The 282,505-nt window shown below is 43.7% G+C and overlaps 1 protein-coding gene across 4 annotated transcripts; it reads left to right on the top strand.

Annotated features, from left to right (window-relative positions):
* The first annotated feature begins 103,499 nt into the window (after window positions 1-103,499).
* On the top strand, window positions 103,500-273,728 carry LOC148025096 (Metallopeptidase M24 family protein). Of its 4 annotated transcripts, XR_015693403.1 has the most exons (16): window positions 103,833-103,951; window positions 104,579-104,734; window positions 156,926-157,051; window positions 157,419-157,538; window positions 157,670-157,945; window positions 160,618-160,790; window positions 161,115-161,366; window positions 163,510-163,664; window positions 169,231-169,421; window positions 169,718-169,826; window positions 169,948-170,102; window positions 203,533-203,625; window positions 209,118-209,198; window positions 272,874-272,954; window positions 273,108-273,224; window positions 273,362-273,728. XR_015693403.1 is itself a non-coding variant. In XM_087694805.1 (14 exons), exons 1-13 carry the CDS (start codon window positions 103,556-103,558, stop codon window positions 272,937-272,939), a joined length of 2,193 nt encoding a protein of 730 aa, XP_087550931.1. In that variant the 5' UTR covers window positions 103,500-103,555; the 3' UTR covers window positions 272,940-272,954; window positions 273,362-273,728. The 4 variants fall into 4 exon arrangements, 1 of the variants encoding a protein (XP_087550931.1); XR_015693401.1 differs by lacking the exon at window positions 104,579-104,734 and having other exon boundaries at window positions 103,500-103,951; XR_015693402.1 differs by lacking the exon at window positions 104,579-104,734 and having other exon boundaries at window positions 103,500-103,951; window positions 273,305-273,728.
* Window positions 273,729-282,505: the final 8,777 nt, after the last annotated feature.

Genomic DNA, 282,505 nt, shown 5'->3' with positions numbered 1-282,505 from the left:
GGACTTGACACCGCAATCCACCAATAGTAGCAAGTCCACTGAACTAGCTGTTACTACTGCAAATCAAGGATCACAGCAGTCACAGCTCTTGGCCGTGACAAGGCCCCTTGCGGAACGTGTCCTTAGTGGTTTACCTATGAAGGAGGTGTCGCGACCTACCTCCTTAACAACTCCAGCACTTCCAAAGCGCCTAAAACCTGGGCTGGAGGAGTTAAGCACAAGGGAACAGGCGGAAGGGCTAGACTCCCCCAAAAGGGAGACAGTTGTACCCATGCAACCTGGCAAGGCTACTCCGCAGGCCACGACTAGGTCCCATGAGGACCCTCTAGAGAAGGGAAATGCTGAGGCCCGACCAAGCACATCAATGGGGCCGATATAGCCCAGGGTCCTAAGACGTTAGATGCACCTGCGCTGACCAAGAAAAAGAGGAGGAAACAACGAAAACAACAGTTGCAGGTGGTTGCGGACCCCAAGGACATTGGGACGAAGAGTGTTGGAGAGCTGATGAATAAAGCATCGAGTCCATCCACCAATGAGCCCACTGATGCCTCTCCTAATAGCGGTGAAACCTCAGACACATTCGTGTGCTCCGACAAATCAAAGCAGTTGTTACCATTAATGGCTGCTTGCAACACTCTCTCCACTGACAATAGAACTTGCATTGACAAATCAAGAGTGGATACAACGCTGTCACGACGGGGTGACGAATTCGCACTAGTCACACCCAAGGAGAACCATGACGCAATAACGAAGCCTCAAGAGAAACATGGAAATCCCAAGAGCATGAGCAATCCTAGAGTTAACCAATCTTGCTCATATAGGCCTGAACCACCAGCTATGCTAGAGCCTAGGCAAACTCCTAGACCTTGCATGAGATAGCAACCGAGCAAGCCCTCGTCGAACATAGAACTGTCACAAAATGCTTAACTGAGTTGGATGCTAAGCTCAAGGTGTTCGCTCGTGTCTAAGTCCTGGCAGACATGCGTGTATTCCCTAAAGAGCAGCTTGGAGATTACTTGCCCTTCCCTTTATCCTGGGAAGAGCAAGAACATCTTGACAAGCACTATAACAAGCTCTTACATGAACGCATGCGACTCATCTCTGACGAGGAGGCTGACGAACTGCGCTTAACCGTGACATTTAATGAAATGCTCTGCCAACCGAATCTCGTAAACATTGAGCAACTAAAGCTATTGTCAGCAAGCCGGAGTTGTTTTGAACAGCGTTGGTGTGAAAACCGCGTTGCAATGGCCGAACTAGGAGCTCAGATCATGACAGTATCTGAGGAGCGATTGGCCAAATGGCGGTCTCAAAGAGACCCAACCTATGTGGCACCAACTTCCCTTCGAGTGCTAACTGCCATTCGGGGTATGGACTTGTCTGAACCTAGCTAAGAAAACTCTCTGTTTGATAAGATTCTCACTGAAGAGGAGTTACATATTGCCAGTAGACTCGGACAAGGGTCCATGCTGCTCGATCTGGCAAAATATCTATCGGTACTAAGTAAGCTGCCACGAGTGCTGGATGCGTGTGCCACGCTCCAGTATAACCCCGAGTTCTACAATTGGTTCTTATCCTTGTGAAGTGACATGGATTCATAAATATGTATATAAATAAACACTGATTTTTGTGTCACTGTGTATAAACAATATCAACACACACAAGCAATGATAGTCAAGCGCAGGGAGAAGAGTCGGGTCTGACAGGCTAAGCTTCTCAAGTCCTCCTCTCATCATGCATTTAAAAGCCATGTGACCATCCCCACCTCCAAGTGAAGGGCATCCAACCCACATTACCACCATAGGAAGCCTTGACCAACAACTCTGATGGTGTAGACAGGGTGCAGCCCCTTTCTATACACCTTTTTCCCTTTCCGATCTATCCTTCCAAGGTTGAGCCTTGCCTAAATTCATGACCACCAGCAACGTAACTCGGCATGAGCCAAGATCTGCTAATGGCAGGAGGCTAAATATACATCACGGGGGCCATCCCTCTACAACAAGCATTGCAGGCCCCACCCCTCCCCTTCTCGTCCTATGCGCTTGATAACCTGCACTATAATCCCTTACATATGAATGGTCTTATCATGTAACAAATCCTAATCCTTGATTCGCATCTTATAGCCCCCCCGCGAGGAAAACATGGAGAACCAAGGGCAGCTAGCTTGCAAGGACGCTCTCCGCATAGCCGACGGGAACATGTAGCACTCGCCCCTTCGCCGGTGCACTACGTGCCCACTCTTAAAAGGTACGCCAAGAAACGTAGCCCCAAGCGACACCGCCCTGGACAAAGGCCGAAGAATCCGCGGGCCAGGGGAGCGGACGCTCAAGGAGGTGCACACAATGTGGCAACACCAGTGGCACAAACCCCCAACGTACACTCGGGCACCAGATGCTCAAGGGCAGCTCGGGACAGGGAAGAATTCAATGAACTATTTAAAGGCATTTTGGAAGCAGTGGTGGCTCAAGACTACACCATTCATGTCCCGGCCAACATGTTCCCTGCCCAACCCCACGGGAGCCCCGCACCAACAGAGCCCCAGTCACCCGACCACCCAGACTCGCCCCGCCTTGTACAAATGGGGTAGCCCCGTGTTGAATAAAGGCTTATCAAATGCTACCTGGCCAAGACTTTTTGCCTTTAAATGGTTCAGTGTTGACATGTTCCCGAATTGTACGAACTTTTCTGTGTTTAATATATTTCACGTCTTTAGCAAAAGAAAAAGCTAATCAAGCATAGGTGATGAATATCTAAGTCAACACCATAGAATTCAGATAAGTGATGTCTCCTTGCATTGCACTAGTTTATTATAGCTACGGCAATGCATGTACTCTCATGAAGTGACAAGTGGATACAGGATGATACAGGCCTTTGTGCGAAAGTGTTCAATGGTGGCCGATCACCGCAAGACCATCGACCCCACAAAGAGCCGCGACAAAGCCATGCTGCAGAAAGCAAAATCACCCTTGCCAACCGCCCACATCGCAATTCATGGGCTACGCTCTCTTTCTGGGTCAAGCTCTATAGTTGGCTCATGGCAGTTGTTACCTCAATTGTACCAACATTGCGTGTGTTGCAAGGAGGTTTGCAATATCTCAAGTACATCTTCCCATCTCAACAACTGCTTCTCTAACAATGAGGCTAGGGCACAATCCTCACTATAATATCCATTTCTTTAGCCTTCGAAGCTTGACATTTTCCAACCCACTGAAAGGCTGATAGCCTCAACATATTGCAATGGTTGTACTCAGGCAAGTCAAAAAAATAAAAAAGAGAAGAGAAAGAAAGAAAGAAAGCAAGAAAAAAGCACAAGAAAAAGAAACAAAAAAGAAAACAAAAAAAGAGAAAAGAAAAACAAAGAAAAAGAAATGAACGAAAAGATGCATCCACAATCACAGCATAGCACCTAGGGGTCCTCAAATTAGGTACGTCCAATGACCTTGATCGATTGGCTCCGTCCCTAGTCCCCTAGCCCTTTAGCATCACCCACAATTGTTCAGGGCACATCAAGGGCAGGACACACCTAGGGAGCTTGTCTCACCAATGGTTAGACCTGTCACCCTGACCCACTTGCACAATTCCCTCTTGCACTCCGCCTTAACACCATTGCAATCAATTGTGGTAAGCATCGTATGATTGGCCATGAAATGTACACCGTCCTCATCAAGCAAGTCCAATAGCTTCCAGCTATCGAAAGTGCGGTGTCCCTGTATTCAATTATGCTACGTCGTGCAGTCACAATGCAAAGGATGTCTCATATACCTTCACGTGTACTTCTTCTCAACATGGACAACTTTGCTTCATTAACACATTGTTACGAGAAACTAGCCCGCTGTCTTCTCACTATGTAATATCTAAGTATGCACGAGCACTCACATAGTTTGGGTCCTCAAGTGCAGGACAATACTCTCCGCTTGCTTAGAGTTCGACTTGTCTCCCAAACTAATCAGAATATATCTTGTGCATAATAAAAAGACTAGCACTACCCCTTAGGGAGAGACCACATGAGAGGTTTTCAATTGTAGGTATTGAAGACTCCAACAAAGGTGTCGTTCGCTCTTCATCAACACTCAACTCTGAATTCCTATCCTTATCACCTTGTAAGCCTGCCAAGAATCAGCATGTACAGAATCCCCAATAAACAGCCACTTGTACTCCATCAGTGCAACCCCCCCAAAGAACAGCCCTACCACCAACTCCCATTGCCCTACCACCTACCACTCAACCCACCAATGTGCCCCCAATGACCTTCCTCCCCACCACTACCAACACTCTGCCATGGCAACCACAGACGTCCTTGCTACCCACGTCTTCGGTGCATGCTAAATGCTTGCTACCTACGACGGTGAGTGCCATGGGACTGACACTCGTCTAGGAGGGGGTAATGTTAACCCTCAAACGAACGAAGGTGAAAACTCCGGAAAAGCTAAAGCAGAAGACAAAGACAAAGGCCAAGGCAAAGAGAAACGTAAGACAAAGACGCACAAGAAGAAGAGTCCTAAATAAGGGAGAAAGGCGCACAAGGAAAAGCGCAAGTCAAAACTTTTGTAAAAGAGTGCAAGCGCATCATGGTTTAATTTAAGGAGCTCCGGGCTCTCACTCGTGCAATTTGTAAATGTAGACGGGCGGTGGAAAGGAAGCTAGGAAGATAGAAGGACAATGGGAAAAAGGGGCCTAGGCTACGGTCGGCCATGTAAAAAAAGGGAAAAGGGGACGACCGCCTAAAAGGGATTTAGGGTTTTGTATATAAAGTTGAAAAGTGAATGAAAAGCTCATTCTTGTGTGTGGCCAAAAGTAGCTCTCCTCTTCTTCTTCTTCTTCTTCTTCTTCTTGCTTGCTTGAGCTTGTGCTTGAGAGAGGGAGTGTGAGAGTGTGAGGGAGTGAGTGTGTGAGGGTGAGGGACCGGGGAGGAGAAGCTCTCCATCTTCTCCTCTCTTCTTCTCTTCTCTTCTCTTCTCTTGTCTCGCTTGCGGCAATGGAGCTTGGAGCGTGGAGCTTGGGGATGGAGATTGCTTGAAGCTTGCACTTGGATCGTGGAGCTACCGGAGTGCGCGAGAGAGGAGGTAACTCAATTGGCATGGACGTAAGCTCACTACACCCGTAGACATGGATGGCACATCGGCTATGTGAGAGGTAGCCATTAGTGCTTGACTTGGAACGCTTGAACAATAAGCGGTCCATGGGACTTGGCGGCTGAGCGAAAGCTCCCACAGCTATGCAGTCTGAGATAGACTCCCTGCATAAGAATGATACTTGGGATTTGGTTTCCTTGCCTACAAACAAGAAGGCTTTGCCATGCAAGTGGGTGTACAAGCTAAAAAGTACCCTTGGACACCCCAAGCCGGCATACAAGGCTAGATTGGTGCAAAGGGTTTTAAGTAGGAGCATGGTGTGGACTTTGATGAGGTCTTTTCTCCTGTGGTTAAGACGACCACCTTGCGCTTAGTCTTGGATTTGGTTGCTCAGCTTGACTTGGATTTATACCAGATGGATGTCAAGATGGCTTTCTTACATGGGGACTTGCATGATGAGATTTATATGGAGTAGCCTAAGGGCTTTGCAGAACCTGGCAGGGAGCACCTAGTGTGCAAATTGAAGAAAAGTCTTTATGGCTTGAAACAGGCACCTAGGGAGTGGTATCATAAGTTTGATGCCTTTATGCAGTCACAAGGCTACAGCTGGAGTTCTATGGATCCGTATCTTTACATGAAGAAAGCCCGTGATGGTTCTTTATTGATTTTGGTACTCTATGTGGATGATATGCTGATAGCAGGAAAAGCTCATGATGAGCTAGATGCTCTTAAGGCTCAGCTCAAGAAGAGCTTTGAGATGAAAGATTTGGGACAGGCCGCTCATATACTTGGTATGCGCATTATACGCGACAGGCATCAAGGACTCCTCTACTTGTCACGGAGGAAGCACATTCATAAAGTCCTTGAGCGCTTCCGCATGCAGGACATAAAGCCTATTGGCTGTCCATTGCCTTCTTATGTGAAGGTATCACAGGCTGATTGTTCGCAAACAGATGAGTAGAGGGCCGAGATGGCCAAGATTCCCTATGCATTCACAGTGGGTAGTCTTATGTATGCCATGATAGCCACTCGTCCAGATATTGCCTTCGCAGTTGGTGTTGTGGCACGCTATATGGCTACACTTGGCAAAAAGCATTGGGATGCCATGAAGGGTATCATGAGGTACCTGAAGGGCACTGCAGATGTGTGCATATGCTATGGTAGCCAGGATACAGGAGTCGTGGGGTACACTAACTCTGATTATGCAGGACATGCAGATAGTAGGAAGTCCACTTCCGGCTATGTATTCACCTATGTTGAAGGTATTGTTTCTTGGATGTCCAGGGTGCAGAAATGCACGGCCCTTTCTACTATAGAGGCTGAGTATGTTGCAGCCACTGAGGGTTGCAAGGAGGCCATTTGGTTGGGTCGTTTGGTTGCAGACCTTGGTATTGATGCTATCCCTACATTGCATTCGGATTCTATGAGTGCTATTCAGTTAGCCAAGAATCCAGTCTTCCATGCGAAGACGAAACACATTGAGGTGAGGTATCACTTCATACGTGGGGTCATTGAGGACAAGTCTGTTGATCTTGTCAAGATCTCAAACGACTGACCAGAATCCTGTAGATCTGCTCACGAAAAGCCTCTCTATAGAGCGCTTTGCCTTCCTCAGGAGATTGATGGGCGTGGGATGAGATGACGTCTTTCCTCATCCTATTGTATATGTGTACATGTTGTACTGTCTTTTTTCTTTTTCTTTTCACTCCTCACTAGGGCAGATTCGCCTTTAAGTGGGAGATTGTTGGGGGTAAAGGCGCCTCTGCCTAGCCGCCCCTGTATTATTACACTGACAGTCACCGCCACTGCACACTGCAGGTGGCGGGCGCTTATCACCGTCACTTTATTCTTTATTCTTTTAGTGACAGTTTGAATAAAGGAAGGCCCGGTCACACATTGTGATTGTTGGAGTTCCCATTTCTAGTCTCCCCCTTTCTTGCTCTTGCTCTTCCGCCATAGCTCTTGAGTTCAACCTTCGATCCGTCACTCCCTTTCCGGATATAGAAAGCATGGCAGTGGCAGTGGCCGTGGACGGGATTCTCAAAAATCTCAATCCAAGTCTCGTGGGAAATCACGTAGCAAATCCCGTAGCAGGAATGCAGGTGTTACTTGTCACCATTGTGGAAAAAAGGGCCATATTAGGCCACAATGCCATGAAATGCGCAATGAAAGGCGCAAAGATAAGGGGAAAGACAAAGTGCAAGATAAGTCTTCTAATTGCAGCATAGTGCCTGCAAAGTCCAGTGTTAAAATTTAAGAGATCAATGTTATGCAGTATGAGGATGTTGATGATGATTATATCCTTGCAGCTTCTTCTAGTGCTTCGCAGATGACAGAGATACACTCTATGTATGCACAATGTTGGCTCTTGGACTCAGGTGCATCCTTTCATGTGACACCTTGCCAAGAGTGGTTTCATTCATACCGTACTGTTTCGGGTTTTGTGCACTTGGATGATGACAGGTCTCTTAATATTGTGGGCATTGGTGATGTTAGGCTACAGTTTCCTTCTGGCAGCAGTTTTGTTATGCAGGATGTATGTCATGTACTTGCTTTGACATGCAGTTTCATGTTAGCTGGATAGCTTGATGACGCAGGTTATCATGTCTCTTTTGGAGACTCTGCATGGAAGATCACTCGTGGTGGCAGACTTGTGATTGCGAGAGGTGCCAAGGCTCGTAGCCTCTATCCCTTCATTGTATCTGCTTCTTCCCTTGATCATGTTTTGTCTGTGGGTTCTATCCCACATGTATCTCTTTGGCATGCCCGTTTGGGCCATATGTCTTTGAAGGGAATGAAAATGCTTTCTGGTTTGCAATGCTTATCGCCCCTTGATTATGCATGTTTTGATTCATGTGAGCATTGTCTTTATGGCAGGTAGACTAGGTCTACGCATAAGAAGTCTGGTAGGCCACCCATAAGTCAGCCCTTGGCATTGGTACATTTGGATATGTGTGGGCCCATGCCTTGTCAGTCTATGGGTGGTGTAAAGTATTTTGTTACTTTCATAGATGATTTTTCACGGAAAGTTTGGGCTTATCCCATTAAGCTGAAATCCGATGTCTTGGCTATGTTTCAGAGATGGCTTGCATTGGTTGAGAACCAGTCTGGGTATAGGCTAAAATGCCTAAGGATAGATAATGGGGGTGAGTATGTCTCACATACTTTTGAGCAGTTATGTGATGAGAGGGGTATTAAGCGTTAGTTGATCGCCCCCTACACCCCCCCAAGAATGGTTTGGCTAAGCGGATGAATAGAACCATCCAGGAGTGTGTACGCAGTATGCTTAGCCATGTAGGCCTACCACAGAGCTTTTGGGCCGAGGTAGTCAGTACAGCTGTGCATATCATAAACAGATCACATTCTAATGGTTTAGATTTCCAGGTTGCAGAGGAGGTATGGACTGGAAAACCTCCCTCTTATGCGCATCTCCGTCTCTTTGGATGTGAGGCATTTTGCAATGTGCCCAGGGACAAGAGAAGTAAGTTGGATCCTAAGAGTGTCAAATGCATTTTCCTTGGTTATGGGGATGCAGGCAAGATGGGTTGCCATCTCTGGGATCCGCATGCACGGAAAGTCATCCGCAGTCATGATGTAGTCTTCCATGAAGACAACATGCATAGGTAGCTTGAGAGAATTATTGAGATCCGCAGGGTCATATTTTAGGAGGAACCGAGAGCTCCTGCACAGCCAGTTGGATAGCCTACAGCAGCAGATGCTCATGGTCAGGGTGTTGGACAGGCAGCAGAACCTGTCGTGAGATGGTCTACTAGAGATAGATGTCCACTTGATAGATTTCAGCATACACCCCATCCCAGAATGGTATTATAGAGTGCATGAACATGACGATTCAAGAAAGAGTCTGTAGTATGTTTAGTCATGCAAGCTTGCCATAGTATTTTTCGACTAAAGCAATTACTACTACCATGCATCTCATTAATAGATCCCCATGCATTACTCTTGGTTTTTGGGTTGCATAGGAGGTATGGTTTGGAAAACCTCCATCATATGCCCATTTGAGGGTCTTTAAATATGAGGCTTTCTATGGTATTCCCAAAGACAAGTGCAATAAGTTGGACAAATGCATCTTTCTTAGATATGATGATGAGATGGTCTATCACCTTTGGGATCTGTAAGCTCAGAATATTATTCATAGCCATGATGTGATTTTCCATGAGAAAATATATGCATAAACATTTTTAGCAAGTACTTGAGGTATACAAGGTGGTCTTTCAAGAGAAGCCTCATGCTGCTAGACAACCACCTTAGTGAGATAGCCTACTGCAGTTGATGATGTAGTGGCCTAGGCTAATGTGCAAGATCATGCTATTAAATAGAGGGGGCATGCCATACAAGCCCCAGATCCAGCTTTGAGGTGCTTTGCTAGAGCTTTACATCCTCCTGGTCGCTATGAGCCCTCTATGGATTATGTAATGGTGACAAACTTTGCTAAGCCACTTATCTACGATGAGGAGGCTATGGTTAGAGGTCATTCTTATTCTTGGGAGAGGGCTATGAAGTTTGAGTTTAATTCACTATAGAAGAATCATACATGGGACTTTGTTTCCTTACTTGATGGGAAACATGCATTGCTATGTAAGTGCGTGTACAAGTTGAAAAGTACCCCTAGTTACCCTAAGCCAGCATATAAGGCTAGGTTAGTTGCAAAGAATCATGATGTTGATGTCTATAAAGTCTTTTCTCTAATAGTCAAGATTACAACCCTACGCTTGGTCTTGGCCTTTATTGCTCAGTTGGATTTAGAGCTTCATTAGGTGGATGTTAAGACATCTTTCTTACATGGGAATTTGCATAATGAGATTTTATGTAGCGGCCTAAGGTTTTGCAGATAAAGACTGGGAACATCTAGTGTGCAAATTGAAGAAGAGTCTTTATGGCCTCAAGTAGGCACCTAAGAAGCGGTACCATAAATTTGATATTGTCATGCATTCACAGGGGTATTCTCCGATGATATGGATCCATATTTATGCACGAAGAAGGCTCATGGTGGTAGTCTTATTATTTTGGGGCTTTATGTTGATGATATGCTTATAGCTAGGAGTTCTCATGTTGATTTGGATACTTTAAAGACTTAGCTCAAGAAGAGCTTTGAGATGAAGGACATGGGATAGGCCTCACACATACTCGAAATTCACATTACATGCAATCACTCTAAAAGACTTCTCTACTTGTCTAAGAAGGAGTACATTCAGAGAGTACTTGAGAGATTCCATATGTAGGATGGCAATCCTATTGGCTATCCATGAGAAGGTTAGTCATGCCAATTTTCTGTAGTTAGATAATGAGAGGGTTGAGATGGCCAAGGTTCTGTATGCATCCACAATGGATAATTTAATGTATGCTATGATAGCCACTTGTCTTGACATAGCATTTATAGTGGGAGTTGTGGCATGTTATATAACTACACTTGGCATGTGACATTGGGATGCCATGAAGGGTATCATAAGCTACTCGAAAGGCATTACAGATTTGTGCATTTGCTATGGTGACCACATTACTACAGTCATGGGTTACACGAATATTGACTATGTACGACATGCAGATAATAGAAAGTCCACATCTGGATATGTCTTTACTTTTACTGAAGGTGCTATTTCTTGGATATCGAGGGTGTAGAAATGCATGGGCTTATCTGCTATCGAGATAGAGTATATTGCATCCATTGAGGCTTTCAAGGAGGCCCTATGTTTAGGCGGTTTGGTGGTGGTAGACCTTGGTATTACCATTACTCCTACACTGCATTTGAATTCTATAAGCATCATTTAGTTGGTCTTCCATGTGAAGACTATGTACATTGAGGTGCACTGTCACTTAATTAGAGTTGTGGCAGAGGACAAGTCTATTGAGCTTATCAAGATCTCAATTGATGAGAATCCTATAAATCTACTCACTAAAAGTCTCTGAGCAGAATGTTTTGCCTTTCTCATGAGGTTGATGGGTGTAGGATGAGATTAGATCTTTCCTCATCCTGTTGTACTTTATGCATATTTGTACTTTTCTCTTTTTTCTTTCACTTCTTACTCGAGGCATATTCATCTTAAAGTAGGAGGTTGTTGGGGTAAAGGCACATGTTCCTTAGTTGCCCTATATTCACTACACACATTGTACCCACACACTTGTACATTGTAGATCTTGCTCTCTTACTCCATCCACCATAGCTCTTGCCTTGCTCTTACTTTTGCTTGTGTGCTTCCACTCGGGTTCTACCTTTCAAATCAAAATAGATTTTTAATTCATTTCTTGTCATTCCCAATTTGGTCCTTGTGTTAGGTACATTTTGATCTCTATATTTTGTTTGCATTTCCAAAATTGATTAATCTTAGTTTATCTATGTCGATCTCAGACGTGCAGGTTTGACCTTCTATAACACATCAAGAATTTTTACTTCAAGTTGTAGGTGAGAAATTCATCCATTTGTATTTATTACAAATCAATGTGAATGATTACACTAACAAAGGGACTGAATGGGATTGCACTTTGTTGCAGTTGCTATCTACTATTCTAATTTGTGTGTTATTGAGTAGTTTGTTAGGGGGATGATTTTATGGCATTAGCATTTGCATGCAGCTTCATATTTGATTTATTTCATTTACTGTGTTGTTTTGTTTGCAACTTTTTGGATTGATGAAAATATTAGCTCTACAAAGGGTTATGAATCATAAATCTAGGTATGATTCGTGCTTTCTCTACATCTTTTATTTTTTTAGTCCACTTGTTGATGTTTTGTGATTTGGGTGCCTCTATTGTGTTTTAGCCACAGTTTAATTGTGGCCCAACCTAGGGTTTTATAGTCTTCTTTCTTGTTATATAAATTTTGCAGAATAGCTACTCTTAAAATATGTCTTTAATGGTTTGGGATTAACTCATTGAATTAGGACATATTTAAAAAATTCCACCATCATTTTATGGTGTTTTGGTCACAATTTTATCATTTGAGGCTTATATGTTTCAATAAGTTATAGTCTACAAATGAAGATGGTGTGAGCTACTTTATAATTGAACAAGTTTTAGGTTTGCTAAATGTAGAGCCGCTCAACTGCCAAGATCCACGGACCGCTTATTGTTCAAGCATTCCAAGCAGAGCACTAACGGCTACCTCTCACATAGCCGATGTGCCATCCATCTCTACGAGTGTAGTGAGCTTACCTCCATGCCCGATCGAGTTGCCTCCTCTCCTGAGCACTCCGATAGCCCCATGATCCAAGTGCAAGCTTTAAGCGAGCTCCATCCTCAAGTTCCATGCTCCAAGCTCCATTGCCACGAGTAAGACAAGAGAAGAGAAGAAGAAGAGAAAAGAACATGGAAAGCTTCTCCACCATGGTCCCTCACCCTCACACACTCACTTCCTCACACTCTCACACTCCCTCTCTCAAGCACAAGCTCAAGCAAGCAAGAAGAAGAGGAGGAGAGCTACTTTTAGCCACACACAAGAATGAGCTTCTCATTCACTTTTCAACTTTTATACAAAACCCTAAATCCCTTTTGGGCAATCATCCCCTTATCCGCTTTTTTACATGGCCGGCCGTGGCCTTGGCCCTTTTTCCCATTGTCCTCCTATATTCCTAGCTTCCTTTTCACTGCCAATCTACCTTTACAATTTGCACGGGTGAGAGCTCAACGCTCTTACAATAAATCGTTGTGCGCCTTGTGCTCTTTTACAAAAGTATTAACTTGCACTTTTTCTTATGTGCCTTTCTCCTTGATTTGGGACTATTTTGCACTTCTTGTGTTTCCAGATTCTACTTTGGTGCGCCTTCGTCTTCCATTTCACTTTTGCCTTAGCCTTGTCTTTTGCTTTAGATTTTCCAGATTTTTCACCTTGTTTGTCTGAGGGTTAACATTATCCCCCTCCTAGATGATCACATGGCACTCACCGTCGTAGGTAGCAGGCTTTGGCATGCACAGAAGACGTGAGTGTAAGGGACTATTGTGGTTTTCCTTGGAGGAGTTTTGGTGGTGATGCGGATGAAGGTTGTTGGGGGCACGTTGTTGGCATGGTTGGCTCATGGTAGGGTTGTTGGAGTTGGTGATAGGGCTGTTCTTTGTTGGGAATAGCACTGATGGATGGCATAGGTGTTGGTTTTTGGGGATTCTGCACATGACGATTCTTTGGTGGGCTTACATGATGATAAAAGACAAGAGTTTAGAGTTGAGTGTTGATGAAGAGTTGATGGTACTTTCGTGGGAGTCTTCAAAACCTGCAATTGAAAACCTCTCATGTGGTCTCTCCCTAGGGGTTAGTGCTAGTCTTCTTATCGTGCACAAGACGTAGTTTGATTAGTTTGGGAGATAGGTCAAACTCTAAGCAAGCTGAGAGTATTGTCCTATACTTGAGGACCCAAACTGTGTGTAGATTGTGATGCAGATATTATGTGAGTGCACGTGCATACTTAGATAGTATATAGTTAGAAGACTACTGGTCAGGTTTCTCGTAGCAGTGTGAGGATGAAGCGAGGGTTCAATGGGATGGAAAAAATTGTCAATGTTGAGGAGAAGTACAATCGAAGGCTTCTTGAGACATTATTTGTGCTTTTGTCGGCATGATGTAGGATAATTGAGCTTGTTGATGCCGAGATTAGATTGTAGAGGCCGAGATTAGATTTGATCAAGTAGTGGGGGCCTTCAAAGTCGGTGGTGGTCGATCACCATTGTTGAGTATATTTGAAAAAAGAAAAAGGAAGTGCACTACTTGGGGGTGCATCTACCTCACTGTGTTGTGTTACCTGGTGTCAGTGCTAGTAAAACCGGGAGTTGGGTTGAAACTCAAGGAGGCCTGTGTGGTGTTATCCCACACTGGAGGACCCAATTTGTGTATAGGGGGGTGTTGTGGGTGTCAGTTAGGGAGACATGTTGAACTATAGGCGAGCACAAACTCCCTAGGTGTGTCCTACCCTTGATTGTGCCCTAAGTGTGAAGTGGGGGGACATGAAGAGCTAGGGGGTTAGGCACGGAGCTAGCCGACCACCAAGGCCATTGGTCATGCCTAACCTAAGGACCCCTAGGTGTAGTATTTGTGGCATGTTGATATACATGGAAAAGCCCATTGTTTCTTTCCCTTTTCTTTGTGAGAGTTTTTATTTGTTTGCTCTTTCTTTTTTTCTTTTTTCTTTTTGTTTGTTGCTTGGAATTGTTGAAATGGTTTTAACGAAGGTTGATCTTGTTAAAGATGGATTATTGACCCAAGTTATGCTTGGTTGTTTGAAAGGTTGTAAAAGTGTTTTGATACATCCAAGTTAAATTCTGGTTGTGCATGCAATGGGATTGCGATGCCTTGAAGCAAGAGGTTGTGTATTCAACTATTTGTTAATGTGGTTTTGGATGTTAACCCAAGTGGGGTGTGGTTGATGATTTCATGGCCGGGTCTATGATGATTGATTACCATGGGAACAAAGGGATGTTTTCCCTAGTAAATGTTGTTAAGCTGGTTGCTTCAGCTATGGTTGTTTTTCTTAAAGGATAATTAAGGAAGGATGGCGCTAGCTACCCCCCCGCGAACCAAACCCTAACCAAGGGGGTTATGAATCCGAGATGCATTGGGAGGGGGCACGTGAGACGTCATCTTGATGCTCTATGGTAGTTACGTTCGAGGGGGCCTAAGAGATTTACCAATGAATACATGCCTTGGCATGGAGCCCTTTTCTCTTCTAACTATACTTCTTGCGGCCACGGAGGGGCTTGGTTCCTGCACTTGTTCTTTCTTTAGTTGATTTGATTCAAAGTCATGCCCTTCTTCGTGGACCAGCTCCATTGGCCCCTGTTGAGGCGTCTGCATTTACTGTTTTGGCTCCCCCAACCGCTAGCAAGGAGAGTTCCTGTGAGGTTCATCTAGCCGAGATTAGGGGAGCATATTGCTCCTCTACTCCTAAGCCAGTGTCAAGCTTATGTGTCATGGCATGGAGTCCATGTTGCAGCGATGTGCCAACTTGTAGGCTAAATCTTTGATTCCATCTTCATTAGAGCAATCTCCTCCTTCCTTTTTGCCTCACTCGTTCTTCCTCCTCTTTTGGCATTTGCTTATGCTCTTCTTCTAATCTCTTCGATTCCTCCTCCACCCTTTGCAGCTCTCTATTTTCTTTGGAGGTGGATCATGTTCTTCTTATGGGGTTTTTGAGAGTGTGATCTTTCCTTTCTACTTGACTTGACAATTTTTTAGCCTTGATGCTCAGGATTGTCGTCTTGCTTTATTGCTGTTGAGATGGTTGGTCATTCTCCTTTTTATTAATAACTCTCTCCATGTTGTCTTGCTATTTCTTGTGGACTTTGTCTACCTCTTGTTCTTGGATCGGTGGCAGCTCACCCCCAACACATACCTCCTTGGGTGTTTCTTAGTCTTGCTATTGGCTAAACTCACCAGGACCTTCTCTACCATCGCAGGGCTCCACTCCACCTCTACTTGACGGGAATTTTTCTCTTCTTCTTACCATCACCATGCCACAGTTTCTTTTGACATTGAAGCTCCTCGAAAATTCTACGCATTGGCTATAATCAATAGCCTGCCCGATCTTCTCTACATACTTCTATAGACTATACAGCTCCAGGAATTGTTTTACAATTGGCTCCTCCATGATGGAGTCTTTTAGGTTTAGGGTAAGCCTGAATGTAAACTAGTTGAAACCCCTTGTTTCCGCCACTAAGTCATACTTTACTTGCTCTTCTGCCGTGAACGGAAGCTTGCCACCTTAGTCTTGCCCTAGATGTAGAGTTTGGCCAAGAAAGAGAGAGTAGCCAATGACTATGCTTCGGGCCATGCTCAAATGCAATGTGTGCTTTTTGTAGGAGTGAATTTCTCTTCTAGTAGCAGGGATTCCGTCATGGCTCTTTGTTCTTATGTCACTTTCTCCATAATGGTTCTTTGAGGGGTTGGTGGTCTTGTGGTGACTTGGACATTGAACGCTGCTTTACAGAGACTTGTGTCGTTCTGCATTCACTTGGCAACTCGTGAGAATACATGCAAGTCATATGCTTCAACCATAATGAACGGGTGTAGCTCAAAGAGACATCACTTATCTGAATCCCATGGTGTTGTCTTTGATGCATATCACATGTGCTTGATTATCATTGCTTGTGTGTGTGCTGGATTTGTTTTTCATGTGTTATCTATACACAGTCACAAAACACAATGTTTATTTATATACATGTTTATAAATCCATGTCACTTCATGAGGATAAAAACCAATTGTAGAACTCAGGATTGTACTGGAGTGTGGCACAGGCATCTAATACTTGTGGTAGCCTACTCAATAACAATAGATATTTTGGTACCTTGTCCAAGTCTACTCGCAACATGTAGCTCCTCCTCAGTGAGAATTTTATCAATTAGAGAGTTTTCTTGGCTAGTTCTAGCTAAGTCCATACCCCGAACAATAGTTAGTAACTCGAAAGGAAGTTGACGCCACATAGGTCGTGTCTCTTTGAGACTGCCATTTGGCCAATCGCTCCTTTGAGATTGTCATAATTTGGGCTCCAAGTTTGGCCATTGTAGCACGATTGTCAAACCAACATTTTTCAAATTGACTTGGATCCTTTGAGATTTGGTTGGCAAAGCACTTCGTTGAATGTCATAGTTAAGCATAGCTCGTGGGCTTCCTTGTCAGAGATGAGTTGCATGCCTTCATGTAGGAGCTTGTCATAGTCATCATTAAGATATTCCTGCTCTTCCCAGGATATAGGATATGGAAAGTATTCCTCAAGCTGCTCCTTAGGGAATGTATCCATGTTTTCAAGGACATAGACACGTGCGAATAATTTGTGTTTAGCATCCAGCTCAGTTAAGCATTCTGTGACACTTCAATGTTCAATGAGGGCTTGCTCGATTGCTATCTCATGTAAGGTTATAGGAGTCTCCCTAGGCTTTAGCATGGTTGGGGGACTCAAGCCTAGATGAGCAGGATTGGTCAACGCTAGGATTGCTTATGTCCTTGGGGTTTTCATGTTTCTCCTAAGGCTTTGCTGCTCTTGTGTCATGGTTCTCCTCGGATGTGACTAGTATACTTTTGTCAACCTATTGTGACAGTGTTATATCCACTCTTGATTGGTCAATGCAAGTGCTGTTGTTGTCGGTGGATTGAGTGCTGCAAGCAATCGTTGATGGTAATGGTTGCTTTGACTTATTAGAACACATGGATGTGTCTAAGGTTTCACCATTGTTAAGAGAGATGGCAATGGGTTCATTCATGGGTGGACTCGATGCTTTATTCCTCAGCTCTTCAGTAGTCTTTGTCTCAATCTTCTTGGAGTCTACAGCCACTTGCAACTGCCATTGTTTTCGTTGTTTCCTCCTCTTTTTCTTGGGAAATTGAGGTGTATCCTTTAAAGACTCGTGACCCAGAACTAGGTGAGCCGTCGATCTGCTTGGTTGGGGCCTCAGCCCTCTGTTCCTCTAATGTGTCCTCATGGGACGTAGTTGTGGCCTGCTGAACAGCCTCGTTAGGTTGTGAGGGTACAACTCCCTCTCTTTTTGGAGAGACTAGCTCTTCAGTTAATTCCCCTATGTTTAGCTCCTCATCTGATTGCATTGGCAGTTGCTCCTAGTCAAGTGTTTGCTCTAGACTCTTATCCTTACCCATTGTTGGAACATGCCTCCATTGCTTTCTATCAGTGTAGGTGTTGTGTTTAGAGTTGTTTTTCTCTTGAATCTCACTATCTTCCTCAACAATAGCTTCATGGTGGGAGCAAACATGTTGTTGCTCATCCCAAGTTAGGGGTTCGACTATGAGCTTCGTGTGCTCTAGTATTGGCCATCACACATGCATACGTCCATGTGGACATGAAGGTGAATACCTACACACATGAAGCCACAGTCCGCGCCCCTAACTTGGACCAACATGTTTGCTCCCACCATGAAGCTATTGTTGAGGAAGTCATAAAGGACATCCCAAAGGCCACAGCTAGAGAATTACACTTGATACCCTCACTCTATACTGCCCAATGTGAGATAAACAAGAAAAAGCTTGAAGCAATCAAGTGAAAAGAGAAAGGACAATGAAATTTTACACAAAAATGGTACTCCGGTGGCAAATTTTGGCTGCCAAATTTTGATTGGAGTACCATTTTTGTGTAAAATTTCATTGTCCTTTCTCTTTTCACTTGATTGCTTCAAGCTTTTTCTTGTTTATCTCACATTGGGCAGTATAGAGTGAGGGTATCAAGTGTAATTCTCTAGCTGTGGCCTTTGGGATGTCCTTTATGACTTCCTCAACAATAGCTTCATGGTGGGAGCAAACATGTTGTTGCTCATCCCAAGTTAGGGGTTCGACTATGAGCTTCGTGTGCTCTAGTATTGGCCTTCCCATGTCCACATGGACGTATGCATGTGTGATGGCCGTCAGCTTATGATCAAGCTTTATCAGGCACTTCATTTCTAGTTCATTGGTCAGATGCGCCATCTCCTTGGCCAAATCTTTGAGAGATTTCTCCTCAAGCTAAGGCTTTAGGTGCTGTGGCAGTGCTGGAGGTGTCAAGGATGGTGGTTGCGACACCTCGTTCACATGTGAATTACTAAGGACACATTTTGCAAGGGGCATCGTCACGGCCAAAGGTTGTGACTGCCGTGATTCCTAATTGGAAGTAGTAGCGGCTAGTTCAGTGGACTGGATACTATTGGTAGACCATGGTGTCAAGTCCTTAGGTAGATCAAAAGTGGTCATTTTTGTTGCCCTTTGCACATTCACTTGTGTAGATTGAGCATCAATTGAGCTAGTCACAGTGGATTGTATAGGCATATCCTTAGGCTGAGAACTAAGGGTGGTGTTGTGTCCCACATATTGGACATTTGGAAGCCCAGATGGAGATAGATATTGGGATTGAGTAGCTGCACTTGACGACTACTATTGTGCTTCCTGTGTCCGTTTAGGAAAAGAGTGTGTAGGAGATTTGGGACTCCTAGGTGGACTTGGCATTGGCTGGAAGATTTGTTTGTGGTTGTTAGACGATTATGCCATTTGCTTTGTTGAGCAATCAGCCTTGTCATGAGTAACATTGTTCATGTGGTGCTCATTATCCTCTTGGGAAGTCAAAGGCTCCTTGGGAACTAGTGGTCTTTGTGCATGCTTGACGGTTACATCTGACATCCACTTGTTAAGCACGCTAGGTTAAGGATCTACCTTTCGTATGGTCATATTTGGTTTTTTTATTTCAATCATGAGGGGCTCAGTCACTCCAATGTTTTTGACTTGAGACTTGGATTTTCCTTTAGATTTCCTCCTTCACTTCTTTGCTTTTGATGCGATCTAGCCTTCAATTGATAGAGGTGCTTTAGCAGGGGGTTTTGGTACCCAAATCCATCGGTTACCTATGTAATACCCTTGAGCATGTAGCAACACTTTGGATATCCATCGCGGCGTTGTGTTGGCTCTCCATGATACCTTCGTCTATGAGGCTTAGGCTTCTTTTGTGGTCTTCTATGATATTTGTAAGTCTAAAGCCTATCCTTGGCATTGTCTCCTAACCTTCTTGTTTCAAGCATGGCCTCACTCACTGGTTCTCTCTGTTCCACATGTGCTTGTGTCAATTGTTCCAAAAAATCCTTGCTCTCATTACTAGGCTTGCCTGGTATGTCAGAACCTTCCTTGTCTTTCCCTCGAGGTTTGATGAGGTCACCATTGCTAAAGGTTGTGATTATCCTCACACTCGGTAGTGTTAAGTATATCCTCTATGCTACATTTTCAGCCTCACACTTCGTTGCCCTTTTGAAGGGTCTTCCTAGGAGGGTTTCCTTTCCACAATTAGCACTATTTGGAGGAACATGGAATAGGATAGGCAAGATTTTAGCCTCAATAGTTATAAGGATTTTGCACTTTTTGATAAGTGCTTGTGGGTATCCTTCATAAGGATTAAGAGTTGCATTAGTTGGTGTGAGCTCTGGTTGGCCTAGTCGAGTCCATACTTCATAGGTCAAGATATTGAAATCTACTCCTTCATCAATGAGAGCATTGACACAATGCTCTCCTTTTGCGGTGAGTTTGACCCTAAGATAAGTAGGCGGTACTATGTCTTCATCTTCTGGGTCTTGGCTTATAAATTTAAGCCTTCTAATGCATTCCTTTGAGTCCCCAATTACACAACCAGATATGGATTCTCCACTAATGCCTTGGGTCATCTATGCAATGCCATTCAAGGTGCATCTATCGTCAAGACTGTTATGTCTAGCCATCCTCGCAGTAGCTTGATGTTGTTGCATTCTGTTTTGACTAGATGAAATCCGGACCCAACCTATACATGCTTTTGTGGTATGGCCTTTTTACCCTTGTTGGCTAGATTGGCCCATTGAGGTTCTAGGGTCTCTGTTTGTTTTTGTTCGAGTATGAGCTTTTGGTTTGTTGTTTTGCAAGTGAGAATCTATGCTTGTGCAGAGCCCTTACTATACTAGGATCTAATTTGGAGGACCTGTCATGATGCGTGTTTTCTCTCCAACCTACTTGGTGGAGGTGTGGTGGGGGAAGCCCCCTCTGGGCAGGGGTTCGGGGGGGCAGTCCCCCGACTCACACGGCCGTTACGCTAAACACCATGCGTGATTTGAAGGACCGGTTTTGAACTACTTGCTCTAGATTTCAGTCTAGTGATAGATCTATGATGTGATTTTTGGCTGTATATGGTCTCTAGGTCACTTTCACGGTCTAGATGTTGAATATTTAAAAAAATCCAAATTCGGCCCAGTAGGTCCGAATTGCAAGGGCCGAATGTCCGATTCAGCCCATCCGAATGGCCGAGGGCCGAATGAGAAAGGGCAGAATGAGAAATAGCCAAATGTAACTGATATGAATGTTAAATTTGGCTAGTTCTAATGTGGTTATCGAAGGGCCAAATGGCCGAATGGTCGAGGGTCAAGTCAAGTGGGTCGAGTGCAAAGTTGGTCTGAATGGTGAATTCGACCGAGTCAAATGTTAGCTTGTTTGATCGAAGGCCGAATTATCAAGTGTTTGAGTAAGATGGGCCAAATGGTTGATTTGGCTGAGCCGAGTACAAAGTGACCGAATGGTTGATTCGGACAGGCTGAGTGGTGGGCGTCCGAGTGGTAGTGGGCCAAATGGCCGAATACAAGAGGGTCGAGGGCCGATCTGGGACTCGGCCCAAAATCGCCGTCACTCGGATAGGATTAACACGGTGCATTTTTGGCCGACGTAACAATAAATCGCTTGAATCACAGAACTTAGGTCACGGCTTGTCGCACGCACCTCCAAATCAAAGCTTTGGGTGGAGGGAAAGAGTTATATATACTTGGAATAGCAAATAAATTCCAAAATGCAAATCAGCAAACAAATCAAACCCTCTTGCCCTTTTATGATAGTAGAAACCCCAATGCTTGTTTTTCTTTCTTTTCTTTGTTTTTTCCTACTAGGCAAACACCTACACTACTCCAACCTAATTTTTCAAATCCAAAAAACTAAAAACTTACTTGCTAAGGAGATCGAATATCTCTTCAAACTCCCTTGCTTCCTACCTATCTAGCTCAAGCACCAATTCGGGGAAAACCCTACTTCAATGCTCGATTCGGAGCGCGCAAGCACTTAAGGCTTGAATCCATTGGTTTGGGCAAGGAAACCAAAATGTAGAGGCGAGCACAAGCTCAACTGCCAAGACCCATGGACCGCTTATTGTTCAAGCGTTCAAAGCCGAGAACTAATGCCTACCTCTCACATAGCCGACGCGCCATCCATCTCTACGAGTGTAGTGAGCTTACCTCTATGCCCGATTGAGTTGCCTCCTCTATCGAGCACTCCAGTAGCTCCACGATCCAAGTTCAAGCTTTAAACAAACTCCATCCTCATGCTCCACGCTGCAAGCTCCATTGCCGCAAGCAAGAGAAGAGAAGAGAAGAGAAGAGAAGAGAAGAGAAGAGAAGAGAAGAGAAGAGAAGAAGAAGAAGAAGAGAGGAGAAGATGGATAGCTTCTCCACCACGGTCCATCACCCTCACACACTCACCCCCTCACACTCTCACACTCCCTCTCTCAAGCATAAGCTCAAGCAAGTAAGAAGAAGAAGAGGAGAGCTGCTTTTGGCCACACACAAGAATGAGCTTCTCATTCACTTTTCAACCTTATATATAAAACTCTAAATCCCTTTTGGGGAGTCGTCTCCTTATCTGCTTTTTTACATGGCTGACCGAGGCCCTTTTTCCCATTGTCCTCCCATCTTTCTAGCTTCCTTTCCATCGCTCATCTACCTTTACAATTTGCATGGGTGAGAGCCTGGTGCTCTTAAAATAAATCATGATGCGCCTTGTGCTCTTTTACAAAAGTATTGACTTGCACTTTTTCTTGTGCGCCTTTCTCCTTGATTTAGGACTATTTTGCATTCTTGTGTTTCCAGATTCTTCTTTGGCAGACCTTCGTCTTCCGTTTTACTTTTGCCTTGGCCTTGTCTTTTGCTTTAGATTTTTCACCTTGTTCATCTAAGGGTTAACACTAAATTTTAATATTTACATGTGAGATTGTTGGTATTTCAATTATCGCTATAATCTTATGTCTAATCTTTTTTTCTTAGAATCTCTAATTTATACTTGATGTGGGGCTTAGAGTTTGATTCCATGTTTTCTAATAATTTCATGTTATTTTAGCTAGAATGCACTCTAAATTGATACTTCATACACAATTAAATTTCATGCTTGGTAATACTTGTATGTTGTTTTGGCTAGAAGGGGGTCTAAATTGATATTTCATGTTAGAGTTCACTTTGTAAGGTTTTAAATGAGCAAACATATGATCATTGCATGTATTTCTTTAGAACTACATTTTGTGTCACATAAGACTGGACGAGGGGTGGTTTACTATGTTTGGAACGAGTTTTAAAGCAAGAGGAAAAATTTAGGGTTGACTATGTTTGTCTTTGTTTCTTTCTAAAAGTATATGGGGGTACAATAGGTAGCATAGCAAGTGCATGTGAATTAAAGAGTTTGCAAATGTAGGTGTACACTTGGTGTATCCTTAGGCTTCTATTATACATAATGGTTGTGTGGTGCTTGGCAAAGAAAAATTGTTTAAGATTCTAGGAAACCTTATAAAGCTTCATTTTCTTTATCATTCTAGATGGGACTATGGAGCTAATTGTGCCTTTCTATCAGTTAGGTTATGTGGATTTGAGTAATAGTGTATGTGAAATAATAGTGTGAAATTATGTGGTTGAGCAATATTTTTCCCTTGTGGAAGGGGGTGTATTGAAGAACCACTCCCATCCCTCTTTTCATTTTCATTTTACAATGCACTCAATGTGCTTTTAATATTATGTAGTCGACAATGTTAACCCCAGCGTGAACAAAATTAAAAGGGCGTAGAGAATAGAGCGGAAAAAGGTGGCCAAATGGAGAAAACGGGAGGAAAAGAGCCAAAAGTGCAAGAAGCGAACTCAAAAGTCCAATTGCAAGTGTAAAAGGGGAAATGTGCATTTTAAATATTTAAAAAAACACCCTAAATCCTTGTAAAATAGCACCATGCTCCCTCCTATGCAACTTGTAAATGTAGATGGGCATGGGTGAAGGAACTATGTAAATAGGAAGGGAATAGGGAAAGAGGACCTAGGCTAAAATGGCTGGTCATGTATAAAAAGGAGTGGGGATCCAAAGAGGAGTAGGGTATGTATAAAAATGCAAAAAGTGAATGAAGAAGCTCATTCTTATGTGTGGATAAAACTAGCTCTCTTCTTCTTGCTCGTGCTTATGCTTATGCTAGAGATAGGGAGTGTGTGAGGGTGATGGACCGTGGTGGAGAAGCTCTCCATCTTCTCCTCTCTTCTCTTCTTCAATTCTTTTCTCTTCTCTTGTCTCGCGCACAGCAATGGAGTTTGGAGCTTGGAGCTTGAGGATCAAGCTTACTTGAGCTTGCACCTTGGATCATGGAGCTATCGGAGAGCTTGAGGGAGGAGGCAACTTGATTGGGCATGAAGGTAAGCTCACTACACTCGTAGGTGTGAGAGCACGTATGGCTATGTGAGAGGTAGCCATTGTACTTGGCTTGAAATGCTTGAAACAATAAGCAGTCCGTGGATCTTGGCGGTTGAGTAAGAAGCTCCCACATTTTGGTTCCATTGCGCGAGGACCACGAATTTAAGCTTTGAGTGCTTGCGCGCTCCGGATCAAGTATTGGAGTAGGGTTTCTATTGAATCGGTACTTGAGATAGGTAGGAAGTGATTTGGAAGACATTCAATCTCTATTGCAAGTAAGTTTTTTTGTATTTAAGGTTTAAGCGATTAGATTGGATTTGCTTAGGTGTTTGCTTGTGCTTTGGATGCATTTAGGTAAGGAATAAAATCAAAAAAATTAGAGAAACAAATACTAGGATTACTACTGTAAACAAGGAAGAATAGAGAGAAAAAGGGGCTTCAATGTATTAAAAGAGGGGAGAGAAAAGAAGGGGAGTGGAAGACTAAATAACAAGGGTTTAAGGGGCAAAGAGAGCAAAGGGGAGCTTATTTCTACATTCAGAGTTGAGAGAGAGAGAGCTGGATAGGTTTGTTGCATGACAGTAGTCAGGCGAGAAGAGCTTCGATTCGTGTGACTAGACGCATTCATGGGGTATCAGTTAGTTGGTTTGATTGCTAACTTCTTAAGCTTGGATCCTGAAGCTTGCCAGAGGTTGGAAGGGAGCATAGCAAGTGTCACACTGGATTTTTATTGAGGTTGCACATGTTTTCACTGCCATGTTCAAAGAATTGGACCATTTGATTGCCTTGAAGGCATCCAATTTTCAAAATGGACGCAATCAAATCATTCGATCGGACAAACCGTGACCAGTCTAGGATTAGACAACCCAAAAAGCGGATAGCTTAATTGTTTGATTTAGACAGACAGGACGTCCCATTCAGAGAATCAGACCAAAAACCTACAAATTGTACGAGAAAACCAAATATCAAATTCTAACAATTTCTGACCCTCCTAGACCCTATAGGGGCCAAGCCATAGCCGTACGACACCCCAGTAGATTCCTAGGTGAGTGAGCAAGGCAATAGAGTCGATTGACCTGGGAGTTGAGATCCAATAGTTCAGGAGTGAGTGGGTCACTAACCATAATCCAATAGAGGTCCGAACGGACAACTTGAACTCACTATCCTTCAAACCATGCTTTAGACATATAGCAGGGACCTAGAGTAGGCCATTGTGGGTGGATGTAGCTAGCACTAATCGAAACTAATTATAGGGAGTGTGATATGCAGTAATTATAATTGAACTTACACACTTCGTCACATAAACACTTGAAGTGCACAGGGAAAGATAGAAAGCTTGATTTGGCACAAGTCCACTCCACCACTCATGTGTTCAATTCATGTAACGTTGCAAACTAATGTGTATAAGAAGAAACACGCTAAGAGGGTCTAAGTAAGGAATGTACCCACTAATAGGAGAAAACCTCGAGAAGCCAAATATGGCTCAAGAACCAGGACTTGAAGTAAGCAATTGGGAATTATCAAGTGATGGAGAAGGGAGAAAGAACCAACATGATTAGGGACGTAGCTTTGCTTGATTTGATAAATCTAATCAACACATTAGTTGCTCAGGAAACTGCCAACATGTTGAAAACCAACACCAACACTGTAGATAACGAGCTCGAATTAGGAGAATTCCTAGTCTACATACAACAAATGGTGAACCAATGCGACCTACAAACCAAAATGGTGTGTCATAGTAGGCTAGCCACGGACATCATAGCCGATCTTGAGGAAGAGAGAAGGTTGGCAACGAAAGCAGCACTGCAAAGCATAGCCGCCTACAACCAAGAGCAGCGAGTTCAAAAGTTGAGACAAAGACATAGAAATGTGCGAGGTCCAATGCATCTTAGCTCTTGCTAATAGAACTAGGGCATGACTAAATGTTGAGAGGGAGAGAGTGTTAGAGGATGATCTCACACTGAGTGAGCTTCTCACAAAGTGACTCTGAGACGATATAGATGTGAAGCAAAGTAGAGTAGCCCTAGCAACTACATTTCTAACAGGACTAGGAATCACGCCAAACTCTAAGAGCTAGACCAAAATGCCTATGCTTTCTAAGCAACTCGACATGTATAAACTTGACAATGACTCGTACAGATTTGTGGAGCAATTCGAGCAAGTATGCGAGGCGAACGGCCTCATGGACCTTCCTCAACAAGCACAAGCTTTCGGACTTTGCTTATAGGAGACAAAGGATAGACATGATTTACTAGCTTGGACGATACCAAATGAAATAATTTTAATAACCTCAAGAGTCTCTTCATCAAGAGGTTATCCAAAGCGGGATACTCCGACAACCACATTGTTAAGTTGATGAATATCAGCCACAGAAGGATAAGGAGGATATCCAATACTACGTCACCCATGTGCGAAGTCTTTTCAAGAGAATCCTAGCGATGGAATGGCCTAACAAATGATGGTGTCCACTGTATTCATAAATGGACTTTGAAGCGAAGATCTCTACAAGGCCTTGGTGAGCAATTTGAACCTACAAAGGGATGTGCTAGCTAAGATCTTTGAAGAAGCCATATGCATGGATGACCTACTTAAGGAAAGAAGCTCTAGAACCACGACCCAAGAGGGCATTGTCTCTAGATTCTTTAACAGAGCTACGACCATTAGCGAGATATCTAGCCAAACCACACAAGACTAGGGAAAGAGCGTCGACCAAAGCCAAGAGTTTTGGTAGATATGAAGTTAGAGTTCTCTAAGCTTCAAGAGATGATGAGAAGGCCCACATGACCTCATGTGCAATGCATGCATTGCAGAGGAAATCACCTCCCCATCGAATGCTTGGATCCTAGGTTAAGACCATGTGCTAATTGCAATAGGTTTGGACATGATGGAATGCATTGTAGATTGCTGAGGCAATTTCCGTATCCATAACCATACAATCAACCATACTACCTAGGGAATAGGTCACCGAACTTTGGAAGGAGAGCTCCATTACCTCTCCTAGCACTCAATGACTCAAAGCCAGTCGTCCCCATGATGAACATCAATCCTATAGGGATACCTAGACCACCTAGATCCATCATGACCCATCCATTGATCGACGCTTTTATATTATGTAGAGAAGCCGAAAGAGGATGAAGGGTATGTAAACCCTTATGTCTCGTACGATGAAGAGGGCAACCCAATCTTGATCGATTTCAAACCAATGTTAGTGATGGCATTAGGCAGGGGAAGAGTTCAAGGTCTAGGAGGACAATACCAAGAACCCATTGTGTGCTAGACTTGTAGTCACCCAATGCATATCTCATCTTGCTGCTCTGAAAGGGAATAAGCCAATCGAGACAAAGCCAACCTGAGATGTCCAAAGTGTGGGATCACACATTTATATGCCAAGTATCCTAGGCAAAAACCTCCCACTAGTTCAATAATTGTACCATTTGTACCTTTGGGACTATTTAGAGTCGACACACTTAATGGTGAGGCCACCCCAATCCCATTGAACATCATGACCCGAGCACAAACAAAGTAGGCCAATATCTTATTATACTCAGACCTGGCAATCTTGATGCAGCTTCAATAGGGAAGAAGAGTCGTAAGAGGAGGAGAAAGAGGGCTTAGACAAAGGTAGCACTCAAGACAAGTAGTGCCACCACACTATCCAAGGGGAAGTAAGTCAGGAATGCAGAATCGAAAACATTTGCTCCTAGGATGGCATAAAAGGGATGTATCAAGATTGGGGAGTATGTTGATCCAAGAAGGTGCTAATTGGAAGTAGTGGATAAGGTTAAGGAGTGGGTGACAGAAGCCTAAGAGCACCTCAAGGATACTGAACCCATCATGGAAGACAAGATCGATGAGCTCTCAAGCATGAGCACACCAGTCTTGCCTATGCAGCTAAGATCGAGAGATGAATCCACACCCCATGTAATATTGTATAGAGAAAGACTAGATGCCATAGGCAAGCAAATTGGTCATCGGGATGATTGGCAAAAGAGTGTAGAGCCTAATGAAAAGGAAGCGGTTGGCAACTTGCTCATGATATTGATATCAGCCCTTGTGACCCTACCTTTGGGAGAGCTGCTTAGGTGGAACCCAATGCTATTGCAAGGGTTGAAGTAGTGGATAGAACGACGAATGAGCTTGGAGCGATTAACTTGCCTGACCATGATGCAGTAACACACATACCAAGCTTAACCTTGAACTCAATGTCTATGTCTTTGCATGTAAATGCCTTTTGGGAAGGCACAAAGATGCACACAGTCTTGCCTATTAACACATTAGGAGGTGCTACAAGGAAGGGAATTGTAGATACATGAGCAGGAGTCAATGTGCTTAGCCATATGGTCTTGCAGGCTTGAGATAACCCACCCATGGAGATATGTAGGTTTAACATCACGCTGGCTAACAGAATGAAGGTTAGACTATTTGGAGTACTAAGAGCTGGCCATTGAAGATAACAGGAGCCCAATTCTTAGTGAAGTTCATAGTCATGAAGGAAGTAGACTATGACATCCTACTAGGCTAACTCTGGATGCAAAACACGAAAGTGATAGAATACTAGGGCAACAATCTAATATTATTATCAAAAGCTATGAGAGTCGAGATGGATAATCACGCCAATCAACCTAGATGCCATCTCCACTATTTTGAAAGGAGACTCGCAAGTTTGTAATTCCTAGAGGCTAGTAACAAAGTATATCCCTTTCCCCGAGGATGAGTGAGATTGGATGCATGTACTAGCCGCCATCAATTTTCCATTCTTAGATAAAGAGGAGGATTATAAGTAGGCTGCAAGGGTAGTTGGTGAGTCCCACAAAGTCACATTATCTTTGTCAAAGAGTAGGACCCCACCATCAATACCACTCTACACGACAACTAGGAGCTCTCACAATTGACCAACACCTGCTGTCTCCTTCCATGTCCCATCCAACAGACTCGAAATTCATGGGATTATTGAATACTTGATGAGAGAGCTAGTTGGTAACCTAGTTGCCAATCTCAAACCTCTCAAGGATCTTAGGGATGAGCCAAAGTGGCAATGGACCAAAGTAGATGACTTGAACCTATTGTGTACAATTGGGTACTAATCTCATGGACAACAAGAAGGTTGAGAGCAGAAGCCTAAGAGATGAGAAGCAATTAGAATATGGCGATTTTGGACGATGAGTACGAAGACTGCTACCCTACTAATGAGAAAAGTGAGGAAGAGGCCAATATGATAGAGTATGATATGGATGGCTGAATGATCAAACATATACGAGTAGACTCCAAACCATGAAAACTCAACATCTTTAGGATTGAAAGAGGAGTCATTAGGACAAAATGCATTGGACCACCTAGATATAATGGACTATGAGCAAGCTGGATTAGTTCAACCAAGTACCACACCACTCTTCAAAATTGAATTAGCCTCAGATCTGTGACCATCAAGGGAAAATCCTTCTTCTAGTAAGGCTTGTGAGCTTAACTTCGAATCGGAAGTGAGCTCTGAGAGCAATCCAGAGATAGCCCGCGCTGACCACCTAAGACCAAACACATCAAAGGGGACCTACCAATCCACCCAAGATGCAGGCGGTTGAGGGAGGAAAAGGGAAAGCAGACAAAGGGGTTAAAAAGGAAGCTACAAGATCTACTGAAGCTCTTCACAAAGATAAAAAAGGGCCATAGAGTGGTGGTCTTGCTGGGAGCTAATATGCAACGACATGCAAGCAAACCAATAGAGGGGCATGCCAAGTTCAAGGAACCCAACTTAGCAAGGGAAGGTGAAAAGGCTTGACCTGTATTTATAGTTGAGGACCTAACTGAAAAAGAGGAGACTAATCTCATCACTTTCCTATGAGAGTACATAGATGTGTTTTCTTGGACGAACTAAAAGGAGTAGATCCAAGGGTTGTGACTCATAACATCCCCATGATTCCTGATGCAATGCCAATCAAGTAGCGGTCTTACCCAATGAATTCAAAGCATGCACATGCCATTAAGGAGAAGGTAGATAAGCTATTGAAGGATAGATTCATCTATGAGATTGAGCACATGGACTAGGTGTCACCGATAGTGATTATCCTGAAAAAGAATGGGAAGATTTGAGTGTGTGTGAATTATAAAAAGGTCAATGCTACAACAAAGAGTGACAACTATCCACTACCCTACATGGAGCTCATGCTCGAAAGAGTAGTGAGGAAGTGTTGAGGGTTGAGATGGCTTGATTTTTTGGCTGATTTTTATTGTTTTTGAGGAATGAATGTTTGATTTTTGATGGATTTTATATGATGATTAGTTGGTTTGGAAGTGTTTGAGAGTGTTTTGGAGGATAAGGTTGATTGGATTTGAGAAGCTCATGATGTTTTTTAGTGGAGATATGATGTTATGACATGTTCTTTTGATGTTCTGTTAGTGTTTGATTGGTTATATTGAGCTTTTGTTTTGCTCTATTTTCTTTCTGTATGAGGGGATGGAATAATGATTGATGGAGTTTTAGAGTGTTTGGAATCTTATTGAATGATTCTTGATGGTTTTGAATTGTTTTAGTTGAGCTAAATGCTTTCTGATGACCTTCTGTATGGTTCTCTAGACTCATTGTTGACCGTCTGCAGAGCCTATGTTTTGTTTTATTTTGTTCTGTATGCCTCTGCAAGTGTTATGTGGGATGAATGTGTAGCTCACGAAAGTTTTCTAATCTTTGGAAGAGATGAACATAAGTTCAAAATAGCTCAAAAAAGTTGAAGAAGTAGATGTTAAAGACTTAATGAGAAGACTAAAGTGACAATGACACAGTTGAGCTACAAAAGGACATTATAGTGGCTCTGGTGACCTTTCATAGTAGAGATACCTCTTGGGAGGGATATCCATGACCAAAGAGGGGTTATGGATGATTATTCTTGATTATTCCATTGTACCATTGAGGGAGAGAATGTATGAGAGAGGTAGAGGGTGAGAGATAGCCAAATTTATACAAAACAATGTATCTATGCCAAATCCATGAATCTGCGTGAAGATTTGAGAAGATTGGTGTTTTTTTTCTTGTTGTGGTCACATAAAGTATGAAAAAAATGCATGTTGATAATACAAGATAGTTTTTCTTGTAGTAGATTTCCGTTTTCTTGGTGTTCCTCTTAGGGCTCTCGGAAGAAAGCCTACAGTTTCCTAGATGGCTTCTCAAGCTATAACTAGGTGCAAGTGCACCTTGACGAGAGATATAAGACAACATTCGCGATCAATGTTTGAAAACAAGAGTGGAGTATGTGTCATATGTGCTATTTCTGTTAGTGATGCATCGAGGGGCCAATCCTCGAGGTGTAGGAGAGCTACAGTGGGACCGTGGCATTCTGCCAAGGGGTACCTCCTTTTGTCTATGCTTATGAGGTATTTTTACACTGATATATGTATAGGGACTCCCTATGAGGAGTGTGGAGAAGGCTTAATAGTTGGACTACAATTCAAAACAAATGCAAAATTCACAATTGAAGTTAGGGCAATGTGTCCCCCTTAGATGCTCCTGGTGTCGTGAGGCCGAGGGGGTGTGTTCTTTGAGTATGGAGAGGCCTAACTAGTGCTTAAAGCCAATGTTAGGCCCATTTCAGGTCCCGACAGCAAGTGTCGAGCCTCATGTAGTAGATGCAAACTCAAACGAGAGAGCAAGGTGAGGAGGCCGCCCTTGAGAGGGTTGTGGAAAGAAAGCACAATAGAGAGAGCAGGTGGAGCTGGCACAAAAAGGAGATGCCAAGCAAGGCCGCAACAAGTTCCTAAGGTCAAAATTCCACAAAGAGAGGAATGCTACCCTATAAAATGGGCCCAAGAATTGGCTATTTGGGAGCAGGGGAAAATCAAAAGCCTACCCTTTGAGTTCTCCTTCCATTATCCTCGTTCCTTAGACATAGTTCTATCTCTAAGGGTGGTGGAGTAGGTGATCAGGCTCACGCAAAGGCTGGGGAATATGTGGACAGAGGAAAGAAGAAGACACCCCACAAGGTGGCAAAGAGAGCACACGGATTATTGGCAAGGCAAGGTTTGGGAGATTCCAAAGACCATCAGTAGATATGAAGCCCGACCCTAATGGTGGCGATGTGTCTGGGATACATACCTTGATGCTTGGATGGCCTTCTAGGGCACCATACCAGACGAGCACAATGACCCTATCTACATGCCATATCCATAGAGATTAAAGGTAGGTTATAACCTGGATATGCACAACATGTACGACTTTCCAAGAATCTACAACATGAATGCAAAAAGCCCAAAGGAGTGCCTAATCTTGACTGAGTGGGATATCTACCCATCCATCATACACTTCCTCGACCAGTTCTCATCTTGCCTGACCCCGCCTTTATTACCACATGTAATTATCTTCGGATACTTAGGATTTTGCTGAAACAAAATCCCATGGCAGAAGAGGCCCGACTCCCACCACTCTTTTTAGATCTAAACACGGGTATTGATAGTTGTGTGATGGCTCGTCTAATAATGAGGGTTGTACTCTTGCCTTTCTTTTGTATGCCCATCCTAGAAGATATGAATGATAGATGCTTCACCAAGTGCAACCACCCCTTTCTATCAATGACACCTCTAAATGTATGCGTTAGAATAGAGGGCTACTTGTAGAGCAGACCCTTCTTTACCAAGTCCCTTATGTCCCCTCATAGTGTAGCCCCTCAAGAGCATAGGGATGACGTCTAGTGTACTCCCTCTGCATGTGTTCAGTGTTTAAAAAAACAACAACAAACAAACAAACAAAAAAGGGAAAAAAGAAAAGAAAAAAAGAGAAAAAGAAAAGAAAGAAAAAGGAAAAGAAGCGAAAGAGATGAAGCACAAGAAGAAGACAAACTGGGATTCTCATGTACTGTCAGAGTGCCGCAGACACTACATCTAAGGACAATTATATCCCGAGCCCCTTTTCCCACTTCACATACTTAGGGCACATCAAGAGCAAGACACACCTAGGGAGCTCCCACTCGCCTATGGTTATCGCCTACGATTATATACATGTCTCTCTAAGTCACACCCATAGCACCTCCCCTTGTATACGAAGTGGATCCATAAGTGTGGAACAACACCACGGGCTTGCCTCTAAGGTTGACCCAACTCCCAGTTTTAGTGGCACAGACACCATGCACTGAACAGTGAGGTAGACACACCCCTAGGTAGTACACTTCCTTTTTCTTTTTAGATACATTCAGCAACATGTGCTCAACTATCGACATTGGAGGCCCCCATTACCCACTCAATCTATCCTTAGCCACATGGAAAACCTTCAACCACCCAAGCCCTCACCAACAAGTGCCATGGGACTAGCACTCGGCTAGGAGGAGGTAATGTTGACGCCAATGCAAAGAAAGCAAAGAAAATTAAAAAGGCTTAGAGAATAGAGTGGAAAAAGGTAGCCCAACGAAAAAAATGGAACGAAAAGAGCCAAAAGTGCAAGAAGCAAACTCAAAAGTCCAAGGCAAGTGCAAAAGTGAAAAGGTACATTTTAAATATAAAAGCAGATCCTAAATCCTTGTTAAAGAGCGCTAGGCTTCCTCCTGTGCAATTTGTAAATGTAGATGGGCATGGGTGAAAAAACCATGTAAATAGGGAGGAAATAGGAAAAGATGACCTAGGCTAAAATGGCCGGTCATGTAATAAAAGGAATGGACACCCAAAGAGGAGTAGGGCATGCATAAAAAGGTAAAAAGTGAATGAAGAAGCTCATTCTTATGCGTGGCCAAAACTAGCTCTCTTCTTCTTCTTCTTCTTCTTCTTGCTTTTGCTTGTGCTTGAGAAAGGGAGTGTGAGGGAGTGAGGAAGTGAGTGTGTGAGCATAAGGGACCATGGTCATAGAGAAGCTCTCCATCTTCTCCTCTCTTCTCTTCTTCTCTTCGTTTCTCTTGTCTTGTCTTGTGTGTAGCAATGGAGCTTGAGGATCGAGCTTGCACCTTGGATCGTGGAGCTATCGGAGAGCTGGAGGGAGGAGGCAACTCAATTGGGCAAGAAGGTAAGCTCACTGCACTCATAGGTGTGAGGGTGAGTATGGCTATGTAGGAGGTAGCCATTGCACTTGGCTTGAAACACTTGAAATGATAAGCGGTCCATAGGTCTTGGCAATTGAGCGAAGAGAGGCTCCCACCAAACAATTACACCATAGGTTTGACTTACTATAAGAAATATGAATGATAAATTTGTTGTATTTAGAATGGCTTTAACTTACAATACTAAGGCTTCACAACTCAAATTTAAATATAAAGATATCTAATACCAACCTCCTCATGCTATGGTTACACTAGTGAATGACTAATTGTTAAAAGAATCACATTCCTTAGCCAATTTGCTAGAAGGGGAGGTGTTTGCCCTGCATTGGTTTCTTTATGTGTTAACAGTGATAGAGGGTTTAGTGAAATAGGAGGTAGTGAATGGGGGGAGTACTCACAATTTGAATAATACGTGTCTTCTTCCCAAGTACATATAGGTGATAGTTCGTCCCTCATAGAAATTTTAGGGAGGGAGGTATAAATGAGATTGATGAAAACATATCTAAACAAGAACAACCTCTTTATGAAACTAATACATCTAGTAGAAAAAGAGGTCCAAGAGAGACCTCAAATATTTCAAAAACTCCACATGTTGAAAAATGCACTAGAGTAGGGTGGGAGGACTACAATACACACATATTGATAAAGTGTTATGGGGATATGTTCATGCACATCAAAAGGAGGGGGTTCAGATCAAAAGACTGGTTAACATTTACGCTAAATTAACAAGTTTAATGATCATAGAATCTAGATCAAGTTTAGAATAAGATTGATACTTTGAAAAAACAATATAAGAAGGAGAAGAAACTGATAGAACAAATAGGGTCAATGCCATCAACTTGGCCGTTCTAAGTCCATGGATGCTATATTGGGCACCATACCAAAAATGATTGGAGCTAGGTGTAGTAGATATTGATATTAGGCAAACATCTCCTTGCAAGGACATAGATGCTCATGTGGTTCTAGAGAGTACCTTACAAACAAAAGGAAAGGATAAGGCAAATGAAGACACTAGATTAAAGGGGAAGAAGGTCAAGGAAAGTGCGAAAACAAAGAAAGGCAATCCAAAGTTGGGTTTTTCATAATCACAAGAGAGGGTTTTCATAAAATGTGTAGTATGATAGGAACCATTGAGGAAGATTGAATAAATTTTTAGAGGGAAATTTTCAAGATAAAGCAAGATGGGAGATGGAAAGATTACAAATTCTTATTGATGTGCAACTCAAGGTGGTGGAGTTGTTGCAAAGACCTCCAACCCCATAGGTGAATGGTATTTTCTTAGTACATTGTTTTGCATAAGTAATGATGAATTTTTTTTTAAATGTTTGTATTTCATTGTCCATAAGGAAACTAGTTTTTGGATAATAAGAGGGAGATAGTGAGGGGAGAGAGCTATAGAAACACTATTTCAAGTGTTTGCAGTTGTTGTTATAGGATAGATGAGGTGGCTTATTTCCTTCTACCTGAACATGTGTATGCAAATGCTTGAGAGCAAAGAAGACGACTATGAAAGGGGGCGCATAACAAGGATGAGTCTATATTATAGATTGTTTTTTATGTATACCATGGCAATCATCTTGGCAATTGATATAGAAGACTCTCTTGAATATGGGGCTTGTTCGTGGTGGGTGTTTCCAACATGAGTAATGTTGTGGCAATGACTTCATTTAGGATTATTGTGTGAGTCTATGTTGGAAAATTGAAATAGACTTCAAACATTTTAAAGAATGGGTTATGATAACTTTTATTTGTTGAAGTAACAAATATAGCCATTTTTGCAATCTATGTAGACAACATGTTTTATTAGAAGTCCAATCCCTAGTGTCTTGGCCCTTACATGTGTCTTGTGGTACTTTGCACATGGTCACTAAGCTAGAGTGATTTGTAGAAATCTTTGCATTAGGATGTAGCATGATTAGTAACTATATTGAGGGCATCATGGATATTCTTTGTTCACAAAGAATGTTGGCAAGGCATGGCCTAACAATTCCTTCACGTAATCATTTATGTAGGATTGTCTTAGAATTTAAAGCATTAACATCATTGCCAAACATGTGTGGTGTGATAGATGGGTCACACATCTAACTTTGTCACCAACTAAATGAACATCAAACCCCTTTGCATTATGTATGTAGACATGGCTTTCCTAGTGTGTTGTTACGAGGTATAAATGACTCTCGGAAGACTTTTGGGAGTGTTGTATGTAGTGCGCCCAAGGGTGTGCATGATTCCACACATTTTAAGGAGTTTGCCGTGTATCAAAATCTATTAGAAAGGAGGTGTTGCAAGAGCCAATAATCCAAGTATAAGGAAAAAACATTCAACCTTATGTTTGTCGTGGACTTTGCATATGAGGCAGAATCATTTGTGCTTAAGGCATTTATAGCGAAATGTGGATTATATTTGGATGAGAAAAACATTTGTGATCATCATAGTCATCATTGAGAATGAGTTTGGATTTTTAATAAGTGGCACATTCTTAAAGAGTTTGCAAGTCATTCATCTTTGGCACCTCACATTGCAGTTGCATGTTGTGTATCACATAACTTTGTATGTCAAGCCATCAAATTGTATGGATTCACATCCAAATGATGGGGAGGTGTTGCAAGGAGGTCATAGGGGGTGGATTAATTCACCACACTCAACTTACAAGTTATACATTGTTGTTATTTGTTTGTGGTGCCATAAAAAGTAAAAGTAGTGACTACAAACAAGGGGTTCACCTCCACAAACAAGTGGTGGGTATAAACATTTTGTCAATGATAGTAGACCTCTTTAAAGTGGTAGAGGACTACTTGGAAGGAGACAAACCACTTGGGAATGGTGGTGCACTACTTGTGTTTGGTAGAGCTCTAGTTGTAAGTGGTGCGGAACCACTTTCAAATGGTGGTGCATCACATGTAAGTGGTAAAGACACTTGCACAATGGGCACAAAACTTAGTACAGCACTCGAAATGATTATATAACTTTTGTAAGTGGTTGAGCACACTGCTTAAAACTTATACATACCACTCTTAAGTGGGAGGGGACCACTTGTAAGGCAAAGCAAGCCACTTGGGAATCATAGATCACCACCTAGAAGTGGTAGTACTCCAATTATAACATGGGGTATCCACCTCATAGAACATATATAATACCACGTGACTTTAAAAGAAAATATATTATATTTAGTAAAATTTACAAGATTATATTTACAAAATGGATTTTTAAATTACAATTTGGAAAAAAATCATAATTTTAGTAAAGTAAAAGGTTCATTTTAAAGCCTTGTAACATATAAAGAAATATTATTTCTTAATATCTTTTGAACACATGTTATATAGATGATTTTTCATAGGTGGACCCCCGAGAATTACAAGTTCTATGGGGACATTTGTCACTCTTAAGTGGTAGGGGACCACTTGTAAGGCAAAGCAAGCCACTTGGGAATGATAAGTCACCACCTAGAAGTGGTAGTACTCCAATTACAAGTTTTGTGAGGACATTTGGGAAATGTAGTGTACCACTTGTAAGTGGTAGAAGACCAGTTGCACGTGGTAATGGATCACACCACTTATATACCTTTTAGGGGAGAATTTATAAGTGGTAGGGGACTACTTTTAGATAGTTTTTAAGGAAATACTTTCTAGTGATATACTACTTGGTAGTAATATTCATTTTGTAAAAATTACCATGTCATCTCCTATTGAAAAAAGAGGGCCCATAGATAAGTATATATATTATACCTTAAAAATATATCATGTCAATACTTTCTAGAATCCCAAAGTCTTAAAGGCTCAAAAGTGAGTCCAAATTTTCCCTAATGAAACCTTTAGCAAGTGGTGTTGTTGAAAGTTTTATGTGGTACTTCTCATCAATGTTAAACCACTTGTAAGGGATACCACATCACTTATGAATGATAGTACCCCACTTTTAAGAAGCAACCTTCAGTTGCAAGTTGTAGAGGGATAACTTATGAGCACTAATACACCACATGTAAGTGGTAACAACCATTTGCATGGTATAGCATACCTTTTTCCATGGGAGGCACATAGCTAGTAAGTGGTGGTACTTCTCAATGGTGTCAAATCACTTCTAAGGGGTAGGATATCACTTATGAATGATAGAACCCCACTTTTAAAAGAAGCAACTTTCAGTTGCAAGTTGTAGAGGGGACAACTTACAAGCACTAATGCACCACATGTAAGTGGTACAACCATTTGTGTAATGTAGCATACATTTTCCCATGGGAGGCACATAGCTTGTAAGTAGTAAGTAGCGCAGCATAGCAAAGTACTTGTAATTGATTATAAGTAAAGAACCTTCGACATAACACTTGTAAGTGGCAATGCATCACTTGTAACTAGTCATGCACCTCTTGTTAGTGATAACACAATAGTGTTAGTGGTGGCAACCACCCATGAGTTCTAGTGGACCACTTGTACCTAGCTCTAATAAAATAAACAATTGGTTCAATGACAAAAAAGAGTTATAGCATACTACTTGTAACTAACTCTAATAAATGATAATTTGGTTCAAAGATAAAAAAGGTGTAATGCATAAGTACAAGGTTGAAGTGCTTTAGAAATATTTAAAAGTACTGAAGCAAGAAAACATTGTAAATTGTTACAAACCAATACACTGAATTGTCAAATGTAAGTAACAAACCATCAACTTCATTTGCCATTGCTAAGTGATATTTAGCTACATATGTGTTTCTTTTGTAGGTTTCCGCAAGCTTGGTAGCTTATGCTATGCTCATATCAGAGCTTCACCCCCCTTTCACCATTCATCAATATGATTGCTTTAAAAACAAATACATACTTAAGCAAACATTATATTTGGAATTTCTTGGAGACTATTATAATAAATCTTTCAAAACTTCCTACCAATAAGGCACACAAGAAAGTGGTGGAAAATACCCAAACCAAGTTATAGTTCCAATAAATAGTGGTATGAACAAAATAAATCACTACTTGAGGCTCCTCTAAAAGGTGGACTAGATGTTTCATATATGAGCTTTTCCAACTCAATTATCTTTCCTTGCATAGACTAGTGAGTATATATGGAAATTTAGTGGGTCAACAACCACAAGCTGATTCTCTACAACTTTCTCTTTCCCTTTATTAGATCTCCTTGCTCTCATAGGAAGTTTTTCCTCAACTCTTTGTAGAATCGACGCTTCTCTTTTTCTCATTTTTTTTTCATACAATTCCCACAAAGCTACGGCCATGTCCTCTTCCTTTTGGAATGCTTTCTTCATTAGTTGTACCTCTTTCAAAAGACTCTTGAATGGTTGCCTAAAATTCCTTATGATATTTTTTCTTCTTACTACCCTTCTTGTTCTTTTTCTTATGTGGCTATTCAAGGTTGAACTCGTCTTCCTTTCTTGATCGCGTATCTTTCGACAAAACCAATCCCCTTCTTAGGCTAATTATGATAGTTTGGTACTCATGTTTTAGTGAGAGTTTGTGCTCAAGACTGGGTAGGGTTGGTTAGGTACTAAGTCTTCAAATGTAGCAATAGCCTATTCTAATAGTCACAAAGTCATCATGATGACCCTAGATAGTGCACTTCCATAATTAATGATGCTCTTTTCAAACTCAATAGAGGTAAGCTTCTGCATAGGAGCCTTCCCAATAGCTAGTGTGCATTGTAGAAGGATTCACAAATCAATTCCACATCCGTAGCTCATTTAAATCTCATTGGACAATCTAACTAGAAAGTACGTCTTCCAAAAGAGTTTTGATGATTCTAATTGCATAAGTTGTAGGCCTGTTATAAGTGAGAAATTGGTGAAACATCTATACAGTTATATACTCTATGGTCTACCTTTTGGATGGATAAGAACAATAATCCATCTTGAGTGTAACACTAGGCTTATGATGCCACCTTTGGTCGGATAGGAGTTTTTAGGGGTCATGTTTCCTCGATCCTTTTAGAGGCCAAAGTCTGATCTACTAGTTTTAAAGTGCTACATTTCCAATTCTCTATTCTTATCTTAGCCAATACCCCATCAAGTTTATTCTAGTCTTAGGATCATTATTTCAAACAAAGTTTTAACATATGGCAAAATAAATTGGTCCATTGGTTGCCTTCACATAGTCATCAAGTTCACACTTAGCCACTAACTCTCTACTTCTGGGATACCAACTAATGATGGCATTGTCCAAGTTGACAAGTAGATGGAACTTCAAGGCCCCACATGCTAGTTTGAAGATCAAACTCATTGTGTTTCTCTTTGGAAAATACAACTTTTTTATTGAAGCTCATTTATACTATTCATGTGGGAAGAACCTTTGAAGGCTTCTTATCTTGGATATGTCCAAGCTGTTAAGGATACTTGAGTGCTATTGAAGTGCTCTTCTTACATTGTAAAATGGCATCCTAGAAGTTTTTCAACAAGAGAACAATGTAGACACATGCAATCACATACATCCACACTCACCCACAATGCATAATGTCGTGCATCTACATTGATTTTGAATGTAGTGTAATATCACATGGAAAACTTTAGTATTTGAGGGAAAAAATGATTTTATTGCTATGTTAACTTTCAAGCAACAAGTGCACTCAATAAGCATGTATTAGGAGATACTTTAAGGTGAACTATTGGTTTTTGGGGGTATACTTGTGATAGAGCAAAGTATAGAGGCGAAGTTGTACTTAGGAACAATGTAGATCAAATAGCAAAGTGCAATAATAATAGTCAAATATATGGGGGAGGGGGATTCGGGTTTTGGAGAATTCTTCTAGTTATTGTAGCTATTTGCAACATGATTCCACAACTCTTATGCAATACATTAAACTAAGTCTAGCACATTGATTAGCATGATGGTAATGCAAATTTCTATTTTCTACTTCGAATTCTCACAAATCGTATGTGAAAGAAACCCATAAATTCAAAAGCACATCATCCCAATTTAATGGGGTGTAAGGATAATGAAAAATGAAAAGGGTTAGCTGAAGTATCAAAATTGGAAGTAAAGGGACATAGAGGATTAACATGCTAAGTTAAATACAAGCTTTTTGTACTTGATATCATGGGTATAGGCTAAGAGTATGTGACAATACAATGTGGGTCGGGTGAAATGTAATTTAAAGACAATGAACGTCTTTGCTAGTGGTTGCATTTGAGATTTGTGCTCATACTCAGATGGTAAAACTATGTTGTTATGAGTGTTAAGACTAGAATCACACTCCAAGAATGGATTTAAATTGTGGTGCTTATAGTTGTATTGTGTTAGAGGCAAGTATTCACACTCACAATATACATTGTGCTTTGTTCAAGATTTTAGTCTTATGGCCCTATGTATTTTATTATACAAGTTGATCTTTTATGCCAAGTAAATATAAATTAAAATGTCTTGTGTGATAATTAATGATTTTAGCTCGAGATGTTCATGTGGAGATTATTGTTTATTTCTTTAGATCATAACAGGAGTTGCATGAGCCACATTAACATTTGTGTAAGATGCTAACTCATATAAGGATGAGGCTCAAAGAATCATCGTAGAAAAACAAGCAAAGTTTGGCAATCAATATTCATCAATTGTCATCAAAGCAAAGGAGTACAACATAGAGGGTGAGCCACTTTCACTTATAATGAAGTTAAAAAGCTATGTCCAAATTGATTTGTGAGAGGCACACATTATTTCTTATATCAAGAAGGGCAAACGTCATTGCACCTTTGAAGATCTATGACCTCCAACACATGGGATTGGCTAGGGTTCTTCTAGTCAAGTTGATTAGATATCAAAGAAGCTTCTTTAACAACAATCAAGTGTCATCTACTTTGTACAACAACACCATGTCCATTATATTTAATGAAGATGTATGGATTGGAATGAAAAGCTAGCCAATGTGGGCATTGGCCAAGGTGATTAGTTAACAAGGCACGAGTACAAAGAGCACTAATTGCACAACCACCAAGAAAGAGACCCATTGCTATTGCTTAAAGAATATGAGTACATCATGGAGATGGCAATAAAGGAGCAAAAGTGGCAATGCAAGGACAATATATGGAGGAATTGTTGGCAAACAACACCACATTAGAGAGCAAGAAATTACTAAGCTATGATGTTTGGTTCATTATGGCACGCAAATAATATAAGTATAAAACAACACATCTACTAACCTGATAGAATCAACACCAACGATGGTAATTTACGTAAATGGAATGGTGTAATTCCCCACGTAATGCAATTAATAGCTCTTTTGATAGATTCACACTCAAATTTTGAGAACTTATAAATATGCGACATCATTTTGAAAATATAGTTGTTTATGTGGTAATCCAATGGTCTACTTGCCCAACTAATGCCAGTAATATCTCATTTGGTAGACTCACACCTTAAAATTTTGAGACCTTGTAAACACACAACATCACTTTGAAACTATGGTTGTTTTTGTAACAATGCAATGATGTAATTAAAAAATATTCAATCAATGAGTGAGTGCTCATTATTATGGGCTTTTCAACTTGTATCTACTATGCTTGTTTCATTATGTTCATCAAGAAATGTGCACATAAGAACCACAAAATCAAGAAATGTACACACAAGAATATTCAAGCTGTGTGTACAATGGAAAAAAAAGATCATGGCTCTACTTCTAGGGTGTCTTGCATATCCAAAGTTGGAATCAAGTCATCAACCTCCATATCAAGGCACTTTGAAGCTATCTCCCACTCCATGTCATCATCATTATGTCATTCTTCTACAAGAGCCTATGTAGTTTGAAGTGTGTTGAAAGCTATCTTTTAGCTCTTATTTCTATCTTTGACAACATATGCATTAATTAGATGTTATAAAACACATACACAAATCGGCTACATGGATTGGATTTAAGAAATTATGTGAGTTATTGTGAATAAAGTCAAAAGAAGACTACTTGCATGCACAACTATCACTAGAAGTTGTAGCTAAGAACACTCTATTGGCAATGTGGTGTAGCCCCAGGGGGTCCACTAGGGTTTACCATATGGTACCACGTGAGTGTAAGGGAGGGGGTTATTTAAGGGAAGGAAGGTACATTTTATAAGGTAAGGTCCCATAAATAGGGGGTAGATAAGGGGTATTTTCATATATTTCTTGCACGCAGGTGACGTCTCCTTATTACTACTAGTGAATCCCCCATGGGTGTAGCTTAGATACCTTTCCACCATACTCCTTTCACAATATGGATCCACTAACTTGTTTATTGGATTGATGTGCTATGGATCTTGAAACATTCCCATCCTTTTGCATATGCCTCGTCTTGGTAAAAAGATTGTTTGCCTTGATCTCCTAGTAACAATTGCAATCATACTTTTTTGAAATTACTCATCATTTCACTACTCACCAATTCATCATATAATTAATTAGTAAATTAAAAGTAAAAAGATTTTTATAATGCAAGTAATCATTATAAAATGTTTTAATGTAATTTTTATTTAATTATAACTCTTACTTAAGTTAAACATTTCTTCATTAAACATATTATCAATAAAGTAATATAGAAATAATATTTAGTCATGTATATATATAAAATTATATTTTAAATATTTTTTTTAATATATTAAGCTTCATTTATGTAAATTTTTATATATTAATCTTAATAAATTGTTTTTTAATATCATCGTAAAGTGTGAGAAAATCTCAAACACACAATGATATTTAAAAAGTACAAATATATTAGAGATAACCTCTCACATAGTTAGATGCCATAGATCAAGCTCTTGTAATTTGGCAAATCACGTCTAATGATACAAGAGGATATAATTTTAATTATTATAAGCTTCTACATTTTAATCAAATTCTTTTTTATGAAAAATGTTTTGATAAAAAAGCTTTTAATGAAAATGTAAGTACTATTTGGTTATTTCCTTAAACAATGATGTATCCTTTAATTACATGTTTGTGATGGGTAATATGAAATCTAGCCATAATTACGTACAAAATTTTTGTTGAATAACGAAAAAATGTAACCTAGGTTTTCATTTTGAGATTACTACATTATATGTCTTATTACTAAACTCATGTAAGGGAATACTTCAAGCTGTGTGTTGACATTTCAATCAAATAATTTTTAAATTATAGGCTTATGCATCCAATCTTACTAGATTATCTACTCTACTATGGAACTTATCATCAAACTCCTCAATAAAACCTTGCTTGCTCTCTGGACATTAAGAAATGCTATCAATCCATCCATCGTCACATATGAAATGGCTTGAAAGATACTTTAGCTATGACAATATCTTGGGATTTTCAATCACCTTTACCATTATATTTTTTATTCACCTATATGCTGCAAGATTTGCATGTTTTACCATGAGTATAACTTTTGCCAAAGATCGACAAAGAAAGAAAGAATAAACATTGTAAAATGGTTCTCTCACTATTTTTGCTCTTTTGATGATTTGATCTTAGTCAATGTTTCAATTATTTTGATATTCCTCCATCAATACTATAATTAATGACATAGGGTGAGTTTTTTGTGTCGATGCAAAAGACTTCATAACTTTGGAATACTTTGAAAAGTGGATAGGATGCCCAAGAAAGAGTGCAAACCCTAATTCATAGTTATGAAAAGCCTCACAAAAGGGATGCAAGCCCTAATTTATCGAGGGGGCGTGACCATAATCCCAACCCTAATTTTGATCTATATAAGGGTAGGAGGTCCCAATTGTAATCATCCATTTGATGCAATCATGTTGTGGAAGCTCTGTTAGTGCAACTATTGAGTGTTCATTCACTTTTTCTTTCTATCATATTGTCTCCATTGTTGTGTGTGTGTGTGTGAGTTATGTTGAGCAAGGAACTTGGGATAGCAAAGCTCTACATTGTTTTCTTCTTTCGATTCATGATAAGATGTTTGAGTTTGAGATTCTCTGTGAGGTTGTGTGTGGAGGTATTCTCTATCTTCTTTCTCTCCTTCTCATCTATATTCTCCTCTTAACGTGGGAGTATTTGGTAGTGGATATAAATGAGCAATGAGATTGGATTGTGTTGCTTGGGTCATGGAATCATCTTCAAGTATTCAAGCTTTCAGATTACAATGCAAAAAAGTAAGTTGAGTACAACTTGAAGCTAGCATTGCATTCTTGCATTGGGGCTTTGCAGAGAAGAATACATGTTTAGTTAGAGTGGAGTGTCTAGAAGACAAAATCAGAGATTATCACCAAAATGAGGAGCAACTTTTGAAATAATAGAAGTTCGTGTGATGTTTCAATTGTTATTCATTGAGCCTATAATTTTGGTTTCCTCCATCAATGCAACAAGTAAGGTTCTCACAAGCTTACCATATGATAGACTAGGAGGCCCGATGATGGAGAGTGGATTGGATTTTGGTCAGTGGATTGAATGTCTGCACTTGCACCTTGCATGCTCTGCAACATGTGTGGCTAGGAAAATAATTTGGTTGTGAAGAGAGAATAAGAAGAAAATAGATATCTCTCAAGAATTGGAGGAGCAAAATAAGTACAAAACCACAATAGATTAGAAAACCCTTGAAGACAAAAAAAAAGCACACAAAAAAGACAAAATAAGATGCATGGAAGGAAATATGAACAATGCATGGCTCCACCTTCATGAATGTGAGAGAGGTGAACACAAGATAGCACCATTAAGTAGTTACTAAGGGGAGGGTAAGCAAAATCAATTGGGATTAGGAAGGTGGAAGTTTAAGTAATTGATGGAGATGAAGAGGGTGAAGGGGTAAAGTTAGAGTGAGGTTTGAGGAAGGAGAGACATTTAGAAAGGAGCTTGAGGGAGAAAAAGGCTAGAAATAGAAAAGAAGGGGAAACATTAAAGAGAAAAATGAAAAAGCAAGGTGTAATAGAAGAGAAGAGGAAGGAAAAAACAAGGTAGTGGGACCAAATTTTGTTTACTTTCCATGCAATCACAAGGGTTGACAATATGGTGGACGACCTTCGATTGATGCAACAATAGCCAATGGCTCAATAACTTGATAAAGCTTTAGAGACACAATCATAGTAGACCAAGGCATGTTTTGATCATGCTTTCATTTGAAAGTTCACTTGTTACCATCTATGGGAGGGTATGTGGTGAGATAATTAGGGGTCTCACCATAGATATCAAGTGTGGATTTCTTATCACGTAGCGGCATGCCACTTTACATTTGTGCTAACAGGTCCCACATACTTCTGTGGGCGATGGAAAGTCCAAGATCTAGTAGCTTTCCAATTGTTCTAGCCCATTTTTAAACTATATAAACCATACTCCCACAATAGTGTTTGTGACGTGCGATAATGTAGTGGGAAGTGAGCTTGCCTCTCATAATTAGCACCCGAGATCAAATCCTAGATTGAGAGTATTTATTTATAACCATTCCATTAGAGAGCCTTGTACCAACAATAAATGTTATTCTTCTTTTTTTTGCTTTTGAAGAAGAAGTATACACTCAAATATATTCTCATACTCAATTTACATACATATAGTTAATGTAAAATTGTAAGTTTATTATCCTGGTTGCATGTTAGAAAGTTATTTATTGATAAGCATTCTTGTTGATAATCTTACCTATATACATGTATGAGTTCTATAGATAGATACTATGTTTTAATCGTTGCTACACATAATCAACCCCTAACTTAAAATCTAGCAAAAGCATTATGCATAGTTTACATTATATAGTTATAAACAAATCTCCCTCTATCACATATACATATCCTTAAACTTTGGTTTAATGAAGTTTACATACATAATGAATATCCTTAAATGTGAAGCTAAAATGTTTGTGCAAGAAAATAAATGTGCTTAATCATAAAGGCAAAATGTTTGTGGAAGAAACAAACTAGATTAGTCTGTGCACTACGATTTTAGCACCAGCCACTTAATTAGAGCAATGGTCAGGATTCAAACCACAAAACTTTGGATGGAAAAGTTATGTGCTACACGTCAGGATAAGACATGCACTTGTTACTAAAATGAAGTGGCATTAGAACTTAATAGATTATCATTAAAAAATGTAGTTAAATTCTCTTATATATTTAAACAACTAGTATGCCCAAGTTTCGAAACAAATAAATAGGATGCCTAAGCTTTAGAAAGGTATTTTGGCTTAAAAGTTACAAATTTAGGAACTTGACTACACTAGAGTTTAAAAATTTGAGCTACCAGCTATGAAAGCATGTGATAAACACTAAGCCATGGGACCTTCATGGCAATTCTATTGTCAATAATAGCATAAAAATCAATAAAATATTGTTCATGCAGTAGCAAAACCCATGTCATGATTTGGATTCCTGACTATCAGTGAAAGTACTCAAATCCACGTGCCTATATGTAAAGTGGCATGACTCTCCCTTCCCACTACAAGACAAGGGAGGGTGCTTGAAATCTATCATGAGCTAATGTGAGATGGTGTGCTTGTGCCCGTGAGATAGTGCACGAGCATTGGAGGTGAGACAATTGGCATGAAGGCAATGGAGTTTATGCAATGTTGCAATGCATGAAGCAACATGGTGATGTCATAAGTGGGCAAGCTACTATGCACTATGAACAAGGCTTTTGCATGCACAAATGTCCATTAGCTAACATCCATTAATACTCAATCATTCAATGATTGGATGGATCTACCATGTCAATTGAGGGCAATTGCATGCATAGTTGTGTCAAGGAGATATCCCAATACATAATGCCTACCTTAGTCAAGCCTTTGACTACGACAAATCACAAAGCACTCTAAGTAATGCATCCACGTGATGCGGTGACCATGATGCATGCAACCCCCTCACATTCATGCACATAAATGGCTTGACCCTTATGCACACAGGTGGCTTGCCTCTATTACATGTAGCATCATGTCATCTTATCATTTCCAAATGGTCATGCACATCATCATGATGAATCATGCATAGTGTGGTCCAATTGGTTGTCAATTGGAGCCATGTGCTGATGTCTAGTCTCGTCGAAATTGGATTTTCATACACTCTCACATTATATACGCACACTCATTCACTCAGTAACACTCTTGTATACTCACAAATTTGATATTGTGCACTCGCATTGGTGCACATGCTTATTCACCATAGTTTACACACGAGCTCACTCACCTATTAGGGTACACCTACTAGTCACCCTCTTATGCACATGCCAATAGTGCACCACACACACTACATTCACTAGCTAATTCACATTTTCACTCCTTCACGTGCTCACTAACTCTCGTGTATGTGTGCGTACACACACATATCCAATTGTGCACACACTTTCACTGTCATGCACCACACTTACCACTTAGCTCTTTTGCACAAAGAATAGGTCACACACTCATGTGTTACACCATCTCACCAACACATTTGTGCTCTCACGCCCCCCCCCCCCCACACACACACACACATAATCTTTGACATGTTCACTTGCACCATTCTATTACTAGTGCACTACCTCTCACTCTCATGCATTAGCCTACTTGTGCACTATTCACTAGTGGACATACATTTAGTTTAGTGCATGCACACACTTGATTTTAGGCCACACCATTCACAACACCGTGACACACTTGTGCACACCTAGTCTAGGCACATCAGTACATGCTTTAAGGGCACATTCACTAACTACACATACACCTTTGGTAATTGAGCTAGGAAGCACTCTAACACTTAGGGACACATGATCTCTCCTTCAAGTCACATATAAATTTAGGCTACACCATGTGCAACACCATGATATACTTGTGAGCACCTAGTCTAGGCACACTAGCACATGTTTCAAGGTCACATTCACTAACTGCACATGCACATTGGGTAATTGAGCTAGAAGCATTGTAGCACTTAGAGGCACAAAATATCCCTTTTAAGTATCAGGTTTCATGTAGCTTCAATTACGTTCATCAATGTATTCACTTGTGATTTCTAGGTGCCTACATTTCTTCCAATTCAGCAAAAGGAACCTCTATGCAAGGTACACAATAACTACTTACTCTGCCCCTTCCGAATCTATTAGACTATTACTTTGCTAATTGCTTCAAGACTAGCACCATTGTGGGAGCTTTCACTCAACCGCCAAGACCCATGGACCGCTTATTGTTTCAAGCGTTCTAAGTGAGCTCTAATGGCTATCTCTCACCTAGCCGATGCGCCGTCGATCCTTCAAGTGTAGTGAGCTTACCTTGATGCTTGATCGAGTACACTCCTCTCTCTTGCACTCCGGTAGCTCCACGATCCTTGATGCTAGCTCAAGCATCCTCAAGCCTCCTCCATCTCCAAGCTCCATCCTCCATAGCCACGCGCGCGAGAGAAGAGAAGAGAAGAGAAGAGGAGGTGGTGAAGAGCTTCACCCACTTGATCCCTCATTCCCACACACTCACTCCCTCACACTCTCACACTTCCTCTCTCAAGAGCACTCACAAGCAAGAAGGAGAGAAGAAGAGAGGAAGAAGAAGACTCCTTTTACCACATACCAAAAGAATGAGCTTCTCATTCATTTTTCAACTTTATATACAAAATCCTAAATCCCTTTTGGGCGGTCATCCCCTTTTTCCCTTTTTTACATGGCCGGCCGTAGCCTAGGCCCTTTTTCCCATTTCCCACCACTCTAATTTTATCCTATTCCCAACTAATGCGTACAATTTTCACAAGAGTGAACTTGGCACTCTTTTACAAGGATTGGGGAGCACTTCCATATTTAATGGTGCGTCTTTTACTCTTTTGTTGTCTCGGGGCGACACTGAGACTTTCTGAGGGCCGTGCCCGAACATTTAAATTTTTTAGGGTCTGGTTACCGATCAAGGCACCTTTTTTTGCTTTTATCCTACACCTTTTTTGCTTTTTCCTTTTTTCCATTTTCTGCTCCTCTGTGCTGTGGGAAACACGGTAACATTACCCCCCTCCTAGCCAAGTGCCAGTACCATGGCACTGTGGTGGGAAGTAGTGGCGAGTTAGGTCTGCTGCTAGGCGGAACTGGCAGGTGGATGACACTACTTCCAAGATGGTTGTGTGAATGAGAGGTGATGGAGTTTAATGACGATGACCAGGAGAGATTTTGGCGTAATTTAGGCTTCATGAAGATGCTCGACAACTTTCACACAGTTGTGGCGTCCATTTTGCGACGGCTGATTGGGGTTTCAATTGGCTGGTGGAAATTATGTAGTCGATCATCCCTTGAGCATCAGAAACGCTTGAAGCAATAAGCAATCCCTTAGGAGGATGGTATTGGAGGGATTTATCCTGCAGAAGCCCCCCCGAACTCTGGCCTTGACAATGATATGGTTTGTCTTCGCATTGAAAATTTGTGTCTTTGATTTGAAGATGTTTGTCTTTGAGTTGAAGGTCTTCAGTGCTGCATTGAAGATCTTCAACCTTGCATTGAAATTCTTCAGGCTTGTGGAATCAATAAGCGATTCATAGATCTTGAGGTGTTGGGCATGCATCTTTGGAAGATGAGGTTCCAAGATCTATACCAATGGCAGATCTATTACTGAGTACTCCTTTTGCTTGATTTGGTTCAATCATGGTAGCCATCAGCAGCAGGCAGATGGTTGGCGGCATGAAGCACGTTGGTCCGTCCACTCCAATGCAGAAAAGCTTCTGAAACAACAGCAATGGTGTCATGTCCGGCATATGGAAAAGATTTTGGTCATTAAAGGATGCCGTGGGTGATCTTCTTCAGCTGAGTAGCCAGTTCTTGAAACTCGAACATAACCTTCAAGAAAAGTTGTGCACTCCCTAAGGGGTGTGTCTGCCTCTCCGTGTAGTGCGTGGTGCCCATGGCAATGGAACTGGGAGATGGGTCTAACCTTGGGCAAGCCCTTGGTAATGTCCACACTTGAGGACGGACCCAGTTCGTGTGTCGTTGGAGGTGCGGTGCAAGTCTTAGGGTGACAGGTTTGAAAGTCCTGCCCTTGATGTGCCCTAAGTGTGAAGTGGGGGAGCAAAAAGGGCTAGGGAGTTAGGAGCGGAGCCGGCCGACTGCAGCCACCGGGCACACCTAACTTGAGGACCCCTAGGTGCAGTGGTAGTGCTCTATGTGGTGTTCAAGTGCTGCTGCGAGCGAGTACTTGTGTGCTTTTTTTTTTTTGAAATGATAGTCGGGCCTAATTGTCTTCATCGGAATGAGGAGGGGAAGGGGGTCAGATAGATTTGCTCAAAAACTAGCGACTTTGCATGTAATCTTTCAGATTCATGCAGACATGAAGAGAGGTGGTGGAGAGGAAAGGGTGATTGCACTTAGTGAATTGGCTGTCATTCATATATTCTAGGAGGGCTAGGCAAAAAGAGGGAAGGAGACTAGCCCTCATCATAAGACGAGCCATGGCGCAGTTGTCTATAGCGTTAGGATCAAAGAATAGGGGAGGTAGGCCGCGCTCTTGTGGAGTCGGGTCCTGCTTAAGGAGTAGCCTAAGTAACCTAAGATAATTACAGGTTGTTACAAAAGCGGGGTCAGGACATGAGGAGAAATCCGCAAGAAAGCGTGTCATAGAATCATCCAGGCTTTCGGCGGCAAAGAGAAGGGCATGCTCGAAGGATACTATATTAGAGTTATAAATAATAGGGAAGTCGTACCACCCATGGAGGGTGGCATCAAAATCCACCCCTACCCTTCGAGGGTATGCCATGTAGGTAGGGTTGTTCTACTCAAATGGCAAGGTCTTACAAAACGCCATCTAGGCGAGCATGCTGATGTCACATACTCGCCTCCTCCATAGGGGTTGGCTTTTGTAGCCGTGTACAGTGTGTGGGACTTCAAAAACTTTGTTTTGCCAGTAATCAGCTGCTTCTGTGCCCCAACAGGTCGGGGTCTTTTCTCCCTCTTCTAGCCATCTTTGCCCCAACCGGCCAGCGATCACGATTACCTCGTCCATCACCTTGAGCGGCAAGACCCTCCGTAGACTGTTGGATAGGAGGAAACTAAAGGTGAATGGATCCTTTCCTTGTTCCTGTATCTCCCACAACACTAATTCTGCGTGGAATCCCGCAGGGAGATCATCTCGGCATAGTGGGAGAGGCGCGGACAGCAACACGACTGGTTTGGCTCTCAGCTGTTTCTTGGCTTCCTCTACTAGCTTTCTGCGTCTTTTCCTAGAGGCGGCTTTTCTTTCCGTAGATGGGTCCTCTTGTGGTGGCTATTGAGACTGCGACGAGGGGGGTTGTGGAACTACATCCTCCCTGAATCGGTTCATGTCGATTTCAAGTTCTGCTTTCTCCCCCTGCCGTTCTCCCTGTGCTGCTTCTTCTTCGAATCCGAGGGTGTCGATTTCCTGGGGGGTTAGGCCGGCCAGCAATAGGTATTTTCGTTGCTCATCCACGCTCAGCCTAACCTCCGCAGGTAAGGGTGGCATCTGCAATCCAGCGTGTAAGGCTCTCTGTGCCATGCCGAGCTTTCTCTGCGTCACCTCCAATGACTCTCCTTGCGCTGCCTGGGTGGTGTCCAGGATGGTGTCGAGGAAGGCCTTTTGTTGAGTGCTGAAGAGGCCACTTGGGCAGCTTCTGCCTTGCTCTCTGCGATGATTTTCTCCTTCTCTGCTAGAGCAAGGCGCTGCGCCAGTGTCTTCACCCTCTTTTCATTGTGCACAGCCTACTCCTCTGCTCTTTTGTTCATCTCTTCCAAGCTCTCTTCTTGCTTTAGGGTTAGCATCATGAGTTTCTGCTCATAGTCTTCCAACTCCCTGACCAACCTCTCTTGCTCTTCTTTTCCAGAGTTTAGTTGATCTGTCATGCGCTCGATCTCCTCTTGTTTCTCCTTTATGCCTTGTTTTCTCTCCTCATCCCTGGCATTCAGCTCAGCCACAAGCGCATCAACTTGAGCAAATTTCGTAGCGAGCTCCTCGTATTGCACTATCAGGAGCTTATGCTCTCTTTGTATTTTCACTAGTTCTTGTGTCTCGTTTTCAAGCTACTGTCTCTGGTGCTCCTCCCTACCATCCTAAGCCTTCATTTCTTGTTTGAGATGTGCGATCTCCCTTTGCTGCATGGCTATCATCCTTGTTTTATCTAGCTGGAAGGCGTCATCATTGTACATGATGCTAGAAGGTAGAAGCCTCAACCTCACCCATCCACACAATGAGTGAGTTTGATGGCGTAATTAGCCGATGGCGTCATCATTGTGTGGATGGGTGAGGTTGAGGCTTCTACCTTCTGCCTTTTGGGCTCTTGCCTGGATTCCGCATCCGTAGCTGGCCTCTTTTGTCGTGTGGCCATGGTTTTTGTACTCTGTCCCTGGCCCATCTCTTTGTTGATGAAGTATTGCATCCACGCCACGAAGTTTGACATGTCGACACTGGTCGAGATGCTAGGGGTGATGGTGGTGGGTTCAGTGGGAGGCACCAAGAGGGTAGGAACTAGATGAATCGGGGCCTTGCCCTTGCCCTCAGGGACTGGAGGTAGCACAAACTGCGGCACCTGTGTGCTAGACCCTGGCCCTTCTTTTCTATGCGGGCTCAGGTTTCCCAGTTCATCTCCTCGGCTTTGTTGCTTGATGGACCGGCATGTGGCCTCTGCTAGGTCCTCTTCCTCCTTCCTTCGTAGCTCTTCCTCTTCCTCATCCGCCTTTCTTTTCCTTTCCTCCTCCACTTTTCTCTGCTCTTCCTTCTTTTTCCCTTTTTCTTCTTTTTCCTTTCTTTTCTTCTCCTCTGCTTCTTGTTTCGATGCCTTCTTTGCTTTCTGTAATTCTTCTTTTTCCTTCTCCTCCTCCTGTCTCTTCGTCCTCTCTCTCTCCTTGACCTCTTTTAGGGACTCTTTCTTTGCCCTTTCCAAGTCTTCTCTCTCCTTCTTTCTGCCTTCGTCATCCTTCTTCTTTCTCTACATTGTCTTCTTCTTGGGTTTCCTGGTTGTCTTTTTGCTTGTCTGTCCCTCCCCTTCTTCTTCTGTCTCAGTTCTATCGATGGACCTATCCTTGTCCTGGTGAGGAGGCGACCTTTCTGGCGTTTCTCCTTCTCCTTCTTCCGCATCCTGTGCTTCCTTCACTACCTCCTGGATGAGTGCAGTCAAGACACCTCCATACCCGATGAAGGAGGCTTTGGAGGAGGCTTTCTTTCTTTCTGTAACTTTAGAGGCCGGAGATTCTCCTCCTGCTCGTACACTTCCTAGGGCCAACGCTTTGGCTGCCTGATCAATCGTTTTTCGCACGTACCCGTTCCAATCTACTTCGTCTAGGGTATGGGCTGCTACATTCTCCAACACCGGTACGCTAATTCGAGGCATCAATGAATTGTAACGCTGGCTAAAGAAGAGCACATGTATCAGCTTGGCCTGCATCTTGGCTTCTGCTTCAGGGATATCCTAAATGCTTATGCTATCATTTGTGAGCACATCTTCCTTCTTCATTTTAAGCATGTCATAAACATCCCTTTTTTGTTTCCTCTCCATCTTTGGTACCAATCCCAAAGCCTTCTCCACCAAGGCTAGATCTAACCGGACCTATACCTGCTTTGCATCTTCTCCTCTGCCCACTGTTACAATACCACATTCTTGATCTAAGTTGTATGTTCTGAGGAACTCCATGCACTTCAGGTTGTCCGGCTCCTGCGAGAACTTTTCAAGATACTTCGTGAGGTTGCATTGTTCAACCACCCTCCTGGCTGCTTCCTCCTTGGCCATCAAGACTTCTATGTTGTGGATGGTTCGGAATTTGAGTTGGCTAAAGGCGCGGTTCTCTAGATGGATGCGGTATTTCTCCCTTTCCTCGTCTGTGAACGGGAGTCGAGGTTTGGCAGAGCTAGAGCTTTTGATAACGAAGATGGGCGGTGGGGGGGGTTTATGAGTTTGTGGTTGGGCCGTTTATATGTTGAATAGATTGGGAGCAGCCATGACGGATGGTCAGCTGCATTCAGGTTGGAGTTGGGGAGGCGGATTGGCTTCAACGGGTGGTGACTCTTGTGACGGAACTTGCAGTTCGGGCCGGTAGGCTTGTGGGACGCTCTTGGGTCTAGATGGGGATGAGGCGGATGGTTGAGGTTCAGGAGAGCATTGCGACTTGCGATTTTGAGGGTTGATGGAATGCAGTTTGATCAAGCTTGAGGGTGGTGTATGAGTGGTGCCTCTGGCCATGGGGGCCTTAGGGATCCACAGCCAGGTATTTCCCTCGTAGTAGCCTTGTGCACGTAAGAGGGCTTTAGGGACCCATCTTTGCTTGATCACATGGCGCTTCCTATGATTGCGTCTTGGCCTCCTAGGATTAGAGTTCTGGGTCTTACGAGAACAGGAACGTCGACTCCTAGGTGGTGGTTGCAGCTGTTTAGGCACCCATTGGAGGTGAGGCTGTTGGGCCTTAGCTTTGGCTGCTATAGGTTGCGGTTTGTGGAAGTCGGGGAGTGGCGGCCGCGCACTACCCCCTCCTTAGTCTTGCCTACGGATGTTTCTACCGGTGGCTTTGCGGACGGTGATGGTGTCGCGCAGCCCTTCCTGAAAGCTGTGACAATGCGCACATTGCCTATTACTAGGTGGATGCGCTGTGACTCATAATCAATATTGCAGTGAGTCTCCTTTTTGAAGGTTCGCCCTAGCAATAATTTGGCAGTTGTGGGTTGGAGTAGTGGTTTGCCAATTTGGATCCAATGACAGTGGGTTAAGACATTAAAGTCGGCTCCCTCGTTGATCAAGGCGTTGAAAATGCATGTTTGCTTGGCAGTGATTGTGATACAGAGGTAAGCGGGTTCTACGGCTTCCTCCTCCTCTTCGTTGATCTCAGTGATTGTAGCTACTCGTACTTTAACCAGCGATTCTGACAATGGTGGCTCATGCAAAGGATGCGTGGGAGGGTACTACTTCTTGACACGACTGCCATTGAAGAAGCCTACTCCCTCACCGTCTAGTGTCTCAAGCTCAACATTGCTGGTTTAGCTGATTGCATGAACCTTGAAGGGTCCGAGACCTCTGAATTTCATTTTTTGCTTATGCCCCTTAACTGAGTAAAGGAGCACTAAGTCACCCTGTCTGAATTCGCGCTGCTTGACATGCTTGTTGAACCAGCTTTTGTGGCGGGCTTTCTTACAGATAAGCGCGTGGGTGGCTAGAAGACGAGTCTCTGATAGGCGTTCAAGCTCAACCAGGCATTGCGTCCATGCCTTCTTCCTTTCCCATCGTTCTTGAAGTGCTATTCGCAGGCTAGGAACGAAGAATTCTAATGGTAGAATTGCCTCAGTTCCATAGGTCAGCTTGAAGGGGGTTTGGCCGACATCCGTTTTATAAGCTGTGCGGTAGGCCCACAAGGCTGCCATCAGCTTGTTGTCCCAGTCTTGCTGCGTGAGGCTGAGACTACTTTAGTCATGACATTGATAAGAATCTTATTAGTTGATTCTACCTGGCCATTCGCCTGAGGGTAATATGGTGAGGATTTGCGATGGATAATGAGAAAGGTAGGCAGGAGATATGCTATCACTTCATTGATGAAGTGTGTGCCTTGGTCACTAACCAGTTCGATGGGGCAGCCAAAGCGCAAGATTACTTGCTCCCATAAGAACTTGGCAGTCGTCCTAGCAACATTTTTTCGTGTGGCTCTTGCCTCTACCTATTTTGTGAGGTAATCTGTGGCCACAACGATGTACTTGGCTTGTGAGTACTGCGCCGCAGGACTGATGGGCCCTATGAAGTCGATTCCCCATTTTTCGAAGGGTTGGCGAGTAATAATTGGGGTCAACTCCATTTGATCTTTACAAATCGGGACTTTTGTTTGTTGGCACTCGTCACAATGCTTGACGAATCGCTTGGCGTCGTAGAAAAGTGTGGGCCACCATAGTTGAGACTGCAGCACCTTGTGTGCTGTCGTGTCTCCACTAAAGTGTCCTCCCGCAATGCCGCTATGCGCCTCCAAGAGCACATCGTGCATCTCATGCTCACACACGCACCTACACAGCAATCCGTCTTGTCCCAACCTATAGAGTTGGTCTGCAATCAGCTGGTAGGGCTGGATCTTCAGTATCAAGCGCCTAAGCCGAGCTTTTTCTATTGGTCGCTCGGGTAGTCCGCCGTGCTCGAGCACTTGGACTATGTCGTCCGCCCAGTATGGCATCAGATCAGCCTTAAATAAGTCTCTCTCGCTGGACAAGTGGAATAGGTGGGCATCGGGTAACTCGTCAACGATGCCTTGTTGAGCGGCTTCTCTTGTGGGGATGCATGACATGTGATCAGCCATGTAATGTTGTTTTCCCTTTCGTACTACCACAGAGAAATCGAACTCTAGAAGCACGAGGAGCCATCGAGCTATGCGCCCTGTAGCACAAGGTTTGTTTACTAAATAGAGCACGGCTTGATGGTCTACGAAAAAGATGAAGGGTGTGGCCAATAGATAATGCCGGAATTTCTTCACAGTGAACACTATGGCTAATCCCTCCCTTTCTGTTGTCAAGTAGTTCATCTCCATCTCAATGAGTTGTCTGCTAGCAAAGCTCATTGGATAATCTAAGTTGTGCTCACCAGGTTAGCACAACACTTCCCCTACGGCAAACTTAGAAGCATCGATGTGCACGTGGAAGGTAATGGTCCAATCTGGGGCTCGTAGAATTGGTGCTGTTGTTAGAGCCTTTTTCAATTCTTCGTACGCTCGTTGGCATGCCTCGGTCCACTCGAAGACAATCAGCAGCTTGTACAATGGTCTGGCAATCAGTGCGTAGTTCAGTACAAATCACCGATAGTATCCTGTATGGCCTAAGAAGCATTGAACTCCCTTGTAATTAATTGGGGGTGGAAGGTCAACAATAACCCTGACCTTCGAGAAGTTAGTGGCAATGCCGTTCTTCGACACCACGTGTCCTAAGATGCATCCGTGCTTTACCCAAAACTAGCACTTCAAGGGGTTTAAGGATAGACGATACAAGCGACACCATTTAAAGACTGCGCGGAGTGTCTAAGTGTTCGATCTAGGTCAAATGGACACACAAGTCGTCGACAAAGACCTCTAACTCCTTGCGAAGCATGTCCTTAAAGATGGTGCACCTGAGACATTGGAAAGTGCCAGGGGCATTGGTCAACCCGAAGGACATGACTATGTATGCAAAGACGCCCCACTCAGTGGCAAAGGCGGTCTTGTGCCTGTCCACAGGATGCACTTGCACCTGGTTGTACCCTGAGAAGCCGTCCAGAAAACTATAGGCTTCCTTGCCTGCCACCCTCTCAAGCATGTGCTTGGTGTACGGCAATGGATAGTTGTCTCTCTTCGTAGCAGCGTTCACCTTCTTGTAATTGACGTACACTCAGGTTTTTCCGTTCTTCTTCATCAGAATGACTATGGGTGATACCCAATCTGTGTGTTCAATTTCGTAAATGAATCCAGCTCTCATCAGCTTGTCAATTTCCTCTTTGACAGCATGAGCATGTTTTGGATTCATAGGGTACGGTCGCTACTTGACCGGCATTGCGTCCGACGTCATGGGTATGTTGTGAGTCACAACACTCGGATCTACCCCCTGTAGCTCCTCTAAGAACCAGGCAAACACGTCTATATACTCTTGCAAGAGAGCGACAAGACTGATTTCTTCTTCACCAGTCAAGTCGTCGGCAATGAACACTAGTCAAGGTGTTTCCCCTTCCTAGGCTAAGTCTACCTCCTTGACTTTGGCTAGTCCCTCGATTGGTTCGCTCGTCTGCCCTTGACGTTTGGCACCTAACAGAACTACTACCCTATCCCCTTTTTTGAATTTTGTGAAGCGTTTAGGGAGGTCCTACGGCTTTCGATGTTCTTTTGTTCGTGTATCCCTGGGTTGCTTTGCCTTTTCCTGCCTTAACCGTCTACGCCTCAGGTGGACGGGTAGGTTCCCCTTGGTACGCCTTGTCGTGGGCGGCCTAGGGATCTCTGGATCACTATCTGAACTAACTTCCGATTCAGAGTCAAACCCTCCATCTTCACTAGAAGAGGTGGTCTCCCCTGGTGGCTGCAGTTTAGATGGTGATTCAGCCCTAAGTATTGATGTCGTTCCTGGCTGGGCTAGGCCTGTTTGCTCAAGGTCTATGGCTCCTATATGTTCCAACCAAGTGCGATCACATTCCATGCGCATGACTCCTCACTCTACTCTAAGGGTCTACCTTTTCTGTGGCTTGGCGTCTGCTCGTATCTGCTCAATTTCTCGTCCTTTAGTGTCATATTCTATGGTATCTACTTCACCCTCGCTCTCATCACTGAAGGATTGGCAGTCTTCGTATTCGTCGCTAGAATCTTTATCATCCGACTGCTCGTCGTCTCCTAGGGTTTGGTATGCCTCATGTCATTGGTCAGGAACTAGGGCCCAGTTATACATGAGGTTTAAATCGTGCACCCTGGTCCATTGCCACTTGGATTCCTCTAAGAGATCCTGGAGTGGTTTGAAATTTGCAACTGGATTGCCAGCTAGCTGGTCCGTTAGGTATTCCAATATCCCCTGGAGTTCCCTTTTATTGGATGGTACGTGGAAGGTGACAGGCTTAGGCTTTCCACGGAGGCTTCCTGCCATCATGCAGACTGGTATAGAGAGTGCTTCGTTAGACTTGCCAATCGTTTTGATGGCTTGCTCATACGCCTCATGATCTGAGAATGGCAGGTCGATTGTAACGAGAACGTGCATCCAATCCCGCTCATCCTCTGGGCATGGGATATACTTGGTCAAGGGCCCATAGGGCTTCTTGACCTGAGTGTTCCCCTTGAGCATAGCAGAGATGGCATCTAGGTTGACTGGTGAGGTCTTCCAAGTGTCCATCTCTACTCTTATGGTGTCCGTTATATTGCCAAGGAAGATCAAGCCGTTACCCCAATCTTCGATGACTCTAGCATTGCGCATCCAGGGTCGACCTAATAGGATATCGTAGTCCACTCCCTTCATGACTATAAAGTCAACAGAGAACTAGACACCTGCGATCTTTACTGGCCAATTCTTCAGTACCCCGAATGGCTTCACTCTCATACCGTTTGCTAACGTGACATTAAACCTAGCAGTTTCGACAGGCGGGTTTCCCCAAGTCTAGAGCACTGAGTGGCTAAGCACACTAACCCCAGCTCTCGTGTCTACGATTCCCTTTCTTATTGTGTCACCTAGGGCTAGGACCGGTAAGACCGCGTGCATCTCAGAGCCTTCCCAAAAGGCATTGATGTGCAAGGATTTAGGCACAGAGTGCAGCATCAAACTTGGTAATTGCGTTTCCGTATCATGGTCTTGAGGGTCTGCTGCCGTGACCTGCTCTTGTGACCCTTCGACCCATTGCTTAAGATCTTGCCATAGGGTAGGATGCTGCTTAAGTAGATCTCCCAAGCTAAGTGTTACAGGGGTGGTCACTAGCGTGGTCAGGAGATCGTTGGATACTCGTCATTCCCCTAACCTAGATTGTCCGAGCCAATGGCCGCGGCTGATCTGCGGCTCTGTCGCGTCAAGGCTTGGTCTTAGCGGCACTGCTTGTGGCACGGTTGCTTCTGCCGACTTAGGTTGAGGCGGTGATATCGGCATGCTTACGCTGGAGAGGTCATCGATCTCGTCCTCTACGATGGGCTCAGCGTCTTTGAGGTGCTCTTGAGCCTCCTTCACCCATTCCTTCACCTTTTCTATGGCCTCTAACTATCGCTTCAGATGCGGGTATTCCCCTACATTAGTGCTTCCCTTTTCGGCCATCTTAGGGGATGAAGTCTCTGCCTCTGCATCTGAAACCTTCTTTCCAGCAGGCAGAGTCGTAGCACTCTCGGTCTTTAGTGTGACCTTAGCTTCCGATCTCTTCTTTTTTCGCTTGCGGCTTTTCTTCCCTATCGAGGTTGCGCCAAGATTGCTAGGTCCTGGCAGAGAGATGCCGGCCTGCTTCGTTTGGGCTCGGGTCATGACCCGCAATGGAATAGGTGTGGCCTCCCCATCGAGGTTTTCGACACCAAACAACCCCAATGGGACAGATGGCAAGTTGGCTGAGCTAGAGGATGGCTTCCGCCTTGGGCAATCTACGAAAAGATGGGTGATTCCGCACTCTGCGCACCTTTGGTTAGCCTTGTCTCTGTTTTGCTGCTCTCTTTCAGGGCAGCGTGATGAGACATGACCGGAGTGACCACAAGTCCAACAAGTGACTGGATCTTGCGGCTCCTAGGCCTCTACCTCGTCCTCGTCCTAACGCCATCACCGGCATGGGTCAATAATCCATGAGGACTGCATTGCCCTCGTCATCGTGTGAGATGTAAGGGTATATGTAGGTCTCTTCATCATTTGGCCCTCGTGTACTGGAGCGTCGCTCGGTGGGTGGGTCACGTAAGGACCAAGCAGTCTAGGAATGCCGGTAGGGTTGATGTCCATTCTAGGGATGGCTGGTTTCATATCGTTAGGCACGGAAAGAGCCAATGGGGCTCCCCTTCCGAAGAATGGCTGCGGCCTGTTTGCTAGATAAGGCTGGCTATAGGGTTGCGAGTATGGAAGTCTTCTTGGTAATCTACAATGCGCGACATCATGGCCAAACCTACCACAGTTAGCACAAGATCTTGACCTAGGGTCTTGACACTCGGTCGGCAATAAGTGGTTTCCGCGAGAGTACACGCATTGGACGTGCGGGCGCATTGGTTGTCTCAACATGTCTTGCAACTTGGCTAATTCCATCTTGACCTCAGCCAAGCCTTGATCTGTCTCGGTGGCCTTCCCCTTATCTTGGGATGATGGGATTGATCGCTCACTAGAGGCTGACGTTCTCTCTGAGCTTTGTGAGTTGGTCTCCTCTACGTTCGAGCCCCTGGAGCTCCGCTCTTTCAGTTGATCATCAACTCTGATGGCGTCCTCAAACACTCTAGCCACCACGTCTCGCTGCAAGCTTGAATTGCCTGCCAAAGCCTTATATAACTCCTCGTCTCAAATTCCACTGATGAATACAGTCAAAACTGCTCTTTCAGTCGGTCGCTCGCCCAGAGGGATTCTCTTGAAGAGACTCCTCACATGGGTCACGTAGTCGCGAATGTCCTCCTCTTTCTGCTTGACGTTCATCAATAGTACTAGCAGGTTATCGAAGCATTCGGGCTCAGCGAATCTCTTGACGAAGAGATCCTTGAGGTCATTGAAGTTGGCTCACCCTACAACATCTAGGCTCGTATACCACATCCTACCCTTGTCGCCCAGGCAAAGCCCGAATTCTTGCGAGCGTTGAGTTTGGTCATTGAGGCCATTGGCTTTGCAGACTTGCTCAAACTGCTCAACAAAGCTGTATGGGTCGTCATGAGGTTGGTACTTATCGAGTTGCTTGGCAACAATCGGTATTTTGGCCTGGCTTTTTGAGCCTTGGTTCGCCCCTAATCCTGCGAGCAGCGACGTCGCTAGTGCGGTGGCACTCTGCTCTACTGTTGTATTATCAACCAACCGTTTCATGAGAAGCTCGCTCAACGTCAAGGCCTCCATGCTTTGCCTTTGGCTCCTAGCCTGCTGCTCTCTATTGTACTCAGCTATGCTTTGCAATGCTCTGTGAGCTAGCCTTCTCTCCTCTTCTAGATCGACGATGATCGCGTCTGCTATCGTGCCGCAGTGCTCGTACTAGGCGTGCGTTTCATAACTGCTCACCAACTGCTGAATAGCATCTGGGAAGACATTCAAATCGAGTTTCTCATTAGACCCACGGTCTGAGCCTTCCTCTGCCATTGTCGAGTTGTCTTGCTCCACTAAGCTGTCGATCAGGTTCAGTAGACTTGTTAAATCCACGTCGTTGGCACCCCTTGCTTAGTCCTACTCTACACTTTGATGGTTTGTCTATGTCTTGGGTCCTCTCCTATTGGTGGGTTCCTTGAGTGGTTTATCTGAGTGAGTTCCTTTGGTTATTGCACACAAACCTCAATTTATGGTCACTCAATGCGTGTGTCGCTTCTCGTGCACTTGTGCCCAATCAGGCTTTCAGCTTTCTTACGTGTACTTCAAGTACGGGAATTCAATGTGAGTGCAGCAAGCAATTCCTCAGCATCTTACACACTCTCGCTTGTTTCGGCTTGATAGGCTTGTAGATCCATTTTCTGGCCGTTTTGTCAGTTTAGGGTTTCCTCGTATGTCGCCTTATTCGTTTTCGGTCAATTAGGTTTTACAGCTCAGCGGTTTGCGTCTAAGTCCTTGGGTCTCGCAACTGCCCACTTCTAGCTGCCCAGCAGCTGCGCACTACAATTTCTCTTATTACGTGTGTCAGAATCAAATTATGAGCGCCCGAAGGGTTTCGACAGTTTGCGCTGCTGCGTATTTTTCGGGTCAGGTCAATTTTTTGAAAAATTTGATAAAAAGTTACACTCGGACCAACTGATCTAAATTGCAGGGTCCCAATAGGTCACTCGGACGGGCCGAGGCACAGGGCTGAGGGCCGAATTTCGAGGATAGACTCGGACGGTTTTGATTCGGACGGGCCGAACGGCGAATTCAGACAAGGTGATTAGGACGGGCCGAGGCACAGGGCCGAGGGCCAAATTTGAGACGTGGCCGAGGGCCGAATTTGAGACTCGGACGGGCCGAGACCGGATGTGCCATGTGGCAAAAAGTTTTGACTCGGACGGCCGAGTTTCGGGGTTGACTCGGACAGTTTGCCTCGAACGGTCTGAGGGCTTGGCCGGCTAGGGTTTGGCCGAGTGGGCCGCTGCCTCGGATGTCCAAAGGCCAACTAGGGTTTTGGCCGAGTGGGCCGAGGGCCGATTCTGGGACTCGGCCCAGAAAAGGCCACTCAGACGGGCCGAATGCAGTGCGTGTAACCCACGCGAACACGATTTCGATTGATTCACCAAATGTAGGCTGGCACCATGGCCATGCACTTCCAAATCCTATCTAGGGAAGTAGAGGGAGAGATTCGTATACCTAAATGGCCCGGTAAGTGCGTTGGTGATGGAATCGAATCGATACAGGCTGGAGCTCTCTCTCTCTCTCTCTCTCTCTCTCTCTCTCTCACTGAAATGGCACAAATGAGCTCTCCCTTGGCCTCTTGGCTCTTATATCCCTTCCCAAGTGTGGCATTGATGCCCCAATCACTCACTTGCCGATCTTAGGTATCATAGCGAGCATTTTACCCATTTTGCACGATTTTTGCCCTGTTTTGCCTTGGTTTGAAACACTAAACCCTACCCTTCCCCGGCTCGATTTCCTAATTCTAACCTACGCTAAATGCAACAAAAATCGAAGGCAAAAAACTGAAAGAGATTCTCCATGCTTTCCAATCATCAAACAATCAAAATATCCCAAAATACTTACTTCTTTTGAAGATCAAAAACACCCAAACTTCCTACCTATCTTAAGCTCCGTTTCGGGGATGAATCCCCTACTTCGATGCTCGATATGAGGCGCGCAAGTGCTCAAGCTTGAATCCATTGGTCCCGGCAACGAAACCAAAATGTGGGAACTTTCACTCAACCGCCAAGACCCACGGACCACTTATTGTTTCAAGCGTTCCAAGCGAGCTCTAATGTCTATCTCTCACCTAGCCGACGCGTCGTCGATCCTTTGAGTGTAATGAGCTTACCTTGATGCTTGATCGAGTACCTGTTGAGATATCGAGCTCCACTCGTGATACGCCAGGGTGACCATTGTGTATTTATGTCACCGACTTATCAGTTGCAGATGCGGTTGGTACACCGTCCATGAATAATAGCTACATGATAGCTATCCTTATCTACTCTAGTTCGTGGCTCAGTTAGTATGCCACCTTAGTTAGTTGAGTTTGGTTTGAGACCCATATATAGGGTTCTTCTATTTCTTTGTATTAGAGTTCTTTTGGCTTCCACAACTAAGAAGAGAAAAACAGTTTTCAGCCTCCACCCTTGTGTGTCTTCCCCCATTGTGCAAGCAAGAAAGCTACAAGTGAGACTCCTTCCTTCTCTCCCACAATCTTGACATGGTATCAGAGCCTTGTTCGTGGTAAGGAGCTCAAGAAAGCAAGCCAAGCTCGCGGTGTTCTGGTAAGAGGAGCAGTGTTGCTTTCATTTTCTGTTTTGGGAGCATATCTCTGCAGGTAGCACAGCCGGAAATTGCAAGAGTGCATTGTCTCAGGTTGAGATGCCCTTTGCGGTGAAGCAAGAGGGCAGTATATGCTGCGGGCGAGGGCTTTAGCTCTCGGCGACCCTGTTTTTTTTATTTGAGGCCATTTCAGGGATTGTTTTGAAGGCGGAAGTTTTCTGCACGCACTCAAGAAAAAGCCCTGTTTTATGCTGTGCGACCACTGTTCTACAAGTCGGTGAAAAGTAACCACAGATATTGCATCGTATGCTCGTGCGCAGAGACATTGGGAGTTACAGAATCATCCTTGGTTCCTATTTATGCAAAATCGTCACTAGGAAGTGATTGTGTGGTCAAATACCACTTTCGCCACTTTTGCAGATTTGCCCTTGTGAGGGTGAAGCTGTTTTTTTGCAGTGACAGAATTTTTTGCAGTATTCTGTAATGGCGTCTGATTCTCTTTCACAGATTGTAACTGAAAAGCTTGACAAGAACAACTTCCAAGCTTGGAAGTTTAGAATGACGAATTTCCTTATGGAAAAAGGATATTGGGAATTTGTTGCAGGAAATGAAGAAGAACCAGTTCTTCCTGATGTTCCCAATCAACAGCAAATGCAGGCATTCAAAGCATGGCATGAGAGAGCCAGGAAAGTTATGTACTGGCTGTCGATCAGTATTTCAGACTCTATGATTGTGCATATTCAGGATGCAAGTACGCCAAAGGAGGCATGGGCTACTTTGTCAAAAATGTACAGCACAAATACTCAAGCCAAGAAAATGCAGCTCAAGCAAGAGTTGCATAATGTACAAAGAGAAAATATGAGCATCAACGACTACCACATGAAGGTGAAGAAGATTGCAGATGCACTTGCTTCCATTGGGTCGCCAGTGGAAGATGATGATTTAGTTTCTGTGACCTTGAATGGTCTAGGAAAGGATTATGCACAGTTTCGGACATCCATTTCAGTTCGTGAAAGATTTCCTGATTTTGAGGAGTTGATTGCTCTTCTAATTTTTGAGGAGCAGAGAAATGGTGGTGCATCTTCTTCAGGAGGAACTTCAAAAGAAGCTATCTTCTACTCAAATGCTGGAAGAGGTAGAGGCAGAGGTAGAGGAGGCCGATTTGGAGGCCGTGGCAAAAATCAGAATATGCAGCAAACTCAAGAAAACCAGTCCTATGGAGGAGGACGTGGTAACTCTAGAGACCGGGGGAGCCAAAGAGGTCGTGGTGGATGGCAAAGAGGCCAAAATGCAAACAGTAATGTTGAATGCTATTACTGTGGTAAAATGGGTCATATGGCTAAAGTCTGCTATAAAAAGCAGAATGACATCATGAATGGAAAACTGCAACAAGGGAACTATGCATCTTCTAGTAGACAGGGTGATGACAGAAATGAGCATTTGTTTATGGTGCAGCACATGAACAATTCTGTGACAAGTGCAAAAGAAAGCAATGATGTATGGTATGTTGACTCAGGTGCATCAAACCACATGACAGGTCATGCAGAATGGATGGAGGATGCAAGGAAAATGAAAAAACCAGGATTTGTGGAGACTGGTGATGACACTGCACATCCTATTGTGCAGATTGAAAAAATTCCTTTGTCTATGCAGGATGGGAAAAAGAAATACCTGTCCGATGTATTTCATGTCCCGAATATCACCAAGAATCTAGTTTCTGTTGGTCAAATGGTTGAACAGGGCTTGCAGGTCAGATTTAATCCTCATGGATGCTTTGTTGAGGATATGAAAAATAAAGGTCGCTTGATAGCAAAAGGAAAGAAGAAGGGCAGAATGTTTACGTTGGATGCAGACATGTCTGAATTGAGTGCAGCAATGTTTGCACATGGGACCGGTGTAGTTGCAGATATTGATATCTGGCATAAACGCATTGGTCATGTTAATGTACATCGACTTAAATCAATGCAGGCCCAAAATATTGTTGCAGGATTGCCTAAATTCAAGGTTGCAGAAATGCATAAGGTATGTGAAGCCTGTCAGTTTGGAAAACAGGCAAGGAAACCATTTCCTAGACATGTTCAAGAGAGTGAGAAGCCATTGGAATTAATCCACTCTGATGTGTGGACTACTAAAGCTGCATCTCTTGGAGGCTGTCATTATTTTGTCACTTTTATTGATGACTATAGCAGAAAATTTTGGGTGTATTTTATGAAAAAGAAAAGTGAAGTTTTTGGGCATTTCAAAACTCTTAAAGATATGGTTGAAAAAGAAACAGGCCTGCAGATAAAATGCCTAAGGTCAGATGGAGGGGGAGAGTACCTCTCAAATGAGTTTACAAGGTTCCTGCAGGAGCATGGCATAAAGCAGCAATATTCATGCAGTCATACCCCACAACAAAATGGAATTGCAGAAAGGAAAAACATGCCTATTGGAGAGGTATCTCGTGCCATGCTCAATGAAAAAGACTTGCCAGATTTTTATTGGGCTGAAGCAGTTGCTACAGCAGTCTACATAATGAACAGGACTCCCACTGCAGCAATACATGGAATGACTCCAGAGGAGAGGTATACTGGTAGGAAACCAGATATTTCTCATTTGAAAATTTTTGGTTGCATTGCCTATGTACATGTGCCAGATGAGCTGAGATCCAAGTTGGATCCAAAAGCTGAGAAGTGCATCTTTATTGGTTACTCTCTGCAGCAAAAAGGGTATAGATGCTATAACCCTTCTACTCGTAAATTTACAGTGAGCAGAGATGTTGTTTTTGATGAGATGAGTAGCTGGTATAAACCAGTAAATGTGATTGATGATATAGATGCACAAAATGGTAATGCTGCACAGAATTCACAGCAGTAGTCACAAAATATTAGTGGACCTAGAGCGTCCTCTAGCAGTGGTTCACATTCTTCACCATGGACAGGCAGATTGAGATCAGGAGAATCTTCTCAAAGCAATGCAGATAGTGGTATGCAGATATCATGAAAAGGAAAAGAGAAGGTTGATCAGCCCATGTTTGATGTGAATGCAGGTCACTCTTATGTGGATGGTGAATCCAGTGGCTCAGAACAGAGCATTGATGATGAGTTGGGTATTCCTTCTATTGTTACACCTGGAGTAAGAAAGACCAGGGATGTTTTGAGAGCACCTGGGAGTGAACCTACTTTGCGCAGGTCTACCAGAGCTAGGTATCCTGTGGATAGGCTGAAATATGATGGATTTACAGCCATTCATTATGCATATATGGTTAAAGTGATACAGGAACCAGAACCCACTTCTTTTGAGGAAGCCATGGGAAAAGAAAAATGGGAGAAAGCCATGGATGAAGAAATGGATGCCTTGGAAGCAAATGCTACATGGGAATTGGTACCTTTGCCTAAAGGTAAAAATGCAATTGGCTGTAAATGGGTTTATAAGGTGAAGCACAATGCAGATGGTTCTGTGAACAGATACAAGGCAAGATTAGTAGTCAAGGGTTATGCACAAACATATGGCATTGACTATGAAGAAACATTCAGTCCGGTTGCAAGGATGGCAACCGTAAGAGCAGTCATTGCTATGGCTGCATCAAAGGGATGGTCTTTACATCAGATGGATGTAAAGAATGCCTTCTTGCATGGTGATTTGCAAGAAGAGGTCTTTATGGAGCAGCCACCAGGTTATGTGCATACTGTTCATCCTGAGTTTGTTTGCAGGTTGAAGAAAGCCTTGTATGGCTTGAAGCAAGCACCTAGAGCATGGTCTGACAAGATAGGACAGTATCTTGTCACTATTGGCTTTCAGATTTCCAAGGCAGATTTTTCACTTTATGTGAGAAAAACAGAGAAATGTATTATGCTACTTGTCATTTATGTTGATGATTTGATTATGACAGGTGACAGTGATGAAGATATCCTTCATGTGAAAATGCTATCGAAGCAGAAGTTTGAGATGAAGGATTTGGGAGAGCTGCGTTATTTCTTGGGCATTGAGGTGATTAGATCACCAAGTGGGATACAGCTCTTGCAGAGGCAGTATGGATTGGACATGCTGTCCAAATATGGGATGATAGGCTGTAAGCCTATTTCACTTCCTTTGGAGCAGAATGTGAAGCTGAGCACAGATGCAGGTGAGCTTCTGGAAGACCCTACTATGTACAGACGCATAGTAGGAAGTTTGATTTATATGACTATTACCAGGCCAGATTTGAGCTATGCTGTTGGATTGGTAAGTCAGTTTATGCAGGCTCCAAGGAAACCGCATTTGGATGCGGCTAGACGCATACTCAGGTATGTGAAGTCCACATTGCAGTATGGACTATTTTATGAGACTGGGGTTCAGATACAATTGCATGGATACACTGATGCTGATTGGGCTGGTAGCATTTCTGATAGACGATCTACCAATGGATGTGTGTTCTCTTTTGGGAGTGCTGCAGTCACTTGGAGCAGCAAGAAACAGCCTACAGTTGCCTTGTCGAGCACAGAGGCTGAGTATAGGGGTGCAGCAATGGCTGCATGTGAGGTAGCTTGGTTGCATAAGCTACTTTATGATATGCATCAGTCTACAGATGGGCCAGTTGTCATTTATTGTGACAACATGAGTAGTATACACTTGGCAAATAACCCAGTCTATCATGCTAGAACAAAGCACATTGAGGTGCATTATCACTATGTGCGGGAGAGGGTTTTACTAGGTCTTATTGATCTAGTTTATGTCAGCACAGAGGATCAGGTAGCTGACATATTTACGAAGGCATTGGGCGCAGAGAAGCTGCGCAAGTTCAGAGACCTGCTTGGTGTGCAGGAATTGGGATTGAGCTCGAGGGGGAGTGTTGAGATATCGAGCTCCACTCGTCATACGCCAGGGTGACCGTTGTGTATTTATGTCACCGACTTGTCAGTTGCAGATGCGGTTGGTACACCGTCCATGAATAATAGCTACATGATAGCTACCCTTATCTACTCTAGTTCGTGTTAGTATGCCACCTTAGTTAGTTGAGTTTGGTTTGAGACCCATATATAGGGTTCTTCTATTTCTTTGTATTAGAGTTCTTTTGGCTTCCACAACTAAGAAGAGAAAAACAGTTTTCAGCCTCCACCCTTGTGTGTCTTCCCCCATTGTGCAAGCAAGAAAGCTACAAGTGAGACTCCTTCCTTCTCTCCCACAATCTTGACAGTACCCTCCTCTCTCTTGCACTCCGGTAGCTCCACGATCCTTGATGCTAGCTCAAGCATCCTCAAGCCTCCTCCATCTCCAAGCTCCATCCTCCATAGCCGCGCGCGCGAGAGAAGAGAAGAGAAGAGAAGAGAAGAGAAGAACAAGAGGAGGTGGTGAAGAGCTTCACCCACTTGATCCCTCACTCCCACACACTCACTTCCTCACACTCTCACACTTCCTCTCTCAAGAGCACTCACAAGCAAGAAGGAGAGAAGAAGAGAGGAAGAAGAAGACTCCTTTTGCCACACACCAAAAGAATGAGCTTCTCATTCACTTTTCAACTTTATATACAAAACCCTAAATCCCTTTTGGGCGGTCATCCCCTTTTTCCCTTTTTTACATGGCCAGCCATAGCCTAGGCCCTTTTTCCCATTTCCCACCGCTCTAATTTTATCCTATTCCCAACTAATGCGTATAATTTGCACAGGAGCGATCCTGGCACTCTTTTACAAGGATTCGGGAGCACTTTCATATTTAATGGTGCGCCTTTTACTCTTTTGTTGTCTCGGGGCAACACTGAGACTTTTTGAGGGTCGTGCCTGAACATTTAAAATTTTCAGGGTCTGGTTATCGATCAAGGTGCCTTTTTTTGCTTTTATCGTGCACCTTTTTTGCTATTTCCTTTTTTCTATTTTTCGCTCCTCTGTGCTGTGGGAAACACGGTAACATTACCCCCCTCCTAGCCAAGTGCCAGTACCATGGCACTGCGGTGGGAAGTAGTGGCGAGTTAGGTCTGCCGCTAGGCAGAACTAGTAGGTGGATGACACTACTTCCAAGATGGTTGTGTGAATGAGAGGTGATGGAGTTTAATGACGATGACCAGGAGAGATTCCGACGTGCTTTAGGCTTCATGAAGATGCTCGGAAACTTTCACACAGTTGTGGCATCCATTTTGCGGCGGCTGATTGGGGTTTCAATTGGCTGGTGGAAATTATGTAGCGAGTCGTCCCTTGAGCATCAGAAACGCTTGAAGCAATCAGCAATCCCTTAGGAGGATGGTATTGGAGGGTTTGTCTTCGCATTGAAAATCTGTGTCTTTGATTTGAAGATCTTTGTCTTTGAGTTGAAGGTCTTCAGTGCTGCGTTGAAGATCTTCAACCTTGCATTGAAATTCTTCAGGCTTGTGGAATCAATAAGCAATCCGTAGATCTTAAGGCGTTGGGCATGCATCTTTGGAAGATGAGGTTCCAAGATCTATGCCAATGGCAGACCTATTACTGAGTACTCCTTTTGCTTGATTTGGTTCAATCATGGTAGCCATCAGCAGGCAGATGGTTGGCGGCATGACGCACGTTGGTCCGTCCACTCCAATGTAGAAAAGCTCTTGAAACAGCAGCAATGGTGTCATGTCCGGCATATGGAAAAGATTTTGGTCATTAAAGGATGCCGTGGGTGATCTTCTTCAGCTGAGTAGCCAGTTCTTGAAACTCAAACATAACCTTCAAGAAAAGTTGTGCACTCCTAAGGGGTGTGTATGCCTCTCCGTGTAGTGCGTGGTGCCCGTGGCAGTGGAACTGGGAGATGGGTCTAACCTTGGACAAGCCATTGGTAATGTCCACACTTGAGGACGGACCCAGTTTATGTGTCGTTGGAGGTGCGGTGCAAGACTTAGGGTGACAGGTTTGAAAGTCTTGCCCTTGATGTGCCCTAAGTGTGAAGTGGGGGAGCAAAAATGGCTAGGGAGTTAGGAGCGGAGCCGGCCGACTACAGCCACCGGGCACACCTAACTTGAGGACCCCTAGGTGCAGTGGTAGTGCTCTATGTGGTGTTCAAGTGGCTGCTGCGAGCGAGTGCTTCTGTGCTTTTTTTTTTTTGAAATGATAGCCAGGCCTAATTGTCTTCATCGGAATGAGGACGGGAAGGGGGTCGGATAGATTTGCTCAAAAACTGGCGCCTTTGCATGTAATCTTTATGATTCATGCGGACATGAAGAGAGGTGGTGGAGAGGAAAGGGTGATTGCACCTAGTGAATTGGCTGTCATTCATATCTTCTAGGAGGGCTAGGCAAAAAGAGGGAAGGAGACTAGCCCTCATTATAAGACGAGCCATGGCGCAGTTGTCTATAGCGTTAGGATCAAAGAATAGGGGAGGTAGGCCACGCTCTTGTGGAGTCGGGTCCTGCTTAAGGAGTAGCCTAAGTAACCTAAGATAATTACAGGTTGTTACAAAAGCGGGGTCAGGACATGAGGAGAAATCCGCAAGAAAGCATGTCATAGAATCATCCAGGCTTTCGGCGGCAAAGAGAAGGGCATGCTCGAAGGATACTATATTAGAGTTATAAATAATAGGGAAGTCGTACCGCCCGTGGAGGGTGGCATCAAAATCCACCCCTACCCTTCGAGGGTATGCCATGTAGGTAGGGTTGTTCTGCTCGAATGGCAAGGTGTTACAAAACACCATCCAGGCGAGCATGCTGATGTCGCATACTCGCCTCCTCCACAGGGGTTGGCTTTTGTAGCCGTGTACAGTGTGTGGGACTTCAAAAACTTTGTTTTGCCAGTAATCAGCCACTTCTGTGCCCCAACAGGTCGGGGTCTTTTCTCCCTCTTCTAGCCATCTTTGCCCCAACCAGCCACCGATCACGATTACCTCGTCCATTACCTTGAGTGGTAAGACCCTCCGCAGACTATTGGATAGGAGGAAACTAAAGGTGAATGGATCCTTTCCTTGTTCCTGTATCTCCCACAACACTAGTTCTGCGTGGAATCCCGCGGGGAGATCATCTGGGCACGATGGGAGAGGCGCGGACGGCAGCACGGCTAGTTTGGCTCTCAGCTGTTTCTTGGCTTCCTCTACTAGCTTTCTGCGTCTTTCCCTAGAGGTGGCTTTTCTTTCTGCAGATGGGTCCTCTTATGGTGGCTCTTGAGACTGCGGCGAGGGGGATTGTGGAACTACATCCTCCCTTAATCGGTTCATGTCGATTTCAAGTTCTACTTCCTCCCCCTGCCATTCTCCCTGTGCTGCTTCTTCTTCGAATCCGAGGGCGTCGATTTCCTGGGGGGTTAGGCTGGCCAGCAATAGGTATTTTCGTTGCTCATCCAGGCTCAGCCTAACCTCCACAGGTAAGGGTGGCATCTGCAATCTAGCATGTAAGACTTTTTGTGCCATGCCGAGCTTTCTCTACGTCACCTCCAATGACTCTCCTTGCACTGCATGGGTGGTGTCCAGGATGGTGTCGAGGAAGGCCTTTTGTTGAGTGCTGAAGGCCACTTGGGCAGCTTCTGCCTTGCTCTCTGCGATGATTTTCTCCTTCTCTGCCAGAGCAAGGCGCTGCGCCAGTGTCTTCACCCTCTTTTCATTGTGCACAGCCCACTCCTCTGCTCTTTTGTTCATCTCTTCCAAGCTCTCTTCTTGCTTTAGGGTGAGCATCATGAGTTTCTGCTCATAGTCTTCCAACTCCCTGACCAACCTCTCTTGCTCTTCTTTTCCAGAGTTTAGTTGATCTGTCAGGCGCTCGATCTCCTCTTGTTGCTCCTTTATGCCTTGTTTTCTCTCCTCATCCTTGGCATTCAGCTCAGCCACAAGCGCATCAACCTGAGCAAATTTTGTAGCGAGCTCCTCGTATTGCACTATCAGGAGCTTGTACTCTGTTTGTATTTTCACTAGTTCCTCTGTCTCGTTTTCAAGCTGCTGTCTCCAGTGCTCCTCCCTATCATCCTTAGCCTTCATTTCTTGTTTGAGATGTGCGATCTCCCTTTGCTGCATGGCTATCATCCTTATTTTATCTAGCTGGAAGGCGGCCACTAGTTCCTTCTCGACTGCCAACTCAGCCACGGCTATCTTGCGTTCCTCCTTAGCTTTCTCCAATTGGGAGAGCAGCTCGGCGATGTACTCGTCGTAATTAGCCGATGGCGTCATCGTTGTGTGGATGGGTGAGTTTGAGGCTTCTACCTTCTGCCTTTTGGACTCTTGCCTGGATTCCGCATCCGTAGCTGGCCTCTTTTGTCGTGTGGCCGTGGTTTTTGTGCTCTGTCCCTAGCCCATCTCTTTGTTGATGAAGTATTGCATCCACGCCACGAAGTTTGACATGTCGGCACTGGTCGGGATGCTAGGGGTGATGGTGGTGGGTTCAGCGGAAGGCACCAAGAGGGTAGGAACTAGATGAATCGAGGCCTTGCCCTTGCCCTCAGGGACTAGAGGTGGCACAAACTGCGGCACCTGTGTGCTAGACCCTGGCCCTTCTTTTCTATGCGGGCTCAGGTTTCCCAGTTCATCTGCTCGGCTCTGTTGCTTGATGGACCGGCATGTGGCCTTCGCCAGGTCCTCTTCCTCCTTCCTTTGTAGCTCTTCCTCTTCCTCATCCGCCTTTCTTTTCCTTTCCTCCTCCACTTTTCTCTGCTCTTCCTTCTTTTTCCCTTTTTCTTCTTTTTCCTTTCTTTTCTTCTCCTCTGCTTCTTGTTTCGATGCCTTCTTTGCTTTCTGTAATTCTTCTTTTTCCTTCTCCTCCTCCTGTCTCTTCGTCCTCTCTCTCTCCTTGGCCTCTTTTAGGGACTCTTTCTTTGCCCTTTCCAAGTCTTCTCTCTCCTTCTTTCTGCCTTCGTCATCCTTCTTCTTTCTCTACATTGTCTTCTTCTTGGGTTTCCTGGTTGTCTTTTTGCTTTTCTGTCCCTCCCCTTCTTCTTCTGTCTCAGTTCTATCGGTGGACCTATCCTTGTCCTGGTGAGGAGGCGACCTTTCTGGCGTTTCTCCTTCTCCTTCTTTCGCATCCTGTGCTTCCTTCACTGCCTCTGGATGAGCGCAGTCAAGACACCTCCATACCCGATGAAGGAGGCTTTGGAGGAGGCTTTCTTTCTTTCTGTAACTTTAGAGGCCGGAGATTCTCCTCCTACTTGTACACTTCCTAGGGCCAACGCTTTGGCTGCCTGATCAATCGTTTTTTGCACGTACCCGTTCCAATCTACTTCGTCTAGGGTATGGGCTGCTACATTCTCCAGCACCGGTATGCTAATTCGATGCATCAATGAATTGTAACGCTGGCTAGAGAAGAGCACATGTATCAACTTGGCCTGCATCTTGGCTTCTGCTTCAGGGATATCCTAAATGCTTATGCTGTCATTTGTGAGCACATCTTCCTTCTTCATTTTAAGCATGTCATAAACATCCCTTTTTTGTTTCCTCTCCATCTTTGGTACCAATCCCAAAGCCTTCTCCACCAAGGCTGGATCTAACCGGACCTGTACCTGCTTTGCATCTTCTCCTCTGCCCACTGTTACAATACCACATTCTTGATCTAGGTTGTACGTTCTGAGGAACTCCACGCACTTCAGGTGGTCCGGCTCCTGCGAGAACTTTTCAAGATACTTCGTGAGGTTGCATTGTTCAACCACCCTCCTGGCTGCTTCCTCCTTGGCCACCACGACTTCTATGTTGTGGATGGTTCGAAATTTGAGTTGGCTAAAGGCGCGGTTCTCTAGATGGATGCAGTATTGCTCCCTTTCCTCGTCTGTGAACGGGAGTCGATGGGCGCGGTCTTGCTGCGACATTTTATGCTCCTACCATAAATCGTAACTTTCATTAGTATTTTCCACATATCAATTCGCTGATTGCTGGAAAAGAAAAACTCTATGCTTTTTGAATGAATTCATTAGGAAGCCATGTAGATTTTCCTTTTTAGACTTGGACTTTTTGCCCTTTACTTCAAAGTTTTCCTGCCCATTTTCCTACCCCATCCGTTTTTTCATACTACATGTTTATGCTTTTCACTAATTTTACTTTGATTTATCCCCTTTGATTCATTTCTCTTCTGATTCCTTTCACCTTACCCCCTCCCCTTCCACCTTGAAAAGAATCCTTCCTAGGATTGAGGGTCAAAAGGTTAAGGGCTTTCCGCATGTTGGGGTAGGAGTTACTTGTGAAGGAGCCAAGTATAGAAATTTGGATTGTATTCTAGTTGAGCTGCGCGGTCCAAATCGAAGGGTCGAATTCCCACGTGCGTGATGTATGTGAGAACATCTGTGAGGAAGTCACCAGAGTCGACCCGATTCGCAATGTGGAGTTCTTCCTTTGTTAAAAGGCGGTTAAGGTAGGGATGCCCCTTGATGTGCTCTTCCATGGGTCGGCCCCGAAGAGTGGTTAACACTCTTTACGAGGTGGGCGCGACGTAAGTGGGATCATACTCTGTTGTTTTGATGGCGTGGCATTGCTCGGCGTTGGTCATTATGCGATATCCTTCAACTTCCCATTGCAACCTAAGAGCCTACCACTGCCTCAAGAAAGATGATCCAGTATCAGCAAGGTGTGATAACTCCGCGATTTCTTGGTCACAGTGATAGCAGAAGTGGTTCTGGATCGTATGACGTGATAAGGCGCTATTTGATGGCTTGCTCCTTGGAGATTTCGCTGTTAATCAACTCAGCAGCAGCGGAGCGAGAAGCTTTTGTGAACGCGAATTCAAAGGTCTCCTAAGAGCAAGGCATATTTTGTACTTATGTTGCAAAGGGTTCTTCTAATAGACCGAGGTCCAAGCGGTCGTAGCTTAGTGCGAGTGACACAAAAGTGTCATCTAGTCATTTAATACAATCCACCACGTCATCCCCGGTGTCCTCAGTGAGGTCAGTGGCCAGCGCTAGGAAGGATTTTCGTTCATAGGAGGGCGTCAGGCCGACAGGTGGTCGAGGTTTGGCAGAGCTAGAGCTTTTGATAACGAAGATGGGCGGTGGGGGAGGTTCGTGAGTTTGTGGTTGGGCCGTTTGGATGTTGAGTGGATTGGGAGCAGCCATGACGGATGGTCAACTGCATTCAGCATGGAGTTGGGGAGGCGGATTGGCTTCAACGGGTGGTGACTCTTGTGACGGAACCTGCAGTTCGGGCCGGTAGGCTTGTGGGACGCTCTTGGGTCTAGATGGGGATGAGGCGGATGGTTGAGGTTCAGGAGAGCATTGCGACTTGCGATTTTGAGGGTTGATGGAACGCAGTTTGATCAAGCTTGAGGGTGGTGTATGAGTGGTGCCTCTGGCCATGGGGGCCTTAGGGATCCATAGCCAGGTATTTCCCTCGTAGTAGCCTTGCGCACGTAAGAGGGCTTTAGGGACCCATCTTTGCTGATCACGTGGCGCTTCCTATGATTGCGTCTTGGCCTCCTAGGATTAGAGTTTTGGGTCTTACGAGAATAGGAACGTCGACTCCTAGGCGGCGGTTGCAGCTGTTTAGGCACCCATTGGAGGTGAGGCTGTTGGGCCTTAGCTTTGGCTGCTATAGGTTGCGGTTTGTGGAAGTCGGGGAGTGGCGGCCACGCACTACCCCCTCCTTAGTCTTGCCTACGGATGTTTCTACCGGTGGCTTTGCGGACGGTGATGGTGTCGCACAGCCCTTCCTGAAAGCTGTGACAATGCGCACGTTGCCTATTGCTAGGTGGATGCGCTGCGACTCATAATCAATATTGCAGTGAGTCTCCTTTTTGAAGGTTCGCCCTAGGAGTGACTCCGTGCTTGCATCTGTAGCACTCGGCAATACATAAAAAAGCATTGGAATAGTCTCAGATTCGATAGAAACGGCGACTCTGCACTTGCCGAGAAGTGCGTATGAGTGGACCCCGTATGGGTTTAATTTGGCAGTTGTGGGTTGGAGTAGTGGTTTGCCAATTTGGATCCAATGACAGTGGGTTAAGACATTAAAGTCGGCTCCCTCGTCGATCAAGGCGTTGAAAATGCATGTTTGCTTGGCAGTGATTGTGATACAGAGGTAAGCGGATTCTACGGCTTTCTCCTTCTCTTCGTTGATCTCAATGATTGTAGCTACTCGTACTTTAACCGGCGGTTGTGTCAATGGTGGCTCATGCAAAGGATGTGTGGGAGGGTACTACTTCTTGACACGACTGCCATTGAAGAAGCCTACTCCCTCACCGTCTAGTGTCTCAAGCTCAACATTGCTGGTTCGGCTGATTGCACGAACCTTTAAGGGTCCGAGACCTCTGAATTTCATTTTTTGCTTATGCCCCTTAACTGAGTAAAGGAGCACTAAGTCACCCTGTTTGAATTCACGCTGCTTGACATGCTTGTCGAACCAGCTTTTGCGTCGGGCTTTCTCACAGATAAGCGCGTGGGTGGCCAGAAGACGAATCTCTGATAGGCGTTCAAGTTCAACCAGGCGTTGCGTCCATGCCTTCTTCATTTCCCATCATTCTTGAAGTGCTATTCGCAGGCTAGGAATAAAGAATTCTAATGGTAGAATTGCCTCAGTTCCATAGGTTAGCTTGAAGGGGGTTTGGCCGACATCCGTTTTATAAGCTGTGCGGTAGGCCCATAAGGCTGCCATCAGCTTGTTGTCCCAGTCTTGCTACGTGAGGCTGAGACTACTTTAGTCAGGACATTGATAAGAATCTTATTAGTTAATTCTACCTGGCCATTCGCCTGAGGGTAATATGGTGAGGATTTGCGATGGATAATGAGAAAGGTGGGCAGGAGATATGCTATCACTTCCTTGATGAAGTGCGTGCCTTGGTCACTAACCAGTTCGATGGGGCAGCCGAAGCGCGAGATTACTTGCTCCCATAAGAACTTGGCAGTCGTCCTAGCAACATTTTTTCGTGTGGCTCTTGCCTCTACCCATTTTGTGAGGTAATCTATGGCCACAACGATGTACTTGGCTTGTGAGTACTGCGTCGTAGGACTGATGGGCCCTATGAAGTCGATTCCCCATTTTTCGAAGGGTTGGCGAGTAATAATTGGGGTCAACTCCATTTGATCTTTACAAATCGGGACTTTTGTTCGTTGGCACTCGTCACAATGCTTGACGAATCGCTTGGCGTCGCAGAAAAGTGTGGGCCACCATAGTTGAGACTGCAGCACCTTCTGTGATGTCGTGTCTCCACTAAAGTGTCCTCCCACAATGCCGCTATGCGCCTCCGAGAGCACATCGTGCATCTCATGCTCACATACGCACCTACGCAGGAATCCGTCTTGCCCCAGCCTATAGAGTTGGCATGCAATCAGCTGGTAGGGCTGGATCTTCCGTATCAAGCGCCTAAGTTGAGCTTTTTCTATTGGTCGCTCGGGTAGTCTGTGCTCGAGCACTTGGACTATGTCGTCCGCCCAGTATGGCATCAGATCAGCCTTAAATAAGTCTCTCTCGCTGGACAGGTGGAATAGGTGGGCATCGGGTAACTCGTCAACGATGCCTTGTCGAGCGGCTTCTCCTGTGGGGATGCATGACATGTGATCAGCCATGTAATGTTGTTTTCCCTTTCGTACTACCATAGAGAAATCGAACTCTAGAAGCAGGAGGAGCCATCGAGCTATGCGCCCTGTAGCACAAGGTTTGTTTACTAAATAGAGCAGGGCTTGATGGTCCACGAAAAAGATGAAGGGTGTGGCCAATAGATAATGCCGAAATTTCTTCACAGTGAACACTATGGCTAATCCCTCCCTTTCTGTTGTCAAGTAGTTCATCTCCGTCTCAATGAGTTGTCTGCTACTAGCAAAGCTCACGGGATAATCTAAGTTGTGCTCACCAGGTTGGCACAACACTGCCCCTACGACAAACTTAGAAGCATCGATGTGCACGTGGAAGGTAATGGTCCAATCTGGGGCTCGTAGAATTAGTGCTGTTGTTAGAGCCTTTTTCAATTCTTCGTACGCTCGTTGGCATGCCTCGGTCCACTCGAAGACAATTAGCAGCTTGTACAATGGTCTGGCAATTAGCGCGTAGTTTAGTACAAATCACCGATAGTATCCTGTATGGCCTAAGAAGCATTGAACTCCCTTGTAATTAATTGGGGGTGGAAGGTCAACAATAACCCTGACCTTCGAGAAGTCAGTGGCAATGCCGTTCTTCGACACCACGTGTCCTAAGATGCATCCGTACTTTACCCAAAATTGGCACTTCAAGGGGTTTAAGGAGAGACGATACAAGCGACACCGTTTAAAGACTGCGCAGAGTTTGTCTAAGTGTTCGATCCAGGTCGAATGGACACACAAGTCGTCGACAAAGACCTCTAACTCTTTGCGAAGCGTGTCCTTAAAGATGGTGCACATGAGACATTGGAAAGTGGCAGGGGCATTGGTCAACCCGAAGGACATGACTATGTATGCAAAGACGCCCCACTCAGTGGCAAAGGCGGTCTTGTGCCTGTCCGCAGGATGCACTTGCACCTGGTTGTACCCTGAGAAGCCGTCCAGAAAAGTGTAGGCTTCCTTGCCTGCCACCCTCTCAAGCATGTGCTTGGTGTATGGCAATGGATAGTTGTCTCTCTTCGTAGCAGCGTTCACCTTCTTGTAATTGACGCACACTCGGATTCTTCCGTTCTTCTTCATCACAATGGCTATGGGTGATACCCAATATGTGTGCTCAATTTCGTAAATGAATCCAGCTCTCATCAGCTTGTCAATTTCCTCTTTGACAGCATGAGCGTGTTTTGGATTCATAGGGTACGGTCGCTACTTGACCGGCATTGCGTCCGACGTCATGGGTATGTTGTGAGTCACAACACTCGGATCTACCCCCTGTAGCTCCTCTAAGAACCAGGCAAACACGTCTATATACTCTCGCAAGGGAGCGACAAGAATTGATTCATGTCGATTTCAAGTTCTGCTTCCTCCCCCTACCGTTCTCCCTGTGCTGCTTCTTCTTCGAATCCGAGGGCGTCGATTTCCTGGGGGGTTAGGCCAGCCAGCAATAGGTATTTTCGTTGCTCATCCAGGCTCAGCCTAACCTCCGCATGTAAGGGTGGCATCTGCAATCCAATGTGTAAGGCTCTCCGTGCCATGCCGAGCTTTCTCTGCGTCACCTCCAATGACTCTCCTTGCGTTGTGTGGGTGGTGCCCAGGATGGTGTCGAGGAAGGCCTTCTGTTGAGTGCCGAAGGCCACTTGGGCAGCTTCTGCCTTGCTCTTTGCGATGATTTTATCCTTCTCTGCCAGAGCAAGGCACCGCGCTAGTGTCTTCACCCTCTTTTCATTGTGCATAGCCCACTCCTCTGCTCTTTTGTTCATCTCTTCCAAGCTCTCTCCTTGCTTTAGGGTTAGCATTATGAGTTTCTGCTCATAGTCTTCCAACTCCCTGACCAGCCTCTCTTGCTTTTCTTTTCCAGAGTTTAGTTGATCTATCAGGCGCTCGATCTCCTCTTACTGCTCCTTTATGCCTTGTTTTCTGTCCTCGTCCCTGGCATTCAGCTCAGCCACAAGCGCATCAACCTGAGCAGATTTCGTAGCGAGCTCCTGGTATTGCACTATCAGGAGCTTGTGCTCTCTTTGCATTTTCACTAGTTCCTGTGTCTCTTTTCAAGCTGTCATATCCAGTGCTCCTCCCTACCATCATTAGCCTTCATTTCTTGTTTGAGATCTGCGATCTCCCTCTGCTGCATGGATATCATCCTTGTTTTATCCAGCTGGAAGGCGGCCACTGATTCTTTCTCGGCACACATCCTAAGATCCAACACAATTGCGAGAAACAGGTTCAAATCCACCTCCAGATCAACTCTTGAGTTCTTCTACTCTTGATCCCCCTCCTTTTCTTAAACTTTTGCTAGAAGGGGATTTTTTTTTCATATTTTAGATTATTAGGCATGATAAGTATGCCCTCTCTCCCTGTTGCTACTGATTTCAATGAGTTGCATTCATTATATGTGTCTATTCCTTTAAATATATTTCTTTAAGGGGTTTTCTTGCTTAATCCTAACCCTAAAATTGACTCGTACTCATCTTTCTTTATATCACTTGTAGACTAGATCTACTTGCTCATGTTCATGTCGCCTTCACAACCATGTTCTCATCTCTTCCCCACCACTTATGAGCTCATCCCTCTCTCACCAATGGTATTTTCATCCCATAGCTACTCATGGTCTCATCACATAATCAAGTGCTTATTATCAGCCTATCCCACTCACGAACTTACCGCCCAAGCACTTGTGTGCCCACTCAATACTTACCACCCAAGCACCCATTTGACCACTTGATATCAAGGGTATGATCATAATTTGAGGCACCACCTTCGCATAGCCTCACATGGCATCACCACAAGTGTACATTCATATCATCACCAAGTGTAGTCATTCATAGTCGCCCTCATCTTTGAAACTCATAGACGCATACTCTTACCCAGTCGTGTCCACCATGAGGGGTGAATTGGCACAACTACTACTTGTGGGCTCATCTCATAATCATGTGTCCACTCAATAAAGGGTGTAGTAACCACTCATGGCACCTCTTGGATTTAATCAGTCGTGTGGCAACCACACCCCACTCTCATAGGTACACTCACATTAGCACACACCACTCTCGTAGGTACCACTTGTGGGCTCATCTCATAATCATGTGTCCACTCAATATAGGGTGTAGTCATCACTCATGGCACATCTTGGATTTAATTAGTCGTGTGGCAACAACCGCACCCCACTCTCATAGGTACACTCACATTAGCACACACCACTCTTGTAGGTACACTAACATTAGCACATATCCATTGGCTATCACCCTCTTCCACTGGTTGGGCTAGACCTTTTCCACCACTTGTAGTCATATCAACCCAATCACCATGTGTCGACCACTCATAGGCTAGCCTTAATTTGTATTCATTGACACGTTGGTAGAATTCTCTCACTTACTTATAGGCCACCTACATCATACACTTATAGCACCACACTTAACCAATCTTGTCCCACCACAAGTTGACATACAGGCACAACATTTAATTGCTCTTGTCCACCACTCATAGGCCACCTACATCATACACTTATAGCACCACGATTAACCACTCTTGTCCACAATGGGTTGACATATAAGCACAACACACACACCTCACTTATAGGTACACACACTCCTCACCCACTCATATATACAACTAACTCTTAGACTAGGCATGCTTATCTCATTTGTAGGCATATGCATAACCCCGTGTATTAGGATCACTACCATCACCACTCCTAGGAATGGTTCCCATAGAATGCTTATGTTTTTTAGACCCCATTGTCACGAGCCAATCACATAACCACTCATAGGCCCACTTTAACATAAAATCCTAGGACCACAAACACACACATACATAGATTTAGGCCCGAATCACCTTAGGAATACTTGAACATCACCCTCATACGAAAATCACTACTCACTCACCCATCCATTTGCCTAATCCCACTTTACCTAGACAAGGATCTTGATAAAGGCTTAGCCCTTGGGCTACACTTTGTTGAGGGTTGAAAAGACTTGACTTTTAATTATTTTCTATTGGTCTTTTGGAGCTAAATGGATGATTTGATGCTTAGGGAGAGTACAATGAAGACCCTAACCTTCATGTAGCAAAGTTTATGGTAGTGTGTGTAGCCAATAACATGAAGATCCCAGAGCATTGGCTAGTAGTATTACCCACCACTTTCAAGGGCACGGCATTTCAGTTGTATGAAAGACAAGCAAAAAGAAGCAATATGGTAGTGTGTGTAGCCAATGACATGAAGATCCTAGAGTATTGGCTAAAAATATTACCCGCCACTTTTAAGGGCACGACATTTTAGTTGTATGAAAGACAAGCAATATGCACTTTTGGCACATGGCATTATTTAAAGTGGCCTCTCCTCACCAAGTTTTGGTGTGTGAAGGTTTTAAAGAGAGGATGTGAGAAGAATTCATGAATCTTAAGTCAGTTCCCTAGAGACTGAGTTGAAGCCTATGTCTTAAGGATGGAGTGCATACTGAAGAGATGGTCCAATCACAGTCTTTGGATGATGGAATTCAAAAGGGAGTCTTCCTCATAGGATTGCAAGTGAAAATCTAAAAGTTCATAGAATTGAGAATGCCAGCAAATATATAGAGACTGTAGTGAAAGGTGCCAAATTGTATGATGAATTGAAGGCAAGATTAGCGATGAATCAAGGACGAGTAATCATGCCTCCCTCAATGCTAGGAGTAGTCTATTGGCCTAGCCTAGTTTCCAAGACTATACCCTACCCCTACTCGCAAGTGCCATGATGGATTAGCCACAATAGTAATGGCGTTAGACAATTTTTCCAACGATAAATCAACAATATAATGGAACCCTACCAACTAGGATCAGCAATAGCAACCAACGATCCAAACATGAGCTCTAAACTAGAATCAAAATCAAAACCCTTCTACATTGACCCACCTAATCTATCCCGTGATCACAAAGACACCTCAAAATCTCACTACAAATGTATTTGGAGAAGAAAGCTTGAAGGACTACTTATCGAATTCATTTGTAAATATCGATAAAGAAATAATGGATGTGATGATAGAGCAACTACAAACTTTGAAAGTGAATACTGCCAGCATCTCTAATTCAACAAGAATGGCCCAAGACACCATAAGGTCTAACACTTGGTGTAGAAAATGGCACAAAGCAAGACATTTAGCTATTGAATATATCCAAAAACCCACCATTCCTAGAGCTTTATGTTCATACTATCTAAGAAAGAATTGCACCGAGGATATTTGCTCCTCGAAGGAGATGTATGAAAGAAGAAAAAAAGATGAGGAAGCAAGATTCAATCTATTGGAATCCAAGATGACAACCTAAGACATCGATCCAAAGCTTAGAGCATTTGGACCTAATTTTGGACCAATGAGATTTCCCTCTCAAAGCTACAGAGGAAAACGATTGTTAACCCCAAGTCAAGATGGCAGAAAAATGGAGGAAAAAGCAAAAGGAAGATGGAAAAAGAGCAAAGACACGCAGGCGGCCTCTAAAGATGAACCGGGGCAAAAATCGCAACCTTAAATGAAAAGGCGCCTCAAAAAGCTCGAAAAACTCTTGTAAAAGAGCGCCAGGATCCCTCCTGTGCCAATTGTAAAATATTAGATGGGCATAGGCTAGAGGCACAAGGCTAGAAGAGGGAAATGGAAAAAGGACCTTGCCACAATGGCCGGCGGTCATGTAAAAAAGAGATGGGTGCCCATGGGATTTTAGGGTTTGTATATATAAAGTTCAAAAAGTGAATAAGAGATCATTCTTTGGTGTGTGGCAACAAAAGTCTTCTTCTTCTTCTTCTCTCCTTCTCATCTTCTTGCTTCTGTGTGCTCTTGAGAGAGGGAGTGTGAGAGTGTGAGGGAGTGAGTGTGTGAGAGTGAGGGATCAAGAGGGTGAATCTCTTCACTATCTCCTCTTCTCTTCTTCTCTTCTCTTCTCTCTTCTTGCGCACACGGCTATGGAGGATGGAGCTTGGAGGTGCAGGAGGCTTGAGGATGCTTGAGCTAGCATCTAGGATTGTGGAGCTACCGGCATGTGTGAGAGAGGAGGCAACTCATATCGGCACTAAGGTAAGCTCACTACACTCGTAGGATTGACGGCGCATCGGCTAGGTGAGAGATAGTCGTTAGAGCTCACTTGGAACGCTTGAAACAATAAGTGGTCCGTGGGTCTTGGCGGTTGAGTGAAAGCTCCCACATTTTGGTTCCCTTACCGAGACCAATGAATTCAATCTTGAGCACTTGCGCGCCTCATATCAAGCATCGAAGCAAGGGATTCATCCCCGAAACGGAGCTTGAGATAGGTAGGAAGTTTGGGTGTTTTTGATCTTCAAAACAAGTAAGTATTTTGGGTTATTTTGTTTGTTTGATGATTAGGAAACATGGAGAAATCATTTCAGTATTTTGCTTTCGATTCTTGTTGCATTTAGAGTAGGATAGGATTAGGAAATTGCACCGGAGAAGGGTAGGGTTTACTATTGCAAAACAGGGCAAAACATGGCAAAAATCGTGCAAAAATGGCAAAAAGTTGCTTGTGATACCTAAGATCAGCAAGTGAGTGATTGGGGGCATCAACACCATACCCAGGACGGGGTATAAGAGCCAAGAGGCCAAGGGAGAACTCATTTGCAACCATTTCAGTGTGAAAGAGAGAGAAAGAAAGAGAGAGAGAGCTATCGCCTAATTCGATTCGATTGCACCAACGACGAGCCCACCACTCTATCCAGGTATATGAATCCCTTCTCTTACCCCCTTAGGTAGGATCTGGAGGTGTGTGCCTGGTACGATTGAGTGAATCACAAGAAACGATCGAAATCAAACTCGCGCTGTTGACATGCGCCGCGCTCGGCCCGTTCGAACGGTCACTTCTGGGCCGAGTCCCAAAACCAGCCCTCGGGCCACTTGCCATTCGGCCCATTCGACCAAAACCCTAATCGGCCCACTTGGCCCAAACCTACTCGGCCCGTCCGAGTCTACCATTCGGACCATGGACAAATTCGGCCCTCTGCCACGTGTCAAACTCAACCCTCGGCCCACTTGCCTTGGCCCAATTGCCTCAGCCCGTCCGAGCAACCTTGTCCGAATTGACCACTCGGCCCACCCGAGCCAACTTGTCCGAGTGACTTCATCTGAGTCCACTCCTCGGCCCATCCGAGTCCACCCTGTCCAAGTCTCAAATTCGGCCCTCGGCCCGTCCGAGTAACCCACTCGGACCTTACAATTCGGACCAGTTGGGCCGAGTGTAGATTTTTACCAAATTTTCAGAAATTTGACCTGATCCGGCTAGAACTCAGCAGTGCAAACTGTCGAAAGCCCTTAGGATGCTCAGAACTTAATTCTAGCACACGGAATAGGCAAAATTATAGGGCTCCGTCGCTTAGTAGCTAGAAGTGGGCAGTTGCGAGACCCAGAGGCTTAGACGCAAACTGCTGAGTTGTAAAGCATGATTGGACCAAAAACGAACGAGGCAACATACTAGAGAAACCCTAAACCCTGCCAAGACGGCTAGAAAATTGACCAAAAAGCCTATTGGGCCCAAAATAACGCAAGGGTGCGTAAGACGCCTAGAAATTGGTTACTGCACTCACCCTGAATTTCCGCACTTGAAGTACACTTAAGGAAACTGAAAGCCTGGTTGAGCACAAGTGCACAGGGAAAGACACATTGAGTGGCCATAAATTAAGGATTGTATTAAATAACTGAAGGAACTCATCCAGATAAACCACTCAAGGAACCCACCAATAGGAGAAAACCCAATACATAGACAAACCATCAACGCACAAAAGTAGGACCAAGCAAGGGGCGCCGACGAAGTGGATTTGACAAGTCTACTGAACCTGATTGATAGCTTGGTGGAGCACGATAACTCGACAATGGTAGAAGAAAGTTCTGACCACAGATCTAATGAAGAATTCGACTTAGGAGCCTTTCCAGATGCTATTCAATAGTTGGTCAGCAGTTACGACGCTCATGCTCGCTATGAGCACCGCGGTAGGACATCAGACGCTATCATCGCAGATCTAGAAGAGGAGAGAAAGCTGGCCCACAAAGCATTGCAAAGCATGGCTGAATACAATAGGGATCAATAGGCTAGGAGCCAAAGGCAAGGCATGGAGTTGCGAGAGGTGCAGCGGGTGCTGAACTTGGCTGGCAGAAATCGAACAGACCGTGAGAGATCACTAGAAGGAGACTTAACATTGAGTGAGCTTCTCATGAAGCAGCTGCTTGACAACACGGCTGCTGCAGAGCAAAGTGCCACGGCTCTAGCGACATCGCTGCTCACAGGATTAGGAGAAAACCAGGGCTCAAAGAGCCAGTCTAAAATCCCTATTATTGCCAAGCAACTCGATAAGTACCAACCCCATGACGATCCATACAGCTTCGTTGAGCAGTTCGAGCAAGTCTGCAAAGCCAACGGTCTCAATGACGTGACTCAACGCTCTCAAGCGTTCGGGCTTTGCTTGGGCGACAAGGGTAGGACGTGGTATATGAGCTTAGATAACGCAAAGCGAGCCAACTTCGATGGCCTCAAGGATCTCTTCATTAAGAGATTTGTCGAGCCTGGATACTCCAATAATCTACTAGTGTGCTTGATGAACGTCAAGCAGAAAGAGAAGGAGGATATTTGCGATTACGTGACCCATGTGTGGAGTCTCTTCAAGAGAATCCCTACTGGAGAGCGAACGATTGAAAGAGCAATATCAACTGTATTCATCAGCGGGATTCAGAACGAGGAACTATACAAGGCTTTGGCAGGCAACTCGAGCTTGCAGTGAGACACGCTAGCCACGGTCTTTGAGGAAGCCATCCAAGTTGACGATCAACTAAAGGAGTGGAGCTCCAGAAGCGCGAACCTAGAAGAGACCATCTCGCGAAGCTCAAAGAGAGCGTCAGCCTCGAGTGAGCGATCAGCCCCATCATCCCAGGATAAGGGAAAAACCACTGAGACGAATCAAGACTTGGCTGACGTTAAAGTGGAACTAGCCAAGTTGCAAGACAATGATGGGAAGGGAAGGAGGCATGGACGCAACACCTAGTTGAGCTCGAACGCCTCTCGGAGACTCGTCTTCTAGCCACCCATGCACTGATCTGTGAGAAAGCCCGACGCAAGAGCTAGTTTGACTAGCACGTCAAGCAGTGTGAGTTCGAACAGGGTGACTTAGTGCTCCTCTACTCAGTTAAGGGACATGAGCAAAAAATGAAATTTAGAGGTCTTGGACCCTTCAAAGTTCGTGCGATCAGCCAAACGGGCAATGTCGAACTTGAGACCCTAAACGGTGAAGGAATAGGCTTCTTCAATGGCAGTCGTGTCAATAAGTACTACCCTCCTAAGCATCCTTTACATGAGCCACCGATGTTAGAACCACCTGTCAAAGCACGAGTAGCCACAATCACTAAAATCGACGACGAGGATGAAGAAGCCGTAGAACCCGCATACCTCCGTATCACGGTCACGGCAAAACAAACATGTGCTTTCGACGCTTTGATTGACGAGGGAGTAAGCTTCAATGTCTTAACCCATGATCATTGGACTCAACTTGGTAAACCGCAACTTCAACCCACCACTGCCAAATTAAGCCTATATGGGGCCCATTCCTACGCACTACTCGGCAAGTGCAAAGCAGCCGTTTCTATCGAGTCTAAGACTGTTCCAATGATTTTTTACGTGTTGCCAAATGCTAAAAACGCAAGCATAGAGTCACTGCTGGGGTGAACCTTTAAAAAGCAGACCCACTGCAATGTTGTCTACGCGTCGCAGTACATCCACCTGGCAATAGGCAACGTTCGCATTGTTACAGCTTTTAGCAAGGGCTACGCAACCTCATCCCGAGCCACAAAGCCACCAATAGAAACATATGTAGGCAAGTCTAAGGAGAGAGGTAGTGCACGACTGCCACTCCCCAAGTTTCATAGACCACAATCCATAGCAGCCAAAGCTAAGGCCCCACAGCCTCGCCTTCACTGGATGCCTAAACAGCTACAACAGGCGCCTAGGAGTCGACGCTCCTACCCTCATAAGACCAGAAACTCTAAATCTAGGAGGCCCAAACGCAGTTACAGGAATAGATGTGTAATCCGTCAAAGATGGGTCCCCAAGGCCCTCTTGTACACACAAGGCTACTATGAGGGCAATCCTTGGCTATGGATATCTAAGGCCCACATGGCCAGAGGCACCACTCGTACGCCAGCCTCAAGCTTGATCATTCCAAAAACTGTAGAACCTCAAAACCACAAGCCGCAGAGCTTCCCTGACCCGCAACCATCAAGTTCATCCACGCGCGAACCCAAGAGAGTCACCCAAGCCTATTGACCCAAGCGACAACCGCTGTCACAAGAGTCATCACCCGCCGGAGTCGATCCGACTTTCCAAATCCATCCTGAAAGCAGTAGGCTGTCACTCGAGGCTGTTGCTAACCCAGCCTTCATCCCAGCGACCCAATCGCAAGCTCAAGAACACTCATCACCGCAACTTTTCGTCGCCAAAGGCTCAAGTCCTACCAAACCCCAACCACTCGCAGGTCTTAGGCCCTCTTACGAGAGAAAATCCTTTCTCTCACTAGCAGCTGGTTTAGCTGAAGAAACAGGGGATGACGTGGTGAATTGCATTAAGTGACTGGACGCCGCTTTTGTGTCGCTAGCTCTGAGCTACGATCGCCTCGACTTAGGCCTATTGGACGAATCCTTCGCAACCGAAGTTCAAACAATGCCTTGTTCTTGGGAAATGTTTGAATTCGCATTTGCACAAGCCGCTACCTCCACTACTAAGTTGCTCAGAGTGAGATCTCCAAAGAGCAAGCAATCAAACAACACCTCATCACGTCGTATGATCAGTGAACCACTTCTGCCATCACTGACCCAAGAAGCGGCAGAGCTGTCAAGACTTGCTGAGATGAAATCCTAGTTCCTAAGGCATTGGTATGCTCTTAGGTTGCAATGGGAAGTTGAATGATGCCGAATAATGACCAACGCTGAGCAACGCCGCGCTATCAAAACAGCAGGGTATGACCCCACATACGTCGTGCCAACCTCATATGGAGTGTTAACCACTCTTCGCGGCCATCCGATAGAAGAACACATCAAAGGGCACCCCTACCTCGACCGCTTGTTGACCGAGGAAGAGTTACACATTGCTAGCCAAGTCAACTCTGGTGACTTCCTGATGACAGATGTTCTCACATACATCACCCAAGTGGGGATTAAGCCCTGTGATCTGGACCACGAAGCCCAATTGGAATACAATCCCAATTTCTATACTTGGCTCCTTCACAAGTAACCCCTACACCTCCATGCCAAAAGCCCTTAACCTTCTGACCCTAAATCCTAGAAAGGATCCTTCTCAAGCTAGAAGGGGAGGGGGTAAGGTGAATCAAATCAGAATCAGTAAATCAAGGGGTAAGGTGAATCAAATTAAAATCAGTAAATCAAAGCAAAGTCAGTCAAACACATAGCCATATATTATAAAAAACAGATGGGGTAGGAAAAGGGCATGGAAACTTTGAAGTAAAGGGCAAAAAGTCAAAGCCTGAAAAGGGGAATCTGCATTAGACCTTAATGAATTCATTCAAAAGCATAGAGTTTTTCTTTTTTAGCAAATTATTATGTCGCAAGCACTAATGAAAATTATGGTTTATGACAGGAACAAAAAATGTCGCAGCAAGACCGAGCCCACCGACTCCCATTCACGGAAGAGGAGAGAACGTGGTACAGCATCACTTTGGAGAGCCGCACCTACAATCAATTGAAATTCCAAACTATTCACAATTTAGAAGAATTAGTGGCCAAGGAAGAGGCGGCCAAGAGAGTCATGGAAAGCTGAAACTTCAAGAAGTACCTGGAAAGTTTCGCACAAGAACCCGACCACACGAGCTATGTGGAATTTCTCAGGTCCTACGACCCCGACAGCGAATGCGGCACCATCACAGTGGGAAGAGGACAGAATGCTAAGCAAGTATTGGTTCGTCTAACCCCAGCCTTGGTGGAGAAGGCACTGGGACTGGAACCAAAGGTGGAAAAGAAGCAGAAGAAGGATGTATATGCCATGCTGGGGATGAGAAAGGAGGACGTGCTGACAAACCACGGCATCAGTATCCAGGACATCCACAATGCAGAGACCAGGTTACAGGCAAAACTCATACATGCGCTCTTTTCCAGCCAGCGCTACAACGCATTGATGCATCAGATCAACATACCGATACTGGAGAATGTGGCGGCCCATACCCTGCACGAAGTCGACTGGAACGGCTACGTGTGCAAGACCATCGACCAAGCAGCTCGAGCGCTAGCCTTAGGAAGCATGCCCGCAGGAGGAGAATTTTCCAGTGTCGAAGGCCACAGAAAGAAAGAGGGCCTCCTCCAAAGCCTCATTCATCGCCTATGGGGGCATCTTAACAGTGCTTATCCAGGAGGCCATGAAGGAAGCGGAGGCAAAAGAGGGGGAGGGGGAAACACCCGACAGATCACCTCCTCATCAACACCAGGAGAGGTCCAGTGATAGGACTAAGACCGAGGAAGAAGGGGAAGAACAGAAAAGCAAAAAGCAGGTCAAGGAGACCAAGAAAAAGGCAGCACAAAAGAAAAAGAAACAGGATGAAGGCCGCAGGAAGGAGAAGGAAGACTTGGAGAAAGCGAAAAGACAATCCCTCAAGGAGGCCGAGGAGAGAGAAAGGAAGAGGAAGCAGGAAGAAGAAGAAACAACAGAGCAAGTCAGGCAGGCTAAAAAGGCGTCAAAGCAAGAGGCTGAAAGGAGAAGAAGAGAAGAGCAGGAGGAAAAAGATAAACTAGAGGAAGAATATAAAAAGGCCGAAAAGGAAAGGAAAAGAAGAGTTGCGGAGGAGGAAGAGGAGTTAAGAAGAAAGGAGGAGGAGGACTTGGCCGAGGCTACATGCCGGTCCATCGAGTAGCAATGCAGGGCGGATGATCCAGAAGCCTGGAACCAGCCGAGGGAAGAAGGGCCTAGCTCCAGCATGCAGGCACCAGAACCCGTGCCCCCTGCAGTTCCGAAAGGAAAAGGCAAAGCACCCCTCCATCCTATCCCCACCCTCATGGCACCCCCCGCTAAACCCACTATGCTCACCCCTAGCATCCCCACCAGCTTGGAAGTATCCAACCTGGTGGCCTGGATGCAATACTTCATCAGTAAAGAAATGGCCCAAGGGAAAAGCACGGAAACCATGACCACGGGACCAAAAAGGCCAGCCGTAGATGCAGAATCGAGGCAGGACCAGAAGTGTCTGCGTATGGAGGCCTCAACCACCCCCACCAACGCAACAATGACGCCACCAGCCAGTTACGATGAGTACATTTCTGAGCTGCTCTCCCAACTGGAGAGAGCGAAGGAGGAAAAAAGAATGGCGGTGGCTGAGTTGGTGATAGAAAAAGAGTCAGTGGCGGCCTTCCAACTGGAGAAAACCCGCATCATCACCATGCAGCAATGCCAAATATTTGAACTCAAGCAAGAATTGAAAGAAAAAGAGGACAGGGAAGAAAGCTACAAACAGTGGCTGGAGGACGAGAATCAAGAACTTGTGTAGATGCAGCGGGAATACAAGCTCCTCCTAATGCAATATAAGGAACTCGAGTCAAAAACCACCACCATTGTGAGCAAATGATGGAGGAACTGAATGCCAAAGAAGAGGAGAGAAGACAAGAGAGGGAGCAACAACGAAAAGAGATCGAGAGTCCATGACCGATCAATTACACATCGGGAAGAAAGAGCAAGACAACATGAGCAAAGAGCTCAGAGCCCAGGAGCAAAAGCTCGTAACCCTAGCACAAAAGCAGGGGGAGAGCATGGAAGGAATGAGCAAAAGGGCCGAGGAATGGGCCACGCAGAACGAGAAACGGGTGAAGGCACTGGCATGGTGCCTCACCTTGGTGGAGAAAGAAAAAATATTGGCAGAAAGCAAAGCAGACGCCGCCCAGATAGCCTTCACTGCCCAGCAAAGGCCTTCGTCAACACACTACTGGACACAACCCAACTGGAGGGAAAGGAGCCGTTGGAGGTGGTGCAGAAGAAACTGAGCATCGCACGCAGAGCCCTGCATGCGAGGCTACAGATGCCACCCCAACCTGCGGAGGTTAGGCTGGGCTTAAAAGAACAACGAAAGTACCTGCTACTGGCCGGCCTAACCCCCCAGGAGGCAGATGCACTCGACTTTGAGGAAGGGGCACAGCTAGACGATCGGCAGGGGGAGGACACTGACATTGAATTCATCATAAGAAGAACCAGCAAAGTAATAATCCCACAACCCCCCTCGCCACACGATCAGGAACAGCAACAACTCGACCCGCCCCTGGACAGACAAGCCATGCTCAAGGAGCGATAGAAAAAATTGGTGGAAGAAGCCAGAAGGCAGCTGCAGGCCAAGCCAGTTGTGCGGCCATCCGCATCCCTCCCACCATGCCCCGATGACCTCCCAACGCAATTCCACGCGGAGCTAGTGGTCTGGAACGGCAAGAAATTGAAAAGGACACCTTCTCTTTCAGCGTCCTTATGCCTAACAGCCTGAGAAGGGTCTTGTCGATCAAAGTAATGGAGGAGGTGATCGCGGCTGGCAGCAGCCGACTAGGCCAAAAATGGCTGGATGACAGGGCAAGGACCCCCACTCTGTGGAGCATGGAGGAAGCAAAATTTTGGCAAGACAAAGTGTACAAAGTGCCACACACTGTAAGGGGCTTCGACTGCCAACCCCTCTAGAGAAGGCGAATATGCAATACCAATGTGCTCGCTTGGATGGCATTTTGCAATACCCTATCCTACGAGAGGAACGACCCCACATTCATGGCGTATCCTCATAGGGTAGGCGTGGATTTTGTCGCCACCCTCCATGGGAGGCATGACTTCCCCGTCATCTACAATTCCAACGCCACCTCCTTCGAGGACGCTCTACTTTTTTATTTAGGAAGCCTAACCGCCTCCATGACGCGCTTCCTCACTGAATTCTCCTCCTGTCCCGATCCCGCTTTCATAACCACGTGTAATTACCTTAGGCTCCTTAAGCTTCTACTTAAGCAAGATCCGGCACCGCAAGAAAATGGCTTGCCTCCCCACTTTTTTGATCCTAATGCTATTGATAGTTGCACTATGGCCCGCTTAATGATGAGAGCTAGCCTACTACCTTCCTTTTGCCTAGCTCTCCTAGAGGATATGAGCGACAGCCAAATCACTAGGTGTAATCACCCCTTCCTATCTACCACCTCTCTCCACGTCTGCATGAACCTGAAAGGGTACATGCAAAGCTACCAATTTTTATGCAAATCCATCCGCCCTCCCTCCCTCCCCCCTCATTCCAATGATGAGTATTAGACTTGGCTATCATACTCCTGATGTAATACTACCCCTAAATGTATCCCAAAAAAAAAAGAGAGAGAAAAGAAAAAGAAAAGAAAAGCACGATCACTGCACCTAGGGGTCCTTAAGTTAGGCGTGTTTGGTGGCTTCGGTCGGCTGGCTCTGCTCCTAACCTCCTAGCCCTTTTTGCTCCCCCACGTCACGCTTAGGGCACATCAAGGGCAGGACACACCCAGGGAGGTAACACTCACCTATGGTTAGACCTGTCACCCTAAGCCACTGGCACCGCACCCCCTTGGCACAAATGGGGTCCTCAAGTGTGGGACATCACCCGGGCTCGCCTGCGGTTAGACCCACCTCCCCATTCAACTAGCACGAGCACAATGCACCAACACGTTGAGGAAAGCACTCCCCTTAGGTAGAGCACCGGACCTTCTTCTTCAGGCACCCCAAAAGCGCCAAACCACCAACTTCGGAGGCCCTCCTCCACCCATGACATCCAGTGAGCTGCTCCGACGAACATCATTCTTGTGCTTCCACAAGCACGTGAGTCAACATGTGGCCCTCATCCTTACACCAACGCCGAAGTGTCATGGGAGTGGCACCCGTCTAGGAGGGGGGTAATGTTAACCCCAAGTCGAGATGGCAGAAAAATGGAGGAAAAAGTAAAAGGAAGATGGAAAAAGAGCAAAGACACACAGGTGGCCTCTAAAGATGAACCGGGGCAAAAATCGCAACCTTAAATGAAAAGGCGCCTCAAAAAGCTCGAAAAACTCTTGTAAAAGAGCGCCAGGCTCCCTCCTGTGCCAATTGTAAAATATTAGATGGGTGTAGGCTAGAGGCACAAGGCTAGAAGAGGGAAATGGAAAAAGGACCTTGCCACAATAGCCGGTCATGTAAAAAAGAGATGGGTGCACATAGGATTTTAGGGTTTGTATATATAAAGTTCAAAAAGTGAATAAGAGATCATTCTTTGGTGTGTGGCAACAAGAGTCTTCTTCTTCTTATCTCCTTCTCATCTTCTTGCTTGTGTGTGCTCTTGAGAGAGAGAGTGTGAGAGTGTGAGGGAGTGAGTGTGTGAGAGTGAGGGATCAAGAGGGTGAAGCTCTTCACCATCTCCTCTTCTCTTATTCTCTTCTCTTCTCTCTTCTTGCGCACACGGCTATGGAGGATGGAGCTTGGAGGTGGAGGAGGCTTGAGGATGCTTGAGCTAGCATCTAGGATCGTGGAGCTACCAGCGTGTGTGAGAGAGGAGGCAACTCATATCGGCACTAAGGTAAGCTCACTACACTCGTAGGATCGACGGCGCGTCGGCTAGGTGAGAGATAGCCATTAGAGCTCGCTTGGAACGCTTGAAACAATAAGTGGTCCATGGGTCTTGGCGGTTGAGCGAAAGCTCTCACATTAATTAGGAGGTGGTCAGAGGTTAGAAGTGGAATGCTAGAGATGCAAGAAAAGGGTCATGTTTCCCCAAACTTTCCAAACCCAATAAGGTCCATGGATTACAAGCCCTTGTGTAGTTAATGCAAAGGTGAATGCCACACTACTAAAGATTGTCCTAGTCTAGGTTATGTGAAGCCTAGCACCATTGATAATCGGCCGAAGGCTCAAGAACTTACATCCAATATAGTGGAATTGGACATTCCTGCGATTACACATGCCAAAAAAAGAGAACCATTAGCTTCAAAATAAAACAATCCACCTACAAGAACTCTAATTTGAGCTCCCCACAGAGCCACAAAATAGTACAATACAGGACAGTGTAGTGCAGAGCACTCCAATGCCACAAAAGAATGTAGAGATAGTCTAGGAGGCAAGACCAGAGGTCCAAGAGATAGAAGAGGTGGATGTAGAAAGTAAGAATGTAGTTTCTCATTGAAGAAAATTAAAAAATTAAAATGGATGTTTCCCCATTCCCTAGTTGGTTGGAGAAGACAGTCGACCCCATAAAAGAGTATGGTTTGGTTAAGGACTTGGATACATTTTGTCCTAATCTAACATTCTGACAACTGGTGATATTGTCTACTAGTTGCTCCAAAAGATTCAAAAGCATTTTGACACAAATACATGGATTGAGGATTGCCAACCCTACTACTACAGCCATGTCTAATAAAGCTCCAAAGCATATGAAAGAACTTCAATGCCTTCATGGATATTGATACCCTAGGAGAGATTGGTGTATGAATAGAAGATTGCTTCATTTTGTAGATGCACTGATAGATGGAAGTTGTACATATAAAATTATAACAGATGTTATGACAAAGAACTTGGGTATGTAGGGCATGCAACCGACTTAGTGGCTCATTCATTTGGCAGATTAGCCTGTAGGAATTCTTCTTTATGTCAAAACTACCCTAGCTAGAAGAGATTACTGCCTAGATGACTTCTATATCTTTATCCTACTCTACAAGCATTGGGGACACTTGCAACATGCTTTGATCGATGTCCGTACTATGAGAACTCCCTCAACCCCAAAATTCACCTTTGGGGTTTCTTTAAGAATTTTGTTGGCCCACATTGTCTTTGCATAAGGATAGCAATAGAACTAATGAAGATTGAAAAGATAGCAACTTTGCCAATACCAACCAAACTCAAGAAGATAAGAGATTTTCTTGCACACGTGGGATACTATAGGAGGTTCAATGCACATTTCACAACAAAGATAGCCCCCTTGCACAAGCTCTTGAGGAAGGATACATAATTCATTTGGGTGAATGATTGTAAAGAAGTAGGTCCTTATTAGGGGACCCATCTTGTAGCCTCTTGATTGGATGAATAAATTCCATGTTCATACTAATGCATAAGTCAAAGGATTAGGCACAATCCTATGCCAAAAAGGTTTCACGAGACTAGATCAAACTATTTAATATGCAAGCCTCAAAGCTACTAATAGGGAATGGAACTATACAATGATTGAATTAGAGTGTCTAGTGATGGTGTTTGTCTTGGAGAAGTTTTGCCATTAACTTGTGTCAATGCATTTCAAGTTTTATGTGGATCATAAGGCTTTGTCCTTCTTGATGAATAAAGCTAATGTGAAAGGCCACACAATGAGGTGACTGCTCATGTTCCAAGAGTTTAATCTTAAAGTGGTCACAAAGCTTAGTTGTTCCCATGTTTTGGCTGATCATCTATTGTAAATCCTTCAAGGTGAAGAAAAGGGAGTAAGATGATCCTAATCTCCTTGATGCTTCCTTGTTTTTGGTGGAAAATGTAAGACCTTGGTATGCAGACATTGCCAACCTCTTGGCTACACAGCAATACTCTCTTGAACTCTAGCTGAGAAAAGAAGAAGCTTCTCTTGGAACCAGCCCCATACACCCTACTAAGACGGAGCACTATATAAGAAAGGCAAGGATGAAGTGATGTGAATTAGTGTCATAGGAGACAAGATTGGAATCGGCCTTGAAAGATTTCCATGATGCGCCATGTGGTGAACACTTCACAAGAGAAGTGATGACCAAAAAAGCTCTACTTATAGGATACCAGTGGCTTACTATGTATAAAGATGTATATGATTACTACAAGTGCTGTGAAGCTTGGCAACGAATGTGAAAGTCCACCAAAACCACTCCTATATTGCTACAACCTATCCTTCCCTTAAAGCCATTTGAGAAATGGGACATCATAGATGCATATGATTATCGCAAGTGCTGTAATCCTTGTAAGTGAATGTGGAAGTCCACCAAAACTAGTGACATACCACTACAACCTATCCTGCCCCTAAAGCCATTTGAGAAATGGGGTATCATCTTTGTCAAACTTACATGTTGATAGGTTTAGGTTAGCACATTAAGGTTGACAACTAGGGATTGCAAAGTTAAGTTTGATAGGTTAGGTTGACAAGTTGAGATCAAAGGGTCAAAGGATGGTGTTGATGAGTTACATCAATAAGTTCAATATGATGAGTTTTAGTTTGACAAGGTCAACAAGTTTAGGTCATATGATGGCATTGACGAGTTAGATTGACATGTTTGGTATGATGAGTTTTAGTTTGGCAAGTTAAAGTCAATAAGTTTGGTCAAAGGTTAGCATGACAAGTTAGATCGATAGGTTTTGTACTAGTTTAGTGAGTTTTAGTTTGACGAGTTGAGTTTGACAAGTTTGAGATTTAAATATTTTAATTTGACAAGTTTAGGATGATGAGTTGAGATCGACAAGTTTTGGTTTGACAAGTTGAGATTGATGAGTTTAAGTTTGATGAGTTGGGGTTGACAAGTTTTGAATTGATAGGTTGGGTCTAATTACTAATAATTTCCCTTTACATAGAGACATAGAATATGCAATGTTCCAAAGTGAACAAGGACAATAAACTAGAAGGGACAAATTGGAGCAACCAATCCATGGCTTAGTAGTTGATTGTCACAATTATGATTTATGAATCATGTGAGTACCCAATTTAGTCATTTTTAAATCAACAATTGTAGTATAGAAATTACATTGAGTCCTTTGATCCTCCTCTCATGGTAGCCCCTCTTCCTTGCTTATGTTCTTTGGGGATCTTCCTCTTGAGGTGGCGATGGTTGCCTTCTTCTTGCCAATGAAGTGGTGTTATAGTAGCTCCTCTCCTTGTGAGGTGGCAATATATAGTATAATGGAGAAGATGGTGGAAAGAAAAAGGGTGGGTGGTAGGGAATAGGTGAAGATATAGTGGGGATGTCAACCAATTAGGTAAAGTTGGAGAAGCATAGGCAGAAATTGTGGTGGTGGTAATGGGAAGATGGTGATGAAGGTTATGGGGATGAATAGGTGACAATATTGGTGATACTTGTGGATGGCAATGTGGATGCCAAGCGGGCAATGACTTGGGTGGCTACCTCGACAACCAGTGGAAGTTTCAACCATTAGCAAGATGACTACTTCTTTTCAATACGGTTGTGAGAAAGTGGTAAGAGTGGAATATGCTGGTGGTAGTGATGGGTTGAGAAGGAGGCATGGAGAAAGGGATGGTGGTGTCAAGAGTCGTAGCTAACATCATGTCATGGGGAAGATGAGTGTGATGGTGGTAGCTATAGAACGAGAGCTCGGCCTTGGCGATGGAGTTGCAACTAATGGGCGAAGCTCGTATAGTTGGCGGCCACGACCTAAGTGGTGTTGATGTGGTTGATGCTAGTGATATTGGGTTGGTGGCATATCTACAACCTAATGGCAACTCACTATCTACTAGGGTGCACTTTCTACGGCCTATTGAAGGTGGCTTCAACAAGAGCAATTGTGTAGGGTGGCAAACTACATGCAAAGATGGGGAAGAAGGCAAGTTGCATCATTGTCTGATGGAAGGGATAAACCTCTTTAAGGCTCTCAACACATGCTTTTTTATATTAAGAAAGCTTGTTTCTTGTGTAGGTGTGTGTGTATTTTTTTAATAAATAAATTTGGTGAAATAACAATGTAGCGGGGAGCCCTTGTTCCTACACAAAGTATCAAAGGGGGTTTATAGGGATCATGGCTCCTATGTCCCAATTCTCACCTAGACACATTGTAAAGAAGAACTTGCAAGAAATACATATTTTCTTCTCCAAAGCTCATGCAATAATGTTCTCAAATTTTGTTTTTTCTATGGTTTAAAATGTTTCACTCTATTGCATTTCATGTCATGATTCAGAGAACTTTCTAAATACAATCTATAAGTTTCTTTATGAAAAATGAAGTGAAAGCATTAAACATCTATCGATAAAAGGAAAATTTAACTAACTAGTCATGCATGTTTTGGAATTGACACACACATGACCGCTCCCAATCTACATCACAATGTGAGTGAATAACTTCATAGCCTAAGTATGTCATATCTGGTATGATGAAACCACAAAATGTTGTGGCCACATGCCAATATTGGGACCATGGACACACCCTTATTAATTCAAGGGTTTCAATGCATAAAAAACGTAGCTTGCATTACATGCACTTTGAAAATTTAAACTTGACTCACTCTTATTTAAGGAAAAAGAATTACAACTTGCAGGGGGATGAGCTTTGCCCTCAATTTTGTATTGACAAATGTTCCCATAAAATAATTGCAACATGTTGGAAATTTTTAATGCTCATCATTTGTAGTTCTTGTGCTTGCTTTATTGAGCGGATTAACATCACCTCAGTCCAAAGTCTTCATAAGGTCCAAGAAGTCTCTAGAAAAATTTGAAGGAAAGGTTTTAAAAATATCTCCAAAGAAACATCATAAGTCACTCAAGTACAACAGTAAAAGTCAATCACTGAGCTACCTTGTACATGACAAAAGCATGTTCCTATGCTATATACAAAAGTGAATATGCTTGAACATGCTATATACAAGTGCAAAATACAACTCTTTTTTTTTTAAAGTTGTACAAAAGAGCTCATGTGTGGTGTTCCCATGCGGTGTACAATTACAATGTGTCAAATCTATAAGTGTCACTTGATTGCTTTATGTTAGATAAAGCAATTGAAGAGATCACAACATGCCAAAGAGACAAATGTATATCGGTAATAAGCCTCATATATTATGGTAGTAAAATTCCAATGAAGGTGACCTCTCAAGCACCCAATATGATTGCACACTAAAGATTGGGAATTGAAGATGAGCATGTTCTAAATAAGCCTCATATATTTATGGTAGGAAAATTCCAATGAAGGTGACCTCTTAAGCACCCAATATGATTGCACACTAGAGATTGGGAATCAAAGATGAACACGTTCTAAATGTACCAAAAAATGTAAATGGTGAAGAACTAGCAACATTTGTGGTTATGCAAAACTTGCCACTTTATGTTTACCAAAAACTCAATATTGTAGATGCATGGTTCCCTAGGCAATATTGCTCCAAACCTAAGATCATAGAGACTAGAGGCAATGGGCTATTGGTGAAGATAAAAACATAGGCATGCAAGTTTATAGAGTTGTACCATAGAGGAAAAGGTAGGAACTAGTGAATTTTATATTATTGAGAGGGCATTAGTAAAAGGGAGACCACATGCAAATATTTGCAAAACAAAAACCTTGCATTTGAAGGGGTTTTTACTTTTGAAAGAGCATAAGTGAAAAGGAGATCATTTGTGCATATCTACAAGGCAAGAACCTTGCATTTGAAGGGGTTCTTATTATGCCAACCTAGCATGATTGTAGATGTCCATGAAACATGATCGTTTTTGATACCCTATAAAGAGTTACCCTTGCCATCAATCATGCCTTATCCTTGATAAACAAGTGATAGATCTCATTGGTCGATGCATGATTCAAAATCAGCTTGTCCTCAATTTTTAGATCCTGGTTGATCCAAGTGAGGCTTTGGGATGACAAGTAAAGAAAGAGCTCAAAATCATGGCCAACAAACCTTGGTGTAGTGAAACCCATATCAATGACCTAAAGGACATCAAAGTTTGCCATGAGGATACAAGTGCATGGTTAATAGAGACCAACCCCCATATCATTGTATCATTCAACTTAGATTCAAGCTTGTTGTTTCCTAGGCCATGAAATGATTCTGCAAGAGGCCAAAGCCTTCAATGAGTTTTCTTGCAACCATTTATCCTCGGGATGCTGACATGCTTTCTCAAGGATCACTTTCTTGGAACAAACTAGATGAGTTAACAACACTCATAATTTGACCTTAATAGGTTAATCAACATTATAAACATGCCATTCTGAGGCTTGAGGACAACCATTATTATGTAAAATGCCCACTTTTGCAAGGAAACCTTGTCTTATAAATGAGCCATGATTATCTCTTGTTTTCTATATTGTGTATAATCAACTATGATCCAGACATTCAAATATTATGCAAAACGTTCCTTCATTTCTTGAACTAGTACTAAGCAACATGCATGATATATGGGAGGTATTTGCGTAGTCGAATAGCCAACACCTTTGCAAAAACCTTATACTTATCTCCCATCATTCAAATGGGCTATAAATGTTTGAAGGAGGAGGGGGAGGGCACATTCGATAACAACTCAAGTGTTCCACTACCAAGAACTGGGCAAAATCCTCTTTATCCAAACTTCCTAAGATATGATTATCAAAGATGATTTCAACAAATCCGTAGATTCTCTTAAGAAATCATTTATGATGTTATCCCAACTAGAGCTATTGCCTATAGAGACGTGTGGGAGGACATGGTCTACCCAACCCTCTTTGATATTATGCGGATTTAGAGTCACATTCATAGCTTGCCAAATCATCGATGAGACTTCACGAGTTTTAGGTTGATGCTATGCCCAACTCTCACTAGTGATTGTGGACGTCTTGAAAGTAAGAGGAGCATGATATGGCATTTAAAAAAACCTCTCAACAGACTAAAACTGCAAGTATTGCTAGACTCTTTAAAGTCAATAAGAGTGTGCTATCTATTGTCACCCTTAGGTATGTTGCATAGGGTAAAAGTGTTGATAAGGAGCTACCTGCAAAGGCAAAGCACACCACACCCCAATTTAGTGATAGTTTTGCACAAAAGATGCAATCTTTAAAAGCCATTTATAGTTATGATAAGCTTAATGTGGGTTGAAAATTTACACCAAGTAAAAGTTTTATGTATTTTTGGACTTTGTAAAAACCTTTAAACAATGTATTCCTTTCATTTACTTGGAATAATGTTATAATGATCTAGATTCTAAGTACATATGTCATTTGATAAACACAATCTTAAACAAGACATACTATTTGACAAATGCAAAAATTTTAAACTTGTTTCGATGAGAAAAAATGCCAAGAAATAGGAAAAATAGACGTCAATTTTAGGCAGTGAATGTCATTTTATTGGCTCTTCATTGTCACTCTTCGTTTATAGCTAGGTCTATTTAATAAAAATAGCAAAATACCCTAAAATTTCTAATTTGATTCGAGCGCCATATGATTTATATTATTTGAGTACTAAAAAAAATCGAAGTAGTTGAAAACATTGAATTAGGAAGAACTTGCAGGGCTCTCTAGGAACATTTTTGGTAGTAGATACAGAAAAGCTTTTAACTTAAAAGTTTAGAAAGGATTTTTTGAGAATTCCAATTCATTTTTGCAATAAACCTCGGGTTTTTGTGAGCACTGCGATATGCAGCGGTCATTACTGGAAGAAAAGGATTAGATCTCGCTGGTCCAAAGTGCAATCCTTTTCATTAATACTTCAATTATTAAGCCCGTAAGACTCGATTTTCCTCATCAAAGCGCTCTTTTAATACGTCTATTGATTCACCATTTCAATAAACTAAACCGATCAATACGGCACAACAGGATTTTTGCTCGGGGGCAACACAGAAATGAAATCTCTCACTCGTGCGCGGTGCGCCATGGCTGCCACCACCCCCCCCGCACTCGTCTGGTCTCCCCCTTCCAGACCATTCAATCTCAGGAATTTCAACCCCGCCATCGTCTCTGCGGAGACATCGAAGCTCCTCACCTGGTCGTGCGCCCTCCCGGCTGCAGAAGAATCGAAGAGGAGGACGAGAAGGAGGGGGAACAGCGTCAGCAGGATATGCTGCTGCCCGGTTTTTGCAAGCTCCTCTTCTAGGCCCTTCCTCGCCGAGCCTTCGTCGGCTCGAAAGGCCTCCAAGAAAGCTAGCCCTCCCCCCGATGAGAAGCTCGTCAAATTGAGAAAGTGCCTCGAGACTGCTGGCATTGAGGCCTATATCATTCCTTCCGAGGATCCTCACCAGGTCTTTTCGTGCTTCTTATGCTAAATTATAGACATGGCACTGCCGAGCCATTGGCAGGTGGATTCACATGTACATATGCACGTGCACACCGCCCACACACGCATGCACACGTGCGCATGCACACACCTCCCCTCCTCCAGAAGCATGGTTACGTGTTCGTACTCTGATGTATTCTATTCCTGTATATAAGTCACTCATAACTTTGTGTGGAATCAATCCATTTTACACAATTAATGGTCTTTTTACTAGCCTTGGTGCATTTCAGCTTTCCTATTCATGCTTATGTCTCATGTTAACACACACATACATATCACTTCCACACACATGCACCCGTGTACACACACTCGTGTATAGATATCACCTGCACACCCATACACACCCATGGACATGCTTAGGAACAATTTTTTGACCAGCACAATAGTGTTAGTCAGATGACATGTTATCATTCTCAGTTTTGATTCGAGTTTTGATCTCTAGTAACAATATTGGCGTGTAACATGTTGTTTGGTCCCTTTGCTAATTTAGGGGAAAATTTCTATCAAACGTAGCGAGCATCTCCATGATGAATTTGCTGTTGCTTCTGAGGCCCTTGACTTGGGTGATTGTTTGTCTCGCTTGTATGCTTAGGTGGCTTCTACTTTGTGGGATATGCGAGAACCAAATTGGGGATAGTTACTTGAGTTGGCGCTTACTCTCTTGGAGGAATATGCCAAGCATAACCATCGAGCTATTCTTAGTTGCACGGAGGAGGAGATTTTGGATATACAAGTGCATATTTAGGAGGTTCTTTGCTCATTTTTTACTTTTCACGAGTGAGGCATTATTCTCTTCACTGACCGGATTCCCATGCTTGCTAGGATTCATCAATAGTTGACATCTATCCTTTAGATTGATTGTGTAGAGGAGACTTTCATTGGTCCGTGTGGATTCTACAAGGTTGTGTTTCTTTGTACTTCAGCATGGGATCTTCTCCTCAATAAGCAGGCCCTTTTCTTTAATAAATAGTTGATGTATATTGTCTCATCGCGTCCAATGGTAGATTTTCAAGTTTTACTCAAACAAGAATGTCCCATTTGGGTGGAAGTGGAGAGTTTCCTAGCTGTTTACTAGGCCCTTCTCAAGGATGCAATGGTTGCCATGAGCCATGTGTTGGTACCCCCAAGTTTAAAGGTAGCCAATAGAAACAAACTGTGTATGTTGTGGGATACCGCCAAAGAGAGACCCAATTGGTTGTGCCTCAATTGTAGCGGCATGTGGCCCTCTTTGGTACTTTCGCTAGTCATTGTTGCTTGTGTGGTCAACTGGGTCATTTCATGGTCGAATGTTCTAACCAAAAGAGCACCTTGGTGGATCAGCCCATGGATAAGGACGAAAACATGGCTCCAACTTTTACCCAACAATGGATTATTCATCCCATTCAGTCTAAAGGCAAGCAACTAGCTTCTTCTTCAACTTTGAAAACACAAGGATGGGACACAATAAGGGAAAAGACTTTTGTGTCCATAGCACTTGCTAATCCTTCTTTGCTTTCACAGGCCCCCCTCCATAGTTATTCGCGTTGCCGGCATAAATTCTCCAATGCGTCTTCCCACCCTTGCCAAGGATCCACTGCCCCCCAAACAACAACCACAACAACAACAATTGAGCTAGTCATTGCTATGCACTTGTGGCCCTCTAGTTCAGCTGGTCTTTGATGTTGTTGATAGAGTTATCACTCCATTGGATCGCAAGTATCCAGGTTCCACCACCCATCCTCCAGACGGGCGTTCTTCCTTGTGGGCCGAACATCAACGACCCAATCCCTTTGTAGTACTGGGAGACTTCTTTGAAGATGGTGTATTGGAGACATTGGCAGCAAAGGCCCAAGTCAATGCAACCAAATCTCGTAAAAAATCTTGATCCTTTGTGAAGTAGATAGTCTAGCTCAAGCATGCCTCTTGCACTTTTGTCCTTTTGTATTTGCTGGATCTGTTACGTTTGGTCTATGCATGATGGCCTAGAGCCACCGTGCATCTTGTAATCTTACACTTTTTTTGTAATCAATACAATAACCTATTATGAGAGAGAGAGAGAGAGAGAGAGAGAGAGAGAGAGAGAGAGAGAGAGAGTGTGTGTGTGTGTGTGTGTGTGTGTGTGTGTGTGTGTGTGTTATTGAGGGTGTTTACTGGGGGTCTTTCCATTGGGGATATTTTGTGTACTTGCAAGATCCTCTATAACCCTTGTATCTTTTGCACTGCATGCCATGAGATCCCAATTCATCTCTTCCTCTTTTGCCCTATTGTGAGATAGATTTAGAGTTCGTTTCCCATGTGTTGACCTTGGTGACTCAATAGTAGGCACCCATCTGTTCTTGGATCATGGGCAAGATGCCTTCTTTGCCACTTTGTAGTTAGATCATCCTTGCCTCTTCCATTTTCCTAGATGGATGGCTCTTTGCACATTTAGTGTACTTGTAATGCCTTCATTTTTGATTCGGCCTTAGGTATCCGTGGTCATGTGGCTTGTCTTCATGGATTATTGTTATTGCAGATCTCTTTCATGATTTAGCAGGATGTGCTCCTCGCTGATGTGGCTGTTCCTTGGTTGTATATTGTTCGCTCCACTCTTGTTGTGCTGTCCACATGATATTTGAGTGATGTGTTTTGGTGGCCTTTTGGTCCCACTTTAGTATCCTCTTCTTTTGTTCCTTAGCATGGTGTTTTCATAGCCCTGGCTTCATGAGTGTTGGCTGCTAGTCTTTAATCATGCTTGGATCGCTAGAAGGTGTGATGTAAATACATTAATTCAAACTTCTTCACACACACACGAGAGAGAGAGAGAGAGAGAGAGAGAGAGAGAGAGAGAGAGAGAGAGAATCCTGAATATTGATGGGAGGTAGAATATGTAATGCACGTGGCATTGCCCACATACACATGCTCATATGCTGGGCAGGTGATGGGATAGGTAGATGATGTGGTAAAGAGCCTTATGACAAAAGGATTGCACAAGAGGTAGGTCGCATGTGTAGCACCAGCAAAACATGGTGAGATAGGTCATGGTGATGGCATGCATGATGGTGGGCAGCAGGTTGTCAAAAATCCTTAGTTGGCTGACCAGATTGACACATTTGAAATAAATGTTTTGATGACATGGTAGAGTAGGACAGCCTTATCATTAAAAGTGATGATATAGGTTAGGCAAAATTGCAAAACAAGAAAAGATCGATCAGCTATGCGATTTCTAAATAGGATAAAAGTGCATCGTAGGGTCTTTAATGAATCATCATTGTGGTGGAGACAATGTGATCATCAAACACAGACTTCTCCTCCTTTTGTTCGTGTCTACTGTGAGTGGTGAAGAGAACTCTAGTTGGTGATTTGGAGTGTATGTGAGGTTAGAGATTCAGAGTGTTTGTGGCAGATTGCGGCTAAGAATGATTGAGGATGGGGGTGTGGTGTAGAAGTGCTATCCAAGTTTGGATAGTAAGGTGGGTTCAAGGAAATGAAAAGAAACGTGTTGGTTCATACTTGGGCTCTTGGAGATGATACTTATATAAGTCTCCATTAACTGCTGTAGTAGAGGTTTGCCTTTTTGGATTCTCTTGTCTTGTGTTGAGTTGTGCAGGTTGGATTGTGAGTCTTACAATTTGTACCTAAGCCAACTCTTTACGATGGGCGAGGATCGATTGGATGAAAAGCTTTCGAAACTTTTGCTTCTTCTCTATAGCAAATTGCAAGGATTTGCTTTTGCCGATTTGTATGAAGATGCTTTGGATACAAACTTGGTGATGCAAGTGGAGCTAGTATGAGTGGCTGTGGAGGCAACACACTTGGAGGAAATAGGAGTGACTGTGGAGGCAACACACTTGGGGGCTGTATCACTTTGCAAGGGACTCACTATTTTTCCGAGCTACACGACTCCTTCTCATTTGATGATGACTCAGGATTGAGGGGAGTTTGCCAACTATGGTGGGCTTGCATCACAACTCCTTGCTAGCTAGCAACAATAGGGCTAGCACCATTTGGGTTTGGGTTTCCCCATTGCCAAGTTCACATGGAGGATCGAGACATGTTGGTTGGGAGAGCTCACCTCTTGCTCATGTTTCTGATACCTCCAATCTTTCTCCATGGGTTGTCTCGGACCACCTTGAGTGTTTTTGTCCCCCTTCTGTGTTGATCCCTACTTGTTTAGCGGGTCTTTGCTATTAGCCGTCATGTCTCTTGCACAAGTCATCTCTTGCTTGTGAGCCTAGATGGGGTTCTATGGAAGTAAGGGAGAACATCATCAATGCTATTGCAACGATACAATTGTTGTGGGAGAGGGATCACAAGGTTATGATAGGATAGTGGATGCCTTTCAAAACCATGCTATTGCAACGATACAATTGTTGTGGGAGAGGGATCACAAGGTTATGATAGGATAGTGGATGCCTTTCAAAACCATGTGGTAGGGAGCTATGCAAGACTTTTGATAGTAAACCCTCTCCATGAGAGTCTTCCAAGACTAGCTTTGGTGGCACAAGCCACATGTAATCGATTTGATAGTGTTTTTGTTAGAAATCAATGGAGTCTTGTGGAACGTTTGTGGGATGCAAAGCGAAGGGATACAATAGGCCCGATAATTGGGCATGCTTCAAATGGAGACAGTAGACGGCGCAAGCTTATGCTTGAAGATTACCTTGATAAGGGCAAGGACTAGTTCTTTATTAATTGGTGTGGATGGAAAGGGACATTAGGAGCTCTAACACTCAGTTTGTCATGTGTCTTGACAAAGGAGGCAAATTTGTCTTTTTTAATCGGTTTTAGGTGTGTTCACACTAGCTGTTGTTATTTTCAAGTGACTAGAAGCTGCGTTTACATTGGTAGATGGGGTGATCAGCCTTTTTAGTTGGTGACCACAATTTCTTGATTATTTTATTACTGATGATCAGGTCAGCCAGCATCTTTGGCATCGGTTTGACTATATCCGCCAGTTTCTAGCATTTTTGGCTATTTATAGGTTGCCTCCAGTAGCTGGTCATTATTATGCTTTTCAGCTTTCAGCACACTTTGACATTTAGGGACTCTTCTCCTTCTTCCAGTGCTGCCTTCCATCATCAGCCTGATCCGTTGGGCTGTGTAGAGGGACTGATAAGTCCACCTTGTATTCAGCTTTCATTCAGAGTGCATTGCAGATTTTCTTCTTCCATTCTCTTCTTTTCTTGCAGTCTGTCTCTTCCCTTCTCTCTCCATGTTTGTGTTCCTCTTCCATTGCATAGTCTCACATGGTATCATCGCCAAAGTGAGGAGTTGAAGGTTCTACATAGAGAAGACCACACTCAGCTTGCTATTTGGAGCAGATTTGTTTTGAAGAATGTAGATTGTCTACCTTGTATGGGCCATCTACGAAGTGTGTGGGGTTTCTCATGTAGGGTGTAGCTGATTTTCCCTCCGTTTGGGCAGCTTGACACCAAAATGTAGGAGTTTTTCGTGTGTTTGCAAGTCTATTTGAAGAGTTATGAATTACTAGTTTGATAGGTTTGATAGGTTTGATTGGTAGTCCCATTAGTCAGATTGTTGTGAAGAGCAACGCAAAGATTGATGCTCAAAGCCATGTTCTCACTTTGATAGATCGAGGAGATCAGAGCACCTGTCTCTTCCCCCTCTCTTCTCTATATGTTTCTCACAAGGTCCATACTACAGGTCCTTGCATAGTCGTTATGGCCCCCTTTTGTTCTAGTGCGTGTGCTTCCTTCTCTCCCCAAAGAAGGTCGACTTGATGGTGTGGATTACTACCTTTGGTCTTGCAAAATGGAGTGCATCCTTCACACCTATGACTTGTGGGAGTTTGTTACTACCCCAATCCCTTGTTCAATGGAGGATCCCTACATAGGTTCTATGATGTACCAAGCAACACTTTGACTTGATTCTCTCTCTTCATGAATTTGAAAGATTCTATTCTTGTGCATGTGCATAGACTTTGGACCTTAGTGGAGGTGTGGATGAAGCTCTCTTTGCCTTGATTCTTTCTCTTCATGAGTTTGAAAGATTCTATTCTTGTGTATGACTAGGTGAAACCTGAATGGGCAGATTTTATGGAGGCCAATATTAGTGAGGAGAAGGTCTTGTCTCTTTTGGCTCTCGTAGGAAAAGCCCAGGTTGGGATGGCTTGCCTAATGAATTATCATCTACATATGTGGATCAGCTGAAGGACCCATTGGCCCGTCTTTGTTAACAAAGTTTGGCTGTCAGGCTACCTCCCTCTCTTTATCTCTCTTTGTTTATCTCTTTCTTCGCATCTTTCTCTCTCCTTCCCCTCTTTATTTCTCTCTCTTCCCCTCTCTTTCTTTGTCTCTCCCTGTATTTCTCTATTTTTATCAATCTATTTTTAATTTCTTATTATCTTTATTTTTATTTATTTTTCCCTTTCCCTCTATTTTTTATCTTTTGTCTCCTCTCTATATTTCTATTTCTCCCCCCTCTCTTTCCCTTCGCATCTTTATTTCTCTCCCCCTCTCTTTGTTTCTCATCTCCCTCTATCTGTTTTTTTCTCTCCCTCCCTCTCTTTATCTCTCTCCTTTTCCCCTCTTTCGTTGCATCTTTATTTCTCTTTCCCTCCTCTCTTTGTTTCTCTCTCCCCTCCCTCTCTTCATCTCTCTCTTCCCCCTCTGTCTTTGCATCTTTATTTCTCTCTCCCCCCTCTTTATTTCCCTCTCTTTATCTCTCTTTTCTATGCTTTCTTTGTTTCTCTCTCTCTCTCTCTCTCTCTCTCTATTTTCATTTGTCTATATTTTATATTTTATTTTTTTTCCCTCTCTTTTCTTGATATTTTTATTTCCTCACCTCAAACATTGAAGCAATGGAGGCCCATCTTTGTTATTGGATCCTTATATAAAATCTTCTCCAAAATCACTTGCGAATAGCCTACAAAAAGTTTTTTTGCAGCTGATTCATCCACGATAGTATGGTTTTATCAAGGGATGCAACATCATGCACAATATTCTCAATGTTTTGCAAAAGCCTCTGACCAACAAGTTGTAATGATCCAATTGGATATTGAGAAGTCATTTGACCATGTCAGCTGGTCATTTTTACGACACTTAAATTTTTCTATGGGGCCTTGAATGGTATGTCTTATTGATACAATAAGCATTGATGCAGTAGTGCGGACTCGAACTTTAGAAAGGAAGCAAATTCCTTGCAAACAAAGGTGCTAGCTACTTCTAGGCTGCTTGATTGGCTTGAGAAGCAATTGCAAAGGGCTATATTTAATAGAATGGCGAGATTGGGCCTCAAGATGATCCAAGATGCTATTATCCTTATTCTTTTCGCGACATTTGTTAGTACTTTCAAATTCCGAGAGATTACTCTGGTCAACCTTGGAGGACTGCCTTTAGAGACACTTGCCCTTGCCTACTCCTTTACCCTTGTCGCCATGGTTGGATTGGGCTTTTGAAGCGTTCAACTAATCAAATTTACCACAAAATGATGGAGGTTAAGAGATGGATTACTGAAAAAGCTAATAAAGTTTGGTTGGTGCATGACAAGTGCGGCTAAGTGGAGGGATCACTTGCTTCACTTATGGAAGCCAAAGCTTCCCTCTGAAGGGAAAGTTTTTATTTGGAGGCTTCTCATTGGTGGTCTCCCGCGACAGGCAAGCAATGTGCTGTGGGCCCGAAAGATATCCCGAGGTAGATGCATCTTATGTACTACTTGTAACGAGACACTGATTTATCTTTTTATTTCTTGTTCAATTGCCAGACAGGTTTGGGACTTCATTTCTAGAGTGTGGACCTCATTGATAAGTCAAAGAATCATGGTGCATTCTTGGGTCCTTGGCAAGATGGCTTCTTTAGGCACGTTGCAGTGTCATCATCCTTGCCTCTTTCACTTCATGTGATGGACTGCTCTTGGGCACATTTGGCGGACTAGAGATATCTTTATATTTGATGCGGCCTCGGGTATCTGTGGCCATGTGGGACGAGTGCGAGGCTTGCTATTACGGTAGATGTCTTTATATTTGATGCGGCCTCGGGCATTTGTGGCCATGTGGGACGAGTGCGAGGCTTGCTATTACGGCAGATGTCTTCTATGATTTCAGTTGGTCTCATTATTGGAGAGGTGGCTGCTCCATGTATGGACACTGTTCGTTCCACCCCTGTAGTACCGTCTTCACGATCCCCTTCCTTCACTCCTATGGATTGCTGCTTGATAGCTTTTTAGAGAGTTTTTGTTCATGTATTGTGTTCTTTTGTTAGGCTTTTGGCTTAATGACAACTATTGCCATTTTGTTTGGTTGGCTTGAAGGTCTCATGTATCTGGAAAAGGCTATGATTGTGTTTGGTTGGCTAGAAGGCATGATGTAAATATTTCTATACATTAATTCAAACTTCTTTCACAAAAAAAAAGACATTGCGAGGAGCTCGTGAGGTTGTCACATGGGTTTTTGCCTTGTGCATTGCGACCACCCTTGATTTGCTGCGACTTGCCTGTGCCTTGTGTGCGTTGGCCTTCTGTCTACCCTGTCGGCTTGGGAGATCTGTGCCCTCCTCATCTTCAAATTGCGCTTCCCTGCGTGTTGTGGGTAGGCCCTGTTTCCCTGCAGAGGTCGCGAGACATTCTGCTGCAGCCTGTTCACGTCAGCCATGTAACATTTTGCCACTGTTCCTTGCCTATGACCAGAGAAGAGATGCTGTTGTCGCCTGTATGTTGGCCCTTGAATATATATATATATATATATATATAGAGAGAGAGAGAGAGAGAGAGAGAGAGAGAGAGAGAGGGGCAAAGAAGGCCAGAGAAGGCAAAGCAGAGCAGAGTAGATCAGATCATCGAGTAGTGTGTAGAGTAGAGCAGAGCGAGGAGAGATGAGATTAAATCAGATCTTTTGGAGCAAATGATAACCTGTGTACTTTGAGAGAGAGAGAGAGAGAGAGAGAGAGAGAGAGAGAGAGAGGCAAAGAAGGCGAGAGAAGGCAAAGGAGAGCAGAATAGATCAGATTATTGAGTAATGTGTAGTGTAGAGCAAAGTAGAGCAGAGCAGAGCGAGGAGAGATCAGATTAAATCAGATCTTTTGGAGCAAACGATAACCTATGTACTTTGTTGCTACTACTGCAGTCCTATCTGAATTTAACACCACTATTATCAATCAGTGGTGGACGCTTTGGGGCCCAATTCGGATGCTGAAGAGGGGGAAGAAATCGTTCCATGTACCGAGATGGCAGTCCCCTGTTTCGAAGATCAACCTGGTCCTAATGCGCAACCGCTAGTCAGCAAACATGCCTCTGATGCTTTGATGGAAGTCCTTGAGGAATCTCTACAAGATGATCACCAACCGTGCTCTTATGCACAAGTCATGTCTACCATTGAGGAATCACAAGATTTAGACTAGGAACACTTGTTGGAGTTTGCTAAAACGTTACTGGGAGATTATGTCCAGCACAATTGTGAGAGCCTCCATGTCTAGGATCAAGATGATGTTTTGGAAGCTGCTGTGGATACAAAGACAGTCCTGCATTCATTTTCGGCATTTTATGAAAGAGGGGTTATCGTTTTCTTTATAGGCTGAATCTTGGTGCTTTCTTGGATTCACCACTGGTTGAATTTTCTTTTGTTGGGTGACTGTGGAAGAGATTTTTGTGGGATCATGAGGCTTTTATGAAGTAATGTCAAAGTCAGCCACGCTCTGTGATAATCTCTTAGCCGAAGTGCCTTTACTTTTTGATCGCTGCCTTGTTCATGCTATGCCTTGGCGACCATTGACCGATTTCTAGCATGTGCCCAGTGTGGATAGAAGTGGAAGCTTGCCTTGCTGTGAACTGGCTTTTGCTAAAGGAAGCTATGGTAGCTATTGGTACGATCTTGGTGCCTTCTAGTTTAAGGGCCACAAATTGTAATCACATGTGTATGTTATGGGATACCTCTCACAAGAGGCCTAATTGGTTGTGGTTAAATTGCCCTAGCATGCCATCATTGCATTTTCGTTTGAAATGGGGCACCCTTGTTGGCCATTGTTTCTCTTGTGGGAAGTTGGGCATTTTATGGTTGAATGCTAGAAAAAACATGTAGCTGTAGAGGCTAGGAGTGTCCCGACCAAAAATGAGGATCTTATGGTTGACAGTCTTCCGGATGATGAGGCCCCTGCCGGGATCAATGTAGACAAGAGGAAAAAGCCTCGGCAATGTTTGGATCACTCGGGGTTGGATGGATGTATGCCCTAAAAAAAGCAAGAAGAGTACTGTTGACTTTTTAGCTACTATGCCTGGCCTTGTCCAAGACTCTCTATGTATCTATGTTCGACGAAAAGCTAAGGCTCTTGAGGCATATCCAAATAATGACACAGTCTCTTCCGCCCCTTGGCCACCTTCTGCAGTGAAAGGTTATGCGAACCGTTTTAAAGATTCGCTAGTGCAAGGCTTCCCTTTGACACATGGGGTAAGGTGATTACGCCATGGGATCGCCATTATCCAAGGTCTATCCCCAAAAAGGGAGAGGATTCCTCTACCTTAAAATTGGCAAGTCAGAGGATGAACTCATTTGTAGTGTTGGTTGATTTTCTTGATTAGGGAACTCTTGAATTGCTAGCATAAAAAGTTAAGTCTAGGCAAAGCCAGTGATCTTCTTTGTGTGAATAAGTATGAAAGTTGCCACTTGGAATGTGTAGTATTTGCTTTGCATAGTGAGCAACATGACATGTGGCGCATTCTACTCGATAATTTGTTGGATGTTTTGTGTGTTGTTGAGCATAAGAGTCATGATGATGCAAGCAAGATTGTGGACTGCCATAGGTTTCACTTATTTTATGTTGGGGGCTTTGCACAAGATTACTCTAGTGTGCTTATGGTCGTTCATGAGATATTTCAGCATTCAGCTAGCCTTGATTAAGAATGATGTGTATGGTCGTTTTTCAATGGTTGAAATCATGTTTGAAGGGGAGGTCCTATGGTTGGTGGGCCTATGTGCCCCTTGGCACTTGGTAGACTAGGTTTGTTGATGGGAGATTTCAATATGTATACTGATGCATCGTAGTCTAACTCTGAGCATTCAGTGATGGATGCTCTTGAGAGTCGTGTTTGGCATGAGCTTGCTTTGAATGTTCTTAAACAAGATCTTTGGTCTTGGCTTTGCCCATTAGATTTGGGATTCATTTTTCACTCGGTGGAACATATCACTATCTGGTCTAGACTGGATGGTATCTTTGTTGTGCATGATGATGCCTTCATGCTAGAGATCTTGGACATGCAAGTCTTGCAAAGCTATGCCTTGTTGGACCATTTTTTTGTGCAATATGAGATGCTTGTATAGTTGATGGTTCCTTTCGCGCAGTTTTTGGGCAAGCTTCCATTGCGCTTCAATTCGTCTTATTTGAAGCATCTTGTTTTCAATGGTTATATGGGGCAATTGCTTGACCGATTTGCGTCAGATTTCCCGTTACGAGGAGCTTACTCCTTTGAGCAATTGATTGGTAAAGAACAAAGGGTCGCCTGACCATATGGTGTCCATCATCCATCCCTTTGCAAAGAGCGTCGACGACAGGCGGCAAAGGGACTATTAGCCTTGGTGCATTCATTGCTTCTTCAGTCCGCAGATGATACATTCTTGTCCTCATTGGCTATGTGATTGGTTGGTCTTATCTAGTAGTTCCATTTGAGATCTTATTAACATGCTAAATTGAAACCTTTGACTGAGACAATTTGCAATATGCCTCTTGCCAGTCTCATAAATTCTTTCGGGGGCGCATCCTTCCCTTGCCCATGAGAATATGGATGTACAAATGGGAATTGACTATGCCAAGCACTCTAACTAGGAGGTGGTATTAGTGCAGTTGGATTTAGAGAAAGATTTTGATTATTTGAACTGGTTCTTTCTCTCAGAACTGATGTATACTATGGGTTTTGGGGCTGCATATGTCTTAGTTGATCTGTACGATCAATGTTGATGCTTCTTCTAGGGTTATGTTAAATGGTAGTGTTATTGACCCCTTCCCCCTTGCACGTTGGGTCTGACAGGGCTGTCCATTGAGTCCTTTGTTTTTTGCCTTGGTAATGCATTCAGTGCTCATCATGTTATCCCATATGGTGACCACTGGGCAGTTGGCAGGTTTGTCTCTTCCTTTTGGACAGCATTTTGCTGCATAGTCACTAGCAGACAACACCATCATGATCTTGGATGCAAAGAAGGACAATCTTTGAAAAGCATTCGATGTTTGGACGGTGTTTGGGAGTGCTTCTGGTCTACATGTTAATGCTACAAAGTCATCCATCACTAGCTGCACTAAATTTGACATCTAGTCCTTGGGATAGTAGGGGGTGGTGATGCCTCGTGGCAATGTTGTTAGATATCCTTTGGGTGTTGATGTTTGGTAAAAATACTTGTTGGAATGGATCTCCCGAAAGATGGAGGCAAAATTTATCTATTGGAAGACACAGGTGTTGCCCTTTCATGTACATGCCAAAGTAGCCCAAGCCATCATGCTATCCACACTTAACTACTTTTTACCACTTTTGCCTTGGAACACCGCTTCTTTGAATGCACTTACCAAACATATTCGTGCTATGTTGTAGAAAAAGGACTCCTTGCATGTAGGTATCTCTTGGATTTCTTGCAGCCATATTTGCACCCTGAAAGGCATGGGTGCTAGGGCAATTTTGGATATGCAAACCCATATGGTGGCTCTTCGTTGGTCACTCTTCAAAGCAATGCATACTAATCGTCATCCTTGGGTCTTTATAGTCCACTTGTTTTTGGAAGACTGAGGTATTGTACATGGCAACATCAACATATAGGCATCATGGTGACACGTTCTTAATTCTGATGCTCACTTTTCCATATCTTTCTCCATTTTGGCGAATCAATTGGTTTCTTCTTGCAGGCTCGTTTTTCAAGAGGCCTGTTGGCATCTTGTAGATTATCATCTAGAGGCAAATTCCTTTCAGTTGGAGTTGTTGGTAGTGTTACGTTTGCTCTCTTGGGATGGGAAAGAGGAGGACATGCCCAAGTTCATTCGTATGCCATGTCTGGGTTTGTTTGTTGCGGCCACTTTGATGAGCCGTGGGGGGTTGATGTCGTTCCGTACAACTAGTAGGCTTTTTTGGATCCCTTGTGGATACCATGACTTGTGGGGCCGGATTGAAAGGTTGATGCAGCCTTTTCCTGCACTTAATTTGGATTGCCTTTGGCAAGACTAGGATCTTGCTGGCTGTCTTTGTCTTCCAAAGGCTTCAGCTAACCAAGTGTATCATCTCTTGATTAAGGACAAGCATTGGTTGGTTACTAAAGCCAATGCGATTTGGGGCAGCGGCCCATGTGGCAAACTTCATAGAATTGCTAAAGCAAGAATGTTTGGTCTGGGTGGAAGTGGAGGGCTGTCCAGCTATGTATTGGCCCCTTTTACTTGATGCCATGTCCAAGATTGGCAAAGTGTATCCTTGCTCATGAAAGGCAGAAAAGGTGCGAAGAACCTCATGGGTCTTCATTTGTGTGTCCAAAATCTCTTTTTCCATGCTATCAGGAATATCTCTATGATTATGCTCAACATACTCCTCCAAAAGAGAGTTAGCAAACTCTAATAGTTGCTCCCAAAGTGGCTCTTGGAAATCTGGCAAGGGAGAGGCCACCTGTGCATATGAGCATGGCAGGCAACCGGAAAATATTCATGCTTGCTGCGTCTGATAGAAGGTTGATCATCATGGGGTGACGAGGCCATCTCATCAATGTAGGGGACCATATATTTTTTTGATGTACCATCTTCAACATCCATGGCCTGGTCTCCGGCTTCAGCTGCTGCGGGAATTAAGTTAGTATGTCCCAATACTTGAGCTGCCAATAGAAATAGAATGTGCATGCTTTGGAATGCCTCTCGCAAGCGTCCCACTTGGCTACGGGTGAATTCCTGTGGTTTGCACACTTTGCATTTTTGTGTCAAATGGGGAGCCTTTGCGGGACATTGCTTCAATTGGGGAAAATTGGGTCACTTTATGGTAGAATGTATTGAAGCCAAAGAAGTGACAACACAAACAAATGAGATTCCTGCTGTTCAACATGATGGTACTACCATGCATCTAGATGCCTTGCCTGTGGAGGGAAATTTGGGCAAAGGCAAACAAGTGCTTTTACCCCTCATCGATTGTGTTCATGTCTGGCAAGAGGTGCAGTTAAAAAAGGAGAAAAAGTCAAATGATGTTCAGAACATTGGATCCTTGGAGGGTACATAGAATGCCCTAGACACCTATGTGTGATATAAGGACAAGCCTTTGTCCCAAGGTGTTGGTGTTGCACCCTCGAGCATTAAGGCAACCTATAATCCTAAGGCTTGACATGCGTCATTATTGTTGGGTATGACTCATGCCTATGCTCACAGAGGAGTGTTGGTGATTTGCGGTAGGACATTGGGGCACTTTTTACTCACCTTATGAGAGGTTTTTTCCCCCTAGTTATATTCTCTTTTATTTTATGTGCTTATGTTACGCAGTTTGGGCACTTATCTTGTTTTACACCTTTCGGGTGTGAATGCACATTAACAACCTTAAGGGTTGTACTTTGTACTTGCAATATACTCTTTGGTAATTGCACTAGGAGACGTGTCTTCACTCACTCACTCACTCTCTTCATTGTCAACTGTGTACTCTTAGCTGAGCTTCGATCTTGCCCATCTCACATTTGGTATCAGAGTATAGCTTTGCTTGGTCGTGATTAGCTTGGAGCTCTTGACCAGCAGCCCAGCTGCCCAGCTGCCCTTGACAGCAACCATCTACAGTCTGCAGCCCACGCCCTGTCCCTAGCTTCTGCTTGCGCCTACATTTTCGCTAACACATGCAGGACTAGACCGCAGTCGCCTATAGCGCCGGTTTTGCCACCGTTGTCGTCACCTGTAGTGGTGACTCATCTGCAGTGCCCAACGCACCGCCACCTGCTCCCTGTGCTTGGTCTGCCCACCAGCGCCACTTGCTCCTACTCCTGCTGTGCCATTAGCGCCAGGTTCACCAACGTGTCCTCCTGCAACTCGCCAGCATCCTCGGCTCATAAAGGAGGTAAAAGAGACATTGAAAAAAAAAACTTTGAATTTTAGAAAGAGGCTTCTTGCTCAGGAAGTCTTGTGTCTCAGACACACTTTTGGCAGTGTTTTTTTGGGCAGCGAGCCAAGAAATTTGGGGTTTTTTGGTATAGTGCAGGCATTGGTACATGTACTACAAGTTAAGTCTGAAATAGACTGAAGTTGTGCATTTTGGACAACAAAATTTTGGGGCTTTTATTGCACTTTTGTGCTACTGAGCACGTTTGTGCATTGGACAGTTTTAACAAAGTGTGACACAGACTTGTCAATTACAACATCGTGCATGCTGTAATTTCTGGAAACTTCTAGATTTCCAAGTTGTTCCAGTTTAGCTCTTGCTCTTGTGCTCTTTGAAACAATGACATTTACTATGGGCAATCAAAGACAGAGTGATGTATTCACCTATGTATCCAAGGAGGATAGATTGGATGGCAACAACTATTCTCCATGGTCTTTTATGATGAAGAATGTGCTGATTGTAAAAAATCTTTGGGATTATGTTAGTGGTGAAGAAGTCCGTCCTCGAGTTGTGGCTCCCACAACACCTCCTATAGGAGGACGTGGTCAAATACCCATTCCAGCTTAGCCACTTCCCCAGAGATTTGGAGCACAAAAGGCTGGGGACACATGGGATGCTCAAGCATTGTCACTGATTGCATTGGCAATTCAGCGGTTTAGAATGCCGCATATATGGTTTGCAGCTTCTTCATGTGAAGCATGGCTTACACTTGATGTTTGCTAGAAAAAATGAGATACCCATCTCTTTCTTGAAGAAAGAGCTTGAGAATGTGAAGATGGATGAAGGTGATTCCATGCAGGATCATCTTAACAAAATTTAGAACTTGCGTGAGTAGTTAATGAATGCAGATGAGTATTATTCAAATGCACAGTTGATCTCTACTACTATGAATTCTTTGCCACCCTCTTATTTGGCCTTTCATACGGCCCTAAATCTTACCATGAGAATTTCTCTACAGTCACTTACTTTTCTTCAATTGGTTAGTTTGCTCCTAGGAGAAGAGCAAACAAGAAAGAATAGTGGGGTGGATGTAATAGCCTTTGAATAGGTTTTTATGGCGAGGCATAAGGGCAAGGGCAGCCATTCTAAAAATGCTCTGCAGAGTTTTGGAAGTTCAGGTACTTCATAGAGTAGCATGAAACAGGGGGGCATGCAAGCCAAGAAGGGCAAGTGCCACTATTGTAAGAAGCCAGGTCATTACATCATGGAATGTAAAAAGTGCATTGCCAAGGAGGAGTCGGACATGTTTGTTTCTGATGCACCTTCTATTGCTATAGTCCACGTCTTTTGTTGTAGATCGTAACTATTGTTTCTAAACTTGCAGTTATGACTCTTCTTGGGTTGATAAAGCATTTAGCTCTATTCAGGATGCTAGCACTGTTGAAAAACCCTTCACCCGCAGTTTGCATTTTTGCGTTTTGCGTTTAGGGTTTGCAGCCCCAAAAAGGGGTGCTATCCTAGACTGACTATGCCTATTTATAGGCGACTCTCTCATTCATTTCTCACGGCTGATTCATTCAGTCCGTCACCTCTTCTCTCCAGCCTCTACACTACCCTCACGCCCCTTCAGGAGGACATTGCGGTTCGTGGTTCGTGGCTGTCTTCATTATCTTCCTTGTGCTACGGCATCCTTGTTCCCTTGTATCACATCCACTCCATGATTCGGAACTTCATCATTTCATTCATCAAAGTTTCTTCTCTCTTCTCTTCTCTTCTCCATGTTTGTTGAGTTCACTCCGTGTTCCTCCCCGCAAACCTTACTATCTCACTGGTACGTCATCTTTTGACAAGCACTTGGTTCTTGATAGTGGTGCTTGTAAGCACATTACATCCTACAAGGATTAATTTTCCTCTTTTATTGCAGCTCCTGTTGGCAAGTCTATGCAGTGTGCCAACAATGCATCTTATCATATTAGTGGTGTTGGAGAGATTGTCTTGACAACCATTGATCGCTCTACTCTTTGTTTATAGGATGCATTTATATGTGCCAAGCATAAATAATAATTTGTTATCCATTTCTTCTTTGGCAAAGTGTGTTATGCAAGTCACATTTGATGATGACAAATGTATAGTTAGGGATAAAGAATTCTTGACTTAGGTTTTGACTGGCACATTATGTCATGGACTCTATGAGTTAGACGCTTATTCGATTGATCAATTGGTCTATTTAGCATCTACTCTTACTCCTGCTATGTCACAGGTAGAGTTATGGCATGCTCGCATGGGGCATGTCAACTATGGCAGTTTGATGCTTATGCAACGTAGTCAGATGCTAGATGGCTTACCTCTCTTGGAGAGATCTCATGAGCATATTTGTGAGGGATGCATTTTGGAGAAAATGCATCGATTCTCGTTTCCTCGTGATGTTGCACAACTGCCAGATTATAGATTGTGCATTCGGATATATGTGGACTATACAAACAAAGTCATTGGGTGGATGTTATTATTTCGTCACCTTCATTGATGACTTTACTCGTTTTTATTGGGTCTATTGGGAATAAAGGTCCTCGTGCCTTTAAATGTGCTCGGGTGTGAACACGCCCTTAGCACTTGTACTTACACATATATATCTATCTAAAAACCTAAAGGTACACACTCGTCATTGTACATAAAAACGTGCACACTCTTTGCTCTGCTCTCTCTCACTCTCTCTGTCTCTCCGTGCCTAAGGAACACTTGCTGTCTCGATCTTACGTGCCGGACCCGTCACTACAAATTGGTATCAAAGCGTTGGTAACGGTGTTCGCGTTTCTCAAGAAGTGCGAATCAGGTCTGCACAAGAGAAGAAGCTTGCTTCTGCATAGCAGTCGACAGTTGAGGTGCAGGTCATGACAAATGACAGGTCCAAGTGTCAGGTCCAAGACTAGCAGTGCGTGACAGACGATAGCTTTGCGATAAGGCTCAGGCGAGCGGATAGTCGATAGGCGTACTACAAGCATGCCACAGTTGACTGCCGCGTAATGGGCGACGGGGGCAGCAGTCGGCGCGTGGTGTCATGGGACGGCGGTTGGGTAGACGACGTGACGCTTGACAGGTCACGGACATGGACGTGGGTCAACGTACCCCCCATCACATCCTTTTTGTTTCAAATTTTGAGTTTGCTTTTACCTCCTCTCCTTTGAGTGTTCGCGCGCGCAAGCACAGTGTGCAAATTTGTGCAGGTTTAGGCCCAAAAATTTGGAGCTTTTCGCGAATTTGGGGATCTCAATGCAGAACTAGAAAATCTGATTGAGAAATTGCAAAGTCGGTGCACATTTGCCTGGGAATTTTGGGCCTTTTCACATTTTAGTGAAATTCTTTCAATTTCACTGAAATTAGTGTACACAGGACTTGGAAAATTTGGGGATTTGTCCAGATTTGGTGCGACAAGATGCAACAGTGATATTTGTCTCAGAAATTGCAGGAATTTGTGACATTTTGTCCTTGACATTTGGGGCTTTTAATGTACATGCACAAATTGGGCTGAAATTTACCCAATTTCTTGACATTGATGCACATTGGACCCTGTGCAATTTGGGGCTTTTGCAGTTTGGGCAAAATCTGTGTAGCATTTGGTCATTTTATGTACATGCAGGTTGAATTCCACGGAATTTGGACGTCAACACTTGGTAAAATTTGGGGGTTTTGCTGAAATTGCTCTATTTTGGCAAAATTGGCCTGTTCTATGCATGTCAGAGAAAATGCAGATGTGTGATTGATGCTTTGAGCACAAAATTTTGGGGCTTTTGACCGTGTGTGTCAAATTTTATGCCCGTGGGTACATGTACAACAGAAATTGCAGCTAAAATTTTGGGATTTCTCATGTAATGTGATGTATATGCCCTTGGAACAGCTGTAATCAGTTGTGGAATGCTGTAGCACATGGTTTGGTGCTTCTGAAAATTTAATTACAGATCTGAAATCTGTGCTTCTACATGGTCATTTATTGCTGGTTGGTACTTTTTTGTACCTTGGTCACTAGGGTCACAGTTTGGGCCTGTATTTACTGATTTTTTGGTCACATTTGGGCTGAAAATCATGGCTGGCAGCAGTGATAGCAGTAATCTCATACACATAAAGAGGCTTGAAGGAGCACATAACTTTGCAGTTTGGCAAAAGCAATGCTACAATATCTTGTTGCAGAAGAAGCAGGCAAAGCCGATTAAGACCAAAGGGGCAAACCCTGCGGACATGGAACACGACGATTGGGAAGAGTTAAATGAGCTTGCATGCTCAACCATTGAGGTATCGATTTCTGATGCCTTGCTGTTTAACATTGAAGGTTTGGATTCTGCATATGCTATATGGACTTGACTGGAAGAACTGTCTGCACAGAAGAGTGCTACAAGCAAATTGTATTGGCTGAAAAAGCTTATGGATTTGCGTACGAAAGAGGGTACAGCAATGTCTACTCATTTGAGTGAGTTTAACTCCATTTTCAGCCAGCTGGTTGCCTTGAAATTCATGATTGATGAGGAATTTAAGGCTACTTTCTTGCTTTGCACTCTTCCAAAGAGTTGGGATACTTTCAGGACTCCTATGAGCAATTCTAATGTGATCCTTTTGTATGCTGATATAGGGAGTGCTCTACTCATGGAAGTAATGAATCGTTTGAACAATGCATCTAGTAAGTTTTCCAGTGCTTTGCATACTAGGGGCAGATCACAATAGAAAGGCAAATCTGATAGCAAGGGACACAATAAATCACGTGGCAAATATGTTGAATGCCACCGTTGTGGTAAGAAGGGTCACTTTAAACGTGATTGCTACAAATGGAAGAAAGAGAAAGGAAAAAGGCAAGAAGATAGATGATAGCAAGGAAGAGAAGAAGGTCAGTCAGCCTAAGAAGAGCAGTGTAAAAATTGAAGAGATGAATGTAGTCACTCATGACAGTGATAGTGGGAGTGATGTACTCTTTGTCTCTTCACACTTTGATGCACATGCTTTATTTGCAAATACAGATGATGACATGTATACCTGGATTCTCGATTCGGGTGCTTCCTTTCATGTCACCCCTCATTGTGACTGGTTCTCTGCCTATACAAGGGGTAGACATGGTGTTGTCTATCTTGGGGACAACTATACATGTGACATTGCAGGTATTGGGAGTGTGCAGTTGCAGTTTAAGCATGGTGCTGTCTTTACACTACAGCATGTACAGCATGTATCTCAGCTCAAGAAGAGCTTGATTAGCACAGGGTAGCTAGATGACCATGGATTTCATACCACCTTTGGTGATGGGAAATGGAAGATCTGTAATGGATCTAGAGTGATTGCCAGAGGGTGTAAAAGTGATACCTTGTATCCTCTCCATGTATCTAGTGTGAGTGATTTTGTTGTTGCTGTGACCGAGCAGCCGAGCGTTTCTTTGTGGCATGGCCGGTTGGGACACATGAGTCAAACTGGAATGAAAGTGTTCTTGTGTTTGGGTTACTGCCTTGTCTTCGTTATGCTGATTTTGAGCATTGTGATCGTTGTGTTTATGGTAAACATGCACAGACGTCTCATAAAAAGTCTCTTTCACTGAAACCTTCTCCTCTAGAGTTAGTACATTCCGATGTATGTCAGATGCCAGGATTATCTTTAGGGGAAAAGAAATATTTTGTCACCTTTGTCGATGATGCTACACGGAAGGTACGGGTTTACCCTATTTGTAGCAAGGATGAAGTGCTTGACAAGTTTAAAAAATTCTTGGCATTGGTTGAAAATCAGACAGATAGGACACTCAAGTGTCTGTACTCTGACAATGGTGGGGAATATGTGTCCAAGGGCTTTTAAGCATTTTGTGACAGCAAAGGGATAAAGAGGGAGCTCATTGCCCCTCATAATCCATCTCAAAATGGCATTGTAGAGCGTATGAATCGGACCATACAGGATAAGGTCTATACGATGCTGTCTCATGCTGCATTACCCCATGATTTTTGGGTAGAGTTTGTTATGACAGACGTACACTTGATTAATCGGTCACCAAACAGGTCTTTTGGGGGGGGGGGGGAGGGGAGTTCCCCAAGAAGCGTGGTCGGGCAAGCCACCTTCATATGCTCATCTAGAAGTGTTTGGCTGCGAGGCTTTTGTGCACATTCGTAAAGAAAAACGTAGGGAAAGTAGTATGCATCAATGATGTTATCTTTCGGGAATATCGCATGCATAAACACCCTGAAAAGATTGAGAAGGTCCGTAGGGTTATATTCCGGGAAGAAATACCTTTTGGATAGAAAAATGTGCCCGTTGTACAGCAGCAAATACCTGCTGTAAATGAACCTGTAAATGCAGAAAATAATGTTGAAAATGATCAGCCAGCTATTGCCCATGGTAATGAGCCTCTACATGTGCAGGTATAGCCAGGACAACAGCTGTTAATGCTGATTTGTAGGCTGAAATCCTAGGATAGCAAGCTGAAAATGCTCAACAGCCAGCAAACAATGATCATTGGGTTAGGAGATCATCTAGGGCTACTAGACAACCTGACAGATTTGTTCGTGGTGCAAACAATGTGGCTGATTATGTCATGTTAACAGACTGTGGTGAACCATCTGACTTCAAGGAAGCAATGGACAGGTAGGACAGCAAGAAATGGTATAAAGCCATGTTGTTAGAAATGGAATCTCTTGAGAAAAATGGCACTTGGGACTTGGTGCAGTTGCCTAAAGGGCAGAAAACACTTTCATGCAAACGAGTTTACAAGATGAAGGTCGCTTCTAGTTCCTCACCAAAGTACAAAGCAAGATTGGTTGTGAAGGGGTACAAGTAGGAACATGGAATTGACTTTGATGAGATCTTCTCTCCTATAGTCAAGATGACTACCTTGAGAACCATTTTGGGCTTGGTTGCAGTTGAAGATATGGAGCTCATACAGATGGATGTAAAGACTATATTTTTACATGGTGATCTGTATGAAGACATATATATGCAACAGCCTGAAGGGTTTGTGGAAAAAGGGAAAGAGAAGATGGTATCCAAACTCAAAAGGAGTTTGCATGGGCTGAAACAAGCACCAAGAGAATGGTATCATAAGTTTGATACATTCATGCAGTCTCAAGGCTTTCATAGAAGTCAAGTGGATCATTGCTTGTACACCAAGAAGGCAGCAGATGGCAGCCTGATTATCTTGGTTTTGTATGTTGATGACATGCTGATTGCTGGCAGGGATACTCATGCCTTGGATTCACTCAAGCACAGTCTTCATGGCAGCTTTGACATGAAGGATCTTGGTGATGCAAATCACATTCTTGGCATGCGAATACTCAGAGATAGATCAAAAGGCTTACTCTATCTATCTCAGCAGGAGTATATCTCCTAAATTTTGCAGTGTTTCAATATGGAGGGGGTGAAACAATTGGGGTTTCATTGCCTCCACATGTAAAACTCAATGCAGAGGACAGCCCTACATTTGATGATGAAAAGGCTAAAATGGCCAAGATACCATATGCTTCAGCTGTTGGTAGTTTGATGTATGCTATGATTGCTACACGTCTTGACATTGCCTTTGCAATGGGAGTAGTTAGCAGATAAATGGCAATCCCTGGCAAGAAGCATTGGGATGCAGTGAAAGGTATTATGAGATACCTCAAAGGCACAAAGGAGTTGTGCATCTGCTTTGGGAAGCAGAAGGCATCTGTTGTTGGCTTTACAGATGCAGACTATGCTAGTCATGCGGATTCCTGGAAGTCCACTTCTGGGTATGTGTTTACTTTCACATGAGGAGCAATCTCTTGGATCTCCAGGCTACAAAAGTGTGTTGCATTGTCTACTACAGAGACAGAGTATGTGCCTGCCAATGAGGCATGCAAGGAGGCTTTATGGCTTTCACGTCTGGTGGGAAAGCTTGGCATCACAGAGTTACATGTTCTCCATTGTGATGGCCAGAGTGCTATCATGCTAGCACGGAATCTTGTCTTTCATGCAAAGACGAAGCACATACAGGTGAAGTATCACTTCATTAGAGATGTACTTGACAGCAAGAGCATTGCGCTTGTCAAAGTGTATATAGATGATAATCCTGCAGACCTTCTCACGAAGGGTCTTCCAGCAGAGCGGTTTGCTCATTGCCGATAGATGATGGGAGTTGGATAGATATATGTATTTCAGCTTTGTACATACCTAGACTTAGCTGATTCTTTTCTCCTCTTAAGGCACATTGCCTTTAGGTGGGAGGTTGTTGGGAATAAAGACCCTCGTGTCTTTGAAATGTGCTCAGGTGTGAACACACCCTTAGCACTTGTACTTTCATATAGATATCTATCTAAAAACTTAAAGAGGTACACTTGTCATTGTACCCACAAATCATGCTCACTCACTACTGTACACTCTCTCTCACTCTCTCTGTCCTGCTAGCAAGCACTGAGTGTCTCGATACTCACGCTTTCCGTCACTACAATGAGGTGTCGCCTGGAGCAGGGAGACTGTCGTCGAAGAGTGAGCTCCCTCTTATTCCTTTGTTGTCACAAAATGCCTGAAAGGCCTTGGACACATATTCCCCACCATTGTCAAAGCGAAGATACTTGAGTGTCCTATCAGTCTGATTTTCATCCAATGCCAAGAATTTTTTAAACTTGTCAAGCACTTCATCCTTGCTACGAATAGGGTAAACCCATACCTTCCGTGTAGCATCATCGACAAAGGTGACAAAATATTTCTTTTCCCCTAAAGATAATCCTGGCATTTTACATACATCGGAATGCACTAACTCTAGAGGAGAAGATTTCAGCGAAAGAGACTTTGTATGAGATGTGTGTGCATGTTTACCATAAACACAATGATCACAATGCTTAAAATCAACGTAACGAAGACAAGGCAAGTAACCCAAACACGAGAGCACTTTAACCAGTTTGATCATGTGTCCCAATCGTCCATGCCACAAAGAAACCCTTGGTTGCTCGGTTACGGCAATAACATGATCACTCACACTAGATACATGGAGAGGATACAAGGTATCACTTTTACACCCTCTGGCAATCACTCTAGATCCCTTACAGATCTTTCATTTTCCATCACCAAAGGTGGTATGAAATCCATGGTCATCCAGCTGCCCTGTGCTAATCAAGCTCTTCTTGAGCCGAGGTACATGCCGTACATGTTGAAGTGTGAAGACAGAACCATGCTTAAATTGCAACTGCACATTGCCAATACTTGCAATGTCACATGCATAGTTGTCCCTAAGATGAACAACACCATGTGTACCCCGTGTATAGGCAGAGAACCACTCATGATGAGGGGTGACATGAAAAGAAACACCTGAATCGAGAATCGAGGTATGCATGTCATCATCTGTATCTACAAGTAAAGCATGTGCACCAAAGTGTGAAGAGACAAAGAGCACGTCATTCCCATTGTCACTGTCATGAGTAACTACATTCACCTCTTCGATCTTGACACTGCTCTTCTTAGGCTGACTGTTCTTCTCTTCCTTGCTATCATCTGTCTTCTTGCCCTTTCCTTTCTCTTTCTTCCATTTATAGCAGTCATGTTTAAAGTGACCCTTCTTGCTACAATGATGGCATTCAACATATTTGCCACGTGATTTACTGCGTCCCTGGCTATCAAATTTGCATTTCTGCTGTGATCTGTCCCTAGTATGCATAGCACTAGAAGACTTTTTGGATGCATTGTTTTGGCTATTAATTTCTTCCATGAGTAGAGCACTCTCTACATCAACATAGAAAAGAATCGCATTAGAATTGCTCATAGCAGTCCTGAATGTATCCCAACTCTCTGGAAGAGTGCAAAGTAAGAAAGTAGCCTTAAATTCTTCATCAATCAAGAACTTCAAGGCAATAAGCTGGTTGAAGATGGAGTTAAACTCACTCAAGTGAGTAGACATTGCTGTACCCTCTTTCATACGCAAATCCATAACTCTTTCTGCATACAGTTCTTCCAATCAAGTCCAAATAGCATATGCAGAATCTAAACCTTCAATGTTAAACAGCCAAGCATCAGAAATCGATAGCTCGATGGTTGAGCGTGCAAGCTAATTTGACTCATCCGAATCTTCCTGTTCCATGTTTGCGGACTTTGCCCCTTTGGTCTTAATTGGCTTTGCTTGCTTCTTTTGCAACAGGATGTTGTAGCATTGTTTTTGCCAGACTGCAAAGTTATGTGCTCCTTCAAGCTTCTTAATGTGCATGAGATTACTGCTGTCACTGCTACCAGCCATGATTTTCAGCCCAAATGTGACCAAAAAATTCAGCAAATGCAGGCCCAAGCTGTCACACAAGTGACCAAGGTACAAACAAGTACCAACCAACAATAAATGACCACGTAGAAGCAGAAATTTCAGATCTGTAAGTAAATTTTCAGAAGCACCAAACCATGTGCTACAGCATTCCACAACTGATTACAGTTGTTCCAAGGACAAATACATCACATTACATTAGAAGTCCCAAATTTTAGCTGCAATTTGTGTTGTACATGTACCCACAGGCATAAAACTTGATACGCATGGTCGAAAGCCCTAAATTTTTTGTACTCAAAGCATTAACTATACATCTAAACTGTCTCTGACATGTATAGAATAGGACAATTTTGCCAAAATAGAGCAAATTCAGTAAAACCTCCAAATTTCACTGACCAATTTGTCCCAATTGCATTAATACATGTTCGCGAAAGTATAAGACGGGCAAAATTAGCAAAATTTCACAAGATTTTGCGAAAGCCCCAAATTTCTCGGGTCCAAATGTGCACCAATGTGAGCCAATGTGACTCAGTTGAATAGAATTTCACCAATATGATAAAAGCCCCAAATTTTATGTGTCCAATGTTCAGAAATTTCACTCAGATGAGCAAAATTTCAATAATTTTGGCTAAATCCCCAATTCAAATGCGCACAATGTTTGCAATTTCTAACGCAAATGCCTCAATTTTGCATGAATAGTACTCAATCTGGAAAAGCCCCAAATTTCTGGGCCTAGATTGCACAGAAAATTGGAAGTCGTGCCTCCACGCGTGAACCCTCGGTAGAGAAGAGGAATTTCAAAAAATTTAAAGGAAAAAAATTTTGGATGATAGGTCCGTTGACCTGTTAGTTGCGCGCCTGTGAGCTCCGCTGGTCGCCCCGTCGACGCTTGACTGCCATGGTCACGTTGGTCCGCACCCTACTGCGTGATGCTGCACGTCTGCTCCCTTGGTTGACTGGTTGTTGCTTTGTCGTCAGGCTGTTGCCTACTCGCCCAGCCCGTTGCACCACTGCCACACGCTTGCTGGTCACCTGCTGACTGCTGCCCTGTCACCCGATTGCTGGTCTTCAGCACAACCTGTGCTAAACGAGCCTTGTGGCTTGAGCAGCTTGTGCTATGGTCTCGGGAAGCTCACGAAATCTGTGCTTTGATACCAGTTTGTAGTGACGGAAAGCGTGAGGATCGAGACACTCAGTGCTTGCTAGCAAGAGAGAGAGAGTGAGAGAGTGTAGAGTAGTGAGTGAGTAGGATTTGTGGGTACAATGACGAGTGTACCTCTTTAGGTTTTTATAGATATATATATGAAAGTACAAGTGCAAAGGGTGTGTTCACACCCGAGCACATTTAAAAGGCACGAGGGCATTTATTCCCAACACTCATCCTACGTTTGCAGATTCAGAAGCTTCTTCGGCAGTCTTCCTGCACTCTAGGGCTTCCTTTATGCTACGGCACCCTTGTATGAGAAACACTTCATCAGCATGATTTATCTTTGAATCTCCTTGAAATTCCTCAATTTCAGCTATTTGAATTCAAGTCCTAGGCCCTCAATTTTGAACACACATCCAACGTAGCCATCAAACCTTAATTTCTGTTGTAAATTAGGGTTTACAGTAGAGATTTTTCAATATCTCTACCTCTGATGACTTAGATGGATGCATTTTGCTGGTATAAATTGAGGATGGCTAGGGGATGAGAAAGAATGCTGTAGAAAGAGAAATCTCAAAGTTTCATAGCGAGAAATGCTGAAAAATTACTGTTGCTCTACTTAAATAGTCATGGAAGTTTTTATCTATAGCTTAGGACCAGTTGAAAGGCTATTGCCCCCTCTTGTATGCTATCACGTGCACACCAAAAGGACCTTGGGTTGCTGTCATCTACACCTAGAGGGGCCCAAAATACTGTTGCTTGCTGGAGGACTGGTTCATGGTGGTTGTAAATCACATCAGCAGCATCTCCTTGCTCTGTAACAGTCTCCTTCTCTCTCATAATGGCTAGAATAGACTTCCACCAATCCCCAAAAACGTTTCTCCCACTTGCATGGGTAAGTTTTGCCAAGTGGCAGCCTTTTAATTCCATTTTCTAGTATACCTAGCTTATTAAATCAATTTTTAGAATATTAATTCTGAAAATTAATTTAATAATTATTCTAGTGTTAAAAAAATTCCACCAGCCAATAATTAAATTGGTTAGGCCAATTTGTCTCCCAAGTGTCCTTGAGTAGTTATTGACCCCTAGACTGGCATCAATTAATTAATGCCTAGTCTCTAATGTCACCATTGACATTAGTAACCGATAAATTGGTCTAGGCCCAAATTTGACACTAGTTATTGTTGAGAAACCACTTTAGTTAGGGTTTCTCACACTGGCAACCCCAAAAAGGGCTGGTGTCCACATTTTGGTCATTTCGTCAGTGGACACCCACTAACACACTTCAAGATTTGCATTTGCTGCCTAGACTATCTTCCTGGAATAAGGACCATGTTTCACTTCCTTGAAAGCTTGATCTTTCTCATCTTCGACGACATCAAAGGACCGTGGTTTGGGTCACTCCCTTAATAGCTGTTCTTCACCTTCCAGTGATTACTTCGATAGCCCATTGCTCAGAGGATTGCATTTCGCTACCTTCACTATGCAGATTCCCCACAAGTGTTTCTTCTTGAGTCAAACAGGACAATGGAGTCATCTTTTGAGCTTTGGTTTCGATGTATCAACTTTTCTTCTCATAGCATGATTCAATGCATCATCACCGTGCCCTTGTGTTTTTGAGTTTTTCTTCTCTCTCAATGTTTGCCGTACACACTTTGTGTTTCTCCCTACAAACCCTATTGTCTCTTTGGTCCCTTAGCCATTTTTGACATGATATCAGAGCCTTCTTCTGTTAGTCATTTCTAACAAGTACCACCTAGTGCCTATCGGGCATAACTTATTACAACTTTTATCTTTGGCATGAAGTTATATCTCAGGGTCTTGGGTTCCACATTGTGAGATAATTTACTTGCATCTCATATATGTAAGTAACATTAGCACATTTGATTAACTTTTAATCAAATGCTAAGCAAAAGAATAAAATTTCTTGTTCTTGTGACAGACCACCCCCTTGAAATCTTTGCAAACGTCCTTGATTGCAGTGCTTTGTGCCGAAGTATGCCTTGTCACTATTGGAAATACATACTGGCATCATAGTCAAAATATGTGTATACCTATTGCTTAACCATGCTCATGCTCTCTACATGTGAACTTCCACTGACTTAAACCAGTTACAATCCACACAATGAATCATAACCACCGTTTGAACCATAAGGGATGTATCCACATGCCAAAACTCAACATTGTTTTGACCACTAAGGCATTGTAATGCATAAATTGAGCATAAATAATACCTCATAGCAATGATGTACCACATGATAGTCATTTAAAGCATACATCGACTGCAAATCATATGTAACTTATGCAATTGTACTTCTCTTGCATCATTTGCAACTATACATTGCATACCATCCATTTATCCCATACATGCCTTGCAAATATACATCACATCCAAATGTATATTCCACGTATTCTATACATGCTAGCAACCTTGCAAATGTATAGTTTCAGAGCCTAGGTGCAAACCATACCATATGCATACCAACTGTAGTGACTAGTATACTGAATAGTGATCCCGATGGTAGAAATACTGTTAGCATATCATACTATGGATGCAAGCCAAGTACATCTGAGATCCACTACATAACCAAGTTGTCCATCACTAGGGGAGTGGAGATGCAACCTCCCCCTTGAGCATAAGGTAATACTTTGGACCTTCTATGCTTTGTTGGACTCGAAAGAGCTTGATCCAAAATCGGCTCTAATTGAAACATATCAAGGTAAAGTGCATCATTGAGGATGATCTGCGAGGTCACCCTCCTCCATCCAATTGCATTCTTTCATAAGTGAAACAAATTTTTATGGCACATTTGTGGCCTAAAATAGATTATGGTTTTTTAAAAGTGAAGGGTGTGAGAGTGCGCAATGGCGTGCAAGGTCAAGTGTTAGCTAAAGAACAGAGATGAGCTGAGAGTTAGAGGAAAAGTGAACGCAGAGATAGGTGTACCGATGTGATGGTACACAAAAAATAAAAATAATGTATTTATATGTTAGGCCTAGTACATTAAAGGTGTGTTCACACCCATAAGTCTATTTACACGGAGACGAAGGGACTTTACATCCAACAATCTCCCACTTAAAGGCCCGAAGTGGTACCTTTAAGCTAACCAACTCCCACTAAACGAATGCAATGCTCATGCTGAGCCTTTGCAAGAGACTTAGTGAGAACATCTGCAGGGTTATCTTGAGTTTTGACCTTAGTCAGTGTGACAAGACCATCATCCAAGACCTGTCGAATAAAGTGATACCGAACATCTATGTGTTTGGTACGTGCATGGAACATGGCATTCTTAGCCAGACATACTGCACTTTGGCTATCACAACCAAGCACCGGTGTACGTGAAGAAAGACCAAAATCCTTGACCAGACAGCTAAGCCAAATAGCTTCCTTAGAAGCTTCTGTGGCTGAAATATATTTAGTCTCTGTAGTACTCAGTGCCACAATTTTCTGCAATCTTGAACACCAAGAGATAGCCCTACCAGCCAAAGTAAAAACATACCCACTGGTAGATTTCCTAGTGTCAAGATCTCTTGCCATGTCTGAATCACAAAATCCCTGCAACTCTAGTGTACCCTTTCCATAGCATATACACTTTTCTTGTGTACCTTTCAAGTATCTGAAGATACATTTCACTGCTTCCCAATGTGGCTTGCCAGGGTTAGACATAAATCTGCTAACAACTCCCACTGCATGAGCAATGTCAGGGCGAGTTGCAACCATGGCATACATCAAAGATCCACAAGCTGATGCATAAGGTATACCCTTAATGGCACTAGCAGCTGCATCATCCTTAGGGCAATCAGCTTTGCTAAGCTTTGTATGTGGCGGTAAAGGCACACCAAGAGGCTTAGCATCAGCCATATTAAACCTGTCAAGTACTTTGTTGATGTATTTGTCTTGTGAGAGAAACAACAAATGCTGCCCTCTGTCTCTTTTAATGCGTATGCCCAAAATGTGTTCAGCTGCCCCCAAATCTTTCATAGAGAAGGCTGAACTTGGCTGCCTTTTAAGAGCATTCAAAGTACTCTTGTGCTGTCTTGCAATCAGCATGTCATCCACATATAAAACCAGCACAATAAGGCTGCCATCATCAGCCTTTTTAGTGTATAAGGAGTGATCTGCATGACTGCGTTTAAATCCATGGCTGAGCATAAAGGTATCAAATTCTTTGTACCATTGTCTAGGGGCTTGTTTCAGCCCATATAAGCTGCGTTTTAGCTTACAAACCAAATACTCTTTTCTTGGTATAGCAAATCCTTCTGGCTGTTTCATGTACAGCTCTTCATCCAAGTCACCATGAAGAAAAGCAATCTTCACATCCATCTGATCCAACTCTAAATCCAAGGATGCAGTGAAAGCAAACAAAACACGGACTGTAGTCATCTTCACCACTGGTGAAAAGACCTCCTGGAAGTCTATGCCTTCCTTTTGTGTATAGCCCTTAACAACCAGCCGTGCCTTATACTTGGGCTTCCCATCAATACATTTCACTTTGTAAACCCATTTATTAGGAATAGCTTTCCTATCCTTGGGTAAAGGTACAAGCTCCCATGTGTTATTTGCATATAGAGACTTCATCTCTTCTTGGATAGCAAGCTTCTACTTTCTCTTGCTTTCACATGACTGTGCCTCTTTAAACGTCAGAGGCTCACCCTCATCAGTCAACAAAATGCAATCCAAAGATGGCTGAAACCTCCGTGGCTGCCTTCTGACACGTGTAGACCGTCTTACCCAATGATCTGTATTATCAGGTAGTGGACCTACATCTTAAGGAATGTGCACACCATCACCAGGTGGCTGATTTTCAGCATTTTCTTGCTGCTGTAATCTGTTTTCAGCATGTTCTTCTTGCTGTCCTATTTCATCCTGTGCATCTATTTGCTGTCCATGATCTTCTGGCTGTAGCACAATAGGTTGCTGCTCATTTTCAGTATCAAAAGGGACAGAATTTTCAGCTAATGGCTGCTGAATGGCTGGCTGTTCATGCTGAAATTTGACATTCTTTTTGTCAAGATCACCATGTGTAGCATTTTTCAGCAACTTTGCCTCATTAAATACTACATCTCGGCTGCGTATTATCTTCCTGCCCTGAGGAAGCCAAACACTTTAACCCATCTCTCCCTCATCTCCATATCCCATGAAGATGCCCTTGATGGATTTCATGTCTAGTTTGGTCCTCTGTTCTACAGGTACATGCACAAAGGCATCACAGCCAAAGACATGCAAATGGTCACATGAAGCAGGTTTGCCAAACCAAACCTCTTCAGGAATGCCATTTTCCAATGCACGATTGGGAGAGTGATTGCATACATGAACTGCAGTTTTAAGAGCCTCTCCCCAAAATTGCTGCGGGAGATTAATTGTGGACATCATGCATCTGACTCTCTCACAAAGTGTGCGGTTAAATCTTTTAGCCACGCCATTTGATGTAGGATTATAAGGGGATGTCAATTCCCTCTTAATGCTATGCATCTCACAAAACTTGTTAAATTCTTTTGAGACATACTCACCCCCATTATTTGTTCTTATGGCTTTCAACTTAAGCCCTTTTTGTGTGGTAATAAAAGCATGAAATTTTTTAAAAGAATCCAACACTTCCTTTTTGCTCTTAAGTGCATACACCCATGACTTCTACTGACATCATCAATGAAAGTAACAAAGTACCGTGCACCCCCATACGAATTAACAGGCATAGTGCACACATCAGAGTGTACTAGGTCAAGAGCATTAGACTTCTTAACGACACTAGAGTAATAAGGAGACTTCACTTGTTTTCCATATAAGCAATCATTACAAAATTTGAGACCAGAGCCTTTTACATCAAATCTCCCTAAAGAGGAGAGAACTTGAAGGCCTTTCTGGCTCATATAACCAAGTCTTTTGTGCCAAAGCTCCATCTGTGAATGGACTTCAACCACAGCCAAGAAGTTGCTAGGTAATGCTTTACAATGCAAGCAATATAAAGTCCCCCTTTTGCTGCCTTTAACAATTAGCATAGAGCCCTTATGGACCTTCCAAGATCCACCACCAAATGTAGTAAAGTACCCTTTAGCATCAAGCTGCCCAACTGATAGTAGACTCTTCTTTATGCCAGGTACAAATCTGACATCTTGCAGCCCATCATGAGCTGAAAGTAAAGCATCAATTATCTCCTTTTTGGTGATGTGCATATCACCTGTTGCTGCCATAATATTTGCATCATTACATGAGGCTACAACAAGTATATCTTCAGTGTTAGGAAGCTCTTCAATGACCACACTGGATGCAACATTTGCCTTTGCAACTTCTTTTGAGGAAGAGCTGTCATCATCTTTCTTTTTCTTATCCTGCTGTTTCTTTCTTTCTTGCTCTTTCTTGAAGTACCAGCAATCGGGCTTTTTATGTTCTTTATGCCCACACTAATAGCATGTGACATCCTGTTGTTTGCCCTTGCTTTTGCTTCTACTTTTCCCTTTATTGGCTGCATTACCCCTCTTTCCAAACCTGCCTCTTACATGGTAAGTTGAGCCACTGCTTTCACCACTAGACTTTCTTCTGATTTCTTCGTTGAGGATTGAACCTCTAACACCATCAAAAGTCAAAGCAAGGTTGTTGCTAAGTGACACAACCAAGGATTCCTAGTTGTCAGGCAAAGTCATCAATAAGAAAATAGCTTTCAATTTATCATCGAAAGCAGTCAAACCAAAGTCTTGCAACTGACTCAAAACCCCTGTGAAAGCACTCAAATGCTCAGATGCTGGCTTAGACTCATCCAAGTCCATGTTCACAAGTTTACGCATAAGATGCACTTGATGAACATGAGTTGTATTTTCATAAGTATCCTTAAGCTTTTTCCATATAGCATAACCTATATCAAGACGCTTGATGTCTGTAAGTACATCATCAGACACTGCCATCTTAATGTATGCCATGGCCTTCTTATTAAGTCTAGCCCAATCCACATCTGTCATAGCTGCAGGCTTAGTCTCCAAGAGAGCATCTTTATAGTCCTTGAGAAATAAAATGCTTTGCATCCTATCCTTCCACAAGTCAAAGCCAGTGCCATCAAACCTCTTGATTTCAAAGAGGGATTTTGTGTCACTGCTGCTAGAAGCATTTGCAGTCATTTTTCAGCAATACACCAGAAATTCAATGCTGCAATTTATGTCAGCAAAAATGAGCTGAATATTCAGCTGATCTCAGCCCAATTTTTCAGCAAATAATAGCAAGATTCAGTCCAAGTACATGTACAGCAGTAGAATTAATGACTTTCAGTAGTATGACTGCAATTTCAGCATACAATAAATGCATACATCACTGCAAGATAACTCCCACTTCAGCAATATCACCATAAATACATCTGCACCAATACCAGACCTGCAAATGATCACTAAGACTGCTGCAACATGAATAATCAGCAATACATCAACTCAATGGGAGCTGCCCAACATGTGTACTGCATACATATGTGCTCGTATCAACTTATGATACCCCAAAACACCAAGAATTCTTTGCAATTTCTCCAAAATTGCACAATTGGGAGATAAAAAATGCTCAAATTACTCTGCTCATGGCAACAAGATTGCTTCAGAAATATTCCCAAAGTGCATTTCATGCATTAACTTTGCCAAAATCCACAGATTTCAGTAAAAAAAAACCCAAAATTTCACTGACCAATCTGCCCCGATTGCATTAATACATGTTCCCGAAAGCATAAAATGGGCAAATTTAGCAAAATTTCACAAAATTTTGCAAAAGTCCTAAATTTCTCGGGTCCAATTGTGCACCAATGTCAGCCAATCTGACTTAGCTGACCAAAATTTCGCCAATACAGCAAAAACCCCAAATTTTATGGTTCTAACGTTGAGAAATTTCACTCGGCTAAGCAAAGTTTCAGTAAATTTGGCAAAATCCCCAATTCAAATGCGCACAATGTCTGCAATTTCTCACGCAGATGCCTCAATCTTACATGAGCAGTACTCAATCTGAAAAAGCCCCAAATTTCTGTGCCTAAATCTGCACAAACTTGCGAACTGTGCTTGAGCACGCGAACCCCGGTCAGTGAGCAAGGAGTCTCCTTGCAAAATTAATAAAAAATTGATGTGAATTGCTGATATCGTGACAAAAACATCAGCCGTTGACCAGTTGCTTGTCCTGCATGCCTGTCGCCTAACAAATCTACCTGCGCTTGTCCTCGTGAGCTATCGCCTGCTTGTCGTCTGCTGTCGCCTGCTAGGGAGCTGTCGTCTGCTATTGCCTGCATGGGAACTGTCGTCTGCAGTCGTCTGACTTGTGCAGGCTGTCGCCTGCCTATGGCCTGTTAACGCAGACCAGAAAACTGAGGACCTGACCTGTGGGAGGTGATAGCTTGCTGAAATGTGTCGCCTCGATGCGTGCGCAGCTGTCTGCTGAAAAACGACCTGCTATTTTCTTTGCATGTGCGAGCTGAAACTGACTCGCCTTGACTTCGGGAAGTGCGCACACACCTTCACTAAAGCTCTGATACTAGTTTGAAGGGTGTGAGAGTGCGCAATGGCGTGCAAGGTCAAGCGTTAGCTAAAGAACAGAGATAAGCTGAGAGTTAGAGGAAGAGTGAACGCAGAGATAGGTGTACCGATGTGATGGCACACAAAAAATAAAAAGAATGTATTTATATGTTAGGGTACATTAAGGGTGTGTTCACACCCGTAAGTCTATTTACACGGAGACGAAGGGACTTTACACCCAACAAAAAGGGTATAAATTTTCAATTTTTGACCATAAACATTGCATTCTATTCCATGTAGACTTTTTATGTCCCAAAACATTTTCTGAAACATTTCAGGTTTGTCCTGAAACGCTAGTTAGTGCCGTTTCGAGATTATGGAACATTTTGGTTCGGGTTTGGCTTGAAACACTAGTTAGTGCTGTTTCAAGATTATGAAATGTTTTGGTTCAAGAAATTCGTTTCGAGAGATGTTGACCGTGTTTTGGTGTTTCATCCCTTTCTAAGTGCCGTTTCAGGCCATTTCATATAACTCTGTTGCATATATGCATTTGCCAATCTTGCCACTTTGTGCCCCAACATCATGCCAACATTGTTACATGGGGTAAGTCATCTGATATTACTGGAGTCTTCATCTAGGAAATATTTAGATTGCATGGGTTGCCAAAGAGCATAGTCGGCGATTGAGACTCTAAGTTCACCTCTAAGTTTTGGACTTGCTTGTTTTAAGCCATCGGATGACAATTACACTTTAGTATCATATATCATCCACAAACTAATTGCCAATGAGAAATTCCTAGTAGATTCAACCATTGGAGGTGGAGATTTTGGTAAACCTTTGTTGTAGACCCTAATTTACACAAGAAATTAAGGTTTGACAGCCACCTTTGGAAGTGTGCCAAAAAAGTTGGAGGCCTAGAGACTTGAATTTCAATCATTGAAATTGGGGCAATTTCAGGAGATTCAAGTGGCCATTTAGCCAGTAGACATTTGGGGCTGAATTTATCACCCAAGGAGCACAATTGAAGGCCAATCCGCGAGCAAACCAAGGGGCAAATTCGTTTAAAGGCTTGTTGGTCATTTAGGACAGCAAGAGGCACTTTGAGAGCAGAGGAGATTGAAGAATCTCAAGGTACTCTATCCATTTGCAATAAAAGACAAAGAAACGCTGCAAGGGCCTTCAGTTATTGGGGCCAACAAGTTGTCTATTGTCCAAGATTTAGCGGCAACATTGGCGTTTTCAGCTTATGTGAAGTTTATGCTTGCTGGAATTGCTGATTAATCAGGTCATTACAGCCCTCTTTGAGAAGGAAGGTTGGTTTCACTTGCAATGTGTGGGTGGGATACCCGTATGTATAGGTCCCCATGAGTGGTTGGATTGAGGGATAAACCCCAGTACCGATGCCCCTCCACCACTTGGATGTGCAAAAGCAGAGGATCTAAAGGGATAGTATGTGCATGTGTTTGAAGATCCTCCTAGTGTGGTGTGTGGTTGGATAGGTGGAAAGGTGAATGGTGAGGTGGATAATGGTGTAAATGTAGATGTGGATGTAGTGGAACAAAAGGATGAGATGGGTAGGATTGGAAATTCATTTTTAGGAAATTGAAAATCAGAGGATGATGGTTGAAATGATGATGCACCAACTTCATTTTGACTTTGAGAAACAAAACTTGAAAAAGGAAAATTTGACTTTTTGTGATACACACCTCTTCTTGTGTTGACATACAAAAATTGGTCCTCTTTAGGACTTATTCCATATTCAACAAATTGAAATCTATTTTACTCATAACCTATTCCAGAATCTTACACGGATGTAGAAGGAAAAGAAGAAGGGTCAAGAGTAGAAATTTGAAACTTGTGTACCTTACACTGATGTTGATGTATTAGGTTGGAAGAATGGAACATACCATAGATTTATGTGAAACATCTAAAGGAAATTGATCATGTTTACCTTCAATGGCTTGTCGGGCTTGATGCATGAGAATTAAATTGTACTTGGCCTATGAGATCTCAGAGGGTGTAGACTCCATGATAGTCAGATGTCTCTCTACTAGTCTTGGAACCTTGTTTAGCAAGATGTGAAGCCCACTCCTACTTGGTTCTCGGCATAGGATGAATTTGAGATTAAAGTGGTGTGGAAGTGTTTGAAGTCATCGTCCCCTTGTGAATCTGTTTTTGATGACAAGCCTTCTGTTCAAGGGCCTAGGTTTCTTCAGAGTACCTAGCTCTGATACCATGTAAACAAATATTCGTCTATAGATAACAAACGTAATCGTACGACAAAGCATAGACTTATAAAGGAAACTGCTAGTGTAAGGGTAACTTGGAGACAATGAACACTGAAGGAGTTAACAAATGAATAAATGTTGAATATATATGGTGATCAATTGAGCAACCACATTATGGAAAGGTGAAATATTGAACCTTGAACTCCCGTGTCTGTAGGACCAGGGCAGAGAGTATGAGCTGGAGGGTGTGTGATGGATCCCAAAATGCAGCTCAATGATGGCCAGATAGACGGGCAGAATTAGCAAAGCACTGATGATTTAATAACTTGGTAGTCGAGGGGAAGGCTGGAGCAGCAAACTCCAGATCAGGGTGACACGTGGTAGTTCATGCGATGGTTGGATCAGCAAAAGATTGATAGTCTAATGATATTAGCAGTTGGAATAATAGATTTGAGGTCGCCATTGAGTAGGATGATGATGTCAGCAGTAACCGCAGGAGTTTCTGGTTGTACAGCAGGCTGGAAACAATTGCAAACAGATATGGAAGGGTTGATAGTAGGCGCCATATGATGGACAACAGTAAACAACAGCTCAAACTGAGATATCCTTTGCGAGTGGGGTGTGGGTAGTAGAGATATGGCACCAACAATATGCAAAAACGAGATTGAGGCCGAGTGCTGGGTAGCGTGTCTATTTGATGGGTCTTCCCAAATAAGGGTTTGGCTTATGGGACACGGCCACTCTCTAGGATCGTGTTTCTTTTTCAACAAGGGGTGATGTGCTATTAGATTGCACAAATGGAAAGTGCTGTAATTGTGAGTGTAATTGAGGCATCAAACCATGCGCCAGCTTAACATTTGCCACAACATTGTGAATTTCTTTTGATTGACCAACTCAAGGGGAAGATACATGAGGATTTAATTGTGCTCTAACCCTTAAACAAGGCCCAAAGGCCTTGAGACTTTAGCACATTTTGCATGAGATTGGACCAAGATGTGAATGTATCGACCTGTTGAAGCGTGTCTCATTACTAAATGCATTCTTGGCCCTAACAACTTGAATGTGGGAGGTAGGAGGAAGATAAGGTTGGGAAAGTTGGAGATGGGCCCTAGACTGCTTGCCATGTGAAAGAGAGATTCCTTGTATAGTTGATCTATGTGCAAGATGGAGGACTAGAATGTGCAATGAGAGTAATTGTGGAGTAAGTGTATTGGGGCTGACTCGGTATTGGTATGTGGTCTTAGGAAACCACTTCTTCAATTTACTCACCTTAGTTAGGGTTTCACATTGATAGCCCCAAAAAGGGCTAGCGTCCTCATTCTTGGCACTTCATTAGTGGGCACCCACACTGTCGTGCGCCACTGTAGACGAAGGGGCCCCATATATATCCCACCTCTCCCCTCATTTACACATCACCATTCCACACATTCATTCCTTTTGACATGGTATCAAAGCATACTTGCTATTTTGACATGACATCAAAAGCGAGAGGGGCTCAAAGAGCGGCGAAGATTCTCCACATCGGACAAGGCAAATACAGGTTGCGGGTTTGGCATCATCTAGTGATTTTTCCCCTATTTCTGTTGCATCATTGGGAGATACCCTTTTCTTCCTCTCCCTTCCACCCTCCCTTCTATAGGTTGACACTTTGGTGCTATGACTTCTCCATAGGCATAAATGTTGATTTGCCTAGGGAGTAAACATTAGGACCTGATACTATCTAAGGTAAATGTGCTACATCTAAAATAATGAATGAGGCTAAATTTGCAGGAGGAAATGTGATGGAACTTACATGAGAGTTGGTGAGAATGTGAAGCACCAAAACATGCTCAAATGGAACATAATGTAAGCTCTTAGGAGCAATAGGTACTGATTCATATCCTCGGCTTCTAAAGCCTCCTTTGTTGAGGTTTCGATATTGGTATCGGTTGAGGTTTGTGTGGTGACTTGCACCCGGTTCGTACATAGAGAGAGAACTGGGCTGATACAAATCAACTTTGTTGAGAAACCCATTTCCTCAGTTCATTCTGTTCACTTCTTTCCCTTCAGTTTTAGGGTTTCACTGTGTGTACAGCGCCAACAAGGGGCTGGGAACCTATTTATAGGCTGCCTTTGTCATTCATTCTGCACTAGTGATTCATTCAATTAGTCACTCCCATACTCTCTCCGTCAGTCCTCTGACACTCTCTCCCTTGATCTTCTCTCTCCTCTCACCATCTCCACCTCTCTTCTTCAGGTGCCCTGCTGCCTTTACCTTCAGGTTTGCGTTTGGATATCTTACATAGCTGGCGGCCTTCCTCCATTGTTGGCGATAGCACCCCCAGCTCCTGGTGTCAGTCTTCTGCACCCGGTGGCAACTGTCCCTATAAGGCATCATCCCTCACCTTGCATTTGGCAGCTTGGAGATGTCTTCTGCATCTGGCATCATCATCCATCATCAGGTATCATCATTAGAGTCAGCTGGTGTTTGTGTTTTGCATTTTGGTAGTGGCTCCACCATTTGGTGTCACACTATCCAGCTGGGGTCATCATCTTTAGGACATGCATCCTTGTGTTTTGACATCTTGGTGGCTCCTCTACAGTTGGTGATCTCCTCCTCCAGTTGGCGACAGCTTGAGAGACCACTGTTGGTTGGGTTTGGGAAGCTTGGCTCATCCTCACCACGTGGCGTCACTCCCAGCAGAGATGGCGTTAGTCATCAGGCCTGCGTTTGTAGACTGAGCGGCTTCTTCGGCAGTCTTCCTGCTCCATGGCATCTTTCAAGCTACAGCTCCCTTGTATCAGATTCACTTCACTTGGCATGATTCATTGCTTCATCATTTGTGTTTCTTGAGTTTCTCTTCTCTTCTTAGTGTTTGCCGTACACACTTTGTGTTCCTCCCACAAACCCTATAGTCTTTGTGGTTTGCTTCCACAATAGTCTTTTCTTGACAAACTTGCCAGTGGGCTTGGTTGTGAGGAAGAGGTTGGGGTTGCCAGTTGTGTTGAAAGTAGTCTGTCCTCCCCTAGCTAACAGGTGGCCATTCTTGCCCCCAGCGAATTGCGGTGACCTAGGTGCACATCTCTCCAATGGCATTTTACATGTGTTAATGGTGATGCTAACATGGGGCATCTGGGCTGAAGAAGATGGAGTACGAAGAGGAGGAGAGATGGGCCATCATGAATGATGGGTGTTATGGATGGATGTTCTCAAAACTTTGTTTTTGTTAATTGCTCAAGGTTTGTATGATGTGATCCCATTGATGAAGAATAAATTATAAGAGAAAGACTTGTTCTCCATGATGGGTGAAAGTTGAGACGTTCGGGATAAGATCATGTACACTTGAAAAATCAAAATTTCTCAGTTATGCTGATGTTAAGAGCACCTATGCCCTGATTCCATGCGAGGATCTGAGCTCCAATATTGTAAGTGTGGATACTCCAGCTAATGAAGAGTGCATGGAGATGTATGAACAAGTTACAAAATGACTAACAAATGAATGATCAGAGAAGTGGGATGAAATGATGCACTGAAGAACCAAAAAGGGAAGATGTTTGAAATATGGGTTGGAGTGGAGGTGGAGGCTTGAAGCAAACTCAAACAGGCCTTTTTCAATCCATGGTGCGGGCTGAAGGAAAGGAGGTTCACTCAGAACTCTCACACTCGATGGTGCAGACTGCGGGGTGCTGAAGGAGTTGATGATGCCACAAATCAGAAGAAGTATGTTGTACTTGAACAGAGCAGCTAATCAGCACTCGTATCTAGAACTTTGTGAAACCAGCATGTAGGGACCCAGCCAGCAGTATAATAGGCTGAGAACAGTAAAAACACAGGCTGTGTTTTGCTGTAGGATGACATCGCAGTAGTATTTGAGGATGACAGCAACAGTAGTGGCTCAAAAGCAGCAAAACATAGGCTGTCCATCAGTTGTGCCAGCAGCAAGGGATTGCATTTACAGCAGGGCAGGTCGAGATGGCAATGTCAATAACGAATCAGCAGCACAGTGGTCACTGGAACATTGGGAGAGCAGCACCTATCTTTTGCACAGCCCTCGATTTTGATGTGCACAGGACATCAGTGCCTATTTCTTGCACATCCCTGGATAATCATGTGTACTGACATGGAAGCAACAGGGATGGTGAAGCAGGCAGAATGATGGCACTGGCAGTAGGGTACAATCTGGCAATGAAAAGTGATGATGATGGGATAATGATTGTGGCACACCTTTGGTTCTCTTTCTTATTGAGCTAATTGTCCTACCAAAACTTATCAAGTTCCGTATTTTAATTTGAGTTTAGTTCCAATTCCTTACTGGGGCTGTATGAGAGCCAAATACATTGGCAAATAACCTGAGGATTAAACTTCACCTGACTTTTCATACCTTAACAAGCACCACACGTTTCTGTGAAGGCACTAGTTACCCCCTGTCAAAGTCTTCTTCCCATATTGCCCCCCTCTAACCAGGTGGACTAGGATTCTGCCACTATGGTTCTAAGCCCTCCTTGTTGAAAGAGACACCATTAGCTCCTTCAACACAAGCCTGTGCATGAACAATTGAATCCTGCAATGCGTACCTGTTAAGCTGAGCTTTGATGAGAGGTCTGAGGGCTCTAGTCCCTTCTCACACACCACTTCCTGTACTCCCCCATCTAACCGGGTGGAATAGGAAGATGCCACTATGATGCTATAAGACGACCTCCTTGGTGAAGGAGAACCCATTGGCTCCTTCACTGTAAGGCCCCTCACAAACTAATGAATCCTCCAATACATGCTAGTTAAGCCAGTCTGTGATGAGATGTCCCCTTTGAACGTATGCCCACTCTTGTACACATGCAACTCCCCTTCAACTTGCATTGACTACTCCATAACAAAGATGAGTGTACCAGGAATGCTATTATGAATTGTCTTTGCTAATGCATGATCATCCTCAAAAGTACACCGATTGCCAATCACATGAGGTTAAGAATACCTGCTCCAAACTATGAGAGATGTGTCCAGATGCTCTCAATTCTTTCAGAGGCAGTCTCCCCTGTAGAAAGTTTCATTTTTTACAAAAGTGGCTTATTCATGTGCTATCTCTGAGTCTATCCATGGAACAGGAAGAATAAACCTATAAATCTTGGCTTCCAGTTGATAAAAAGTTGACGAATATTTAATAATGCTAAGGTAATAATGTCTACAATGATGACCCTTTCTGAGGGATGCAATTGTTAGAGTGCAGCGATGCGGAAGCGTAGGACAAAGATTGAGAGAGAGTGAACACAGAGAGAAGAGAGAGAGAAAAAAGGAGACAATGTAACACAGAAAATCTGCAGTGTAATATGCTGTATAAGAGTAGAGAACTATACACGGGGGCAGAGGAAATATCTGCGTGTGTATCCGCCTTGAAGACCTCGATCTCCGTCAGCCCGAGTGCAGTCAGTTTCAGCAGACCAACTCTGACAGATCTCAAGATTAGAATGATGAGAGAGTGTGCCACCAACTGGCTATATATAGCCAATAAATAAAAAAATACCCAGCACCAGGCCGGTTGCATTAAATGCAGCCGATTGCAGGAGAAAACTGTTCAACTGCAGACTGAAGATTGTCCGATTGCTGACATGTCCTCTGCGCTGATGTGGCACTGCCTGCTGATGTGTCCTTCTGCCGTACTCTGCTGATGTGGCACTGTGGCCGTACCATTGTCCAGGAAATAACTGTCTAACACCCCCTCTCAGATCCTGGACAGGCCAAAAGACTGAGGGATCTGGAATGCTGCCGAAGAAGAGCTTGGGGAAGCGCCTTTGTGAACAAATCTGCAAGATTATCCTCCGTCTTGGAGTACTCCACATCAATGGTCCCATACTTTGACTGAAGCACCGATATCCCAACTTTGGCTGAAGAAACGAGTTAATCTTCTCGTTCCATGCACGCGGAGCTTGCTTGAGGCCATACAAGGCCGCCTTCAACTTGTAAACTTTCCCATCCGAGGATCCAAAGCCAAGAGGCTGCTCTACATAGATCTCCTCCTGCAAGTCACCTTTGAGAAAGGCCGACTCACATCCAATTGATAGACATGCCATCTCCTATGGCTAGCCAAGGCAAGAACAACTCGAATAGTCGCCATATGAGTAGTGGGGTAAAAAGTATCATGGAAGTCAATGCTTGGGCGCTGAGCAAAACCTTTAGCAACAAGGCGAGCCTTGTGCTTGTCCAAAGAACCATCGCTAAGGTACTTGGTCTTGAAAACCCACTTGACGCCAATCACCTTCTTGTGAGAGGGACGAGGCACAAGGGGCCAAGTGCCATTTCTCTCAATAGCCTCCAACTCGGTTTCCATAGCCTTTCGCCAATGATTAGACTGCAAAGCCTCCTTCACTGAGGTGGGCTCTCAATCCTGCAGAACATGGGTCATCAAACAATAGTTAGAGCAAACAATCTACGTAGAATGTGCCTGATTTCTCTGTGACCGTTGCGGTCCATCTTGCGGTTCCCACTCCTCAGAGACCCTCTCGATCCTTGAATCTCGGAGAGTGTCACGGGCCCAACGAGGAGGAGGCCAGACCGCTCCTCGTCGCTCTCCATTTGTTGAAGACTCGGGTACATCCACTGGCGGAAGCTCCACTGGAGTGGCTAGTGGAAGGGAAGACTAAATCATAAGAAGAATCTCCATCAAAAGACTTTGGCTCCAACAGAACTGTCTCGGGAGCCCAACTCTCCCTTGGATCTCCAAGGTGAAAGGGAGCGACGGATCGAAGGTTGGACTCGAGAGCTATGGCGGGAGAGCAAGAGCAAGAAAGGGAGAGACTAGAAATGGGAACTCCAATAGTCACAATGTGTGACCGGGCCTTCCTTTATTCAAACTGTCACTAAAAGAATAAAGAATAAAGTGATGGTGATGGGCGCCCGCCACCTGCAGTGTGCAGTGGCTGAGGAAGGCAAAGCGCTTTGTAGAGAGGCTTTTCGTGAGCAGATCTGTAGGATTCTGGTCAGTCGAGATCTTGACAAGATCAACAGACTTGTCCTCAACGACCCCACGTATGAAGTGATACCTCACCTCAATGTGTTTTGTCTTCGCATGGAAGACCGGATTCTTGGTTAACTGAATAGCACTCATAGAATCCGAATGCAGTGTAGGGATAGCATCAATACCAAGATTAGCAACTAAATGACCCAACCAAATGGCCTCCTTGCAAGCCTCAGTGGCTGCAACATACTCGGCCTCTGTAGTAGAAAGGGCCGTGTATTTTTGCACCCTGGACATCCAAGAAACAACACCTTCAACATAGGTGAATACATAGCCGGAAGAGGACTTCCTACTATCTGCATGCATAATCAAAGTCAGTGTATCCCACTACTCCTGTATCCTGGCTGCCATAGCATATACACATATCTACAGTGTCCTTCAGGTACCTCATGATACCCTTCACGGCATCCCAATGCTTCTTGCCAGGTGTAGCCATATAGCGTGCCACAACACCAATTGCAAAGGCAATATCTGGACGAGTGGCTATCATGGCATACATAAGAGTGCCCACTGCGGATGCATAGGGAATCTTGGCCATCTCGGCCTTCTGCTCTTCTGTCTGCGGACAATCAGCCTGTGATACCTTCACATAAGATGGCAATGGACAGCCAATAGGCTTTACGTCCTGCATGCGGAAGCGCTCAAGAACTTTATGAATGTACTTCCTCTGTGACAAGTAGAGGAGTCCCTGATGCCTGTCGTGTCTAATGCGCATACCAAGTATGTGAGCAGCCTGTCCCAGATCTTTCATCTCAAAGCTCTTCTTGAGCTGAGCCTTAAGAGCATCTAGCTCATCATGAGCTTTCCCTGCTATTAGCATATCATCCACATAGACTACCAAAATCAATAAAGAACCATCACGGGCTTTCTTTGGGTAAAGACACGGATCCATAGGACTCCGGCTGTAGCCTTGTGACTGCATAAAGGCATCAAACTTATGATACCACTCCCTAGGTGCCTGTTTCAAGCCATAAAGACTTTTATTCAATTTGCATACTAGGTGCTCCCTGCCAAGTTCTACAAAGCCCTTAGGCTGCTCCATATAAATCTCATAATACAAGTTCCCATGTAAGAAAGCTGTCTTGACATCCATCTGGTATAAATCCAAGTCAAGCTGAGCAACCAAAGCCAAGACTAAGCGCAGGGTGGTCATCTTAACCACAGGAGAAAAGACCTCATTAAAGTCCATACCATGCTCCTGTTTAAAACCCTTTGCTACCAATCTAGCCTTGTATGCCGGCTTGGGGTGTCCAGGGGTACTTTTTAGCTTGTACACCCACTTGCATGGCAAAGCCTTCTTGCCCGTAGGCAAGGAAACCAAATCCCAAGTGTCATTCTTATGTAGGGAGTCTATCTCAGACTGCATAGCCCTCTCCTAGGAGTGACTGTCACCCTTGCGCATAGCCTCATTATAAGTGAAAGACTCTCCTGCATCTGTAACCAAGACATAATGCATCGAGGGCTGAAATCTATCTGGTGGACGTCTGTCTCTAGTAGACCGTCTCACGGTAGGCTCTGCTGCCTGCCCAGTTGCCTGTCCAACACCCTGACCATGAGCATCTACTGCAGCTGTAGGCTGTCCAACTGGTTGCGGGAGCTCTCGGCTCCTCCTGAAATATGACCTTGCGGATCTCAACAACTCTCTCAGGCTGCCTATGCATCTTGTCTTCATGGAAGACTACATCATGACTGTGGATGACTTTCTGTGCCTGCGGATCCCAGAGACGGCAACCCATCTCGCCTGCACCCCCATAACCAAGGAAAATGCATTTGACACTCTTGGGATCGAGCTTACTTCTCTTGTCCCTGGGCACATGGCAAAATGCCTCACATCCAAAGACACGGAGATGCGCATAAGAGGGGGGTTTTCTAGTCCATACCTCCTCTGCAACCTGGAGATCCAAACCACTAGAAGGTGATCTGTTTATGACATGCACAGTTGTACTAACTGCCTCAGTCCCAAAGCTTTGTGGTAGGCCTACATGGCTAAGCATACTGCGTACACGCTCCTGGATGGTTCTATTCATCCGCTCAGGCAAACCATTATGGGGGGGAGTATAGGGGGCGCTCAACTGATGCTTAATACCCCCCTCATCACATAACTGCTCAAAAGCACGTGAGACATACTTACCCCCATTATCTGTCCTTAGGCATTTTAGCTTATACCCAGACTGGCTCTCAACTAATGCAAGCCATCTCTGAAACACAGCCAAGACATCGGATTTCAGCTTAATGGGATAAGCCCAAACTTTCCGTGAAAAATCATCTATGAACGTAACAAAATACTTTGCTGCCTACCAGACTTCTTATGCGTAGACCTAGTCTGCCAGCCATAAAAACAATGCTCACATGAATCAAAACATGCATAATCAAGGGGCGGTAAGTGTTGCAAACTAGAAAGCATTTTCATTCCCTTCAAAGACATATGGCCCAAACAGGCATGCCAAAGAGATACATATGGGATAGAACCAACAGACAAAACATGATCAAGGGAAGAAGCTAATACAATCAAGGAGTAGAGACTGCCAACCTTGGCACCTCTCTCAATCACAAGTCTGCCACGAGTGATCTTCCATGCAAAGTCTCCAAAAGATACATGATAACCTACGTCATCAAGTTGTCCAGCTGACATGAGACTGCGTGTCAAAACAGATACATGACGTACATCCTGCATAACAAAACTGCTGCCAGAAGGAAACTGCAGCCTAACATCACTAATGTCCACAATATCAAGAGAGCTGTCATTACCCAAGCGCACAGAACCCGAAACAGTACGGTATGAATGAAACCACTCTCGGCAAGGTGTCACATGAAAGGACACACCTGAGTCCAAGAGCCAACACTGTGCATACATAGAGTGTATCTCTGTCATCTGCAAAGCACTAGAAGAAGCTGCTAGGATATAATCATTATCATCAACATTCTCAGGCTGCATAACATTGATCTATTCAATTTTAACACTGGACTTTGCAGGCACTATGCTGCGATCAGAAGACTTATCTTGCACTTTGTCTTTCCCCTTATCTTTGCGCCTTTCATTGCACAATTCATGGCATTGTGGCCTAATATGGTCCTTTTTCCCACAATGGTGACAAGTAACATCTGCATTCCTGCCACGGGATTTGCTACGTGACTTCCCACGAGACTTTGACCGAGATTTTTGAGAATCCCGTCCACGGCCACTGCCACTGCCATGCTTTCCATATCCATCATTCCTGCTTCTAACTATCATAGCATGCGACACACGAGAGGCATCCAAATTCTTATGGTTAACATCTTCTTGCAGAAGAGCACTCTCAACATCAGATTATTTCAAGGTAGCAGTAGAGGCACATAATGCAGTGCGGAATACATCCCATGACTCATCAAGAGTACCAAGCAAGAAAAGAGGAGTGACATCCTCTACAAAAGTGATGTCCTGCGAAGTCAAGTTCTTGAGTATAGCATGGAACTGGCTCAAGTGAGCAGACATAGTCACATTCTCCTTCATGCGTAGATCCATAAGCTGCTTCAGCCAATACATTTGACTCGTTGGACTTTTCTTGTCATAGAGATTCTTGATTTTATCCCACATCTGCCATGCACTCTGTTCTTCCTCAAATACATTATAGTGAACTTGTTCTGTGAGAGGCAATACAATAGTAGACTTGCATAACTCATCAAGCTCAAGCCATTCCTCATCTGGCATAGTTGCAGGCGGATGCCCGCTTAACCTCAAAGGTTTGATCTGCGATTTTTGCACCAACACGTGCCAAATCTGGCTCTTCCAATAAGAGTAATTTGTACCATCAAGCTTAGTGATGTTGAAAATAGCATGATCAGTGGACGAACTCGCCATAATGCAGGCTGGAAGACTGTAGACAGTTCAAAATTGCTTGCTGTTTACTGCAGAAAATGACAAAAAAATCACCAAAATCGAGGGAAAATGGTGAGGAAAGTGGAACAAAGCTGCTGCCCACCAAGTACTAGTGAAAGTACATCATTTCAGAGTGTTTCAGCATGAAAAATCCATGTCAGTCCATACATATATGCTTGCTGTAATAAATTTCAGATTTCAGTAAAAGAGAGCTAACAGTGCCAAAATCGGATCCCAAGGCAATTAGATATTGCCAAGACCAAAGCCGGCGTCATGCGGGCATAGCATAAGCATATGACGGTCGATAAGCATTAATCCAACACCCAAGTATGTCATACAAACATCTGCTAGTGAGTAGGCACATCCTCCAGTCAACGGGGCAAAGTGTTTCTGCTACTACCAAAACTTGACACAAGTAGGTGTCAGTTCACAAAGATACGGATCCGAAACTGAGACTTAGCTCATAAGCATACAGTGAACCAAGACATATGATATATCATCCCAAAAGGTAAGAAGTCCCAAAGTCTCAAGTGTCTGTAACTGCTCAATGGTATGTAACGGCTCAATGCATAAAAGTACCGCTTGCTTAATGTCTGATAAGCATTCAAGAATGCTCCCACTGGCACAAAAGTCGTATGTACGAGCTCAAGAGCTCAAGCTAAGGCAAGACATAGTGCCAATGACATAAGTCCAAGACAATACATCAATAGTACATCCCGAACATGTAGGCGGTAGAGCATCCGTATGTAGCATCCGTAAGCATGTAAGACATCAAATACATCCCAATCCAAACTCTGACAAGCCAAGTAACATCCAAAACTACTCCAGATGATCCAAAATGCATCCAAGGTGGAGCTTCAATGAGCACTCAAGCTCAATGTATGCATAGGGTAATCAACCGTGACATGAGCATCAAGCCGTAGGCAACGGGTATGCATAAACCCAAGAAGCATCACTTTCAAAGCATATAGCAATGTCAATAAGTGCGGGCTGAAATAAGCTCAAGCTTCCAAAAGCATCTAGATTCAATGACAAGCTCAAAGTCGTTCCTCGATGATCAATACATCATAACATAACCCAAGACATACATTCGGAACCAATAGGCATATGTCAAAGCATGAAAGATAGCTTCAGCCCAAGAGTATTCAGCATGCATTTACTGTTATAAATTGTGTATTTCCAGCCCCAAAATCCGGCCAAAATCATAGCATTACATGTAGCTTCAATCCCCCAATCAATCGGGATGCAATAGGCATCAAACCGGTTATGTAGTCATGCCCAAACAAGCATAGGCATACAAATACATGCTGTCTCAGACCTGAAATCTGTTGCAGAAGATTCTGTCATCAGAATTTGGCAAATCCGACATCACCATTGCGTTTGGAGCGTGCCAAAACCCCAACTTAGACTCTTACCTTGCCTGAATCGGGTTTCGAATGCCCGAGATATGACAAAAAGAGTGATTTTTGGGCCAGATTTTGAAACAGGCGCAAAAAAAACGTGAGCTAGCTGGGGGGTCTGCTGTCCCACGTGTCAACAATGGGGCCCAAAGGGGGCACAAATGAGGGCCAAAGAAGGCCTACACCAAGCCTCAGCAAGCCTTGATAGGATGGAAGCAAGATCCAGGTGAAGGAAGCTCCAAGAGGTGTGAGCTATGGCTGCCCACAACTTGTTTACAGCCTGTGAGACTTGAGAACTGAAAAAATGATCAAATACCTTTGATGTAATGCCCTGAAGATGCCCAACAATGCCGGGAAGGTGCTCGGGAAGCGGGGGAGTGACAGGAGCTCGAAGGAGTCGGATATGGCTGTCGGGAAGGAGACCCAATGCAAGTAGGGAGTCCATGGGATGTTGAGAATGCCACGAACCAAGCTCAAGAGTCAGAAAGCAAAGCTCTGATACCATTTGAAAGGAAGTGATGGATCAAAGGTTGGACTCGAGAGCTATGGCGGGAGAGTAAGAGCAAGAAAGGGGAGACTAGAAATGGGAACTCCAACAGTCACAATGTGTGACCGGGCCTTCCTTTATTCAAATTGTCACTAAAAGAATAAAGAATAAAGTGACAGTGATGGGCATCCGCCACCTGCAGTGTGCAGTGGCGGTGACTGTCAGTGTAGTAATACATGGGCGGCTTGGCGGAGGCGCCTTTACCCCCAACACAAGGATGGGATGCTCCTCACCTCCCCTTTGTGGCCGGAACTTCCATGAACCGTACATCTTGGCTCGTGTAGACATTCCACTTGACGGGATCAAACAGACGATAACCTTGGGATTGGGAGCTGTAGCCAACAAAAACATGTCGTCGGGAAGCCGCCTTGAACTTGTCACGCTGCATCTTCGGGATGTGCACATAAGCGTCATACCCAAAGATCCTAAAGTAAGAGACATCTGGCTTAGTCCCAAAGTAAGCCTCAAAAGGTGTCATCCTGTCAACGGCCGAAGTGGGAGATCCATTGAAGATGTGAATTGCGGTAGCTACTGCCTCGGCCCATAGAAACTGAGGTGTTGGTCGGTGCTCCATCATGGTGTGTGCCATCTCGATCACACTGCGGTTCTGCTCCAAAATGCCATTCTCTTGAGGAGTGTCGATGTTAGCAAACTCGTGGTGAATGCCCCTATCTGCACAAAAACGAGCAAATACATGAGACATAAATTCACTGCCCTTGTCTGAATGCAAGGTCTTCAGTCGCTGGCCTGATCGGTTCTCGTCGAGGAGAAGCCAATCCTTAAATTGAGAGAAAGCCTTCGACTTCAATGTCAAGAAATAGGCCCATGTCATCCTGCTGTAGTCATCTACGATCAACATGAAGGACAGGCTCCCCTTCAGGGACTCGGTCCTCATCGGGCCACAAAGATCCGTAGATACAAGCTCCATAGGTGAAGTAGACCATCTCAAAGCTTTGTTGGGAATCACATCTCGATGCAGTTTCCCACGAATGCAGGAGACACATGGCTGATGGCTCACCACTATGTCTAGCAAACCTCGGACAAAGGATCCTTGCGACGCCTTCCAAAGATACTCATAGTTCAGATGGCCAAATTGAGCATGCTAGAGCTCCGGACTGTGTCTCAAAGGTAAGAAGAAGAGAGGTAAGAGCTGTAGAAGACTTCAATTTGTAGATGCCATTCTTCTTATACCCTGCAGAGAGAACCTTTCTTGATCCACAATCAAGGACTTGAACAATATTACTGTCAAACTCCACCAAGAGGCCAAGAGCACAAATCTTATGTACCGAAAGTAAATGATACCCCAAGCCTGGCACATGCAATACCTCGGAAGTGTGGTTACCACCACGTTCACCTGGAATAAGTTGCATCTCACCCCGTGCAGCAATAGACACAGAAGAGTTGTCTCCAATGAGAATCTGCCCATGCGAAGGTCGCAAATGGGCAACACCAACGTGAGGAGGAGTCATGTGCCGTGAGGCAACACTGTCCACAATCCACTCTCGAGCTTGGGGAGCTGTCATCGCAGCATCGAAGTCTTCGATGTAGAATCCTCAATGACTGCTAAGTGTAGAAAAGCAGTTGATGAGGGTGTAGCCACCACTCCAGAATCCTTCGTGTACTTCTTCTTGGTGTCTTTTTTGTCTTTGTCGTTGCAATCCTTCTTCCAATGACCGGTCTTACCACAAATATGGCAAGTCGATTCCTTCTCCTTGTTCTTCTTGGATTTGTTGTCCTCCTTCTTCTTCTTTTGGTCCTTTCCCTTCTTCTGAGAGGCTTGACCAAACAAAGCCTCCGATTTGGAAGCATTTTGTCCCTTCAATTGTTCCTCTTGGTCCAAGACCATAGGAACCAACTCTTCCTACCGAAGAGTCGACTCCTGCCCTGATGCAATAAGAGCGGAATAAAAAGTACTGAATCGTGGCGGTAACTGGGACAACAAAGTGATCGCCATGTCTTTGGAGGAAATAGGCTTCCCCGCATTTTGAACCTGAATCTGAAGCTGCCGAAGCTTGTTGATGTGTTCCCGAAGCGAGAAGACTTATTCACGGACAAGGTCAGAAAATCTGCAGTGTAATATGCTGTGTAAGAGTACAGAACTATACACGGGGGCAGAGGAAATATTTGCGTGTGTATCCGCCTTGAAGACCTCGATCTCCGTCAGCCCGAGTGCAGTCAGTCTCAGCAGACCAACTCTGACAGATCTCAAGATCAGAATGACGAGAGAGTGTGCCACCAACTGGCTATATATAGCCAATAGATAAAAAAATACCCAGCACCAGGTCGGCTGCATTAAATGCAGCTGACTGCAGGAAAAAACTGTCCGGCTGCAGACTGAAGACTGTCCGACTGCTGACGTGTCCTCTGTGCTGATGTGGCACTGCCTGCTGATGTGTCCTGCCGTAGTCTGCTGACGTGGCACTGTGGCCATACCACTGTCCAGGAAATGACAGTCTAACAGCAATTCTAAGTGTCTCAATGTCCAAAACAGGGTTCCGGAACCACAATGGGTGTGACCAAAAGGGGCTTTGACATAATACATCAACAGACACTGGTCTGAGTACTGTTTAAGACATCTTACAGATACAGGGAGCTATCATGAATTTTCATCTACTTAGATGGGTTTGGATAATCTGTTGTATAAAGTAACTTTCTCACACCACATTTGTTTACGATATAGGGGCTGCTTGAAGCTGTCTAGGAACTAGTGGCAAACGTCAAATCTTCAACTATGGACCATGGATGTCCGTAATCAAACTGGAAGAATGGAAGTTACCTCTGTTTTGGAGTTCTTAAAAAAAAAAAAACAAACAAAAAAACCTCACAACATGTAATGCTCAATCACATGATGTGTATTTAATTCATTTCTTTTGGGTTGCTTTCCAAGTTCTTGTTCCTTTGACATATTCAGCAAGGAACCATGTACTAAGCCTCTTGTAATCTTCTAATCACAAAGTTTTTAGATGCACCATGATTTACATGCCATGCAGCAGTGCATTCTTCATGTAGGCATGTGGCAAAAGCACAGTCCAAAATGTCTGACATCCACATAAGTTAACAGTTCTTAATTATTTTTTGTTCTTTACATGTCCATTATAATTAATTCTGTTTTTTGAAGCCTGTAGGAAGAATATTCTGACTATATTTCATCTTGGTTCTTGATAGAGTGAATACAGTGCAGATTGCTTTATGCGCAGAGCATACATTTCCGGCTTTACTGGGTCTGCAGGTACAGCCGTTGTAACAAAAGCTGATGCGGCTCTATGGACAGATGGTCGCTATTTTTTACAAGTGCGTGGTTACCTTATAAGTAGGAAATCACTGATTAACCTTTATAAGAAGAAAATTAATGCTTGTTTTTTTAGCTTTGTTTTTTTTGGATATTGTGTGAAGTTTCTATATTTCACCTTTTTTGAATCCGGATCTTCTGGAAGCAAGCAAAATGGGTTTTTGGTAATGGCACTCTGCTGGTTATACTTGGAAGAACTTGGATCTTGTTTTTGTTCTTGAAAATGTGGGGAAGGGTTGAAACAGGCAAAACATTTTGAGTTAGGGTATAAGATCTTGAAAATATGATGATTTCTTTCCATGAAGAATTATATGTTCCATCACTATTGTTATCTAGGAATTATAGCTAACTTCCTTCTCTCTGCTGCAGGCCGAAAACCAACTTGGCTCTGATTGGCAGCTGATGCGAGCTGGAATACCTGGTGTGCCATGGTATGGTGAATGGTTAAGGGACCAGTTAAATCCAGGATCCAAAATTGGCATTGATCCAGTAAAGCTGCTTCCTTCCATTTTCAAATGTTTCTCTGATTTGTGCAACCACTTCATGTTCTTTGCTTTTACTGAGACATTTAACAGGTCTTCACATGCTGATAGTCACATGTTCCACATGTTCGTGCTTAGTTCCTATTTTCAGTGGAGGCAGCTGCGGAGCTGAGGCAGTGTCTATCCAAAAAGGGTCATGAACTAGTGCTGCTAAAACATTCAAATTTGGTTGATGAGATTTGGAGTGATGCAAGGCCAAGCTTTCCATCTTCATCACTCAGAGTGCATGACATCAAGTTTGCAGGAGTAGATGTGGCTACAAAGTTGCAAAACTTGAGGCAAGACCTCAATTCTGCCGGTGCTAGTGCGATCGTAGTTACAACATTAGATGAAGTGGCTTGGTTATTCAATCTGGTAAAAATAACTGTATATGTTTCAACACGCACAATTATGTTCAATATTGCAGTAACATCCGAATATGAATATATCTGTATATGTTTCAACATGCACAATTATGTTCAATATTGTAGTAACTTCTGAATATGAATATATCTGCTGTTAATAGTGCATGAGCTTGCAGTCCTCACACTCATTTTCTGGCTCAGTGTTGCCTTGTTTTGAGAAATGGAAACTTTATTGCTTACTTTCAACAGAACCTTCCGATGGACTTAAAGTGCTTGCAAACTTCTCTTTGTTGGGCTGATCCAATCTCATTTTTGCCTTGCTTAGGCCGATCATCTGCACAGCCCGTTCTTTGGTTTTTTGACTTTGCACACCCTTATGTCGATGTAGACAATTCATATATGTTCTACATGACGCACATGTGCATGATACACATGCATGTGCGTGCTTGCACACATCTACATATCCACAAATGCTGGCTCACAAGTACCTACACATACTTACCCCCTTTTTCTCATAGACTTTGTACATCATACATTCATACCCTTCGTGTGTGTCCTTGTCTTTGTCTCTCTCTGTCTTTTTGTGTGAAGAAGTTTGAATTAATGTATTGAAGTATTTGCAATTTACAATAGGCCTTCCAGCCAGTCAAGCACAATCAAAGACAGGCAGCAAACACTCACGCAGCCAAAAGGCTATGAAAGTGCAATGCTATAGGAATAGGAAAAGGGGATCATGAAGAGTGCACAACAGGGGTGGAGGGAATGATATCCATGCATGGAGCACATAACCATGAATGCCCAAGGCTGAATCAAAGATAAAAGCATTGCGAGTCCGTTAGACATGACAAAGACCAGTTCATCTCATGAAATGAAAGAGACAAGAATGACGGGGCTGTAATGTCACCATGGATGGCATCTTGCCCAAAACCCAAGAACGGGTGGCCGTCCATTGATGTGTTATTGGGGTCCATACTTAGGAAATGGAGTCCCAAATGTGTCTCACAACTAGGCTGGAGATAAAAAGATGAGCAGGGTTTTCATCACACGTAGTACAGAAATACATCTACCATAGGAGATCTTGCAACCATGCAACACATCCCCTATGGTAAGACTGCCAATAAGAAGTCTCCATGTGAAACTTTGATAGCTTGGACTTCCACAGTGGAAGCAGCTGATCATTTGCCTCCCAAGGGAAGACCTAGGAGCTAGACATGTATGCATCCTAGGTGGAATTTGAAAGTGGCACCTTTGGATTTGGGAGAATTGGCCTCTAATGAGTTGGAGTGGGACTTTAGAGAGTGTCTTTGATTGGCCACGGTAGTTGCCAAAGCCGTACAACTTCTTGACCTACACACCTAAGACTAGTAGACATGTTCTGATGCAAAAGGAGGTGGATTGGGTGCCTTTTCAGAATAAGCACTGGGTAGTGCACATCATAGATTCCTTTTGCTAGAGCTTTCTGGTTATGCCTGTGGGATAGTTGGAGGCCACAAAGGGTCTCCTATTTCATATGACTCCTCGCACATGGGGGCATGGTAGTAGGGAACTGGTTGGCCCAAACACAATAGGATGGGGTTTGCAACTGTTGCAACTTGCCACAGCAACTTTTGGGAACTCCAAAGCATTGCTCTTTGGTCAAGCGAGGCAGCCCAATTGGTGTGGAGAGGAGTGTGTTGTATGCTTCGTTGTGTGGCATTTAGGGTGGGGTATATATCCCGCGGAAGATTCTGTTGGCAGTCAGTCACCTAGGGCCGCCACTTACTGTATGAGGTTGAGATGAATGAGAAAATTTCATCATTGAGGGAAGTTCTTGTGTGTGGTTGGTTTGGATGCATTGCCCATCCATCAGGTACTGGAGTCTGCAACGTTGTGTTCATAGGTGTGGGAGATTATCGGGAGTCTCATAGGGTGGCACATTTTTGGTGGTGACTTTTCATATACGTGACCTTGGCAAAGCTTTGGACATCCATCATCTACACTCTGCAGCCATTATGATCAGGTGCAGAGTGATTCATGGGCCTGTCAGAAGCTCTGACAGCACCTTTTGCTAACCTGGAGCAGCCATTACGATGCAGGCTGGCAGCCCTAGGTCGCAGTATACTCCTCCTTGGCTTCTTTCTCCTATCCTCCCACCACCTTGAGAGGCTTGTATATATGATTGTTTTGTGATTTTGAGTCAGCTCGAGCTAGACTATTGAGCACATGTACTTCACTGTAAGATTCTTCCAAGTAATATAATTAGCCACATTTTTACTGCAAAAAGAAGAAAATATATGTTCTACATGTTAATCATCTTCTTTGACATTCTTTGTTTTTTCATATTTGGTCCTGTAGAATATAGACCCCCACCAATAGCAAGGAAACTAGGAAGGATACTTCATGTAAGTGTTGTATTCCATGAATCTGCTTTGTCTTGTTTCACACTGGGAATCAGTGAATATTATTGTTTCTTGTTACATACACGGTCTTAGCATTTAATTTTCCCTCCCACCATGATCGCTGTTAAGTCTGGAGCATTCAAAGAATACCTGTAACAATTAGGAAGTTGTCTTTCTTTTGGTTGAGTAGTGATGTATTTTGTGAATTTCTGTGTTGCACTATCATCTATGTTTCTGCTGCTTTGTACTGAACACATTTGCTAACTCACATAGTTCCTAAAGTATGTTCTTTTTTTTCCTCCAGCGTGGGAATGATATACCCCATAGCCCTGTTGCCTATGCCTATGCAATAGTGGATCTTGAAGCTGCATTACTTTTTGTGGACTTATCTAAAGTGTCAGACGAAGTTGCTGTGCACCTGAAGGATGCTAATGTTCAAGTGTTACCTTATGAAGAACTGCTTCCATATCTTGAGAGGTTTGGCTGTTCATGACCTTTTCAAAGCTCCATTATACTGGTGAAGAATCATTCAACTTCAAAATTGTGACTGAAACAATGCTTTCATATTGTCTCTTGCTCTAGCAAGGCTATGCATCAACGGACTTGAATGAGATAAGACTACTGATCACAAAATACTACTGGTTTTAAGCTTGATGTGCCATTAACTCCAGATGGGTTTGAATAATTTAGATGAGGTTTGATTTATTTTTTCTGGACAGTGTATTTTGATTTCACTAGGCAATCACCTACGATCTGTTAGATATAGTTGCATTTAACTGTGGAAAAATGTTACCTCTGCAGATTAGCATCACATCGTTGCAAACTATGGCTGGATCCTTCTCGTGTCAGCATTGCAATCGGCAACACTTTTGATGCTGCATGTTTGATGTACTTTACAGATGTTGATCAACAGGGTGGACCTGATAAAAGAGCTGATTGGTCTGATAATGAGATAACTGGTCCTGTCTCTTTGCATAGGCCTTCACCCATCATGTTAGCAAAGGCAAAGAAAAATGTTGCAGAGCTTGATGGGATGAAAGCCGCACATCTGAGGTACTTCACCTGTTGTGCACAGCTATTTCTATCTGGATTCTCTTGTTACTTGATTCTTTTGAAAATTACATGGCTTTCTGGACTCACTCTAAACTTCTGATTCCTTTAATGCTTTTGACAAGTGATATACAAAGCTGAGTGTTATATACAGGTTGATGCTCACACTTGCTAGTCTTTATTTTCTGAATTCACACCTTTGCTTATCGTCATTTTTTTAATGTTTTGAGGAATCAGCTTCTGGTTTCGTATATTGGATACAGTAGTTAGAGAACTCTAGTCATCTAGAACATTCCTATTTTTCACCATGTTCTTTAATGATGTGTCAGACCATTGAATAACTGAAGTAACTTGAAATAAACTTCGAATCTGAAGAACAAACCCTAAAGACGACTCAAGGATTGAAGTATGAGAGGACAAACCTGAAAAGATGGAGGGTTACGAATTGGCCTTTTTCTGATAAAATGCTGGAGTTTGTGTATGTCTGTGACTCTCCCATGGTTGTATGAAGAAACTAAAGGCATACCTGCAGTCAGGATATCAAAAAAGTGGGCAGTTAGAACATGAGCTTTAGTTTCCATGAGACTATCACAGAAGTAGGGAAGCCCTGAAATGCCTGTTGTAGGGATCTTCCGAAACTTTGCAATGCCTCTAGGGTTTCACCTAAAATGGTAGTGGTTCTGGGTATTATTGAAGGAAAAACTTCAGGCTGTCCATATTTGACACTCTTGATACGTGATTGTAAGAGTGTCCGTTATTCCATGGTTTGGCAAATCACCATCACAAGGTAATTCTAAAGCATACATGGAGTGTAGTTTTTGAAGAACCAGAAACTGCCAATGCTTATAATCTTCTGGAATTCAGATTAGATATATTGATGATGGTGTTAAAGATGGACAGGTGCTTTCTTTTCCACATGCATGTCGAATACATGGACTTGGTATGCATCATAGATCCATTTGAAGAAGAACAGGGACTTTGTTGCAGCCTTTTAGCTTGTGCCTCCTCTTAACGAAATTGGCAGACTTGCAGGTTGGAAACTTAAGTAGCACTTGGGCATGCTGTGCACATTCTTTACAAGCAATGAAATCTATGAAGGTTTATCGGCATATTTTACCTTCACCTTGAATAGATCCGCATTGGACTTGGCATGCCATCATAGTCCATTTGAAGAAGAATAAGGACTATTGCAGTGGCAGACTTGCGGGTTGGAAACTCTTAAAGTAACACTTGGGCATGTTATGCTCTTTCTTTAAAAGCAATGTCATCCATGAAGGTTTATAGGCATGTTTTACCTTCACCTTGGATAGATCAATATGGGAATGCTCTTTGGCATTTGGATAAATCACTAACACAGCCGAAATTCAATCTCAGTAATCTTTGGAAAACCCTATGAGGTAATGGCTGGTGCTTTGGAGATCTATGATTAGAATATTACTTGTGGGGGCATAAGAGGCGAAATGCTGCATTACCTCGCCCCAATGTTTGAGATGCTCAGAGGCTACAAAGTAATTCCTCCATCTCGTTTTGCATTACCTAGCCAGTAGAGTTTTTTCAGATAGACTTTGCCAACAACTGCATGCGGATTTCTTGCACAAGTTCTTCTTGCTGGGGGAATTTTGGATGATTTAGAACCACATTCTTGGGTATTTACTTGTCAAGACTTGGATCTACTTTTGATGCTTAAAAGAACCGCATTCTTCTTGCTTGGGAATTTTTGGATGATTTAGGCTCAAAGGAACCACATTCTTGGGTATTTACCTGTCAAGACTTAGAGCTACTTTTGATGCTTATTGCAGCAATCCTTGTTTGATAGCTGCCATGTTGGTTTGGAGCCTTCTCATATGGATGTGTTTACATCTGCCAATGATCTACACTTGTACCCAAAGGCTGTAATGTTTGTGAAAAATTAAGTCCGGTTGCTCTTTTTATCACTGTTTTGAATTTGGTTATTTGAATTGGGGTACAGACCTTGTAATGAATTCTATTCTTCTTGTATGTAATGAGATAACATACAATGGTTTCATCAAAAGAAACTGTGTGAGTGCTTGGTATGGAAAATCAGTAAACTTATTTAATCATGAAATCAAAATTTATTAGTTAATACTTTCCTATATATGTTGTGTCATTTCATCTTTGTATCTAGGGATGCTGCAGCTCTAGTAGAGTTTTGGGCCTGGCTTGAAGAAGAAATCCTTACGAAAAAGAGCAGGCTGCCAGAAGTTGATGTGGCTGATGTCTTGCTAAGCTTTCGGGCAAAACAGACTGGTTTTCTTGACACAAGCTTTGATACTATATGCGGTTTGTGATATTCACTGAATTTCTTATCATTTTAAAATTTGACTAGCCTTGGTTGCAACATGTCTATTTTGGTGTAAAATGACATTTACTCTTTAAATTTTCTAAAGGACTGGCCACAAGCAGCTATTAGCTCTACAATTGTGGCCAGAAGTAATACAATTTTCTAAGTTTGTGGGCTTGATTAATTTTATTTGTGATTTCTATATATCAAGAAAAAAACATGTTAACAAATCTATACACAAGCATGCACATATGCACATTGGTACATGTGCTTGTTTATAGAATTATAGATGTTTCATCTCCACTTGTGGGACTTTAAAGTAGATGGTTGGAAAATGTTCTTATCTATTTGGTTAAATAGATAAGTTCGAAGTGTTAGTAGGTTGGCTTGATGGATTATGTAAGATTATAAATACTAAATTGTAAAACGTAATGTTTAAAACAACAAATTTTAAATTCAAAGGTTAAGTGTTTACCTACTTTGGACTACCCATGCTCATCAATAGCCCTCATCATGCATAAGTTATTGTGGCAATAGATTAGGTGCTTTAATTGTCATGTGCTAAGCAGATTGCGAAGCTTTGTGTGAATGAGAAAATAGACAGGCACTCTAGTTTCTCTCACATACGCCTAAAGAGCAATCTTGAGCAAAGACTCTTACGGCTAAGGGCTGAAGTGTCTCCAATGCATATCCAAAGTTTTGCTACCAAAAGAGAGGCTTCACAAGTTCAACAAGTGGGGAAAACCAAATGTGACATGTCCTCTCTAATTTGCATAGCATCCTAGCTTCTCTAGTGTTGCATTGTGGTTATCCACGGGGACCACATAAGTGAAATATGCAAGCTGGTCCAAACGGAGCTCTCTATCGTCCATGACTGCCGATGACTTATAGGCCGGATATACCAATGCTGCAAAATCATGGATGGGCTTATGCATCCATACCCATATTCTCTTTGCTATCTCTAGAACATGTGCACCTTGTGTCTTTGTGATCACTATGCAAGCACGTGCCTCCACTAATGCTGCTCTAAAGAAGTGAACAAGAAGGCCCATGGTGACTTCTCACAATCACTCATATGCCACACCCTATAAAAGGGAGTCATAGCAATGACAATGCAGGGACATTCTGCCAAAAGTGCTCATCGAGGCACAAGGGCTGCATGGCTTTGGTCTTTTCTGCCTTATGCTCATCCCACTCATTCCATAGAGTGGACACTGGTATTTGTTGCGGGGCGAACTGCACCTCATAAAGGTGCTTGAGCAACCACCACATGTAAGCAAACTGAGCTGAAGAAGGCTTCTTTAACTCGAGTGTGCTATGCTTGTGATACATTGCAAGCACCTTCATCTTTATCGTGAAGAAGGTGACAATTGATGTAGCTTTGTTGGTCACCCTCTTCACCCACTTGAGCTTCCCGATGTCCTCCATGAGGAAGTCCAAACAATCGTAGGAAACTAGGCCTCAAGCAAGCGGCCCATGCGTCGATAATTTGATGCATTGTCAGTAATAACTTGCATCACATTTGAGTGGGCCTACGTACAACCATAAATTACAATACATGTCTTGCTCGTGGATTATGGGAAAGATGGCCTCTATGTCCTCTTTGCAATCAAATTATTCTTTCCTTTTCCATTTCCTTAGATGAATAGCCATGTGGCATATTTGGCGTACTCGGAATGCCTTCATTTTTGATTCAGTATCGGGCATCCATGGTCATGTGGCCCATGTTTGTGGTTTAGTATTGTGGCAAATCTCCTCTATTGTGTCAACTGATTTGGTTCTTCTTGACATTGCTGCTACCTGGTTGAACATTGTTAGCTCCACATCAGCTGTTCTTTTTGTGTGACATTTCTGTGTTAGAGTCTTGGTAGACTTTCATTTATGTTTGTTATTTTCTATGCTGACCTAATGGTTTGTTGTAAATATTTACTACTTAATTCAATTATCTTTATGAAAAAAAAGAGAGAGAGAGTCAAGCTTCGAAAGATTCAAGATTCAAGAGAGAGGCTTGGGGTGAAGAGAGATGGAGCGAGAGGCTTTATGAATCATGGTCATTTAATTGTACCTTATAATACAAAAATCAAAATTTACAAAGAAACAAATTTAAAAAGACAATGTATACCTTAATGATAGCTTGTTGAATGTGGCTATAGATAAATGCACTCATCGTTTTCTTCCCCCTCTTGCCGGTATCTATGGCCCGCAAAAAGTAAGTGCCAGTTGGATATGAGATGAGCATGTTGATGATACCTTGTTTCTTACGATCACTTCATTTGTCGGTGAGAATGGAACAACCATATATTGTCCATGCGGCCCGAATAGGATCAAGGGATCTATATCAATCCTCTCCTTTTCTTCATCAATCTTTTTTGTCCTCATGTCATTGTATGTGACACTAGTTCGTCCTTCACATGGACCCACATTGGCAATGGCTTTTACCATCTTCTTTGATTGCTCTTGCTTTAAGACATTGAATGATGCAAGATTGTGGTCAATCTCCATGTGTGCAATTTCAATGTCTACAAGTAGTTTGCTTTCTTTAAGAAAGGCAACTAATCCACACACATGATCGAGAGCTCGAGAGAGAGAGGATTGCCTCTCTAGTGACACATGAGCCTCCACTCTTTGTCTTTTGCCGGAGATAGATGTGGATGTGGAGTTGACACCACCAATGATGGAGGCCTCATTTGCATTGGTTAAAGATACACCCTCATTCGATGCTTTCTTATTGGTAGGCATAGGTGTTGGTGCCAATACGCCACTTCCTCCTCCTCTAGTGGATCCCTCTCTCACCTTGACGAGAATCTTATCCGTGATGTTTTGAGCGATTTCCTTCTTGCATGGAGTAACTTGCTCTCCCCTCCATCTTGGAAAGATGTTGGAGAAGTTGGGTCGCACAACTTGTATAGCGCTTCCCGTAGTACTTACACATCCAATGGTGGGAGTTGGGACTTCTTTGTGTCCCTCCCCACATAAATGGTGTGCAAATTGAAGGCCTTATGCTTCTCAAGAGTCATGATACTGATGGAGAGACCCGAGGGAGAGTGAGAGAGAGAGAGGGAGAATGAGATGCTTGACTCTTGAAAGTTGAAAGAGAGGTAGAGGGTTGGGGTAAACTTGAATGAGTAAGAGTGAGAGAGAGGGGATGGGAGAGGCTTGAGCCTTGAGCCTTGAGACTTGATAGATTGATGCTTGAAGAGGGAGTGGGTGGGGGGAAGAGGAGAGAGTGAGAACTTTGCCACCAAGAACCAAGATCCAATTGATGCTTAGGAGAGGGAGATAAAAATGGAAAATGCTTGTTGAATTGGTGTGGAAGCATGGAGGAGAGAAGCACCTTTTGTGGATGAGAGAAGAGTGTGGAAGAAAAGAGGGATCCAAGAAGGGTCAAATAGTCAAAGAGGGCTGGATGGAATCAAAGGGGATTGGGGGAGGATTACATAGTTGGAAAAGGGGGTGTGCTGTAGTATCCAAGGCTTTCCCACCCCAGAAAGTGCCATGTAAGACAACCCAGATCTAGAAACACACATCTAGAATGCGTTTTCGCCACGTAAAAACGCGCCAGACACGGCCACAAAAAGCACCTCATTTTTTCCTGTGGATTTGTACAAATACGTAGCAAACCATACGGTACGGATTGTATGGAATGAACAGGTCTGTATGTCATACGATGACAACTATGCTTCTAACTTTGCAACGCTTTAGATGTCTAGGAGTTGTTTGGACATGCATCAGGTCTCTGTATTAATGCTGCCAAATCCTCCCTTATTGATTGTACTGGCTTGAATTTGTTGGATTTGGGATGGCAAGTTGCGGTTGTTTTGTAGACACGCATTGTTAGACATCTTGGTTATCCTTTGGGTGTTGAGGTGCAGCCAAAACTCTTGCTGAAATGGATCTTGCAACGATTGGAAGCAAAGTTTGTGTATTGGAAATCTCAAGCTTGGCCATTTCATGTGTGCCTAAAGTGGCTTAGACTATTATGCTCCCCATGCTCACTTATTTTTTGCCATTGTTGCCTTGGACTAATGCTGTTGTGAAGGATCTTATTCGGCACTTTCATTTCATGTTGTGGATGAAGGATTGGGTGCTATCTTGGTTCCATATTTGTACACCGAAATCTATGGGGGGTGTGGGGGGGGGGGGGGGACTGTTTTGGATGTCCAGACATATATGGCAGCCCTTCATTGATCTCTTTTCCAAGGGATGTGTGCTGGTCAACAACCCTGGACAATGATTGCTTGCTTCTTGCTTGAAGATCGAGGCCTTTGGCATGGCAACACAAAGATTTAGAGTTTGTGGTGGCATGTACTTAATACGGAGGTTTAGTTCTCTACATTTGCTTTAGTTGTTCTCAACCATTTGGTGTGCTTGTGAAAAACGGTCCTTGGCAAGGCTCAACGGCATCTAACAGAGGACAAATTGGCTTCCAATTCATTGCAAATTGAAATACTAGCAATGTCTTGTCTGCTTCCTTGGGAGGACAAATCGGAGGAGAGAATTGCCTTGGATTGGTCTCAGTGGTTGATACCACTCTCATGCATCAAGGTACATTGATGTCTTTTTGCACCGTTAGATAGGTCTTTTTGGGTTCCCTGTGGCTATCGTGATCTTTGAAGCGAGGTCTCTAGACTTTTGTAGAGCTGGCAACCCTTTCCTGTCCTTGAGTCCTATTGTCCCTAGCAGGATTGGGACCTTGCAAGGCATTTGGGTCTTCAATCTTCTTTGGTTAATGAGATTTATCATTTCATGATTAGAGACCACTCATGGTTGACCATTAAAGCCAATGCACTTTGGGGAATGCACAAATCTAAAGACTGGTGGAAATTGACACTGATGGAGGGATGGATCAAAAAGACGCCATTCAAATGCAAGGTTTTCGTTTGGAGAATGCTAGTGGGTGGCTTTCCCCTTGCATCAGCTCTTCACCATAGGGGTATTTCCAATGGGAATTGTTTCTTCAGTACCACTGCAGTTGAGTCATGCCATCATAGATTCATTGCTTGTCCTTTTACTCAGAAGATTTGGGTCCTCCTTTCTGACATTTGGCATACTGTGGTGGGGGCTCGGATGCACCCTTTTGATTGGGTCTTTGGCAAGGCTAAACATCATGGTCTTGCGCAACCTCACATGAAGATTTTGTTTCAATTTCTCAGATTTTGGGGGGATTGGCATATTTGGGTCACTTGCAATGTGTTCATTTTTGATGCCACCTTGGGCATCCAATGTGATGTCATGAAGCTTAAGGGACTTCTTCAGTAGCAGCTTGATCTTATTCAGCAAGTTGATATCTTGACCAGAGATGATTTAGTACCTTGGTGCCAAGCTGTCTCTTTAGTGACCCTACCCTGATGTCATACTTCTTCAGTCATGTGGCTTTTGTACTCTGTCTTTTATATAATACAATCACTCATTATGCGAGAGAGAGAGAGAGAGAGAGAGAGAGAGAGAGAGAGCGAGTGAGCTATTGTTTGATTCCGTTGTAGCATAGAGGCCAGGCTAGCTTGGTGCATTGATTAGAAGGTTTGGAGTCCAAAATGTAAACTGGAGATGCTGTTGTGAAGACAGGTTCAGGACCAAATGGTGCAATTATACATTATAGAGCAGAACCAGGCAGTTGTAGAATGGTTGATGACAAGCAACTTCTGTTACTAGATAGTGGTGGACAGTATGTGGATGGTACTACAGATATTACAAGAACGGTTCACTTTGGCATGCCAACAGCCCATCAAAAGGAATGTTTCACTCGAGTCTTACAGGTTTAATTGCCAACTTCAAACAGCGTTTTTGCTTCCAAATGTGGATAATTACCATGCAAAATCAAGTGCTTGTAATTGGATTTAACAGTGTTTTGAGCTTTATTTTACATGTTGGTCACAGCATATTTTGTGAGGTTTTAAATAGAAACTCTTTAAAGCTTATTTGTTCTATTGCATGTTGGTTCCAAGTATGTTAGTTCTTTTGAACTTGTGAAATTATTTGGTTCATTAGATTTTTTGGGGTGACATTGCTCGTGCATTCATAAACCACTTTTTATCAAGTGATATCACTACAGGGTCATATAGCTGTTGACCAGGCAGTATTTCCTGACGGCACCCCTGGGTTTGTGCTTGATGTCTTGGCACGGTCATCTCTTTGGAAGATTGGCCTTGATTATCGGCATGGTATATATCCCTGCACCCTCGTACATGAGAAAACTGTTTATGTAGACATTATAGTGCATTTCACACTTAGTTTTTAACAAGAATTGACAAAAATTGATAAGTGTTTCTCCTTTTTGTTTAGGTACTGGCCATGGAGTTGGTGCTGCTCTTAATGTTCATGAAGGTCCTCAGAGCATAAGTGCTCGATTTGGGAATATGACTGCACTTGAGCAAGGCATGATTGTAAGCAATGAACCAGGCTACTATGAAGATAGATGTTTTGGCATTCGAATTGAGGTAACTGTAGCTGAAATGACTCTGAATCAATTGTCTGTGAATTTCCTGCTGTTTCTGTGGATCAGTTTCTTTGTCATGATGTTAAATGCTTCTGTAGCTCCTTGGGCATGCTGCTTTGATAAAGTGAGGAGTCCAATGAATTAGAGAAATGAACTTGTAATCGTCTGCTCCTGGCACAATCACTCCCTGCCACTGCTCCTCCCACCAATCTGCAGCCTTTTGTAGCTGCCACCAGCTACACTGCCAGCCGCCTGCCTCCTCTTCCGCCTTACCTTCAGCCCTCCCAACCTGTGGTTGTCCCTCGCTTTCAGCCCGTTTCCATTGCCACCTGACACCTGCCTACTTCCCCACTTCACTGCACCCTTCACAGGATGCTCAGCCTGTGGGGGTACCCTTCTATACTCCTGAGTGAAGGTGATATTCCCCTTGCATGAATTGGACTCTCTTCCATTTTACATCCCTCAGACCCACCATTTGTGCGTGCAAGGAAATAGAATGAGTAGAGTACTCATGTCACTGGGAGCAGTGCTTTAGCTGCAGGAAGTAGAGTACTCATGTCACTGGGAGCAGTGACATGAGTAGAGTACTCATGTCACTAGGAGCAGTGCTTTAGCTGCAGGAAGTAGAGAGAGAGAGAGAGAGAGAGAGAGATGAAATGAAATGATATATTAATGTCTCCAAAAAGTCCAAAATGACCTGTGAGACCATGAGTTACAATCATCTGTTTGACGATAGAGCTGTCTGAAAAGAACAGTAAATGAAAATGTAATAAATAGTACAAGAAGACTAAGAGCTATAAGTAAGGAGAAATCTAGCTGACAAATAAAGAGCTCTAGCTGATACAATCTTATGATGATGTAGAGGGCTTGGCTCTAGCTCAAACAATAATCTCGTGTATCTGCATTTGGAAAGATCGTCAATGCTTGTGTTGAGGTTTGGGACATTTGGATCAGCCAAGCTGGACGGCTTGATCAATCAATACCCCTCATGTGTGTGTAGATTGAGGCTATGGCTGTTTGGATCTCTCACGAAGAAATTTCGTAAGTTGTCTCTGACAGAAACAGAGCTCGACTGCTTTGGGATATTGGAAAACTTTGGCCCAATAAAATTCGTTTTGAGCTCCAAGGTTGTATGCATTGGTTTGTGAACTGAAATGGGAGACCTTGGTTGGACATTGTTTTGGATGTGGCCAATTGGGCAATTTTGTTTCTGAATGTGATCACTTCTATGATTTTGCAGCATTGTTTGGAATAAGGTGGATATGCAGGAGCATGAGCCCTAGGGTGTGTCTCGGTAGCAATATGTTTTCCCTGTTGTGCCTCCTAGTCTGCATGGAAGTGGAAATAAAGATTCACTCCAGGTTGGGCTTGAGGGTGGGTTGTGTCTTGCCTATTAGGAACATACATCTAGGGATGCTTTTTGGGTCACTATGGTTAAATGCCATGCTTGTTAGGTATCCTGTTTGACTCTTGCACATCTAACTTCTAATAAGGTCACTTATACTTTTCAATGTATGGATAAAGAATTTTATTCTGTGCCCCAATTGTCTGGGGTGCTTGCAATTGGAAGAGTTGATAAAGGTGCTTCTAAATTTGCATTGAGGTTTGATGCTCATGGGAGACTGTTGCCCTCTCGGGATACTTTCCTTAATCAACAATAGCAATTCCCTTCTCGTGTCACGAACGGCTAGAAAATTGCAATAGTAGCCCTCTCTCCTCCTCTCCTATCCTCTACAATGTTGGAATGCTCCACTAGCCCTTATAACCTTTTCCTCACTTGCATGGGCAAGTTTTACCAAGTGACAGCCTTCTAAATGCATTTTTCAGTACTTTTCAGCCCAATGAAATTAAGTGGCAGAATATTAATTCTGAAAAATAGTTTAATTATTAATTATTGCTCAAAAAATTAAGCATGCTATTGTTGCTCTTGCTAGTTTCCAATTGTCTTTAGTGACTTACCATCATGTGCTGCTTGATTTGTCACGTTTTTTCCTCACTTGCATGGGCAAGTTTTGCCAAGTGACAGCTTGCCAAATGCATTTTTCAGTACTTTTCAGCCCAATGAAATTAAGTGTCAGAATATTAATTCTGAAAATTAGTTTAATTATTAATTCTTGCTCAGAAAATTAAGTATGCTATTGTTGCTCTTGCTAGTTCCCAATTGTCTTTAGTGACTTACCATTGCGTACTGCTTGATTTGTCATGTCCACAAGCGTACACTCTTTCCTCTTCTTAATGCCACCCCTTCCTCCAATATGCCTTTCCACTTGCTGCGTGTTTGCTTCACCTCTACCCTTGCAACATGCTTTGTTTTTTCCTACTGCTCCTCCCTTTCATCCTGCCCCATCACCTCTCCTTGGCTGAAATGTCGCTGCTCCCTCTCTTTGTAGCAGCCCTCCTTGCTCTGATCGACAAGCGGCTCACTCAAGAGGCCCTCAAAATAATGTGAGGTAGTGGCAATCTTTGTCTTGACACTGATGCAACCCATGGCTGCACTTGAATTATACTCCTTGCATGTGGTTCTCTTCAAGGAACAACTCCAAACAATTCATGTCATGGAGGAGTTGGAGGAGACTACAATCTTTAGACAAGTCATGGATCATTGCCCTTCTCGGGCAAATCTTTTAGATTGGCTTCATTCTACCTTGCACATTTTCATCTCATGCATAGTAGAGTTTGTGGTATTGGGACAAGATATCTTCACTCTTCGTCTCATATCAGCAAATGCAACACAAGAGCTCTTTGACAACTTTCATGTGTTGTTTGTGAAGGAAGTCATTTACATGTTCCCTTGTATAATGGCTTCACAATATTCACTTTCGGATCTCACCAAGTTTGCTAGGTCTCTGTCACGGGGACGTGAAATTTTGAGACGCTTTAATCTTGCTAGTAACATTTGATTAAGTTACTAATCAAATGTTCAAGGTTGTTTAGCACATGTGATGCACATGGCAGTTATTTCATGGGAACGGACCAAGGACCCCGAGGATGCAGTGGGTGTTAAAGGCAGAAGTTGTGTTAAGTTATGCCAACTTGGTTTTGATGGTCGGTTGGTGCTAGGTTGGACCCTAGGACAATTGCTTGGCCATTAAGTGTTAGTGGTGACACTAGGGACTAGCATTAATTAATTAATTAATGCTAGTCTAAGGGTCAACAGAGGTTGGGAACCACTTCAAGTTGCAAATGGCCTAGCCAATTTCATTCCAGATGGGCATGTTTAATTTTGGGCAGGGTCAAAAGGGTTGAAATTAGTTTTTAGAATTAATTAATTCTGAAAAATTAATTTAATGGCTGAAAATGCATTAGGAAGGCTGCCACTTGGCAAAACTTTCCCATGCAACTAGGGAGAAGGCTGTTGGAGGGTGGTGGAAGTTGAATGGCAGCCATTCGAAGCTTGGTGGAGGGAGAGGAGGTGATCAGATTTGGCTTTGAGAGGCGACGACGACTAATCGCGCGCCGCGACAGGACAGGGGGCAGTAGGTTTTCTCTTCCGCCTCAAGAGAGACAGTGGCAGGAGAGGAGGGCTCGTTAGCTAAGCTGGTGTTTTATCCCCCTTTTGAAGCTATTGGTACCATCAGATTTGTCATCAGAGCTACGAATCAGAAGATACATTTCAGCTGATTTTCTCTCTTTCTACGGCATTCTCTCATCTCTTGCTTCGAGCTCTACCCCGAGACCTACGGACCACATATTGCTCAAGTGTTTCGAACCGAGTGGCCATGGCTACCTCTCACATAGCCGACACGCAATGCCTACCTTACGGGTGTAGTGAGCTTACCTTGATGCTCGATCGAGTACCCTCCTCTTTCTTGCACACCAGTAGCTCCACGATCCTTGAGGCAAGCTCAAGCAACCTCAATCCCTCTCCCAAGAGCTTCATCCTCCATAGCCACGCGCGAGACAAGAGAAGAGAAGAGAGGAGGGGAAGATGAAGAGAGAAGATGGAGAGCTTCTTCTCCAAGATCCCTCACTCTCACACAGTCACTCCCTCACTCCCTCACACTCTCTCAATCTCTCTCTTAAGCATAAGCAAGAAGGCAATAAACAAGAGAAGAAGAAGAAGAAGCTTTGGCCACACACAAGAATGAGCTTCTCATTCACTTTTCAACTTTATATACATGCCCTACTTTTCATGGGCGGTCATCCCCTTATTTATATGACCGGCCATTAGCATAGGCCCATTTCTCATTTCCCACCGTTCTAGTCTATCCTATTCCCAACTAATGCATACAATTTGCACAGGAGTGAGCCTGGCGCTCTCTTACAAGGATTCCGGAGCGTTTTCACACTTAATGGTACGCTTTTTACTCTTTCACTTTCCTTGGGCGACTCTAAGACTTCTTGAGGGTCGTGCCCGTGCTTTTAATTTTTTCCAGGGTCTGGTCACCGGTTAAGGCGCCTTTTTCTTCTTTTTATCCTGCGCCTTTTGCTATTTTCTTTTTTCCATTTCCCGCTCCTCTGTGCTGCGGTAAACATTACCCCCCTCCTAGCCAAGTGCTAGTCCCATGGCACTGTGGTGGGAGGTAGTGGGATAGATAATGTTGTTGTGAGGTGGAACTGGTGGGTAGATGACACTGATGCTTGTGAATGAGAAGTGATGGAGTTTGATGACGATGACCAGGAGAGATTCTGGCGTGCTTTAGGCTCCATGAAGATACTTGGTATCTTTCACACTGTTGTGGCGCCCCTTAGGTAGCCGGTCGTCCTTTGAGTATCCGAAACGCTTGAAGCAATAAGGAATGTATTGTGAAGAAACCCCCCGAACGCTGTTTGCCTTGAAAATCCGTGGCTTTGGTTGAAGATCCTTGTCTTTGAGTAGTAGGTCTTCAGTTTTGAGTTGAAGGTCTTTAGTTTTGAGTTGAAGGTCTTCAAGCTTGTGGAATCAATAAGTGATCCGTAGATCTTGAGGCGTTGGGCATGGATCATTGGAGGATGAGGTTCCAAGATCTATGCCAATGGCAGATCCATCACTGGGATTTCCTTCTGCTTGATTTGGTTTAGTCATGGTAGCCATCAGTAGACGGATGATTGGCAACATGAAATCTGTTGAGCCATTTAGACCTTCGCAGCGAAGCTCCTAAAGTTGCGGGAATGGAGTCATGTCCGACTCATGGAAAAATTCCTTGTCATTGGAGGATGTAGTGGATGATCTTCTTCAGCCAAGCAGCCAATTCTTGAAACACGAACATAACCTGCAAGAAAAGTTGTGCACTTCCTAGGGGGTGTGTCTGTCTCATTGTGTAGTGCATGGTGCCCGTGCCAGTGGAACTGGGAGATGGGATACTTGAGGACCCAGTTCGTGCGTCATTGGAGGTGCGGTGCAAAACTTAGGGTGACAGGTCTAAAAGTCCTGCCCTTGATGTCCCCTAAGTGTGAAGTGGGAGAGGGGCTAGAGAGAACCCTAGATGCAGTGAGTGTGGTGCACAATAACAATGAAGGGAGACTGCAAGCACATGTGAAGTGTCCTCCTTGTTAACCTGCTTAGTAGTAGATTCATCTTTCAGCTTTGCTATTTTTGCTCTTATCATGCTCTCCAGTCACCTTGTCTTTGTTTTCTTGTGGCTTGTTTTTTTTTTTTTTTTTTTCTAAATAAGAATGAGAGAGGGAGTACAATTGGCAAGGCATATCACATCCATTTAATCGCGCGCAGGCATTGAGATAAGAATGCGCGACTTTGTAGGTATTCTTTAATATCGGCTTTAGCTCTCAGAGGAGTGGTTGACAAGAAAGGGTGATTACACCTTGTAAAGCGGGTGTTACTCATATTTTCTAAGAGCTCTAGACAGAAGGAAGGAAGGAGAGTAGCCCGCATCATTAACATAGTCATAGCTCTACTATCTATTCCTAGGTTGATATCAAAGAAGAGTGGGGGGAGATGGGCTTCCTCTGCTGCGGGTTTTTGGAGTAGTAGGAATTTGATAAGTCGGAGGTAATTACAAGTGGTCTAAAACGCTGAATCTGGGCAGGAAGAGAAGTCTACAAGAAAACGGTTTATAGAAGGAAGTATATCCTCTAACCTAAACACTAAGCATTCCTCAGGGCTCCTAGCATTTACATTATATATTTTTGGGAAGTCATAATCCCCATGCAAGTCTCTATCATAGTCCACTCCATGCCTACGGGGGCAGGGCATATAGATAGGATCATTACGCTCTTCGGGGAGTGAAGTACAAAAGGCGGTCCATGCATCGAAATTGGTGTCCCAAATCCTTCTCCGCCATTTCGGCTGTGCCTCGTAGCCTTGGACGGTTTTGGGAACCAGATTGACCTTATCTTCCCAGTACTCCTGTGGCTCTTGTCCCCACCTAGTCATTATCATGCTCCTCTCTTCTATCCACCTGTTTGCAAGTTCATTAGCGAGATCCTTGATCTTGGCTACGACTCCTAGAGGCAGGGCCCGGTCCAGAGAGCGTGGGAAAGCAAACGAAAGCTCAAACGGTCTCTTATGGAACTCTCGCTGACGCTAGATGACCAACTCTTGGGGCCAGTCTACAGGATGTATATAATTTCTCAGTGGCATGGGCTCCTCAGGAAGTTGTCTTGGAAGTGTGCGTGCTTGGCGTTGGGCCTCCTCAGCTAATTCTTGTCTTCTTCTCCTTGCTGCAACTATGTGCTCAGGTAGATGGGCATCTGCAGGTTCTTCCTGTGGGATATCGGGTTGAGGCGGACTCGGCATTCTTTATTGCTCTTTTTCATCAGCTTGCTCGAAATCCGGACCCTCTTCGACATGTCGCTCAACCACAGATGGGATGACTAGCGGTAGTGGTGGTGGCTGTTCATGCTCCTCAAAACCTAGCTCCTTGAGCTCAGCAGTGGAAAGGCGTGTACAGCGTAAGTAGCGGAATTGTTGCTCCTTAGTGATCCCTGTACTCGTTGGGAGCTCCCGCTCTTGAAGACCATATCTTAGAGCTCGGGTGGTTAGCTCCAACTTTCTTTTCACCTTTTCCACTGGATCATCGCTCTCACCTTGTGTGACATGGAGCACCGTGTTGAGGAAGGCCTGCCGTTGTGTTTTAGTAGTTATTTCGGCAGCTTCAACCCGGGCTTCTGCAAGCATTCTTTCGCATTCTGCCACTGCCAAGCGTTCGGTCAAGTCTCTCACCTTGTCAAAATTTTTCCTTTCCCAATCCATAGCTCTTTCCTGCATCTTTTTCCTCTCTTCCTCCAGTTGGCTCGCTAGGGTGGTTATTACCTGTTGCTGCTCATTTGTTAAAAACCATAACTGGTTTCTTTCTCTTAACTTCTGAGCCAGCTGCTCTTCAGCAATCCCTTTGGCTTGATCTACAATGCTGAGCCTTTGGTGCACCTCGGCCACCAGTACTTCTGATTTTTCCTGCACTAGCTGCTCTTGGCTTTGGATTTCAGCGAGGAATAGCCTTTGTTGATTGAAAGCCATGGCCATGAGGGTCTCTACATCTTCCTGGGAGGTCTTCAGCGCATCTTGTAATCGTTGCACTTCATCTTGTAGCCGTTTTGCTTCTGCTGCTGAGACTCCTGGCCCTTCACTCTTCAGAAACTCGATTTCACTTATTAATCTGTTTTGTTCTTCTAGCTCTTGCCACAACCGGAGCTCCGTGGTATGTTCTTGTGGTATACTGGCTTCGCCTTCCTGAACCTCCTGTTTTAGCATTTCCACTTGAGCGACCTTTTGCTGTAGATCATTGTATTGATGCATTAGTAGCTTTAGACTCCTTTGTTCTGCCACTAGGTTCTGCTCCTCGTCTTCTAGCCTTTGTCTAAGGCGGCTTTCGTTGTCCTGGGCTTCCTTTGTTTTTGCTACTAGATGGTCCTGCAGGGCCTTTATTTCTCTTCGTCGGTCCGCTCCCTGCCTTGAGACTTCTAACCTAAGGGCAGCTGACGTTTCTTTTTCTTTTTCTAGCTCCAACAAGGCCACTTTCTTCTCTTCTTTCGCCTTGTCCAGTTGTGCTAGTAGCTCAGCCACATATGGGTCATAGTCAGTGTCGGCAGGCATGGGAGTATGGGGTGTGGTGGTTGATGCCTCCAGCCGTTGTCTTTTAGGGTCTTGCCGTGACTCTGCATCTGCGGCAGCGGGCCTTTTCAATCTGGTTTCTGGCACGATCTCGGTCACTTTGCTCACTAGCATTTGCACCATGTTCATTAGCTGTGCCGTGTCGAGGGGAGGTGTGGGTTGTGTGGTGGTTGCAGTCGTGGTTTCAGCCATTGCAGGCACAAAAGAGGAAGGAAGTGGATGTAGTAGGGACTTGCCCTTGTCTACAGCCACTGGAGCTGCTTCCACACTTGAACTAGCTTCGGGTTTATGACGGGGGCTCACAGGTTCGAGCTCTCCACCCCCGTGGGTCTCTTCCACAGATCTTCTTGTAGCCTCTGCCAACTCGGCCAGCTCCTTCAGTCTCTGCTCTTCAGCTTCTTCTTCCGCCCTTCTTTTCTTGTCCTCTTCTGCCTTCTTTGACTTTTCTCTTATCTTTGCAAGCTCCTCCTCCTCTTTCCTCTTTCTTTCTTCCTTAGCCCTCCTAGACTCTCTTTGAGCCCTCTTGATTTCAGCTCGTTCTTCTTTGCTTAATTTCTCTTTCCTTTCCTTCTGTCTCCTGTCCCCTTTCTTTTGTTCTTCGGGTTTGCTTGCTCGTGTAGGCGGCACCTCCTGTTCTCCCTTGTCACTTATCGTTCTTTCGCTTGATTCTTCTCCTTCGTGGTGAAGTGGGCTTTGATGCGGTGGGCTTTGATGTGCAGCTTGCTCTTCCATGACTCCAGCATCCTTTATTGCTTCATCTATGATGGCTGTCAAAATACCACTATATCTAATTGTGGCTGCCTTTGAGGCAGGTTTCTTCCTTGTGGAGTGTGCGGTTGAGGCAGGGGATTCTCCTCCTGCTGGTGCTTCCGTTGGAGTGAGAAGGGCAGCTGAGCTTTGAATGGTTTTCTGCACGAACCCATTCCAGTCTACCTCCTCAGGGACTCCTGCTGCGATGCTTTCTAACAGCGGGACCCCGATCCTGTTCATCAATGCATTGTACCTTTGGCCCGAGAAGAGTGTGTGGATCATCTTCGCTTGCAATTTCACTGCTGGATCCGGGATGTCAGCCAAGCTGATTCCATCCACGGTGTGCACCTCTTCTTTCTTTACCCCCAGCATGGAGTAAACATCTCTTTTCGGCTGCCTCTCTTTCTTGGGTACGAGCCCCAAGGCCTTCTCTACGATTGCCGCATTGAGGGGCACTTCAATTCTTCTTTTCTGCTCCCCTGTCCTCACTGCGACAGTGCCACAGTTCCTGCCCTTGTCGAAGTTCCTCAGAAAGTTCGCACACATGCCATAATCCACGGCCTGCCCCACCTTTTCCACATACTTGTGGAGGTGGCATCTGTCCACCAAGTCTTTGATTGCAGGTTCCTCCAAGATGGCCTCATCCAGATTCAGCGTGTACTTAAAGGTGAATTGATTGAATCCTCGTGTCTCGACGCTGATGCCGAACTTGGTCATCTCTTCTTCAGAAAATGGGAGTTTGTCCCCTTTGTCTTGTCCTGCCATGGTGGTTACCTGTCAACACACCATGCCAACATTAATACTTAAAAATCGGCTTATTTCTAATCAAAACTCAATTTTGAGAGAAAAATATATGTGTCCAAAATTGGTATACTTGCTTAGAGGCTTGAAATTTAGAGACAGGCTCACAGCAGCAATTGCTATTGTTTTCCCTTTGCAATATCTTCCATTGAAACTTAATTAATCATAACATTCTGCTAGACAGCATGACTCTCATTTTGCTCTGCTCTTGCTCACATTGCTCCCCCCCCCCCGTCTGGGATCTTTCAGGAAATCCTTGCTAGGATTAGCACGGGAAGGACGAGGCCAACGCTGTTGCTCGTGGATTGACTTACTTAGCCAATAACCAATCATAGAAGCTGGGATTGTATTCGAGTTGGGCATGACCATCAAGAGCAGATGGTTGGATGGAGACTTGAGAGATGTAGGTCAAGACATCGTGAAAGAGATCTCTAGTATTAAGGCGGCTTGCAACATGTAATTCCTCTTCCGTAAGGAATTGGTCAATGTAAGGGTGAGCGAGCACATGGTCATCTAAATGCTGGTTGCGGGTAATGGCCAAAACACTAAACGAGATAGCTGCCACATAAGTAGGGTCATATTCGATGGTTTTAATAGCCCTGCGTTGCTCAGCATTGGTCATTATCCGGCAACCTTTTTGCTCCCATTGGATTCTTAGAGCAAACCACTGCTGCAAGAACGTGGAAGGCAAGCTTGCCATCTGCGTGAGCTCTTGCAACTCGTGCTCAGGAATAGAACGAGGAGGCTTACGGTATGAAGTGATTAGTCTTCTGAGGACAGCTTGTTCCTTTGAGATTTCGTCGTTTGCTATCAGTTCAGCAGCAATTGTGGGGAATTTACAGATCATAAGTTTGTATTCTTCCCAAGTGCAGGGTAATGTACGAACATCCGAAGCAAGTGTTTCGTCAAGAAGACCTAGGTCTAGCCGCTCATAACTTCTAGCGAATGTAGTGAACGTTTTGTCCAACATCTTGATGCAGGTTACTAAGTCATTCCCAGAAGTTGCGGCGAGGTCTTTAGCCAAGGAAAGGAAAGGTCGTACCGTGTAGGAAGGTTTAAGTCCAGCTGGTGGTAATGGTGCAAATGGACTGGATAGTGGCGACTCCATCATTGGTGTCACAGGTGTGGCTGTGCACTCTGAAGCACTTTGAGGTGTTGTAGGAAGCTCTAGGGACATGGGAGTTGTGCTGGGTTCTGAGTGAGCAGTCAAGGGGGTATTTAAGTTCTCTGAATTAGGTAGGTCTAAGGCTTGTGGCATTTGCTTTGGTCGATAGATGAGCTGGGTCTTACTAGCCACAGCGGGCAATGGTTTGCTGACTATGCCCTGGGCACCATGTGTGCAAGCCTCCCTCGCTGGGGTGAGATTGCTTATAGATGAGCTTTTAAACTTGCCATTTTTAGGCACCCAAATCCAGGGGTTGCCCTCGTAGTATCCTTATGCTCGCAAGAGATCTTTGGGGATCCATCGCGGCGTGGTTGTGTGTCTACGTTGATAGCGTCTGGACTGCCTCTTAGGCCGTGATGGCTGATTATTTTGGCGTTTAGGATCATGTTTGGGTGGTCTACCCGGATGTGGTCTTTACCGTTTTGGCACCCATATAAGCTTGGACTCCTTGGCCTTGTGAGTACTCTTGGTGGGTTTGGGCCTGGGGTCGAGAGCTTGGCACGAGGCCGTAGTTTTCTTCTGTTTAGACTTGGGTTGGAGCGTGGTCGTAGGGGTTTCTACCGGTGGCTTCGTAATGGTGGAGGAATCATGACAGCCCTTGCTGAAAGTCGTCACTATACGCACATTGCCTATAGCAAGATGAATGCGGTTTAGGTTGTAATCCACATTACAGTTCGTTTGCTTCTTGAAAGTACGACCCAATAGTGACACAGTCCCGGCTCCTTTAGTGTCAGGCAACACATGGAAGAAAGCTGGTAAACTTTCAGACTCGATAGAAACGACTACCTTGCACTTCCCTAGGAGTGAATAAGCCGTACCCCCAAACGGGGTGAGTTTGGCATTAGTGGGCTGTAGTTTCGGTTGACCAATGCGTGTCCAATGGTCATGCGTCAAGATGTTATAGTCGGCAGCTTCATCAATCAAGGCATCGAAAGAATACGTCGCTCCTGCTGCGACTGTGATTCGTAGATACGTCGGTGCCACTGCTTCTTCGTCCTGATCTGTAAGGTCGGTTATAGTAGCCATGCAGACGTTCACTGGGGGTTCTAGCATGGGTGGCTCATGTAATGGATGGGAAGGAGGATAGTACTTCTTTATGCGGCTGCCATTAAAAAAGCCTATTCCTTCGCCTTCAAGTGTCTCTAACTCAACATTCCCTGTTCTACCAATCATGCGTACTCTGAAAGGGCCTAGCCCCCGAAACTTCATCTTCTATTTATGTCCTTTTACAGAGTATAGCAGAACAAGGTCCCCTTGTTCAAAGTCTTGCTGTTTGACATGCTTGTCAAACCACATCTTTTGTCGAGTCTTCTCACAAATCAGAGAGTGAGTGGCGAGGAGTCGGGTCTCCGTTAGGCGCTCTAGCTCCACTAAGCGATTAGTCCAAGCCTCTCTTCCCTCCCAATGCTCCTGGACTGCTATCCTTAAGCTAGGGATGAAGAATTCTAAGGGTAAAATGGCTTCAGTTCCGTACGTCAGCCTAAAAGGCGTATGGTCTAGCGATTAGTGCGTAATTCAGTACAAAGCGTCGATAATATCCAGTGTGTCCTAAGAAGCATTGAACTCCCTTGTAGTTATCGGGTGGCGGTAAGTCAACAATGACTCTGACTTTAGAAAAGTCAGTGGCAATACCATTCCTTGACACTACGTGCCCTAAGATGCATCCGTATTTCACCCAAAACTGGCACTTTAAGGGGTTCAACGAGAGGTGGTACAACCTACACCTTTCAAAGACAGCTCTCAATTTCTCTAAGTGTTCGGCCCAACTAAAGTGTAAGCATAAGTCGTCTACAAACACTTCCAGTTCGCGCCTAAGCATGTCCTTAAAGATAGTGCACATTAGGCGTTGAAAAGTTGCAGGTGCGTTCATTAGCCCAAAAGGCATGACAATGTGGCGAATACAACCCATTCCGTGGCAAAGGCAGTCTTGTGCCTGTCGTCGGGGTGCACTTGCACTTGATTATAGCCCGAGAAACCATCCAGAAAACTGTAGGCTTCTTTACCTGCTACCCTCTCAAGCATGTGCTCTGTGTAAGGTAAAGGATAGTTATCCCTCTTCGTAGCGGCATTCACTTTCTTGTAGTTCATGCACACTCGGATTTTTCCATTTTTCTTCATGACAATCACGATAGGTGATACCCAGTCCGTGTGCTCGATCTCATATATGAATCCTGCCCTCATGAGTTTATCAATCTCCTCTTTTACTGCATGGGCGTGTTTGGGATTCATGGGGTAAGGTCGTTGTTTCGTTGGCACTGCATTAGGGACCATTGGGATATTATGAGTCACAACCCTAGGGTCGACTCCGTTAAGTTCATCCAATGTCCATGCAAATACGTCAATGTACTCCTGCAAGAGCGCAACGAGTTTGTTCTCCTCATCCTCCGTCAAGTCATCTGCAATGAACACAGGTCTTGGCTTTTCACCTTCCCCAGCCAAGTTAACTTTCTTGACTTTGGCGGGTTTCTCGATTGGTTCACTAGTTTGGCCTTGTCTTTTCGCACCTAGCAGAATCACCACTCTGTCACCCTTTTTAAATTTTGTAAACCGTTTGGGTAGATCTTACGGTTTGTTTTGCCTTTTTGCTTCTAAGTCCTTTGCTTGCTTCCTGGCCTCCTCTTTTAGCCTCCTGCGCCTCAGGTGGACTGGCAAGTCTCCCTTGGTGCGTTTGACTTTAGAAGGTTGTGGTATCTCGGGATCACTCTCAGTGCTGACTTCCGATTCTGAGTTAAACTCGCATCCTTCACTTGAGGAAGGTGTTTCCTCGGGGGGTCGTAGTTCAGTAGGTGCATCCGTCATGAGCATTGGGATTATCCATGGTCGTGCCACTCCGGCCTGCTCGTAATCCACGGCTCCTATGTGTTCTAACTAGGATCCGTCACACTCCATTCGCATGACTCTCTTTTCGTTCTGACTGGTCCTTCCTCTCCTAGGCCTCGAGTCCGCCCTGATTTATTCTATCGCTTTTCCTTCCGTGTCGTACTCTATTGTATCTATCTCTTCTTCACTCTCCTCTCCCGTAGAGCGATAGTCCTCATACTCCTCATCCTCAGAGTCCTGTCCTTCTGATTGCTCATCATCACCTAAGCTTTCCTCTCCAGTCTCCGTGTCACCAGTAACTAAGGCCCAGTTATATAACAAATTCAGGTCGTGGACCTTGGTCCATTTCCATTCTGGCTTAGCTAATAGATCACGTAGGGGTTTTAAGCTAGGAGCCACGTTGCCTTTTAGTTCATTGGTCAGATAGTCTACGATTTCCTAAAGCTCTAGTTTGTTGCTGGGGATATGGAACGAGGCTAGTTTGCCTGGGTTGAGTGAGCTTCCTACCATCATGCAGAGTGGCACAATTGGCTCCTCAATTGGCATGGTTGCGGCTTTAGCCGCTTGCCGATATAGTTCTTCCTCATCCGAGATTGGTAGGTCAATGGTTGCCAGAACGTGCATCCAATCCCTCTCATCCTCAGGGCAAGGAATATATTTAGTGAGTGATCCATAGGATTTGGTTGTTTGAGTATCACCCTTCAGCATAGCTGAGATGGCATCTAGGTCAACAGGGGTCGTCTTCCAAGTATCCATCTCTACCCTTACTGCACTAGTTCTGTTCCCTAGGAAAATCAAACCATTGCCCCAGTCCTCAATGACACACGCATTCCTCATCCAAGGTCGGCCTAATAATATGTCGTAATCCACTCCCTTCATGACAATGAAGTTTACTGAAAATTGCACACCGGCAATCTTTACTGGCCAATTCTTTAAGACCCCGAATGGTCTTACCTTCATTCCATTTGCTAACGTGACGTTAAACCTGGCAGTCTCTACAGGAGGGTTTTCCCATGCCTCTAGGACTGCATGGTTTAGTACGCTAACACCTGCGCCTGTGTCTACAATTCCTTTTCGCGTCATATCTCCTAAGGCTAGGACGGGCAAAACTGCGTGCATTTCAGTGCCTTCCCAAAAAGCATTGATGTGCAAAGACTTAGGATTTGAGTGTAGAGTGAGACTTGGGATCTGTGTAACTACATCATGATCTTGCGGATCAGCACCCGCAAGTCCTGTGTGTCCCTCCATCAAGTCTTTTAACTCCTGCCACAAGAAATGATTTTGCCTAAGCAGATATTCCAAGCTTAGAGTTACTAGAGTAGACAACAAGGTTGTGAGGAGGCTACTGGGCTCTTGTCTTCCCCTGAGGCTAGCATTTCTAGACCATGCGTTCTGTCTGCCCTGGCAAGTTTCCCCCTAGCCTTGCTGCTGAGTTGCTCCCAGTGGTGCAGGTATGCTCACAGCTTGTGGTTTTGAAGGTGAGGCTGGTGTGCTCACGCTGGAGAAATCGTCAATAGGATCTTCTAATATGGGTTCAGCAACCTTGAGGTGCTTTTGGGCGTCCTTGACCCACTCCTTGACCTTGGCTATAGTCTCGAGCTGCCGTTTGGGGTGGGGATATTCCCCTACCTTGGCACTCCCTAGCTCGGCTGTCTTAGGAGCTGAGGTCTCCGCCCCTGCGTCTGTGACCTTCTTTCCCGTTACTAACATAGTCGCTTCCTCAGTTTTAAGAGTTATCTTTGCATCGGCTCTCTTTTTCCGTCTCCTCCTGCTTTTCTTCCCTATTGAGGTTGCGTCAAGGTTACTTGGTCCTGGCAAGGAGATGCCTGCTTATTTTGTTTGAGCTCGCGTCATAGCATATAGTGGGATGGGCGTATCCTCACTACCAAAGGTTTCCACTCCAAAGAGCCCCAAAGGCACCGATGGCATGTTGGCAGAGCTGGTTGATGGCTTCCGCCTAGGATACTCAGGAAACAGATGTGTGATTCCACACTCTGTGCATCGGAGATCCGCTTTGTCCTTGTTAGCTTGTTCTTGTTCTGGGCAGCGTGATGAAATGTGGCCTGGATGGCCGCAAGTCCAGCATGTGATTGGATCCTGGCTGGACCCTCCAAAGCCTCTACCTCTTCCTCTTCCTAAAGTCATCACCGGCACTGGCCAATAGTCCATCAGGACTGGGTTGCCCTCCTTGCCATAGGATATGTACGGGTTGACATATGTTTCTTCCTCATTAGGCTCCTCCACAAAGTGAACAGGAGCATCGCTAGATGGGTGGGTTACAAAAGGCCCTGGTGGCCTGGATAGACCAGTTGGGTTCATCTCTAGCCTAGGCACGGCAGGTCTTGAGTTAGTCGGTGCTGGAAGAGCTAACTGGGCTCCCCTCCCAAAGAAATTAGGTGGCCTATTACCTAAGTATGGAGGGTTGTACTGCTGCGCGTATGGGAATCTCCTCGGCATTCTACAATGCACTGCATCATGCCCGAATCTACCGCAATTTGAGCACGGCCGAGATCTAGGATCTTGGCACTCAACTGGGAGGTGATTGTCGCCGCAGTATATACATTGTACATGCGACCTCATAGGCTTCCTCACGAGCTCTTGCAACCGTGCAATCTCCATTCTCATTTCTGCCATCCCCTGGTTGTGGTCTATACTCTTTCCCTTATCCTGCACACTAGCAGTTGCTTTTTCCCCCGAAGTAGTTGATCTCGCAGGGTCCCTCTGGCTTGCACTTTCTCGGTTGGTAGTCCTCATGCTGCGTTCCCTGAGTTGATCATCTACGCGTATTGCCTCCTCGAAAACTCTAGCTAGCACGTCTCGTTGCAAGGTGGAGTTACTGGCCAAAGCCTTGTAGAGCTCCTCGCTCCGAATCTCGTTCATGAATACTGTAGACACTGCCCTCTCGGTAGGTCGCTCATTAGCAGGGATTCTCTTGTAGAGGCTAGCACCTGAGTGACGTAATCCCTAACGTCCTCCTTCTCCCTTTGACTGATATTCATGAACCTAACGATGAGGTTATCCGAATACCCAGCCTCCGAAAATCTCTTGATGAAGAGGCCCTTAAGGTGAGCAAAGTTCGTACGTTCTGCGCCATCCAGACTAGAATACAAGGTCCTCCCCTTATCGCCTAAGCACAGGCCGAAAGCTTGAGCTTGCTGTGCATAGTCAGTAAGACCATTTGCCTCACATACTTGCTCGAACTGCTCCATGAAGCTGTACGGGTCACTGCTAGGTTCGTATCTAGCTAGTTGTTTTGCTACGATGGGGATTCTAGCTTGCCCTTTAGCCCCTTGCGTGACTCTCAATCCCGATAGTAGCGCGGTGGCTAGGGCAGTAGCGCTCTGTTCAACGGACGTGTTGTCCAAGAGTCGCTTTGCTCCCAGTTCGCTCAATGTCATGTCAACCTCTGCTGCCCGTTCCCTCTCTACATTCGGTCAAGATTTGGCCACTTCAGCTAGGTCTAGCACTCGTCTAGCCTTGTACATATCTACGTCTTGCTGCAACCTTCTAGCCCTTTGCTCATGGTTGTAGGCAATTATGCCTTCTAGCGCTCTCTTGATAGCTCTTCTCTCTTTTTCCAAGTTAGCTACTACTTCCTCTACTGGTCTGCCCTGGATCACGGTCCTGGTGAGTAGATCGTAGTCGTGGACCAGTTCCTGGACTGAGGTTGGAAATTCTCCTAAGTCTAATTGATCCTCTTCTCGTTCGCCTCTTGATCCCGACATTGTTTTTGCTCCCAACTCCACGAGGTTGTCAATCAATCCAAGCAGCTCCAGCAGCGTCCAATCCTCTATATTGTTGCTTTCCGTGTCTTCGTGTCTTCTCCAGGCCCTACTAGTAGGGCACTCAGGCACCTGTCTAAATCTTGGGGTCTTCTCCTACTAGTGGGTTCCTTAATGTTATTAGATATCCTGATGTGTTCCTTGTTATTTGAAAGAGGTGCAATCCTTATTCCCACATTATGCTTAGTGCTTTCGTGGTGCTTGGTGTGAAAACAGGCTTTTCTCTTTTCTTGCAGTGCAGACTTAGTGGAACACGAGTGAAGTGCCGATGCAGAAAGCGTTTAATGCGAACTCCACCCTGTTTTTCTCCACATTCTTAGCCTGATTTGAGTTCTAAGCTCGGTTTCCGGCTATTCTATGGTCTTTCTGAAGGTCTGTGCTGCGTTTTCTATTTTGCTCTAAGTTCGATTGGTCTCTGAGGTTCTAATGGTCAAACTGGGTCTTGGGGGTGTTCAGGGTTGTGTCCAGGGGGTCAGGTCTGTGGCAGGGTCAACTAAAGATCCTTATTTTTTCCTTCTGGCAGGATGGTCGGATTCTGGGAATCGGACAGAGCTGGCTCGACTCTAGCAGTTGGACAGGGTGGTCCGAGTCTAGCAATCGGACAGAGCTGGTCCGAGTCCTAAAATTGTTTGGTCCAATCCGAATGTTGGATGGTCTGACTATGATGGGCAGTCCGAGTGCCACGTGGTACGTCCGATCGGACTGTCCGATTCTGGGAATCGGACAGGGCTGGTCCGACTCCCCGAGTTGGACCGTCCGATTCTGGGAATCGGACGGTTCGACTCCAGGACTTGGGTGGTCCGATTCTGGGAATCGGACCATTGAGACCTGGTCCGACTGTGTCTGGCGACAGGTGCGATTCCGACGCGTTTCGATCCCTCTTGATGCGTGTTGCACAGAATCACGAGAGACTTTCCAGATCTGATTAGGGCACTACTAAGAAACACCAGACTCACCTGGAGTAGCACAAATCGATGGCACCCCGAATCATGATAGCGCTCCCTCTTCTTGGCAACCAGAAGCTCTCTCTCTCTCTCTCTCACAAAGCTAACCAGTCAAATGAGGTTTGTCGTGGCCTCCCAAGCCTCTTAAGGTCCTTTCCTAGCACTGCGAAACCTTACAGTCAGTTCCATTTCCTTGTTTTACCCAGAAACTTGAATCTGGTCCCCTGTTTCCGTGTTTCCAGCAGCAGCCAAAACCTCTGTCTTCTCTTTTCTTAACCTAATCTAACCTTAATCTAGTGCAGCCAAAATGCAAAACAGAGATACATAATGGTAGTCCTACACTAATGCTTCCAACAAACCAAAATACTTACTTGTTTCACGGATTAAAACCTCCTAGATCTCCTAGCTATCTTGAGCACCGGTTCGGGCTGCAAACCCTACTTCTATGCTCGATTTGATGCGCGCGGCGCTCAAGGCTCGATTCCGTCGGTCCCGGCAACGGAACCAAAATGGAGGGGAGCTTCGAGCTCTACCCCGAGACCTACGGACCACTTATTGCTCAAGTGTTTCGAATCGAGCGGCCATGGCTACCTCTCACATAGGCGACACGCAATGCCTACCTTACAGGTGTAGTGAGCTTACCTTGATGCTCAATCGAGTACTCTCCTCTTTCTTGCACACCGGTAGCTCTACGATCCTTGAGGCAAGCTCAAGCAACCTCAATCCCTCTCCCAAGAGCTTCATCCTCCATAGGCATGCGCGAGACAAGAGAAGAGAAGAGAGGAGGAGAAGATGAAGAGAGAAGATGGAGAGCTTCTTCTCCAAGATCCCTCACTCTCACACAATCACTCCCTCACTCCCTCACACTCTCTCAATCCCTCTCTCAAGCACAAGCAAGCAGGCAAGAAACAAGAGAAGAAGAAGAAGAAGCTTTGGCCACACACAAGAATGAGCTTCTCATTCACTTTTTAACTTTATCTACATGCCCTACTTTTCATGGGCGGTCATCCCCTTTTTTACATGACCCGCCATTAGCCTAGGCCCATTTCTCATTTCCCACCGTTCTAGTCTATCCTATTCCCAACTAATGCATACAATTTGCACAGGAGTGAGCCTGGCACTCTCTTACAAGGATTCGGGAGCGTTTTCACACTTAATGGTGCGCTTTTTACTCTTTCACTTTCCTTGGGCGACTCTAAGACTTCCTGAGGGTTGTGCCCGTGCTTTTAATTTTTTCCAGGGTCTGGTCACCAGTTAAGGCGCCTTTTTCTTCTTTTTGTCCTGCGCCTTTTGCTATTTCCTTTTTTCCATTTCCCGCTCCTCTGTGCTGCGGTAAACACCTCCAGTCTATGCTCAAGTATTCTCAGCAATTCTCAGCCATGGGTAGCAGACTACAGCCAAATTTGGTGGACAGCAGAGAGTTTACTGCTGTAAACCCTAAATTACAGCAGTAATTAGGATTTAGCAGCCACCTTGGGACCCGTGCCATCAGTCAAAGCATTGTACATTGAAATCAGCACCAGAAATTCGTGGAATTGTGAGGATTTCAGATGCCAGCCCATCTATTGTGAATTTGGGGCAGCATTTGACCAGTTGGGGTTCCATTAGAGCAAGTCTTGGGTGAAAATCAAGGGGCAATTTGCCCGAATGCTTTGCTGATTATTGGAACAATAAGGGGCTTTTGAATCAGCCAAAGAGATTGTGAAATCTCGGCGTGTAATTTATCCATTAAAGAAATACCGAAGGGGGCACCAGTTTTGGGGCCAACAGGGTGTCCATTGTCCAAGTTTATGAAGGTAAAGTGAGCATTTCAGTTTAGGTTCATTTGCTAATTGCTGTAATTAAGTGCTTAATTAGCTTAAACCACCCTATCCGAGAAGGAAGGCTGGTTTCAGTCTCCCATTTCTCTCCTCTTTCCAAGCCTCACATATAATATCAACAATTATTAGAGGATGTTCATAAACTCTTTTGCATTATGCTTTCAGCATCTTTTGTGGATATGGTGAGAGGAGTAGGTATACCAAAGGTAGATGATAGGCTTTTGGACACCAAGCTTTGGAGTGATTTGCTTTGGATTTAAGCGTGGTTAGCAGGAGACCGATTGGCAAACAAAGTCACTCATAAGATATTCTACCTAGATCCAATTGATCACTCACATTATGAGTAAAAGAATGTCGGATCTAATGTATCTACTTGAAAAGAAAGGACAATTGTTCTCAATCCCTACAATATGCATTCCATTAGGTATTGCCTTGCATTTTTCTAACTTTCCCATGCATTTCGTGCTCAAGAATGGCCGTATTTAAGCCATTTTACATTGCACAACTAATCCATAGGTGTACAATGATGTTCTCACCTATAATGTTGGCCTCCAACCAAGTATAGAGTGCTCAAAAATGTACATGTGATGATCAGGGCGCATGAGGATCGAGACAGTGTGCAACTGAGATATGCATAGTGAAAGAGGAAGAGAGAGCATAGTAGAGAGTGAGCAGAAACATTGAGAGCACGACACACAAAAATGTTTGGTACAATGACAAGATGTATCACTTTAGGTTTTGATAGTATATATAAAGTACAAGTGTAAGGGTGGGTGCACACCTGAACACCATAACGAGTGTGCGTGAGGATCGAGAGAGTGTGGAATTGAGATACGCACTGTGAAAAAGAAAGAGAGAGTAGAGTAGAGAATGAGCAGAAAGAGTGAGAGCACGACACACAAAAATGTTTGATACAATGACAAGATGTACCACTTTAGGTTTTGATAATATATATAAAGTATAAGTGTAAGGGTGTGTGCATATGTGAACATCGTAAAAGACAAGGGAAGCCTTTATTTCCAACAACCTTCCACCTAAAGGCAACGTGCATGAAGATAGAGGGAAGAATCAACTAAGTCTATGTATGTACAAAGCTGAAATACACATACTATTCAATCCGCATCGTTTGGCGGCGATGAGCAAACCGCTCTGCCGGAAGACCCTTCGTAAGAAGGTCTGCAGGATTATCATCTGTATACATCTTGACAAGCTCAATGTTCTTGCTGTCAAGTACATCCCTGATAAAATGATACTTCACTTGTATGTGCTTTGTCTTTGTGTAAAAGACAAGATTCCGTGCTAACATGATAGCACTGTGACTGTCACAATGGAGGATAGGAACCTTTGTAATACCAAGCTCTCTCACTAGACGTGAAAGCTATAAAACCTCTTTTCCATGCCTCAGTGGCAGCCACATACTCCACCCTTGTAGTAGCTAAGACAATGCAACACACATTTGCAGTGTGAATATCCAAGAGATTGCTCCCCTTGTGAATGTGAACACATATCTTGAAGTAGACTTCATGCAGTTAGGATGACCAGCATAGTCTGCATCCATGAAGCCAACAGCAGATAACTTCTACTTTCCAAAGCAGATATACAAATCGTTTGTGCCCTTAAGGTATCTCATGATACCCTTCACTGATTCCCAATGCTTTTTGCTAGGATATGCCATGTATTTGCTAACTACTCCCAGTGCAAATGCAATGTCAAGACGTGTAGCAACCATAGCATACATCAAGCTGCCAACAACCGAAGCATAAGGAATCTTGGCCATCTCAGCCTTTTCATTGTCCGATGTAGGATTGCCATCTGTACTAAGTTTCACATATGGAGGCAATGGTACACCAATGGTTCCTCCCCCTCCATATTGAAACGCTACAAAACCTTAGTAAAATACGCTTGCTGTGACAAATAGAGAAGGCCCTTCCATTTGTTCTCGAGTATACGCATGCCAAGAATGGGATTGGCCTCACCAAGATCCTTCATATCAAAGCTACTATGTAAGCTTTGCTTCAAGGAGTCCAAGGCATGAAGATTCCTGCCTACAATCAGTGTGTCATCCACATACAAAATCAAGAGAATAAGGCTACTGTCTATTGTCTTCTTGGTGTATAAGCAGTGATCAACTTGAAAGCGATGGAATCCTTGAGATTGCATAAATGTGTCAAATTTATGATACCATTCTCATGGTGTGTGTTTTACCCCGTACAAACTCTTGTTGAGTCTACATACCATGTGTTCTTTCCCCTTTGCAACAAAACCCTCAGGTTGTTGCATATAGATCTCCTCATGTAGATCACCATGTAAGAAGACTATCTTGACATCCATCTGTATGAATTCTGTATCTTTAGTTGCAAAAATGGTTTGCAAAGTAGCCATTTTAACTAGAGGAGAAAATATTTCATCAAAATCAATTCCATGTTCTTGCTTGTAACCTTTAGCAACCAGTCATGCCTTGTACTTTGATAAAGAACCAAAAGTGACTTTCATTTGCATAGTAGCACTTTCTGCCTTTTAGGCAAATGCACCAAATCCCAAGTGCCATTTTTCGTGAGAGATTCCATCTTTGACAGCATAGCCTTTTGCCATTTCTTGCTGTCTTTTCTGTCCATTGGTTCCTAAAAGCATGACAACTCACCATAATTTGTTAACATGACATTGCTAGCCACATAATTGACACAAGGAACAAGCCTATCTAGCTGTCTTTGCACTTTGGTCAATCTACGGACCTAATGGTTAAGATTTACTGGTTATTCAGCTTGCAAATCTGCATTAATAGCTTGCTGTTCTGCAGGTTCAGCATGCTGTACAACTGGTTTTGGTTGTTGCAAAGGCATCTATTCTTGTTGAATTTGTGGTACATCATGGGCAATATCTTGTTGAACATTTTCAGCATTATTCTTTGCATTTTTAGGGCCATATACAACAGGTATATGCTGCTGTCTAGTAGGCATTCTGTGTTGTCCTATCAGTATATCCTCCCGGAATACAACCCTTTTGATCTCTTCTGTCTTTTGGGGCTGTTTGTGCATGCGATCTTCCTAGAAGATAACATCATTGCTGCATACTACTTTTCTTTTCTCAGGATCCCATAATTGATACTCCATTTCACCTTCATCACCATATCCTAGGAAAATACATTTATAGGACTTTGGCTCAAGTTTGCTGCGTTCTTCGTTGTGAATGTGTACAAATGCCTCGCAGCCAAACACTCTTGAAGCATACGAAAATGGCTTGTCCAAATACATTTCTTGAGCCGCGCCCCTTCTCTCTCCCCCCCCCCCCCCACACACACACACACACACACACAAAGAGACCTTTTTGGTGATTGATTAATGAAGTGTACGACTATCATAACAGCCTGTGCCCAAAATCCATCAGGTAAAGCAACATGTGACAACATTGTATGGACCTTGTCTTGAATGGCCCTGTTCATACACTCTGTAACACCATTTTGGGGTGGATTGCGAGGGGCGGTGAGCTCCCTTTTAATCCCTTTGCTGTCACAAAAGTTTTGAAAGGCTTTGGACACATTCCCCACCATTGTCAAAGCGAAGACACTTTAATGTCTTGTTGGTTTGATAATTAGCAAGTGCCAAGAAAATTTTAAATTTATTCAAGGCCTTGTCTTTACAACGGATTGGGTAAACCCATACTTTGTGTATAGCATCATCAACAAAGGTAATGAAATACTTCTTTCCCCCTGGAGATAACCCTGGCATTTGACATACATCTGATTGTACCAACTTTGTGGGTGAAGACTTTAGAGAAATAGATTTTTAATGTGACATTTGAGCATACTTACCATAAATACAATGATCACACTGTTCAAAATCACCATACCTCAAAGACGGAAAAACCCAAGTGAGAAAGCACTTTCATTCCAGTTTGACTCATGTGTCCCAATTGGCTATGCCACAAAGAAACACTTGGATGCTTGGTTATGGCAACTACATGGTCACGCGCGCTAGATATATAAAAATGATACAAGGTATCACTTTTAGAGCCCTTGGCAACAATGCGAGAACCCTTACAAATTTTCCATTTGCTATCTCCAAATGTAGTATGATAGCCTTTGCCATCTAGTTGCCCACTGCTTATCAAGCTCCTCTTGAGCTGAGGTATATGCCTCACATTATGCAAAACAAACATGGAGCCATACTGAAATTCCAAATTCACACTACCAATGCCTGCAATTTTACATGCATAGCCAAGTGGACAACACCACATGTATCACCACTGTAGTCGGAAAACCACTCATGATGTGGTGTAACATGAATAGACACACCTGAATCAAGTATCCAAGTGTGCATGTCATCCTCAAAATCGGCAATCAATGCATGTGCATTCAAAGAAGAAGCAAGAAGTACATCACTGTCACTGTCATTGTCACGAGTGACTACATTTACCTCTTCTATTTTTACACTATTCTTCTTGGCAGGTTGGCTGTCCTTTCTCTCAGCCTTGTTGTCTTCAGTGATTTTGGTTTTACCTCTCTTTTTTCAATTGAAAACAATCCTATTTGTAGTGCCCTTTCTTGCCACAATAATGACATTCCACATTTTTGCCACGATACTTGCTGTGTGCTCTATTTTTAGAACTGCCCTTTTGTTGAAATTTGCCCCTAGTGTGCGATGCATTAGAAGACTTGTTTGCTGAATTATTTTCCTTATTGAGTTCTTCCATCAACAAGGAACTCTTCATATCAGAATATAACAGCTGAGCATTTGAGTTACTCAAGGCTGTCCTGAAAGTATTTTAACTTTCAGGCAAAGTGCATAGTAAGAAAGTAGCTTTGAACTCATCCTCAATATGGAAATCCAAAGCAATTAGCTGACTGAAAATTGAGTTGAACTTGTTAAAATGTAGAGATATTGCTGTACCTTCCTTCATGTGAAAGTCCATCTACTTTTTCAGCCAATAAACCTTGCTGGCTGTACTTTTCTGAGCATACAATTCTTCAAGTCTTTGCCACATTGTATATGTTGAATTCAGCTTCTCAATGTTAAAGAGCAAGTTGTTTGACACTGAGAGCTCAATGGTAGAGCATGCAAGCTTATCCAAATCATCCCACCCTTATTCCATATCAGTTGGTTTTATTTCCTTCGCTTTGATAGGTTCACCTGTTTCTTTTGCACCAAGACATTGTAGCACTGTTTTTGCCATATTGCAAACTTGTGTGCACCCTCAAGCTTTTTGATGTGCAAAAGTTTTCCTGTTGTCATTGTTTCCAGCCATAATTTGCAGCACTAAATTGACTCAAAGTCACCAAATATAAGCCCAAATGTCACACAAGTGACCACGGTACACTTCAAGTACCAACCAACAATGAAAAGAAAAAAAAATTGCTGAAATTTCAGATCTGGAAATTGATTTTCAGAATCAAAGAGTGTTTGCTTTTGCACGCCACAAGCAATTATAGCCACATTTAGAGGCCAAGGCACCAATTACATGTGAGATGCCCAAAATTTGATTGCAGTTTCTGCTCCAAAAGCATTATAGGCACAAATTTGACAATTTTGGTTAAAAGCCCCAAATTTTCAAAAGGGAATCCATCCAGATTGCATCAATATATGTACCCAAGTGCATATACCAAGCAATTCTTGCAAAAATTGATGAAATTTTGCAAAAGGCCCAATTTTCTCGGGTCCGGTGTGCACAAATATCAGTGAAATTGAAGAAACTTCACTAAAATGTGAAAACCCCTAAAATATCCCGGGCAAATGTGCATTGATTTTGCAATTTCTGAGTCAAATTGTCCTGTTCTGTATCATAGTCCCCAAACCCAAGAAAAGTCGCAAATTTTTAGGCCAAGATTGCACAATGTGCATGTGCACGTGAACATCCGTCAATGGGAGAATAAAAAAAATGCAGAAAAAAATTGGTGAAAATATCTATCGCGTGCTGCCCGCTTGGTTGCAGCCCGTTGCCCACACTGGCCTGTCAGCTGACTGCGCATCCCATCCTCGTCTGTTGAGTGCGCTCCTATCCCCATCCCCGTCGACTACTAGACCTGCACTATTGCCTGTTGGCTATGCCCTTGTCGCCTGTCGGATCTGTGCCCTATTGCCTTCGTCACAAGCAGTGGCTTGCTCATGTGCTGCACACCTGGTCACGTTGACCTGCTCCGCCAGCTATCCACTTGACAATCGTTTGTTTCTCTCGCCTCACTGCTGCAACTAGTTGCTCGCCACTGCGTGTCTAGCTCTCTCTCTCTGATACTAGTTTGATGACGAGTGTGTGAGAGGATCGAGACAATGTGCAACTGAGATACGCATAGTGAAAGAGGAAGAGAGAGCAGAAAGAGTGAGAGCACGACACACAAAAATGTTTGGTACAATGACAAGATGTATCACTTTAGGTTTTGATAATATATATAAAGACAAGTGTAAGGGTGGGTGCACACCCGAACATCGTAAAAGGCACGGAAAGCGTTTATTCCCAAACATGAACACTTAAGCTTGCCAAACCCTAAAAATGATAGTTGGGCTTTGAGCCGAATTTCATTCAGCATTTGCTTTGATAACTCCCTTACATAGTCCCCATGCAATCCTATACCGTTACTCTCACAAACTATGGGATTTTTTGCAATGAAACTACGAGAAATCGTTTTTTTCATGATTGACAAATTTGTCCAGAAATTGCACAAGGCTTGAGATCTTAGAGAACAAGAGGAGATCTTAGCCTATGGTGTTGAAGTAAGTTGTTTTGATCAAAATTAGATTGAAAACAATAGCACACCTTGCTGTAAATGGAGGTGCGAAGTTGGCCAATTGATTCCCTATGTCGAGAGGAGAAATTGGTGGCTATCCACACTCCATTCATGTTGTTAGTTCATATTCCATGGTTGAATCTTGTAATATCTAGAGCAAAGAAGAGAACAATGGTTGTCTTCAAACTTGGGCTGCTTAAAATGAGAGAAAAAAGAGATCCCAAATAGCCAAGATAAGTTTTCTAAATGAGTAATCGATTGCTCCTAATTCAATCTCGTTTTTTATTGAGGTATAATTATTGACTTGGTCATTGATCCTAAGTGAGCTACTCATGGACCAAACTTAAGCTTAGGGAATGCCTTATAACTTAAGTGAGCTACTTATTGGGCAAAACTTTCAAATGATAATTAAATCTAAGGTACAAACTTTCATTTAATGAAGGTTTCACATTGCACCTTGTTCCTTTTACCTTGTGCTTGTACCACATAACATGTACACCTATCCATTGCATGCCTCTGTACCGAATTCTTCATTGCTAGTGTAATGTTCACCGTGCCAAAGCTAGGGATTCTAAAATTCAAGTTCATTTTAGTTAAATCATTAAGTCCGTTTCTCATTTTAGTGACATATCCCCCTTTGAAACATTGCAAGCAACCGCGATTGCACTCAGTTATATGTTTTCATTAACAGACCATATTATACATGTATAATCAATGTAGAGTTGCCCATAGTTGTTTTCATGTAATCAAGCATGTTGTTGTTACTCCATGTACTGTCAATGTACAATTCTCTAAACATGGTTCCAAGTAACCAAGCATACTCTTGTTACTCCATGTATTGGCATACATATAAATGTCTATACATGATGCTAAGTAACCAAGCATGTTGCTATTACTCCATGTACTGCCAATGTATAATTGTGCAATTTGATAATCGCTGAAACCAGCCTTCCTTCTTGGAATGGGTGGTGATAACCTGATTTAAGAGTTAATTACAGCAATAAATAAACGCACATAAAATGAAATTCACACTTTACCATAACATTCTTGGATAGTAGACTCCTTGTTGGCCCCAAAACTGGCGCCCCTTGCGGTATTTCTTTAGCTTTCATTCAATTGGAGGGAGTACAACTTGAGATTCTTCAATCTCCTCCTGCTAACCAATTGCTCTTGCTGTCATAAATGACCAGAAAGCCTTTTGGGTCATTTGCCCCTTGAGTCACTCAAGACTTCTTCTTTAATTTGACCCTTGACTGGCCAAATGCTGCTCCAAAATCAATTCGGGATGGGCTGGCTCCTGAAATCCCTTGATAATCTTCAATTTTCAGCTGTTGATTTCAATCCCTTGAGCCTTCAATCTCTGGCACGGATCCCAAGGTGGCTGCTAAACCCTAATTTCTGCTGTAAATTAGGGTTTACTGCAGAAATTACATATCAGCCCACCAAAAATGGCTGAAATCTCTCCAAATGACTAAGAATTGCTAAGAATGGCTGAGCATAGGCTGAAGGAGATGAGAGAATGCTGTAAAGAGAGTAAATTCTGAGATTTGTCACGAAGAACTGATCAAAATCAGCTGCTGCCCTGCTGTACCAGCCCCAAACGGATACACCAACAACAATAGGAGCATTAGAGACTGTGATCTCTAGGAGAAAGTGCATCAGCACAATTGCCAGCTTCCCAAGGTCAAGAATATGCAATCTCCATCACCAAAATGGTCTCCAATGGCTGGGAAATGGCCCCAAAAGCTCGCAGCTACAGTCCGACACCTCTTTCCAACAGCTCCAAAATGAAAAAATGAGATTTCCCTCTCCCTTCAGCCCTATTTAACCTTTCCCCCACTTGCATGGGAAAGTTTTGCCAAGTGGCAGCTTTCTTAATCCATTTTCAGCAATTTCCAGCCATTCAATTAATTTTCAGAATTAATTAATTCTGAAAATTAATTCAGCCCTTAATCCATGCCCAGAAAATTGACCTTGCCCATCCAAAAATTAATTGGCTAGGCCATTTGCAACCCAATCCCATGCATTAATTGACCCTTGGACAAGCATTAATCCATTAATTAATGCCTAGTCCCTAGTGTCACCACTGACACTTAATGGCCAATTAATGGTCCTAGGGGCAAACTAACACCAAAATTCACCTAGAATCTAACAAGTGTAACTTGTTACAACTTTTGCCTTTGACACCCATCTTTTTCACAGGGTCCTTGGGCCTTCAACTATAAAAAAAAGTAGCTTGCAGCTCACATGTGCATCTTTTAATTGCACATTTGATTAATCCTTTAATCAAATGTCAATTAAACATAAGCAAAGCATCAAATTTTCACGTCATTGTGACAATCGCTACACTACTAAACGACCAATCACAATTGTGCAAATCCATGGTCATCAAAGTGGTACTTACTACATGAGTGAATAATCAAGCAAGGCTGCAGAAACACACGTGTCTGCCATAGTGATCAAAGTAAGTCTCAAAGTTCACTATCTACTAAGACAAAAGGGTGGAACAAACCCAATAGCTTCATTTAGGCAATGCAAATTCCTTACAAAAGCATCCATCTTTTTGTCTCAAAAGTTAGCCAAAGAAAATTCTAATTGCTTTCTTAGTAGCATCAGTGTGTAGATGCTTTCAACTCTAGACCACAACTTGTTTGGACACCAATACAACCAAACATTTTAAAGATTCCATCCCATTCAGCTATGAAATTCAGTATAACATATGCTTTACCTACTAGAGGTCCAAATACACCAAGTTGTCACAACAAGGGATTCACCCATCCCTATATCTGTTGAGAGCATCCTCAAAGCTTACACATATGATTAGTAGATTAGGTGTTAAAAAACAGCCAACCAACATATTTCAAAGCCCTCAACATAAGTCCATAATTGAAGCCTACAAGATCATGAAGACAAAGGCTCTAGCAAGCTGTAACGAGGTTGCAAGGCTTTTCATCAAGGAGATCTTGAGAAAGCATGGAGACTTAGGTCTGAGAAATATTCTAAATTTAACAATGGATTTTGAAAGGCATTGTTCTATGGCGTTGGCATGTAGCTATTGTTTTGCATACTTGTCCATCCTTCAATCAAGAGGTATACAAACAATTGCAACTAGACTATGAAAACCATGCTTTGTCACTATTAGGGAAATCATCATAGTGTGGTAGTACTTGCCATGGTCAAGCATGTGATCAATAGTATTCTTACTCTAACTAAAGTCAAGCTAGTGGATGTTAATGGGCTTTAAGACTTGTGCCCATATGAGTGTACATTGTGGAAGGAGTTCCATTATATGATCTAGTACAAGGGTCACCTTATGTATGAGGTGATGTGGTTGCATGAGTCTCAATTTGAAGATGACTCTTGCAGTTGCTTTAGATCAACCATGAGGCTAGATACGTAGGAACTGCTTTAGTACTAGTAGGGGAGCGTAATGGACACGGGCTCTGCCATATCAAAGTCATCCATTGGGCAAGTTTAGGGATTAGGGATGATGAAATGACGGTGGGATGAACAATAGTATCATCAGTGAGCACCGATGCAGCTGAGTGCCATTCGGCAACTGATTGCCTAGTCAGGACGGCTCAGATGGATAGCACATCAAAATGTAAATGCATTTCACTAGAGACATGATGTTTTGATTTTGTTCAAAATGGCAAAATGGAAATGCATTTCACTAGAGACATGATGTTTTGATCTTGTTCAAAATGGCAAAATGGAAGCTGGAAATATTTATTGTACAAGTTCTTACTTTAGCCTTGCCTTTATCACTATGGCTGGTTGCAGTCAATAAAAATGGCTAAACGTGGAAGCAATAAAAGTGGAAGTTGAAGGTTGGAGACAAAAGCTGACAGATTAATAGGATACTCGGCTGTTGGGCAGAAATTTAATATGGGTAGAAATACAGTGTGGGAGTGTGAGATCATGGTTTGTGACTGGAAGTTTCTATGTCTGCAGCTCGAGACTCTTGGAGGCTGAGTGGCTTATGTTCTAGACAAAGAAATAGGCTTATTACTTGAATACAGATTGTGGGACAGTGTTTAGGACTGTACTTGGGCTGCATATGGACAATCATGGCTTTTATTGGAAGTTGTAGCTTGGGAGTGTTGGAGGCTGAATGGCTTATGCTCTAAACACGGCCATAGATATTACTTGGATACAAAGTGTGTGAGCTTTGAGCATGCAGTCGTTGGTAGGCCTTCACAATTACTAGCATCCAGTGGTGCTGAGATCAGGGCTTGTGACTGTGAGTTCCAATGTTGGTGGCTTGGGAGTGTGTGGGACTGCATATGGCCAGGATAAAAACCATGGGAGTGTGCAGTCCTCCTTGGTAGGCCGTCACACCTACTACTAGCACGGATGGTGCTGAGATCATGGTTTGTGACTACAAGTTTTAATATTTGCAGCTCAGGACTGTCGGAGGCTTGAGTGTGTTATGTTTTAAGGAAGGGTTATAGGCATATTACATGAATATAGAGTGTGGGAGAGGGAGTGTGTATGACTGCATGTGGCTGCAGTGAAGTGAGGGTTCCCTGTTCTTTTTGTCACTGCCAGAGAAAAGAAAATTCTAATAATAACACCTTGGAGACAATCCCCCTGAGGTAAAATACAAAGTACAAGGAACCTTGTAGAGAGTAGCTACGTACATCACAAATACAACTGTTGTGCGAACAACCAGTCTTCTGGGCTATAATGCCAAATCATCTGAGGTGCAGCCATGCCACCATGGACCTTCAGGGTGAGGGTTCCTGCTGATAGCCTCTTAACTTTATATTTATCATAATCACTGCTGATAATATGAGGAGGATCATGTTAGTCTTAGGTTCTCTTATCTTTTTTGAGTTGTGCTTTGGGGATTAGTGCCTTACATTAGAACTAAGTTAGCCCTAGAAAGTCAAAGACAAGCCATTCATCTAGGCATCAAGAAACTTGAGAAAGACATTCTAGTCTAAAAGCAGGCTTTTTCCTTCCTGAAGGCTGAGTCAAGCACAATGATTTCAAAAACAAGGTGGGTGAGAAGGCAAGTCAGTCTTTGGCAAGTGGCCTTCCTTGAAGAACGAGTGTGCAAGTCCTTAAATAACCATCTAGTGAGTGGTTTCAAATTTTGCAACTCCCATTGTGACTGTGAAAGGGCACATCAACATTGGCTAATATTATGGTTAACACCTTAAATGATGGATAGTTACTTATGCAAGGCCACAAAAGCAGCACCATAAGAATGAATGTGGCCAGATGCTCTAAGTAACAAGGAATCCAAATAAGAGACAAGGATGAGTGGAAAATATCTAGGAATGGGGGATCTCACTAGCTAATTGAAGGAAGCAATCGAGACCCAGATTCTAGGTCTATAACTAAGAGCTACTTGTTGTTTTCCGAGGGATCTTTTTATATTAGTCATCTTGTTTACCCCCTTTCTGGGAACTATCTATAAGATATTGGGTAGCCCTGCTGCTTGGAAGAAGTGGAAGGCAAGTTTTTGGGATCCAGCATTGCTGGATGTTTGGATTTTGTTTTCCTGATTGTTTATCTGAATGGTTGTTGTTTCCTGTTTGTTTTGCATATTATTCAGTTGCTAGTTGATATTAATGTGCAAGCATCTGGGCAACATCACCTATCTCATTTGTCATTATGTCCTCATATGGAGTTTATACTTGAATCAGGGACTGTGTAAGAATGACTGATTCTTCATACCATATTCTTTTGTAAGATATAATGCGTATTTAATGGCAGCAAGGACATGCCACTCCACTGTAAAGTGTATGATGTAATCTTTATAGCATGCTTTCTCTTATAATGATGGAGATCATGAACATGTATTGTCTGCATTGACTCGCAACTCCACTGGAACTGCATGTATCTGGATTATCCAGACCCCACTTTCACACATATAGGTTTCCCATAACCTTTTTGCAAAAAACCGAAGCAGAACATGACTTGTCAATGCTACAACATTTGGTCCTGCCATTGACATAAGGCAGGTAATGTGTGACAAGGATAATTGCAATTCACATTCTCTGATTCCACTTCCAGCTCTGCTGTTTCATGTTTTCTTGTTGAACACAATCTTGCCATGTAAAATTTCTTGAACCTGTTTAGCAAGCATTTCTTGGCCAAGCTCTATTGGCTGCATACACTTGCGACTCCACTGGAACCGTATGTGTCTGGATTATCCAGACCCACTTTCACACATATAGGTTTCTTATTTATTTTTTGCCAAAAGCCGAAGCAGAACATGAGTCGTCCATGTGACAGCATACTGCTGATTTTGCCCTGTCGTTGCCATAAGGCAGGTAATTGTGTACAAGGACAATTGCAATTCATGTTCTCTGATTCCACTTCCAGCTCTGCTATTTCATGTTTCCTTGTTGACACACCATCTTGTCATGTAAAATTTCATTAACCTGTTCAGCAAGCATGCCTTGGCCAAGCTGATAACAATCCTCCTCTCCTTGAGGGACTGTTTGCATGGAGTAGGTAATGGAGTGGGAATTAAAATGGCATTGACTTACTCTACTTCTGAAACCAATTGCTGATTTACTCACCACTGTGGAATGATGATAACTTGATATGTCAAATTTGAGTTGTATTGATTCTTGGGTTGGTAACTTTTAAAAACACAGCTCTTAAACAGTTATTGTAACTTGCAGAACCTGCTTGTGGTTTGTGAAGTTCAGACAAGGAACCGGTTTGGAGGCATAACCTACCTTGGATTTGAGAAGTTGACCTATGTTCCTATTCAGGTGGTTATTTTTGGGATTTTTGAAATTTGTATGGTTCATAATGCTTTGACATTGCTGACTGATGCGAATGCGCTCTAGAACCTGGATGTATCAATTTTAGTCATGCTGTGTCTGTGGAGGCTGAAACATATGCAGTAGATTTACAATGATGCTATTTTCAGAGGTATTATCGTGACTTAAAAGGCTAGAAAGATCATCTAAACAGTGAGCCTATAAAGATTGAGTGGTGCTTATAGCCTTTTTCACGGCAGGTAAGCCAGGATGGGAGGCCATCAGTGCTGTAGTAGCACAGCATATTTGGAAGGCAAGATGCAGATAAGCAATCAAGCAACATAGGTCTCCTTTGGCAAAGAGCATCTCATGTATCCCTCAAGTGGTTAAACTGCAAAGTGATGGAAATTGTCTCGCAATGTCTCCTTTGGAAGGTGAAGGAAAGGCACGAAGCCTTTTCACAAATTTGGAGGTTGTCTTTCCCTGAATGAGCATGAAGAAAAAAAAGGCTTTAGCTGAAAAAGGCAATGTATGCAGCTCAATTTGGGGGGGGGGTTTGTGCATGGAGATATAGCAGCCTTTCTTGCTTCATAGCTTGTACATCCTATTCTTTTTAATTTGAATCATGTATGGCAACATATTATTTGAAGAGCAGCATGCAATCAGGATCTAGATGAGTGTTTGCAGGAGATTAGTATTCTCTTCTAGGGTGAGGCATAGCAAAGAGATGTATTGTGCATGCATGCGTGAATGGGGGGGTATGTGTGTGTTACTCGACAGCATATGGTTTTCTAAGTAGTCTAGCTAAGAGCACCTTATATGTGAGACATGAGGGTGATATGCCTTTGATCATTGTGGTCTTTGTTGATAACATGTTGCTCATTGGTCCTAGTAAAACATATATTGCTGATTTTAAGGCTGAGTTGAATTCAGCCTTTGACATGTTAGATTTGGACCTATTGCATTGTTATGTGGGCATCTAGTTCAAGCAGTGTTATGGAGGTGTTGCTTTTTGTCAAAGTATGTTGAGAGATTATTGTAGAGATATGGTCTTGAAGATTGCAAGCATATTGCTATTCCTATGGTGATAGATTTGAAGTTGAGTCTTCATGATGTTGGAGATTGCTTTGATGTCTTTCTCTATTAGCAGGGTGTTGGATATTGGGTTTATGTATGCATAATGAGGCCTAACATTCAATTTGTAGTCTCATAGATGAGGAGGTTTATGCATAGCCTAGGCATTAAGCATTGGCAAGCAATGGAGCGGATCTTTCTCTACTTGAGTGGTATTTGGAACCTTGGGCTGTTTTATCCCAAGGGGGGATCATTACTGCCGCATTTACATGCTGTTTTGGATTGTGACTGGGCTGGTTGTTATGACACTCGTGTATCCATAAGTGGTTTTTGCTTTATGCTTGGCAGCTTATGCATATTGTGGCAGAGCAAGAAGTAGCCCATTTGGCTAGAGAATTGTTTGCCATCACAATCTTCATTGACAGTTAGAGCGCATAGGCAATTGCATAGAATCCAGTATTCTGTGCACGTACTAAGCACATTGAGATGCACTTTCATTATGTTAAGGAGAGACTCTTTTGTAAGAGAGATCAGCTTGATCTATGTGCCAACACAGGACAACCTTGTAGATCTTTTCATAATGGCTTTGCCTTGTCAGAAGTTTGATGGTTTTCGCAAAGCTTTGGGCTTACTCCCCTTTATGGATTGATCTTAGTCCATTGGGCTTGGCACTTTCCTATACACGAGTATCAACTCTTGTTCACGAGATCACTCTCGAAGGGAATTTGTTACCATGTTTCAGTAGTGATGTGCACGAACACACTTAGGACTGCCAAGGTAGTTTTTTCCCTCTCTAGGAGGTTTTCTTGTTAGAAGTGGTGCAGCAATGGAAGCATAGACAAGTGCTGAAATAAATTGCTCAACACAAGACAAAAGAGAGAAAACAAAAGAACACTGTAAAAGAAGAGAACTCAGAGATGTGCTTGGGAAATGGAATCCATATACCAAACACGAGAATGATGTGCACATTAGTGACTCTCTGGCTCCAAGGGACTAGCACTGGCTTCTCTCTTTGATGGAAGACCATTTGAAGAATGATGATGACTAAATGGGAGGAGGAGCCATGGAATAAATAGGCTCAAAATATGCCAAATATGGCAGTTGGTCGGCCATCATTTGATTGGTATAAAATGCCACAAAAAAACCACACAAAAATCAATAAAATAATGCTTAAAAATAGATCAAAATGCCCAACCCATCTGGCATGCAAAATTCACACATGAGCTGACAATCCTATTAATAACACCCTCTCTAAGATCATGGGTGATTTGATACGATACAATGATATTGACTCACCATAGTCCATACAACATAGAATCACCGAAGTAGAACCATGGATACCCAAGCAGTGGGTGATGAAGCCACCACCAAGGTGCCTTAGAGAGAACTTGATGTCGATGTCGATTGTAGCAGCTCCTAAAAATAAAGAAGAGTCATAATAGATCTTTGTGGCCGTCAACAATGTCTCATAGTAGCGTATAAGACCATCCTGTCAAAAGTACCTTTGAACATACGTGACCATGGATTATTCGCCTTTAGCCAAGACTTTTAAAATGTCCCCTCATGTGAGCTTGGACTAGGAGCCAATCCCTCTCTCAGTCAAAAAAATAGCCCATCATGAACCTCGATGACAATCCCAACTCTAGGATTGAATCTGCCACGATGCATCAGGAATGTCTCTTTGGAACCTATGCACCAGTATACTTGTATAATGAGGTACAGTTGTCCCATTGCACCACCCTCCTACACTCCTTTTTTGGCACTAGAGAGTTGTGAGGGATAGCCTCATCACCTCGACTAGAAAGTAGCAGAGGAAGGGGAAATCAAGCCTTCCCTTGGTATGAAGAAGTAGATCCCCACCGTGCCTTGGACTTCCCCTTGGCAGGAGGATTAGAGTTGAAGTTTGAGAAAGAGGACGACTCATTGGAGGAGTTATGTTTCTCCTTTTTCTTCCGTGAGGATGCTAATTCCTTGCAGTCCTTCCATAAGTGTCCCTTCTTACTACTGTAATAACACAAGGCCTTTGATGTCTTCTTCATGTCACCCCTCTCCGAAGTTGTAAAGGCCTCATTGGAACCTCCATGAGATAGAAGCTTCCCTGTAAATGCAAATATGCCTCATGCTCAAGCATCATCAAGGACATATGTGTGAAGCTCATAGGTGTAGATCATGTTTGTGCTCTCAAATCATTTGCCACTCCATGAAATTCCCGAGGGAGCTTGTAGAGCACCATTTCCACAAGATGTGCCTCATGAAGGGTAGATTGCATGTGTCAAAGTTGGTCCTGTGCGTGTGTAACATGTGGAGGAAAAAGGATTGAATGGTGTCCTTCGGCTCAAACTTCATTTGCTGAAGCTGTCCATAAAGGGTCACATGACACGCATGGGGGAAGGTGTCTTGAATAACATCTAAAACTTTGACCATATTTTTGGGGATGTCTTGCAAGAGGTAACCGTTGGTAGAACTTCTTTAGAAATACACTGAAGTAGTGCAAAATATGCACGTGCATCATCTAAATCCCATGTAAGCACAACTTTTTTATGGTTGGCCTCATCAAAATCTTCAAGAAGAGGAAAAAGATGTTGAGGCTCAGGAATAGCTCCACATACAATGTACCAAATCTTCTTCAGCACAAACCAAGCTTTCATCACAACATTCCATGTAAGATAGTCAGGTCCATGTAACTCATCATCTATAGATGTAAGCTGGCAAAAACGTTGCATTGCTTCCTCTCATTGATTGTGATGTTGCTGTACTTTGGAGACTATTCTGCATCTCCTATGGTATCGCCTGACATCTCATAAGCTTTGGATAGACTCCCTTGCTATTTGTATGCCCAACTTCTGTCCCAAAGATTTGGCATTTTCTTTTGGTTGTTTGGTAGATTCTCATCTGGATTGTCTCATTGCACTTCGATTTCTTTGATGAGTTAGATTTTGGGCACTGTGCATAATTGAGATTTCGGGCTTGTTTTAGCCATATGGTTTTTTTTGTGGCTTTGATTTTTCTGGAACAGACTTCACAATGAACTCTCTTCTTTTTGTACATTAATGATCTAATGAGCAGTGGTTTCAAAATGTGCGCGTGTGTGGACTGGTCCCCCTGATAGGGCTGCAAGCGCTTTCATAATATCCTTCTCAAGGAAGAGCGCCCATAAGTGGTGCTCTCATGCTGTTCTGTCACCACTCTCTTGGCGCTCTGCCATAGTCTCTCTCTACCTCTGTATATTCTGGGGTTCTAGTTGTGGACTGTAACTGAGAAGTGTAATAGATGTTGGCCACCTAAACCACCTTCCCAACTAGTTGTGCAATGGATCAGTCTATCATCCTGAACCATCTTACCCCTTGCCTAGAGTGCTCGGGGTCTGTCTCCTGCCTTAGTGCAGAAGGAAGTTCTTGCATCATACATGTCCTTTGCTAGTATCATTTTCTCTTGCTTCCTTCATGGCCTCAATCTTACTCCTGAGTGTGTTAAGTCTCACATGCCTCTGGAATGTCTGTCCTCGTCTCTACAAAGGGCCATGCGAAGGAGGCTGTACCAGCCCTCTCTCTTTTAAGAGCATCTCTCCTCTCTGCCTCCTCCTGGAAATGTTCATCTGGATGCCAGACTGCATGCCGCTCAAATTATCTGGCCCTATAGATCTGGACAATAGGTCACCTCTTGGCAAAGGTGATATATAGTCCTAACTTGTGTCCTGTGACCTTTGGCCCTCTCAAATAACACCAATTGCAAACCCATGGTGCCTTGAAGTATGCCAACCAGCCCTCTCTATTGCAGTCCCAGTCCTCCACATGAAATTTACCAATCATGCAAAAGATCCTGGTACAATCTGATGCCTCTCCCCGAAAGAACTAGAGTGAACTAGTAGACCACCTTAACTCTACAGCCACTGCCTGCTTACTGCCTTCAATAGAGGATGTACCCTGCCTCTCCTACCATCCAGACACTCCACCAGATGGAACTTTCCAACTAGTATGATGCACCGATGGCCATCATTGTCTCACTGTAGACCAGAACCCTCTCCTCTCTGTCTGTTGGGGGTGTGTAGGACACGAAAGTTTTCTTATGGACCTCAAAGTGAATAAAGAGTGGTTGTAGTATTAGGATTAATTTTCTTTTCAAGTATCCAACCATAACATCACATCACTTTCTCATAACAGGAAATGTATCTGTTTCTTTACAGATTGACATCATCTTAACATGAAATCCTATGCATATTGCATAGCCAACCTTGAAACAGGCAAATTTTTGCACTTAAATTTATTTTTACAAACCTTATGTGAACCATTGTCATCTGCATGCATAATCTTGTGGTGCGTCTAACGAGATTTCTGCTAAGGGTACTAAATTTGACTTTCAATTTACAAGATGCTTTGTTTTATCTTTTGGATTTGACTTGTATACATATTTGCTTCATTCTTGATCAGACAAGCCTCATTGAATCGCGTTTACTATCTCAAGAGGAGATCAAGTGGGTCGATAACTACCACCGTGAAGTGTGGGAAAAGGTAGCATTTTGTTTTCTAAGGTCTTTTTATGTGAGCTGACAGTTCGAGGATAACAACAGATGCGTGAAGAGTTTGTTCTATAAATTGACAGTATTGAGATTGTATCAGATTTTTGCAAAGCTATGTTCACAGGGAAAGATATTCTGAAGCTGTGTAAATAAATGCAGTGAGAAATGCTTTGACAAGAGAACAATGTTATGATCATGATAATCATATTGGAGCAGTGTATGTAGATGGACATATGTACATTGTTTCTGCATAGGAGTCTAAAAGACAGAAGTTTCTTTTGGCCTGCTGTAGCTGCCCACCTTTCCTTTCCCATTCAGGACCTATTTTTCTCTCTACCTTTCCTGGACTCCTCACAAAGATCCTCCCTCCCCACCACCACTTGCATGTAGCCTACCTTTTCCACCACCTCTTCCCAAGACCAACTAGCACCCTCTCTCCGTTCAGCCCACTGCCCTGCACTGTTTTCTATGTTTTTCCAATAGACGATTTTATGTTTACAGGAAAAGATTTGAAGATGTGTAACTAAAGGTAGTGAGGATGCATTGACAAGAGAACAATGTTATGATTGTGGTAATCATACTGAAGCAGAGAACATAGATGGACATATATACTTTGTTTCTGCATAGGACTTCAAAACATGGAAGCTTCTTGTGGCCCACTGTAGCTGCCCACTTTTTCTTCCCCCTTCAGGACCTATTTTTCTCTCTGCCCCTTTCCTGCACTCCCCACAAAGATCTACTGTAGCTTCCCACCTTGCCTTCCCCTTTAAGACCTAGTTTTCTCTGTGCCCCTTTCCTGCACTCCCCACAAAGATCCTCCCTCCCCATGATCTCTTTCATGTGACATATTTTTTCCACTACCTCTTCCCAAGATCAACCTGCCCTTTCTCAGTTCAGCCCCCTGCCCTGCCCTGCCTTTTATTTTTATTTTTTGCAAATAAAATGTGGCTGATTATATTACTAAAAAAAAACTGATTACAACAGAGTGCTCATGCTCAACAAACTAGTTGGAGCTAATGCAAAGTCACAAATACATCATGTATACAAGCCTCTCAAGGCGGTCTGGGGGGGATGGGGGCAAGAAGCCATGGATGGGGGGTGTATTGCCATCTGGGGCTGCCTTCCTGCATCACGAAAAACAGGTCCTCGCCGCCCCAAGTATGCATGAAATGACAACGGAGCTCTTGATGAGCCCTGGACTTGCCCTGCACCTGATCCCAACGGCCGCGGAGGGAGTGGATGATGGAGGTCCAGAGCTCTGCTAAGGTCGCCTGTACTCAAAGTCTCTCTCCGCCGAAAGCCTCCTGACAACGCGCCTTCCAGATATGCCATCCAGTAAGACTCCCAATGATCTCCCATACCTTAGAGTGGACTGCTGTGGGCTCCAGTACCTGGCGGATGGGTAGAGCCTCCAAACCGACCATTGCGCACGACTCTGCCTCCTCGATGATGAATATCGTGCCCTGCATCCCGGCCTCATACAGAAGGTGACGGCCCTGGCTAACTGCCTGCCTGCAAAAAGCTCCCTACGAGATACATCCAAGGCTGGGTGCTATACAGCGAAGGATGCGGCATGCTCCTCTTCACACGAGCTGCGTCTCCTCACATGACCAAAGGCAGTGCTTTGGGGTTTCCAAAGGCTGTTGTGTGCAGCGCTTACAACCTCCCTCCTTCTGCATCTGGGCAAGCCAACTTCCCACCGCCAAGCCTCCATGTGTCACCAACCATAAGAAATACGATACCCTCCACGGCCTCCAGCTATCCCATAGGCAGTGCTAGAAGGTCCATTGGAACGGCTCTGTGATGCTGTGCTTTGCCCAGTGCCTGCTACGTGACGGCGCCCAATCCATATCCTCCTTCATCAGTACGTGTCTGCCAATCTTGGCAGTGTACTCTAGGAACCTCGGTGGCTTCTTGGCGACTGCAGTGGTCAGCTATAGCCACTCTCCTAGATTCAACTCCAGCTCATCAAGTGGTCTGCCCTTCCAGATCCAAAGGCGCCACTCCCTGAGCTTCTTCCAGAAAATATAGGGATCCAGTCGCCATGTCTTCCCATGAAGGCCCACCACCTGAATCCTTCTCCATGAAGGGGTAGCTATCCTCTCATCCTGTTGGCCTCTGTCAAGGGCCAGATGCCCCTCCTGAACGGTGAAGAAGGTCCCTTGTGGGGCGCTGCCCACTCCACCTGCCACCTGTAGGGGCATGATTGTGGGTGAAAACCTAGCAGTCCAAACCTCCCCGGGCTCTATCAACACTCGCATTAGGGGAGCAAGCCACTCCAGAGGTATTGCTGAGTTTATCTCCCTTCTCCTCAACTCCACTCCTCTCTGGCAGCCTAATATTCGCTGTAGCACCTTCTTGTCTGCCATCTTGTACACCTCACACCATGTCCTGATGGTAAGAGCCGGGCCGGCCTCCCAACCAGCCCACTAGATGTGGGGATATTCGCTAATCTGTGCCCCTTCTGGATCTTTGACCTGGGGGTTCCAGATCACTGGCTGACGGCCTATCTCCTCGTGGCAGCCTGAGGGGCTCTGGATTAGGGCCTTTTGGAGGCCCTGCCACATGCGGAGTAAGCTGCGTAGGAAAGGTGATCTTGGGGGGGGGGGGTGATCTAGGCTGACGTGAAGATCCATCTCAGGGACGGCCTCCACTCATCGCCAAGTCTCGGTCTACAATCCTAAAGACCGTGCTGCAATAAAACCTTCGAGGTCTACCCGCCTAGTGTGAGGCCGTAGACAACTAGCTTGCCCAAGAGGGCCATACTCTGATACTCTGGGTCTATGATCCCAAGCCCTCTCTCTGACCGATGTCGTATGATGGTCGCCCATGTCACCTTGGCCATGGAATCCGTGTAGCCATTTGACCATGACTAAAGGAAGTTCCGCACTAGGCGGCGAAGTTGCACTACGCAGGATGAGGAGAAGCACCAACATGAGGCGATATACCAGGCCGTCGCTAGGAGGACCTGGCTAACCAATAGGGCTTGGCCGGCTAGTGAGAGGCGAGCCGTGCTCCAGCAGGTCAGCTTCCTCCGAATAGAATCAAGGACAGGAAGAAACTGCTGGGTGGGGATGATGTCAAGTCCCACCTAGAATCCTCGATACTGGACAGTTTGCCCTCTGCTCACCCATCTAAATCCCAGGTGGACGCCCCACTCCGTGCTAGAGTCCGGGTCTGTTAGGAAACCAACCGACTTTCACCAGTTGATTTTCGCTCCCGTTGCAAGAGAGAACACCTCAAGAGCTAGCCTCACTCTCTCCAGCATGAGCTCATCGTCCTCTATGTAGAGTGTTGTGTCATCTGCATACTCTGAGTCTAACAACTCAGTCTCCTCTCTCACTGGAAGTCAGAGGCCTTGTAATCCGCTCACACGTGACCTGAGGAAATGGGACATCGCCTCTACAAAGAGTAGAAATAGGTACGGGGCTAGGGGGCAGCCCTGCTGTACCGATCTCTCCAGCCGAAACTCCTCCCCAGGCCTACTACCTATGAGAACCTTGCTGGTGGCTGATCTGTAAAGTGCGGAGACCCCGCTAATCCAAGCTTGGGGGAAACCTATCCTCACCATGGTGCCCTCTAGGAAGTCCCAATCCACCCTGTCATAAGCTTTCTCAAAATCCAAGAGTAGTACGGCTAGTCTCTGCACACTATGCTGAGCTGTGTCGCCTCAAAGAAGGTGAATACATTGTTGAGGATGCTCCTATCGTGGACAAAGCTTGTTTGTGTGTCATGGATGATGTCTGGCAACACGGGGCGTAGTCGCCTACCCATCATCTTTGCCAATGCCGTATAGGCCACTGACAATAATGTGATTGGTCTCCATTGGGAAAGCTCCAACCGGTCTCCCTCTTTGGGGAGAAGACTGATAAGGCCTGCCGAAAGACTCTTTGGCATCTGTCTTGTAGTGAAGATCTCTTGGAAGGCCTTTAGTAGGGGGTCCTTCACTACCCAGTAGGTAGTGAAGAAGGCCTCAGAGAGGCCATATTCTCCCGAGCATTTCTGCCCGTCCTGTGTATGGAAAGCCTCCTTCAGTTCCTTCTCTGTGAGGGAGGCTAGGAGGGAGCATCCCATCTCCTTTGAGACAAGGGATGGGATGTGATCCCAGACCTGCTGTCTACATCGCTGCCCTCTAATTGAGGCTGTTTCTTGCTGAAACAATGACTGTAGTAGTTGATGGCGATCTCCATTACCTCGTCTGAGCTAGAATGAGTCTTTCCATACTGATCTCAAAGGTTGCGTATCTGCTCTCCTGAGGAGCGAGGCTGGTGCACCTGGAAGAACTCCTTGCACATCGTATCTCCCTTCCTCGCCCAGAAAGCTGTTGAGGTGCGGAAAGAGAACTCCGAGCGCTTGTCCTCTAGGTCAGCAATGGCTGCTCGCGCGCAGACCTTCTGTGCGTGGAGGGTGGGATCCCCTAGTGCCTCCTATAATAATCTCTGTGTGGTTGCAAGGTTCCACTGGAGTGCTCTCTCTTCCTCCCAGCTTTGCTGCCTGGCCTGTATGGCTGCCTCTTGTGGCAGATTCTGCTCGACTCGGCTAGGGCCTCTGCAATCTCCAGTGCGATCCGGTCTCGAATGTCCCACTCCTTGGTCCAAACCTGCTCTATGTGTCTCGTCACCTCCTCCCTCCTATAGATCGAGTTAGGAATCCAACAGGCTTGTGTGTCTAGGGCAGATGTTAGGGGATCTAGTGTCAAGAGAACTGGATTGGACAACGTGGTACCTGCCAATTGCCCAATCTGGCCTCCATGAGAGCCGCCCCACTCTCCCACATAAAACCTGTCCAACCGCTCCAGTAGGACTCCACCTAGCCGCTTGTATCCCCAAGAGAAGTCTAGCATTGCAACCTCTCCCTCTTGTGGAAGGCAGGGTCTCTCCCAGCATTGCGTGCTTCTACTGCCAGTAGAAAGACCTCCCATGCCTCCTGCTCCTCCCCCAGCCATGTCGTGATAGTTTCTGCCTCTGCCCTGTTGGTCCTCCAAATCTTCTAGGTTGTTGAAGTCTCCTCCAACGATCCAGGAGTCCACCTCTGGGAGTCCATCCGCGATCTCCACCCAGAACCTACTGCGTGCCCTAACCTGTGTAGGGGCAAAGACATTGAGGAATCCAAGGCACGAGTTCCCAATATCCAATTTGATCCATAGAACCCTCCCTGCCACTATCATCCCATGGTCTCGTACACAAGCGGTGAGACTCGGGCCAATCAAGGTGCATATGCCTCTACTCTTGCCGTGGGCACCTATGGCGTGCTCCCAATAGGTGTGTGAGCTGCCCGGGAGTACCTTCCATAGAAGTAAGATGTTGATCTGTCTGGCAAGGGCAGGCTGTAGCTCCTGCCGAACAATCAATTTCTTGGAACCATACGCCGCACTGTAGTGGAGACTATTCACATTTCAGGATGCAAGGTGTAAGCTCATGGGGAAACCTGCGACTGACCGAACATGCATCTGTTCGGTGTGGAGGTTGTTGATGAGGAGGAACAACTATGGGGCATGCAAGTATGCTTTGCCGTAGGTCTAGACGCCGAACTCTAGTCCCCCATGGTGGCCCTCGACCGAACCAAAGGGGTGATAGATGCTCCAGGTGGTACCATCAATGCGTCTATCAGTCATGTTGAGAGTCGTGACTCTGTACATTGGTAGAAACGGGCCGTCGGGTGCAGATGAGGGGGGGTGCTCGGTAGGGGGGTGGTGGGGGGAAAGAGGATTGAGGGATGGTGGGATGGTCGGAGGTACGTGGCGAGTGTGGGGCAGGGCTAGTGGCCTTGGAGGGGGGGGGGGGGGGGGCCTGTGGGCTAGGGTCAGTGGGGGGAGCCTAGGAGGTCGGGTCGGGGGGTGGGTGTGGGGGCTATGGGATCTCAGGTGGTGTAGTTTGTGGCGTGGGTGGTGGCTGTGGGGGACTGCGGTCCTGCCGGGTGGGGCGGGCAGGGGGGGAGTGCGGAGTGTGCTGCCGAGGGGGCGTTGCGCGGCCTCACGCTCCCTGCTGTCGGGGTCTGAGAAGTTGGCTGCAGCTCCCCCGGGTTAACTCCATCTTATCTTTGCACATGGGCATCTTAGTCCTCTGGCACTCGTCGCAATGTTTGACAAACTTAGCGGTGTTGCGGAATAGGGTGGGCCACCAGAGTTGGGATTGTAATACCTTGCGGGCAGTCGTGTCCCCACTAAAGTGCCCGCCAGCTATCCTGCCGTGCACCTCTCTCAATACATCATGCATCTCGTGCTCGCACATGCATCTACATAGCAGCCCTATCCCAACCTATAGAGTTGGCCAGCAATTAGTTGGTATGGCTGGATTTCTAAGATAAGTCTCATTAGCCTGGCTTTCTCAATAGGTCTTTCTGGCAAGCCGTTTTCTAACACTTTCCAAAGCTACGCTACAATCTACTACCTGATGCCCAAAGTCGTGGCAGTGCAGGCATTGCCCTGGTTGCCTCTAGTCCCAATGACCTGCTGCCTAAAGGAGTGACCTCCTACCTCGATCTCTAGGAACTTTGGGATACACTGTGTCTTTTACGGCCACTCGTACCTTTGGGACTCTTGTAGCTGTCACTGCATCTGCGAAGGAGGCAGGGAGAACTGTGCCAAAGAGTCGCCCAAAGTCCTCGACTCACTGGCGGTACTCTACCGCCTGTTCGGGGAAAAGTAAAGTGATTGGGTGTTTGAGAAATCTGTTGTGGAGGGCAAATGACTCTACAGTGAAGCCGCTATACCAGGGAACCATGTAGATGACCCCCTTCGTGGAGGCATAGGGTGAGCTCTCCACTAACTCACGAGCTGCATCCGTAGAGGTGAGTTGAACCATGAAGATCCCTTGGTCCATGAGGGCTGCCTCCACAATCTGTGCTGTGCCAGTGCACAGCGTGGAGTGGAGCCAATCTCGTAGCTGGGGCCTCGATGGGGAGTGTCCAACGACCTGACCAAAAATCGCGGTTTCTTTTAGCTCCAGCTCTATAGCATGGACTGCTAAGAGCTGTTCCTCAGAGAGGATGACGCACAAGGTGTTTGACTGGGGGGCACTTGCAAAATGCGCCGGCGTCTGACCAGAGGTTTCCATTGTGCGTCTCTACTGAGAAACGTGCCGATCACACTGCTGAACTGCCGGAGGGGGGGGGGGGGGGAAGTATTGCTGCAATTGGAGGGAGCAATCGGGGGGGGGGGGGGGGGGTGTGCGATGTCGATGAAGGGGGGGGGGGGGGGGGTTTCTGTTTTCTGACGGTGATGGAGGCACCGGGCGCCACAAAAGATGTTTCCAGACTGAAGTCGCACGGGTGAGGGGACTGAAGCTGCCGGTTGAAAGGGATGGGGGACATGGCGGGAGTTGGGGGGGCTGGGCGTCAGATTTGGGAGGCGCAGAGGGGTCAGAATGGGGGGACAAAGGAGAACGTCAGGCTGGGCGTCTGATTGGGGGTCAGCGCAGGATTGGGGGGGGGGGGGGGATGGGACTGGGCTGGGTGTCAGATCAAAACCAGGGCGGAGGGAGGTTGGCCCGAAGAGGTTTTACTGGCGGAGCCAGAGCGGGGGGCAGTGCTGTGGGAAACAGCTTGATGGCACGACAGTCTGGAAGGGGGGAGAGGCACAACGCGTCGCTGGAGGGGACAGGCAGCGAAATGGTTGAGTTGCGGGGGGTGCTGTGGCGAGTCAATGGGAGAGACGGGGGTTGCGGGAGTGCGGTGGCAGGTCAGCGATGACGGGCGACGGAGCTTCTATCGCTAAGTTTCTGCCCTGCCTTTTATGTTTTGTCAATAGACAATTTATCTGATCAGATTAAAACAACGCATTGAACATTGGCCCCCAACCTCCACCTGTCTGCCTCTCCTCTTCATGTGCAGCCTCACACCTCCCATCCCCTGTCTCTTTCTGCCACATCTCTCTCCCCCCTTGTGGTGATGTTCCCCCTCACAGCATCCTGCCTGCCCCACTAGCTGCCTTCTCTTCTCCCTTTTCTCCTGCCACTGCCACTCTTCCTCCTAACTCTTCCCTCTTCTTTGCCTTGTCCTCCCTCCTCTGCACTCTTTTTTCCTCCTCTCTCTCCTATCCTAGTTGTAGCCCTTTCCAATTCTCTCCTGCTCTCTACTCTTTGGCTCTGCCACTGTCTTGGTTTAGACTTTTTCAAACTTATCAGAATGGGTGAAACCCAAGTCTCATAAAGGCACATAGTTCTCAAAATCAAGAACAGGGAATATGCGGCCCGATTGTCTCCTACAACCTAAACCACACTAACTTGTGATTTCTAGTGGATATGCAAAAGTATTCTCCCAGACGATGAGAAGGATAGAGTATTGACTAGCAATGAATGATAGAATCTCTCTCTTTTTTTTTCCGTAAAAGGTAATTGTATTAATTACGAAAAAGTTTACATGATTACAAGATACACGATGGCTCTACCCCATCGTGTGTACACACTGACTCTTTACAAGAACCAGACGGCCAAGGGGTTACAAAATCATGGCAAAGGCGCTGAGGAAATTGCCATATGCCAGGGACGTAAGTCCTCTCGAGAAAGTATGTCAGAGTGCCAGAGAAGATCTATCTGCCAATACAAGAGACCTTTAAGCCTAGCAATATGCCGCTGAACATTATAAGCGGAATAAAAAAGGAAAGCATTCCGAATGGTCCAGTTGTGCCAGCAGCCCCAATATCGAAGAAAGTGAAACAAGATCTTCATATGTGGCTGTGTCGGGGTGTGATATTTGGGCTGCGCAAAAACCCAATCAAACGGGCGTAGCGAGAAGCCAACCACCGCTCGCCAGACAGCTGACAAGAATGACTAGATTTTCTGAGCAAGGGGGCAAGAAATAAAATGATGATGGGCGGATTCCACAGTGGTGGTGCAAAAGAAACAGTTGCCGTTGGAGATTGGGCGCTTGGAAAGAGCTGAAGCAAGCGGAAGACCACCAATCATCACCCTCCAAAGAAAGACCTTATTTTTGAATGGTGTCTTATTTAACCAGCCCTCCATCACAGTTACCCTCCACCATGACCGGGATTTATGCAATCCCCATAGAGTATTAGCTTTAGTAACCAGCCATCGATGATCCTGAATCAGAAGATGATACACCTGGTTAGTTGAAGCCTTTTCTAAATTCAGCCTGCCTGCAAAGTCCCAGTCCTGCCAGGGATGATCCGTAGCAAGGGCAGGAAAGGGTTGTCTGCTCTGAAGCACCATCAAAAGCTGTTCCCATAAATACCTGTATCCACGAGGGATCCTGAAAAGCCTCCTGGCTGTACGAAACGACATCAACACATTGTGACTGGCAAGGGTGGCATCCGCAACCGAGGTTAAGCCCAAACGTGCCATGCGGTTGAATTGTGGTCGAAGCTCAAGTTTACCGTCCCACGAAATTAACCGATTGAAAAGAATTAGTGGCTAAGCGATCCTCCGCTGGATGCCACTGAAACTTCCGGAGGACCAGTCTCCAGGAACACACCAAATGGGCAAGCAGAGATGAGGAAGAACTGGAGAACTGAGAATCGGCATTAAGAACATGCCACCAAGAACTGCGGATTTGGGTATTACCATGTAGAAGCCCGTGATCCTCAAGAAAATAACGGGCTATGATGACCCACATATGATAATCCGAGCACATGGCGCGAAAAAGAGACCAGCGGAGTGCCAGCATATGAGTCTGGGCATCTAAAATAGCCCCTCCACCCATGCGTTTTGGGGTGCACATATGCGACCAAGAAACCCAAGAAATACCTGCATGTAAGGAATCCTTCTTCCATAACATGAAACGAATAGACTCAGTAAGATCATTCAGTGTAGTAGTAGTCCAGGGTAGCAATGGCAAGAAATATGTAAGCATTGGCAACATAATTGTCTGGGCTACTTTGAGGCGAACATGGAAGGGCCAGGCTTGAGACTCCCAATACAGAAACTTAGCCGTCAGTTTCTGTGAAATCCACTGTAGTAGCTGCTTTGGGGGAACATCAACACCCAAAGGGTAGCCAAGATGCCTGACAATGGAGCCACGGGGGACAACCATTCCTTGCCAGTCCAGTGACTACAAATCCGACTCCGTGCAGCTGAGAATGGCCATTTTCAAAGCGTTGATGCGAAGACCAGAAGCCTGACCAAAGAGAGCTCAAACATCTAATGCTTTGTGAAGATTATCTTTGTCCGTACGCAGAATCATAAAACTGTCATCAGCCAAGGATTGACCAATGAAGTGCTGTCCAGAGGGAAGCAACAATCCAGCCAACTGAGTAGAGGCTGCCATATGAGATAACATTGAAAGAACCGGATGAGTCGCAAGGGCAAAGAAGAGAGGACTCAAAGGGCACCCCTGTCTGACAGAGCAGGCAAGGACAATTGGCTTGGTAACGCCTCCATTCAACATGACTCGCGAAGACGCTGCAACATTAATAGTGAAGATCAGACGAGACATCCGGGCACCAAAGCCCATAGGAGACATAAATTCTGCAATGAAAGACCAGTCCAGATAATCAAAAGCCTTTTCCAGGTCCAATTGAACCAGTACGACCTCCTGATTTGAATGCCTTGCATAATCAATCACCAGTTGTGCATTTAATACATTGTGCAAAATGTTTCTGCCCTTAATGAAACCATATTGGAGAGAATGCACAATGGCAAGAAGATGCTTATGGAGGCGAGTCGCCATGACTTTGGAAAATATTTTATACATAGAACCCATCAAAGAAATTGGGCGCCACTGCTTCAACATGGATGGCGAAGGAACTTTTGGAAGCAATTTAATAAGACCTTCTTTTCAAGAGGAAGGCATGATCCCCATTTCCCATACCCGCTGAAACAAAGCCGTCAAAGGTTTCGCGAGCTGGGTGGCAAAAAGCTCAAAGAACTCATTGGTGAGACCATCCCAGCCAGGACTTTTATCCTTGGGCAAATGTAACAGAACATCCATAACCTCCGACTCACAAATATCTGCCTCCAGAGTAGATTGCAAGTCCCGAGGAACCTGATTGCAGACCAGATCATAAAAAACTGAATGAGCATGAGCAATTTGGCCTGAAGGAGGAGAAGTAGAACCAAGAAGGTCGAGGAAATAATTTCTACATATATTCACAATCATCTGCGGATCAAGAACCATTTGACCTTCTGCATCCTGGAGCCTAGTCATATTCTCTCGAGCAAGAGAGGCATGGAGAGCTTGAAAGAACTTATGGGTCTGACACGCACTATCTTGCAAAGTCTCCGTCAGATGTTGCAATTTGACTTGCTGATAAGATTTCAACTGAAACTCTTTAATAAGATCAAACAGACGCGTTGCCAGTGACAGCAGAAATGCATCATCTGGAGTGTCCACCAGCAAAGAGCGAACCAGAGCCAGTAGTTCCTCTGCTGCTTGTTAGCACCGCCGACAAAGAGAGGCATGATGGATCCCATACTACCGAGCAACCGGCTGCACATTAGAGAGCAATTGTTCAAACGAAGCAGTGCCCTGAGATGAGAAATCCAATAAGAATCGATCAATCAATTGCTGCATATAGCCCTAAAAGAGTGCATGCTTCAAATAAGACGAGTTGAACCGCAAAGGGAGTCTATCCAGAAATTGCTTGAAAGGTGCAATGGGTTGTGCAAGGATCTCAAGCTGCAAAGGGAAATGATCCGAGAAGGCATATTGTTGTAACACTTTCATTTCGAGCATCTTAGGAAGGAAATCATCATCCTGCATGATGTATATGCAGTCTAACCGCGACCATGTTGTGGCATACTGGGCAGAATGGAAGGTAAACCCTGTAGAAGAAGGATGCAACCAAGACCAGAGATCTTGCTTAAGAACGGCAAAAGCCAACTCCTGCCACATACGTCTTTCTGGCGCATCCATTACCGAATGCTCTGATGTGGACTGTGAAGAATCAACACACACATTAAAATCCCCCATCAAAAAACCCCGTCTACCAAGGGACAAGGAAGTCTGCAAGGTATGCCAAAGCTCCCGGCGAGATAAGGGATCATTCGGAGCATAGAGGCCAAGTAACCATAAGATCTCTCCTTCGAATAAAATTTCAATTACCACAAAGCGGCCATGTACATCATTCTTGATAAGAACCGGCTGATATTTTTGATGTACAATCATAAGTACACCAGAATACTGTCTGGCATGTGTCCCTGCATAGAACAAACGAAAGCCATGGCAATCCACAACTTTACCTGCTTCACCGTGACTCTTGTGCTCAACAGCAAACAAGACATCCCATTGATTCTCATGCAATATTGTCCACATGGCATGTTGCTTGTGGCGAGAACAAATTCCTCGCACATTCCACGTGGCTATCTTCATGTGGATTCAAAAGAAAATTAGGTACGAGGCACAGCTTGCCTCGATGCGACCTTTTTTGCGAGAATGTCTAGGACACCCTCATCCAAGAAATCAGCTAACACGGCAAAGGAGTTCTGACGACCAGATTTGGAAGTAGATGGCATATCCGCTGTCTTGGGGATGGAACGGGGGATAACGACAATCCCATGGGGTAATGACGTTACCTCAAGTATCAAAAGCCAGCTTAGCAGGTGGACCCTTTGGACCATCCGAAGATACTCTCCTAGCTGGCTGTTGACGGGGAGCAGGGGAAACCATAGCAGGAGCAGAGTGCTCTGAAGACATCATTTCTTTCCTGCGCATATACGTACGCATAGAATCTGGTGGGGCAGCAGACATAGTATCCATCATGCCAGTAACAAGCCTATTGCCTTTTTTCGCACGTACATCTATCCAGTCGTTGCCACTAGAATCCAAACCCGAGACCTGTTGTTTACCTTTATTCAAAACTTTGGGTGGCATCCTGCGACGGCGCATCGCACACCATATCTTCCATGGGCTGCGCAACATGCTCGGCATCTGAAGTGTGTTGCTTCTCTGGGCATTCAGCCATAAAATGCCCCAATTTTCCACACGAAAAGCAATGTCCTGCAAAGTTGCCCCATTTCAAACAAAAATGTAAAGGATGCATGCCAGAGTAGTTAATACGTAACCAAGCAGGCCTTTTCCGAGCAGTGTCCCATAACATACACAGGCGGTTGCGATTCATGGCCCTTAGGCTTGGGGGGACCAAAACAGTGCCCACAGCGGCCATGGTATCTTTTAACAGTGGCCAATAAACAGCCGGACAGTTTTCCACTTCAACCCACACAGGGCATTCACGTTGCAGTAGACGCTGAAAATCTGCCATTGGGCGCCATGGCACCACATGGACCAGGCGGCGATCCACGAACAATGGCTGAACATCTTCCATTGCAGAGTCCGAAAAGACTTCCTGATTATGTTGAACATAATCGCCCAGCAAAGTGTTGGCAAACTCCAACAAGTGCTCCCAATCAACCTCCTGGGAGTCCACAGAATCAGAAGCAACCTGAGCATACGAATGATCCTGGTGATCTATTGTCCTTGCCGAAGTATGCTTGGTGCGTATGCCCGCTGGCTGAAGCTCAAGAGCAGGGGGCATCTCCTCTGTGCACGGAACCATGTCCTCTGGTTCCTCAGTGTCAGAATCCGGACCAAGAGCTGCCACCGTTTGGTCTATGAAAGCTAGATCCAGGCCAGCCATATTGTATCAGTACGTATGTCAGTCAGAGGCCGAGTGAAGAACTTGCGGGAGGCAAAGACACACAGGCCTCTCCCTCTCTCTCTCCCTCTCTCTCTCTCTCTTTCTCCCTCTTTTCTGTACAGAGGCGCTGTCCAGGGGCGTACTCTGCAAGGGCAGCCGATGAAAGCGGAGCTTTACCTGTCAGCCTCAGTTGCGGCCTGTCCCAAGAACCCTTATAGCAAGGCAGAACCCTAACAGTGCAGGGGCAGAAGGGCGAAACAAAGGCCTGGCAGTCGACGGTAGAGCGGGACAGTCTGGGGCGCAGGGCAGGGGTCGTCGTCAGCCGAAACCCTAACTGACAGGGCAAAGGGGCGAGAAGCAGGCGCGGAGGTCGTAGCTCAGGCGGGTGAGGGATGCAGGCGATGGGCCGTCCGAACGCAGGGCAGGGGACTCAGCAGCCCTGGACAGGGCATCAGGGGCAAGCGACGGGCCTGTGGGCGACGAGTAGAAGGCGTCTGCAGGCGGCGATGATCAGACAACGACGACGTGAGGGCAGGTGACGACGACGAGTCAGGCGATGACGATGCCCCCCCTCTCTCTCTCTCTCTCTCTCTCTCTCTCTCTGCCTGTCTCTCTCCGTATTGCATCGTCCGCCATGGCAGCAGCTCTCTGCTTCTCTCTCTCTCTCTCTCTCTCTCTCTCATAATCGGTAATTGTATTATTTACGAAAAAAGAAAAAGAAATACAAGGTTACAAGAATACAAGATGCAAGATGGTTCTAAGTCATCATGCACAAACTGAGCTTACGAGAAAATAATAGAAATGGGTATAGGAATCAAGGCAAGGTCACTAAGGAGATCACTCGACGCCAAGGTACTAAATCCTCTGCAGACAAAGTATCAACATGCTGAAGAAGGTCAAGATGCCATTGGAGAAGACAGGCAGAAGAGAGGAAAAAACTGTAAGCGCAGATTTAGCTGATAACATGGCAGCAGTCTGCACAGTAAGCTTAGGCAGCAGATGACTTGGTAGCAGCCTGCAGGCAGTAGATGGATGGTGATAGCTGGGATGAGGTCACTGATGGCTGGGTGACAGCTAGTGCTCTGAAAATGCAGCAGTCTGTTGAGCAGACATGTTGTACAACAACAGTGCAGCAATCAGTAGCAATCACCTGGCTGGAAACAATGCGAATTAGCAAGGAGGTGGTTGGAAATAGGTGCCAGACTGATGTAGATAGCAATCGACAGGTTCAATTATGGTGTCCTCCATGAACAAGGTGTGGGCAATGAAGCTAGAGGGCTTAAAACCTGCAAAAATGAGATTGGGCTGAAAACAAATGGATGTAAAGACTGCGTTTTTACATGGTGATCTACATGAAGACATATATGTGCAGCAGCCTGAAGGGTTTGTTGAACAAGGGAAAGAAAAAATGGTATGTAAACTCAAAAGGAGTTTGTATGGACTGAAATAAGCACCAAGAGAATGGTATCATAAGTTTGATACATTCATGCAGTCCCAAGGCTTTCATAGAAGTCAAGTGGATCATTGCTTGTACACCAAGAAGGCAGCAGATGGCAGCCTGATTATCTTGGTTTTGAATGTTGATGACATGCTGATTGCTGGCACGGATACTCATGCCTTGGATTCATTGAAGCAAAGTTTTCATGGCAGCTTTGACATGAAGGATCTGGGTGGTGCAAATCACATTCTTGGCATGCGAATGCTCAGAGATAGATCGAAAGGCTTACTCTATCTATCTCAGCATGAGTATATCTCCAAAGTTTTGCAGCGTTTCAATATGGAGGGGGGGAAAACAATTAGGGTTCCATTGCCTCCATATGTGAAACTCAGTGCAGAGGACAGCCCTACATCTGATGATGAGAAGGCTGAAATGGCTAAGATACCATATGCTTCAGTTGTTGGCAGTTTGATGTATGCTATGGTTGCTACACGTCGTGACATTGCCTTTGCAGTGGGAGTAGTTAGTAGATACATGGGAACCCCTGGCAAGAAGCATTGGGATGTGGTGAAAGGTATTATGAGATACCTCAAAGGCACAAAGGAGTTGTGCATTTGCTTTGGAAAGCAGAAGGCATTTGTTGTTGGCTTTACGGATGCAGACTATGCTGGTCATGCGGACTGCAAGAAGTCCACTTCTGGGTATGTGTTTACTTTCACAGGAGGAGCAGTCTCTTCGATCTCCACGCTACAAAAGTGTGTTGCATTGTCTACTATAGAAGCAGAGTATGTGGCTGCCATTGAGGCATACAAGGAGGCTTTATGGCTTTCACGTTTGGTGGGAGAACTTGGCATCTCAGAGTTACCTGTTCTCCATTGTGATAGTCAGAGTGGTATCATGCTAGCATGGAATCCTGACTTTCATGCAAAGACAAAGCACATATAGGTGAGGTACCACTTTATTAGAGATGTACTTGACAGCAAGAGCATTGAGCTTGTCAAAGTGCATATAGATGGTAATCTTGCAGACCTTCTCATGAAGGGTCTTCCAGTAGAGCGGTTTGCTCATTGCCGACAGATGATGGGAGTTGGATAGATATATTTATTTCAGATTTCAGCTTTGTACATACTTAGACTTAGCTGATTCTTTTCTGCTCTTAAGGCACATTGCCTTTAGATGGAAGGTTGTTGGGATCAAAGGGCCATCTCGCCTTTTATATGTGCACAGGTGTGAACACACCCTTAGCACATTGTACTTTCATACATATATCTATCTAAAGACCTAAAGTGGTACACTCGTCATTGTACCGAAAAACGTGTTCACTCTCTACTCTGCTCTCTCGAGTGTAGTATTACACTTGGAGCTAATATACATTTAGCACTCTCTTTGTCTCTCTCACTGCGCACAACTGTCTGCCTCGATCTCCGTGCCTAATCGATTCCTACATGCCGAAGTGTTTTTTTACAATCGTGTCATCTTGATGATACAAATGAAGATACAAACTACAATACACATAATGTCTAAGAAAGAAATTGTAATCAACATCCTATCATTACCAAGAGAAGAAAGCGACCCCGCTTGAACTGGAAGGGAAAGCTGGAGGGAAGCAACCTCGTCCCGTCCGGTTGAAGAAATAGGGAAGGGTGTATCCAAGCTGATCATGGGTAATAAATACTAAAGCATTGGCCGATTGATTGCCTTGGTCAATATGTCAACAATATTGTCTAATGAAGGCACAAACTCTAGTCAAACGGTGCGTAGCTCAACCTGCTCTATGGTGAAGTGGAAGTGGACCCCCACATGCTGCGTCCGTGGTGTAATAATTAGATTGCCCACAAAGGCAATGGCACTTTGGTTGTCACAGTAGACAATGGTGCAAGAGTCGCATGCAAATTAAAATGTCATCAATAAGCTCCTTAATTAGATAGTCTCTATGGTAACATTAAAGAGAGCCCTATATGCAGCCTTGGCTATGTCATGGGAATGTCAGGTGTTAAGATCTCTTGTCTAGTCAGAGTTAGTGTACCCCTATAAACATAAACTAGAATTGTATCCAATGTGATATCCCTGGTGTAGTGGAATAGTGACTAAGCAAACTAATAGAGTAACCTAAATCTGCTCTAGTGTGAATCAACCAAAGGAGTTTTCCCTAGGGTATCCTTAGAAAGATGGACAATGGGATCGAGAGCCGTAGCCATTGGCTGTGTCTTGTTCGTGCAATATTGATCCATTAACTGAAGAGCATACTTTTGCAATGAGTCATAGTACAGGGGAGTTTTAGAAACGGGGGAAACGAAAATAGGAAAAACCAGAGTTTTGGAGTTTCGGCCAAATTTTGGAAACAGGGAAACGGCGTTTCGGATTGTATAGTAAAATAAATACAATATTATGTGGGTTTGTAAATATATCAATGTCTACAACAGCACGTATCCAAATTTCATACAAAACTTTTAGTCTTCATGTCATATGATTGAAATCATGGTTCACTACACATGTCACGATTCAGGAGTAAAGATGGAAGAGTCAAGACTCAATGGTCGAAACTTAACACAGCTCAACACAATTAAGACTCAAATTTCAAAACTTAAAGCAGCAAAATGAATTATAATTTATGATTCATGAATTATCTATGATCCAAAGAGCAATGAAGATTGACATCAAGAATAGTGGAGATTGACATAAAAAACAATGGAACACGAATCAAGATGCATAATAAGTGAAATCAAGATACAATGATACATGTAACTATGTCATGTGAATAATCTGTCAAAACTCCAAAGTCCAGTGAGCACTAAGCACTGTGTACTAGTCTCTAGACTCTTATAACTATTGATTAATAAGTATCTACTATCAACATCAATGAATAACTCGCAACTATAGTCTGGACTCTGCAATGCTAAACTGACTCCTGTATATCACGAGTCATAACTCATGATTCATCCGGACTCTGAGGATTTGTGAACCATCTCCTCATTCGACTCCGAGGACCCTGATCGAGAGGCTGATGAAGTAGTCTTAGCCTTGGTCTCAAACTCTGGCTCTAACTCTACCTGTGATGTACGAACACGTGTGGCCCTCGCTCTAACCCTTCTCTGTGCACGAGTCTCATGCACCAGTGTCGATAGCTCCTCATAGAGCATAGAGTAGATATCATGCTCCTCATGTGGTATCTGCAGGATGTCACGCTCCTTTTCTATATCAATCTTGTCAACATTCACATGTAAAGGTGAACGAGACAAAGATATATCATATAAGAGAAGATTCAATATGTTCAATGTTTATGAATATCACAATTTACAATACAACTTCCAAGCAATATCAAGTGTCAAGGTTAAAGAGTTAATTATACATAATACGAATCATTACCAATTTACTTGCGAAGGCTGAGGGGACAGAGCAATTCTCTCAAGAAGGTGAAGATTGCAATGGCAAAACACTAAATGCTCCAATTGGGCATTTGTAAGCTTGTTTCTCTTCTTGGTGTGGAAGAGTGTCCATGTGCTCCAGTTCCTCTCAGCAGACCTTGAACTATAATCTTGCGAGAGAACCCGAATGGCAATTCGTTTCTATTCAAGTTTAAGAGATGGAGGTTAGTGATTGGCAATTACTAATATGCAAGCTGTAAAATCAACATTTAAGTGTGCAATAGATTATAGAACCTATTATCTAGGTTGCATAATGTATTAGATGATCAAGATTCAAAATATAAAAGTCACCAGTCACATACCAAAGTAGAAGCACAATTGCCGTATTTCTCCCACCAAGAGATAGACTGAAGCCGTGTCTCTCGAAGCCTAGCTGTGGGTCGGCCAAATGAAGAGAATGATTGTGGAAATCATCCTTTACTCTCCTGATCATATCTATATCATCCCTGGTGAGGTGCCTCATGTACTCCCTGAAGCCCTCCTCTGACTCCTCGCTAGTATACTACTCGTTGCACCAACGGGGATGCAAGATATGTGCGACAGTATGGATTGGTTTATGCAACCTATCCCATCGTGCATTCCACACTACACGAATCTCATCAACCCTTCAGAGCGAAGGATAATGTGGATCATAGATAGAATAAGTTAAAAACTTAGAAGTTAGAATAATGATCAATCATCAAGGAGTCGTTAATACCAAATAATTACATGTGTAAAAGTTAAATAAGGATTTACTTATCTTAGGGCAAAAAGCTATTGTGAAGCAAGGTCTCACTAATTTTATCCATATACTCATATAGTTATATAAGGCCCAAAGTACTCCCCTCCATATCAGTGATGCACAATACAGTGTAAATAGGAGTGAGACTGTCACGAGGACGTGAAAATTTGATGCTTTGCTTATGTTTAATTGACATTTGATTAAAGGATTAATCAAATGTGCAATTAAAAGATGCACACGTGTTGCACATGTGAGGTGTAAGCTACTATGGGTCAAAGGCAAAAGTTGTAACAAGTTACACTTGTTAGATTCTAGGTGAATTTTGGTGTCAGTTTGCCCCTAGGACCATTAATTGGCCATTAAGTGTCAGTGGTGACACTAGGGACTAGGCATTAATTAATGGATTAATACTTGTCCAAGGGTCAATTAATGCATGGGACCACTTTGGGTTGCAAATGGCCTAGCCAATTAATTTTTGGATGGGCAAGGTCAATTTTTTGGGCATGGATTAAGGGCTGAATTAATTTTCAGAATTTATTAATTCTGAAAATTAATTAAATGACTGGAAATTGCTGAAAATGGATTAAGAAAGCTGCCACTTGGCAAAACTTTCCCATGCAAGTGGCGGAAAGGCTAAATAGGGCTGAAGGGAGAGGGAAATCTTGTCTTTTCATTTTGGAGCTGTTGGAAAGAGGTGTTGGATTGTTGCTGCCAGTTTTTGGAGCCAATTCCCAGCCATTGGAGACCATTTTGGTGATGGAGATTGCATATTCTTGATCTTGGAAGCTGACAATTGCTGCTGATGCACTTTTTCCTGAAGATCACACTCTCTAATGCTCCTATTGTTGTTGGTGCATCCGTTTGGGGCTGGTACAGCAGGGCAGCAACTGATTTTGATCAGTTCTTTGTGACAAATCTCAAAATTTTCTCTCTACAGCATTCTCTCATCTCCTTCAGCCTATGCTCAGCCATTCTCAGCAATTCTCAGCCATTCGGAGGAGATCTCAGCCATTTTTGGTTGGCTGATTTGTAATTTCTGCAATAAACCCTAATTCAAAGCAGAAATTAGGGTTTAGCAGCCACCTTAGGATCCGTACCAGAGATTGAAGGCTCAAGGGACTGAAATCAGCAACTGATAATTGAAGATTATCAAGGGATTTCAGGAGCCAGCCCATCCCGAATTGATTTGGGGTAGCATTTGGCTAGCCAAGGGTCAAATTGGAGAAGAAGTCCTGGGTGAAACAATGGGCAAATGACCCAAAAGGCTTGTTGGACATTTATGACAACAAGAGCAATTGGTTAGCAGGAGGAGATTGAAGAATCTCAAGTTGTACTCCTTCCAATTGAATGAAAGCTAAAGAAATACCGCAAGGGGCACCAATTTTGGGGCCAACAGGGTGTCTACAGTCCAAGAATGCTATGGTAAAGTGTGTATTTCATTTTATGTGCATTTATTTATTGCTGTAATTAACTCTTAGATCAGGTTATCACCACCCATTCCAAGAATTAAGGTTGGTTTTATTTGTCTCCACTTGCACCACATTTTCGACTCCTACGTCGATGATGACCTATCGCATGTGCTTCCAAATGAAAGCTCCTGTGATGGTAAGACCTGAGGCAAAGGCATTGATGGCCTTAATGAACATGGTGTCTTTACACGAAGACACGAAAGTATTGTAAAATTCATTCGGCGTATATTTGACCATCCATCGCATGATATTGTGCATCCATATTCACCCATGTCTCTTTCAAGGGGTCCAATTGAGCCTCTATGGATGGTTTCTCCTTTCAAAGCTCCCGTGTGCATAATGTATCCACAGATGGGCCTTCCCACTCACACCCTATGCGGCTCACTGCCTTGATTGTCTTTTTCCATTGATGTGTAGTGGCCACATTAAAAGGGATAGCACGTCGAATAAATAAGCGTGTGAGTTCTCTAGTTGTCTCAAGAATTGCTTGCCTCTAAAGTCCTGCATGGACACTTGCACCATGCATGCAACCCTTTTGCCTAGCACCACTAGAAGATGGCAACAGGGTCCTTTTTACGCTTAGGACTAGATACGGATACGGATGCACTTATTTTGGATGGGCCATTGGCACCTCCAAATTGGCTAGCGCCACTAGGTCCACTAGTCTCTCATTGTGCTACTTGTGCTTCATTTGCCCGATGTGGTGTTGCATGAGAGGATTCATTCTCTTCTAGCTTAATACCCGTACGCTTTCGGCGCCAAAGATGGAGACTTACCATTACTTCTTCCAACACATTTGCGCAAGGCCCGATGTCTTTGTGGGAACGCATGCTAAGTGGTCTTTAACACACGGTACGCTCCCCGATTTCTCCAATCCACAATAGTTGCACCGCCAATTCTTTGATCCGTTGGAGCCCTCGTATCCCTTGTTTGGAGTGACGCGCCTCCAATATGAATCCGGCGCCATGATATGATGATTATCCTTTAGGTAATGGATTATGGGAAGAAGAAGAAGAAGAAGAAGAAGGAGGAGGAGGAGGAGGAGGACAAGAACAAAAACAAGAACAAGAAGAGGAGGAAAAAGAAGAAGAAGAGGAAGAAAAGAAATAAGAAGAAGAAAAGGAAGAAGAAGAAGTGGAAGAGGAGGAGGAGGTGGCGGAAGCTGGAGGAGGAGGATGCGGGAGTTGGAGTGAGCTGAGTGCGGCTTGTAGGACTAGGATCGCGATTTGGATGCGCCCCGCGTAGCGCGTTTTCTCCTTGGATAACCCATGTTGCCTGAAATGCGGACCGCAGAATGCCGAAACGGCGGTCTGGCGTTTCCGTTTCGGTCCAAAACGACTAGTCCGTTTCGACAGCCTTGAAATACTATTTTGTGGTACTAGGGCTGTGACATAAAAATACTTTCCCCAGATCAAACTATCTCTATCCCTTAAAAGTAAGGCAATAACCAAGCATAGTTGCACTCGTACGTAGTACGAACTGGTTCGTACTATACGGTTCGTACTGTACTGTACCGTACGAATTCGTAAAAAAAAACAGGCACTTTTTTTTTTGGTGGTTTGGCGTGGTGGTGGTTGTTGGTGGTGGTTTGGGTTGTTGACTGTTGTTGTTGTGGTGGTGGTGGTGATTTTGTAGCCTTGATCGATCAACCAAGAAAGGGGGTGGAAGCTTGATTAGACTCCTCATACATGTTTTGTTATGATTTATCCTAGAGCCAAAGGCCATACATAAGGTATTCAAGCAGTTCCAAATGTTTCTAATTGATGTTCCATCATTTTTCACAATATGTTAGTGTCATCAATAAATAAATTCAGCACCATTTGAGAATCATTAAGTAGCTTAATTCTATTGATTTTACCTTTGTTCACAGCTCATTTTACACCACCCAACCCAAAGCATTAGTACACATTGCTTATAAAACTAGGCCAGAGGATAGCTTGGCCTAATGTACCTTCTGAGAGTACACGAATTAGTGAATGTACCATCGGTAGCTGCTTTAGCCTTAGCAATTGTGAGAGCAGAGGATCGAGGTACAGCAGAGATTAGACAGTGTGAGAGTGAGAGAGACAGAGTTGAAGCACGACACCCAAGAGAATAGACTGAATGAGTGTAATCTGAAAGTACAAAGTACAACCCTTAAACCTTAGGGTTGTAGGGGGGTGTTCACACCCGACACACACTAAGTGCCCAAATGTGTGTAACATAAGCACATAAGTACATACGATAATAAGACCATAATTCTGGGGGAAAAAACCTCTCCTACCGAGAGTAAAAAGTGTCCTAGTGTCCTACTGATCACCGACACTCCCATATGAGCGTAGGCGTAAGTAAGGCGTGAGTCAAATACCCAACAAACCCCCCTGGAGTGAAGAGTGATCAAGAGTACAAGGATCATCCGCCACCAAAGGATATCAAATTTAAAGCATCGCGAAATACTTCAAATTTGTCATGAGGAAGAGCTTTGGTGAAGATGTCTGCCACATTATTGGTGGTAGGACAATAGACAAGGCTGATATCACCTGCATGTAGCCTCTCTCTGACAAAGTGATAGTGAATCTCAATGTGTTTCGTGCGAGCATGAAACACTGGGTTCCGTGCCACTGCAATGGCACTCTGACTGTCAGTGAACAATGGAGTAGGCTCAGTAACAGATACATCCAAATCAGCTAGCAAGCGTCTAAGCCATACGCATTCAACTGTGGTAGTGAAAGCTGCCTTGTATTCAGCTTCACATGACGATGTGGCAACAGTGGATTGTTTCTTGCTAAGCCAAGAAATGCAAGAAGTGCCAAGAAAGAAACAATTGCCACTAGTAGAGTGACGTGTATCATAATCACCAGCCCAATCAGAATCACTGTAAGCATGTAAATACAGTGGTCCCCCCTTGGCATAAAGCAACCCAAGAGAACGAGTACCCTGCAAGTAGCGAAAAACACGCTTGACAGCTTGCCAATGTGACATACGTGGCTGATGCATATACCTACTCAAAGCTGAAACTGCAAACTGTATGTCCGGCCTAGTATTGCATAGATAGATAAGACATCCAAGTGCAGGAGCATATGTATGTATATCAAACAAATCACTGTCATCATGTAATGACAGTTTTAGTCCAGGTTCCATGGGAGTAGTAACTGGCTTGCAATCCTGTAAGCCAAATTTCTCAAGAAGCTGCCCAATATACCTTGACTGTGATAACCCAATACCTCGAGCATTATGTATGAACTGGATGCCCAAGTAGTAATGCAAAACTCCCAAGTCAGACATGTCAAAGGTTTGCTGCAAATTTTGTTTGAATGCTGAAATTTGATCAGCATGTGTTCCAGTGAGCAAAAGGTCATCAACATAAAGACATAAAATCAGCATAGATCCCCCTTCTTTACATACGTAAAGGGTAGACTCAAATGAGCTGTTTAGAAACCCCTGACCAAGCAAGAAAGCATCTATCTTTTCATACCAAGCTCTAGGAGCTTGTTTTAAACCATATAGTGCCTTTTTGAGCTTGCATACCAAATGTTCTGAGCCTTCAACTGCAAAACCAATGGGCTGCTGTACATAAACTTCCTCCTGAAGTTCCCCATGTAAAAATGCAGTCTTGATATCTAGCTGATGGACTGTCCAACCATAATGTGCAGCCAAAGCAATCATAGACCTGATGGTCGTCATACGGGAAGTAGGAGCAAATGTCTCCTCATAATCAATGCCCTTTTTCTGTGCATAGCCTTTAGCTACCAGCCGTGCCTTGTATTTATCAATGGATCCATCTGCTTTTCTTTTCAATTTGTAGACCCATTTTGTTCCAATGGCTTTCTTCCCAAATGGCAAGGACACCAAATCCCAAGTTTGATTCTTAGTAATAGAATCTAATTCAGCTTGCATGGCTGCCATCCAATGCACACTGTGTTGTGCATCCTCATAACATTCAGGCTCTTCATTATCAAAAGTACTTGCTGCCATAATAAACTCCATGGTATGTGCTGAATCATGCAAACGAGTTTGCCTTCTAGTACGACCAGCCATGGGTGCATCCAAAGGACTATCTTGCATAGTTTGCAAATACCATCTAGGTAGCTGTCTAGCATCCTGGCTGTGTGCAAGCTCTTGCTGAATTTCTGTTTCAGCATTATGCTGAGTATTCCGATCAGCCAATGGCTGAATTTCTGCACTTTCCATAGGAGCAGCTGGCTGAACATTAGGTTCATTTTGTGAACCTCCAGCTGAATCACCAAAAGTAATGGGCAGCAGCCCTTCAAAAACATCACGGGCAGCTTGATAGTGTCCAAACCAGCCAAGGATAATTCTGATTTTTCATCAAAAACAACATCCCTGCTGACAAAAACCTTCTTCGTAACGGGATCATAGAGTCTGTAGCCTTTGCTCTCATTGCTATATCCCATAAAAATGCACTTAACAGCCTTGTTGTCCAATTTTCTTCTAAGTACGTGTGGAATATGGGCATAGGCAAGACACCCAAAGGTACGAAAGTGACCAACAGAAGGTTTACGGCTGTTCCAAGCCTCAAATGGTGTGATGGTCTTCAAGGCTTTGGTAGGGCATCTGTTCAAAATATGGCAAGCACTCATGACTACTTCCATCCAAAAACTATTGAGGCAAGCTCTTTGCCTTCAGCATACATCTGGCCATCTCCATGAGTGACCGATTTTTCCTCTCCGCTACCCCATTCTGCTGTGGAGTATAAGCTGTAGTATACTGATGTACTATGCCCTTTTGCTGCAAAAAAGAATTCAGCATAGAGGACATGTATTCCCCCCCTCGGTCCGAACGGAGAGTCTTAATGTGGCATCCAGATTGGTTTTCAACAAGTACACTGAAAGCCAAAAATGCATCATACACTTCTGACTTCTTTTTCAAACAATAGACCCAGCAAAAACGTGTGAAGTCATCAATGAATGTCACAAAATAATAACAACCACCCAATGACATGGTCTGCATAGGCCCACAAACATCTAAATGCACCAACTGCAATCTGGTTGTTGCTCTGAAAGCAACATCACGAGGAAATGAGAACCGATGCATTTTCCCCAAAATGCATCCCTCGCATAAGTGCTCGGGAGGTCTCTCCAAGAGAGGTAAGCCATCCAGCATTTGAGTACGCTGCAAAAGCATCAAGCTGCCAAAGTTTACATGCCCTAAACGAGCATGCCATAACTCCGCCTGTATCATAGCAGGAGTAAGAGTGGATGTCAAGTATGCTGACTGATCTACTGAAAGAGCATCCAACTCATATAAACCATGACACAAAGATCCTGTCAAGACCAAAGTCATGCATTCTTTTTCTCGAACCATACAACGGTCATCATCAAAGGTGACCTGCATACCACAACGTGCCAAAGAAGAAATAGAAAGCAAATTCTTCTTTATTCCAGGCACAAACAAAGCATCCTGCAGGCGGAGAATAGAGCCATCAATGGCTGTGAGCTGAATCTCCCCAATACCACGAACATGGTTTGATGCATTATTGGCACACTGTACCGATTTCCCAACGGGAGGTGCACTAACTGAAGCAAATAAATCTCTGCGAGATGTGATATGTCTAGAAGCACCACTGTCAAAGAACCAAGTGTCAGCATCCTTTGTAGAGCTAAGTGCTCTATCGGCCCAAGAGATGTCATAACTGCAAGTGTAAAAACAATAGTCCCTGTCCACAACAAAGGACGCGGACTCACTAGCAGTGGAAGGAGTAGTAGAAACAGACATTCCTGACTCCTTATTCTTCTCTTTGGCAATGTGCTTTCTGCACTCAGTGATATAGTGGCCGTGCTTCTTACAATAATGACATTTTCCTTTCTTTGCTTGCGTCCCCCCTTGTGACTGATTCTGCGATGTGCTCGAAGTGCCAGAACTCTGTGGAGCATTTTTCACCTTGCTGTTCTTGCCTTTCTGTCTTGCCACAAAAGCCTGCTCAGAGACTATAGCATCCACACCACTATTTTTCCGTGTTTGCTCCTCCTCTAGAAGCAAGCTAACCAGCTGAATAAAAGTGAGTGGGTGCTCAGCAGTCCTCATGGTGAGGTTTAATGTAGTATGAAAAGACAAGTACGAAGGAGGTAGGGAATTCAAGGTGGTGGATATCAACTGTGCATCCGAAAAATACTCATCTACATTCATGAGCTGCTCCCTCAAGTCCTGAATCTTGTTTAAGTGATCCTGCATAGAATCACCTTCATGCATCTTCAGAGTTTCCAACTCTTTCTTCAAGAAAGAGATCCGTGTCTCATTTTTTCCTGCAAACATATGCTCCAAAGTCAACCATGCATCTCGTGAAGAAGATGCCGAACGGATATGAGGTATGATGGACCGCTGAACTGCCAGAGCAATCAGCGACAAGGCCTGTGCATCACGGGTATCCCAAGCTTTTTGAGCTGCAGTTCTTGGAGGAAGTGGCTGAGGTGGAGTGGGCTGAGGTCCCCGTTGTCCACTTGCGCCATGGGGAGGAGGAGTAGCGGGAGCTACAACTCCCGGTCGAGTTTCCTCTCCACTGACATAATCCCATAAATTCTTGGCCACTAATACATTTTTCATCATGAATGACCAAAGGGAATAGTTGTTTCCGTCCAGTCTGTCCTCCTTGGATACATACGTAAAAACATCACCTCCCTGATTTGCCATGATGACAAATTTTAAAGACAAAATGAGCAATGTCAAAGCAGGACGAACTGGAAATCTGCAAATTTCCAGAAATTGCAACAAATACGTTTCTGCAATTAATGTGCAAGGGCGTACTCTGTCAGAAAACTGTCTTTAATGTACGCTTCCCAAGGTGCAAACAGTGCACTGCAACACTGTTATGTCAAAATCCCCAAAATTTTTGCCAAAATTTCTGTCAAAAACAGTCTTTCTGCGACTGTATCAGCAGTTTAAATGCATTTGTCCTCCAAATACACAAAAGCCCCAAAATTTCTGACGATCCATTTGCATGAAATTTATCACTCCACTTGTTCTGTGCCAACCGCGTATGAACCTCCGCTTCCAGAATAGTGTTCTGGGCTGAAATTAAAAAAAATTGTTGAAAATTTTACCTATTGCAGAGCAGACTGGCGTGTGGTCAAAACGGTGGTCTGACGGGCGTCGTTTGACGAAGTGGGCAGGACATTGACTGGCGGGCCAGCGTAGAAGGCAGCGACGTGGACAGGGCAGGCGACGGGCTGCTGACGTGGAGTTTTAAAACGGCGGCAGGCGGGCAGGCGGGCTGCGCGTGGTCTGACGGGCTTCGTCTGACGAAGAGCTGCTCGTGGTCAAACAGGCGACGCAGCTGCTGACGTGGCGGGGTGCAGACGGAACGTTTTAAAACGGCGGGCAGGACGGGCTGGATAGTCGTAAGCAAAGTGGCAGGTCGCTAGTCGTCAGGCGGGCGGGATGAACAGTCGCGAGCAGACGTTTACGGTGAGTGACGTCTGCAGCTGGCGTAATCTGACGATGACGTGGCAGTAGCTGACTGCTGACGACGCTGATGTCTGACAAGAGAACATCGCCTGGGCTGACGTTCAGGCTTTTGCGAGTTGCTGGCGGGTGGCTCGCTGTGCAGAGGAGGCGACGCCTCCAGCTTACAGGTGGCGCGCTGGGCAGGGCACGCGGAGCTTGGAGCTGACGGCTGGAGCTGACGGCACGGGGGCAAAACTGGCGAGGACTGCTCTGATACCAAATGTGAGAGCAGAGGATCGAGGTACAGCAGAGATTTAGTAGACAATGTGAGAGTGAGAGAGACAGAGTTGAAGCACGACACCCAAGAGAATAGACTGAATGAGTGTAATCTGAAAGTACAAAGTACAACCCTTAAACCTTAGGGTTGTAGGGGGGTGTTCACACCCGACACACACTAAGTGTCCAAATGTGTGTAACATAAGCACATAAGTACATACGATAATAAGACCATAAGTTTGGGGGAAAAAACCTCTCCTACCGAGAGTAAAAAGTGCCCCAGTGTCCTACTGATCACCGACACTCCCATATGAGCGTAGGCGTAAGTAAGGCGTGAGTCAAATACCCAACAGCAATGCCAAACAAAACCATAACAAAATTCATAAATCTTTTACCAAAACCTTTGGTGGTTTGTTTTGTAATTGTTGGTCTCATAGGTCATTTCGGCCTCTTGTAGACGTTAATAAAGCATCTCATGTCATTTCATCTTTCTCTCTCTCTCTCTCTCTCTCAAGCATATATGCCTCTTATTTGTATGATCATTCATGTATGATGTATCCACTCCTATGTATGTACTTGTAAGTTGTAGCACATGTTGCGCATGCGGTATATGCCATAGAGGTTTTGGCGTGTTACCCTCAAGTATTCATCTTGTATACTCCAATAGCATTGCTATTTAGACTCTTAACATGTGTTCTATCATCTATAGTTCAAAATAATGAAGTTAATTTTTTTTTTCGTACTAATATCGTACCGTACCTTATAAAATCTTAAGGTACCATTTAGTACCGTATTTTATCGTACCGTACTTTTCGTACTTGACAACTATGTAACCAAGGTCTGTAATCTCAAAAGTAGAACAAATTTGAGCCTTAATTTCTACTATGGTAGCAAAATCTGAGCTAGTGATGAGTAAATCATCCCCATATAGTAGGATATAGTCAATCCCCTCTAAAGTAATATGGACATAAGTTCGGGTTGTAAGGGGTAATATGGTATCCGTCGTGAGTTTTAAGAAACTTATCCATTCTTTGGAACCAAGACCACAGTGCTTGCTTCAGCCCATAGAGAACTTTCCGCAAGCAGGAGACCTTATCTTTTCTGTCAGTAAAAGAAAATTTTGGAGGCTACTTCACATAGATTTCCCTCTTAAATAACTATTTAGAAAGGTACTTTGATGTCCATTTGATAGATTGACCAACTGTAGTGAGCGACTAGCACAACCATCAAATGAAATTATGTCAACCGCATAGCAAGAGCAAAGGTCTCTTCATAGTCAATACCTTGCTTCTATCAAAATCCTTGCATCACAAGGCAAGCCTTGTACTTGCCTAGAGTTCCATCAGCCTTTAGCTTAGTCCTAAAATCCACTTTGTCCTGATGACTTTCTTGTCGCTCAAATATTCCACTAGGGTCCAAGTCTCATTTCAGTCAATACTCTTTAGCTCCTTTTCCATGGTTGCTAGCTATCCAACTTAGAATGTGCTATGTAATCAGCTATAAACCATGCCGCAAATGATGCTTGAGGTGTAAGCTGGGGCGGATCTTCTAGTGCCCTTTAGAGTAGAATCGGATGAAAGGATCTCGAAATCCCACATGGTTTGATAGTACCAGTAAGGTAATAAGTCTCACGGAGGGGGCTTAGGGGAGTTGAAGAATCTATAGGGCTAGGAGCAGATAGTAGACCTAGCTCAAAAGGCACTATCTTTGAGGGAATAATGTGAGGAAAGGGCTCGGAGTCTGATGTAGAAAATTGCACATTGTCCCTCTCATCAAATACTACGTCTCCTAATGATCACCTTGTTTGTCTGAGGATTGAAAAAACGATTGGCTGTCACTTTAGAGGAGTATCCGATAAAAATCAAGAGATCAACTTGGGCAGTGAGCTTGTCTATCTTATCATTAGGGTTATGCATGTAGGCATGACTTTCAAAGACTCTAAAGTGGAAAACTATAGGCCGAGAGCCAAGGAATGCCTCATACGGAGCCCTCTATGGAAGTGCCACAGTCGATCATTGGTTGATGATGTACACCGAAGTGTTAAGGTCCTCAACTCAAAGGCGCTCAGGGAGCTTTGCTGTGAACGACATAGAGCGTGCCATGTTCATGATGGTCGGGTTTCTGCGCTTAAGGACTCCATTCTAGGAAGAGAAGTTGATAGAGGTATATTGGCATAAAATGCTATGCTCCTGTAGAAACTTGTAAAACTCGTGGGAGGTGAACTCACCCCCACTATCATTCCTCATGCATCCTACACGACAACTAGTTTAGTTATGCACTAGTAGCACCCAAGCAAAAAAATATGTGAAGGCATGAGGCTTATGCTTGAGAAAGTACATCCACATGTATCGAGAATGATAGAGTAGTCTTAGCTTCATATGTAGACGATGGAGAGAAATGGGTTATGATATTGCTTCTTGAGTTGACAAGCTTACATATACCCCCCCACGATAGCTTCAAGCATGGAAGGCCATCAAGATCTGTCTACATGACAACTCATAAAGAGAATTGTATCGAAAATATTCTAAGTCAAAATGCCAAAGATACTCAGTGCTCGTAGACTCCATTGCAGCGGCTAAAGCCTAGAAGTGGTGGAACTCAGATCCCTCAGCTATCAGCTCGGAAAGAAATTGTCATGTTCTACTGGCCACTAGGTTGTGCCTCATCACTAGCAATCACTATACCAGTTTGAGGGCAAAGGATCTCGACTGTGGTCACTGTGAAGAAAAAGATTGCTCCACTTAACCGACAAAGCCGCTGAATGGATAACGAGTTCACCCTAAGTTGGGAGACATAGTATACATAATCCAACGTAGTGCACTCCAGGCCCTAGACAATGGCAAAACTAACATGACCATGAGTCTAAATCTTGACCAAGGAGTTGTTTCCAGCTCGGACTCGCCTTGTTGCAGGGGCTTGGGAAATGAAATATTCTTGATAGGGATCATATGATGGGTAGCTTCATTGTCCACAATCCGAGTAGTTAAAGTAGTTAGTTGTGACGAGTGGGTCTCTATAGTTACCTCACAACTCGCACGTATGGACGAGACTCGTATCCTCAAATGTCGCTACGGAGACGATATGGACCTCTGCAAACTAGTTAGACAAGCCCTCTGACATTGAGAATGTTGTCGACTGTGACGACTGATCGGTGTCAGTGTGGGTTTGGTCTTGCCATTGCCAATGCTAAGGGTTGCTACTACCCTACCTCCCTTGCTGGGGGTCTCCCAACTGAGGGGGAAGGGAGTCTAAGTCATATCTTTTTGTATTGTATCTCTTGCTTTTGATCGACACTCGTCATCAAAGTGGCCAACCTTTTAACAAAGTTGATAATACCGATTTTCCTTTGGTACATTTTGCCATCCGGGTTTGAGAGATGATTGCTAGAAGCTTCTTGGCGTCTCATGGATTGATTTTGATTTTGATTTTGAGTGGAATTTTGATTTTGTTTATCCTTTCTGTGTTGCTTCTTTTGAGAAGAAGCAACAAGAGCCCCTCTATAGAGATCAAACTATGAAACTGAGATTGAATAGTCAAGCGTAACATAGTAAGTGACACTCAAATTCATAGAATGTAGGCATAGTAGGCTATGAGATCACCTATTACACAAAATGAAAGTATTTCGTTGGCAGCTTGTTTAGAAACAATGTGACTTGATCATCCAAGGACTTAGGAGTCCCCGTGGTAGAAAACTTAGCAAGAAGGCGCCAGTACTTAGCCAACTTGACTTTCAAGTCATCCTGGTTAATGATTTTAAAGTTTTGGAGCTCATTATCCAAATTGATATAATGGATGGACCATAGTATCTCGAAATAGTGTTTCGAGACTACCAAAACGGACTCGCCGTTTCGGACCGAAACGGAAACGACAGATCCCTGTTTCGGCATCTTGCGGTCCATTTTGGGCAGGGGGGTTGTCCAGGGAGAAAACGCGTTTCGCGGGGCATGTTTGAATCGCGATTCCAGTCCTGTAGGCCGGACTCATATCACTCCAGCTCCCGCCTCCTCTTTCTCCTCTTCCTTTTCTTCTTCTTCCTTTTCTTCTTCTTCTTCCTCTTCTTCCTCTTCTTCTTCTTTTTTCTCCTCCACTTCTTCTTCTTTCCATAATCCATTACCTAAAGCTAATCATCATATCTTGGCGCTGGATCCATATGGGAGGCACATCACTCCAATCAAGGGATACGAGGGCTCCGGCGGATCAAAGAAGTGGCGGTGCAACTATTGTGGATCTGAGAAATTGGGGAGCGTAACACGCGTGAAAGACCACTTGGCATGCATTTCCAACAAAGACATCGGGCCTTGCATGAATGCATCGGCAGAAGTAATGGTAAGTCTCCATCTTTGGCTCCGAAAGTGTATGGGTATTCAGCTAGAAGAAGATGAATTCTCTCATCCAACACCATATCGGGCTAATGAAGCACAAGTAGCGCAACGAGAGGCTAGTGGGCCTAGTGGTGCTAGCCAAATTGGAGGTGCTAGTGGCCCATCCAAAAGAAGTGCATCCGTATCCGTATCGGGTCCTAGTTTAAAAAGGACTCCGTTGCCATCTTCTAGTGGTGTTGGGCAAAAGGGCTTCTTGCATGGTACAAGTGTCCATGCAGGAATACAGAGACAAGCAATTCTGGAGGCAACTAGAGAACTCACACACTTATTTATTTGGTGTGCTATCCCTTTCAATGTGGCCACTACATATCAATGGAAGAAGACAATGAGGGTAGTGAGCCGCATAGGGTGTGAGTGGAAAGGCCCATCCACGGATGCATTATGCATACAGGAGCTTCGAAAGGAGAAACCATCCATAGAGACTCAATTGGACCCCTTGAAAGAGACATGGGTGAAATATGGATGTACAATATTATGCGATGGATGGTCAAATATACGCCGAAGGAATTTTACAATGCTTTCGTGTCTTCGTATAAAGACACGATGTTCATTAAGGCCATCGATGCCTTTGCCTCAGGTCTTACCATCACAAGATCTTTCATTTGGAAGCACATGCAACAGGTCATCATGAACGTAGGAGTCGAAAATGTGGTGCAGGTGGAGACAGATAATGGAAGCAATTCTGTGTCTATGGGACGTATGCTTAAGAAAGAGTTTCCTAGTATGGTATGGACTCCATGTGCATCCCATTGCCTTGACTTGCTTATTGAACATGTTGGGCAAATATCTTGGGTGGATGACGTTTTCAAAACAATAACAAGCATGGTAAGATTTGTGAAAAAGAGGTCGTCCGTCAAAAGCACGTTTCGAGCCAATAGCACACTTGAGCTATTGAGGCCCTCTACCACTAGATTTTCTTATATGTTTATTATATTGGAGAGGTTTATACGGATCTATCCAAATTTGATAGGGACCGTTGGATGCCACGAATGGCTCACATGGAGTGAGAGAGAGTCTCCAAAGGCTCTTGCTTTTAGATGCAATATTTTAAATGAGAGTTGGTGGGTTGAGGTAGAGCGATTGGTGAAAAGTCTCACTCCTATTTACACTGTATTGTGCATCACTAATATGGAGAGGAGTACTTTGGGCCTTATATAACTATATGAGTATATGGATAAAATTAGTGACACCTTGCTTCACAATAGCTTTTTACCCTAAGATAAGTAGATTCTTATTTAACTTTTACACATGTAATTATTTGGTGTTAACGACTCTTTGATGATTGATCATTATTCTATTTTCTAAGTTTTTAACTTATTTTATCTATGATCGAGATCATCCTTTGCTGTGAAGGGTTGATGAGATTCGTGCAATGTGGAATACACGATGGGATTGGTTCCATAAATCAATCCATGCTGTTGCACATATCTTACATCCCCGTTGGTACAATGAGTAGTATACTAGCGAGGAGTTAGAGGAGGGCTTCATGGAGTACTAGGGCACCTCACCAGGGATGATATAGATATGATCAAGAGAGTAGAGAATGATATTTGTCAGAATCATTCTCTTCATTTTGGTTGACCCATAGCTAAGCTTTGAGAGATATAGCTTCAGTCTGTGTCTCTTGGTGGGAGAAATATGACAATTATGATCCTACTTTGATATGCGACTGGTGGCTTTTATATTTTGAATCTTGATTATTTAATGCATTATGAAACCTAGGTAACATGTTCCATAATCTATTGCATACTTAAATGTTAATTTTGGGGCTTACATATTAGGAATTGCCAATCACTTAACCTCAATCTCTTAAACTTGAATAGAAACGAATCGCCATTCGGGTTCTCTCGCAAGATTATAGTTCCGGGTCTACTGAGAGGAACTGGAGCACATGGGCGCTCTTCCACACCAAGAAGAGAAACAAGCTCATAAATGCCCAACTGGAGCGTTTAGTGTTTTGCCATTGCAATTTTCAGCTTCTTGAGAGAACTACTCTATCCCCTCAGCCTTCGCAGGTAAATTGATAATGATAACTATTATGTATAATTAACTTTTTAACCTTGATACTTGATATTACTTGGAAGTTGGATTGTAAATTGTAATATTCATAAACATTGAACATATTGAATCTTCTCTTATATGATATATCTTTGTCTCGTTCACCTTTACATGTGAATGTTGACAAGATTGATATAAAAAAGGTGTGTGACATCTTGTAGATACCACAGGAGAAGTATGATATCTACTCTATCCTCTATGAGGAGCAATCGACACCGGGGCATGAGACTCGTGCACAGAGAGAATTAGAGCGAGGACTACAAGTGGTCGTGCATCACAAGCAGAGTTAGAGTCTGAGTCTGATGCTGAGGTTGAGACTGCTTCATTAGCCTTTCGATCAGGGTTCTCGGAGTCGGATGAGGAGATGGTTCACAGATTCTCAGAGTTCGGATGAGTCATGAGTCATGACTTGTGATATACATGAGTCAGTTTAGCATTGCAGAGTCTAGACTACAGTTGCGAGTTATTCATTGATATTGATAGTAGATACTTATTACTTAGCAGTTACTAGAGTCTAAAGACTAGTATATAGTGCTCAGTGCTCACTGGACTTTGGAGTTTTGACAGATTATTCACATGATATAGTTACATGTATCATTGTATTTTGATTTCACTTATTATGCATCTTGAGTCGTGTTCCATTGTTCTTGATGTGAGTCTCCACAGCTCTTTAGATCATAGATGATTCATGAATCATAATTTATAATTAATTTTGTTGCCTTAAGTTTTAAAAATTGAGTCTTAATTGTGTTGAGCTGTCTTAAGTTTGAACCATTGAGTGTTCTTAAGTTTGAACCATTGAGTGTTGACTCTTCAATCTTCACTTGTAAGTCGTGACATCTGCAATGAATCATGATTTCAATCATATGACATGAAGACTGAAAGTTTTATATGAAATTTGGGTACTTGTTGTTGTAGACATTGATATATTTACATACCCACATAATAGTGTATTTATTTAAGTGTACAATCCGAAACGCCATTTTTCCGTTTCCAAAATTTAGCCAAAACTTGAAAACTCTTTTCTTTCCATTTCCGAAACTCCCGTGTACTATGGGGTGGACAACCTCGTATGGAATAAGTGTGGGATCAGGTTGTTTGACCAATAGTGAAATTTGACCCATTAAAACAAGTCTTATCATTAAAGGCATCTTTGGTTGATAAGGAGGAAGAACCTTGAGGCGGCGAATAAGTGGAATAGGATGGATAAGGAGAAGCTGGCGGAGGTGGATAAGTAGGAGGGGGAAAGTGGGTAGGATGAAAGACTGAAATTATCCAATGGGTGCCGATTGATGCGGAGACAGTGGAACATGAATGTTTCCATAAAGCAACAGTTGCGTTGGAGGCACCAAGATACATGAGCCCTACCAAACGGTCAGTTGGGACACAACAAAATGTTCAAAAGATCCATTAAGTGATGCCATGGAGGCAAATTGTGGTATCAATTGGTCCCACACTTCGTAAGGCTGGGTGGTACTCCCATGCCGGGAAAAACCCGAAAGTGTGGGGATGGGTGGATGAGCCTTCATCATGGAAATACCACCTGACTGAGGAAAAGGTTGTAAAAGGTATGCCCATAGTTGTTAGGTATGAAAGGTACGATTTTGTAAGATACGGTACAATATTAGTACGGAAAAGAAACTTTATTATTTTGGACAAAATATAATAAAATAGATATTTAAAGTCTAAATAGCAATGTTATTAAAGTGTATAAGATGAATATTTAAGGGTTACATACCAAAACCTCATGTTGCATGTGCAACATGCACTACTGTTACCTACAAGTTACAAGTACGTAGATGGGAGTCGATACATCATACACGAAGAATCATACAAATAAGAGTAGGCTTGAGAGAGAGAAGATTGAGAAAGAGAGTGGCTAGAGAGAGAGAGAGAGAGAGAGAGAGAGAGAGAGAGAGAGAGAGAGAGAGAGAGAGAATCGCGATGGCGGGGAGATGGATCGCGATGGCGCCGCCTGCTTTTGCCGCCCTGCAGAAGGTCGTCTGACCTGTCACGTTCCGCTCTCCGCTTCCTCCTGCGCCCGTCTGGCCCTGCGCGTCCGTCTGGCCCTGCGCTCGTCTGGCCCTGCGCGCCCGTCTGGCCCTCCTGCGCCCGTCTGGCCCTGCGCGTCAGGGTTTCTGCCCGCGCCCGACCCTTGCCCTGCACATTTACTGCCTCGCCCGTCCTGCAGTCGGACCTGGGCCCTGTTGACAGTCGCCGCCCTCCTGTTTTGCCTGAGAAGGCGCGAGAGAGAGAGCGAGAGAAAGAGAGACGCTGCCCTTGCTCGTCAGCCACCGTGGTGGTTGTCCCAGACTTTTAACGCCTGCAACCTGTCCGTGTGACGTCCTGCGGGTCGTCCTCCGCCGTGTGTGCAACCAGCTTATAGGGGTGCAGCTTTCTAACGCAGCTGACACTGATCTGCGCTGTCGGTCAGTCCTTCTTCGAGATCAGCTCGTCGTACACGATGGCTGGTTTGGATCTGGATTTCATTGACCAAACGGTGGCAGCACTTGGCCCGGACTCTGATGCTGAGGAACCGGAGGATATGGTTCCATGCCCTGGAGAATTGCCCCCGGGTCCTGACATCCAGCCTGCGGGTAAACGTACCAAGCATACCTCGGAAGAGATAGGTGTTATTCCGGATCGTTCCTATGCGCAGGTTGCTTCGGATTTTGTGGACTCTCAGGAGGTGGACTGGGAGCATCTGTTGGAATTTGCCAACACTCTGCTTGGTGAATATGTTCAACATAATCAGGAAGCCTTCTCTGACTCTGCTCGAGACGATGTTCTGGAAGCTACCGTTGACCCGAAAACTGTCCTACGCTCCTTTTCGGTTTTTTATGATCGCGTGGTGATACTCTTCTTCACTGGTCGCATCCCGCTGCTTTCCCGTATTCGCCAATGGCTGCAGAGTCTGCTACAAGGGGAATGTGTTGAAGAGATTTTTGTTGGATCCCGAGGTTTTTTTGAGGTCCTCTTGAAAACAGAGACGCACCGTGCTGCTCTCCTGTCTAAACTACCTTTGTTTTTTGATCGTCGGTTGGTTCATGTGGTTCCTTGGCGCCCGATGGCAGATTTCCAGCGCCTCCTGCAACGTGAATGCCCTGTGTGGGTAGAAGTGGAAAATTGTCCGGCTGTTTATTGGCCGCTATTGAAGGATGCTATGGCCGCTGTGGGCACGGTTCTGGTCCCTCCCAGTCTCAGGGCTGTGAATCGCAACCGCTTGTGCATGTTATGGGATACTGCAAGGAAATGGCCTGCGTGGCTACGCCTCAATTGCTCTGGTATGCATCCGTTACACTTTCGTTTGAAATGGGCCAATTTTGCAGGCCATTGCTTTTCCTGTGGACAGTTGGGGCACTTTATGGCTGAATGCCCAGAGCAACAATACGTTTCAGATGCGGGTCATGTTGCCCCGCCCATGGAAGATATGGTGTGTGATGCTCCGTCGTTGGATACTATCCACCCGCCCCAAGTTCGGGCCAAAGGCAAACAACAGGTTTCGGGTCTGGATTCCCGTGCCACTGATTGGGTTGAAGTTCGTCCCAAAAAAGGCAACAGGATTGGTGCTGGCATGGAGAGTACTGTGCCTACTACCTCACAAGATTCCATGCGAACCTATATGCGCAGGAAGGAAATGATGTCTTCCGAGCGCTCTGCTCCTGTTATGGTTTCTTCAGCTCCCCGTCATCAGCCCGCCAGGAAAATGTATTCGGATCGTCTAAAGGGTCCACCTGCCCAGCTGGCTTTTGATACCAGAGGCAACGTCATTACTCCGTGGGACCGTCGTTACCCACGTTCCAACCCCACGCAAGCAGATATGCCGTCTACTTCCAAATCTGGTCCTCAGAACTCTTTTGCGGTGTTGGCGGATTTCTTGGATGAGGGAGTCCTGGACATTCTCGCCGACAAAGTCAAATCGAGGCAAGCTGTGCCTCGTACCTGATTGTGTTTTGTAGACACATGAAAATAGCCACGTGGAATGTGCGAGGAATTTGTTCTCGCCACAAGCAACATGCCATGTGGGCTGCATTGTATGAGAATCAGTGGGATGTCCTATGCGCTGTTGAGCACAAGAGTCACGGTGATGCCGGTAAAGTTGTGGATTGCCATGGCTTTCGTTTGTTCTATGCAGGAACACAGGCCATGCATTACTCGGGTGTGCTCATGATTGTACATGCCAAATATCAGCCTGTTCTTATAAAAAATGATGTTCATGGCCGCTTTTTGGTGATTGAAATCTTATTCGAAGGGGAAATCCTATGGTTACTTGGCCTCTATGCTCCGAATGAATCGTTATCTCGCCGGGAGCTTTGGGAGACTTTGCAGACTTCCTTGTCGCTTGGCAGACGGGGCTTCTTCATGGGGGATTTCAATATGTGTGTTGATTCTTCCCAGTCTACATCGGAACACTCGGTCATGGATGCGCCGGAAAGTCGTATGTGGCAAGAGTTGGCTCTTGCTGTTCTTAAGCAAGATCTTTGGTCCTGGCTCCACCCGTCTTCTCCAGGCTTTACTTTCCATTCGGCCCAGTATGCCTCAACATGGTCGCGGTTGGACCGTATATATATCATGCAGAATGATAATTTTCTGCCTGAGATGCTCGAAATAAAAGTGTTGCAGCAATATGTCTTGTCGGACCATTTCCCTCCGCAGTTCGAGTTGCTTGCACAACCCATTGCCCCTTTCAAGCAATTTCTGGAGAGACTCCCTTTGCGTTTCAACTCGTCCTACTTAAAGCATACAATTTTCCAGGGCTATATGCAGCAATTGCTTGACAGATTCTTCTTGGACTTTTCCTCTCAGGGCACTGCGTCATTTCAAAGATTGCTCTCGAATGTGCAGCGGGTTGCTCGGCAATATGGGATCTATCATGCCTCTCTTTGTCAGCGCCGTCGACAGGCAGCGGAGGACCTGCTGGTTTTGGTTCGCTCCCTGCTGATGGACACTCCGGATGATGCATTTCTGCTTGCACTGGCCATGCGGGTGGCCGATCTTATTAAAGAATTCCAGTTAAAATCGTATCAGCAGGCCAAATTGCAACATCTGACAGAGACTTTGCAAGATAGTGCATGTCAGACCCATAAGTTCTTTCAAGCTCTCCATGCCTCTCCTGCTCGAGAGAATATGACCAGACTCGAGGATGCACAAGGCCACCTTATCCTGGATCCACAGACTATTGTGCAGATGTGCCGGAATTATTTCCGTGACCTTCTCGGTTCCGCTTCTCCACCTTCCGCCCAAATTACTCAGGCCCGTTCGGTTTTTTATGACCTAGTCCGCAATCAGCTTCCGCAGGACATGCAAGCTACTCTGGAGTCAGATATTGGTGAAGCAGAGGTTATGGATGTCTTGTTACACTTGCCCAAAGATAAAAGTCCGGGTTGGGATGGTCTCACCAATGAGTTCTTTGAAGCTTTCGCTACCCAACTGGCGAAACCATTGCAGGCCTTGTTTCAGCAGGTGTGGGAAACGGGGATCATGCCTCCCTCATGGAAACAAGGACTTATTAAACTGCTTCCAAAAGTTCCTTCGCCATCTAAGTTGACACAGTGGCGCCCCATTTCTTTGATGGGTTCAATGTACAAAATCTTTTCCAAAGTGATGGCGAATCGGCTCCATAAGCATCTCCCTGCCCTTATGCACCCTCTCCAGTATGGTTTCATTAAGGGCCGAAATATTCTACACAATGTTTTGAATGCCCAGTTGGCCATTGATTATGCCCGGCATTCTAATCAGGAGGTGGTACTGATTCAACTGGACCTGGAAAAGGCTTTTGACTATCTGGATTGGTCTTTCGTTGCTGACCTTATGGCTGCTATGGGCTTTGGTGCTCGGATGTCTCGTCTGATCTACACCATTAGTGCTGCGGCGTCTTTGAGAGTCATGCTGAACGGAGGTGTTACTGAGCCATTTCTCCTTGCCCGTTCTGTCCGACAGGGGTGCCCTTTGAGCCCTTTATTCTTTGCCCTTGCGACACATCCAGTTCTTTCCATGTTATCACATATGGCCGCCTCCTCCCAGTTGGCCGGACTGTCGCTTCCTACCGGACAACACTTCATTAGCCAATCCCTGGCGGATGATACTTTTATGATTTTGCGTGCGGACAAGGATAACCTTCGAAAAGCATTGGATGTTTGGGGTCTCTTTGGTCAAGCGTCAGGCCTTCGTATCAATGCGCTCAAATCAGCCATTCTAAGCTACACGGAGTCGGATTTGCAGTCCTTGGACTGGCAGGGTCTAGTTGTTTCTCGAGGTTCCATTGTCAGGCATCTTGGATACCCTTTGGGTGTTGATATTCCCCCAAAGCAGATCTGCAGTGGATTTCTCAGAAAATGGTGGCCAAGTTTATGTATTGGAAGTCTCAGGCCTGGCCTTTTCATGTTCGCCTCAAAGTAGCCCAGATCATTATGTTGCCAATGCTCACCTATTTCTTGCCATTGTTGCCCTGGACTCCTACGACTCTGAATGCTCTCACTCAGTCTATTCGCTTCATGCTATGGAAGGACTCATTGCATGCAGGTATTTCCTGGATCTCTTGGTCGCATGCGTGCACCCCCAAACGCATGGGTGGCGGAGCTATTTTAGATGCCCAAACTCACATGCAGGCACTTCGTTGGTCCCTTTTCCGCGCCATGTGCTCGGATGATCATCATTCGTGGGTCGCTATCGCCCGGTATTTCCTTGAGGGCCATGGGCTTCGGCATGGCAATACCCAACTCCGGAGTTCTTGGTGGCACATTCTGAATGCTGATTCGCGGTTTTCCAGTTCTTCTTCATTGCTGCTTACTCATTTGGTGTCTTCCTGGAAACACGTCCTACAAAAGGCTCAGTGGCACCCACCGGAGGATCGCTTGGCTACTAACTCTTTTCAATTGGAATTACTGGCAGTCTCGCGTTTACTTTCGTGGGAAGGTAAACATGAGCTTAGACCACAATTCAACCGAATGGCATGTTTGGGCTTGTCCTCAGTTGCGGATGCCACCCTTGCCAGTCGCAATGTGCTTATATCGTTTCGTACTACTAGGCGGCTTTTCAGGATCCCTCGTGGATATAGGCCTTTATGGGAACAGCTATTGACGGTGATCCAGAGCAGACAACCCTTTCCTGCTCTTGCTTCGTCGGATCATCCCTGGCAGGATTGGGACCTACAAGGCCAGCTGCATTTGAGCAAAGCTTCTGCCAACCAAGTGTATCATCTTTTGATTAAAGATAATCAATGGCTAGTTCCTAAAGCGAATGCTTTATGGGGATTGCGCAAATCCCGGTCATGGTGGAGGGCAACTGTGATGGAGGGCTGGGTCAACAAGACACCCTTTAAATACAAAGTCTTTCTTTGGAGAGTGATGATTGGGGGTCTTCCGCTTGCTTCGGCTCTTTCCAAGCGACGAATCTCCAATGGCACCTGTTTCTTTTGCACCACTACTATGGAATCCGCCCGCCACCGATTTATTTCTTGCCCCGTCGCTCAGAAAGTTTGGTTATTTTTGTCGGCTGTTTGGCGAGGGGTGGTTGGTATCACACTGCGCCCCTTTGATTGGGTTTTGGGCCAGCCCAAATACCCTACTCCCGCACAGCCACATATGAAGCTCATGTATCACTTTCTTCGATACTGGGGCTGTTGGCATAAGTGGACCATTCGGAATGCTTTTCTGTTTGATTCCGCCCATAATGTTCAGCGGCATATTGTGAGGCTTAAGGGCCTCTTGTATTGGCAGTTAGCTTTTCTCCACCGTTCTGATTTGCTCTCTACAGAGGACTTCCGTCCTTGGCATATGGCGATTTCCTCCGCATCCTTGCCATGAAATTGTAACTTGTAGCACTTAGCACCTCTTCACATGATGGCTTGGATTGTCGTCATGTATCTTGTAATCAAGTAATCTTGTATTTTTTTTCGTAATTAATACAATTACCTTTTACGAAAGAGAGAGAGAGAGAGAGAGAGAGAGAGAGAGAGAGAGACGCACGCTTGGGAGAGAGTGGCCAAAAAGGGCCAATTCTTTCGTACTAAATCATATGAATACATATGGTACGGTACATAGATGGGAGTGGATATATTATACATGAATGATTATAGAAATAAGAGTAGGCTTGAGAGAGAGAAGGTTGAGAAAGAGAGGCTTGAGGGAGTTGGAGAGGATTGAGAGAGAAAGAGGGGGTGAGAGGCTTGAGAGAGAGATAGAGGGAAAGAGAGGCTTGGGGAGAGAGAGAGAAGAATGAAAGAAGAGAAAAAAAGAAAGTAGAAAGAAAGTTATAGCCTTGGGAAAGAGTGGCAAAAAAAGTGTCACTTTTTTGTACTAAATCGTACGAATACGTATGGTATGGTACCGTACGGATTGTACCATACGAATCAGTTCGTACTACGTATGGAGACAACCTTGGGCATGCCTAAGGGGGAAGGACCCCCCGATGCAATGTGGGAAGTCATGAAAGGTGCATTTAATGGAGGCTGAAAAGAAGGTGCAGCAGAACTAGTGGATGGGATGGATGGGAGATTAAATGGATTTGTCATTTGTGTAGTTGCGGGAAATGTGTTAGGTTCCTTTTGTCCATTAAATGCAAATGATGAAAAATATGATTCGTTGTAAAAGCTGAAGGAAAAGATGGAGTACTCATCAAAGATTCTTGCAACATTTGCTTACCTTTTCTTTAGTGCAGCTGGAAAAATCTATCCTCTTTGGGGCTTATGAACCATTACTTGTTGTGAAGAGTTTCTTTATCATGAGCATCACCAATATCTTGTGGAAAAGAGAAAGTAAACTCAAAAGATTGAGAAGTAGTAATATGCGTACTTGATATAGGAGCAAATGAAGGTGGAGAAGTGTATGGAAAAGATGAAAGAGGTAAGGATGGAGATGATGGTGGTAGAGAGGAAAATGTTTGATACTCCATGCCAATTTCCATATCAGGATAGCTAGTCCATTGTAGAGATTTCATCCTTGCTGCAAAATCATTATACGAGTGTAGGAATCTAAAGGAAAAAACTCAAATTCACCTTCAATCTACTTTTGAACTTGATACGTGAGGATAAGATTGTATTCGGCTCATGAGATCTTGTATGGTTTGTGGACTCCATGGTAGTTCGAAGACTCTCCAACCATGTCGCAAGGAGGAGCAAGCTGTGAAGCCCACTTCGTCTTGTATCTCAATGTGCTAGGCTTGGGAGCATCATGATGATGTGGTGAAGATGTGTTTGAAGTCATCTTACCCTCCTGTTGTTCCCGTTTCTTGCGAAGGGCTTGCAAATCAAAGGTCAAGGTTTCATGGAAGAAAACCTTGCTTTGATACCATTTGAAGAAATACCTAATACAAAAACATAAATGAAAGTGTACGACAAAGTATAAACTCAACAGAATACAAATAGGGTTAGGGTAACTTAGAGACAATGAACACAATGGAAATCTGAATGAATGACTAAATATTGAATATACAATGCTCATGCAGTAAAAAAACTGTGCAGGGAATGAAAAATTGTACCGTGAACTCTGGTGTCTCGAGGACTGAGGTAGAGGTGATGAGTGTAAAGGAGTGTGTCATACTCGTGACGGATCCTGAAATGCAGCAAGGCAGCCTTCCAATGTCGGACAACAACAGATCTAGCAAATAGTGATGCTGGTGGATAGGCAAAAGAGAGAGAAAAATGCAAATGTAGATTCAACTAATGACGTGGCAGCAGTTTGCACAGTAGACGTAGGCAACAAATAATGTGGTAGTAGCCTGCACAGTAAACACAGGCAGCAAATTGATGGCGACAGCTGGATGAGGTTGCTGATGGCTGGGCGGCAGCTAGGGCTTGCAAATGCAGTAGTTTGGTGATGTGGACAGGCTGTATGACAATAATGCAACAATCAGCAGTAGTCACCTGGCTGGAAACAGTGGGAATCAACAAGGAGGAGGCTAGAAACAGTGGCAATGGACAGCTTCGAGTGAGATGTCCTCCGCGAATGAGGTGTGGGCAGTGAAACTAGAGGGCCTAAAACCTATAAAAATGAGATTGGGCTAAATGGAGGACAGCCAACATATTTATAGAAAGTTTTGCTACCTCATACTATGCACCGTTTTAAAACTCTCTCGAACCACACACCATTTTAGGGATTTCATCAATTAAGCATTTTTGGGGCTGTTTAAGAGGCTAATTCAGGATGTAATGCTTATTTTAGCTCAACAATACCCTCTATGTTTGCAACCTCACAAACACTTGAAACCTTACAGATCCAAAATATGTAACCTTTGCACTTCTAAAGGGCAAACACAAACGAATTTATAGTATAAACACTACTATAGTATAAACATTGCTCTTCATGCTCAAGAAGTGTCAATGCAATCAAAGACTACAACCTTGCGAGTCTCAAGAGCGTCTTACGGCTATATTTCAAGATAAATCAAACAGGATGGAAGAGCTCCTTACCTATTGCTTGCTTGCTTACTTTTATGCTCTATCACCTTTATCTTAGCCTTCGATTGAGCTCCGCACAGCCATGGGACTACTCTAATACCATGTACATAGCTTGATGGGAGATCCAGGGGGGGTCACTCACAAATATGTAAGCATATCACGTGGGTTCAAAAGAAGGGACTAAAAAAAAATCATTTTCACACATCTTTGCCCAAAAATTGTGTAAAAGGAGCCACCAACTGTGCAAGCTCACAGATATGTAAGCATATCACAAGGCTTCAAAAGAAAGGAGTAAAAAACATCATTTTCACCCGTCTGTCCAGAAACTGTGCAAAAGGAGCCATTGATTGTGCAAGCATCTCAAACTGCACAAGAAAATGGTCCGACAAGGCTTAGCATTGCAAGATTGCATGTCCAAGATCTCTAGCATGAAGGCATCATTATGCATGACATAGATATAATACAATCTAGTCCATGTAGTGATATGTTGGACTGAGTGAAAAGTAAATCCAGATATGTAAGCATATCACAAGGCTTCAAAAGAAAGGATTAAAAAACATCATTTTCACCCCTCTCTCCAGAAACTCTGCAAAAGGAGCCATTGATTGTGCAAGCATCTCAAACTGCACAAGAAAATGGTCCGATAAGGTTAGCATTGCAAGATTGCATGTCCAAGATCTCTAGCATGAAGGCATCATTATGCATGACATAGATATAATACAATCTAGTCCATGTAGTGATATGTTGGACTGAGTGAAAAGTAAATCCAGATCCAATGGGTAGAGTGAGGACCAAAGATCTTGTTTAAGAATACTCAAAGCAAGATCATAGGAGACACAACTCTTGAGAGCATCCATCATTGAATGCTCAGAGGTAGATTGCAATGCATTAGTACACATATTGAAATATCCCATCAACAAACCCAGTCTATTGAGTGACAAATAGACTGCCATTCTTTTCCACAAACCATGGTTAGACAAAGGATCATTCAAGGCATATAAGCCCACGAGCAATAGGACCTCCCCTTCGAACATGATTTCAACCACTTAAGAACAACCATACATATCATTCTTGATTAGGACCAGCTGAAGTCTCTCATGAATGACCATGAGCACACTAGAGCAATGTTATGCAAAGCCCCTAGCACAAAACAAGCGACACTCGTGGTAGTCCACAATCTTGTCTGCATCATTGTGACACTTAATGCTCAACAACACATAAAACATCCCACCAATTATCATGTTGAATGCACATGTCATGCTACTTACTGCGCAAGCAAATGCCACACATATTCCAAGTTGCAACTTTCATATTTATTTAGAGAAAGAAAATCAGACCCGAGGCTGGTTTTGCCTCGATTTAACTTTTTTAAAATAACAATTTGAGAGTTCCCTCATCAAGAAAATTAGCCAACACTGCAAAAGAGTTCATCCTCTGACTTGCCGATTTTGAGGTAGAGGGATCGTCTCCCTTTTTTGGGATGGACCTTGGATAATGGCAATCCCATGGCATAATCACTTTACCCTTTGTGTCTTAGGCAAGCTTATTAGCGGATCTTTAAAATGGTCTGTAGAACCTTTCATTGCAGAAGGTGCCCATGGGGGCCTTATCTTTTCATTGCACATAGGTTATATAGAGAGGCCTGAGCAGGGCCAGGCATAGCAATTGAAAAGTCAGTAGTACTCTTCTTGCTTCTTTTATGGCATACATCCACCCACTTGGTTCGGGTGATCCAAAGATTGAATAGGCTTTTCCTCCTTGTCTACATTGATCACGGCAAGGGCCTCATCATCCAGAAGACTGTCAACCATAAGATCCTCAATAATAGCCGGAGCACTACTAGCTGTTGGAGCTACATATTTTCCTGGGCATCTAGACGTAAAATGCCCCAACTTTCCACAAGAGAAACAATGGCAAGCAAAAGTGCCCCATTGCAAACACAAATGCAATGATGACATGCTAGAGCAATTTAGTTGTAGCCAATTAGGCCTCTTGCGAGAGGGATCCCATAACATACACATGGGGCTATGATTTGTGATCCTTAAAGTGGGAGGCACCAAGATTGTACCAATAGCTACCATAGCTTCCTTTAGCAAAGGCTAGTACATAGTAGGGCAAGCTCTCACATCTACCCACACCAAGCACTCTGTGTTGGGGCAAGCATTGGAAATCAGTCGGCCATCGCCAAGGCATGGCATGAACAAGGCGGTGATCAAAAAGCAAAGGCACTTTGGCTAAGAGATCATCATGGAGCATGATTGACTTCAACATTACTTCATAAAAGCCCTATGGTCCACAAAAATCTTTGCCACACAGTCACCCAATAGGAGGGAATTCAACCAATGGCGAATCTAGGAAAGCACCGGGATTCAACTTGTAAAGAAAAGGATAACCCCTCTTCCATAAAATGCTGAAAATGAATGCAACATTATCTTTCTATCCACAACAGCTTCGAAAATATCATCATGATCCTAGGCATGGAAGGTCTCACGGTTGTGTTGGACATAATCCCCCAATAATGTATTAGCAAAATCCAACAAGTGTTCCTAGTCTAAATCTTGCAATTCCTCAATGGTAGATGTGACCTATGCATAGGAGCACAACTGATGATGATTTGGTGGAGGTTCCTCAAGGTCTTCCATCGAAGCATCAAAAGCATGTTTGCTGTGTTTGTAATTATATTAAATATGAAAAAAGGTACAGGATAACGATATTACAAAGTATAGTGTGGCTGTAGGCCATTGTGTATAAACCAAATACAATGGATTCAGCAATCTCAAAAAAGAGGAGTGCAAGAGGCACCCCAGTCCCCGGGACTAGACCAGCACAAAGGAATTGGGATTTTGTCACATGAGCTTGTGCCTTTGCCGCCAATGTCTCTAGTACACCATCCTTAAAGAAGTCCCCCAACACCACAAAGGGGTTGGCCCTCTGATGTTCGGCCCTTGAAAATGAAGGCACATCTGTAGTATGGGAGGTGGAACATGGATACTTGTGATCACATGGAGTGATGACTTTGCTAGAAGGATCAAAGGCGAGATGAGCCAGAGGGTCACGGCATGCTATGGTTGATGTCGCTCTTTGGAGGGGCTCTAGATCCTTTGTCTTTGGGCCATTGGCATGTGGTGGTTGGCTAAAGTGCTATTGTTGCAATTGTTGTTTGGAGGCAGGAGGCTACATGGCAACGAGTCACTATTTGTCACATGCTTTGCAGAAAGCATGAGCTTGCGCATTGCAGGAAGCAGGCATCAAGCAGGTTGGCAAATGGGGTAGCAGAACCCCTAGACTTAGGAGAGCAAGAAACACAGGGGAGATGGCCGTGGCAAAAACCCTAGGTCACAAATAGGGTCACCAACATGAACATGCTAGCAATGACCCAGACTCTCTCTCTCTCTCTCTCTCTCTCTCTCTCTCTCTCTCTCTAAAACAAAATAGGAATGAAGGGGAAATGTATTGAATGACTTGGGTTCTCAACACTCCCTCATAGACCCAAAAAGGAGCGAAAAAGAGGTGTGAGAGAGAAGAAGATCACGCGGCGGATTCCAATGTTCCACGTGTAAGGTAACATGTAGTGAAGAACAATAGACATGATGAGCTGATAGAGCCCGAAGCTCAGCTTTGAGAGAGAAGCCACAAGCTCCACTACTCCATGCTAGAAGGTATATGGAGGCCTAGCTACCAAGCCATGGCTGAAACATCCAAAGCCCCGAACTAGGAAGAACTGTTGGGTTTGACTCATGCCTAGCTCACAGAGGAGTGTTGGTGATCCTCGATAGGACATTGGGTCACTTTTTACTCTCCTTACGATAGGTTTTTCCCTAAATTTATTTCCTTTTATTTTATGTGCCTATATTACATAGTTTGGGCACTTATCGTGTTTTACGCCTTTCGGGTGTGAACACACTCTAGCAACCCTAAGGTTTAAGGGTTTTACTTTGTACTTGCATTTCACACTTGAGGTTATTACATTGGGTATCGTGCTTTCACTCACACTCTCTCTTCATTGTCAATTGTACTCTCAGCTGAGCTTTGATCTTTGTGCATTCTCTCACATTTGGTACCAAAGCTGGCCTTTTGCTCAGCTCAGCTCATGGCCACCGCTAGCTGAGCTGCCACCTCTTAGCTGTCCTCAGCTCCATAGCTACAGGCCGCATTTGGCCCCACCAGTAGCTCTCGTCAGCTAGCTTGTTAGTCTACCTGCACGCCACCTCGCCTGCATCATGAGCGCCAGCAGTGCCACCCCTGTCCAGCACTAGCAGCACTGCCCCCTGTCCATCTCCAGCATTGGCCTGCCAGCCTTGTGCGGCCAGGGCTATGGGCACCCTCCAACTCTGCGCTTCCTGCCCTTGGTTAGCATTCCTGCACCCGCCCCAGTCCTGAATGCCACCAGTGCCCGCCCCACCTCAGCCAGGTTCACCAGGTCCGCTAGATCTGCCCGCTGAAGGTGCTGCCAGCTCAGTCACCAAAAACAGAGGTTAAAAAAGGGGCAAATTTTTCAAATTTTCAATTTTTAAATTCAGGTTTCATTTACTAGAAAGGGCTTGTGCCCGGACAGCATCTCTCTGCTCTTGCAAACGTCTGGGACACATTTCTAGCAGAGATTTTGTGCATTTTGATCAGAAATTTGGGGCTTTTGTTGTCAGCGCAGAGATTGGCAAATGTACATTAGTGACACTCTGAAATAGACTGAATTTGTGCATTTTGGGACAATAAATTTTGGGGCTTTTGTAGCTTCTTTACAAGAAGTATGGCTGACCCTAGAGCAAATGTTTGCGGGAAAAAAATGAGACATGCATCTCTTTCTTGAAGAAAGAGCTTGAGATTGTGAAGATGGATAAGGGTAGTTCTATGTAGGATTATCTAAATAAAATTGAGGACTTGCGTGAGTAGCTTATGAATGTAGATGAGTATTACTCAGATACACAATTGATCTCTACTACTTTGAATTCATTGCCTCTCTCATATTTGGCATTTCATTTGGGTAGAAAGCCATTGGTACAAAGTGGGTCTATAAGCTAAAAAGGAATGCAGATGGATCCATTGACAAATATAAGGCTAGGCTTGTGGCCAAAGGCTACACACAAAGGAAAGGCATTGACTATGAGGAGACATTTGCTCCTACATCCCGTATGACTACCATTCTATCTATGGTTGCTTTGGCTGCCCATTATGGATGGTAGCTTGATATAAAGACTGCATTTTTACATGGGGAACTTCAAGAAGAAGTGTATGTACAGCAGCCCATTGGTTTTGCAGTTGTGGGATCCAAACACTTGGTATGCAATTTGAAAAAGGCTTTATATGGTTTGAAGCAAGCTCCTCGAGCTTGGTATGCAAAGATTGATGCCTTTTTACTCAGCCAGGGATTCATAAACAGCTTATCAGAGTCTACAATTTACGTATGTAAAGAGGGGAATCCTTGGTGGTCATATGTCCTTATGTTGATGATGTTCTACTTACATGGACACATGTTGATTAGATTTTAGCATTCAAACAAAATTTGCAGTAAACTTTCGAGATATCAGATTTGGGGCCTTTGTACTATTATTTGGGTATTCAGTTCATTCATGATGCTAGAGGCATTGGATTGTCACAATCTAGATACATTGGTAGACTTCTTGAGAGGTTTGGCCTATAGGATTGCGAGCAAGTTTGTACACCAATGGAACCTATACTCAAGCTATCTTTGCATAATGATAGTGATTTGTTTGATATCCATACGTATGCTCTAGTAGTTGGATGTCTCATTTACTTATGCAACACAAGGCCAGACATTTAGTTTGTAGTTTGAGCCCTGAATAGATATAGGCACCAGCCACGCATGTCACATTGGCAAGCTATCAAGCGTGTTTTTGTTACTTGCATGGTACTAGGACTCTTGGATTGCTTTATGCCAAGGGGGAACCATTGCAACTACACGCTTACATTGATTTTGATTGGGCTGGTGATTTTGATTCACGCCACTCTACTAGTGGTAATTGTTTCTTTCTTGGCTTATCTTGCATCTCTTGGCTTAGCAAGAAATAATCCATTGTTGCCACATCGTCATGCAAAGCTGAATACAAGGCAACTTTCACTACCACAGTTAAATGTGTATGGCTAAGACGTTTGTTGGTTGATTTAGATGTATCTGCCACGCAGCGTACTCCTTTGTTTACTAACAGTTAGAGTGCCATAGTAGTGGCACGGAACTCGATGTTTCATGCATGCACCAAACACAAAGATTCACTATCACTTTGCCAGAGAGAGACTACATGTAGGTGACCCTTATCTATTGTCCTACCACCAGTACTGTGACAAATATATTCATCGAAGCTCTTCCTTGCGACAAATTTGAAGCATTTTGCAAGGCTTTAAATTTGATCTCCTTTGGTGAATGATTCTTGTATATTGATCACTCTTCACTCCAAGGAGGTTTGTTGGGTTTAACTCACACCTACCCTCACAAAGGAGTGTCGGTGATCCTTGATAGGACACTGGGGCACTTTTTACTCTCATGAGATTTATTCCGTTTTATTGTGTGCCTATGTTACACAGTTTGGATACTTACTGTGTTTTACACCTTTCGGATGTGAACACACTCTAGCAACCCTAAGGTTTAAGCGTTGTACATTGTACTTGCATTTCATACTCTTGAGATTATTGCATTGGGTGTCGTGCTTTCACTCTCACTCTCTCTTCACTGTCAATTGTACTCTCAGTTGAGCTTCAATCTTTGCATCCTCTCACAAGAATCTATAGATCCTAGGTGTCAATGGTAAAAAGAGGATGAGTAAATTGATGAGGAAATGAGTGATGTGGCAAAGAGATTTCAACCACCCCAACAAGGTGTGTGAAGAATCGTAGGATGAGAAAGGACCCCTTTTGAAGCCAAAGGAATGGGATCCCCCTGTGAAGAAGAGAGATGAACCCTCTCTAAATTCCCTTGAGAGAGAGATAGGGAGCCAAGAAACTTATGGATCACGGCCTCTGTAATAACTAAAGACGAAGGAAATGCCATTGGTAGGGCCGAAGAAGGTATGCGGAGCTGCACTGGAAGAGAGGTTGGGTAGCGCCTAGAGGTGGCTTCTCAAATGTGAGCAAGAGAGGGAGTGGAGGGAGGGTATCACACAAAATCTCCTCAATACCCATATCGAAATCCTTGTCTGTGGAGCAAGACAAGGCAAGTGAGAAAATAGATAGCTTTTGCGGAGCTAGGGGTGGACAATATCATTCTCTCGCAGTGAAGCAAATTGCGGAGCTGGAGGAAGGAGTCAAACAACCCAGTCTCTCTCAAAGGAGGAGACTAATGAGAAGGTTCCTAAACAACCACTGTCTCTTGATGGAGCAGACTATTGTAGAACCAGTGGGGCTGGGAAAGCCACTGCACCCAAAAATGGGTGGGGGAAACGTCCATAGCACATTGTGGTATTCTCTAGGAGGTCGTAGCGCATAATGAGATCTTAGATCCTCCTTTTGCTCGTAAGAACTTAGTGCGCACTAGATGCGTCTTATTGCCTCAAGCGTAATAATCAGATGGCCATTCTCCGGTGGTATGACCATTCTTTCCGCAATAGGAGTCCTGAGTGGACTGTCTGCCAAGAGAAGCCATAGCACCAAAGTGTCAACTTGTAAAAGGGAGGGCGGAAGCGAGAAGAAGATAAGGATAACTCCCAATGATGTAGTGGAAATGGGGGGGTAATTAGAAAATGTTGTTGCTTCCACAACCTCTCTTTGCCTTCTTCAAAGCAGAGGATCTTCTTGGCTCTGTGAGTGCTTTTTGGCTATGATACCATGTCAAAATATGCCTATTGTGAAAGCAAACCAAAGAGACAATAGGTTTTGCAAGGAGAAACACAGTGTGTGTACCACAAATATTGAGAAAGAAGAGAAACTTAGAAAACACAGAAGAAGAAGAATATAAATGATGAATCACTGAGTCATGTCAAGTGAATCAAGCTGATATAATTGAGCAAAAGCTCTAAAGATGGCTGCATTGTCCTAGCTGAATTAAGTGGCAGCACTTGTAGGAAATCTACACTGTGAAGGGAGCAAAACACGGTCCTTGAGTAGTAGGATTTCAAAGGTAAATGCTAAAGGGTGGAGGAAAGGATAGCCAGCTGTAGAAGGAGCGAAATGCAGTCCTCAAGAGTTGTTAGAGATAAAGCATATGCTGACATATTTCCGAGAAGATGGCTGTTATCAAGGCAACTGCTGCTCAGCCAGCTGGAGAAGAAAACATAAGAATATCTGATGAAGGTCTCTCCATGTTAGTGGCTACAGATAGGCAACTGCTAGGCAGCCCTTCAAGAGTGAAGAAAACACAAAAACGCACGTATTTGATGTAGGGCTGATAAAGAGGGTGTAACCTGCTGTAAACAGCCTAAATCTGCTGCAAACAAAGGTTGATGATGATGCCAGGTGAAGAGGGCTGATGCCAAATGATATAGGTTGCAAAACATCAAGTGGAGATGGATGCAGAAGCCATGAACCCTAATGTCCTCCTCGCGGGGTGTAAACAGCAATGGAGAGTATGGAGAAAAGAGAGAAGAATATGGAAGAGAGTGATAGAGTAATGTTGGGCAACCTTGTGCACATTATGGAGCAATTGCTCAAAAGAGTCACTGCCTCCAGAGGGAAAATTAAGTAAGAATCTATCAATCAACTGCCCCATATAATCATTAAAAACTGGATGCTTCGAATAAGATTAATTGAAATGCAAAGGGGGCTGTCCTAGAAATTGGGCAAAAGGGCCGACATGGTGTGCAAGCATGTCAAGTTGCAGAGGAAATGATCAAACAAGGCATATTGTTGTAGCATTCGCATGTCCAAAATCTCTAGTAAGAAGGCATCATTGTGCGTAACATACATATGATCCAATTGAGACCATGTGGTAGTATGCTATGTCAACTAAAAAGCTAGCTGTTTTAGAACAGCCAACTCAAAATTATTCCATGCATGGCTCTCAAGTGCATCCATCACCAATACGAATGCCCAGTCTACCAAGTGACAAACAAGCTTTCAGGCAATCTCATAGATCTTATCTAGATGAAGCATCATTTGGTGTGTAGAGGCCAACCAACCATACAACCTCTCCTTCAAACAGAATTTCAATTGCTAGAAAGCAGTCATGCACATCATTCTTGATAAGAACCAGCTAAATTTTCTCATGTATGACCATGAGCACACTTGAATAGTGTCGTGCTAAACCCCCTACATAGAACAAATAGAACCCATGGCAATCCACAAATTTTTCTACTTTACCATACCATGACTTTTATGCTCAAGACACATAATGCATCCCATTGATTATCATGCAAGATATGCCATATGTCATGCTGCTTACTACATGAGCAAATGCCATGCATATTCCAAGTCGCAAACCTCATATATCATGACAAAAGGGATCAGCATTGAGACTAATTCTGCCTCAATTACACTTTTTCAGCTAGAATATCAAGAGTGTTGTCATCAAGAACATCAACCAATATTGCAAATGAATTTTAAATCAATATGCTCTGCTTTGGAGGTGGAGGGGTCATTCCCTTGCTTCAAGGCAGCCCTATGATAACAATGATCCCAAGGGGTCACCACGAGAATCAAAAGCAAGCTGAGTAAGAGGATCCCTTGAATGGTCATCAAAAGCCTTCATTGCAAAAGATTTCGGAGGGGCCAATAAAACCATGTCATTAGTAGTGTGTATCGAAGACGGCTTGTCTTTACACCACACACAAGTGCACAAGGGGTCCTATGAAGTGCTAGGCATAACAGCTATTGTGCCCACATTAGACTTCTTACCTCTTATAGCCATAGTTACCAGGAACGGGGAATGGGAATGGGAACGGGACCCCCCGGAACGGGGGGAACGCCCAAAGTTAGGGAACTGGAACGGAGGGAACGGCATTATATATATATATATATATATATATATATATATATATATATATATATATATATATATAGAGAGAGAGAGAGAGAGAGAGAGAGAGAACACTTAAGTCTAGATTCATCTAGAAATTATAGGCAGGAGAAGCGCCAGCAAGCGGGAGAGGTGGGTGTTGGGAGGCGGGCCTGGCAGTCGGGCGGCCAGGCAGTGGAGAGGCGTGAGGCATGTCAGGCAGGTAAGAGAGGTGGGAGAGACGAGAGCGGGGCCTAGTTGGCACAAGACGGCGCAATAGTCACGACAAGTGAGCCGCGACAGTATTCACGAGAGCCAGGAGTCTAGCAGCTAGCGCAAGGTGGGACATGACACAATCGACGAGTTTTTTATTAAAAAAATTGCCCCGCTGCTGGAATGGCCGTTCCAAACAGGGAATGGCCAGGGAAACGGCCCGAAACGGACAGGAATGGGACACGGAACGGGCTGGAACATTCCCCTAGCGTTTCCTGGGCTCAGACCTCCCGGAATGCGTTAATCCGTTCCTAAGTGCCGGAACGAGTTCTCTGTTTCTATGCTTATAGCATAAGCATCCACCCAATCTTGATCAAGCGAGTCCAATGTCTACATAGGTTGTTTCCCTTTATCCACACAGGGGCCTATTTTGCTAGAGGGCCATCAGCCATGAGATCATCATTGACTAGCAGAACCAATCCCCCATCCATGGCAGCGGTCTTCTTTAGACATTCAACCATGAAGTCCAATTGTCCACAAGAAAAACAGTGCCATGCAAAAGAACCCCATTTCAAACAAAAGTGTAATGAGGCATTCTAGGACAATTTAAGTGCAGTGAGTTGGGCCTTTTGGGTGGTTTGCAACTTGGCAGGGAACCAAAACAGTGCCAATTTCCCCCTTAGTATCTCTGAGCAAAGGCCAATATACCGCAGGACAGTGTTCCACTTCAACCCACCCCTCTTTGATAAAAGGCTGAGAAAGAATGCAATACGGTCTTAGTGTCCATAGTGGCATCCAAAAGATCCTCATTGTCCTAATTTGGAAAGGTTTCCTGATTGTTTTGAACATATTGACCCAACAACATATTAGCAACTTCCAATAGATGTTCCCAATCCAACTCTTGAAATCTTCCCTAGTCGAGGTAACCTACACATAGGAACAAGCTTTATGCTTAGTCTACAGAGGATCTTCAGAATCTGAAATCACATCATCAGGGGTGTGCTTGTTGTGTTTGACTAGTGGCTGAACCACAGAGCATGGCTGCTCTGAGCATGGTGTCATCTTTTCAGTGCAAGGAACCATTTCTTCCATCTCCTCCATATCCGAATCAGACCCCAAAGCCTCCACAACCTGGTCAATGAAGATAGTATTTTGCTCTGGCATGGTTGATACCTTGCTTGTAGCTGGTGTACAGGCCTTCTCTCTCTCTCTCTCTCTCTCTCTCTCTCTCTCTCTCTCTCTCTCTCTCATCACTGTCACAGCGTTTCTTTGCAGGCTCTCTCGTTGTCTCTGTTTTACTCACACACTCTCTCTATGTTCATTGCACATAGAGGCAGATGGTGTGCGGTTGTGCAAGACAAGCATAGACTACTCACAAAACAAATCATAGTAGCGCTGTACAGGTAAAAAATTGGGCGCCCTATGGGCAGAACAGAAGATCGTCTCTCTCTTTCTTGGTCGCTCTCTTTCTAGCAACCATGTCCTTACACACTGCAAGAACAGTGCAACGAGTGTGCAGGGCAGAGTACTAGGGTGCAGCAAACACCTAGGTCCACATAGTAGCAGGGATGTTGATGCTTCTCTCTCTCTCTCTCTCTCTCTCTCTCTCTCTCTCTCTCTCTGTGCAACCAATTTGCAAGGCAGGCAGAACAGTGGCATAGCTCAAGATAGACGTGTCCATAGGTGACTCCTGCTGCCCAGCTCTCCCACCCTACCCTACCCTGCCTGTCATCCACCTTCCCCCACCGTAGCCCTCCCATTCCTGCCTTGCCTCACTCTCCCGCCTCCGCCCCAGCCCTCTCGCCCTGCTCTGCTTGTCACCCTCCCATCCCTGCCCTGCTTGTCACCCTCCCAGCCCAGCCCTCCTGTCCCACCCTCTACCCCTACCCCACCCTTTGCCCCCATCCCACCCTGATTGTCCACCCACCCCTTCTCCTGCCCCTTTCTGGACCCACCCCGCCTTATTGCACCTACACCTGCCCTGCCCTCACCTTGACTGTTCCACCCTGCCCTAACTATCCCACCTCCACCTTGCTATCCGGACTTAGCTGTGCCCTCACTTCATTTGCCTCACCTTGTAGCAGCCTCATCTTCTGTAGGGCCATCATAAGAAGACAAACCCGAGGGGGAAAGGGCAACCCCTTTGGGACTGTTCAGACAACTCCCCTTTACGTCTCAGCAATCCAAATGGAGAAAAGATCTTTACTACAACAATTAGCCTCCAAACACCTTCAATTCCCCTACCAATAGGAAAGACTTTATCATGGGAGTTCTACTTATTGGAGGAGTTGAAAAAAGTTCAAGAAGAGCTAGCAACAATGAAGTAACAAATGATCAAGAAGGAAGAACACATTAAAGAATTGCTAGAACAGTTGCAAGGCATGAAGAAGGAATGTTGAGAAATGTCAAATGATGAGTAATGCAATATCATGATACCTTTCTCTTTCAATTAGTGTCTTTGTCAAGTGTCATTGTCCATCACACCAGATTGTGTTTATGAGTCTAAGCTTCCATCTTGGAACCTAATTCACTTGTGTAACAATCAGTCTAATCATTGTCTATTTCATAATGAATCTAGTCTTCATCTTCCAACCTCCATAGTTGCCATGCTCTAAATCCGTGTTTTTCACACGGTCTCAGAGCTCAGCTGAGCATGGTTTAGATTCCTTCTCTACTCTTCAGCCCCTCTTCATCTCCTCACAGCTCGGGTTGAGTGGTTGAGCTCATTTCTTACCTCTATCTCCACTTTATCTTCTTGTTTGCCATAGCTAGGAAGACCTGCAGCACTTGGAGTGCTTATATCTTTTCATAGAGAGCATATTCTTTAGAGCTTCCTTCTGTGGACCTCTTTTGCACTCCAAGGTGCTCCATCCCATCACCTAAATTGGTTCGATTAATGCACAAATTCATCAACATTGTCGAAATGTTTCCTCGCTGTGCTGAATTACGCCACTGCTGGTCGTGCGGCTGTCATCATCTACCTACTTCGTGATTTCCCCTATGACCATAGGGCTTTTCTAGCCTACCATCTAAGCTACCTAATCACTAAAGGGTTTCCCAAAATACTCTCTCTGTTGATCACAATCTGAGAAACCCTAAGTGTCATCTCTGTGGGCAGCCATAGCCATTGACCTTCAAGGTTATAAAACCATTCATTTTCTTACTCCTCAATCCATTGAAGACTATATCACTCTGTTCTTACTGAGCACTTAAATTTCAGCAAAACATCATACTAAATCAGCAAGTAAGAAGAAGATCAAGCATCAACATCCGACATTGAGCTCCAAGATAGTATCTTTTTAATACTCATGCAGTGTTGTAATCGTCTTGTGTCTCTTGACACATTGAAGTACAACTCTTTTGCTGGCTGATTTGCTACTGATAAAAAAATGGCAGATCTCGAACAAATAGCAAAGTTCAATGGAGAAGGCTTCCATGCCTGGAAGGAAAAGACCATGTACCACCTCATGAGGAAAGGCCTCTAGGATCTCTTTGAAGATGATAAAGGTGATGCAGATGGCGGGAAAGAAGATTGAGAAAGCGGGATTCTTGTAGTAGCTCCACCAAAAACTGAAGAATGGAAGAAGATTGAGAAAGCGGGATTCTTGTAGTAGCATCATTGCTCGGGGACTAAGTCATGATGTGCTACATCATATCTCTGGCATCAGAGATGCTAGAATTGCTTGGGAGAAACTTGACAGGATCTTTGGAAACCAAGTAAAGAATTCAAAGGTAAAATTACTTATGCAATTTTATAAACTGGATATAAAAGATAGTGCTTCCATGACCATACACATTAACAAGTTCAAGAGCCTAAAAACCCAACTTGCAACTCTTAAGAATAATATTGATGAAGATGAAGCAATAGCCGTATTGCTTGCAAGTGTAAATAAGGATCCATATGAGAATCTTGTGTCCGCCCTAAGTAATGTTCCAAGTCTCTCACTTAATGATATTGAGCACTCACTACTTGATGGAGAAAGCAAAGTTAAAAGCAAGGATGTAAAGGAATACACCACCAAAGACAATCTCTTATACACCAAGGGCACTTATGGAGCAAAAGACCATGGTCGAGGACTCAGCACCAATAACAAGGATTGGATTATATGTCATTACTGTGGCAAGACTGGCCATACAGCAACCAGTGAATGTTTCCACAAGAAAAGAGCACAGCAGATGCAGAATGATTATCACCAGAACCAATTCATGAATGTAGTAGAAGAAGAAGAAGATGCTTCCGCCATCAACAACAAGTCTGATAGATTGTTTTGAAGAAATTATTTTTCCCATAGTGGATTTTGTTTTCCTTAGTGGATTTTTTTTGTAAAACAAAACCCTTACCAAAGATGTAAACTAGGCTACCAAAGAGTTAGTCTCTTGGGCCATGTCATCATGTAGGGGGGGCAAAAGCCAGCAAGGGTAGAGACTCATCATTTGAGAGGGGGTGTTAAGAAATGACAAATGATGCATGTTCGAGGAAGAGATATCTTGAATCCCATATGCACAGTAAGAAGAGTGAAACAACCCAACTACTATAAAGCATTGTACTTTCACAATGAGTAATGCAATATCATGATACCTTTCTCTTTCAATTACTGTCATTGTCCATTACACAAGATTGTGTCTATGAGTCTAAGCTTCCATCTTGGAACCTAATTCACTTGTGTAACAATTAGTCTAATCATTGTCTATGGCATTATGAATCTAGTCTTCATCTTCCAACCTCCATAGCTGCCATACTCTAGATCCGTGTTTTTCACAAGGAAAAACAGAAAGCAAAGGAGGAATCGGCCAACCAAATACAGAAAGTGAACTCATTTGATTCAACACTCTTGTACAGAGGTTATATTAGCAATCTAGGAGAACGAGAAGATTGAAAGTAACAAGAAAGAAATAAGGATTGGTGGTCTCTCCCCGAGCTAGGATAGGGAGAATCTTGCTCCAAAGTTGGAAGAATATTTCATCCTAGAAGCAGATGTCCTATGAGCACATTTAAGCAAGGGGCCCCTTTCATAGATTTGGGAGAGCCCATCAGCATTATCCATAATGCACATAGGCAAAGGTTAGCTACATGGATAGGACAAAGAAGATAGCGGTGATGAAGAAAGCAAGGTGTCTACAAGGGACAAAAGTGTGGATAACAAATGACTTGACCCCACTTCAGCTCAAAAATCGATCAACAAAATTAGCCAAAGTTTGAGAAGCATGAAGAAATGGTAAGTGGGCAGTGTATCAAAGAGGAAAAGTAGTCATCAGGGAGTTCTGCACCCCACTTCCCTAGAAGTAAATACAACTTGCAATGGAATTTCACTACCCTCTATATTTGTAATGGAACTTGATGTTGTAACTAAAGATCTTATAAGATATATGAGCTTAAGAGTTTTTTCTGTCTACTTTTCTTTTCTTTTTTTGTTTTATATGTCTTCATGGCACTGAAACTTGAAGTGGAATATAATGAACTATCTGATTTGTCCTATAGGTCAATTTTGGCCTCGAAAGGACATTAATAGATCTTTTTTTTTTCATGAAGATAATTGAATCAAGTAGTAAATATTTACCAAAGGACGTTAATGGATCTCTCTCTCTCTCTCTCTCTCTCTCTCACAATGGCTATTTTATATTATATCAAATCACAAAAGGCATACAAAAGTTAGATGGCATGAATGATACAAAAAGTCACGGCAAAGAAGTAGAAGATATTGCCATATGCCAAGGAGCTAAATCCTCCCTAGGGAGAAGATCAACATGTTGCACAAGTTCTAATTGGCAGTGTAGAAGATCCTTGATGCCCATGGCAGAGTCAAAGATGAAAGCATTTTGGGTGATCCAATTATGCCAACAACCCCAAAATCCGAAAAAATGGAACAAGACCTTCATATATGGCTGCATGAGTGGGATATTTTAGCCATGGCAAAAACTCATTTAAAAGGGCATAACGATAGACCACCAACTGCTTGCCAAATATTTGTCAAAAGAGCCCAAATTTTCCTAGCCAAAGGGCAGGAAATAAATCTATGATGCAAAGGTCCCACGTTGTTTGTACACAAAAAGCAATGGCCATTTGAGATTCAGTGCATAGAAAGGGCTGAAGCAATGGCCATTTGAGATTCAGTGCATAGAAAGGGCTGAAGCAAGGGGAAGCCCACCAATGATCACTCTCCAAAGCAAGGCCTTGCATTTGAATAGGGTCTTGTTCAACCATCCTTCCATCACCATCATTTTCCACCAAGCCTTGGATTTATGCATGCCCCAAATCGCAGTGGCTTTAGTAACCAGCCAATGCTTGTCCTTCATGAAGAGATGATACACCTGGTTAGCTGAAGCCTTTTGAAGACAAAGACGGCTAGCAAGGTCACAATCTTGCCAAGGGCAATCCAAGTCAAGTGCAGGAAGAGGCTGCATAGGCTGCAGCAACCTTTCAATCTGAGCCCATAAGTCACAGTATCCACGAGGAATCTGGAAAAGTCTCTTGGCGGTACAGAAAGATATCAGCCCCCCACGGCTCATCAAAGTGGCATCCACAATAGTGGACAAACCCAGACGTGCCATTCGATTGAACTTGGGCATGTCATCCTATTTCCCGTCCCAAGACAGCAGCCATGACACCACCAATAATTCCAACTGAAAGGAATTTGCCTCTAGATGATCCTCTGCAAGATGCCAGCGGGCCTTCTAAAGAATGAGCCTACAAGAAGCACCTGCAGGGGAATAGACAGACAGAGCTACACACAAGATGACAGATGGACGAGGCTGCAGGTTCCCAGGTCTGCGTAATGTCACACACACACACACACACACACACACACTCACACACACACACACTCTCTCTCTCTCTCTCTCTCTCTCTCTCTCTCTCTCGCGCGCGCGCATGCATGTGGACTGCAAAAATAGGCCTACTCATAGGGGAACAGACAGACAGCTACACACAGGATGACAGACAGACAGGGCTGCAGGCTCCCAGGTCTGTGCAACGTCAGAGGCAGTGCAAGTTACAAGGGGTATGCCAGACACAGGTACTCACAGGGCAGTATGGTTGGCCCTCCCCCAAAAAAAAAACAAAAAAACACAATATACTCTAGATTGGCACTAATCTTATCCAGACAGCTAGCAGTAGAGGGTGAAAAGGATTGCTGGTTTTGACAGATGACTATTTAAATGAGCCTAGATGCCTAGATGGCTTAGATATTGACTATCTTTCACCTTTTGACTATTAGTGTTGACTGCCCTACACTTTTTCTCAGCCAATCAGAGCTGAACCATTGATCAAAGATGATATCCTAAGGATTCAGACAGAGAGGACATGGACCCACCCACCACTCCTATAATCAAGGATGGATTTCCCACCGAAGTCATTTCTTGCACATCTCCGATGATGAATTCACTATTTGGCCATAGTATATGGGCACCCGTCTCTCCCATGGCATACGGGCTGCTATCAGGCAGATTCTCACCTCCTCCCACATGCTACAGATGGAGGCAAGCAAATGGAGAGATATCCTAGTAAATGATAGGATTTTCCAGCTGTGTGATCAAGGGCCTAAAATGGAGCACTGCATATGCAGATGTACAGTATACGATGACATACATGGACGATAAGGTTGCCTATTTCATGATGGCTTTGGGCCTCTTTGCCTTGCCATGGAGTATGATGACCAGTGATGCCTAGGTCTCTTCCTCTTTTTTAAAGCTATTTCACTCCACCATGCACAACGATCCCACCTACCAAGACCATGACCGAGGAGGCCATACTATTGTCAGATCACAGGCATCATTGCAAGATGCCAGAGACTCACTACTAGGCACTTGAGTCAAGCAGTTAGGGACCACATCATTGCTGATATCATGCATAGATCTTGAGATCAGCTACAGCCTCCAGACCTTCTACACATATAGTTCCAAATGTACCTTGTAGCTGTCTATAGTCTCCACTACAGTTCGTTAAATACGAATATTAGATTAGGACGTCTGGTTCTATTTATGAGACAACATTAGATATGCATGCACTCTAGCATTGTCTCATTGTACACGTATTTTCAGCTTTGTCTCATAGGCCATTTATTTTATTGCTATCTCCACTTTCCTGATGAGATGGCATCAGGCCTAAATGTACTTTGGATTGTCTAAGAGGTCACATTGGCCTTTTGTAGGCGTTACTATATATTTTTCTTTCTTTTCTTCCCTGAACAGTCACACATACACACAAAGTATCTCTTCGAGAGTCTCATGTGAAAAGCATTCTACCTCCCATGTTCTAGCAGGACCAACTTGTATGTAACCCCATTAATTTTCTGTAGTATCTGAAATGGTACATTGTATCTGTTGGAAAGTTTTAAGACGATGCCTTTCTTTCTCTATTCGTGTCTAATATATGTAAAAGAGGATATCTGATTAGAGGGCAATTACAGGTGTCCTCCTTGATTATTATTTTTTAAATTCTGTATCTGGAAATTGTGCATTACCTACTCAGCCAGAAAAAGAAAAACCGTAAAACTGTGGATTCACAGGTATCCCCACTGGTCCAAGGACAAGCATTGGAATGGCTCAAAAGGCATACAAGCCCTTTAACATAGTAGGCATTTTAACAGGTAAAATGAATGTTACTTCATCCATTTTCTCTTTTCGGTGTGTTTGTGGATATTCCACCATTATCCAAACAATTTTGGTATACCTACATAATATTGTCAGTTCTATCTCTTATCTTCTTGTTTGGAATTTTATTTCTGCACTATAACCGACAGGTTTATGTGCATACCATCTTTGAGGATTTTTACGAAATTCCATTTCACTAGTGTATCATAACCAAGGCATATGATATACATTTGGAAATGCAAGCTTACCTTGAGGGCATGATCAAGGTAGTCGAACATTAACATGATCTTGAGAATTAGTGTTTAATGCCTTGTTGAGTTTAACAGTTACTGCTGTTGTTTGCCAGGCACATCTAAAGGGCGATAGAATTCTTATCAATGAAATCTTATTTAACGTGATGCAGATGATAGTTCCAGAATTTAAATGGTGACAACAGCAGGCAAAGGTCTACTATCAAGCCCAGCTGTCAGTGCACCGGTTTTATCAACCATCATTTTATTCCAGGGAATTCTTAAGGAGCACTCCCCCAGCAGGACCCAGTCATGCCATCATAGACAAGAAAGTGTATTAGTGCACACCACATTAAAGAGTTTGAAGACATCTTTGGAGTACTTGAGAGTGGAACTTGTAGGTGTATTAGTGCACACATTTGTATCGATTCACAAAGGAGAGAGAGTGTACTGATTCAATATTGGATATTGTGGACTATTGTGCAAATGCTGCAATTGCATATTGATTAATAACTCATGGCACCAATTATATTGCTTGAATCAAGCTTACAGTGTGCATTTTACACAAATATATGACACATCCAAGCCATTGCGGACTGCAAATGCTGCAATTGTATATTGATTGATAACTCATGGCACCAATTATATTCTTTGAATCATTCTTACAATGTAACATTTCAGACAAATTCACAATACATTCCTTTGAATGTGCCACATCTTGCCTTTCCACAGATCCCTCAAACATAGACAGTGAATGTGGCAAATCCTTGGCATATTTATATCATGGCTTTTGTCTAAGCAAAGGGACATTGTATACAGAGTGGAAATGCGAAATGAAAAGTTTCTTCAATGGACTTTTGAGATAATTTGTAATGATGATATATTGGGATGCCCTAAGAACTCAAACAATTGAACATGTTTCAGTTCAAGCTTACCAAAAAGTGGAACTAAATATCTACCATAAGTTTATCATATAGAACTAAAGGTTGTCTTGAATCCTCTTGATAGTCAATAGAGTAGTCATAAATTGACCTCATCTTAACCATCTTACATTGTGCATTCTCTACTTTGTCAACTACAATTATTTCATTGTTTTGCATATGTACAAGTACATTTGCTAACTATTTATTATCATTGCTTTGTAGGGCATATGTAGTGACAATAGTAGGTTATGACGTGATTCTTCTTTGAAGAATGACCCCTAGTAAAGTTGGGATAAGTGACCTACTTTTAGGAAAGAGATTTTTGGTATTTTTTATTTTCTTAGCAACCCTTGCTTTTGGGTTATTGATGCTAGGGAAGCACCTAGTAGACATGGATAACACAAGGTTGGGGTAATGTACCTCTTGTGGCATGGCAATAGTAGTGTGGTGGCGTTGCAAGCATGACAACCATGTGATGGCATTAGAGTGCAGTGTAGGGTTCAAAAATTCTGTGTCGTGTGTCACATGCCCTATGTGACATGTATTGTGGCCTGGTGAAGAAACAAAGTCGAGGAGGATGATGGAAGGGATGTGACTGTCAGGTTATCACACATGGATGCTACAAGTAATGAGGCTAGTAGCAAACTAAGACAAAGCATGAGCTAGAAGTATACACATTGAAGAGGGACAATGCAAGTGTGAAGCCTCATTACTAACACTAGTACAAGGTGGTACATTAGTCTACCCCATGGAATAGCTAAAAGCAAGCATCGTTGACAAACCATATCACAATCTATATTTTATCACCAATCATCATTATACATCTAAAGAGCAATTGCAAAGCTAGAGTTGTAGGAAAAAGAAGCAACAGTTTGCATCACAATGGTTAAGTCCTCTCCTCTCCTCTATTGCTCATTCTCTTGCATCATATTTTGCCATCTTTTGTTGTTGGTGTCTAGTTTTGCACAATGGTTTTCCCACATTTGGTTTGTCTTTTTTTTCATAATCAAGTGGCCACCATAGTGGTAAGCCACTTATTTTATTAACCCATTGACCCTCATTCAAATCTCCCTTTTTAAATACCTACAATAAATGACCATGCAAAATGTAGGAGTTGAATCCAAGGCCTAGTCACCACATGTTAAACTTAAGCAACAAAGCTATATCTATTGGGTTAATCCAAGTTCTCTCTCTCTCTCTCTCTCTGTGCTTTGCTTGAGGGATAGGTTGAAATGGAGGCTCTTTTCCTAGCCACTTAGGGGTCAAAATCTTAGCATAATCAATCAGATACTTGGGACTAAATTGATGATATGGCTTAATCAATAACTAAGCAAGATCATTGGTATGTCTTTCTTTTTTTTGTTATATTTGTAGCCCCAAGGTGTTTACTTTTTGGCACTTGTTTCACAATTGGTCCCCTTACCCTTCCAAATTTCTATATAGCTAAACTTTACCTATCAAAGTACTTTCTTCCATATCAATTATTTACTTTGTCTACATTGATGGATTTTCACTTATATTTATGTTTTTTTGGTTGTGTTATTCCACTTACCACATTTCAAATTGATTTACTTTCTAATGCATACAATTTAGTGATGCATTCTTTGGTAATTGTATATTAAGCTATATTTACTATAATTCATATAAAGTGGCCTATATATCATGGAATTGAGTGCATGATGTGTCTAGTTGGATCCTATGTATTGGTTGTAGATTTTTGTTTCTTGAATTTTGCCTCATATATTGTTGTCACATACAAGCATGCATTACTTAAACCATAAGTAAGCACTATCATTTGAAGCTAATCATAAGAGTAGTTTTAAAATGATTTAGCCTAATGATCATACCAAAAACAATCACAATTAATGGATATTGTTGTTGTGTAGGGTTATCATCTTGTGTTCTAATATAGCAATTATCAAACCTATTCATACAAGTAGAACTGTTTAAACTTATTGTTGTGACACTAGATCTTATAAGTGCAATTGCTATGTAAATCTATTCATATAAGTAGTAGTGCTTACGTTGGTCATAGTACTTAATTGGCACTAATAATACTACTTGCGTTAACATAACCACTGAGATATTTTCAATCCTATTTGTGAGAGTACTTGAAATGATTTTATATATATGGCATTAAACGTACTATGTAACTCACTAGCTTTTAAGCATTAATAGTTGGATGCTAGCATAAAACTCTTGCATTACTATTATTGTCAAGATATATGATTAAATCTAATTATAAAAATACTCAAAATGGTTTCATATATTTTGCATAGTAAATGTATAAGTGTTTGAATGCTTGCATTATTATTATTGTCCAAATATGATATAAGCACTCAAAATAGTTTTATCTATTTTGTATTAAGCACTAGTAAACACACGTGTTTTGACTTGTTATGCTAATGTACATATCATAATTCATGATTAGTATTGTGATTAAAAGTAATCATATTTAGTAGCTTCTATTGTGGTTTAGGATTATCATTCTGTGTACTGGTGCACTAGTGTTTAAACTTGTCTATAAGTGCACTATTGTTTTAAGGATACTCTAGCATGTCATAGACATTATTAGTGCACTAGAGTTTAAACCTATTCACAAAAGTAGTGGTAGTCGTATCAGTAATAGTATGGATAATAGTACATGCATTATCATTACTATTGAGATATGGTTTAACCTAATCACAATGGTACCTTCATTACTTGAATAAAAGCACTTGAAATGGTCTTATCAATTTTGTATCTACCAATAAAGATACTAGTGTTTGAACTTGTGATTTAGGGTTTTCATTTTGTATACTAGTAAATGCATAGATGTTATGATGGTAATCATACTTATACTAGTCGTTACTAGTACTTGTATTACTTGAATATAGGCACAACTTGCATTACTTGAATTCAACTATTAGTTGTGGTAGCTATACCACTTGCATTACTTGAATGTAAGCATTACCTACTATACTTGAATATAAGCACTGCTTGTGGGAGTTACCCTATTGTTCATATTACTTACATTGATTGAAAGTAAGCACCACTTTCATTACATGGATATAAGTGTCATTTCCTCTACTTGAATGCAAGCATTATATTACTTTCATTTTCATAGGAAAAACTTCAAGTGACCAAGAAAAGCTCCGTTATTTTCACATTCTTGTCATCAACAATTCATCGCTCCTCGCTGATGATTATTTTTAATCAAATACTAATCAAAGGTTGATGTGAGATTGTATCCTAGTAATTAAGAAACTTTTTATTATATTTTTAAGTTGAGATAAATAAGGATTACATCACAATTAATAGTGTTATGTTGTCGGTGCCCTCTATCTATGCTTAAAGAGATTTTATAGTTTAAATTTGTGTCAGTAAATTGACATGGAAATTTACATCATATTGGTAATTTGACATGAAAATTTACATCACATTGGTAAGTTGACATAAGAAATTACATCATATGTGGGCTTCACTAAAAAATGCATCATCTTAGTAAATTCACAATGCCCAAGCAATGAAATCCTTACATGTATAAAATTTTGATCGGATACTCAAACAATTTTACTACAGAAACTAGTGATTCTAACTTTGACATGTAGTGTCCTTGCTTGCATAAGATCATGTAGTGGCGGCATCCCCTCTTATGCTTTCATTGATAATATCCACAAGTCATAGTCAACAAAGAAGGCAAAAAAGTGTTCTTGCACTCCATGTCTAGTACAAAAGGTTGGTACAACTTCCTATTTACTTAAGATTGTTACAAATGATGATAGTGCAAAGAAAAACGGCCAATTATAAAGAGATATCGAGATTGCCATTTTGCTAAAGCACTTTGAGGAGCAATGGATGCATGTGTTCAACTTTTGCCATTTGAATATCAAAGATGAGTTGCATATCACCTTTACCATTGACTACATGAAGGACAAGATAGACACCCATTGACAAATACAGAAATGAGAAAGCCCAAGGCATCCATCTCTAGGGATATTCTATGGACATGGTAGTATTTTGATTTATTGGATAGTTTGTAGTTCAATACACCTTACTATGTTAAAATCCCAGGATGATTTTATGGCAATGTCATCAAGGCACACAATGATGCATATCATTCACATTAAAAAAACAAGAAAAATGAGAGATTTTGGCTAATAAGAACTAGTAGAATACTGTGAAATTCCAACTAGACAATGATGTAAAGGAATTGAATGTTAGAGATAAGAAGCAACGTATGTTGGCATCAATATCCAAGGTCCTTGCTAAAAGCATAGAATAGATATGTGCCAGAATGTGTTGCATGGGAAAAGTCAATTTGCTAATGAAAGAGATGCTATGAAGAGGTGTGAGCAACATTAATAAGAATTTCATCAAATGCAATTAGAGCTACAAACAAATCACATGGATGTAGATGAGGATGCAATTTGAAATTTCAAAACTCTTTTATTACAGTATTGTATCAGAAAGAGAGAAGAGATTGAAAACAAACTTCTAAAATTGTAGGTGATTTACATCTAGTATGAATGACATTGCAACCCTATCTTTTAAGTGAAATGCTTGATGCTTATATTTGAAGAGAACATTTTAGAATGTGACGTCTACTTGTTACTATATATGCAACATTGGATGAAATCATATTGATGACGTACTTGGTTTACAATTGGACATCATTGTTTGTATTGATGGAGGTCAAGGTTGGTAGGAGGAAGTGGTTACATAAGGCAACATTACAAGGCAATACATGATGGTAACTAGAGAATTGACATTGATATGTTACATACTACCATATGTTCTACAATGCATTCCATTGGTTGAAATCTTGGATTGCGTCCCATTTACCATATTTGAATGAGAAGGATCCTATGAGAGAATCCATATAGATAGATCTAGCATTATCATGTATATTTTAGTGTCTAAGAACAACATCATCGACCAAGATTATAATTGAGCTATTCATTATAAGTGAGTTAAAGATTAGGAAATATGTTGAGCTCCATAAATGTTTGTTGAGAGTTTAATTTCCATGCCAATTGGAGAACATTAGCAAACCAAAATAATTAAGTTTGAGGAGCTAATTTGACTCCCAAACATGTATGGAGCCATCGATGGCATGCACATAGGGCTTCAAAAAATCCTGAATATAAGAAGTTAATTGATAAGAGAATAGCCAAACATCAAATGAAGGTAGAAAAACACTCAAGGTCTTGAAGAATACATTGAGGATTTCAAGAGAATTAAATGTATTCCTATCTTTGTCCAGAAGGTAGTCACTATGTGTCATGTTCTACTGCATAAGTATGTGCAAATCATAGGGTGAGGAAAAGTCTCAAGAGATGGACAACCCTTACACCAATGGAGAAATTGCACTAAGATGGAGGACAATAAGTCAATAGAGATCCATTAGGCTACAAATGAATATTGTATTATATAAAGATTTTATTTGGAAATGTAGTGAGGTAATAGTGGTTGTGATATGTAGGACTATTTTTATTTGTCATCATTTTTGTTTGTTTTAGTTTCATGAAGCTTAAGAATAAGAGAAGGACTAGTCAATAGGCTAGTCAATGGAGAAATTGCATAGATGGAGGACAATAAGTCAACAGAGAGCCATTAGGCTACAAATGAAGATGGTATTATATAAAGATTTTATTTGGAAATGTAGTGAGGTAGTAGTGGTTGTGGTACGTAGGACTATTTGTATTTGTTAGTTCTTTTTGTTTTGGTTTCATGAAGCTTAAGAATAAGAGAAGGACTGGTCAATAAGCTAGTCATGGAGAAATTGCACTTGGATGGAGGACAATAAGTCAACATAGAGCCATTAGGCTACAAATGAAGATGGTATTATATAACGATTTTATTTGGAAATGTAGTGAGGTAATAGTGGTTGTGATACAAAGACTATTTTTATTTGTTTGTTTTGTTTGTTTTAGCGAACAATCAGCCTGTGATACCTTCACATAAGAAGGCAATGGACAACTAATAGGCTTTACGTCTTGCATGCGGAAGCGCTCAATGACTTTATGAATGTACTCCCTCTATGACAAGTAGAGGAGTCCCTGATGCATGTCGCGTCTAATGCACATACCAAGTATGTGAACGGCCTGTCCTAGATCTTTCATCTCAAAGCTCTTCTTGAGATTAGCCTTAAGAGCATCTAGCTCATCATGAGCTTTTCCTGCTATCAGCATATCATCCACATAGAGGACCAAAATCAATAAAGAACCATCACGGGCTTTCTTCGTGTAAAGACAAGGATCCATAGCACTCCTGCTATAGCCCTGTGACTGCATAAAGGCATCAAACTTATGATACCATTCCCTAGGTGCCTGTTTCAAGCCATAAAGACTTTTCTTCAATTTGCACACTAGGTGCTCCCTACCAGGTTCTGCAAAGCCCTTAGGCTGCTCCATATAAATCTCATCATGCAAGTCCCCATGTAAGAAAGCCATCTTGACATCCATCTGGTATAAATCCAAGTCAAGCTGAGCAACCAAAGCCAAGACTAAGCACAGGGTGGTCATCTTAACCACAAGAGAAAAGACCTCATCAAAGTCCACACCATGCTCCTACTTAAAACCCTTTGCTACCAATCTAGCCTTGTATGCCCACTTGGGGTGTCCAGGGTACGGGACTCGGGAGGTATTGTTGTCGAATCAATTGCTGGCAATGCCATGTATATTAAATGAGTGGCAGAGAAGGGCTAGTCAAGGTTTATTTATTGAACATTAAGACAATTGATGGTGTGGACAATCTTTTGCAAGTATGCATTTTTTGGATTTTAAATATGTTTTGAGGATGCATGGTGTGTTTGTCATTGTAACTTGTCGTGTTTTGGATATTCAATGTGTTATCCTAAGGGTCAAAAGCATTAAAGGCAGTTTTTTTTTTTGTTTTGAAAAGGGAGGGAGGGGTGTGGAGAGAGTGAGTAAGAGGAGAAACGGGAAGAGGTGGCTTTTTGGTAGAAGGATAGAGATATATGTGCATGTTGAGTGTAGTATAGATATGCATGTTGAGTGGTGTCCAAATTGGGGTGAGAGAGGGAGAGGGAGAAGCATCTTAGGCAACAATAGTAAAGTTCTATTATTGTGCAAGATACTTTGTTAAGCTCCATTAATTGGCAAATTTTATTCTTGACATGTGTATAGGATCAAAAGCCTAAAAATCAAATAAATAAAATTTGTGGAAGGAGATTCTCAAGTTTCTTAATTGATAAATTTAAAAAATTGTAAACTAACTAGAAAGGTTTAAGGGTTTACTATGAACTAATAGATTATTAGGATTTAATAGGATTGTGAAGGTGGATAGGTAAGCAAGGTGTAATAAAGTGAAGCATGTGGATAATTGATTTAAGATACTCCTAAGTCTAGCTTATATACCTCAACTAACTTATCCTTTAAAGTTTATTAAGTTTTTAACCTTATTAGCATTTCCTTATAGACCTATTACACCTTGCTAATCTATCTAACTTTGGAAACTCATGAAATCTTTCTAACCTATTAATCCAAGGTGACCCTTTAAGCCTTAGTCTTTAGTAACCTATCAAACTTTAACTTGCACAATTACAAAGTTGGAATAAATTAGTATACAAAATAATGGATCATAAAATATGTTTTTTTACTCTTTGTTATTTACCAATCAAAAAACTTGAAATCTCCTTCCATAATCTTTAACCCTTTAATTTTCAACTTTTCTAGCTTTTTCACTTGCTAGTACTAAACTTGTTAAATTACTAACAAAGTAACTTTAGCAATTGTAGAGCTTGTAAGGAGAATCAAACCTTGCATACTAGCAAACTTTGTAATTGTGACTAAATAAGCTCCCCCTCACCCCAATTTTGGCAACTCTCAACTTGCACATCTATATTACACTCAACAAGTACATGCACATGTATCCTACCAACAAAATACCTCTGCTCATTTTTCTCCTCTTACTAACTCTCCGTACCCCTCTCCTCCTGTTTTCAAAAACTAGAAACAGACCCTTTTTTAATGCTTTTCACCTCCATGCAACATAAGAAACATGCAAAACATTAGAAGTGATAATGACAAGGACATAATGCATGCTTAAAACGATATCAAAAATCCAAAAAACATGTGTGCTTGGAAAAGATTGTCCACACCATCAATTGTTCTAATCTCGAGTAAACAAACCTTCATCAGTAATTCTCTAATTCTTAAACTTTATAAAATAAAGCAAAAAAAACTAATGAATTTCAAAAAATCAAACATACCACAATCATTGTTCTCACAACAACTTTCTCAATCTTGATATAATGTCATTATCATTAGCAACCCCATGGTCCTTTTTCACCTTATTCTCCTCCACCTAAGTGCAATTTCTCCATTAGTATGTGGATTGTTCTACTATAGAGGCTCTACCCCCCTCTAATCTATACATGAATATGCAAAA

The sequence above is a fragment of the Lygodium microphyllum genome, chromosome 15 (genome assembly GCF_053477565.2).
Source record: "Lygodium microphyllum isolate KBCC chromosome 15, Lygodium_microphyllum_v1.1.10, whole genome shotgun sequence".
Classification (NCBI taxonomy): Eukaryota; Viridiplantae; Streptophyta; class Polypodiopsida; order Schizaeales; family Lygodiaceae; genus Lygodium; species Lygodium microphyllum.
This window is presented reverse-complemented; position numbering and strand designations above follow the sequence as displayed.

What these genes read in the sequence shown, in the direction of transcription:
- LOC148025096 (XM_087694805.1), top strand. Translation starts at nt 103,556, where the DNA reads ATGAAATCTCTCACTCGTGCGCGGTGCGCCATGGCTGCCACCACCCCC. An exon ending in CCAAAATTGGCATTGATCCA is followed by an intron (nt 157,539 to 157,669) that starts GTAAAGCTGCTT and finishes GTTCGTGCTTAG; the next exon opens with TTCCTATTTTCAGTGGAGGC. An exon ending in GTTTTGGCATTCGAATTGAG is followed by an intron (nt 170,103 to 203,532) that starts GTAACTGTAGCT and finishes TGTAACTTGCAG; the next exon opens with AACCTGCTTGTGGTTTGTGA.